The 288,358-nt window shown below is 39.8% G+C and overlaps 1 protein-coding gene across 6 annotated transcripts; it reads right to left on the bottom strand.

Moving 5' to 3' along the window:
• Positions 1-20,245: 20,245 nt before the first annotated feature.
• On the bottom strand, positions 20,246-207,606 carry LCLAT1 (lysocardiolipin acyltransferase 1). Of its 6 annotated transcripts, XM_058551511.1 has the most exons (7): positions 207,489-207,606; positions 206,963-207,307; positions 140,176-140,344; positions 129,459-129,657; positions 99,023-99,169; positions 93,360-93,476; positions 20,246-24,500 (listed from the first exon to the last, which is right to left on the bottom strand). In XM_058551511.1, exons 3-7 carry the CDS (start codon positions 140,338-140,340, stop codon positions 23,998-24,000), a joined length of 1,131 nt encoding a protein of 376 aa, XP_058407494.1. In that variant the 5' UTR covers positions 140,341-140,344; positions 206,963-207,307; positions 207,489-207,606; the 3' UTR covers positions 20,246-23,997. The 6 variants fall into 6 exon arrangements, with proteins under 6 accessions (XP_058407494.1, XP_058407495.1, XP_058407493.1 ...); XM_058551512.1 differs by lacking the exon at positions 206,963-207,307 and having other exon boundaries at positions 207,468-207,606; XM_058551510.1 differs by lacking the exon at positions 206,963-207,307 and having other exon boundaries at positions 207,489-207,605.
• Between the last annotated feature and the right edge of the window lie 80,752 nt (positions 207,607-288,358).

Raw genomic sequence — 288,358 nt, forward strand, 5'->3', positions numbered from 1 at the left:
GCTTGCCAGGGAACAGTGAGGAATCGAGGCTCAATCCCACCTCCTGCCTCTGCAGGGCCCTCCCTGTCCACAGCTTTCTGCAGACAGTCTCAAGTCTGGGTCTCCAGTTCTCTGCATGCCAAGGCCCAGGCAGGCGTATCCATGTGTTTGCACAGGGCTGCCTGCCCCAGCACCTTGGTCTCCAAACACCGGAGCAGAGATCTCCATACCCTGCCGGAGCCCGACTCCCTCCTGCCTCTGCCTCCCTGAATTACTCCACCTTCCGTCCTGAATTCTGGTCTGGAAATCCTGGAATTCACTTCAGTTCCTCCCTTTCCTTCACTCCCATCGCCTTATCCATGCCAGTCTGCCCCTTCCTTCCATTCTCCGGCTTCTGCCTTCTTCCATGCCCTTTCCTCCACAAGGATTCTTTCAGGAACTCCCTCACCGTCCTCACTGACTCTGGGCTGCAGACTTCTCCTCACTGCCCTCCATGTATTCTCCTAAACGTGTCTTGGTGGCAATTCCCCACGCTCCACTGGTATCTCCTTGTGGTCTACAACAAAGACCACAAACTCATAGGCCCATGGAGGGCAGGCAGGTGACAGAAAGGAGGAAAACAGGCTGAGGGTGAATTGATAAAGGGCCACAATAGGAAGTAGTGAGGACTGGGGCAGATTGGAGAATGCTTGTCCTGTTCAGGGGTGGCCATCACCCAGCCATGGCTAAGTATAACCACAAGGGAACCAAGGCCTCAGATTGCCAGACCTTCCAGACTTTCACAAGAACCCAGCTTTGTTTATGAAATCTCTTAGTTTATAAAAGTTGGTAACTAATTCACATTTGAAACACTCTGAATAATTTCCTTATTTCTGCATTTCAGACTTTCCTTGGTCTGGATCCCACCTACACTTCCAGCACCACCCCCCAAGGCAGCCATCCTCCCTGCTTATAGCCAAAACCATACCATGCTCTAGGACACTGGGCTATTTGCCATTCCCAGGACACGTCTTGCCTGTCACACTGACACTGTTCCCTGCACTGCCCTGTACTTTCCCTTCGACGTCTATCCAAATCCTACCCACCGATGAAGGGTCACCTCACTGCCCTCCCTTAACCCTAGGACTGATGACTCTGTCCCTCTCCACCTTTGTGCTTTCCTGGCACATTGTTCCTCTGTCCTATGCCCATTGTCCCCGCATGATTGGAGACTCTTAGATTCAGACACTGTGTCTTATTCGCAGAACCAGCACATGGTAGGCACCCCAGAGATGTGTCAAGAATTGTGCCAATTAGAATTGCATAAATTGGGTTTGGGAATCTGGGGATTCTGTGTCGTAAACCCACTGCACACTCAAGGTCTGCCGCCTTGGCATAGCTTCCAGGGCTGCACCTCCAGCTTCCTGGGGCCTCCGGCCCTTAGCCCCAACCCAACTTGTCGTGCATGTGTGGGGATCAGCACCTGAGGAAGTTCTGAGTCACCATCTGAGCTTCAGCCTAAAGCGCTTCTTAGGCCTTGGCGTTCCTGACCTGGCCCACTTCCTGCCTCGCAGTTCCTCCCAATTCGTAGCTAAAAACATCTGTATGAAAAGGGGCCTTGCCAAAGTGTTTGCAGCTACTCCCCAGCCCTCCTCCTGCACCTGAAGTCCCCATTCCCTTCTTGCTGTTTATGACTGTTTGCTGTGGAAACGCTGGCTTGGTGGCCAAGGAGGGAGCAGGTGCAGGGGAACCGGGAGAGCGAATGAGTTCATGCGAGTCAACGAGCCTGCTTCTCATTCTGACCCCGAGGAGCAAGGAGCGGGGAATGTGGACCAGAGCAGCCAAGGGAGGACGTGGAACACAATAAAATGCGGCTGGTTTTGGGGGAGGTGTGAGCTGGATGTGAAATGTCCTCCAGATGTGGGTCTGAGAGGCCCCCTACAGTCTGAAGCTGAGCTTATAGCAGGATCCTTGTGGGGAACCAGACAAACCCTCAGGAAGAGGCAGCTTTGCTGGTTTCTTTGCACAGGCCTGGTCTCGTGGTCTCTGCCACAGTGGGCAGCTCCTGGGCCTGGGCCCTGCACATTCATATGGGGGGCCTTGGCCCTTTAGACATGAGCATCTAGAAGGACACAGAGCTGCCCCACTTGGTCAACTCCCCTGCAGGGGCCCCTTTCACCTGTGTATTTGGTTGACATTTAGATGAGAAGGATTGTTGTGAAAACCACGTGAAAGCCTTGATAGGCACTGGGGGTTCCGTTGATGATTGGTGGTCATATTCACAGGCCAACGAGTTACCGAGGAGGGAAAGACACAACCTGCTAAGGGACCAGGACCCACTAGCAAATGCTTTTATTCCAAGTCTGTGTTCAGATCTTTCATTCAACAAGCTGTTAAGTTCCTCCTGTGTGCAGAGCATAGATCTAAGCTCTGCAAGAGACAAATGTAGGAGCCAGGAGTCCCAGTCATAGGTGCTGACAATCCATCAGGGGAGTTAAAGCATCCTAATCTCTTCAAGTGCTACAGGCCCTAAGAAAGGAGCTCAGGAAGGAGGGAGAGCACCTACCAGGACAGCAGACGAGGAGTTTGAGCCTCGTGTATGGATACCGGGGAGGGGTGTCAGAGGTGGAGTGCAGAATGGCAGGGGGTGGAGATGAAGGAAAGCTGGGGGCGGAATTTGAGTGCATGAGAAAGACCCAAGAAGGCCGCCTCTTCCAGCACGCCTGGCCAATGGCTTTGTGTTTTGGGGAGTTGGTGGGTGTCTTGCTTTGTGGGATTCCCTGAATAGTCACAGGCAAGAGCTGGCAGTCCATAAAGGAGTTGGCGGATGAAATGGGGGTCTCTTCCTTTTGGGCCAGGAGGCTGTTTTACTGCTGACATGGAATCACAACCTGATCCTGGGACTCCAACGTTGCCAGTCGCTTGGGACCAGTGTGCTGACCCTAGGGCCAAGGCAAGGCCCTGCAGCTTCCTGCTTCAGGAGATGGTCAGTTGCCAAGCTCCTGTCCATGACTCTGGCCTTGACATTGCCAGTTCTTGCTGCTCTAATAACAGGGAAGTATTCTCTCCAAGCAAAATAATCAAGTCATCTCCATAAATAGACCTACGACCTCACAAAAGGTCATGCTCTTTCTACGTAGGAGGCAGGAATCTGCCATGGATTGCTTCAATACTTTTCTATTCAAGGTCAAAGCTATCACTATACAACAAGACCTTACTCAACTTCTCCTTGACAATTAGGAAACATTATCTTGAATAAAGTGAGGTATAAATTTTCAGCTATCCGCCCTGCCCACTTCCTACTCCTCCACCCCTGACATCCTCACGGTGAGTTCCTCGTCGTCTCTGCAACGCTGCTTCTTTGGAAGTTGAAGGGCTGACTTTTGTTGGAGGTCAAAGGGGATTCTTAATCCTGGTATTAGAGGGTTTAATTGTTGCTTCAAAGACTCCTTAACCAAGAGTTCCCATAAGGCCTAGGAGGTTTATGTAAATTAAGCTCTCCCTCCAATTCCCTGCCCCTCAGGCATGCCAGAGTTTTTGAGCAGGTTGGCAGATCAGGTGCGACTTTGACCCAAGGCCACACATCTGATGAGGAACAGCTTCATGATTCAAACCGCATCTATGTTCTTTTAATTAATAACCCTCCCAGCTCTGCTAATAACATCTCTACCCAAAGAGAAGCCTCATGTGTTCTGAGCTAACTCACCCAGCACAACAGCTGTTGGGTCAGATGAGGCCTGTATTCAATTCAGATTTCTTGTTTCAAGCTAAGAATGTTCTAGATCTTGATTAGCTGCTTTTGTGATCAACTGCATACTTTTGCACCACCCCTCAGTTGTAATGATTAACCCTATGCAACATTCACATCTGAGGGAGACCAAGTGATTTTCAGTATCACCCCGCATACTCTCAGAGAAGCGAGTGACACTGGGGTCTGTTCCCCATGGAGAGCTGTATATGACCGAGATTCTAGGAGGGTCAGCACACTGCCCATGATCATTGCATGAGCCAAAGGAGTCATGGACATCATCAGCCACCCCTCCCCACCTTCCTGCCATTTACGTATTCTTTGCCAGGTGCCCATTTTCAGGTCTGGTGCTGCACTACGATTCTTCTGAACCAGGACCATAAGTTAAAAGAACTGCAAGCCTGGGCTGGACCTTTCTCTGGAATGATACCAAGGGATAATTGTCAAACAACTTTGAGGTCTCAAATAAGAAGAGCCATTCCTCACTTCTTTTCACAGAGAGCCAACATTCACTTTCTGGGAGCACTCGGAGTTTGAGCCTGGTTTACTACATGGCGTAATGGGCTTGGTAATCTTATGCTCCATCATGGAAAGGAGTCATTTATTTTCTCTCTCTTTCCTTTTCAGGCTATACTGGTGAGCAAGTTCATGCCCATCCTATCCAACCATGCCTTCCATGATTTTTTTTTCACTTCAACCATCTTTCCTCTTGTCCTTCATCTTCTCATCACTAAGGCCCTGACTTCTCCAGTTTAGAAGGTACCAATTGGAAATCCTCTATGAGTATATGCTCTCAGCATCCCTAGTGGCCTTTGGAAGTCCCCTTACATCCTGCCTCCACAGTTCTGTCTGCAGGATGTTTGTGAACAGGCAACGTCCCAGCAAGAGGTGGTGTGACATTTCCAAGGGGCAGGGTGCCTGGCACACAGTAGGAGCTCAATCAAAGTTGCTGCTGTGTGCCCTTGGACAGGCCACCTGCCCTCTCTGGGTGCCAGTATCATCAGCTCTGGCTTTTGCTAATAAAGAATACAAAGAGGAGGATGAAGAGAACATGAAAAGGTGCATAAGAAAGAAGAGATGGTGCCAGAAGGCTGGGGGAAAAGACCATTGCATGTGCGCTATTCAGACTAACCCATACAACGCATCCATTCCAAATTTTAACTGTAGGAATAAATCTGAAATGCAAGATGGTAAATCCAGAGCCCATGTTAGCTACCAAAATGTAGGAGCAGGAAGTGATATTCCTTCATCACCTACCACGTATCATGTGCTTCACATCCATCATTTTATCATCCTTATGATGGCCCTGAGCTGGGTATTATCATCCCTATTTTACAGCTGGGGAAACTGAGGCTCAGGAAGTTTAGGCAGCCTTGAGCTCTGTCCAAGCTCAAGCAGTGGGTGATGGTGATGTGGGGGTTAAACCCAGATTGGCCTGCGCCCAAAGCCTGTGCACTGTCCGCAGCACCAGGCTGCCCTCGGAAAAGGTCCAAGTTCCACCCACGGACCGGAATGTCCTTGAGTCTCTGCTGAAGACGCTGACTCAAGCTTGAGCTTGACTGAGCAGGCAGGACAGAAAGCTGCTGGTCACCAGAGGCCGAGGTGTGGTGGGTGGTCAAGGGTGCAAGCGAGGGTGGAGAAGCAGAGCCGGGATTAGCTCTCCACGTGGTGCTAGCTAATTAATGAGCATCAGGGCTCCAGGGAAGCAGAGGGCTCTGCTCCTTCTATCTTGAGTGGCTCCAGGAAGGAGAGGCAGAGAGAAGCCAGCCCTGAAGCCAGCTCTGCAGTACCCCACGGCCTCCTGTGGGCTTTGCTCTATGACGGGGACTTTTGTGAATGTGGGACACTTCCTCCCCTTTAATTCTCCAAGGCTGCCCAGAACTTCACAGTTACTAGCCACAGTGTGCTGTCCCCAGGATGTCCACCAACAGTGGGAGGAGTGGACCAGCTGTGGGTGCGAGGGCAGGGTCTGGGGCCTGAGAACACACACCTTTGCCTGGGTCTGCAAGCTAGATGACGCACATCAGAGAGTTGGTTGTATGGCTGGGACGATGGGGGATGGGTGAAGTCACCAGGCCACAGAACAGTTGAAGGGAGAGATTCCAGAGCAGGTTTGGCACAGGATAGGGGAATGTGAGATGCTGGTGCTCCCTTTCCTATGGTAAATAGATGCCTTAGCCCAGTGGCTGCCCCTTAATTGATAGGCTGATCTCCCCAGTTCCACTCTTTACCCCGACAGCCCATCCTTCATGCAGCACTGGTGTGATCTCTTTATTTAAAACATAAACACCGCTTTATTTAAAACCGGCCTGGTGGCACAGTGAGCAAGTTCACATGCTCTGCTTTGGTGGCCCGGGGTTTACAGGTTCATACCCTGGGCACGGACTTATGCACCGCTTATCAAGCTATGCTGTGGTGGAGTCCCACATTTAAAGTAGAGGAAGATGGGCACGGATGTTAGCCCAGGGCCAATCTTCCTCAGCAAAAAGAGGAAGATTGGCAATAGATGTTAGCTCAGGACTAATCTTCCTTACCAAAAAAAAAAAAAAGAAACAAAATATAAACCAGATCATGTTACTCCCCGTGACAACTCACCAGTATACAGACAGTATGCAATGTACACTTTATGCTGTAGCCAGCAAGGACCTGTATGCACTGGCCCTGCCTCCCATCCCCTTGTAGCCCTTGGCACCTCAGTTGCTTTGCTGCAGAGCCACTGCCCCCTCACCACCCCCATCCACACCCGGCCCAGAGTCAACTCTCCATAAATGCAGGTTGACTGAATGAGTGAGCAAGCAGACCTGAGCTGCTGATTGGATCGAGTCTGCCCTCTCAATCTTTTCTTTTTTTTTCCCCAGCTTTAGTGAGAAATTATTGACAAATAACATATGTAAGTTAAAGTTGTACCACAGGATGCTTAGAGACATGTATATATTACAAAATGATTACCACAATAAGGTTAGTTAACACCTCCATCCCTTCACATAATTATGATTTTGTGTGCGTGTGGTGATAACATTTAAAATCTACTCTCAACAACTTTCAAGTATATATAATATAGTATTGTTAATTGTAGTCACCATGCTGTGCATTAGACTCCCAGATCTTATTTATCTTACAGCTAGGAGTTTGTACCCTATTTCTCCCACCCCCAGCCCTGGTAACCACCATTCTAGTCTCTATTTCTGTGGGTTCAGCTTTTTTAGATTCCACATATAAATGAAATCATACAGTATTTGTCTTTCCCTGTCTGATTTATTTCACTTAGCATAACGCCCTTAAGGTCCATCCATGTTATCACAAATGGCAGGATTTCCTTCTTCCTCATGGCTGAATAATATTCCATCATGTGTGTATACCACATCTTCTTTATCCCTTCATCCATCAATGGACAGTTAGGTTGTTTCTATATCTTCACTATTGTGAATAATGGTGCAATGAACATGGGAGTGCATATATCTCTTCAAGATAGTGCTTTCTTTTCCTTCAGATATATACCCAGAAGTGGGATTGCTGAGTTATATGGTAGCTCTATTTTTAATTTTTTGAGGAACCTCTATACTGTTTTCCGTAGAGACTGCACTAATTTACAGTCCCATCAACAGTGCACAAGGGTTTCCTTTTCTCCACATCCTTGCCAACACTTGTTATCCCTTGTCTTCTTGGGAATAGCCATGCTAACAGGTGTGAGGTGATATCTCATTGTGGTTTTGATTTGCATTTCCCTGATGATTGGTGATGTCGAGCATCTTTTCATGTACCTGTTGGCCATTTGTATATCTTCTTTAAAAAAAAGTCTATTCAAGTCCTTTGCCCATTTTTCAATCAGATTGTTTATTTGTTACTATTGAGTTGTATGAGTTTCTTGTATATTTTGGATGTTAAGCCCTGATCAGATAGATAGTTTACAACTATTTTCTCCCATTCAGTAGTTTGCCTTTTTATTTTGCTGATTGTTTATTTTGCTGTGCAGGAGTCCCTCAATCTTTGCCAATCCCCTCCGTCTGAGCAAAGGGACCTCACTTTGGAGACGCCCAATTCTCCACTATTCTCTGACTAGCTTTGACCAAACTCCCACTCATTGCTCCCAGCATTAAGAAGTTCTCAAAGGGACTTATCCAGCCCAGCCTCTGTCATGACTAGGTGAGCATTTGAGCCCCAGAGAGGGAAAGTGACAGCCAAGGTTAGAGAGAGGCAACGCTGAGACTAACACTGGCTGCTGCCTCAAGGGCAGTGCCCCTTGCTGCCCTCTGGGCTTCGGGACCTGAGCTGCAAAATCAGGGAGAGTCCAGGACTCACAGCAACCAGAGGGCTCCTGGACAGGACCAGTGACCCTCTCATTCCTTTGGGCCCCTGACAGGCTGTGACCCCACATGGGTACAGTCCAGCTTCTGCTTGTCCTGGTTGCTCCACGGCTGCCTCTTGGCTGAACCTGAACCCCTGCTGCCCCCAGGGGCCTCTGAGAACATCTTGAATCAGCCCCAAGGAGGATTGTCTTACTGTTCTATGAGCCAGAGGGAAGCAGGGAGGAACTAGGGGAGGATAGAGAGGGGAAGGCGTCTAAGCTCACTGTCAGGTGGGAGAGAAAGATGGTTCCAGAGGGAGCATTTCAAAGTCCGTGGAAGAGAGGTGCTGGGGTGGATGGGTGAGGAAAGGAGGTACAATAACATCATGGAAGCTTTCAGGTAGCATTACCCCTTATGGCCAACTAGTCCATACAGGAGGGGGTGAAAGCAGGGGTCCTGGAGACAAACCTACCAAGTCTTCTTATCTCAGCTCTGACTCTGCCAACTAGCAACTCTGGGACCTTGGCCAAGTCACTTAAGCCCTCAAAACTTCAGTTTGCCCGCCTGTAAAGTGGGGATAGAAATAGTACCTATCCACAGCAGACCGGTGGCCCCCGTGAACCATGTTACTCCCCGGTCAAGTCCCTTCCACACTGACTCTGGGGGTGTTCTGTGACGAGCTTCGGCCAAACGGGAAGTTAGCAAGGGTGATGCAAGTGGAGGTTTGTGAGCACTTGCACACTGGGCCTTGTCCTCTTGGAACATTTCTTCTTAGAGCCCAACCACCACACTGCGAGAAAGCCAGGCAGGCAGTGGAGGGGCCCACATGGAGGAGAATCAAGGCCTGGCCAAGAGCCCCACTGAGCTCCCAGCCAGGAGCCAGTGCCACCTGCCACCCATGTGCCTGAGGCCATTGTAGACCTTCCAGCCGTTCCAGAGCCCCAGTCAACACCACGTGAAGCAGGTGTTGGACCCACAGGGCAAGCGAGTGCACACTTCATCCAGCTCCCCCAAATCTCACCATCTTACATAACCAGAGTACACTTATCAAACCGAAGAAATGAACATTGATACAATAATGTTAACTAATTTAAAGAGCATATTCAAATTTTGCCGAGATCCCACTATGCATTCTTCTGCTAGCAACCCACAGAATCATGGGAGATAATACACAATTATTATAGTAAGTCATCTGGCTTGGGAGGTTTGTTACACAGCAACGGAAAACCCAAACACTATCTTAAGGAGTCAGAGTGAGAATTCAAAAAGGTCATTCACAAAAGATGCACAGCACAGTGCCTGGTGGCAAGTGAGCACTCCAGAAATGTCACTATTATTTGCACCGTGGCCATTTGATCATCATGACAAGTCAGGGAATATTAGCCCTTATTGCTGGCCCCACACAGGTACCAATAAGTAACAGGCATAAGAGTTTGCAGTTGGCAAAGCACTTTCTCAGACTTTATCCATATTGTGACAACATGAACCCCAAAAGGGGTAAGAGCCATGCCCAAGATGACTGCTCCTAAGTGGCTGAGCCAGGACTCAAACTCACATCTTCCCATTCCAAGTGCAGTGCCAGTGAAATCCACACACTTCCCCCGTGCAGCTAGGACTGGTCTTGGGAAGAAATGCAACAGTGCAGAGACTTAGCAGTTCCCTAGAAAAAGCTGACTTGGGGTGGCTTCCTAACTATGTGATCTGAAGCACAATACTTAAAGCAAGTCTTAGTTCCACATCTGAGATGGAGGGAATGCCCATGGCCTGGCTTGGATTCAGATCAAAGAATGGGTGAAAAAGGGTAATGGGTTTTCAGCAGTTTTCTGTAAAATTCTTTGACAGGGTCTGGCCTCTTCCCATCCCCACAGTGGGCATGCATCCCAGGACAGGGAAAGCAGCGGGCCTGTGTGCCCTGCCCTCTGCTCACATGGTGTCTGGGAACAGCTGATGACTGGGCAAGGGGTGCCATTGGCCCCAGTCACTGACCAGCCCTGATTCTGGCCCTGGGCTCTGTACGGAAGGAATAGGGGCAGAAGCTGCCCTTTGCTCTGCCTAACAACACCCCCGTTTGGACATTTGCAGGCCCCACTCACGGCTCACATCCCTTGACCTTCTTTTCATCCAGCCAACAAAGATGACGCACTGGCCAAACCTCCCCAACCCTTGATGTTTTCCTTCCCTGTCTCAATAGGATGTGGGGATGTTTCCTGAAACGTGAATGGGGAGCACATGGCTTGGTTGAATGTCATTCTCCTACAGTGGAAAAGCTGATGACATCTCAGGCCTCAGCATGTCTGAGTCAAGACAGGAAGGGGATGAATGAACAAACTCTGTGGCTTCCTGGGGAAAGAGCGATCTCACAGAAGGACCCGCAGGGCAAGGAGTGAACACTTCATCCAGCTCCCCCAAATCTCACCGTCTTACGTAACTAGAGTACAGTCATCAAACCCAAGGAATGGACATGGATACAAGAAGAGTAACTAATTTAAAAAGCATGTTCAAATTTTGCTGAGATCCCACTTTGCGTTTAGTTGTCATGTCTCCTTAGACGTGCCGCTTCCCTGATCTGAAACAGTTCCTCAGTCTTTTTGTCTTTCATGACCTTGACACTTTTAAAGAGTACTGGCCAGTTAATTTGTAAAACGTCTCTCAAGTTGGGGTTGTTTTAATGATTAGATGAAGGTCATGCATTTTGCCAAAGTGATGTCGTGCCCTTCTCAGGGGGTGCAGGGTGTCACTGTCTCAGGCCTGGGGATGGTAACCTAGGTCATTTGGTTAAGGTGGGTTTGCCAGTCTTCTCCACTCTAAAGCGACCATTTTTCCTTTTGTATTTAATCACTGTGGAGATAATCACTGGGAAGACACCACGAGGCTCTGTCGATATCCTGTTTCTCATCACATACTTTCACTCACTAAATTTCGTATCCATCAGTGACCCTTGCCAGCCACAACTATTACTGTGGTGTTTGCCAAATGGTGGTGGTGATTGCTATTTCCATCATTTCTTCTACATTTATTAATTGGAATGCTACTGTAAGGAGGAGTGATCCCTTCTCTCCTATTTATTTATGTGCCTCAATTATTTATATCAGTATGAACTCATGGAATTTGTTTTATTCTGTGTGTTATAATCCATTTCTATCAGTTTATTTATTTTGTTGCTTGGGTTTTTCCAGCTTTAACATATGGGCGCTCCATTAGGTTAGCTCTGTGTCCTTTCACCTGCCAGACAGGGGCTTCTTTCAGACACTGACAGCAGGGCTCCACAGGCAGATATCTTGGTGTTCTGGGGTGGGGCCTGGCTTTTGGACATTCGTGCAGCTCTCTAGGTGGTTCTGTTGTGTAGCCTGGGTTGAGATCCATCAATGCAGCTCAGTGTCATCAATTAAAGGATGAGGAAACTAAGGCTCAGAGAGGGGAGGGACTGGTTCAGAGTTACAGTTGTTGAGTGGGGGGCTGGGACTGTAGCCCTATCTCCTGATTTCCAGGCCTGGGTCTCCTCACTCCTCCCTCTCTTTCATTGTCCTGGCTGCCAAATCACTTGCCAGAGAAAGCAGACGTTCTGGATGTGCTTCCTATCTCTGGGGACCTCGTCAGTCCTTTTAGAGGGCCTGTCAGGTCAAAACTGTAGCATTCCCTGTATGTCCTGCCCTCTGACTGGTGGTATCTGGGAACAAGACTAAGATGCTATTCACCTTTTGCACTCTCGTTCTCTCCAATTGTACAGTGGAATTTTCCAGAGGCTACATGATATGTGATATTCAATAGACTGACCATAGACGCAGATATGGGAATTCAGCTGTCTTCTATGAAGCCAGATATTAAAGAGATTGGCAAAATAAAACAATGCCACACTTCTCATTAAATTTTTTCTTGGAAAATACAGTTATTTGTCATAAGAAATGCATTATATAATTTAACATGTAATAGGCTTATTATTTTAATGAATTAATAAATGAACATTTTAAGTATTTCTCACACTAAATATTGACAGATAGAACAAAATACTTTGGGCTTCTCAATAATTTTTAAGAGTGTGAAGAGGTCTCAGGACCAAAATGTTTTTCTAGAATATTCTAGAAATAGTTTTCTGGTTTTCTAGAATATTCTGACCAAATAGGATATAACAACAACAACAAAAAAGATGTACCTTCTACCACTTTCAAATCCTCTGAGCACTGCTGGAGTGTTGGAAAGGTGCCATCAGCCCCAGCCTCTCCACAGTGCCAGGGAAGCAGGCTCTTAATCTCCAACTTCCACAAAAATAAACATAGAAGAACAAAGAGGCAAAAAGCAGTGTGCCTCACACATTGTGAAAATAATGGAGATTTCAAAAATGAACTTGACTATTTCATAAGTTTATGAAAAATATTAGGATAATTAAAATATCTGATAAAGAAATTGGTCTTGGAAGGAGCTGTGATACAAAGGTAATCCTCAAATTGTAGCTGGATCTTGGAGAGACCAGAATCAATTCTACCAAGGAAACCGAGTCCTTCTTTAGCACCCAGTACTCGTCTGGCAGGTAGGAGCAGTTTGCGCTGGTGAATCAGGAGGTGTTTTAGCCCAAGGTTTAAAGAGGCAGTGATAAAAACGTAGATGGCATATCGGTTTTTAGTACAAATGAGTTAGTTAGGGGAAAAAAGTTTCTTAAGCACCAGCTGGCGTCGGGTGCAAAGATGGATAAGGTATGATCCAGTCCCTGCCTTCGGGTACCCGTGGTCTCCCGGGAGACAGAAGGAGGGAGGTTTTCAGGACAGCGTGGTGAGGGCCAGGATGCAGGGCTGCAAAGTGAGGGCCTCCCTCCAGAAGAGGTACCCACGTCTCAGCCAGGACGTCTTGCAGGCCAGAGCCTGGGAGAACCATGCCTCCCAATTAGCCTTCTCCAGCCTGAGAATCACCTGGGGAGGGTTAACCCAACACCGATGCCTGTGCCATCTCCGTTTGAGGAGTGGGGTGGGCGGGGGAGGGCTGGCTGCTGGTGGTTTTAAAAAGCATCCAGGTGATTTCCTTGTGCAGCCAGGACTGAGGACCATGACTTTAAAGCAGACTTTCCCGGGTCTGCTATGGCCTCCAGCAAGGACCAGCAACATAATACATGGGGTCCAATGCCAAGGGAAAATGTGATGCCCTTTGTTCAGAAAACTGTTAAAGGCTTCAAGACAGCCACAGCAAAGCACTGAACCAACTGTGGGACCCTTCTGAGCCCTGGGTGCACGCCCACAAAGCAAGCCCTCTCCCAGCTTATCGTTTCCCCAGCAATCGCCTTAGAAGGACCCACAACCAACTTCTCATCCTTGGTGACTCTCTTGAGTAGAATCATGGGCTGGCTCCTCAGGACAGCTGGCCCTCCACTCCTCAGAACGAATGATGTCCTCTCCAAAGCAGGAGGCAGCAGGGAAAGAGCTGGGCTCTTTGCACACCTGCTCTCCTTCTCGGAATGACCTCATGCTTCCTCAGAGTGCCATGTGTGCTGGCATCTGGCTGCCAGCCCAACCTCGCATCTGTCACTGCACCATCAGTCCCCTTCTTTAGCCCACCCCTACTCCACAGGGGCCAACCAGGGGAACCCAGTCTGCTGCTTGATTCCCTGGCAAGTGTTGGTCACTAATGGCTATTTCCCAGTTGGAGTTGAAATCTTACAGAATGAAGAGGTGAAGAGAAGTTGGATCCTTTCTCCAGCCAGCCCACAGGATGGAAAATTCCCATTGTGGGCTGTGGTCAATTGTCATTTTACAAGGTTTCTGGAAACTGCACTACCAGCTACTGTCCATGACACCTACGTAGCCCTGTGCAGTGGACAAAGTGGCCACAGGGCTGGTGCCCTCTGCTTGTCAGCTGTGTTTGGGGAGCCTCTGGCTCTGCCTGCACCAAAAATTTGCCACCAGATACAGGCTGTGCCTTGGACAGGACGTCCTCTCTTATTTACACTCTTCATTTCTGTCCGGTTGACTTCACGCCTGGAAGGCGGGGCTTCGTAAAGAGTGGGTTTTTGGAAAGAAGCAAAGCATTTATGTAGGCAGGAAGGACAAAAAAGCTTATTTATCTTTGCTCCCTCCCCAGTCTTGAGCCAGGCCCCCACAGGCAATAAGTAGTTAATAAATATTTACTGAATCAAATCACCTCATAAATTATCCCAGACTTCCAGAACACTTAAGACCAAACGCTCATTTTATGGATGAGGGCACAGGGCCCTAGAGAGTGGATGCCCTCAGTCTGAGCTCTAAGAAGGGTGGACGCACTGGCTGCACATTAGAATCCCCTGGGGAGCTTTGACAGTTAATGGTCAGCCTGCACACATGGTCAATGAAATCAGAATCTTGGTGGGTGGAGCCCGGGCGCAGTTATTAAAGCTCTGCAGGTGAACCCAGGTGACCTGGTTGCAGAGCCCTGCCCTCAGAGGGAGGGAGAGGCAGAGCGTACACCTGGGGACCAGGCCAGAGAGCACTATCCGTGCCCCTGCTCGCTACCCACAAACAGGGGTGTCTGTGAGGTCGCAGCAAGGGGGCTTTGAGGGAGAGTTTGCGGGTGGACATCTTTGCGGACATGCATTGGTGAGAGAGGCGCCTGGTGTATTAATGCGCGTTCATGTCGTGTCTACCTGGCCCTGCTGAGGAACTGGCACTTCGGCTGGAAGGCGCGGACAGGCTGAGCGGCAGGGACTCTCCCTGAGACGGCCCTGAGCCATGACCCCGAGAAAGAGAGGGATTTGCTCAGAGTCCCACCGCTCCGGGGGAGCTGGGACTAGACCGGACCCCTGAGCTCCACACTCAGTTTTCTTCAGACTCCTGCTGCCTTCTTGTAATCAGCAAGGGTGCTGAAACATGTGTGGATCTTAAAATCTCTTGAGGTCGATTACCTGGCAGCAATTTCTTTTAACGTAATAATTCAGAGTACATAAATTAGAAAGCCTAGAATGATTCTTGCTCCCGTACCCATCATGAGATACCCGGCCATCCGCTCAGGGCTCTGCTTATCCGTTCTCCACCCACTCCCCAATCCCAGACATCATACTGCTTCATCCGATTCTCTAAAGGATTTAAAGGACTCTTTAAAATCATAGTCGCAATACCATTTTCACACCTAAAAAATAATTCCTTCATATCATTAAATATCCAGTCAGTGTAACTGTCTCGTTATTTATTTTTACAGTTTATTTACTCAAATAAGGACCCAAACAAGGTTTATACATTGCATTTGATTAACATGACTCTGAAGTCATTTTTAGTCTAGAGTTTCATCATTTATGAGCTACAATACTTCAATAGAGAGAAACTTTCCCTCGTCAACTGTTTAGCCTGGGATACAGTTCATACAGGAAAGGAAAGTTAAACGCTAAGTTCTTTTCCTTTAGATATCAGATTTCGGAATAAAGACTTGGTTACCTAGCATCCTCCAAATGTATCAACGTGTTATTTATTTATTTATTTCGAGTATCATTAACTCTTGGCTTTTACCGTATTTGACATATTTCCATCTGTTTGTTATCATTCTTACTAATGCTCAAATTGTCCGTCTTTGGCCAGTGGGAACTTCCTTAAGCCGGCTCCTTTTGACCTGAACTTGATGGTCTGAAAGCCTCCTCGCTTCCTGGTATCTCAAGATGTCCAGGCTCACGATCTACCGGTGCTGCCCCAGACCTGGAATCAGCCATTTGTCCAAGAACCTCTGGTTCCTTTTAATGGTAAATGGTTTTCCATTATCTGGGCATGAGGGTGCTCATTGCTGCTGGTTGGCCATTATTTCTAGCATTTTCAATGGATAGAACTAGCAAATAGCTCTCTTCTTTGTTTTTTGTTTTTTTTTTTTAAGACCAAATACATCATGAATTCATACTGATTATTTTTAGTTCAAATTTAGGATTATGAGGATTTTAGTTAACTTTTAAAATTTTATATTTACGTATCTTTTCTTTTACAATGAAAATCTTGGTTCCTAGCAACATTATCATAATTATTTACATGCTTTATCTTACAATAAATGCAATAATTTCAGAAAATAAACTGATATTATTACTAATAATATGGCAAAAACAATTTAAGATTTTTTGTTGTTCCTTTTGTCTTTAGAATGTATACTGTTAAGAATATACATTATAATTACCTGAAATAATTTCTCTCTGCATAAACTTGATATGTTAGGTTCATTTACTTCATTTTCCCTTTGATTTTTAGAAATTGCTTTATTTTTAATTTTTATAATTATGTAAAACATTAACTTGGTTCCAAAGTCAAGCATATAGCATAAAATAAGGTATATTTAAAGTGGTCCAGTTTCCATCCAAGTCCCATCCATCATGTACCCTCTCTCCCCCTGTATGTTGCCATTTTACTTTTAGAATTTGTATTTTTAAATTACTTTTAATGAATTAGTTTTTAAGATAAGAATGTGTGTGTATCTGTATGGTTTCACCTTCTTTGATAAAAGGTAGCAAAACTATACAGGTTGTTCTCCACCTTTCTTTTCTCACCTAATGTAGTATTCTGGAGAAAAGTCCCATAGCAGTGCATGTAGATGTTCATCATGCCTCTGTGCAACTGCACAGAACTCAATCATATAATCACATGGAATATTCAGTTATCCCCACCATGGACATTTAGGTTGCTTCCAGTATTTTGTTCCTACAAATAGAGCAACAATGAAGAGTTTTGTGCATGCATCTTAAAATTTATTCTGGCCAGTGTGTTTTTGGGTAGATTTCGAGAAGTGGGATTGTGGGTGAAGGGTAACTTCATAACAATTACGTTGGATATTGGCAAATTCTCCTCCACAGGTGTAGCTGGAGGAAGTGAGGTTAGTTGGACAAGGCTTCTTAAGGATGCACATTTTGAGCCAAGTTTCTACTTTTAAGATTTCAGAAGCTATATATTTTGGTAAATCATATATCATCAATCAAAAATGATTTAATTCTTGTCCAAAACAGTCTAATTATTTCCCACAGGTGAATGGGTAGGCATCTCAAATGTTTTTTGTTGTTCTTTTAAATTTGTAAATTTCTGCACTCAGGTTTAGTTTAGAACAAGATCCTTTCTGAATGACTTCCAAGGAATCACCATTAAGAATTTATTGTGCAAAAAGAATGGATAAAATGCTGGACTAAACACTGTCTGGGATAAGAGAAATATGAGACATCCTTATCTTGGCTTTCCAGAAGCTTATAATCCCGCTGAGGTGATACGACTGAAAAACAACTATAACGTAAGATAGTACGTAATACAGTCAAGCGAGAGCTGCAGAGAAATCTCACCATGACAGGAGGACATTTCAAGCTAGATTGATCAAGAAAAGCTTCAAGGAAAAAGTGCGACTTGACTAAACTTGGGCTGGTGAAGGAAGTGTGTCTCACCTGGGAGGGATATAAGCAAAGGTGGGGAAGGGCAAGGGGGCACATGAGGTTTGGGGAATCAATGGGGTTTGGGCCACCAGTTACGTTGATGTGAAAAGGTTCACACTTGGAGACAATCCTGGGAACGAGGGTAGGCTGGGTTGGAAGGACTGGGATAGGTAGAGTCTGGACTGCCCGACAGTCAGCAGGAAGCCACTGAGGGTGGTGAGAAGGGGGTTTCCATGATTAAACTGGGGTCTTGGTGAGATCACCTGGGTCCAGTGTACTGAGATTGGCATGCGGAGGACTTGGAGCAGGGAGAGCTGATAGGAGGGTCCCAGACTTGCCAGATTTAAGGCACTAGGAAGGAAGAGCTGCCTCTGAAGAGGAGGGCACAGGTGGGGGTAACAACCTGACTGTCAAGGCAGGCGAAGGAGAGAGGGTGAGACTGCGAGATTCTGCACCTGCAGTGCTGGGAGGATGGGAACTGCATCAGCCAACAGGAGAGACATCGGAGCTGCAGTATTTATACTTCAACAGATTTCCCATGGAAAGAAAAACACTGTCAATACTGTCTTGCTTAATTAAGTCTGGGTGATCTGGGTGGAGGCAATGACTGAAGAAATCAGATGGACCGTTGATGAGATTGTCCAGGCACAACTATGGAGAAGCCCTGGGTTCCCAAGTATCCCCTGCAGTTGGTGGAGAAGGCTGCCGAGGCTCTTTGTGTCTCTCATTGTGCAGGGGTCAGGGACCCTCCCTGGAAATCATGCTGATTTACTCCCAACCCCACTGGGAGGTTTGGGAAATTTCATAGTTGAGGTGGGCATCTGGCCATCCGGCATCATTTCATGCTATTCTTAATAACAGTCCTCATTATTAATGACTCACGTTAATGACCACGTTCAGACCCTGTGTTCCAGGAGAACAAACTCCACCCCTGGCTCCAGGGGGTGGCGAGTAACCGAGGGACATAACCCACATCGTATTTCTGGGCAGGTAAGTGGTTCAGGAATGAGCGCTGAAGCCCAATGTAGGACTTTTGTTGAGCCACTGGGGAAGCAGTCTCTCTGGCTCCTTCCCAGTAGACTTGAACCTGAGAGGATGTAGGGCTGAAGTGACTGCAGGCATCAAGTCACCACATGGATCCTGTGAATCAAGTCAGCATGGTCAGGAGAGCACAAGTTGTCTCTCAGTAATTTACTTTAAAAATGTTTTGGCATGAAGAGTGTATTGTGTGTATAGATAGCTTGTGTTCATCCTAGGGCTTACTAGCTGGCATTTGAAGTACTCTCATCAGAAATCCAGCCTCCACAGGAAGTTGCTTAAGCCCTTTATATAATTTTTCAGTGAAATGAGTAATGTGGAAGACAAGTAGGTGGCTAGAAAGACTATGCTCTCCTCTCTTTCCTTTGCATAAAGAGAACATAGAAATCCTGCCAGCCTGATGGACCAGTCCTTGAAGACAGCTCTCGGAGTCTGCACTTCTCTGGTCCTGCACTTCTCTGGTCCCTTTCCCAGAGAATGACATTGTGGGCTCCCCTCAGAGTGCATCTTTCAAAGTGCTCGTTGGAGAACCTCAGACAGAGTGGAGCATTACAAAGCTTACAAGAAGAGGTTCTAGAGGAGAGGAAAAATAATTTTCCTTCTACCCTTCTGAGTTCTTGGCTGAGACCTCTGTAATAAATGACATATTAACAAGAGAAAAACAAACAGAAATTTATTAACATGTATCCCTCATGTGCACACGGGAGATACCCAGGAAAAACTGAGTAGCTTCCCAAGGTGGTTTAGAATTCAGGCTTAAATACCATCTTAATAGAGAAAGAAGAGGGGGGATTTACTTTTGGGGGAGAGTAAATGATTTTTAGGCAAGATGAATGGGCACTTAGAATAGATGGGAGGTATGACATTTTGTGACAAAGTTTGTCTGAGTGTGGTGTTGATGTCTAGTCTCCTGTGACAGAGTCAATCTCCCTTGGTGGATGAAACATTGGGGAGGGGGTTTATGACAACTGAGCTCCTTTTGGAGGATCTGTCTTTAGGCAGATAAGGGGCGTTCAGAGAAAGCCTCTCCCTGCATTTGCTGTTTTCAAGTGCCTACAGCTCAAAATAAATAGACCAAAGTGGCATATTTTGGGGGCATGTCCTGAACTCCTGCAACCTTATTTTGGGGTGGCATATTCTGCTACACTTCAGTCCCATGAGCTTTGTGTGTGTGTCTGTTTGCTAAGTATGTTTTTATACATTCGTCAGGTTTGGGTCCAAGATTTGCTTTCATCATTATACACTCCCTGACAGCAAGGGGGTGGTGCAGAGTCCCATTTATCTCTTAAAGCTGGTGGAGCTGATATTCACCATAAGAACCCACACTGTGGCATGACCAAATTGCCCACAGGGCTGAACTGAGAGAGGGAGGAAAATAACACTGACGACATTCATCAAGCCCTGAATTCAACTGCGGCCCATGGACTTTTTCAATTACTGGAGGCAGTACTTTCCCTTTGGCTTAGGCCTTTTTTTTTTTTTTCGGTGAGGAAGATTGGCTCTGAGCTAAGATCTGTTGCCAATCTTCCTTTTTTTGCTTGAGGAAGATGGTCCCTGAGATAACACCTGTGCCAATCTTCTTCCGCTTTGTATATGGGATGCCACCACAGCATGGCTTGATGAGCAGTGTGCAGGTCTGCGCCCGGGATCCGAACCTGTGAACCCTGGGTCGATGAAGTGGAGCGGGCGAACTTAACCACTATGCCACCTGGCTGGCCCCGGGCCTTTTTTTCTTAACAGCTGTGAAAGAGAGTCATAACTGATCAGCTCTTCCTAATACTACATATAAGGCTATAACAATGTGGAAAAACAAAGTAACACCCATAACCTCTGGTTTTTGTCATTCCTGCAAAAACAGAAACGTAACAGACGTGCAAACTCTGTTTAATTCACTCCACTTTATTTGGGGATCTATATTACAGAAAACACAACTCACAAACATACCAGTGGACACTGAAAACTAAGGCCATTCTGTGAGTTATTTTTAAAACTTGGTGTTTCGTATATAATGATCTTTTAAAAAATAAATTACCAAAACCAAGATTCTCTTCTGAATTTAAGGTAGGTACAAGACAACGTTAGAGCCATATCTAATCTGAAGCTCGTCATGTGACAAGACCATTTTCGTTTCCACAGCGTAAGTTACAGCTCTAAGGCAACCGCCCTCAGCATCAAGCTCTCTTCTCCAGGTGCCATCATAAAGCAGTGTTCACCACAGCGACCAGTGTTTATAAACCACTTTCCTCCCAATGAGTAGCAAAAAAGAGAATTTTACCTAAGAAACACATTGCAGAATTCTTGGAATAAGAAAAAGAAAGGGAACCATAACTAAGGCACTGAAAGCACATTATTTATATAAAGAAATGTAAACAATTTAATACCACAGGCTCCCTCCAGTAGAGTCTCTATTATAAAAGTGCACAAGGGCATCGTGGTTGGGCCAGAGCTTGAGTCCAGATGAAACGGGCATGTCTTCCTTTCTGCAGAATTCAGCCTTGGCTACCAGGCACGATTTCTGACGTGGGACTGCGGAAGTAACTAACTTCAAAGTGACTCAAGAGCAAGCTGTTATTTCCCCCCAATCTGTGTTTTAATATAAGAAACAAGCAAGGATTTTATGCGGAGTTGTAAATTACGGGCTCTAACATTTATTTTTCTTTTAGTCTTTCACCACTTTCTTCTACGGAATTGCACAATTATGTGGCTTGTTCATCAAGGATGCCTGGGGAAGAACTTGTGGCACAGTCAGTGCTTTTCCTGGGAGGTGCATATGTTAGTATAATGGTTCACGTCCCATATAAACCACGTGTGCTTTACTTACATTTCCCAATGGTAAGGATTTAACAATTGGAGATACAGCACTGTAAACATCTCAAAGCCCATTGAGTTTACCTTCAAAGGACGGCGAGGGTGTCGAGTAAGAGGGTGTCTAGATGCAGCGAGACAAGCAGCTGCTCTGAGCCCAGAGGGATGAAGCTGGAAGGTGTGGAGGGGATCACTCCTGACGCCAGCACAATACTGAAGCTAAATGAATTTCTACTTGACATTTTGTTATCAATCTTAGACAGCTCTAAGTTCCAAATCATGTATATTTCTTTAAAAGTTTTTGAATACGAAAAAGATAAATGTGTAGCAAAACACAATTATAATTTTAAAGAAGTCCTATTGCAATAAAACCAAAAAACTTTTTTGAAGTCATCATTTCTTATTCTTAAGGCAAGTACAATGTCTATATTCCTCAGTTTTAGTGCTTATGAAATTTGGGAAGGTAAAAAAAGTTTGCATTTTATCTTAAACATGTGTTTTATGATCAAAAGAAAACATTTTTTAAAAAAGAAAAAAGGTTTCCCCTCTTCCCGGTTTCAGCGAGTTAAACAGGACATCCCATTAAATGGAAGTTAGACCTGGAACAAAGAGCCGGGAGAAGCTGGAGGAAGGGCAGAGGGGCTACCTTAGAAACACCTGTGGGGCAGAAAACACAGCTTTTCTTTTACCCAGGACAAATGCAATCCTGATTGTTAAACTATTTCTGTGTTTCCAAATACAACCAAAGGAAGTCTGAGAGAAACCTAAATTAGAAACCTCTTTTATTAAGGAAAAAAAAAAGTAAAAAAAAAAAAAAAAACCTTAAAAATCAGTTAGCTGGGTTTGGAGCAGATGTGCATAATAACTAATTAGTAGCTCCTGGCACGATTAAAACCAGCCTTGAGGGAGCAGTTAAATATCGGTTGGTGCATTTCAATAGAGGCACTAGTTAGTACTCTTCCAATAAAAATGATGTGTCAACAGTGTTCTGCCACAACCAGTACTTTCTGAAAGAATCTGCTCGGTGAGTTCAGTTCACGATGTGCTTACCTTTCATGGCAATGCACGTTTCAATTATTGGCTAAAAGTCACTGTCGAGCAAAACTGAGATGTAATTAAGGAGAAGGCATTCATGCCAAACGAGTCCATAAAGCAATAAACAGCTTTTGAGGCTGGTTCAAGGCAAGAGAAAAGCTGACAGGTTTGCTCAAGACTTTTAACTGCCTCATATTTTCTGCTGCTCTGACCAGCATCCCCATCACATGACAAAAACAGTAGTGCACAGCCCCAGTAGAGAGGAAACAAGGACCACACAGTCCTTTTGCCTCAGACGGTGATGGGTGCTGTTGGTTTCCTAGATTTTCCATTGAATCCAAATGATAGGAATATTTAGGCCAACAATTGGTCAAAAGTGGGTTTAAATTTCACTACTGAAAGAGGAAGACTGGGACTACACGAGAGAGAGATCCCTTGCTATCATTAAAAAAGATTCATTTTTGTGTTTTCATTTTGGTTTTAAGAGTAAAATCTGTCAAGGTTACAAAGGTTGACTAATTTAGGATAAACCATTACTACCCTGTCTGCAAACGGTGTTGCTGTTGTTTTAATGGCAGAAGTTAGATTCCCATACACATGTAGAAAATATAATAACCTTCCTTTTTGGGGCAGGTTTTAAAGAAATATTTCAAAAGACACAACTTCAAAAGAGAGTTTCTGACTGCAATAACAGAACATTCATCTACGCTTTCCTTTAAGTGACTTGATGTATATCATTTTTAACACAAATAAGCTACACCTGCCAACAAGCTGTAACGAAACCAACGCTAAGCATGCAAGATTAAGTAGAAGCGAGGAACTAAACCGTACTAATTCCTATCTTTAAAAATTCAAATTAGGGGCCTGCCAGGTGGCTTAGCGGTTTGTGCGCTAGGCTTCAGCAGCCCAGGTTTCGCAGGTTTGGATGCCGGGCGAGGACCTATGCACTGCTTGTCAAGCCATGCTGTGGTGGCGTCCCATATAAAGTAGAGGAAGATGGGCACGGATGTTAGCCCAGGGCCAATCTTCCTTAGCAAAAAGAGGAGGACTGGCATTGGGTGTTAGCTCAGGGCTAATCTTCCTCATCAAGAAAAAAAAAAAATTCAAATTAAAGTTTCTAAGTGGAGAGCCTGTGGTTGCTCCCTGAGACATGTTCAGGTCTTATTTTCCACATGAAAAAAGGGCACAGGTGGTCTTCGGACGTCTAGGTCAGCAAGAGGCTAAATGCCAAGATTTTATGAATAATGAAGGGCTTCTCATCAAAATGTGTGGTCAGTTTAAGGACAAGGGATGTCTGCTTTCTGGTCTCAAGGAAGGATTCGATGGTTTGATTGGCACAGAAAGGAGTGTGGGGACAGTGCCGAGGGACGGAGCCAGAAGGAAGGGCCCTCACCTCAGACTCAAGTGCCAGCACTTGATCTGGGCCAGCGCTCATGAGCCCCACGTCTGTCTCCTGCCCGGGGAGTCTGTTAGGAAACAGAATTGGGCCTTTAAGAAAATCTTGTGTGTACCTCGTCTGTGAACAGCCTGATGATTGTGTAGTAATCTTCTGGCCTGAGTTATTTCATAGCAATCATTCCCTGCTATGTGTATTGAAATTACATTCAGAGATTTAAAAAAAAAAACTGTGTGTAGCAATATCTTTCCACAAAACTAAGTGCAAAATATCCTTAACAAGTAATGATGGTAGTAAGAAATATTTGACAGTCATGCAAAAAACGCATCTCAGTTTACAAAGGCTTAGAACACTTCCAAAATATCCCCTAGGTTTTTATACCACGAAACTTATAACCTTACTCATTTTTCTTTGCATTTAAATGTGGCTGTTTGTGTAAAAAACGGTAACATGCAAGTTCGATGATCTCCAGTCCACCAAATATTCTCTCTTGCAGCACGAAGATGACAATGGTGATTATAAAATACCACCGAACAAGACTGTACAAATATATGAGTAGGCACATTGCAGGGCTGAACAGGGTCCAATAGAGTATCGAGAGCAACTTGACCACAAGGACCCTGAGCTCAGACTTGCAAGGTGGAATTACAGTCTGTCCAGTAAAGTAAAAATTCTTCTCCCCTTGGTAGAAAGAGCGCAGCCTCTCTTCTTTTTCCTCCCACCGCTTGTGGCACCAGAGCTGGAGGTCCTCCTTGGACGTGGGGAGGGTGTCTATGGGGTATCGGTGGACGTGGAAGTGGATCTCCTTGGGAAAGTCCCCATAGACGAGGTGCCTCTCTGTCTGAGGAATGTTGTGAGGGTATGCCACTGTGATGTCATGGACAGCATCAAGGTTCTTACCTAGGTTTTGGAAAAGATAAAAATACAGATTGAGTAAGGATCAATTTGGGCAGCAATGCTGATTCACACTGCAAGGCAGAACCAAAAACAGGAAGAAATCAGGACAGAGTGAACCCTGGGGGACAAACAGGGCTATAAATACTGGTGTTCCTGGGCACTTGGGTCAATATTTACCAGTCATTTTTAGTTTTTTATCTGCTTGCTAATTACCTTCAAGACCTCTAGAAAGAAATTATCTTCATTCGTAGAAACAGTAATCTGCCATTCTAGAACTAAGTGGACAGGCACATTAAGTTGGATTTGAGACAAGAATAAAAGAGCAGAAGATTAGCCCTTCTACACCAACGGGATTTGCTGCTTTGATACCTCCTTTTAATACACCCTTTTCTCCAAAGAAAAACACAAACTTTCTCACCTTTAACCCAATATTACCACGACAGCTACTGAAAAGAAAAACTCAGAATCAGATTTCATCAAGTGGTCAGAAACACACAACTTCCACATGAGTTTTTATTTTTAAAAACAAGTCAACTTCAAGTCCGAGTAAGATCCTGACCAGACAGTATACCATCACCCTTAGCAATCTCATGATTAACTACTTTGGGGTTAAGTGTTTTCAGCGAAGTCATTTGCCAGATGCTGGAGAGAGAGATGCATAAAACATGGTCCCTAACCTCACTGAAGAGTTCACAACAGACTCAGGGAGACAGGCATGCGTGGTGCCCTAAATAAACTAGACAGGCTTATGGAAGAGGGTAGGTGAGGGGTGAGGGGGCTGGCTTGGCAGGTGGAGTGGTGGCAGAGAACGTCCGGCAGGGAGCACAATGGGGCTGAGAACACTAAAAGTAGGCTGAGGCATACGGGATAGGCCCTCATTGTCAAACTTTAGAGTCTGAACTCAGTTCTGCAGGTGGTAGAGAAACACCTTAAATGGTGGAGAACACTTAAGGGTTCTTAAACAGAGGAGGGACCAGAATATGTTACATTTTAGTGAGGATTACCTTGGAGGCAGTGACAAGAATGGTTTGGAGAGGACCAGGGCAAGAGAGGTAGAAAGAGTAATTTGATGGTCATTACAAGGAAGGAAAGGCAAGAAATGAAGAGGAGGTAGGAGCCAAAGGAAGTGACATGTTCAAAATTTTACAAGGAAGAAGTGATGTGACACAGCAGTCAACAGATGTAGGAGGACAGGGTGGAATGAGCCCAGGTTTGTTTCTGGCTCAGGGTACTTGAATAGATGGTGGGACCTCTGAGATTAGAAATGTAAATGGAGTGTTAGATCTTCAAGGAATCAAAAGAATCACCTAATCGAACCCTGTATACAAGGCCCAGAGAGGTTAAATTTTTTGCCCAAAGGCGCACAGCATGTTGGTGCATACTCGCTGAACGCTGCTTTCTTCCATACCATGCTACTCGTACCTTCAGTTAAGAGACTTTTGATGTGGACTTTGATGTGTTACAGACCTACATGATGCAGGCAGAATTAATCTGTGGTGACAGAAATCAGAAGCGGTGGCCTATGCGGGTGGAACTGATTGGGAGGGAGCATGAGGAAATTTTCTGGGTGGCAGGAAACATTCTATGTCTTCATTAGGGCGTGGATTACATCAAATTGTACACTTAAGACCTGTGCATTTCATTCTATTTAAATTTTACTTCAATATTAACTTCCCCACCTTATCTCACCAGGTTTACCCTTTCTACTGAACCTGTTAGGTTGTATGTTTTTATTTTTTTCGTGAGGAACATTAGCCCTGAGCTAACATCTGTTGCCAATCCTCCTCTTTTTGCTGAGGAAGATTGGCCCTGGGCTAACATCCGTGCCCATCTTCCTCCACTTTACATGTGGGATGCCACCACAGTGTGGCTTGACAAGCAGTTCGCTGGTCCGTGCCCAGGATCCGAACCTGCACAACCCAGGCTGCTGAGGCAGAGCGTGCGAACTTAACCACTACGCCATTGGGCCGGCCCCTACTTATTTTTTTTTTAATGATTCTTTCAGTCTTCTGTAAATGTTTACCGTCAGTCTCCTTTACTCTGTGATATACTTCAGAGTAAGGATCAGGTTTCAATTTGGTTTCATAACTGTCTTATAATTAGCCCTTAATAAGAGCTATGTTACAAAAAATGAAAATACCTACATCGAGACTTAGATTCAAAATTGGAGGGACAGTCTTTTAGGGATGCTGTACACTGTTTACATGAGAGTAGAGTAGGTGCAAGGAAAGGCTCGTGGAAGAAGGCTCCAGTGGAGCTGGATCTGAAAGCCTAGAAGAAAGACTAGGCCAGACCTGTTTGGCTCCAGAGGAAAGAAGTGGGTCCAGTGGTTAGAAGCCACAGGGAAAAGCTTTCTAATAGAGCTGTCAAGAGGGCACGTATTCACCATTTGAGAAAAGGCTGGCTGGCCACCTGCCTGGTATGTTATAGCAGGAATTCACACACCGGAGACTGGGCCTCTGATCAAGCATCAAACAGAGACCTGCTCTTTCACTGGCACCCTGAGCATGACACATCAACTACGACGGGGATATAAGGTCTTTCCGTTAACTTGCCCACATTAAAAATCAAGCAACTTTGGGGCCGGCCCCGTGGCTTAGAGGTTAAGTGCTCAAGCTCCGCTGCTGGCAGCCCGGGTTCAGATCCCGGGCGCGCACCGACGCTCCGCTTCTCCGGCCATGCTGAGGCCGCATCGCACATACAGCAACTAGAAGGATGTGCAACTATGACATACAACTATCTACTGGGGCTTTGGGGAGAAAAAGGGAGAAAAAAACGAGGATTGGCAATAGATGTTAGCTCAGGGCCGGTCTTCCTCAGCAAAAAGAGGAGGATTGGCATGGATGTTAGCTCAGGGCTGATCTTCCTCACAAAAAAAAAAAAAAAAATCAAGCAACCTTTTGTCTATTAGCATTAATGACGACTATCCTGTTCCAGGACAGCGAACTTTCCCTTGACTCTACATGCTAGTTCAGTACTTCAGTGCATCTTCTACTCGCAGACCTCAGAGCCCATTCAGTTATGCCCAGCCAGCACAACCACAATCCTCGTTCTAGTTGCCTTACCTCAACTCCATCTACCCTCTTCCCACTTTCTCTCACAACGGAGGAAACGAGCTGTCTTCACCTTTTGTCACTTGTCATGCCACTTAGCTTCTGATTCAGAACAGACTCCACATTTCATTTACTTTCAAAACTCCTCTGCAAACAACATTTCTGCTTCTACCTTCTGCCCAGACCCTTCTCCTTCGTCAAGGTTACTGGTCTCATCAGCCTCTCTTGTTCACAGCCCTGGACAGTCTCCTTCCCCAGGCAGCTCCCACCATCTCCCTACTCAGTCATTCGCCACCACTTCTCACAGCTCATCTTCAAGAGCTGCTCATATGGCCCAGCCTTTCTTCTACAGGTGGTTCTCAATGCTGACTGAGCAAATACAGTCATGTATTATTACAAATTGGTATCAAAATGGTATACTAGTAAGTTACTTACTATACTAATAAGAAACTAAACTGCCCCTTGCTTTCTGTTTTCTTCTTGACAACCTGTAGGGTAAGGGGTGTGTGTCTGTCTGTGTGTGTGTCTGTTCAGTATATAAATAGCAAAGTTTGAGACAGTGATGGTATCACTTACAGAAATGTTCCTAAGTGAAAAAGTCTAGATTCATTGCAGTGCAGAGCATGGAGGGCTGTGGAAGCAGATTGCCTGGGTTCAAATCCTAGCTTTGCCTCTTATTAACTGAGTAAATTACTTAATCTCTCTGTGACTGACTTAGTTCCTGTATCTACAAACTACCTCACAGGGTTGTTGTGAGGATTAAATGGGATAATAGATGTAAAAACACATAAAACAGGATCTAATACTTAGTAAGTGCTCAATAAATGCTAGCTGCTGTTATTATTATTGAATCATAATGTTGTCATGTTGGGCTCTAACCTGTCTCTCTAACTTGAGCTTCTATTATCAGTCCACTCATGCCAGCATGGTATTTGTGGGGAAAATACCGCATTCAACACTGGCCAGGGCACTATTTGCCTGGGCCCCAAAGACACCAATTATGGGCTTTGTGTCTTCTACTCAAGACAAATGTTCAAACTATCGTTTCACAAAACTGCCAAGACATTCCTTCTGCCTCAAATACACAGCTTCTTTCCCTGAAATATTTTATCTCAACTCTCTTCAAAGTCCAGCTCAAATCCTAACGGTTCTGAGAAGAGCTTTCTTCATGTGTCTGGGCCCAGAGTGGTTTTGCCCTCTCTGAATGCTTCCGGCACAGGCACTGATGTGCTCATTTGGGCACTCACCTGCCATCCTGTACCAAATTACCAGACGCTCACCGAAACCCACAGTCTCCAAGGGAACCACAAGTACCTTAAGGGCGGGACCATGCCTTTGCCTCTTTAGAACCTTAGTACCTACCATAATGTCCTGCACTTAAAGAGGTTCCAGAAATGCTTATTTGACCAATATTTTTATGGTCTACTATCTTCTCATCTAAAAATGCAGCAGGGAATTATAATGTCTTCTACATGAGGTTGTTATAACAATTTAGTGAACTAATGCACATAAAGCTCTTTGCATAGTGCTGGACACATAGCAAGTTCCTAAATGTTAGCATCTACTACAACTTCTATATTCAGTTAATGAGACTGACTTGCTCCACTGGAACTTTTTCAACGTGGGTTCTATGAACTCTTGGTCTCAAATGAATTACAACAGTCTTGGGTGGGGTGGTGGGGTGTCACCTTACCAAAAGGCAATATTCCAAAAGTTTCTAATAAATTGCTTGTTTGGAATTTTGAACTTTGGAATGGTATAACTCAACATAATTAAAATACTATCTATTTACATTATAAACAAGAGCAACATTGTAATGTTAGGAACTATGAAAGACAATAAAGTGGACAAGGGAGAAGACAGCTCATACCTTGTCATCATTTCCCTGAGTGGCGCTGGATCCTTAAGCATCACAGAGACCCAGAAATGTATTAATGCCAGAGTGAGAGAGGAGGAAATGGAGAAAGCCTTTTATACCTGGAAATGTCTTGATAATTTTTAAACTATATATTAAGTAAAACGTCTCCAGACAACACCAAGCCACATGTAACTCTTTACTGCTAATAGAACAACTTAGTTCTCACATCATCCTATCAAGACCTCCTGGCCCCATGGCCTCTCGCCCAGGGGAGCCATTACTACCAGACAAGTTAGCTTCTTCCTGGAAGGTAACAGGTAAGGGGTGAGCATGGCTTGCAGGGCTTGGTTCATACATAAGTGACAATAATGAAATCGATATTCAAAAGTTGAGAAGTGTTTTTATTTCATTTACCAATTTATAATAAGGCTAAAATAATGCAATAATAGATTAAGAAAAGAGAAGTTTCTGCAACTACAAAGGATTTATACTGCTTTAAATCTTTTGGTATGAAAACAATATATTTTTAAATATGCAAATTAAGATGGCTGCCATCAGTAAAAGCCATTTTTAAAAGATCTCATTGCTTTTTAGATAGCATCTAAATTTGTAATTTAAACTATCAAGCCACTTGTCATCTGCCTATAAGGGGCTTAGAAACTGAATCTGTTCTGTTACCGATACTGTCTCCTGGCAAGTTTCATAGTTTACTGTTATTTTGTCAAGTCACTATTCTGTTAGAACACCCATGCTCACTTGGGCCCGTAGATCTTTCTTTTTCTCTGGAAGAATAGAAAAGCACTTAATATTTCAAATCTTAATTTTTAGTCTCAGACTGAGACTGAGGGAATTTTTAATACTTTAGTCACGTTTAAGTGACCAACAGAATTTTACAAGGTAGACTGGAATTTACAAATGTAATACGCAGTAGGGAGCATCTCCAAGCATATCGCGTTGAGCCCATGATTATGAGAAGAGTCCTACTTGATATGAAAAGCTCCCTGGGAATGGGAGGCAGCCAAATCTTTACACATTTGTATGTCTAAAATGAAAGAACTGAGAGAAGAAATCCTGGTTTGTCCATGGTTGCGAAAGATCAGATCCAATTATATAGTTCAGTGGCAGAATAACAGAAATATAAGCTTTTTTGTTTCTTTTTAACCCAAAGTGATCTTTAATAGAGTTGATAACTGAATTTCTTCTTTTCTTTCCCCATTCCACAGTCAAATGTATGCAGAATATAAAAGATATAATTTATTTTGGATTTCATTGTAATACCTGCTTTAAAAAAATTAAAAATATACAAAAGTCTATTTCTATTAGCCAGATCTAAATCCATAAATCTACATACATATATTAGAGAGTTTTAGATAATGTAGCTTGTCATCTAAGATGCATTTGTGTTACAGGAAAATGCTGAGGCCGCTGGTTTTGTGCACTATTTTTCAGATTAAAAAAAAAATTATGCCAAGAGCATAAAAGTTGGATTTAGTAACTAGGGAATCATTCACTGTGCCATTTTAACACTGACACATACAAGTACATGGCTAATAAGCATGACAAACTGGCATTAGTCAGTACTTGAAAAACAGTTTTGAATGGACAGATTTGGATATATTTAGACTAAAAATAGCTAAAAATAAGACACCTTTCTGCTTCAAAATAAAAGGGCACGCACGAACCACTTAAAATCAACCGGTATTAAGGCTCAAACAGTACCATTTTCTTTGTTAGAGAAAATACTACTGTTACCTACTAGGAACGTTATTCATTTTTCCTTCTGTATAAGTTGGATACTTATGGAACAAAAGGTAGAGGCAGACCGCTCTGGGTCCTGCCTCTGTCAGCTCTATGACCTTGGCATATTCACTATAAGCCTCATCTGAAAGTGCAGATGCTAACAGCACCTACCTCAGAGGGCTCTGGAAAGACTCACTGGGATAAGGCCTGTAAAATGCTCAGAGAAGTGCCTGGCATGAAGTATGTGCTCAGATTCTTGTTGTTATTACTCCTCTAGGTGGGATGATCACCTACAGCACTTGAAGTGAGTTTAGGTTTAGGCTGCTACCCTTTACCCTCCTTCTTTCTCTAGACGTCCTCTTCCTTTGGGAGAAATACCAAGTCTGTTGCAGCGCACACTGTGATTTATTCTCTAATACGCCGTCCACTCCTCCCCCATAGTGTAGAAGCAAAGCTGTTTAGGGGATTGATCTTGGCTGTAGGAGTAGGCCCTAACTTATCTCCTAATATATATTCCTCTCTATCCCTACTAACTCATTCCTTAAACATTTTAAGCTAAGCATAGATATTAAATCCACTGATGGCATTCTGAATTAGAAGCTGATGATCTGTGCTCTAGGATCATTGGCCTTCTGTCCCATCTTGTTTTCTTTTTAATAAGTCCAAGTTAGTACCTACTCTTTTTCTAAGAAACAACCATCCTGGGCTTAAAAATCAACCTCCAGCTGGAAAGGTGAAACTAAAAATGGTATCCTTGTGAACAATCTTGCTTATTCAACCTGAATTTGGTTCTTATAGATAATTTCCAGCACATATATTTTCATGTTCCTATCCTAAATCTGTTGAACTTTTTGTGTTTTGTATAAATGCGTGAATCTTTTCAGTTCTGAATATTTCCTCTGATGGGCCTTAGTTCTCTGGATCTTCAAAACGAGTTCATTTTCTAGATTAGAATGAAAACATGTTGACATTTTCCAAAATTTGACAATATTGGTGCATTAATACATTATCAAATGTGAGATCTGAATAATAGTACGCACTTGCTGAGGCCAGATACATATATATATATATATATATATACACACACACATACACACACACATAAATGCATGTAAAATATATGCCTTGAAAAAAAATCTATAAACTTTTAAAAAATGGGACCATACTGTGCATACTGTTTTCTAACTTGTTTTTTCATGCATCTTTCCATCCATGCCATTAAAGATTTTCTGAAATATCATTTTATGAATGCATATTTGATTACATATATATATAAATTTAAAAAACAGATTTTTGTGTTTTCAGATATTTAAGTTGTTTCCACACAAATAACATTTAAATTGATATCTTTGTAACTAATGATAATGATTTTCTAGGATAAATTCCAGTAAGTCGAATTACTGGATCAAAGAATATGAGCACCATCACAATAACCAAAAAAAAATACCATTATCTGAAATAAAGGCAGACCTAAAGTACCCCTTTAAAAAAAAAAAAGAATATGAGCACCTTAAAAGGCTTTTGCTACATACAGGAAACTGACCCCTGGAAAGGTCAATTTAAACAAACAGAAGAAATCTACGATGGTGCTTTCTTTTTCACACTTTTACCAATGCTTGGTATTGTAACTTTTAGAAAGTTACCAAAGTGTGTCATTTTTGTTTTAATTTGTATGTCTTTGATCAGATAAAACAAGTTCATTGGCTATATACACTATATATAGCAATATCCTTGCCTGTTTTGCAAATTCAGCTATTTGTCATCTTATGGATTTGTAAGAGCTCTTAACATGGTAAAGATATTTACCCTCCATCTATCAGCTGTGTTGTAATCTTTCCTACTCATTTGGTCATCTGGCCACTACTGTTCCCCTGGCCACTAATGAGTTTATTTTGTGGGGGTTGCTGCTCTGTGTATGCAGCTTCATTTCCTTTATCCAGTTCCTATAGGCTGTTTGTCTCTTTCTAGTCAATTTAAAGCTCCTTCTTTACCAGGGATTATTAACCCTCTGGCTGTATTCTTTGTTGCAAATATTTTTACAAATACATTATCTATCGCCTTTGTTTATGGAATCTTTTCTAATACATGTGTGCATGTCTATGTGTCTATACAAGTTCATTTCTTTTTCTGTTATAGCTTTTGGATTCTTATTTTTGTCTCCTCTGCCCCTAGATTGTATGTACATGTTACATTTTTCTGTAACAAGAAAAACATTTTTTCTATTTAATTTTATAATCTAGCTTTACTTTCTTTCAATAGACATCAGTTTGTCTAGCATCCTTTATTAAATAACTCCTCTTTTCTCCACTGTTTTGAACTGCCAATGTGGTCATATATTAAGTTCTCAAATATATAGATGTCTAGTCCCCTTTCTCTCTTCTGCTCCACTGATCCGTGTTTATTCCTGCTCTAAGACCTCACTGATTTCCTTAATGACTTAATATCTGGTAAAGCAAGCCTGCCTCTGTTTTCTTTTTCATACTATACTTGGCTCCTGCTGCCAACTATTTTGCAATATAAACTTAACAGCATCTAATTCAATTCTAAAACAACCCCCCCCCACTTATCGTGAAATTGTATTTGCATTATATGTACATTATAATTTTGAAAGAATTGATGCTTTTATATTGTCATGTTTTCGTCCAAGAGGAAAGTATGCTTTTCCATTTGCTCAAATCTTATTTTATGTCTTCCAGTATGATTTGTTTTCTTCACATAGCTTCTTTGGCTCTCTTTTAAAATTTATTCCTAAATAATTTCATAATTTTTGTCATTATTGTAACAGAATATGTGTTCCTACTTGTGCTTTTAGGCAATCACTACTAGAATAAGAGAAAATCTATTGTTTGTTGTATATTTATCTTATATGTAGCCACTTTAATAAATTTTCTTATTAAATCTAGTTGAGTTTTTACCAGTCTCTTTTTGACTTTCTAGATTTTCTATCAGCAAAAACACAGTTTTATGTTCAATTTTCTCATCTTTATGGTAGTTTTTCTTAGTGCTTTCATTAGACTACCATAAAGAAAATTTATTAAATTTATTAATTAAATAAAATTTATTAATAATAAAAAGAATAGTTCTGACTTTAAGCAAAATGTAGATTTTAGTGCTTTAGCATATGAGATATTTACTGTTGAGTTTTGATAAAATACTATTATTTTAAGTAGTTCTATTTTGTTTCAGTTTGTATTAGGAATGGCTTAAGTTTTTCAAACATCTTTTCAGTATCTATGGATAGTATCAAACAGTTCTTTTTTTTTTTTAAAGAAAATATTAGTCAAACACCTGTATAAACCAAAGTATTACCTAAATATTAAAATGAAAAATATTAGAGATGCAAAGAGAAATTGAAAAATAATAAAATTATAGTGTAGGCTTCAGTATCTTTCATAATACAACTCCAGCAGATAAAAATTAAAGAAATTGAATAACTATTGATAAATCTGATTTAATAGATTTATATAGACCCATATGCCCCTCAAAAATATTTTAGAGGGCTAGTATCTATGGATCACTTATAAATATTTGATTATTTACTTGGTGAAGAAGATTTAAACACATATTGTAAAAACTGAGATTTTATAAGCCACATTCTCAAATTAAAATTCCATAAAAATAGAAATAATAAAATCCCCCTTTAAAAGAATACTTTTAGATAACCCTTGGACGAAAAATGAAATCAAAAGGAAAATTATAGGCTACCTAAAAAGGAATGAAAAAGAGAATCACTGGGATATATTGAAGGCTGTATTTGATAATAAATGCTTCATTATTAAAGAGGAAAAATGAAAAAGAGAAATTACTCATCTTGGAAATTAGGAAAAAAATCCAAGGGGAAATAGAAAGAGGAAATTACTAAAGATATAAAGCAATAATTAATGAAACAAAACTATGAAATAGTGCAAGAATAAATACAGTCATGGGCTGCATAATGACATTCCGGTCAACGATGGACCAAATATATGACAGTGGTCCCATAAGATTAGTACCATACAGCCTAGGTGTGTAGTAGGCTATACCATCTACGTTTGTGTAAGTTCACTCTATGATGTTCGCACAATGATGAAACCGCCTAGTGATGCGTTTCTCAGAACGTAGTCCGGTAATTAAGAGACATATGATTGTAAATGCAAAAGGTAGTTATTTGACAAGATGAATAAAATACTAAACTCTGTATGTGATTAAGGGAAAAAAGAGAGCATACATATTTAATATTACAGATAGCAAAGGAAACAAAATCATAAACACAGAAGAGATGAAAAGAATTATGAGAACGTGAATCTACACGAGATAAAATTGCATAGATCTGCATACTATACATACACAAACTATAGCAGAGTATGCATATACATACATACTATATATAATACTACGGATCTGCTTGACAAAAAAATTTATGTTCAATTAAAAAACCATCAAATATCATTATTCAGACTATTTTCACTAGAAAAGCAAACTGCTATGTTATTGCTGTGTAATAGGGACAAAGGACATAGGTGCTAATTTTACAGGCAGGCCAACCTAGCAGCTGTACTCACATGCCATGTCTCCTCTACTCCAGGGATTTCAGCGTATAAATTACAAAGCAAAAATAGGCAGCAATGAATAAAACAACATAATGTGCTATGAAGGGAAAGGGACAAGAGTCCTAGATCCAAATTGTTTTCATTCCCAGGACCTATTAAGCATAACTGCCAATTACACTTGTGCATCTGCAGATTGTGTTTCTGATGACATAGATTTATTTTGCCTGCTCGTTCAAAAATTCATACTCTTTGTTTTCATTATTCTTTAAAAGAAAAACATGTGCTAAAATGATGTTGAGAGAAGACATTCAAAATTAAATGTGAAAAACAAGAGCAATAACAAAATATAATTTATGTTACTGTTGGACTCAATAAATTTGTTTAGATGCTCCAAAACCCCCGGACATGGATCAATAATGGATTAAAAGATTAGAAGTGCCGGTACATGCACACTTTACTAATTTGCTGCTCTTTGAATTAAATGAGATCAGAGACAGCACATTATTGTAGTCTCTATGCTCTGACATTAGGATTGAAGACGACTAATGATGCACTTGGACGTTACTATTTATTGAGTGCCTACTAAGTACCAGGCATTATTAATTCAACAAGTTCATCTTTTAAGCACATCATGGACATGCTCTGATAAAGAGAGTTTTGCTATAGTTTTATACAAAGTATAAATGATTGGATCTTATGTAAATTTCTGCTATCTACTCCTGGTATAAGCTTAATTGACTGGTCCACCAAATCACAAGCTAGGCTCTACCATCCACTTTGTGGCAGCTATCTAAACTACAATGGAGTGTCTAAATTACAATCTTGTACACCTAAAAGAAATATGGTAATAACAATACAGCTTAAATTTGTAAAAAAAAAAAATGCCCCTAAAGCAAAGTCTAATGTTACTACTCTTCCTATATCTTTATTGTGTATGGGATTTTGCATATAACAGAGAGAGTTCTCTGCAATTTCATCTCCTTTGAGAGGAAAAATAAGTCTGGCTGATGATGAGGTATTATTAATGGGGTAGACAGCAAGTTGTTGTCTTCAAGAGTAAGTAGAAGACAATAGAGTAGAAGGTGAAGGTCCCTGGTTGCAGATGACAGTCTCTCCTTTCCTTGGCCCCGGGCTCTGCACTGGGAGCCACACTGGTCTCAAGGTGGCTGTCAAACGGCCTTAGCCTTGTGCCACACCTCCTGGCTAGTATTCTCCTTAGATGACCCAAGAATTAAATCACCTTGTTTTCAATCACTCAAAAATCAGAATTCTCATTCAGTAAGTTTGACCTCAGCCTGACTGAGGATTGATGATTTTACTAAAACAAGATTTTCTTAATCAACCAGAACTGATCCAACCATGGCTGTATACATTCTACACTAGGGCCTTATTCATCCAAAAGACCCTCTGGTTGATGGAAGGCATGTGGGGAGATACTTCTGAGCAGAGCTGTGCCTATTCTGAAGGTTATGTTTCCCACTTCTTCCCTCTACCACCACCTGCTCATACTCTGTTCCCCCAAATGACCAAATTAAATATTCCACCAGGGAAAACATTTTATAGCCTTTGTACTCTTTAGCAGAAATAGTCATACTTTGGGGGCTGGCCCTGCGGCTTAGCGGTTAAGTGTGCGAGCTCGGCTACTGGCGGCCCGGGTTCGGATCCCGGGCATGCACCCACGCACCGCTTGTCCGGCCATGCTGAGGCGGCATCCCACATGCAGCAACTAGCAGGATGTGCAACTATGACATACAACTGTCTACTGGGGCTTTGGGGGAAAAAGAGAAAAAAAGGAGGAGGATTGGCAATGGATGTTAGCTCAGGGCTGGTCTTCCTCAGCAAAAAGAGGAAGATTGGCATGGATGTTAGCTCAGGGTTGATCTTCCTCACAAAAAACATAAAATAGAAATAGTCATAATTCATTCTTCCTTATCTTTGTACTTTGTTTTGATGAGTCCTATAAGGTAAAGTACAAAGTGAGTGGTGGTAGTGGTGGTGGTGGTAAAGAAAATGGATCAATACAGGCAATATTCAAAACTTCAAACAATGAATTCTCAAATGCAGGTCTTTTGCATGTCCAGTTCTTCACTTGTGCAAACGGTGCCACTACTGGGATGAAGGGATAATTTGATGGGACTGGAACTTCTTTTCTATTGAGAAGATAAAGAATCAGGCTTGTGTAGCTCAACTGACACAAGTCTTAAGTTCTTCCAAGATAGCAAAGGAACTCTATTCTTAGAGTATATGGAGTATCTTTTGATGTTTAAAAAAAAAACAAAGAGAAAATGGACTTTATATAGTTCAGAAAGATATGTTTCAAAGAACAGAGTAGTAATACTGATAACATCATATACCATTCTGATACTTCTAGCCAAAAGAGGTTACATTATCCTGCTTTTTCTTTTTGTACTTTCTTTTCCTTTTTGTACTTTCTTTTCTTTATTTTTTTTTTTAACTCTATGTGGATAAAGCTCCAAGACAGATACTAACATTACACCAAATTGGAAACTAACCTAAGTACTTTAAGCCTTTTTAAATGATCAGAATACCATACAGGTGGCAGTCTATTTGTAGATTTACAATTCCTGGTTTTGAATACCTACGGCCTGCTGTATGCTTTTCCACACAGAAAATTCATTTTCTTGCATCCCATGGAGTCTAGAATCAATTGCTTATACAAGAGAGGGAACATTCTTCATAACAACGTTTTTTTCTATGTATTTTATTCCTTAGATTAGATGGGATCCAAGACTCTTTTAAATATTTCCCAAACCTCAACCAGAAATTTCTCAGTGTTGACAAACTTCTCAAAGCAATACTCCCCAAAACATCAATGGAGCCTAGGGGTGGTAGGGTTGGGGGGAGATATTAATGATAAAATTTATTTTCTAGTAAACTTTGTCAAGTTTCATCAGAAAGCAGAAGTCAGGGCTGATAATCCAGCACGACTGTTTAGTAAATAACTCGCTACATTTGAGCAGCAGACGGGTAGAGTCAGGATTAGTGGACCACCAAGGTAAACGGAGTAGTAGGGAGCAGATGCTTCCTTTGGAAATATTCATTAGGAGACAGGGAGTAGAAGGAGAAAAGTGTTTCCATCTACGAATCAATTCCTATGAATCAGCATAAAAACAGTCATTGGAGTAATAATTGGACTTTCTGTTTAAATTCAGTTAGAAAAATGGAGAGTCAACATCTGGATGAATAGCTAGTGATCCTGAAATTTAAGCTGGGAGAACAACAATACACTAGGGAAGTAAATAAGTATATGTAGTGGGTTGAATAGTGTCTCCCCCCAAACACACGTCCACTGGAACTTCAGAATATGACCTTAATTGGAAACAGGGTCTTTGCAAACATAATTAAGGTAAGAATTGAGATGAGATCATCCTAGATTAAGGCGGGCCTTAATCCAATGGGAATGTCCTTATAGGAGACAGAAAAGGACACACAGAGATAGAAGACGGTCATGTAAGGATGGGGTCAAAGACTGGAGTTATGCAACCACAAGCTAAGGAGTGCCAGGAGCTAACAAGCTAACAAGCAAGGGAGAACTCTTACTTAGAGCTTTGGGAGAGCGTCTGGCCCTGGCCAGCACCTTGATTTCAGACGTCTGGCCTCCCAAACTGTACGACAATAGATCTTCTGGTTTTTTAAGCCACAGAGTTTGTGGCGATTTTTTATGGCAGTCTAGGAAACTCATACAGTATACATTAAGAAATATCAAATGTCAAAAATTGCTTTTATTTTTTTCTAAGTCTTCATTTTGGGGAAGAAAATTTCTAAAGTTTTATTGTAGTTTTGAGTTATGAAGCGGCATTTTGAGAATAAAGAGCAAGGTCGTTCAACTGTTAGAGACAGCTCTATGGAAAACGAAGACTTTATTTTGTAAATTTATCTGAATAGGTTGACTGCAGATTCCCATGGAGAATGCAGAGCTACCATTTTATGGCAGTGCCTACAAACTGCACAGACCTGTTCTTTAGTTGAGGAAGAGAGGTGATAGCAGTGGTTCTCAATCTTCAGTGGCCTAAGAATCACCTGGGGAACTAGCTGAAAATGAAGAGCCCTGGGCTTCATTCCCAGAGATTCTCATTTAGCACATATGGCCGAGATCAAGGAATCCAACATTTTAAAAGGCACTCCAGGAGATTCTGTCCTGATGCAGAGGGTTGGAGGGCCACACCTTGGGAAACACTGGGTTAAGGGATGGTTCTAAGCAGAGGAGGCCATGGGGAGTTGTGTTTAAGCGCTGGGTTCTGGAATTAGATAAGACTGTGGGTTCTTTGTCTAATTTCACTCCTTGCTAATGTGTGGCCTTGGGAAACATACACAACCTCTGGGAGGATTACTTGAGATCATCCTTAGTAAGTGATCAATGAATGTTGCTATTAAAATTATTTTAAAATTTATTTAAAGTGAAAACAATTCGTTCTAATTCACACTGTATAGTGACTTAATTATAACAGTAACTGCCATAAGTTGTGCTCATGTAGAGGGAGATTTGATTAGGGTATTGAAAAGACTTTATTCCTCCTTTGGGGTACTGGAGAGAGACCTTGCTGGATATGATTTCAGATAACTGTTGGAGAGCAAGAGTGCACCAAATGACTAGGATTGGGGAGAAAAAACTTAAAAGCAAAGAAGGGAAAGACCAGCTCTGCCAACACTGCAATTTTGCCTGAAAACCCTGGTGGCTTCTAAATTTACCACTGAAAATCATTTCTTGCTGCATTTGGCATGCCCAGTGTTACAGTTATGTACCCAGGCTGGAATGGAAAGAATGGCCTCCTTGACCTCTAATTCAGCCTAGTATCTCAGTCAATCTCAATCTTTTATACACTAGGAAAAGAACAGAAAATAAAAAAGAAAAATAGGTGCATGAGTAAAGTCCCCTTTTTGTTAGTACTAGAATACTTAGTAAAGTTTCATACTTGTAGCAACCTTCATCAGCAGGATAATGGCAGCAGGGGGTGGGGGCTGAAACTGAGAAAGACTGCAGACATCTAATAAAGGTTTACCGATTTACTGACCAGTGCTGGGGGAGGAGCCGACGGTCTGGTGGTCTGCAGCCTGAAGGCTAAAGACAAAGCTATGGCCTGAGTCTCAGAGCCATGTGGGGTGCTAAGTTCCATATTACCACTCTTCAATACCAGTATTCACTCAGGTACGGCTATACTTAATAGCGGGTTTTCTGTTTTTTCTTTTTATGTTCCAATGTTTACAAGTAGTATGTAAAGACACAAGGTTAATGTATGATCAAAACCAGCAGTTCTCACCTTTTTTCCTACTCCTAGCAGCTCACTAGAGCAGAGATGCTCAAAAAGGGGTTAGGTAGGAAGATGTGCTTGAAAAATTAACCCAAGTTATTAGGTGGCATATTCCTGGTCTCTCAATTCCATGTATCTAAGGTAACACTAAGTAGCCATACAGCTGTACTACATTAATATGATAGCACTTATTACCAGAGACATAGTATTAGAGGTCCTAATCATTGCAATAGGCAGAAAAAGAAATAAAAGGCATACAGATTAAAAAAATAAGTAAAACTATTCACAGACAATATGACAGACTGTAGAAAATCTTTAGGAATCTACAAAAACACTACTAAGATAATTAAGTGGATTTAGCACGGTTGCAAGGATACAAGTTTAATACAAAAATTATTTCTATACAACAGCAATGAACAACTAGAAATTTAAATTTTAAAGAATACCATTTATAATATCATCAAAAATATAAAACACTTGGGGATAAATTTAAGAAAATATGTGCAAGACTGCAAAGTACAAAACACTGCTGAGAGAAATTAAAGACCTAAATAAATGGAGAGAGGGCCGGCCCCGTGGCTTAACGGTTAAGTGAGTGCGCTCGGCTGCCGGCGGCCCGGGTTCGGATCCCGGGTGTGAACCGACGCACCGCTCCTCCGGCCATGCTGAGGCCGCGTCCCACATACAGCAACTAGAAGGATGTGCAGCTATGACAGACAACTATCTACTGGGGCTTTGGGGGAAAAATAAATAAATAAAATCTTTAAATAAATGGAGAGAGATACTATGTTCATACATTGAAAGACTCAGCGGGCGGCGGCCCCATGGCTTAGCGGTTAAGTGTGCGTGCTCCGCTACTGGCGGCCCGGGTTCGGATCCTGGGCGCACACCGACGCACCGCTTGTCCGGCCATGCTGAGGCCGCGTCCCACATACAGCAACTAGAAGGATATGCAACTATGACATACAACTATCTACTGGGGTTTTGGGGAGAAAAAGGGAAAAAAAAAAAACAAAAAAGGAGGAGGATTGGCAATAGATGTTAGCTCAGGGCCGGTCTTCCTCAGCAAAAAAATATAAAAAAAAAGAGGAATGGCATGGATGTTAGCTCAGGGCCGATCTTCCTCACAAAAAAAAAACAAAAAAAAGACTAAGTATTGTTAAGATGACATTCCTCCCCCAAAGATCTATGGATTCAAAGCAATCTTAATCAAAACTCCTGGTATGCTTTGTATAAATTAACAAACCGATTCTTAATTTTATATAGATATGCAAAGGGAAATAGGAGAACAAAATAATTTTGCAAAAGGAGAATAAAGTTGGAGGCCTCACAGTAGCTGATTTCAGGACTCACTATAAAGGTTCAGTAATCAAAACAGTGTGGTACTAGAGGAAGGCTAGACATATAGACCAATGGAACAGAACCGAGTCCAGGAAGAGATTCACTTATATTGTCAATTCACTGTCAACAAAGATGCCCAGGTGATTCAATGGAGAAAAGATGGTCTTTTCAACAAATGGTGCTGGGATAATTGGATATCTACGTGCAAAGGCAAACAAACAAATTTGATGCTTACCTCACACTATATACAAAAATTAACTTGAAATGAATCACAAGCTTACATGTAAAAGCTAAAACTATAAAATTTCTATAAGAAAACAAGAGGAAATCTTTGTGACGTGGGCTGGGCAACAATTTCTTAGATAGGACACAGAGAACAAAAACAATAAAGAAAGAAATGGAGACATTGTACTTCATCAAAATTAAACACTTTGACTCTTCATAAGACAATATTAAGGAAATGAAAAGGCAAGTCACAGACTGGCAGAAAATATCTGCAAACCATATATACGATAAAGGACTTGTATCCAAAAAATATAAGGAAAACTTACAACTCAATAATAACACAATCGAATTTTGAAGAATGGGTAAAAGATTGGAATTGACACATCAACAAAGAAGGTATACAAAAGGCAAATAAGCCCAGGAAAAATATGCTTAACATCTTCAGTTATTAGGGAAATATAAACTAAACCACAATAAGATACCATTACACATTTAATAGAATGGCTAGAATTAAAAAGGCTGCCAATACCAGGTTTTGGTGAGGATGCTGAACAACTAGAATCTCCAGCACTGCTGATGGGAATGTAAGATAGTATTGCCACTTTTGAAAAGACTTTGGCAGTGGCCCAGCAATCACACTCTTAGGTATTTACCCAAGAAAACATAAGGCTACACAAATTCTTGTAGGCAAATGTATGTAGCAATTTTATACATAATATTCTAAAACTGGAAGTAACCCAAATGTCTATCCATGAATGGGTAAACAAGTTGTGGTATATTCCATACAATGGTATACCACTCAGACATAAAAAGGAATAAACTGAGACATGCAACAATACAGACAAAACTTAACAGTATTATGCTAAGTGAAAGAAGCCAGATACAGTAGACTACCCACTAATTTAATTCCATCTATATAAAAATCTAGAAAAGGCAAAACTATAGTGACAGCAAGCAGATCAGCAGTTTCCAAGGACCGAGGTTCAATGGAGAGGTTTGATTGGAAAGGGGCATATGAAAGAACATCTGGGGGTGATGGAATGATCTATAGTTTGACTATGGTAGTAGTTATGTGACTATATGCATTTATTAAAACACATCTAATTGTATACTTAAAACATACAGTTTACTTGCTGTAAAATGCAAGTATCTCTAAAAGATGTTATTTTTTAAAGCTTCTCAAATATGTGCCCTAAAAAATATTTAAAGTGATAAAATATCACCAATTTGTGATACTTGCTACAGTCTAAATAGAGCTTTATGAAAGGCTGGTTGGAGTCTCATCAAACCAAAATGTTAGCAACCAAAGATTTAAAGTTCAAAACAAAACCAAAATTTATTCACATGCACTAATTTTTAATGATTTTTTGGTATTAGCATTTTATTGGAAACAGAACATTTTCCTATTCATTCAAATAAACATTAACATATCCAAAAGCTTTGCATTATTGTTTTGTATCATTTTTTCCTTTCCTGGCTAATAATTCTAAGTGCAATGTGGCATTTTAAAATTTCTACCACCCTAATTTCTCTGAGCGTTACACATAATATCTAATGTTTTCTTGCTAGTATCTAAGAAGGAAAACAGTTGGATTAACATACTCCTGAAGCAGTTACAGATAATTCAATTAGGATTGACAAAGAAAATAAAGATAAGACAAGTGGGAGACAATGTGTCTTGTGATCAATATTTTAGAAGCAGATATCTCTAATTTATTAGATTACCACAATGGTAGCAAGCCTTCAGGTTTATCAAAGAAAGCACAAACACATATATTCACCTTTGTGTTCTTCAACATCACAATAGTATCTGTTTAACAGTTCAGATTTTGGAGGATATATTTCTGCTTTTAATCAACACTGTGACACAGAAACTCACATGGGTTTAACATACCCATTGTAACTTTTCCCCTCTGACAAACACTCCTTCCATCACCACCCAAACAAAACACAACAACCCATACACATACCACAGCAACTCAACGGCAACATTCTCTTTCAGCCATGTACATGGTGTGACACTTTTGTCAAAAATACCTTGCATAGCTTCACATCACTCACACATAGCGGCTGTAGAGGAGGCCAGGCCTATGCAGAACTGTGAAGAAGGCTGACTGGGAGGTGATCACTCTTCTTCCTCTGGGTGCCCAGAAGGGTCCTGCTCTGTAGGCTACTGCCCTCTCCCCGTTTACAAAACAGAGAAGGGTCTCATTTCAGTCCTTTACACAAGCTCATCAGTTGACTGATTATACTTTGATGCGAATAGGTTTCAAGAAGTCTTAACCACTCAAGCAGTGTTAAGACATAATCAGAAAGTAATCTGATTTAGTCCTCCTGACATATTTTTTCCATCGTATATTTTACCTTTCTCTGGTAAAAACTCTCCACCATAGATCCATAAAGGAAACAAATGAAACTGAATTTGAATGCCCAGTTCCTAAGGTTTTTTGCCCATGAAAAGGGAATGCCCAGTCCCTTTCACTTCTCCCATTACTTAACCTCTCTGGCTGCTGAAGGTTTTTCAGTTTGCTGCCTTCCCCCTTGCCCAGAAACTCATTTGAGTCTATTGGACAGGTACACGTTTTGGTGGGAGTACTAAATGGAAAATTCTAGAAATAAACAAATCATAAGTTTTAAATCACACAGTTCTGAGTAGTGTGATGAAATCTTGTGTCTGGGTCGTGAATCATTATCCTTTTGTTGAATCCCCAACCACTGATGTTGTCTACTTCTGACATCCAACCATTGACATTATCACGGCTCCATGATGCTCCTTCTGACTTGGCATCAGAAGGTCAACAGTAGCCTAATACCTATGTCATTCACCTCACTTCATCTCATCATGTAGGCACTGTTACCATCTCACATCATCACAAGAAGAAGGGTGAGCACAGTACAATAAGATATTTTGAGAGAGAGAGAGAGAGAGACCACATTCACATAATTTTTATTACAGTATATTGTTACAATTGTTCTATTTTATTATTCATTATTGTTGTTAATATCTTATTGTGTCTAATCTATAAATTAAACTTTATCACAGATATATAGATATAGGAAAAAACATAATATATATAGGGTTCAGTCCTATCCATGGTTTCAGGCATCCACAGGGAATCCTGGAACATTTCCCTGGCAGATAAAGGGGGACTACTGTATTTGATTTTTTGGCTGGAAATGGAGGCTAGTGGGAATCCTTGGTAAATTCCTGATTATTAGCCAAAAGTGGGCCCTTAGTACTGCTTGGCAATCATACATATTTCTTTAGTTCATTCTGTGACCCATCAGCCCAGATTCGAATATTTCATGCCTTTGTTTTTTCCTCAAATTTTCAATATTTCCTTACCATCCCTCATTCTCATTCTATTTCTCTGAAAAAAATAAATCATAAGAAACTTCCACAAGCTCTTACCACCCCATCTACCTACCTACTTGCATGTCAGTCCATATACTTTGCCTTCTCTTCTTTATATAGGTGATATGTCCATATTCATATTTAGGGCCAATTCTCCACCTATGTGCTCTATCTTATTCCCTCTTGTCTACTCAATATTGCTCCAGCAATTTCCCCTCTCTCCTGCATCATCAGTTTCCCCTTTCATCAATCACTCCTGTCTTGCCTATCAATATGCTTGTAATTTCTCCTGTCATCCCCTCCTGACCCACATGTCCTTCCAGCCACCACTCATTTCTCTGCTTAGCTATACAGCTAAACTTCTTAAGTTGTCTACACTCACTCTCTTTAATCCTCTTCTCCCATTTCTCTCTTGAACCCATGCCAATTAGCTTTTGCCCTCTCTCCACCAAAACTGTTCTCATCAAGGTCATCAGTGACCTTCATATAACCAAACCCAATGACTCCCTCCTTGAAAAAGTGTTTTGCCTGGCTTCCTGGTCATATTACTCACTTGGCTTTTTTCCAGCCTCACTGGCCACTCTCAAGTCTCCTTTGCAGGCTGATGGGTTCCCTGATCTCTAAATGTTGGAGTGCCCCAGGGCTTGGATTTAACTCTTCTTTATCTACACTCATTCCCTGGGTGACTTCTTTGGTTTTACAGCTTTAAATATCAAATATGTGCTGATGCCTCCAAGATCTGTATCTCAGCCCCTCTCTCTCCCTTCCAGACTCATATCTGACTACTAACTTCACATCTCCTCTTGGATGTATAATTAGTGTACCAAACTTAACCGAGCCTGCACTGAACTTCTTCCAGGTCTTTCCCTGCAAACCTGTGCTTCCCACAGCTTTTGTCTCAATTAAAGGCAAAATGGTCCTTTCTCCAGTTCAGGCCAACAACCTTGCAGTCATCCTTGTTTCCTCTCTTTCTCTCATACTTCACAACCAACCCATCAGAAAGTCCTATTGGTTCTACCAGCCATTTCTTACCACCTCACCAATTTTACCACAAGTCACCACTTCTCTCACTTGGATTATTGCAAATAGCTTTCTGACTGGTTCCCCTATTTGCCCACCTGCCCTGCTACAGATATTTTTCAAGTTAACAGTCATAGTAATGCTTTCATAATGTAAGTCACTACATTATAACTCCCCTTCATTCTCTCGCCCCAATGGCTGCCCATCTCACTCAGAGACAATGCCAAAATCCTTATGATCTATAAAGCCCTACACTACCTGGCAACCTGTTACCTTTCTGCCCTCATCTTCTACTACTATTCACCTGGCTCACTCAGCTCCAGCCGCACTGAGTTTTGTGTTGTTCTTTGAACACACCAGGCACACTCCCATCTCAGGACCTGCACTATTCCTCAACCTAAGATGTTCTTCCCCCAAATTCACCTTTCCAGGGAGGCCCCAGTACCCTATTTAAAATGGCAGGCTTCCCTGTTCTCTGATTTATTTTTCTCCATAGGCCTTATCATTGTCAGACATACCATATATTTTACTTATTTGTTTATCATCTGTTTTCCTCCTGCTAAAATGAAGCACCACAAGGTAGTAATTTTTGTCTGTTTTATTCACTGGCATACCCCCAGTGCTTCTTCAATGTGTGCAGTAAATACCTGCTTACTGAAAAAATTGAATAAGCAGAAAAAGGGAAACTGAGCGGAGCTTCCCTCTCTGATATATTTCTACTTGGAAGAGAGCCTGAGAACAGTGCCTTTGCTAATCGCCCGCAGCAGAAAGGTGCACTGCGAGACTATAGCTGGAGAGCAATTGTGATTAATGATCCTCCAGACCACAGGAGAGAAGGCAGACAGGAATTTATGCTTCTGTTCTTCTGTGAGCATCAGACATTCTTTGTTAGGCCTCAGACACTCTGCAGTTCTGCCATTCTCTACCTCTATTTGTGCAATCACTACTGTATTACTATTAAAGCACTGGTATTCTTCATGAGTTAATAACCTGAGATAATAAAAGGTTTCAGGTGATACACTGGGAAATCAAGGTACATGGGTATGGTGGTAACAGCAGGTGAAGGGAGCTAACTGACCAACATCGGGATATCTACAGGATGCCACAAGGACAGGAAGGTAGGGATCTATTCAATGTGGATAGATGCCTATTGTAGGTTTAAAGAGCTGAGTTTTAATTCCCCTCTCCCACTACCTTCAAATCCCCAGATGAATATTTTCTAGTTTACGGCATATTTGACAATAGTGAGTATATAATGCTATTTTTAAACTGAAATTCTGGAATGCAATACCAAATGCTTTCTGTATCATTTCTCTCTGGTAACAAAAGATACTTCATTAAGCATGCTGGAATGCAGCCTCTTCATTCACTGAGGTATTACTGTAGGAGCACTTGTTTCCCAGTCAATTCTCAAAAATACATCCTTAAATAGAGCTACCAACCTCCTCAAAGAAAGCCTTGTAATTCTCTCCTATGCTATTTTTTCTTTCTGTCCATGATACACACGGGTTCTCATTAGCTTGAAGAAATCTTGCAGAGCTGGCATTTCCATCAGTGCAGACATTACTCTGAAACCAGTAATTGCTGCCCTACTTACACGATGCTCCCATGTCCCCTCTGACTTCTTTCCAGGGGGGTCTCTTCAGTTATAAATTATCTCTATCTTCACTATAGACAGTCTCTTCAGTTATAGATTATCCTACAGCTCATGGGGCTGGCTAACCAGTGCATCAACCACCTCCCTCTGCTGACCCAGACAAGCCGACCCCTTCACTGCTGCTGAGCTGCTTAGACGCCCTAAAACCATGCCCAGACCTATTAAGATTCTTAGCCTGAATTGATCCGAGATCCTGCAGCTTCCAGTCCTGACTCCAAAGTACCTTCTACCAGCCTTTGCCCTACTGACTCAGGTTCCTACCATACCACTGTTTTCAAACTGAGAACAGTTCACATGGGGCAGAAGAGTGTGAGGGGAGAGAAAGGGAAGACTTGGCAACTCTCAGGAATCTGATAACTAAAGGGATAAGGCTGGAAATGGGACCTCAGAAAGTTCAGGATGCTGGAATGCCTTTCTTCCCCATCTCATGGCATGTCCTCTCACCCTCACCTGAGAATGTGCGTACACACAAACACACACACACCCTCACCCCTCCCTGGGATTCCCAAAAACTAGAGCTAAATTATAATCGTAACAAACCTTTTAGTTTGATTCACAATGGGCTTTCTTGATATCACAAAAAAGGGCACTATTTTCAGGATTTTTTTGCTGCAGCAAATGAGAATATATACTTTGGCTTCATATGATTAATACATGTAGTTTTAGTCATACTCCCATGGGGATAGCAGTGCAAACTTTGTCATGCACACATGATGATAAAGGAGGAAGGACTAAAAGGACAAAAATAAAAGGAAAAAGGTCAGAAGAAAAAGGCTAAAAGTATAAGAGCAAGTGATGAGGCCAGACTTTATTAGTATGGGGGAATATTGGGGGAAAATGATTAAGAAAGAAGTAAAAAGACCCCAAACAAAATTAAATTCGATATTTAATATCTATTAAATGTCCATCATTGAAAAACAGAGGAAAAGCAGAAGGAAGGTAAAGCGTGAGGAAGCAATAATGGTCAAGTCCAGGGAGTTTATAAAAGAACAAGACAAGTTTCATGCATGTCCACGGAGGCCCTTAATTCAGAATATTTATCTACGATCTGCTTGTTTCTAATAACACTGAACTTCTGGTGAAACAGAAAAGGCACATTTAATATGCTGAACCAACTAGCTGAAATGAAAATTGATTCCCAAACCGAAGGAACACAAGAATGTACTAACTCTAGGCTCAATATCTTAACAGGAAACAGAGTCAGTGTATGGTTTTCAAGGAGGGCCTGTCACAGCACTTGTGATACTCTTGAATTTAGCAGAGGGACATCAGACCTGGGCTTACAGAACTATTCAAACAGCAAGGTCTTCAATACCTGACTGATCTGTGAATACAGGGATGATCTTAATATTCCTAATCCTCTGGTGTTAAAAACAATTTCCACCAGATCTTGATACACAAGTGGATAAATCATATTAAATTAAATCAGTCTGTACTTGGGGAGCTATCTTAATAAGAAAGAGATTTAATGAAAAGCCTTAGCTTAGATGAATACTCTAATTATTACAGGCTAATATTTGTCCACAAAGAAGAATTTGTTTCAGGATTAGTCAGAGACCAGGAGAAGCCAGAGACACCAATTCAATAATGGAATGCCTAATTAAATGACAATGGAATCCTAATTATAATGTATTGCTTTCCCTGGCACATGATTTATTTACTGCAACTGCTTTTCACTTGGATCATTAAGGAAAATTAAATAAAATACAATTTCTAAAAATAAAGAGGGAAAGAAAAAAGAATTGGTAAATTAAAACTTTTTTTAAAATGAGAAATTCAAATGTAACAGAAAGTCTAATGGTTAAAGAAAAGTCTTGCTGCAGAAGATACAGCTAGGTTCAGTCAGTGCACAGATACTGTATATTTGTCCTACATCTTTCATAAGTCATCATTGCCCTTACATGTTTACAATTCTGTTAAGAAGATATGCATCCGTCAAATCAAAAGTACTGATGAAAAGTCTACTAAATCTTGGTTATGATGATTACAGATCTCGTCCGAGCTACAGCTACTATGGGACATTCAAAGACGTGGACGCAATCCCTGCCTTTTGGAAGTTTATAATCTAGTTGAAATATAAGATATAAACATGGGAAAAGTTAAGTAATGACACAGGAAATGAATAAAAGTTAATACCAATTTTAAAACATGTGAAGTGAGTGTAACAGGAAATGAGTACAATGAGTGAGTTGAGAGAAGGACAAGATCACTGTGGACTGAAATGCCTCAGCAGTTCTGACAGCAAGAAGGCCGCTGTGGTTTAACACATTGTGTGAACCAGTTCCCTGAGATTTAGAAGAAACAAGGTCTTCAATATGGAAAACACATTCTAAAAGAATCAAGTAGTTATGGCAAAACAAACCAGATATCTTTTAAAAAAGACAGACTAATGCAAGAGAATAGAGTTCAAAGCCTTTCTGATGGATACATGAGAACTTAATCGGGAGTGAAAGATTGCTTAATACATGGTGTTGGAGAAAAATAAAACTGGGTCTTCACCAGCAACAACACAGTCAAAGGAGGATTTCAGATAGAAACCTAAATGTAAAAGGTAGTTATATAATTAATAGAAGAAAATGAAGACTATTTTTCTGATCGAGTAACAAGGAAGGTATTCTTTTTTTTTTTTTGCTGAGAAAGATTCACCCTGAGCTAACATCCATTGCCCATCTTCCTGTTTTTTTGCTTGAGGAAGACTAGGCCTGAGCTAACATCTGTGCCAATCTTCCTCTATTTTGTATGTGGGTCACCACCAAAGCATGGCTGATGAGCAGTGTACGTCAGCACCTGGGATCCGAACCTGTGAACCTGGGCCGCTAACACGGAGGGCACTGAACTCAACCACTATGCCACAGGGCCAGCCCCGGAAGTTATTCTTAAAAAACAAAAAACTTCAAGAGCATAAATCATAAGGCAAAAAAAATTATGATTTTGATTACATTAAGAATTTCTGTTCAGTGAATATGTAATAGGAAAACATATTTGCAGTGTCTAAAACTGAAGAAGGGATTAATATCTAGAACACAAAAAGAACTAGTACAAATCAATAAGTCACTATAGTAATCTCAATAGAAAAAAAGAATATATAAACATATTAGAGGAAACCCAGAAACCTAACAGGCATATGAACATCAGACAAAAGCAAATTAAAACAAGGTACCACTTTATACATATTAGAGTGGCAAAAAGAAGAAAGCTGGATAATACCAAATGTTAGTGGGAGTGAGAAAATATAGGCACCCTCATGGATTGCCGGTGGGAGTTTAGAGGGGAGTAGTAACCATTCTGGAGAGCAACTTGGAGCTGGTCAAATTAAGGTTATCCAATCCTACAACTCAACAATTCTACTCTTGGGCATGTATCCTAAAGAAATTCTCACATGGGTACATAAGACAGCATCTATAAGACATGTATTGCAGTGCTTTAGTGATGGTGAGAGCTGGATGCTACCTGGATGTCTGTCTTTGGGAGTCTCAGTAACTGAGGTGTGGAAGGGACACACCATGGAGAAAGCAGTAGTCAGAAGCCAAGGATTAGATAGATGCATAACAACATGAATGTATTTTGAAAGAAAAATGCTAAGTGAAAAAGCAAAGTGAAAAAAGTCCTATTTGTGTAAACTTAAAAATATAGGAATATAAAACAAAACAAAAATTTTATAGGAATACACAGAAGCAAAAAGATACACATTAAATATATCACAATGACTGCCTATGGAAGGAGGAAGAAATGGGAGTAGGGTACAGGGATAAAGTGGAATAAATAAAAAACAATAAAACAGAAGAGAAGCTTTGCTCAAGACCATTGGTAATGTCCTGTAAACTGAGGTGTATGATTAACTCAATCCTCTGAACCTGAGGTCTTCATTAAGTAATAAAAGTATTCTTAAATAATTAATGGACTCTAGAAAACAGAAATCAGGCCTTTTAAAATACCCCCCCCCAATCTTTAATCTAAATTAGCTGCCCTATCCACTCAAATAATAGCATATTTAGAAAGGAAGGGCTAACAAAAAATTTTCAAAGCAGGACTTAAGGGTCAATCCCCACTGCTATGGAACGCTATAATTTTAATACACATCATAGGACCGGGGAGGAGGAGAGAATGGTTTGTCTTGGCCAGTAAAACCTATTCTAAACTGGAATACTATAAATTTTGAGGACAAGATTATTTAGATCTCTTTGGTTTTTATGTGCATCGTTTTGTGTTGTGGGTCAACTGAAACCTGTCAAAATATTTTTAAATTTAGGAACAGCTTTGCTGTGACCAATCAGCTTCCCTTAATTCTCACATATAAACCTAAAACAGATCTTTACCTAAGCTATCTTAATCTGCAAAGGATTTATACTATATGAGGATCCATTATCTTTCTTAACTTACTTTGAAACAATTTCAGGTTGATAAAAAATACTAAAAAAGACTTTCAGTAAACTTCACCTACCTTCCTTGAACGTTAACATTTTATACAACATGGTACAATTAAGCAAAACCAGGAGATTAACATTGATACTTTACTGTTAGCTAATCTACAGACCAAATTTTACTCAAATTTTGCCACTTGTTTCCCTGTTGTCCTTTTTCTCATTCAGGATCCAATCCAGGAACCTATGTTGATAGTTATGTTGTGGAATCTCTCTCAGTTTGGTTTGTCTGATGATTCCTCATGATTAAATCCAACTTATGCATTTTGGGATGAATACTTCAGAAGTGATGAATGTGCCCTTCCCAGTGAATCATCTCTTCAATACCAATTGATGCAACTTGGGATGGGCAACATTCATTTCTTACATACACATCACCATGGTTTGTGTTAATAACTATAACATCTCATAACATTCAAAGGTTATGTTTTATTTTCTCCCAGTCACCTGGACTCGGGGATTTGTTGATAATATATACATTGTCTTCCTTCTCTAAATCCCACAGCTCTTTATGTGGACTTCTTTTACAGCACTTGCCATTTTTCTTGTTTATACTGTTTACATCAAAATCAATTTCTTGGATTAGATTATATACTCCTCAAGGGTTGGCTGCATATCTTTTTCATCTTTGTATTCTCCACATTGCTTTGAACATACTATTCTACAAATACCTCTTAGACAAATGATTCCTCTGTATTATGAAGACTAAGAAGAAAGAAACACACTGAATGCCAAGCAGTATGCTAGATACTTTCTCCTATTATTTTATTCAATACTCACAACCCCATGAGGTGGATCTTGAGACTCAGGTTGAGTAATGTGTCCAAGGTTACAAAGCCAGTAAGGGACAAGTGATGGTTCTAACCTAAGTCAATCTGATTCTAAAGCCCTGGGGTTAGGGTCAAGAATTTAATATTGAGAGACAGTTCAGAATTTCTCATCTTCAGTCTGGTAAACTGAAGATCAGCGAGATTAAGTAATTCTTCAAAGAGGCTTAGAGTTGGCTGAATAAAAGGACTAAATTTAGAAGCCAGGATTCCTGCTTCCCAGCGTTAGTTAGCTCTTTCCATTGCATAAGAGGACTAGGGCAAAGGCCCCGAAATTGTACTCTGGTATTCTCAATAAGCACAATTTTTAAAAGTTAAAATCTGGAGAATACAATTGGTCTTTACAGTATCTTTTTAAAAGTCTCTCAAAATGTTAAGTTTGGCAGCAAAAGCCTTTTAGACAAACTTAAATATCTTAATTTTATTACACTGCAAATATAACTGAAATTCTTTCCATTTCTGAAACATATATTACAAATAAAACACCAATTAATCAGCATTTACCCACAGCAGAAGAAACACACTGTTCTCATTGAGAATACGTCCAATGGAAAAGGACTAGGCTATGGTATGTTTTCTTGCATGTGATTCTAAAATGGAAAAGTTTCCTGTTACTCTTCTAGGTATGATTATGAATATCTAATTCTATTTGAAAGAATTATGGCCTCACATGAATTTTTAAATGATTCCTTCACTGACCTGTAATAAAGTGCAAAATGGTACGGTCTATCACATTCCTAGGGTGAACTAGGTTATCTTTTATTCCAGTGAATTTACATTACTTGGAGTAAATTTGCTACTTAATAAGAACAAACCTCCTCTTAGTAAAGTATCTTTTATATTCAGCCTGACAGAGAAAACTAAAGGTTTGTAGGTGAGGAGGATGACCATATAAATGAATATTCTCTTGTGGTTCATTTATCTCTGCCTATAGTTTTATCTTTATGGTGCTGCTTCTATCTGTCATTCTCATGAAAATCCATCAGTGACTCTCGGGGCCACATTTCCTATTCTCTCCATAGAAATAGAAATACTCTGTTATAGTTCTTTCTGTAGCTGGCTCAGCTAGAGTCACAGCATGACTTCAAGTCTCTCTCGAGATGTAGCCTCCACCTTTCCTAACCATAGGTACGTATACAAAAATATTGCCCACACCTAGAAAGTTAGGAAAGGCAACTTGATAGCAAAAGTACATTCAATAAGACTCACTCATCAACAGTAGCTTGTATATTTAAAATGAAGGCTTAACTTACGTCCTGGTTATCTTTCAGTCTAGAAAAACAGCTCAGACATTCTAAGGCTATTTGTCTCATACACTGCTGCAGATACAGCTTATTACAGGCTCACTTAACTCATGTGTATGTGTATGTGTGTGTGTGTGTGTGTATCCCGCCCTAAGTTCTAAGGTCAAAGTCAGTTTCAAAGTCAAACTAAGCTGTCCTTGCTCTGTGGGGGGCCCTGAGAAGACTTCATCCTTGATCCTATTAGTGTTTAGAATGACTTAAAAGTAGTCAAAGAAATAGCTCTAGACTCCTATGAATATACACAAATGAGGATTAACACTTGGGACTTCCAAAAATTGTCACAGACCTTGGGAATTCATCATTGAATCATATTGAAGCAGGAAGCTTTTAATCTCATAGTTTTCTTATTGTGTTTTTTAAACTCACCAACTCAGTCAGGTATTTTACTAGACTGTATAGGTTCCTCAAGAGTAATGTCTGAGTATTATAACGCCTTTGTATGTCACGTAGCACTTAGTTCAATGCTGTCTCATTACAGACATTCTATAAATATCTGCTCAATGAGTGGATGTCATAACTGGTTTAATAAAAATGTCCCAGCCTTGTTAGCAATCATTTTCATTGAAGTATCAATAAGAGATATTAAATTACATTTCAAAATAGTGACTTGAAACTTATGTGCCTTTAAACTCATGATTTATATGTCCCAGTCACCTGGGACAATTAGTGATAATGGTATCAGATTGGCCAGAAAATTGGGTGCTCACTTTTCTTACTGCATCTTCATTATAAGCCTAGTTGTATCTGACCCTCAGTCATATACCCAAGAAAAGAGCTGCATGAACCATTCCTCCAAGAAACATAAAGTAGAATGCCACTTGCTAACTTCCTATTTTAAAAAAGTAACCAGGGCAGGTCTATTATAGCCAATAAGCAGCCAACAGCCCTGGGGTGATGACTTGGGCCACCCTTCATCTTATGAAGTTTGAGAACAGAGTAATTTCAGGATCCTCTGGGAATTGTGTTCATTTTAATAAAAACTTTAAATGATTTGGAAATTCTTTTTTTTTTTTTTTTGGTGAGGCGATCAGCCCTGTGCTAACATCTGCCAATCCTCCTCTCTTTTTTGCTGAGGAAGACTGGCCCTGGGCTTACATCTGTGCCCATCTTCCTCCTCTTTATATGGGATGCCGCCACAGTATGGCTTGCCAAGCAGTGCGTCGGTGCACGCCCGGGATCCGAACCGGCGAACCCTAGGCCGCGGCAGCGGAGTGCGCGAACCTAACCGCTTGCGCCACGGGGCCGGCCCCATGATTTGGAAATTCTTGATCAAATTAGCCTCCCATCCTCCATGCCTAATGATGAACAACATAAATCTCTGCATGGTGGCCGTGGTGGAAGTTGAGGGTACGTGACTGAGGGCTAACTATAATTTCACTAAGTCATTATTAATGGGAATAGACTCGTATGGGTATGCTTGGGCCTAGAAGAACTTAACTCTATTCAACTGGCCTAGAACAAAAGAAATTTTTGGCATTCATCAAAAGGAAAAGATGAACTGTTCTTTGATTTTCTACATTAAATCTTTGTGAGCTACCTCCCAGAACATTTCTAGCTTGAGAGGATGTAAGAATGGTGGCACTGCTGAGTAGAAATGGATAAGGTGGGAAGAAAGTAAGGAGTTTGGTATTAGACATATATCTGAGGTGGTAGAGACAAATCTAAATAAAATTATCCAATCCACCTATTGGAGACACAGGTAGGTCAGACCTCAGGAGATAGGTTAGTCAGAAGCATAAATTTGGGAGTCATTAGCAAACAGATGACAGTGGTAGTCACAAGCATGAAGGTATATTCTAAGGGAGAGACTATAATGAGAGAAGAGCCAAAAGCAGAGGGCAGAACTTTGGGGAATGGTGTTTCCATTGGAGACCAGAAAAGGAAAGGAAGACAGCAAAGGAGACATAAAAGGAGAAAATAGTTATGAGGAAAATCAGCAAGATGTAAAGGTACTGGTAAATATGTGAAAGGGAAAGTCCAAGATACCCACAAGGGTCTAGGCACACTAAAACATGCTTATCTGAATTTTCTGTAGTGCAATCATTCTGATTACTGGTTTCAGGGCACTGATTGGGAGATCCATAGCTTCTGGCAGGGCAGCAGCAGCCTCTTGGTTATCTCTTCTGATTAACCTTCCCTTGTGGGAAATCAGTCAGAATTCTCGATTTTGGGGAGTAAAAATGTGAACTTGGCATTTAAATTGGCACTTTCAAAACATAAAAGATAATTTAGAGGAGCTCATATGGCATAAAAGATTTTGCTCATCCAATATCTAGATTCATTCTGATCATTCACTAAAACTATCATTGAACCTTTCTCTCTTTAAAGGTGGAGTTACAGAGCTATAGGGGGAAAACGGATGTATATTTCACTCTTAGATGTAGGAATTATGTCATGGATGATGAAAACAGCTTTCAGAATTATTTTAAAATTAATTTTGCTAGGCTGAAATTGCCTTAATTATCTATTTTAGATATTTGAACACTTTTTAAACACAAAAGCAATTCTTAAGAATAGCAATACACAGAGAAATCTGGAGAAATAAATATACTAAAATTCGACATGCAAATTGGTCTGCTTTAGAATAAATCTGCATATAGTGTCCTGCAGTGGTACATTTTACAAAGGGAATTAAAGCCATGAAATTAACATTTTAATGAAGCAGACAGACTATTGACGTCAAGACTACTCACTGATTGCAGCTTCCAGGTGGCCTAATGAGATGAAAATGAAGTTTATACCTTCAGCTAGTCTAGGCTAGGGCTGTTTGGAGATTATGATTGAATTTAAATTAGAAAATACTGCTGTGTGCAAACATGTTTAAGCTAGCAAGTAGTCTTTGCAAACCTTAGCACCATAAATGCTTAATTTAAAATACTTAATGCAACACACACACACACACACAAACACAGGTCTAACTTTTTCTAAGCACTGTTCTAAAACCCATGGGAAGTGACTGTACTTTGGGAAAACGTTAAAACAGCATTATCAGAATGATTCATCTTAATTATGTTATAGGGTCATGAAATGTAAGATTTAAAAGGGAGCTGAGAAGCTGAGAAGTCATCTAGTGCAACCTCCCACCTCTGTGTGAACATTTCAAGCACAGGGACACCTTGAGGCAGACTTTTTCATTGCAGGCAGCTCTAATTTGTAGAAATGCTCTCATTATCTAAGGAAATTTGAGGCTGTAAATGATCCCCTTGGGACTCTCACTCTTTAGTTTTAGTTTTGTCCTCTAAAAACAAACAGTATGATACTATTAGCTTTTGTGTGTAACAATCCTTCAAATATTTAAAGCAGGGGTCAGCAAACTACAGCCCACAGGCCAATTCCACCTGTGTTTATGCAACCTGTGAGCTAAGAATGGTTTTTTCCATTTTTAAATGATTGAAAAAAAATCAAAAGAATATATTTTATGACACATGAAAGTTATATGAAATTCAAATTTCTGTGTCCATAAATGAAGTTTTATTGGAACACAGACCCACTCACTCATTTGCACTACAACAGCAAAGTAGCTGTGAAAGTAACCATACGGCCTGCACAGCCTAGAATACTTATTATCTGGCCCTCTACAGAAAAGCTTGCCAAATCTTCTCTTCTCTAAGCTAAGAAATCACAGCTCTAAAGAACACAGGGAAGACTTCCAGACTACTGGATGCATTCTGGTTTGTCCTTGTCCCTTCCAGGCTTCTGAGGCATGGGAAGAAGGAGCTGAAGGGTTACACTGTTGTAGCCCAGAAATGACACACATCACTTCTGCTCTGCCCAGGCCAGAGCTAGTCATACGGCCCTGACTAGCTGGAAGGGTGTTTGGACACTTATGCCTCCGTTTGCCCAGGACTGAGAGAAGAACCATACGATGAGCATTAGTAACGTCCACCATGGCTTATAACCAATATGAGAAGCAATCATCTGCCCAATTCCTCCCAAACCTGTAATGACACTACCCCAAAATAACCATTTCCAACATTTTAAGCTGTTTATTCCCCTATTTATCTCCATATAGCTAAATAAAATACCTGCACTGACATTTCTTAATTTTTTTTCACGTTTCCTGTTGTCTATCAACTTCCTACTATGAAAAATGAGGATTTTGCTCTTACAGTATTTCTCCCCATACCTTCCATCCTCCATGATCCCAACATAGTTATATTATAATTCTTGGTAAGGTTAATACTTAGTGTTTACATTATATAACAAGGCAGATATTCACAGTATAATTGTATGGTAACTACTACATTTCTTTCTGGTGCGACGAATCATTTTCCCTGGAATTAATAATGACCTCATTTTTCTCTTTGCTTAATTTTCTAGAGACCTGCCACTAGTTCATCCCCAAACTCAGCTAGAAGTGCAAATCTCCTTCCAGTACATTCATACACATCAGACAATCCATCAGTTTCATCATCTTGGGGATGTTCTTCCTGGAACCCTCCATGCTCCTGCTCTGATCAGGACTATAGTCTTCAAGGCCTGTTGCCCAGCTATTATCCTGGATCTTCCTTCATCATCATCCTGGAGATTCTCTTCCTGTGTTGTTTTCCTTGTATCCTGAATTCTCTACCTTCATCCCTTTTAGTTTACTTCTTTATTTTGTTAGAACACATCCTCCAGTAGCTCCCTAAGAAAGGTGCATGAGACGTAAATTTTGAGACCTTGAATGTTTGAAAATGCCTATTTTGTCCTCACATTTGATTGAGAATTTGGGTATATTCAGAATTCTTAGTTGGAAACCATTTTCCTTCAAAAAATTGAAGGACTTCAAGACTTTTCCTACCAGTGTTGCTTTGGACAATGTGATGTCATTCTAATTTTTGATCTTTTGAATGTTATTTCTCCTCTTTGGAAGCTTTTAGGATCTTTGTTTTGTTGCTGGTGTTCCGAAATTTAACAATTACTTTGATTTGTGGTAGGTCTTTTCTTTCATTGTATTGTGTACTCATTGGGCTTTATTCATCTAGAATTCATGTTTCTTAATAAAATTCTGGGATCACTTCTTGAATAATTTCTTTGATAATTTATTCCCTGTGGCAAAGATTGCAACTTTCAGGAAATAATTTTTTGAGTGTTTACTCTGTGCCAGGTACTGTTTCTTACATATATTGTTTCTTATATAGTTTGCATTATATTTTATTGCTAAGCTTCTTATACGTATTTATTTCACTGAAGCAGCATAATAAGTGTTAGATAAAGCTCTATTATCCTCATTCATGAATGAAATGCTTAAATAAATCACCAAGGTCACACAGGTAGGAAGATGTGGAATTATGATTCTAGCTCAATTTCTTCCTAATTGAAATGCTCTAAATTACTATGTCTTACTGACGCTGAAAGAAAGCTGTATGGTCTCCATTTCTAGAGATCTCAGCTTTCTCTAAATTTATACATAATCAATCTAAAGACAAGGGAGGGGAAACCAGTGCTGACCTTCTACTGAGCTAGTCTGATTGGAAAAGAGCACCACTAAAGGATCAACGTGCTGTCAAAGCCTCCTGAGTAGATGGCCATGATACTTAAGCTTTCCACCATTAGAATCACTCCTTTATTTCAGAGCATTAAAATAAAAGCTCTTTGTTATTTAATGCGCATAATACATAGAAAGGAAGCAAAATAAAGGCATTCGGGAGAAACAATTGATTAGATTAATTGCTTTATGAAAAACTCTTAAAGAAATGAGACAGCACTGAACATTTTGGATTAGTCCAGAGGACAAAACAGTCCCCAATGCATGTGTGTCCAGGTAGAAACCTGAGATGGCCAAAGAACAGCAGGATCTCAGTCAAGGAGGCGGAGTACAGAAAGGGTAGGCGGTGACCTCTGAAACAAATCTCATCTCTTTAACCATTTTACCAAAGGCTGGCTTCAAGAAAGAACTTCTCAAGGCTCTCTTTTAACTCTTGGAGTTAAAATACTTTGGACCTGGTTGTCTGGTGCAGAAAGAATGAACTATACACTCTTCTGAGGGGCATTTTCCAAGGTGCCGGTAAGATCCAAGAAGATCCACAGTAGCAGAAAGTGTTGGTGGTTTTAAAAGTTCAGCAATCTACTCTGCTGTACCGTTAACACAGCTGCAAGGATAAGCTCTCTCAAACACAATTATCAGCCCATTATTTCCCAGTGAAAACCCGACAGGTCTTCCATTTGTCTATTTGATTGAATCTAACTACTGTAGCCTAGCATTGGAAATCCTTTGGAGAAAGAAGCTGGGTGGATAACACCCAACAAGTCTTCTCAACCTAAGAAGAGAGGTTTGCAGCTCTCCCTTCTCCTCATCACTTATATTCCCCCTAGAGCCCACTGTTGGAGTTGGCCCCAAATCTTATTCTCAACTTTATGCTATTCCTTTTATCTGCATTTTTGAAATTAATAGAATTTAACAATCATTTTATATTTATATGATATACCAATTAAACTACTAGACTATTTTCAAAGAACTTAAACACAACATTTGTATCACTTTGTTGGTATGTCTCTGGCACTGCATTAAACTAACAGAAACCTTGCCAAATAACTTAAATGCTTTCATTAAAATGTATTATTTTCTGCATCTGCTAACCTTGGGATATGAAGCTTGCCCCACTGACCATGATAAATAGGTCTGATAAATTATTCATATTCATGTGAATACTGAAAAGTATTTGTTGCTGGGAAATTAACTGGCCTACATGGGATTAAACCCACAACCTTGGTCTTATTGGTCTTTAACCAAAAGAAATAATATACTGAAGTAAGGTTAGTGTTCTGCTTTGGTTGTTTTACCATTTCAATAATTATCTTCACTCACAGAGCAACTTAGTGTTAAAAAAACGCCCAGAAATATTATAAAAGTTCTTGGCATGTTGTAAAAATATTTGAAAAGTGATAGCATACCATATTTCAAACTCAGTGTCCCAAAATTCAAACTCTCTTTTGGAAAATTATGCAGACCTATTATTTGAAATTCTTGGTATAAATATCACCTTGATATAAATAAATAAACCTTTCTTTTTTTTTTTTTTGTGAGGAAGATCGGCCCTGAGCGAACATCTGCCAATCCTCCTCTTTTTGCTGAGGAAGACTGGCCCTGGGCTAACATCCGTGCCCATCTTCCTCTACTTTATATGGGACGCCGCCACAGCATGGCTTGACAAGCAGTGTGTCAGTGCACGCCTAGGATCCGAACCGGCGAACCCCGGGCCACTGCAGCGGAGCACGCACACTTAACCACTTGCGCCACCGGGCAGGCCCCAAATAAATAAACCTTTCTAACATATTTTTTAATGTACTTATTAAGGTCAGCAAAAGGTCAAAGTGGCTGGGTCCTGATGGATGCTGGTTAAGAACGAAACAGGGAAGATGGGTGAGAATGGCGTTGCAAACAAGGGCAAATATTCTGGTTGAGAATGGGCACAACGTGTTGAGTTCAGGAGGCACTGAGAATCCAAGTTTAGCAGAATGGAGATAAGGTGGAGGCATCTTTGTAGCTCCAGCTGGTGCTGGCACATAACTGCACTCAATACGTTAATGATTTGAATGAATGACTAAAGCTTAAGGGAAGAAAACTTCTGGGTCTACTATAAAAATCAGGAAGAGGGTGGGCCTAAGAGAAAGACAAGGCATAGGAAACCAGACAAGAAGGAAAAAGGTCAGAGGGCTGCTGTACACCAGTAGTAATGTATTACAGAGCAGTATCTAGAAAGAAAATAGATAAAAGATGGGAGAAATTCAGTGATAGGAAATGGTGTATACCAGACAACACAATGAAAACTGATTTTCTTTAAGTTTCAGGGAATAAAAGATACATAATAAACCTCTTATTCACAAAAAGCCTAGGATTAAAATTGATCTTTAAAGAACATAAAAGAGAAGCAAGAAAGGTCAAAGACAAACCAATAAAATCTATATGCAATCATTTCTGAAAACGAGCATAATCAAGGTTCTACCCTTTAGGTTCATGATCTATGGGGGAAATATATATGCACATAATGCCTATTTATGCTTGACTAAAATATTTGAGGACTATATAACAAGATTTCAATATGGCATAAACTTTGTAGATACCTTTAAAAATATCCAATAAAATTTGCTTCATTGTTTTTTCCTAGAGAAGTATTAATTATGTACTGTTTCATTTCAATTAAAATGGAATTCCTGAGACAAGAGTAGAAAGAAAGGAGATCACAATTTTATACATTGTGCTGAAAAATAAGAGACCTTCCACATGATGGTAATCCAGCAGACATAACTGGCTTCTTTGGTGTAAATGCTTGGGAACTCTGGTTTTGAAAACGTGTGTATACACCCACACGCTCTCGCACACACGAATGATTAAAGGAGTCTTAGTAAATGAAACAGTAATACAGCTTGATGCAAATTAAGAAAACAAATAAGGCAAAAAAAGGAATTCATAAAAGGGCTCTAATCCGGGATTACGCTCAACTAATCAATTATCTAACAGATTATCTAACAGATATGTGATCACATCGAGTAAAATGTTTAGGGTAGACTCTAGATGGTGGGTGTATGGGTGTTCACTGTAAACTTCTTTGAACTTTGCTATATGTTTGAAATTTTTCATAGTAAAATGTTAGATAAAAACCAACTAGGTGAATCTTGCAGGACTATTTGAATACAGAGAAACTTTCATGAACAAATTTATGAAACTTTTGATTATTTTTCCTTAATTTAATTTTTATTAAAATAACATATACATATAGATTAAAAAGCCAAATAACACAATAAGGCTTATAATGAAAAATACCTGGCCTCTACCATACACCCAAGTTTCCAGGTCCTAAAATCACAAGTATGAAACTATAAAAACTTTATTAAAATATAAAACCTATATTACATTTCTTGTGTAAATTATTTTTGAAAATGAGTGTGTGGGGGGAATAAAATAAACTGGAGAATCATGGAATGACACAATTTTAGAATTATAATTTTACATGTTCTGTTGAAACTCACAGAAAGTTGTCTTCTAAAATGATGTTACAGAAATGTCTTCTGCATATATAACTGGAGGGGGAGTGAAGAAACCACAATGAAACACAGGGAACCTAGTATGGCAGGGGGTTCTTAGTGGTGCTGTTTATACCTCAGGCAAGAGAAAGAGGAAAAAGCTCATCTGATTAAGAAGCCAAAACAATTTAATTATTGAGACCTAAAAATTTACATCATTGTCCAACCCACTGATTAAAAGCCCAACCTGAGCGAAATACTACATGAGAAGACTGGACTATATTTCCTTGAAATTTGTTTCAGGCAAAATTTTCTCTTCTCCAACTAGATAGTTGCTAGGAGCAATCCAGGTAAAATATAAGGATGATATACCATTTTGCCAGATTTCTTAAAATTTTCATATGGAGTTTGCAGACATACTAAGATTTAACTAGTATGTTCAAATTCTTGATTAGCTAGCCAGGGACACTCTTTTTAAAAAGTGATGTTAAATTCTAATTAATTCATTCTGCCAGTAATTAAAATGAACAACTTATCAAGCACAGGAAAAGCATTTTCTTGAATGTGACTTTCTTTGAAAAGACAAAATACAATCTGATATTTTACTGAAGTTTCAGTATAATATTCTTTTAAAAGTGTTGGTATCCTCTTAATAGTTTTTATGTTTAATATTTACTCATTTCATTTTGCCTTAAGTAATTTAGACAACTGAAAATAGCATCAGATTTCTTGGCTATTAACTTATATGAACTGAAAGAGTTACAGAAGATAGAAAGATGGATGAAGAGATGATGGGCAGACAGGTAGACTGCTATGTAGTTAAATAACACTAAGGAAAGTCCATGAGACACAAAATAGATTCCAGTTCTATTAATTTTTTATCCAGTCCAACTCTGTCATACAAAACAAACCTTATTTTAGTATAAATGTAAAAAACACCTTAGTTTTCAAATAACAAACATGGTTGACCAGGAAAAACTTCTTAGAGACTTGGAACATTACCCTAAAATATTTAATTTTGTTACACAGAATCATAGGAAGGGGAACATTAAAATAAAAATCAGCTAAGTAGTAAATGGAATTCTTTTTCCTAAAGGAGTCTTAGACCTAGGTCATTATTTAGTTTCATCTCACAAAAAAGTCTATTTTCAAGTGTTGAGAATGATTTTTGAATAATAAGTTTTATGAGACACATCTATTAAAATCCTTATAGGTAAAATTAACCAGCAGTGAATGCTTTATCACAAATATTGAATATTGGTTTCTAAGGGATATATGGAATCTATGATCCATATGCCAGAATATCCTGATATATTGGATTTGATTTTAAATTATGAAAGTCCTTCAATTAATAAGCCTTTCTTCTATAGCCATTCAACACTGAGGGTAGGGAGTTCAAGAGCTCTTTAATTTGGAATAACTGGGAAAAAGAGGAACTATTTTCCAGTCAGACTTCTTCAAGAACGGCATTTTTGTTGCTTCAAGTATATTTTGTCAAAGGGAAATGCTAGTAGCAGGTTGGCAAATAATAGTTCCTATTGGACGTACTTTAATAAATAGATAACTCTTTTATTACCACTTGTAATCAATGCAGTAGCTGAATATATTTAAATGGATGCTATTAAAATATGTACGAAATGGATTAAACAATCCTCCACCAGTCTTATTCACACTGTTCTCTGCTTGGTAACCCCTTTCTTCATACATGAAATAATGATATATTTCAGTCCTATTCTATAAACAATATAATTCATTCTGAATTGAGAAAGTCACATAAATAGGGCTTTACTATATATTAATATAACTATTAAGCTAGGAAAGAAAAATAATGTTTTCTTATGAATCAAACTGATTATTTAATATTCCTTTCTACTAATGAGTTTTGGTTCATTTCTTTGATGTTCCATCACTTCTTTTCGAGGTGCATGTTGGAATATGGGAAAGGGACTGGAGAGGGAAGAAGAATAGAGTGTCCATTCATCCACATTTATGGAGTGCTTGGTAGGTGCTAAGCCCTGTGCTAGGAGCCGAGGTCACAAAGATGAACAATAACTCTCACGACATTAACAGTCTGGTAGGAGAGGCACGTAAATAAACAAACTACTATCAGTGTAAGAACGTACAAGATACAGAGACATTCAAAGGAAAGAATGAATAACTATGATGGAGGGGGTGCGACAGGGAAATTTCTCAGAAGAGCAACAGCCAAGCCCAGTTTTCAAGGTGTACAGGTATTCACCTCTAGACTAGATGGAGTATTTAAGGCAAAGAGAAAGACAAAGAAAGATGAAATGGCATAGCGTGTTATTAATTGTTCACATGTTTGTCTCCCTTAATAGCCTGTAGGCTTTAGGTTACTAGCGAAGACAGGTCTATGTTTTATTAACTATTATAATGTCAAGGCCTGATTATAGCAGGTGCTCAATGAAACTTTTGTAGGATTATTTCCTATCAGTTACCATAGCACTCCAAATATAACACATGAATTTAGAACATATTTTTTTAACATCTGTAGATAATGATAACCTAAACTTAAAAATTAAAGAAATATATTACTTTACTTAATGCAATAAAAATAGTTCCAAAAGGACTTTCATTTGTTGACCTTAAAACGATGCAACATAAATATTCTACTTCTTAAGTTCAATGCTAAACTCAAAGCTCAGCAGCTGAAATCTGTACTTGAACAGCTAACTAGCAAGAATCACGATGATGTATTTATGGAACGCTAAGTGTTGTCCAGGTGCTGAGCTCAGCTCTTACCCATATTACGTCATTTGTTCCTGACAGTAATCCTACGAGGCAGGTATCCTCATTTTACAGATGTGACAGGGACAGTTTAGCAAGTTAATCATCAAATTCTAATTTAGAAAGTACATTTTTTCTTCTATAGTTGTAATATATACATGTCAGCTATACAAAACATTTTTACAATGCCCTGAACTGTGAAAGTAGCACTCATTCATCTGCTGATTGACAAATGCACGGCAGACTGCATGTCAGCTATCCAATTTTACCTCTAAGTTGAAGGACTGAAAAGAAGGGAAATTTTTAGAACATTAAACTTGTATAACATCACAGCATGCTTTGATGTTACAAATCATACAATGTATTCCATTAGTGATATCTAGACAAGCAATGGATGGCATGTTAATTACCCTTGGCTAGGCATACCCTTGCTGGTTTATTAGCACTTACTATTTTTTCTTGTTTTAATATGATATTTGGCCTTGAACCTTGTTTTATTTGTATAAAAATAAACTGACCTGGCCCTTTTGCATGCTCAAGTATCTGAGTTTTCTATGTATATTTAATACATTTCCACATCACTACCTGCTGCTAGATAATTAGTTCCTGAAACTCTTACTGAGTTTCAAACAGTGAAACCTAAGACGATCTGTTTTAATGTCAAGTTTCCATTCCAAAATAAATTTGTAATTTGCTTATTAATTTCCCTCCTCTGTGTAGGGGCCACGCCTCATGACTCCCAGAATATATGTTAGGACCACCTTCACACAAGAGTGGGTAATAAATAGCTTTACTGCTTCTTGGTAGGGCAAATCAAATCTCTTATTCTTTCTAATGCGTTCTTCACTGCCTTGTAGAAATCAAGTGATTTCCTTGCCACCTATAAAATTGCTTCAGCTAAAGAATAACTAAGCAACTGTCTGTTTTCCCATCTAAAAAGTAATCTCTCAAAAGCCCTATCTGGAGTATTATAAGGTCAATGAAGGAAGTTTAAAGTAATTGGCTGGCAACAACTATTTTTAAGTGATGTTTTTAAGCCACATCTTCTTCAGCCCCAAATGTTCTAGAATCACTAGGAGTTTGTTTGGATGAAGGCCCTTCCTATGCAGAAGGATTCAGCATTCTTATAGACACAGCAGGTTCCCAAAATCTTTTCTAGATAAAGTCTAAGAGTAGAACGATTATGTAAGTGGAATCAAGGGCCGCACTGAAGACAGACGTCCTGGAACTCTCGTTCCTGGAAACTTAATTATCACCTCTAAACAAACAATTCAATAAAATAAATTTGAAAATGCTGTACAGAAGGCAGAAAACTTAGTTTGAATCACCTCTTGGATGCTGGATTCTTTTACATGGGACCTTTTCAAACGCTGAGTGAACAACAAGAAAGAATCCTTTTACTAAATATTTGTCAAAGACAACAAAAGGGACACCAAGGCTTGTAAGAGCAGCGACCAACCCAAAGGGAACTACAAAACTCCTGAGGAAAGGCTCATCCCTCATAGTCAGATACCTTAATATGCTTTGAATAACGAAGATAAAATAGCTTTTATTTATAGTTGTATCTATGTGTATACACATTTTTGTTTTGTTGCTTTGTTTTTTGCAGTGTAATACATAAAATCGATTCACTCTAATAATACTAGTGCTTAAAGAGCAGACATCCCATATCATTAGTTCGTAGTTTAGGAATTAGGTGAACAGGAGAAAAACATTCTTATTCAGTTGTATGTCTAATTTAAATCTTTAGTAGAAGGTAATACACTGTCCCCTTTTCCTTACTCTTTTCTCCTCAACATGGCACCCCTCAGTTATTCTCCAGGCTTAGGATAAACACATATTCCAGTTATCACCATTTCCTCAATTCATCCAATTAAAAATAAATAAAAACAAGGTCAGCACCCAGCTACGCTGCAGAATACTCTAACACTCTATCCCAGGAGAACTATCGTAATTGTGTTGCATACACTGATTATAAACCCCTGAGAGATGACATTTTGTTCTCCATAAAATTAAACATGGAACAAAATTTCATTTGGAAGACATCATATAATATTTAAAAAGTGTTCTGAAGCTCACTGTCATGAAAGAGCTATGGCAGCAGGAAGTCGCAAGTGAACCTAAGATTTAGTATCTGATGAACTGGAAAGCAGACCAATTTGCTAAAGGATCAATTTGCCAAATAACCAATTTGCAGAATTTACAAAATGTACTGTTTACCAAAATTTTGTTTAACTACCAACTTTGTAGCAATTCATATTGGAAAGGAAAGATTTTTTTTAACAACTTTTGAAGACTTCTGCAGTTTTATTTGACTGGCTATTTCATTAACTTGCTACAGCTAGACAAAACTGAGGTAGCGAGAGAGGCGGGGAGACTAACGGGAGAGTCTGCAGCCTCAGAATCCTGGAGCTCTGGCTCTCGACAGCTGTAATGGTATCTCTGATGTGACTTTTCATCCACCCACCTGCCCCCCACACACACACACTTATGTGCATGAACAGTAGTGCAATGAGGCCTTTGGAAAGTATGTCTGAGGCCCAGACGTGGGAGAAACTGGTAAAAAAAAAAAAAAAAAAAAGGCAGAAGATGAGGGCAAGGTGCTTTTTCTAAGGATTAGGTCTGAGTCCCAGGGAGAGAGAAGATTCTAACTAAAGGAACTCTTTCCAGGAGGGACTTCATCAGGACAGAGGGAGTGAGGAGGCTGGTAGCTTGGGCAGCACAGGGAACATCAGGACAGAGGGAGTCAGGAGGCTGGTAGCTTGGGCAGCTGGTAGCTTGGGCAGCACAGGGCAGCACAGGGAACATAGGCAGCAAAGCAATGTCTCATGGCCGTGCCAGCCGTGAGATGATCTGGTCAAAGTGGCTTCCCTGCGTGGACTGCAGAGCAGACTTATATTAGAAGGCCAGAGCCCATGAGACAGAAATACTTGGAAATTATTGGTGGACACTTGGAGAGAGATGCTGAGGTTCCACAGCCAGGCTGGAGGGGGCTCCAAGACAGGACTTCTTGTTATTAATAATGACTCATCTGCATCTTTAGGGTAGGAAGACTCACGGACATTTAGAATGACTACAACTTAAAGACTGGCCAATTATCTTTTAAACATTGTTCCTGGATAAAAATCAAATTGTTCCACTTCTAATACAGCCAAACTATTTGTCTAAAGGGAGAGCTATTTTTTGTTAAAAAAAAAAAAAAAGTTTACCATAAACAACTGAGTTCTTCATACTATAGATATTGTTAGAAAATGGAGGAAATTGTAAACTATTCAAGTTTTGCTTAACTCTTTTACACCATTTAGTTTCCATTTTCTCTTATTATTACTTTGTCATCCTACGCTTCAAAAAATTAAATTAGATAATAAGCCTATTTTTATAGATATAAAAACCTTACATTACAAAAGGACTTTTCAGACATAAGAACTTCAAAAGATAATACATCAAAGTCTCTATCTTCAGATCTTAGAATTTTAAATTCAGTACAGCTTTCTATTTAAAGTTTCCCTAGTGTGTTTTCTATTTCTGAGAAATTTTATAATAACAAATACAGTTACTAAAAATAATCTCTTTGAAATTACAGTAACCGCATGAGAAAGATGTTGCATTCTGTAGTCTCAACATTATTTTTTTTTTTAAGAAAAACACCACCATGTTTAAATAACCACAAATTGCTTAGAAGTTTTATAAACAAAGAGAACTAAAGATTCCTCAAATCTCAGAAAATCATATCTTAGAATTGGAAGAGATCTCAGAAGTCTTCTAGTTCTAGCTGGTTTATCCTCTGCTCCAATTCTCCCTAAACTACCCTCAAGGCAGGGGATGTTTCTAGAGGAAGAGAATGTCCATCAGGATAGGTGTCAGTGAGGGTACAAGAAGGGACAAGACGTAGGTTTTACGACCCTTGAGAGACTGTTCACGTTTAATGGGATAAAGGGGGAGAAGGCTGACTACAGAGGGTGGTGAAGTTATCAGGGGATAAGGATTTGGCGAAAGACTGGACAGCTCTTCCAAGAAGCTTGAGTCTGCAGGCAAGAAAGAGGGAGAGTGAAAGCTGGAGTAGGGGTGGGGCTAAAAAAGTGTCGGTGCAGTTGTATAGCTTTTTTCTTTGTCTTCTCTTTTTAAAGATTAATGACATTAAATGCTGAAGACCAGGAACCATTAGTAAGTTAGAGCTTAAAGATATGGTAAAGAAAGGGTACAAAGTTTAGAGTGAGGTTTCCTGAGGGGTAGGAGGGTATCAGAACCAGTGTGGATGTGGGAAAAAAAATGAAGTTTTAGACAGGAGGACAATCTCTTTCATTGTAATAGGAAGAAATAATTAATGCAGACTCAGGTAATCTGCAGGTCTGAAGAACGAAAGACAAGGGGGTTCTAGTTTGGTGTCTGATTTCTTTGTAAAAGAAACCAAGGAGGAGGGGCTAGAGTGTGGAGGATGAGCAGAGGAGGCTTGAAATTGCTACCATAGAGAATAGAAAAACTGAGTAGGGAAATACAGAAAAACAGCCAGCATTGAGGGTCCTTTGAGACCAGCAACTGTACTGGGTTGAACAGTGTCCCTCAAAATTCATGTCCACTAGAACCTCGGAATATGATCTTATTTGGAAACAGGGTCTTTGCAGATGCATTAGTTAAATCATGATGAAGTTAGACTGGATTAGGGTGGGTGCTAATTCCAATATGAGTGGTATCCTTATAAGAAGAGAAGAGACACAGGGAACCGAAGGCCATGTGAAGACGGAGGCAGAGACTGGAGTTATGTTACCACAAGCCAAGGGATGCCAAGAATTGTTAGCAACCACTAGAAGCATCAAAGAGGGATTCTTCCCTAGAGAGTTCAGAGGGGGTGTGGCCCTGCTGACACTTTGAGTTTAGCCTTCTAGCTTACAGACTGGGAGAGAATAAATTTCTATTGTTTTAAGCCACCCTAGTTTGTGGTAATTTGTTACAGCAGCCCTAGGAAACTAACACAGCAACCAATTAATTTTGGCAGTAATCTGTATGGTTTGGGGGATTTTCTCCAGCAGAGCTCAAAGCCAGTGCAGGTATAGAGAAAGCAGGCAGCTAGAAAGACCCAGGATTGCACCTTTACCAGGTGTGTGCCACCCAAGGGCAATAGGGCTAAGGTGTTGAGGATAGGGGCAAGAGTAAGATTGAAAGAATGAGCCACAAAGTATAACTGGGATGAGAGAATAGAGTGAAGAAAGGGTGATGATTATAAATGGAGAAAAAGAATAAAGGCATTAAGAGAAGAGAGATCTTAATGAGAGTCAAGACCAGCTATATGGGAGGAATAACTTACTGATAAATGTAACGTTGAACAGGTAAAGCAGTTCCAGATGACAAAATGCAAAGTATGGAGTAGCATGGATAATGGGGAGATCAAGAAACTGGGCTAAATGTGTCATCATATAGACAGTGAAGTTACCTAAGAGGATGGCTAGACCAGGAATAGAATGGAAGGCTGAGCCAGGTGCTAAGTCTCCTCTCTCCAGCAAAATGAGGGCAGAGGCAGAGAATATAGAGAGCTGTTGATTGATATCTGAGAGGAGTCAAGGTTGCTGCATTTAGATGCAAAAGGCTCAAAGAAATTAGGATTATTTTTTTAACTCCAGGATGCATGAGTCAGAGGTGAATTAAGAACATGATAAAGTTGTGAGATGTGACAATGAACAGCTTTCACCTAAGGGGGCAACAGGGAAGAAGCATGAGATCAAGAGATGAAGGCAGGGCCGGCCCCGTGGCTTAGCGGTTAAGTGCGTGCGCTCCGCTATTGGCGGCCTGGGTTCGGATCCTGGGCGCGCACCGACACACCACTTGTCCAGCCATGCTGAGGCCGCGTCCCACATACAGCAACTAGAAGGATGTGCAACTATGACATACAACTATCTACTGGGGCTTTGGGGAGAAAAAGGAGGAGGACTGGCAATAGATGTTATAGCTCAGAGCTGGTCTTCCTCAGCAAAAAGAGGAGGATTGGCATGGATGTTAGCTCAGGGCTGATCTTCCTCACCAAAAAAAAAAAAGAAACATGCTTTAAAAAAAAAAAAGATGAAGGCAATAAGGCAGATAAGATGGTCAACACAGAGGCGGTTGTTTGAAAAATGAGCCCATCATCCTGATGATCAAGATTACTTTTTATTTACCCTATATTTCTCTTATAAAGATTGTAACTTGGCTATTATATAGTCACTCTGATATCTAAAACTTTACCTTTATTCATGTCCTTTAAAGAAGACTAGAGTTTTTGAAATACAGCGATGTTGGTCCCTTATCAGGACAGCCATTGGTTCCTCCTTTCCCAATCCCCCAGTTTACAGGCACAAAATAACATTGTTGGAAAGATCACTGATGCTTCATGATGTGCTTAAGAAGCAAAGGACATCACTGAAGACACAAGACCTCTATATTAGAGTTTAGAATATAACCAGTTCTGATGGATTCTAATCATTACAGAGGTCTGATGACCCTAAAGTAGGGAAAAAGTCAGACTAATTGTTATCATGGAAAGGTTTTTTTCCCCTAAGCTGCATCAGCAACTATGATCAAATTCTGCTACTTGGAAAGACAGTATCCAATTATACAGACAATGAACTAGAAAATTATTTTTTTATTTTTATTATTATTTTTTCTTTTGGTGAGGAAGATCAGCCCTGAGCTAATATCCATGCCAATCCTCCTCTTTTTGCTGAGTAAGACCAGCCCTGAGCTGACACCTATTGCCAATCCTCCTCCTTTTTTCCCCCAAAGCCCCAGTAGATAGCTGTATGTTATAGCTGCACCTTCTAGCTGCTGTATGTGGGACGCGGCCTCAGCATGGCCAGAGAAGTGGTGCGTCAGCGCACACCCGGGATCCGAACCCGGGCCGCCAGTAGCAGAGCTTGTGCACTTAACCGCCAAGCCACAGGGCCGGCCCTGAACTAGAAAATTAGAGCAATTAATCAAGAGAACCTTCCAGAATACTATCAGAGTATGGCCATGTGCCATCAATCTCTTTACTATACAAAGCAGTGATCTTCTTTAACCTTCTTTAAGACTGTGGCATGTGTGTCTACAAAACATTATATCTTGAATAGATTCATTAACGTCAATAAGAAGCCCTCTTTAATATTAAAGCCATTCTAGATATGAATCCGCTGCCAGAATAACTAACAGCAAGAACAACAACTGCAACCACAAAGCTGTTGTAGGCTGAGTACTGAAGGGCTGGAAAAAAAGGAAGCAAGAGCAGGGAAGCCAACAGAAAATAGTGTAGAAAAGTGAGGTTCATGTACGCAACTACAGCACAAATTGAGGTGTCCTAATAGAAGTACAGTTAAACTGCTCCAGGAATTTAGGGAAGAGAGAGACTATTTCTAGCTGAGCGGATCAGGGAAAGCTTCACGGAAGGGATGGCCACCACTAGTAATGATTCTTGTTCTCTCACCTTCTTGCCCACTTCAAATATTCCTATGAAATAATTTCAGTAGGAAAAAAACAAATCAAAACAAAGCTAAATCCTGAGTGATTATCTAAACAAAACACCATATATGATATACATACCAATACAAAAATCCAATGAGTGGAAGTTTAATAGCATAGGCAAAAACCATCACAAAAATGGCAGTTTGCTTGGCAAGATTTCTTTTCTTCTTCTCTCTGCATTTTATTCACTTCACTCAATAATACATTGGCCTACTTTGCACAATGTCAGCAGACAGACCTAAAATTTAAGCATTTTATCTGTTCTGACCACCCTTCCCCAAGGTGAGAGTTTAATGTTTTAGCAATACCTTGCCAGAGGTTGCACTGAGGGTTGAGGTGGGAAAACCTGGATATAAGTGGATGAACCAGTATCACTGAAACAAGAAAAAAATTCAAGTATGTGCTCTCTAGGCCTTGGGTAGGGGCAATGGCAGTCCGAGGAAAACGCTGCTATTGTCGTGGTGAAGTAGAAGACTACTTTTATTCTTTTTATTATTCTTTTTTTGTGTGTGTGTGTGAGGAAGATCAGCCCTGAGCTAACATCCATGCCAATCCTCCTCTTTTTGCTGAGGAAGACTGGCCCTGAGCTAACATCTATTGCCAATCCTCCTCCTTTTTTTCCCTTTTTCTCTCCAAAGCCCCAGTAGATAGTTGTATGTCATAGTTGCACATCCTTCTAGTTGCTGTATGTGGGACGCCACCTCAGCATGGCTGGACAAGCGGTGCATCCGTGCACGCCTGGGATCCGAACCTGGGCCGCCAGTAGCAGAGCGCGTGCACTTAACCGCTAAGCCACGGGGCTGGCCCCAAAGACTACTTCTTCTTTTTTTTTTTTTTTTTAATTTTATTAATTTATTTTTTTCCCCCAAAGCCCCAGTAGATAGTTGTATGTCATAGTTGCACAGCCCTCTAGTTGCTGTATGTGGGACGCGGCCTCAGCATGGCCAGAGAAGCAGTGTGTCGGTGCGCGCCCGGGATCCGAACCCGGGCCGCCAGCAACGGAGCGCGCGCACTTAACTGCCAAGCCACGGGGCCGGCCCCGAAGACTACTTCTTATTGCACTTCAATTAAACAATAAAGCCTATGATCTTGGAGTTTGCAGAAATGGAATTTGAGTTATGATTGCTATCTGCAACACTATATCAAAAATAGCAAAAGAGGCATTAGAAGCATCTGAGAAATGTCTAGTTTAGCTCCTCAAATGAATAATGCCAAATAAAGTTCTGTAATGCAAATTAAGATCTAAATACTGAGTTTTATTTTAATAATAAGCCACAATAATTAATATCCAATAAATAGCTAGTTATATCTGTTGGCTAACTTAGCTATATCTTAAACTTGTGTGGGCTAACACTTTAGATAAAAACACCAAGAGCTAATAAGAGTATAAAACAAAATGAACTGGTTCATAGGGCAGAAAAATGGTCAGCAGAATATAAAGATTTGAATTATTAAAAATCCTGAAGTGATATAAAAGAGGCTGACCTTTAAAAATGAATAGCAATCTGCTTCAATTTATGGAAATGTTATAAGGTCCCAGCCAACGGGAATCAAGGCTTTATAAAGCTAAGGATTCTCAGGCATGCTCCATCACACTTTGCTAAGTCTAACATTGCCATTTTTCGTAATTGCTGCCTCTTTGTTGTTTTCGTTGTGAGTTTTCCTCGCCTAGCCGAACCATAAGATGCTCAAGTTGGTACACAAAGTTCCTTTAACATAGCACAGTGAGTCACTGAGTCAGAAACTAAAAAGGAATTTAAAACGAAGCCTAATCTTTGAGTGTATGGTACCTTATGACATTAGCATCCTTACCACTGAAAAAGCCAAGAGAAAGTTGCATAATAAAAAAAGTTGGACACAATAGAGATTGGGCTCAGTGTGAGCTCCTAATGGCCAGGAGAATACAAATAAGCCAAATACTAAATAACTTGAGCCACCAAGTTGCAATAATCACCTACAAATACAATATATTTCACTGCTGTTGTGAAAGGGAAGTTAAATATATACATAAAATATTCTCCAAGTTGTTGCCTGTGGGTTATTAGCATGGTAAAGAATTCTGACAAACTTTACCTTCCTATAGAGGTCCACCACTCTCATTCAATTTGGTTGTAGTGGATTTGCTTCATTCATTAATTTATTCCTTCAATATTTATTGAACAATATAACAGCACTGCCCTGGGCAGAGAGAGAGAGAGAGAAACAGAGACACTGAAAACCCATGATTCTTACCACAAAGGAACTTACAATTTAGGAAAGAAGATAAAATATATTTGCAAATTATATTCTTAAGAGTGGTTCAACATGTTGTAGAAGACTGGAGGGGGTGTTGATCACTTTCAGCTGGAGGGATCAAGAAATGACCTATCTGAGCTGGGCATAAAAGAACAGGTAGATGTGATCAAAGGCAGAAGAGACGAAGGTGTTGCAGGTGGTGGGAAGGAGTGAGGACCAGTGCAGGCAAGGTGAGTCACCACTTTGGATGGAGCTTAAAGTTGCAGTGGAAAGTCAGACTGGGCCTGTAGCCTGAGGTCAGAGAGCTCGGCAATGCTTTTACTTGCTTTTATCAGCTTGCTTTTCTCATTTTCCACAGCAACTATTCCAAACTCTCATGAATCAGCTCTGTCCCCCACCCACCTCACCATCGTCATCTTCTTACCTAACCTCTGATCTGACAGAGAGAACAGTCTTCCATCAAAGCATCTCTCACTTTCTCACCACCTATTTCTCAAACCAAAATATATATTCAAGCTCAACCTTGCCTCCTGCCTTAGAAAAGGAGAAACTTTTTAACTTTTTCTGTTCCTATCCCTTCCTGATTTTTCAGAAAATTTGCTCCATCATTAATTCATTTCCCTTTCAGCTTTTCCTCTATTGAATTTTCTCAGCCTTTCAAAATACTCAACTCCTCTGGTCATCCTTGATGTGGCTTCCCCTTCTATTGAACTACTCCAGCGCTCTCCTCTTCTTTACCAGCAAACTCCCTGTAGGAATCATCTAAACTTGCTATCTCCACTCGCATCAATCTTCATTCATTCCACTCAAATCTGGCTTCTGGCACTCTCATTCCTGTGAAACCATTCTCTGAAAGGTCAACAAATACATCCTATTTGCTGCACCCAAAGAACTCTTCTCAGACTTTATGTCCAAAGACTCTGTTGGCACCTAGAATTTCAGATAAGTTGCTATGTTTTAGAGAACGAATCCATTAAAGTCCATAAGTACCCAACCTTGCAAATAGGCCAACTACTACTGAAAAAAAATTAATTTAGATGAAATCAATATTTGCAAATATAATATTGTGGCCATTTACAGCCATATACAGAAAATATAAGGTTTTTTTTTTAAAGTCTCAAAACCATTTGTAAAAAGACAAATAAGACATTTCTCCAATGATTCTTTCTTAGGAAACAGCTTTATAATTAGGATGAATCATACTTTTTTCCTAGTATATGTCATCATACAGTCTGCAAATACCTCACTTGTGGATCAAAAGAGATGTAAAAAAACAAGAGATGCAATTACTTTTACTGAGTCTTCCTTTAAACTGAACATAATGCAGAAATCTCAAAATAAGACTGTTTTGGGATGCCTATGATGACGATAAAGCCAATAGATCTTTATCTGAGAATAAGTAGTAAACTGCTTAGGAAGATAATCAACTCTCTTAGAATACTAAGAAGGGAACAGTCCCATAGTATTTATAAAGTCATAAATACTATCTTCACAACTCCCACTATTTTTGATTCCTTTTATTTTCTACTTTGTTAAAGGGAGACTTCATGACAACTAAGACTACCTCTCTAACTTTTGCTCTCCCCACTTAAAAAGATGAACTTTGGGCTCCAATCAGGGCAGTCTCCACTGTTGAAGCAACAACCCAGTCTGCTGTACCTCCCCAATTTCTTTACCAAATCAAAACCTACTGCTCCTCAAGATCTAATTCAAGGTCCAGTTCCCTAAACTCTCCCCCTTACAATATAAGCACTCATATATTGTTTCTGTGATACTTGATAATACACTAACTTTCCAAACGTGGGCACAGGGATATGTTCATCGTGAATTTTTATTCTGATGCTGTCACCAGCATGCCTTGATCACAGAGTATTAACTATAAAACACAGGCCTTACCCAAGATTCAGGTTCTATGCATTTATAAAAATGCATAGAGTATTTCTTTAGAGTATTTAAATACAAACACCTTTAACAAGCACAATTTTAATAATAATATATACAGGACAAACGTTTTATAACATGTTTCCCTTTGCCTAACCTCTGTTAATCTGTTAAGTCTAAACAAAAGTCCGTGTTTCCTATCAAGTCTTTCCTAATTTCAGTCCTTACCAACGTCCATCCCTAAAGTATCAAAATATAAGCCTTCATTATGACAATTTAATAACACAAGAGATGGCTACAGTCTACTTGAATTACTAAGGGAACTAACATTGGAACCAACATATTAATGATGTTTTTATTGGTCAGAAAGGTTACTAATAATTTCTTTAATGAAAATTAATTAGTAAACTATTTGGAAACTTTGTTTGGATTTACCATTGTAAACCTATCATGGTCGTTAAAATTCTGTTCTGGATGAAAGCAAGTAAGTCTTGTAATTTCCATGTACTCACACCAATAGTGTGGAGTGCCTCTCCTGAGTGGAAGCATATCTGGCCAAGTGGTAGATCTTTTATAATAATGATGTCTAAGAGCAGTCTGCAAAACTAGGAAGAGTTTGCTGTTCAGCTTTGAGGAATGCTGGTTAACTAAAGTCAGTCAGATGTGCTACCCAAGAGCAGTGATAACTGTGCCTAGAAAAGGCGTTGACTAACACTTCCTCTTCTGCCGCAAATTAGCTCATTACCATTGTAAATCACCAATGCAGGAAGAACCCTTATGCATTGACTTCTAAGAAGGTCACTGCTAAGGATCATGTTTGACTAGAGCAGTTTTTCTCAGTATGGATAATAATATGCCTTCCCCTCAAGCCCTATGCACACACACGCTTTAATACCTGACTTTGGCACTGTGAGCCAGGTTTATTTATTTTATCTTCTGCTAAAGGCCATTTCAAATCTGTGAGGAAATGGGGAAGATGTAAATCATAAATAAACTATGAATACAGGCTTTTTAAACTTTTGTATAACAGTCTCAAAAGTTTCCACAGGGTACCCCAAGCTACTTTCAGACTACATTTATACAATGCAAAATTAATCCAAAGAATGGAGACAAAATCTATCACTTCAAAGAAAGCAGCTATTAACCTACAGATAAGACAAACAACTCTCATCACAAATTTCTCACATTTAACATTTAAGAAATTGTGTAGCACCCTCACAGTATCAAAGTCTAGTTGTTTAAGAGTCTACAAATACCCATGTTATGTAGATTCTTTCAAAATGTGTTATGTACAATAAATAATTAGGAATCACAGATAGATGTTTACTTAACAGTACTCAAGTATTTGTTAGAGAAATATTTTAGTCACCACAAATAGGCATGTAGCACGAACAATAGAGAACAACAAAGACAAAGAAGAGCACAAACATGATGCCTGCCACCAAAAGATTTGAGATAGCAATTTTTTTAACATAAAATATTAGAATGAAAAGAATCCAACACATTGCAGATTCCTGTTAGTTTTCTATATTCAAATGAGACTATAACTAGAAAAGGTACTTTATAAAATAAAAATTGAGAAATAAATGTAAATTAGTGGTTATATTATTTTAATTTTTCTTTCAATTATCAATCCCTATGAAAAAGACGACTAAACTACAATGAAAAGTGTTTGCATTAAGTTACTAATTATCACAAAATAAACACACTAAAATAGGCATGTTGTGTGTATATGCGTGCTCTGACAGATTCTCCAAGTCAATAATCTTACCAAGTAGGAGATTACTTGGAATTTGTTCCATGTGGTCAAATGCAATACTCTTGCGCAAAGTGTACTGGGGACACGTACACTTTCCTCTCCTATATAACTTTGTTAGGAGGAAGCAGGTGAATTAGAAAGTTGCTAACACACTTTCAACATCTTACACTTCAAGGAGGACAGAGAAGCTGGCTTATGATAACTGCACCAGGACTTGTTTTGCTCTGTCCAGATTCTATGACAAAGTGAGTTTGGGTGCTTTTAGCAATCTGATGAGAAGTATAGGGTACCTATGTTATAAAATATTCATAATAATATAGGCTATAATAATATATATAAATAATTTTATATATAAAATAAAATTATGTGGAATAAAATGGAGAAAACAACTCATTTAAAAAGCTGCTTAGACAATTTTCAACATTAATAAGTACACAATTTCTGTATTTAGTTTCATATTCTTGTGGACTGCTTTCTGATCAGAATCCATTTGTAAAAAGTGAAGGCACATGACGGTTTGCATGTGCACAAGCACAGGCACACACACACACACATCAGCAAGGTCAGTATTGTTTTACTAATACCTTTGCAATACTCAAAACAAACCAACTTACTTAAAAACAAAACAACAAAATAAAAAAGATCCTAGCAACTGGGAAAAAATACAGAAAAAATATTCTGAATAAGGAAGAAAATTCTATAAAGCTAAAAGAGAAAGGGTACAACCTTTATAAATAATGAAATGGACACATGCCCAGAATAAAGGAGAAACAAGGTAAAGCTTTTTTGGACAAACCCAAAAAAGAAATACAATCCACAATGAAATTATATATACTATATAAAATCAAAAGGCAGGCATAAGTTCCTGTTAAGATGAATTTCTGGATTGAAGGATACACAGGGTTTAGATTAAGGCCAATATCTCAACTTCAGTGAGAATAAATTTTGATTTTCAAATCAACAGGAAGCTAAAGTATATTGTTACATACGTTTTACATTTGCATTGAAACTCTCATATTTTGCTTCAAAACAACATTACAAGGCCATAAAGATTTAGTGTGTAGCAGCCACACAGTGAGGTGACCCTGTGAGGGAACAGCTGCTGGCATCCTCTGCTGTTGTTTCATCTCTCTCACTTTCGCCTTTGGAGGGAAAACTGACAGCATTTTAATGTGTGTAACAATATTCTTTACAGTCAGTGTACAGTCTACAGAAAGTTATCACTCAAAGGCAATTTCACAAATTTTACTCACAAACCTTCTTCCACAACTCTGAACTTTAAAATGAACCTATTTTGTAAGTTTCACTGTTATCAGCATTTTTCAGCATGTTACTCTTAAGAAAATAATATAAACAGTTAGAGCATCAACATTTAGGCAAAGACAAGCCTTTTGAATGAGTAAAATATAACACGTATATAATTTTCACTCATCTATGAAAACGATAATCTTCTAACCAACATCTGAATATATGCTTAAGAATTTTTTATTAATGGTGCCATAAGACATGCACTCATTATCTCCTAGACCTACCTTCCACACTTTAGGCATTTATTATAGCTGGCTGATCTTAGAGAAACAGCAGATAGCCCCAGGGCAAGATTTTTCTCCTACTGACGTCAAGCGTACAGAGAGAGACAAGGCAGCAATGACTGTCTCTTTTAGCACTATCTCAGACTCTGAAACTCACTGAGTAGAAATATTAATAAACCAGGGAGACATTTAAGAACCACAATTCCACACTGATTTTTACATGATCAAATGCCAAGACCTTGTTCATTTAAGTTACAAATAACATGCTTCTGTATGTCCCTTCTAACAGTACAGATAATCTAAAAATATACACATATCAGTCTTACTTCTATCCTTCAGCAGTTAAAAAAAGAGGAGACTGTTTTAAGATAGCATTTATTATCAACTGTACACCTGTCTTATGTGGTTCTCTAGCACTGCCGTAAATCTCGCTTCTGCGGCAATGAAGAGGTCCGCTGGTAAAGCACTAACAACTGCTGAGTATCTGACCTCCAGACTGAAGGTGGTAGGGGATATCACCAATCAGATGTGTGTAAAAAAGCATGTGAGGGGCATATACGTGTGTGAGATGCTGAAAATAGATCATCTACAAAAACTTGTACAAACCATAAATTGACTGAGTACCTACAATATTCATGACACTGTACTAGGGCCTCAGATATAAAAATGAACAAGACACAGTATCTACCCTAAAAGAGCTCAGAGTCCAAGGGACAGAGAGACAAAAAAAAAAATCACTGATTATGAAAGAATAAGAAAGAAGTGATTACGACAAATGGATAGAGTATGATGAGAGTAAGGAGAGGGAACTCCAATAACCTGGAGAAGTCAGGAGATTATTTAAAGTGGAAAGGCATTTGAACTGTCTTGAAGGACCAACAGGAGCTACCCAGATGACTGGGAGAAATTTAGGAAAAATAATAGCATGAGAAAAGTATATTCCTTGTGGCTAGAATGAAGAGAAGGTGTGGTATCACAGCAAGAAAGACCAGAAAGGCCACACAGACAGGGACTGAGCAATGAACCACTGACTATGCACAAGGCACCATTTTGTTAAGCATCACAGAGGATACAAAAACACATAAATCCCAATTGTTTCTGAGGAACACAATGGCCAACCTCAGTTCAGAGGTATGGTGGCCTTTAATTCATGCATGAAATCTCAACTTCCTTAAGAGAATCCTACTCCCAGCTCCACCTACTAGTCGAGCCCTCAGCCCAGCCCTTAACTTGTGATACAAAGTATCTGTAGAACAGATGCTTTAGGAAGAGTAACCCAACTCAAGGCCAACCAATTCTCATCCACATCTCAGTGAGTGAAATACCACTTGCAGAGAATGCTGTTAAGGGCATGCAGTCTCTCCATACCCTTAGAGTTGAGACACTCTAAACCATATGTAGCCCAATGTTTTGACCTCTTATGAGACTGTTTTTACTGTCCTGCTCTTTCTCATTCTGCCATTAGCCAATGTGGATGAGCACTCTGAGACTATGTGGAACATTTAACATAAAGATGCAGTGAGGACGCTGGTCACAACAATGCACAATGTCCTCTGTGAGGAACCATGAGAGATCTTTCTCTCAAGTCCTTCAGAAATGGTCATGCTTTTTCTGAGCCTGTTGTTTACTTTAATACTATGGACATTGTCAATGATCCCATTCAGTTTCCCTCTACAGCAGGTGCCAGAAAGCTCAGGGCCAATTTATAGACCCATATTTTATAGGAATATAGAACCTTATAACATATATTCTGTGTATTAACCTTATAACGTATATATTAACTTCATAACATATTTTGCAAAGTAAACTCACACCCTTATTTTCCCTTTACCTTCATTTCTTCTCTCCTGTTGTGGTGCTGCTATTATTGTAGCATACATATTTATGTTTGCCACTTTAAATCTTTATGGAAACATAGGGTATAAAATCAACCAGTTAGCTGATTGGCTCAAAAAATTTAACAAGTATCTCTTATATGCCAGGCCTGTGCTGAAAGCTAGAGATAAAAGCTGTCAATGGGACAGATTGATTCTTACGGTCAGGAAACTGAGAGTTAATGAATGAAATAAATAAACAAGTGATAATACAGTAGGCAAAACATTTATATAGGGCAAGTATAGTGGGAAAAGCATTCATAGAGGGAACACAGAAGTCTAAGATAGTTGGGAAGGTTTCCTGAATGAACGTCATCAAGCTGAGACCCACAGGCTACTAGGAGGAGCTATCCATAGTGAAGGCTCAGAGTACTGTGCACTCTGGAAAGGAAAGCCGTTCAGCAAGGCTGGGACAAATGGTACAACTAAGGAGATGGGAGATAGGCCAGAGAGGTGAGCAAGGAGCAGGTCGTAGAGGGCCCAGTAAATCATGTTAAAGTAGATTTAACCTTGGAGCACTGTGAAATCTAGGAGGAGTTTCAGGTGGGAACTGACACAATCAGATTTGCAGTGTAACATTTATTGAGTGCTTGCTATTTCCCAGACACTGTGCTAAAGTGCTTTAAGTACATGACTGCACTGAATCCTCACAAGAGTCCTATAAAGTCATAGAAAGTAAGCACTATTATTATTTTATTTTACAGATGATGAAACTGAGGCTTACTGAGAGAAAGTCGTCTGACCAGTCACATTGCTAATTCTGGTGAAGGCAGGATTCTAATCCAGGTCTTTTGACTCCAGAGCTTGAGTACCTAACTTAGCATGCTTCCACCCTCATCTAGAAAAATGCCTGACATTCCACTACAATGTGGAAAAAGGACTGGTTAAGGCAAGACCAGAACCAGGAAGACCAGCTGAGCAGCAGTATGATAAAAGAAAAGGATTAATTTGAGAGATATTGAAGAGACAGAAATCAAAGGACCTTGGTTGGGATTTCACTGTACATGAGAAGAGCAGAGAGGAGGTGAGCCGAGAATGACTTCCAGCTTTGTCGCTTGTGCAACAGAGTCAACGATACACAGCGGTTAAGACAAAGGCTCCTTAGCCAGATTCCTAGCTCTGCCATTTAAAAGCTGGGTAATCTTGGACTATATTTAACTTCTCTGTACCTCAGTTTCCTCATGCATAAAATGGAGATGATAAGATCTTCTCCAAGAATTAAGTGAACTAATTGATGTAAGACTCTTAGAATAGTCTTGGCACATAAGCAGTCAACTAATCTTAGCCATTGTTATCATTATCATCATTACCACCACCACCATTCCGTGGGGTGAGGAATATAGGAGGCAAAGCAGCTTAGGGGGAAATGACAAGCTCAGTTTTGAAAATATTGAGGCTGAAGTGCCTGCAGAACCTGCAAATGGTCGCAGAACCAACAGTCACATATATGGCTCTGAACTAAGGGCTTTTGGACTAAGGATTTAGACTTAAGAGTCATGAGCATATGGATGATCATTTAAGCCACCAACCTGAGTGACATGGCCCAGGGAGAATGTGTGGAGTGAAAGGTCAAAGGAACCTAGGAGAGCTTTACGAGGAACACAGACAATCAAGGGACAGACAGGTATGAAGAACTTGCAAAAGAGTCTTGAGAAGCCAGAGAAGTAGGAGAAAAAATGAGCACCCAAGGGGAGAGTGTATTTCAAGAAGAATCAACAGCGCCAAATGTTGCTAAGAGCGGAAATAAGATATGGATGGAAAGGTATTCATTGGATTTAGAAATAAAATCTTTGCCCTTAATGATCTAGGTGACATGGCCGTTGCTGTCCTTTTAGGAAGGTAACAGGTAAAATGTATTAAAGCGGCTATTACTATAAGGTCTACTGTGCTAAGTCCTATTAAGGAGGAGAAAGATATTCAGTCCAGACGACTGCCAGCCAGGGGAAATGGGAATGGACTCTTAGAAGAAGATCATTAAAGGAAGAATAGTATTTGGAGGTTAAATAAAGAGCAAAGCATTGCCAGTTTTAGCCTGGACAGACATAATTAGAGGCAAAATTCAGAAAGCATAAGGCACAGTCAGGAATAGTCAATTAATTCAAATAGGTTGGTTCACGTTGCATGAAGGGGGGTTCTCAGTGGGTAAAACTTAAAAAGTGGATTGGAACCATATTATAGAAAGTCTTGATCAAGAAATGCAAATATTAAAACACCCTTCCTCCCTGGAAAATGCCTAAGTATTCTTTAATTTTAAGCTCATAAGCCACCTCTTCAATGTCACTTTAGGTAAAGACAGGCTAACCTTTTTTATGTCCTAAACATACTTTCTATTCATATCTCTAATGACACTGCATTATAATTATGTTTCTTAAACCTTACAATACTCAAGGGAATGGGCTGTGTCTTGGTATCTCAGCAAACCAAACAACATATGTGCCCAAGAAAGATGTTCTGAACAAATAAACATATACACAATTACATTAGAGTGCTACTTTATCAAGACCGTTAGCTGTGTGCAATATGAACTAGCAAAGGAGAAACCAGAGGCAGACAAGTTAGAAAGCCAGGGAAGAGTGAAAAGGAGAAGTAATGGGATCCCAAACAACAGGGCCACTATGGAAATGTAGGAAGGTGGGATGTCTCTAAGAGATGCTTCCAAAGCAATATCAATGGAATTTGGTGGCCAAATGAAATGGGGCAGAGCATAAAAATAAGATTTGTTAAACATCTTTAAAAAATATATACCCTTTGACTCAGTAATTAGATTTGGAAATGTATCTTAAGGAAATAATTACAGAGATTTATGCATACTTTGGTATTACTTATAAGGGTAGAAAATTGGAAACAATTTTAATTTTGAACAATAGAGGACTGGTTAAATAAATAGTGGTCCCTCTAGCTAATAGAATACCATGCATACATTAACATATCATAAAAAATTATGTCAGGATAGTGAGAAAACATGCACATTATAGTAAGTTAAAAAAAAAAACAAAAAACAATAACGCCTTGGGGCCGGCCCGGTGGTGTAGCGGTTAAGTGCCCATGCTCCGCTTCAGCAGCCCGGGGTTTGCAGGTTCGGATCCTGGGCACAGACTTATGCACCACCTGTCAGGCCATGCTGAGGTGGCATCCCACATAGAGCAACTAGACGGATGTACAAGTATGACATACAACTATCTACTGGGGCTCTGGGGAGAAAAAAGGAAAAAAGGAGGAAGATTGGCAACAGATGTTAGCTCAGGGCCAAAGTTCCTCAAAAAAAACTTTTATCTAATATTTAAAAAAAAACCTTTACAGAACAAAACATATGATTTGACCCTAATTTTGTTTGATATATATGAGTACACGTGGAAAAAACAGAGGAAGACTATATACATATATCAAAAGGTAGGCACCAGATATTTCTGAGAAGCGATTGACAAGACTATAGGTGCCTTTTTCCTCTTTATAATTAATTTTCTAATTTTTTTTTACAATAAGTATGTTCTGTTTTTATAATTTAAAAAAATCCCCTCTTTATAGGAAGTGAGCTAGTATTGAGGAAATCAAGTCATCAGGCTATTTTTTTGAGACTCGGTGGCAAAAAGAAAGAAAAAGATGGAACCACAATTTGAAAGGAGAGATAGTTTGAGCGTCATGTTTCTTTGTTTAGCTTTGTTTTAAGGATTAGAAAAACGGAGAAGGAGCTGATAAACATAGAAACCAGAAAAATAAGAGGTGCTTACAAAAAAGGAAATCCTTGATATATTTTTCCTTTTAAACAAAACGCACAGTACAGCCAAATACCAGGGAGAAATCTTGCAAAGTGAGAAAAAAAAAACCCTACAAAGATTACATTTTTATAGTACTCGGAATAGAAAAACTGTTAACGTACTACAGAGTGGGCAGAACATGGGCTTTGGCATCAAACAGACTTGAGTTTAAATCCTGGTACCTCCACTCAGCAGCCATGTGACCCTGGGCAAATTATGACAATAAGTCAGTCTCCTCTGGTGTAGCATGGGGCAAACCACCGCCTAGTGCAATTATAGAAATGAAGTGATCTGTAGGAAAGCAGGCCAGTGGGGTCGCTATGTGCCCAGGACCCCACAACCAGACTTGGGAGTCAGCAGGTCTGAACCTGCACCTGAGTTATCGGCGTTTTAAAAAGCTCCCTGGGCGGTTCTACTGCATGGGCAGAGTAAACATGTGAACAACTCAGTGCCTGGCACATGGTAGGTACCTGATAAATGTTAAATAGTTGTTTTTATGTACAGAATACAGGACTTCTATCACTTTGCATTAAGGTTGTCATGACTTTTTTTTCATTAAAGACAATGACAAGATCTATCCTAAATGAGCAGCTCAGATTTTTTGCTATGAGAGAGAGAGAAAGAACTAAAATGAACAAAAAAAATACAAACTCCATTTTTGGTGTAAAGCAGTCCCATAGCATTCAAAGATTCAAAATGAGAGACTCCAAAGGTCTCTGACATGTGGTCATGTGTAATTTTGCTGAGGCAAATTGAATCCTATCTGCTTCATGATGTGTAGGACGAAGTCACTTAGTTGATCCATGTGCTTTCCTCCTGACCAAAATCCAAATTTCATTTAGGTTTTGTTGTATTCTATTCATGGCCATAAACAGATAAAAGCTTTGTTCTTTGTAAGATGGCCTCAAAAGAGACTCAACTGCTACAAAGATATTTGCAAATTTGGGGAAACAGAAAAGGTCTCAGAAAATATTCTAGCAAATGTCAAAGATCTACTGTACAATTACATTTTTTTAACTTAAGGGAAAGGTCTTATCCTATTTCATAGTTTCCAGCAATAAAAAGTCACATGAAAAGGTCAGAGTGCACGGCATTTAATGCACACAATATTTCAATAGTTTATCTGTCTGCCTTTCTTCCTGGCCTCCTACAACATGCTGGCTGTTAGGAAGGGTCATCGAAATGCACTCCTGGGGGAGGCTCACCAACTAAGATAAACGGAGTGTGAGCCAGACAGTGGTTGCTCCTGCTGGCCATCTTTAGTCCCCCACTATATACAGCCACGAATAGGCAAGAAACAGAGTGGATTATCAGTAGTTAGTCACGCACTAAGCAACAAGTCCAAGAAATTAAAACGACCTAACGACGCTGTTGAAGACTGAGCTGTCTATGATTGGTATACTGCTTTTACTTCCTAGGTAACCGCCAGCTTTCTCAGAGCAAATGAGAACTACTGTAGAGCAAAACGACGGAGCCAAACACAGGACTATCAGATACTATATATCTAATCTGGGTGTTAAGTCAGCAATTCTCTCTCCCTGAATAGACACTGAAAAGTTTTGATCAGGTGTGCTGATCCAAATTACGTAGTGGGAACTTATTTTTTCTCTAGTGGTTAACCCTGTATCCCCTAGATGAGTAGAAAGACAGCATCTTTCATTCCTTCATATTTAGAATTTAGGCATATGAGCTAAATATGGATTGAAATATGGATTATTGTACTTTGAATTAAAAAACATTTTATTTCAAATCCGAAACTTAAATATATCTATATGATGTTTTAGAGTCTTAACACAAGTGTTGAGTGACTCGCTCGAGCGGCTTGATCTAGAAATGAACAAACTAAAAACATGACTATTTGCAGGCAGGAATTTCAATAATAATGACTCTGGACAACCTTCTTAAATATTGTTGGTTACTCTACAACACAAGTCTTCAGCTCAATCAGATTGGTTCTGCCTAGTTTACTGCTGAGCTCTACACTGACCCAAACCCTGTACCCTTCTTGTATTCTTCCTTTCCTGCCCTCAGCTACCCTTATTTTTTCTGCCTATCCAAATCACATACGGTTTTGAAGGTCCAAGGGAAACGTAGCTTCTTAAAGAAGCCTTACCTGAGTATTTCAAGGCTACATGATCTACCTTTACTGAACACTCCTGTAATTATTTAGCATAATATTTATACATTATATACCATAAAACTTAGCATGTAATTCTATTGTCATATTATTTTTAGATTTTTCCATGTGTATTATTCTTATCTATCCACAAAGACTGTAAACTTCTTGAAGGCAAGGTCATATCTTTAACGAGACATACCCTCAAACAAATATGAAGTGTTTTCTTTCTCACTTCCAACTACTACTTTAGTCTACTTTCAAGTTGTTTCAAATATGCACACTTGTGCCGTCTAATGGTGAAAGTAATTGTTACATGGTTACAACTCAGTAATCGGCTTACAAAGCATTTAACAAAATCAGATAATTAACCAAATCATTATTTGTTTGAAATCAAAGAAGAATAAGCTATTATTGTTAAAAGTGATTAAGTACCAGAGATGATGATGAGTATAACTAATTTTGGTGCAATGAGTTAAAATTTTAAAATTGTGATAAATTTACTATAGTTGTATAATTAAAAACAACAAACTTGCTCATATAAAAGCCTCTTTTCTCTAAGTTAGTGACTTCCTTTAGGGTTTGGGTTAATCTAGTACTGAAAAAACTTATATAATCACATATTGAAAGGTTCTGTGGTAAGAAGTATATGAAATAAATCATCCATGACAGGTATCTATCAGTGTAATATGTAATGCACTGAGAAGAACATGCTAGGATACTATGCTTGTCTTACTTTTCAGAAAAAAGAAAAAATATTTAACTCAGCCAATACTGATTGAGTCTCTATGTGCAGAACATTCCATATCCTCAAGAAGTAAGAGTATAAAGCAAGCACACAAACGGTGGAAATCAAGGTACTCAGGATAAACTTTTTGTAATTACTATTACAGGAACAACACATCTGCATAACGTTATATAATGGGTGTTATATTTCAGGATAAGTGTGTGTTTTCTAAATGTTCTTAATCCAAACAGACGCACAGACACTACTTTCCTCGTTTTACATTTTCACTTATTCAGTGCTTCCTGGTAAGACTTTATCCTTAACTTCTTGAGTCCTAAACTTCTCATCTGCCCATTTGTGGTGACTGCCTAATGGACGTCAGCAACACTGAATTCAGTTACAACCGTGAGCAGTAAAGAGTTACTTCATGGTAATTTGTTTTAATATGTGGTCTCCAGGATTCCATTGGAGTAATTTATTTATAATGGTCATTTGTTTTAACAGCAAACTTGTTTTTCACATAACCCATTATCAAAAGCAGATCTCAGGGTCCTAAAGATCAAAAAGTTGTGCTAGGCCCTTTCTGAGTCTTAGATTCCTTTTCTAAAAGGGTACTCTTGACGAGATGATTTCTAAGCCCCTTTTCACCTCTGATCCTTGACGAAAATTTTTCTGTTCACTTGACACCTCCACCCCCTACCCCCGAAAGCAGAGCTGCCCTCGACTCTCCACCTGATGCCTCCTTAGGGTGTGCCTGCCTCCCCTATTATCTCAAGCAGCAGCATAACCACCTCCCTTGTGACTACCATCCTTCTGTGATCCGGCCATTTAGCTCTTTTTTTTTCTTTTTAAAAATCTTTTTTGAAGAAAACCATCCAGCTCACTATTATTATAAAAGTGCTTTATGATTTGGAGACTTTGTTAACTAAAATCAAACTATAAATACAAGAGGCACCAAGTTATAAAAGAAAGAACACAGGATATTCAGTCAGATCAACCATATTCCAATAACTTTGACAAGCTTCTTCACCTCAATTGCTGCTTCAGTTTTGCCCCACAAGTTAAATATTAATAATGACAACTACCGAGTAGGGTTGTTGTGAGGACTGATTGAACTTCTGCATATAAAACACTTAGCATAATAGCTGGTACTTAGTAAATGCTCAGTAAATGTTAGCTGCTGTTACTATTATAATCATAATCATATTTCTTATTTTTATTATTATTATAGTGTACAGGTCCCATTCTACTTTTCTAACTGAAATAAATGGAATCATCTAACTGTATTTTTCTAACTTAAGCAAATGCAATCATCTAACTATGTTTCTCTTTCTTACCGATAGAGACAGGAGGGAAATCAGTTGCCAGTTCTAGCAGGAAAAATGACAGACTGGGGTTGTTGACTAGTACCTTGAGTGATGACTAAGTAATACACATTCCCCAAAGTTATAAATCACTTTGCTACTAAAATATTTTCTAGACTTCAAAACAGAGAACTGTATAGATACATCCTTATCCACTATAAAATAATCTCTCCATTATCCTGCCTACATTTAGGAAGATCTTTATTAGCAAAAGAGGTGTTCCAACAGCATACTGTGTTAACAGAGAAATCCAGTAGATGAATGTGTTTCATGATGGTAGAAATACCTTTAAAGAAATCATTAAATACTATAAACTATCAGATTATGTGAGGAAATAAAAAACATATTGTTGAATGAGAAGGGTGAGTCTAAGTTGGATGCCACAGTAAGTGGAATCATGTTTAAAAACAAAAAAGCATCGCTGCTGTAACGTCTTGGTGCCTCCCCGTCCCATTCCATAGGCATGAAGAATCGCATCTCTATGAGCTTCTTCAGGTAGATGGATACTCACTATTCATACACAATACAACCATCATGCCCACAAGTCTATTTCATATTATGGTTATAACCACAGAATTTCAAAAGCAAGCGAAACTAACAGGGACAACATTTTCGGTTTACTATACCAATGTGATTTTGAACTGACTACACATTTCTTTAAAATCAAGGGTACTCTTGTAAAGATGCTTCCTCTTGGCAGAGTTCATTAACTGAGGTTATACTTTGTATCTTAAAGCACATTAAACTCTGAAGGAACAACAGTGATGCCGTTTAGGGAAAGAAGTAAGAACTTTACACCTTTTCTTATAAAATGGTTCAAGACCTTTCATGTTAGGCACAAGCAGTTTTACGACAATGTAGCAATTACCAGATAATTTGTCACAGATGTCACCATTATACAATACGGTTTGGTAGAAATCAAAGTGGAATGCAGAAACATGCAAACAAGATTTTTCTTCTGGTAGGCGACTCTGAGCTTTGAACTGTTCTAAACGGGTGTGATATTGTCAACGGAATCACCGTGTCCCCCATGCCCTTCAATAGACATACTCTAGAGGAAGTGTGAGATAACAGTATGAGCCACCAACCGGCAATCAGAAGAATGAGGTTCTACCCTCAACCTACAGAAATTTACTACCCACCCTGGATGCTAGGTCTATTTAACTATAAAGTGGAGGTAGAGTACTTGCCTTCCTACCACCAGAATCTTTTGTTGGAGTGAGTGGAATAATGAAGGTAAAAATACTGTTTAAGCTATAAAGAACTATAGTTTAAGTGATTAGATACTTTCAAGATAATTTTTCTGCTTTGAGAAACATTTAAAAATGGTATGATAGTCTAATTGTATGTATCATTTTCTGTCTATTCCAAAAGAGGGGAAAAAATGTTTGGGTTTTCGCAAACATATCTTTTATATTTCTAAATACATAATAAAACATTTTAGTGCATGGCGTCAACTAAGTATAAAAATAGAGTATCTCATTTCTTGAGATAAAATATGAAAAGGTGCTTTGTAAACTCTAAAGAGCTATATATAAAGTTCAGCAAATTTTATTTTTTATTTTTTTGGTGAGGAAGATTAGCCCTGAGCTAACATTCGTTGCCAATCCTCCTCTTTTTGCTGAGGAAGATTGGGCTAACATCCGTGCCCATCTTCCTCTATTTTACTTGTGGGACGCCAGCCCTACCATGGCTTGATAAGCAGTGCATAGATCCACACCCGGGATCTGGGCCTGCAAACCCTGGGCTGCCAGAGCAGAGTGCACAAACTTAACCACTATGCCACCAGGCTGGCTGGCCCCTAAAGTTTAGCAATTTTTGCAACTTATATAAAAAAGTACACTTTGAGATGGGCGCTTACCTTCTCTTAGACGGTCCACTAGAAAAGTAAAGCCTGTAGTTCTTGGATGTAAGACATATTCATATTTCTTAAGTCCATTCTTTTCAGCAAAATCATTACTTCGAGCCTTGCTGTTTTCTAAACAAAACAATAGACCATTAGAGGCCATAAAATAAAGGAAGATAAGTGAGGTAAGGAAATAGTGCAGCATTTCTTTGATAAAAATGGCACTTTATTTTCCTGTAATTACTGAATATAGCATACTGAGTCAAATGACAAGATATAAACACTGTAGTTAGTCTCTAACAAAGATCCCAGAGTTGCCTACTTATTAGAATTTTGAAAATTTTCTAAGATATTAATAGATTTTTTATAACAGTTTCCTGAAATTCATATTCAAATCCTTAAAATTCTTTAAGAGATTTCATAAAATTTTCAATGTACAATAAAAACTGAAATACGAATAAAATACTAATAAACTAAAATTTTCATAAAATAGTCCTTACATATAAAAACTTAAATACTAAAATATGAGGCTAAAAAAATAAAATTAAAATACTACTAAAACATAAGGATCTACATATCCAAAAGAAATAACTAGCAATTTGCCAAATAAATCAGATCAACATTTTTTTAACCCAATAATTTAGGGCTTCAGTGCAAAGTGAAATATCTGCCCTGCTCAGGCACAGAGCATGCTAACGTTACTAACCAGAACCATTCCACAACAGACAGGCACATGATTAGCACATCATGTACAAACATCTGAACATGGTTTGGCTGAATATAGTTACAGAGTCAAGTATATGTTCCAATTGTTGGCAATAACTTCTTTTTCCATTCCATGAGCTAACTTTATAAGTTCCAAGAAGAACCAAACCCATTATTCAGCAAATATATTTGGAAAAAGTAAAGTATTCAGAAATTTGGCCTCAACTGCTGGGGGAGATCATGAAAAATACCTTCTGATGACAGCAGATGTTAGAACCTGCAATCTTCAGCTGCATCCTGAAATTTACAGACTATTCCAAGTCACCAAAAAAAAAAAAAAAACAAAAAAAAACTATATATATAAACCCAACTTTCCTCGGAATAAATTTAAGATCACGGGGTCCTCAAAACCTCAAAAAACCACAGATGGATTCCACAACACTAAAATATTCAAAGAACACTCCTATAAAAGGTGTTACATTATTTTATAATTGAGGAATTGGGTCAAAGAACTCAATACCTACAGGTGCCCAGCAAGTCAAAAGTGAAGGCTCTAAACAGGAACAGTAATGAGCTCCTCTCGCAGTCATCTGAGGAGAATACCCTGGGCATGGGACTACAGAACAATATGTATGGACAGCTGGCAGGCCCTTACATGGAATGAGGACTCCCAGGGACACTACAAAGACGGGCGGTTAACTCCTCTTCAGTTTGCCACAGACTTTGAGGATCTGAAGACAAAACTGAACTCTGCTGTTGTAGAATGTGAACACAAGTATAAGTAGTTCTAAATGTACAGTCACAATGTGGGAAGGTGAAATAACCAGAGACACAAAGAGATGAGAGATGTAGATTTTTCCCTCCATCCTACTTCCTCTATCCACCCCAGGCTCTGGGATCATTAGTAATGGCACTAGCCTCTCCCTTTCTGGCCACAGCCTCCTGTCTGTCAGCTCCCTCCCTGGAGCCCTCCACCACCAGCACTCCTTCCACTGCAGTGAGACTCCCGGCCTCGCTGCTGTTCTCAGACCAGCGAGGCATGTTCTCACCTCAGGCTCTGTGCAGCTGTTCTTCCCTCGCCCCAGAATGCCTTTTACTCCGGTATCTGCACGCTTCTCTGCTTTGTTCATTTAGTCTCCACTTAAACAGGAACTCACAGGGCTTTCTCTAACCACCTTCCACAAAATGGCATCCTATGCCCCCATCTTCTGTTACTCACTCTCTCTCCTTATCTGCCTTTATTTTTCTGCACAGTGTTTATGACTACTTGACATTTTAATTAACTTATTAGTATTATCTGTTTTTCCTCATAGAAAGAAAGCTTCATGAAAGTAGGGACTTTGTTGTGTATATAAAGCTCCAGGTATTCATATATTTATTAAATGTATATTATTTAATTGCACAGAATATTATAATTGTTAAAACCTAGAAAAGCTTTCCTTACCAAATCACGGAAACAGAACTCAAAATTATAGTACAGTCATGTGTTGCTTAATGACGGGGATATGTTCTAAGAAATGCATCATTAGGCAATTTCATCATTGTGCGAACATCACAGAGTATACTTATGCCAACCTAGATGGTACAGCCTACTACACACCTAGACTATATGATACTAATCTTATGGGACCACTGTTGTATATGTGGCCCATTGTTGACCAAAACATCATTATGTGGTGCATGATTGTATACCAATTGTGATCATTAATTTTAAGTTTCAAATTGGTTAGGCCATGGTACCCAGATATTTGGTCAAACATTATCCTCCATAATGTTGGTGGGCCTTACTCAATCAGTTGAAGGTCTTAAAGAAAAAGACTAACCTCCTCAAGCAAGAAAGAATTTTGCCAGCAGTCTGCCTTTGGACTTAAATGCCAACTCTTCCCTGGGTCTCCAGCCTGCTGACTTACTCTGCAGATTTTTGACTTGCCAAGCCTCCACAATCATATGAGCCAATTCCTTAAAATAAATCTCTCTTTCCCTCTCTCTCTCTCTCTCTCTCTATATATATATACGCACACAGATATACATACATCTGTTGGCTCTGTTTTTCTCGACAAACTCCGACTAATAGGAAAATATAATATAAAACTACCCAACCTTTAAAACACGTTTTCAAAGAATAAACAACGTGAGAGATTACAATATAACATTAAGTACAAACAAAAGTGTAATTCCAATTTTCCAATTTTGTTTAAAATTATACTTATGTGTATATATGCATACATATATGCCTACGTGTGTGTACATATATTTATGTATGTGTGTGTGACCAAATGACTCAAAAGCAATGGACAAAAATTAGAATGGTGTTTATTTATGGGCAGTGGGATTACAGTAATTTTTGTGCTCTCTCTGTTTCTACATTTCCCCAAATTAACACATATTACTTCCATAAGCAAGAGAAAAGTTATAACCAACAGTAATACATGAAGATAGAATATATGTAAAGTTACATTTTAAATGCATTAATTTGAAAATGTGCAAGCAAGCTGGATTCAGAACTTAAAGAGGATTGTGAAACATTCTCTTTGGGCTTAAAAACCCAACTTGAAAGTTAACTATGGTAACTAAAAACATCTTTGAATTAACAGATACTTTTTCAAAATTGAAGGTATTTTGCTGGCCTACTTTAAAAAGAAATCATTTATCCCAACTCAAAACTATCTGTATACTGGCCCTGTAAAGCGCAGTGGCCCGCTCCACTTTGGTGGCCCAGGGTTTGCAGGTTCCGATCCTGGGTGCAGACCGATGCACCGCTTGTCAAACCATGCTGTGGCAGCGTCCCATATAAAGTAGAGGAAGATGGGTACAGATGTTAGCCCAGGGCCAATCTTCCTCCGCAAAAAAGAGGAGGATTGGCAACGGATGTTAGCTCAGGGCTAATCCTCCTCACACACACAAAAAAACTATCTGTATAATACTGTTTAAAAAAAAAAAACTTTTTAAAGCTTCAGGATCAGTCTGTTTTCTCTATTTTGCAAATAGTCTGGCTTTTGCAAGTCGGCCTTAAAATGTAAATACCATTTTAATTTAAAAAATACGCAACTACATCGTAATATGAGTACTCTGGACCCTGAAAATATACAACTAGATGTTAAGTTCATCACCTAAAAAAGACACTTGAGAAAAAACATAGACCAAAAAAAGTTTTAAATATGTACTTTATAGGCTCTGAAGGTCTAATGTATGAACATTTTAACACTGATGTACCAAAGTAGCACCAACCCATGAGTTTTCTTCCATTAGCTTTTAATTACTAAATAACTTCCAATGCTGCCTTTCTTTAGTGTACATTTTAGCATTCACAAATATAAATCTACCATTTCAGTAAATGACTTTCTCTACTTTAATACAGCTGATATTTCAATACCCAAATTTAGGTATCACACATTCTAAGTATTATAAAGTTTAAATATGGTGGTCTGTCCATCCATTATAATTTCCTAATGATAGTTTAGCTCTGGGAATCAATCAACTTATAACTTACAATGATATGTTTTCAAGCTTAAACAATATGCAGGCAATATTATCCTCAGTAGTACCCTCTTCGATCCAACTACTTTTACAATTTTAACTATAAAAATCAAATGTATACAGTAAGCAAATATTTTATATATAATACTAGTATATAGAAATTGCCACGGTTCATTTAGCTCAGTTTCATCTGCAATAGATAAGTCAAAGATCTCTTCCTTAGTATCAATGGTTCATGTTTCCCCAAATACCTTAATTTCCCTTATTAATATATGGCTTAGTTACGCATTCACTTACTTAAATACTTGAGTAATTTGTATGTTTCATCCTGAACTCTCTTTCTGGGTACTGGGTACCATAAATCACTATATCCACAGAGTGAACTAGTATGTTCATTTTACGTGGTCTCCTCTCTTAAGCTCAAGGGTTGCCCTTCTCAGTAGTAGTTCTTAGTTCTCTTGATCTAGTGCTGAGGATTTGGGGGGATCTGGAGGACAAGTTCATGTTTCACCTCTCCATACTACTTGTGATTTTTAGATTTCAGTTCTATTCTGCTTCAGTCTGTCTTCTCTCGTACAGCAGACCTTCATCCACTGGATCCTTCTCAAATTCTGCTGCACGTTCTTGAAGTTACCAGGGTATTACAAGTTTTTAAATTTTGCTCTTTTGAGTCGAAGGAATCTATAGAACTGCTTTCTGTCCAAGTCTTCGCCGCCCCACCCCTGCCAATATTCAACCAGAGCAGTTCTTCTATCTGTCTTAAATCCTAGGCTGTAATAGAAGACTTTAATCTGCAAAAATGACCTGTGGTTTAAAAAAACGTGAAAACCACTGATTTAGCAAGGATGAAAGACTGCATTTTGTTTTTAATCTTTCAAAGAATTCCTTGAAATCCATCAGCATTCTTGGCCTATGTAGTTTGATATCTGGGAAGGCAGAAAATATGTCCTCCTGTGTCCCCTCCACAACTCAATGATGGCTGAATTTTCTTAGGGAAAAGACAAAGCCTTTCCTGCTTATATGAGAGATAAGGCTTTAAAATACCAAGAGAAAGGTAAAATACTAACTTAAATCAACAATAAATGAAATTGGTTACTATCGGATCTTTTTCTTTATAAGAAAGAAGTTGAGAAAAAAGGGTCTAATGGATAAATATGTATCTTGGAAGAGGAAAGAGAATATATAGAACAGGAAGGGGATTTTACAACTAGGCTTATATAAAAGTAAAAGGCTGATATTTAAAATATATACTAAGACAAAATATAAAGCTACAGGATAGCAAATATGAATAAGAATGACCTCCTGGGGTTACCCATCATAATTCTATGGGCTGAAAACCAGGAGTTCTGGGTTCTGATGTGCTGTTGATTAACTGAGTGGGGCCATTAATCTTGTTGGTGTTCAGTGACTTCATCTGAGGAATAAGAAGTTTAGACTAGATGATTTCTAAGTTCCCTCATGTTTTAAAATTGTGATCCAAACCCAGGCTACCTTACCTGTGAGATCAGTCCCTTCCGGGAATATGAGGAGTTGAAGTGGTTCGTGGATATCACAAAAATAATCAATCATGTCTTCAAAATGGCTCTTGTCATCCTTCCATTTCCTATGAATGAAGATATAGGCAGCAGCCTGCATAGCCCAACCTAAAATCAATTTAACAAGTATTTATATATAATTTTATTGCCAATATCCACATATTATTGAGTATAATATTTCAGGTTTTGGGTTTACTACAAATTATTTACTTTCATAATAAGTATCTCATCATATACCTTAAATTCAGCACTGATCTTGGGTTAAATAATACATACACCGGAGAATATTCTTAAAAGACTTTGCTAAATTCTGAGGTTTGCAAAATTCTCAAAAACCTCTTTTCAAGCCAAACCTAAATACCAAGGGAAAAAAAATGCCCTAATATTTATCAGTAACTCATGCAAGATTTTAACAATCTTAACTAACTAGATATTTTAGCCAAGCTACTGACAAGAGAGATAAAACTATATGTTGGCTGTCAGGCTTACAAAGCAGTGAGCAAAGGACTGTTCTCAAGTCATGTATGCCAGCGTTCTCTTTAATATTCCCCTTTCTGTACTACTCAATCTCTAAATTCAACGGCTATTTTCAATGCTAGCCAGTTCTTTAGATTTTATTTAAAAGGAAAAAGGGGCACTGGCTATAAACACATTGATCAGAGTATACACTGATCACATGCCCTTTCTCTAGGACAAATCAACCTTGCTGCTGAAGAGGGAGCCCTAGACGAGCCATATTTTACACAACCAGCCATCTTTCCCTGGCCAGAAATGACCAGAACTACTGTGGCAGATACTGACTTAAGGCAGCCAATCCACAGTCTGTTCAACAGTTATGAAGCATGAAAAGCTTGGCCCAAACAGAGTAACTATCTTGGCCAGCCAAATGTTCTCTCTCAGAAATTTTACGTGGGACCATGGAGAAAACAAATCGGCAGCATAAAAGCAAATGGATGGGGGGGCCGGCCCGGTGGCGCAAGTGGTTAGGTGCGCGCGCTCTGCTGTGGCGGCCCGGGGTTCGCTGGTTCGGATCCCGGGCGCGCACCGCGCCCCGACGCACTGCTTGGTAAGCCATGCTGTGGCGGCGTCCCATATAAAGTGGAGGAAGATGGGCACCGATGTTAGCCCAGGGCCGTCTTCCTCAGCAAAAAAGGAGGAGGATTGGCGGATGTTAGCTCAGGGCTGATCTCCTCACAAAAAAAAAAAAAAAAAAAGCAAATGGATGGACAAAAAAGCAAATAATAGAGACAATGGCAGCTGAGGCAAGATAAAGATAGCATACTGTAGTGAAGATCTAAAAACTCTTGCTGCTGAGGTGCCTAAAACTGATTCGATCCAGAACAAAAGTCAGCTTTAGTGTCCACAAGTGCCCACCAGTCTACGGATCCAACTCTTGGACATCCATGCGAGTCCACCTCCCTTACCGCCACGTGCATCTTCACAACACACTTTACTGTTTCAGCTACAGGGGATGTGAGTGGTAGTTCCTTGCAAACAAAGAATACAACTAAAACAATAGCTATTCTCATTTGGTAAATAAAGTAGCACCCTGAGAATATATAAAATTATCATTGAATCATTTGTTAATGATTAAAAAAACTGTAGGACTTTATTTGGTTTGAATAAGTCCAAACTAAAATACTGTATTCTACAAATATAAACAAACATATTCCAAAAATTCCACTTTAGTATGGGTCTTGCTTATTTGCATCTGATTACTACTCACTCACTGTATTGTTAGTCATATCCATCAATACTAGACTTGATCCCATACTTGCCCCCTTTCACACATCTCTATTCCTTCACCCAAGGATACCTAGGCCCACCATGCAGTATTTGTAGGCAGTGTAGCTCTGGAGTGAGATTGTCTGGGTTAGAATCATAGCTCCACTACAAACCAGCTGTTCAACCTTAAGCCTTTGTCCCTCATTGACCCCAAATGTAAAAATGAGCATAATGTTGTAATAGTATTTACCTGATAGGGGTTATTGAAAGAAGTAAATAAGATTATTTAGCATAGAATGTTCAATAAATAATAGCTATTATCATTATTCTGATTAACAAGTTACAATAATATCAAGGAACATAAAAATATAAGAAAAAAAGTACCTGTTCAGGATAGCAAAACAATAATGTGCAAAAATAAAAATAAACAACCTGCAGGAGCCACATGAAGACAAATACACAACTGAGAGGAAGTGGTGAGACACACACTGCTTCTGAACTCAACCCAGATGCCAATGACCTCCTAATTTATAATTTATCAGTTTCATGTACTTACAATCAAAATTCCAATAGCATGAAGGTATGTGAGAATTTGGCTATTTGATTCTAAAGATTATCTGTAATAATAAAGAGGTGAGAATATCCAAGATAGTTTTGGAATAGAAGACATAAGTAGAAAAGACTCACGTGATTAAACACTAAATGTATTATGAAGCAACAATGATTAAATCAGAACAGTACATGTACAAAATTAGACAAATGAAAAAGAATGCAAGACCTACAAAAAGGCCCTTTAATATGTTAAGAATTTGGTATATGACAATGACAGAATTTCAAATCAGAGGTAAAGAATGAGTTCGGTTTTTTGTTAACATTTTTATTGAGGTATAACTTAGAGTAAAGTATGCAGATATTAAGTGTGTAGGTGTAGACCTTAATGAATTGTTACATATATCTGTATGGCCACCATCCAGATTAAGGTATTGAACCTTCCCAGCATCCCAGAATGCTCCCATATGTCCTCCTCCCAGTCAATATCCCCCAAAGAAACCATTAATCTGACTTCTGTCACCATAAATCAAATGGATGAAATTCCACACTAGGTATTCGTTTGCCTCTGGCTCCTCTTGCTCAATAACGTACCAATGAGATTCATCCATGTTGCTGAATGTAGCAATATTTCCTTCTTTGCACGCTGTGTAGTAGTAAATTATATGAATATACCACAACTTATTTATACTCCTGATGGAGAGATTTCTTGGCTATTAGGAATAAAGTTCAATCAGATATTCTTGTACCTGTCTTTTGTTGAACATAAGTAGTCAATTCTGTTGAGTTAATACTCAGGAGTGGAGCTACTGCATCATAGAATTTATATATGTCCAGCGTCAGTAGACAGCACATTTTTCAAAGTGATTGTACCAATTGACACTCCCATCAGCTATGTATGCGAGTTCTAATTGCTCTATCTGCAGCCATTCTGATCCAGGTACAGTAGTTTTAATCTGCATTTTCCTTGTAACTAATGATGTTGAGAACTTTTTCGTATACCAAGTTGGCCATCTGGCTATCTTCTTTGTGAAGTCCCTCTTCAAACTTTTTTTTTGCCTGTTTTTTTAATTGCATTGTCTTTTTTTATTAAGTTGTAAGATACCAAGTCCATCAGATAAACACACACAGAAAATATAAATAATTCTAGGTTTCACATATATACCAAATATCTTCTCTCAATCCGTAGCTTGCATTTTCTCTCCTTGAATGGTTTCTTGTTATGAAACTAACATCTAATATTAATGAAGCCCAATTTATAAATCTTTTCCATTGTTTTTGGTGCTTTCTGTGTCCTGTTGAAGAAATCTTTGCCTACTCCAAAGTCATGAAGATATTATTCCATGTATTCTTCTAGAAGCTTTATTGTTTTAACTTTCATATTTTGGTTTATGATCTCAAATCAATTTTTGTATATTGTGTGAGGTAGAGGTTAAAGGTCCTTGTTTTCCATATGGATATTAAATTGACAAGTACCAGCTACTGAATTACTGACAACTACTGAAAAGACCAAGAGATCATTAATTTAAATAATAAAATACTTAAAAAGCATTACACTGGGGCCAGCCCGGTGGCTTAGAGGTTAAGTGCGCGCACTGCGCTACTGGCGGCCCGGGTTCGGATCCCGGGTGTGCACCAATGCACCGCTTGTCCGGCCATGCTGAAGCAGCGTCCCACATACAGCAACTAGAAGGATGTGCAACTATGACATATAACTATCTACTGGGGCTTTAGGGAGAAAAAGGAGGAGGATTGGCAATGGATGTTAGCTTAGGCCTGGTCTTCCTCAGCAAAAAGAGGTGGATTGGCATGGATGTTAGCTCAGGGCTGATCTTCCTCACAAAAAAAAAAAAAAAATTGTTTAAAAAAAATAAAATAAAAAGCATTACACAATAAATGAAAACACATTGCTGTAAAAAAATGTCAAACAATAAGAATATAGACTAAAACATGAAATAATCCTTTATTATGACATCCTTCAGACTTATCCCACCAATCACAATCTCTTTTTTGTAATCACGGATAACAATTTGATGTGAATTGTTCCACATTTAAAAAATTCATTACATATTTTGTTTTTAAAAAACACATTGAATCATACCTTTTATACTGCTCTGTGATTTGCTTTTTTCATTTAACATATCTATACATTTGGATCTAATTCAATATTTTAATACCTGCACCGTTATTTTCTAATACTGCTTCTCAAACCAGTTTTGTTTTTAATTTCCATACCATTACTGACTGATAGTTTTGTAAAATACAATAAAATGAATTACCAGAAAAATGATCACACATTTGGAAGTTATGACAATGTCACAATACTATAAAAGTTTCCAACTACTCTACTTCTGTACTTATCTCATGGTGGACCAGTAACAGTTTGCTGACTTTAAGAAGCACTGTTCTATAACATAGATATACCATGATTTAGTACCCTAGTATCACTTAAGATATACCCAACCTGAGAATCAATCTTTACTAGAAAAGTTACTCCATTCACATTTATTAGGGGAACTGTTTCTTCTTTTACTGACACCTTCATGTTTCCTATTTGTTATACTTCTTTATGATTTCTTGCCCACCTTTCTCCACTTCTCTCCCTTCTCTTTCTGTCTTTAGTTGAAATTAAGTTTTCTTTGCCCCCTTCCTTTGTTCTCTAATGCAGAGGTCAGCAAACGATCGACCAAATCCAGCCCACTGTCTGTCTGTGTATGGCCCACAAATTAAGAATATTTTGTGATACTTAAAAATTATATGAAATTCAAATTTCAGTGTTTATAAACAGAGTTTGACTGGAACTCAGTCGTACCCATTTGTTTTGTCTATTGTCTATGGCTGCTTCTGTGCGGCAGTGACAGAGTGGAATGGATGCAAAAGAGACAGCATTGCCCGTAATATCAAATATTTACTATCCAGCCCTTTACAGAAACAGTTTGCCAACCCCTAGTAGTTTGGAAATTGTATACCCTATTTCATTCTATTAACGGTCATCCTTAAAATTTTTTCACCTTTCCATTTTTGACAAACATTTAAACTTATATAATTCTATCAACACTGAGTTAAATAATAATCTTTCCAAACAAAAAAGTATGCTTTCCTCCTGTCCCTCTTCTCAGATTTGTAGAAATCATCCAATAGTTCCCCAAAATTGCTATTATTACTAACACATTCCTTATGTTTCACAGGACCATTTTTAATTATTTAGACGACTCTAAGTTTCTGGCTTCTTTGCTTATCGCTGTTTCTTGTATCCTATGTCATTCTGTTAGTCCTACTGAAGGGATTTCTTTCAAAAAATGTTGGCGTCTTTGCATTCTTGAAATGTATTTGTTCTCAATTTTGCAGGGTAGTTTGGCTAAAAACAGAACTTGAGATTCCAAATTATTTTCCCCTCAGAATTTCAAAGCTATTTTTCCACAGTCTTCTATCATCTAATATGGCTAATAAGAAGTCTGATATCAATCTAATTTGTATAGATAACCTAATTTTTTCCTCTGGAAACTTTAATGATTTTCTTCATCCTTGATTTTATGGAATTTCACCAGTATGAGCACAGGTATGGAACTTTTCATTAATTCCGCTCAGCAGTTGGTACACTCTTCCAATATGAGTCTTTCTTTAACATTGGGAATATTCCTTCCATTATTTAAGTAAATATATTTTTTCTCCTTTTCATTCTCTCAAACTTTCTGCCTAGAACTTCTATTGGATGTTAAAACTTCTGGATCTGGCCTCTCACCCTTTTCATTTCCTTTCACTGGACACTGTGTTCAAGGAAAATCCCTTGGTTTGATTACCCAACTCACTATTTTGATCTTCACCTGTGTTTGGCCTACTAATTGAGTTTATTTCAGCAATCATCTCCTTAATTTTCAAGATTTACAATTGGTTCTTTTTCACAGCAGCCAATTTGTATGGACAGAGCAAAAAATACAGTAAGTTATGACAAACATAAAGAATAACAATTTTAATAAAAATGTTTATTAAATGGTTACTATGTACCTGGTGCTGCTCTAAGTATTTTTCAATAATTCAATTAATTCTCAAGACAACCTTACAAATTAGGTAAAATTATTATCCCTACTTTATGGATAAGGAAACTGAGGCATATTGAGACTCAAAGAACTAGCAAGTGGTAAAACCAGGTTTCAAATGCAGGCAGCCTAGTTATACAGCTGGTGTTTTTAACCAGTGTACTAAACAGCCTGTTTGCAATATATACTTGAATCTCTCTAAGGATATCAGTCAAACATAACAACGTATTAGTTAAACATAAATTCTCCTCAGAGAATTATCTATCCTCAGAGGTTAGACTTACCATTTCTTAGTATAGACTCTCTTTAAAGCTGTGCATTTTCCTCAACTGTTAATTCTGCATTGTCTTCATATTTTTAAAGGACTTCCTAGACTGAACAATACTGACAGGTAGAATGTACTTCTCCATTCCAAGTGAGAATGTCTGTCGCTCCCTTGGGAGAAGGAAGCAGTATCAAGATGGGGCTGTGCCATACAACTTTTCTAATATTCTGTGTATGTTTCAGAAAGCCCAGAAAGGAAAGTATCGAATCAGTCAGCCTCTTGGATCTCTCCTCTGAAGATATGATTATTCTTCCCCTTTGTGCCTTTGCTTTCTCATGTTCCATTTATACATCACTAATGCTTTTGAATATTTTTTTACTGCCTTTAGCTTAAATGTTTTTCTCCCTTTCATAAAAATCACAGGAATACCTTGTGAGTTTTTTTCCCGTTTCATTGCCATCAATGCATATTTTATTAGTGTTTAAAACAATACTCAGATTTTTCTTAACATTCTTGAGATCCTTAAGCACACATTTTTATGACATTTATTTTATACATCTATGAGTTGATACATAACAGTGCAACTGATCATATCATTTGAAATTAGTCTATATAACTTGTCTTTTTCAGACTTTTCCACTGGAGGACATTCCATCTATCACCTGGATTTCTAGACAGGGGCCGGGAGTCTGGCAGGTTTATAAATATAGAATCTGTGGATGTTGGCACAGCTCTGCTACCACTATCTTCTTTCTAAAACCACATTTATGTTATCAGCATTGTTTTCTCAAGGCTGACAGGAGTAATTCCTAATCAAACTTTATGGTCCAAAGCTATTTCATAATTTTAGTACCCAGTTTTCCTTGACTTACATTCTCTTTTATCAAGTTTTAGAGTTGGCTAGAAAAAAGAAACTATTTACTTGAGAGTATTTTTAACATTATGCATTCTTTCTCAATAAGAAGTAAACCTTTTTCACCAATTTTTTCCTTTTTTCATTTTAGGGTAGATGGATATAGTTAAGGGAATCATAAAAATATCTGTACTACTCACCTAGTGCTCTAAAAACTGAACTTCAAAGATAGATTAATATGATTTATCATTGTTGCCCACATATTCATTAATTCATTACGGTATCTGCCGTGGCACTACGAATGCTACACCAGAAACAAAAAGCAATGTGGAAGAGAGAGACAAATTGTTCAACACGTTTTCAATCCTGAATAGAAGGTGTGGATACAACCAAGGAAATGCTACCCATAGGCCTCTATTAAATGGGAATGACCGATAATATGAACACATGCAATTTTTGTATAAACTCATATCACAAAGACCATGAGCAAATACTGTATTTACTGAGTGTATAGTGGTACATAACAACAGTTATACAAATACACAAATTAATTATAAGTAGTTATATTTCTCAGAATTCCAATCTCTGTCCAATCTTTGTGTAGCTTAATGCTACACAAATTAGGGGAGCTCCAGCTTCTCTGAATTCACTTTTTAAATTAGGTAATGCTCTCTCCATCCCTCTTCTAAGATGACTAGCTTTCATGAAGGCTCTGGCTTCTAAAAACATTGAGTGGAGGCAGACAATTAATTTTATGACTTTTTTCTGCAATAATCCTGTTGTAGTAGCCTGTGTCATTAGGTTTCAAATATGCCTGTGCTGAAAATACAAGATAGAAATCAAAGTATAAAATATGAGCAGGCAATTAAATAAAATTCTAAAGCAAGCTTAATTCTAATTTCAAACTTGAAAAACCACAAAATGGAGAAAATGGATAAAACCACCCTTACTGCAAATTTCACTAGACTCCACAAAGAGATGATTCTATCCACCTGCAGTCAGTAGAAATTCTTCTTGACATTGAAGAAATACCTATTTATTGATTGCTTTTCTTTGGTAAGATGAGGCTTCTTGGTTATGATTACAATTTTGGGGTTTACACTATTGTAGGGCCAAAACCTATCTTTCATATTGTGTGAGATTTGTCATTTAATCAATTTTCTACATGAACTGCCATGTGAGATATCTATTCCTGTTGCAAAACTAATTCCTAAGCTAAGTACATGACTAGCTCTGTACACTGAGAGGGCTGATAGCAACTAATGCCCCCCACAAAAGATGTTCACCTCCTAATTCCCAGAACTGTGAACATGTTACAAAGCAAAGAAGAATTAAGGTTGCTAATCAGCTGAATTTAGTATAGGGAGATTATCCTGGACCAGCCTGGTGGGCCCAACGTAATCACAAGGGTCCTTTAAAGTAGAAGAGGGAGGCAGGAAAAAACTCAGTGACTGAGTGAGAAGGACTCAATAATAATGACATATATAATAAATACAATAGTTAATTCATTTTTCCCCTAGTGTTGCAATGTTGCCTTTCTCTTTAAAAACACCATTACAATTTAGAGGTACCTGATTTAGCCACAAGTGAAAGAACAACTGAAGGCACTGGAGTCAAATTATCTATTGAAATTAAGGTTAAAAAACAAACTAAGGTACATCAAGTCCATCTCTCCTATCTTTTTACTATTATTGTAAAGTATCCTTTCCAAAGTTGGCTCAAACTGATCATTGTAAGATTTATTTTATTTGTGCTTCTCTACTAAATGCAAAGCAGACACAAAACCCTAAGGCTCCCCTCAAATTCTTTTATTGCTTTCTCCTAAAATCACTCTGTTATAAAAGCATTCTTTTTAGATAATTTTTAGAATCTATTTAATTTAGGCAAAGGAATTCCTTAATTTTCAGTAGCCCTGAGGGTACTGTAAGAGTCAAAATATACCTCATAGCTCATATGTGGGATGCCTACCAGCCTGAAGCAATGCAAATCTGACTGAGGTATTAGAGATGGTACACATCAATGGGCTAATCCAATTTAGGCAACCAACTGTATTAACTTCAGTAAGCTATTGACTGGATAACCTTAAAGCCCAGAGCCAATTCTCCCCGCCAAACAAACTGTCAACTTCCACACAGCTCAGGTCTTGAGCTCTGTTAAGAAGTCAGCTAACACATTCAAAACAAAAGTTCATTTAAGTTACTTAGATCTCAATGCAATCCTAAAAAATTACTCAGTTCTCCAAGTAATCCTAGAAAGAAGTATAATCCTGGTATACTGCCTGGCATATGATTTAACTCAACTGAACCTTTGTTCCCAATGTATTTCTCTCCCTCTTCCGCAAAAAAAAAAAGCATCAAAATTCATCTCAGCCAAGCAGTTCTAGCAACCGAAACTACAAAATCAAGAATTATAACAACTTATTTTTCAACTAGCAGAATTGCTAAGATGAAACTGATCTATGTACTATATCTGAAATACAGAAATGTGTATGTGTCTTCTACCAATAGAACTAAAATAGTTTAATATTCTCTGTCTACTATATTTCATTTGATGGTTTTCATAAAAATCTTGATTCATGATAAGCATTTAATAAACCTTACTGAATGAGTAAATCATTGGATACTTTTCTTTATAGCTTGGTGAAATGGGGGAAAGCAAGTTATATCAAGATGGTTTTGGCTACAAACAACAGAACACCAATCTGAAAGTCATATAAACAATCTGGGTTTATGTTTCTCACATAAAATGAAGTCTGGCCCCAAGGCAGATTCAGAAGCCACGCAAGATGGTTGCAGCAGCTCTAAGCATGACATACTCTCAAAATAATGTCCCAAAGTCGGAAAGGACATCACCCCTTCATCAACCTCTTTCCTTTTATTAAGGGGGCAACCTTTCCCAGAGCCTCCTGACAGACTCTCTCCTTATGTCCCTTTGTGAGACTGGCTTTATAGGAAGCTGAGAAAGCCAATATCAGGTATTTTAATCCTCTGTCAAGAGATCTGTGTAGCACAGAGGGTTCATTGTTGAAATTAGTAAAACATCATCTCTGGCCTTTAAGTGTTTAGTAATAAAAGCAACAACACAGGGAAGAAGGCTACTGTGAAACTTCCACGATTTGGATACAATAGGAAGCCATAAACGAGTCAATTTCTCGGGGCTAGGAATCCTTGACTAGAAGCTCCCTTTGAGGAAAGGGTCCCAGAGGGAGCTTCGAATAGGCTTGCTGTAGAGATTCCTCCCAGGAAGCCCCAAGCAGTAGCTACTCTGGGGGATGAGGCCTGCTTACCTAATGTAGGTAACAAAACCGGCGCCTTGGTTGCACCAAAGAAACTGGCAGGAGTGGAATGTTATGATACCAAGTCTTATGGAGAGTCTTCTCCAATTTAGAAATGTATTCATCTTATTCTTCTGAGTTGTGAAGCAGGGTCCACCAAATTGTATGGAGTCAAAGACATCTGTGGCTTAAAGACCATTCTAGTTTCAGTAAATGTCTATTTTAAGTAGGAGGAAGCTGGGTAGGAGAGGAAGAGTTTTCCTTCTCACAGGAGATAAAATTTGGTGTTATAAACTGTAAATATCTCAAAGACAAAAATTCTAATTCTTTGTGCTTAATATATAATAGCTAATAAAATTAAGGTGGCTTCAGTAAGTTTAGTAATTCTTAAAACTAGGTAAGCGATGACATCTTTAAATAATTTTATACTTTACTAACACTTATAAATACATTTAGGAAATACAGCTAAACTTGAAAATTTAACCACATATAATACATTATCTTTGCAATCAACATATGATTCCTGTTGCAGCACTGTTGTGTTTAATAGCAGCACATGCTGTAATCACTGTTTCTCCAGTGTGCTAGCAAGGTGAACAAGAGACTTTGAGTGGTTTTTATTCATGACCTTTAAAGGAGAAATGCTTATAAAACACCAAAGGCATTTAAAATAAAATTCTAGTTATTTCTGTAAATCAAATTTGATAAAAAATTTAATATTTTAGCAGACAGGTTATAATCTGGGAGGCTGAATTTACACAGAAGCCTCCTACCAGTTTCACTGCTGCTAAAACAGACCGCCACAGGAGCTTCTGAACACACACTCCCCGTCTCTGCATGCCTTTAACAAACTGAGAATGGATAAAAGCATTCATCAGAGGCCAAGCTGGTACTTCTGACTCCTCCCTGATCTCATTCTGAACAATCTAGATATATTTCACAATCTGTAATTTTCCCAGTTTTCACTATTACGTTATGCTGCAGTTTTAGAACTCCAGAATTATATAACAATTTACTTTGAAATCATGAGGTCATGTCAGGGAGATTTTTAGTTAATATATAAAGTGCCCACTTTTAAAATTACTACCTCTTTAATATTTACTTCTCTTTTTATGCTTTCTAAAAGCCTCTCAAACTCTTCTGCCACTCAAGTGTGATTAACCAATGATCCAGAAAAACCAAGAAGCCATGAGCTGAGTGGTCACATATGGCACAGGAATTTCCTGGTACAAAATTACCAGGTAAATGAACTTCTTATGATACCTTTGGGTTTATTATTTCATTTCATTAGTTGTTACTAAGTGGTTACAAAGTTGACTAAAAATAAAAATCTAATGGTGGTATCACCATTAGAAACAGCTGAAATTTAACTAAGACATTTTTTCTTAAAATCTATTTCATGTATCTTAGCAAACTCTACAGTTTAGTTAACTTACTAAAATTCTCTATAACTTGACCTGGAGTCTAAACACTTTTAATGATTTCTTTCCTTGTCTGTTACATAAGTCTGTTACTTTATACGTTAAGAAAAGAACTTCTGAATTCTAAACTCTCCTCCATTCTCCAATGTGGCACTACAGATATAAAATATTATTTTCTTTTAGTCATCTGTAAACAAACTAAATAGACCAGATAATTATATTCCAAACATCTGGTAAGCAAACATTTATTTGGAAATAATTATAAATAGCAATATTAAATACTCCCTAAAGTTGTGCCAAATTGTCAACAAGCTAAATCTAGCATAATCTGAAGCAGGATACAGCTAACCACTAAGATGTATCCATTCTTTTCTCTTTCTTTCATTTCCTCTTGCAGACTCTAACTTCAACACACTCATTTGCACACGTGCTGTTTGGTTTTTTGTTTTGTTTTGTTTCAGGTGTACAACAAAATGATTCCATATACATATATATTGTGAAACGATAACCATAATATGTCTAGTTAACATTAATCACTACATATAGTTACAATTTTTTTTCTTATGAGAACTTTTAAGATCTACTCTCTCAGCATCTTTCAAATATACATTACAGTATTATTAACTATAGTCACCATGCTCTACATCACATACCCATGACTTATTTATGACTGGAAGTTTATGCCTTTTGACAACCTTCACATATTTTGTACACTCCCCTAGCCCCTAGTCTCTGGCAACCACCACCTGTTCTCCGCATGTATGAGTTTGGTTTTTTGGGGGTTATTTTTCTCTTTTTTTGTGGATTCCACAAATAAGTGAGATCACATGGTATTTGTCTTTCTATATGTGACTTATATCACTCAGCACATTGCCCTCAAGGTCTATCCATGTTGTCACATATGGCAGCATTTCCTTCTTTTTTATGGCTGAATAACATTCCACTGTATAAATTTACCACATTTTCTTTATCCATTCATCCACTGATGGACACGTAGGTTGTTTCCACGTCTTGGTTATTGTAAACAACGCTCCAATGAACATGAGGGTGCAGATATCTTTTCAAGTTAGTGTTTTCTTTTCCTTTGGATAAATACCCAGAAGTGCAATTGCTGGATCATATGGCAGTTCTATTTTTAATTTTTTGAGGAACTTCCATGTTGTTTTCCATAGTGGCTGCACCAATTTACATTCCCACTACCAGTACCCAAGGATTCCCTTTGCTGCACATCCTCACCAACACTTATTTCTTGTCTTTTTTGACAGTAGCATTCTAACAAGTGTGATGTGAAATCTCACTGTGGTTTTGATTTGCATTTCCCTAATGATTAGTGACGTTGAGCACCTTTTCATGTACCTGTTGGCCATTTGTATACCTTCTTTAGAAAAATGTCTATTCATATCCTCTGTCCATTTTTAATTGGGTTGTTTGGTTTTTTGCTATTAAATTATATGAGTTCTTCATATATTTTGGATATTAACCCCTTGTCACATATGACTTGCAAATATTTTCTCCCATTCCATAGGCTGCCTTTTTGTTTTGTTGATGGTTTCCTTTGCTGTGGAAAAGGTTTTTAGTTTGATGCAGTCCCACTTGCTTATTTTTGCTTTTGTTTCTTTCGGTGTCAAATCCAAAACATCACCTCCAAAACTTATGTCAAGGAGCTTACAGCCTATGTTTTCTTCTAAGAGTTTTATAGTTTCAGATCTTAAGTTCAAGTCTTTAATCCATTTTGAGTTAATTTTTGTGTATGGTGTAATGTAATGGCCCAGTTTTCTCAACACTATTTGTTGAAGAGACTGTCCTTTCACTATTATATATTCTTGGCTCCTTGGTCATAAATTAAGTGACCATATATCCGTGAGTTTATTTCTGGGCTGTCTATCCTGTTCCATTGATCTATGTGTCTGTTTTTAATGCCAATACCATACTGTTTTGATTACTATAGTTTTGTAATATAGTTTGCCATCAGGAAGCTTCACACCTCCAGCTTTGTTCTTCTTTCTCAAGATTGGTTTGGCTATTTGAGGTCTTTATGGTTCCACACAAATTTTAGGATTGTTTGTTCTATTTCTGTGAAAAAATGCCATTGGAATTTTGATAGGGATTGTGCTTAATCTGTAGATTGCTTTGGGTAGTATGGACATTTGAACAATATTAATTCTTCCAATCCACGAGCACGGAATAGCTTCCCATTTATTTGTATCTTCTTCAATTTCTTTCACCAATATCTTATAGTTTTCAGTGTAAAGGTATTTCACCTCCTTGGTTAAATTTATTCCTATTTTATTCCCTTTGATGCAATTGTAAATGAGACTGTTTCCTTAATTTCTCTTTCTGACAGTTCGTTGTTAGTGTATAGAAATGCAATATATTTTTGTATATTGATTTTGTATCCTACAACTTTACCAAATTCATTTATTAGTTCTAACAGTTTTTTGGTGGAGTCTTTAGGGTTTTCTACATATAATATCAAGTCATCTGCAAATAGTGACAGTTTTACTTTTTCTTTTCCAATCTAGATGCTGTTCGTCTATGTATCTATCTATCTATTATCTATCTATCTATGTATTTATCATCTATCTATTTTTATTTTTGCCTAATGTCTCTGGCTAGGACTTCCAATACTATCCTGAATAAGAGTGGCAAGAGTGGGCATCCTTGTCTTGTTCCTGATCTTAGAAGATTTCAGATTTTCACCATTCAGTATGATGTTAGCTGTGGACTTATCATATATGGCATTTATTACGTTTAGGTACATTCCCTCTATACCCACTTTGTTGAGATTTTTTATCAAAAATGGATGTTGAATTTTGTCAAATGCTTTTTTTTGCATCTACTGAGATGATCATATATTTATCTTTCATTTTGTGAATGTGGTATACCACATCGATTGATTTGCAGATATTGAACCATCCTTGCATCCATAGAATAAAGCCCATTGGATCATGTTGTATGATCCTTTTAATGTATTCTTGAATTTGGTTTGCTAATATTTTGTTGAGGACTTTTACATCTATTTTCATCAGTGATATTGGCCTGCAATTTTCTTGTGGCATCCTTGTTGGTTTTGGTATCAGGGTAATAATGCTAGCCTCATAAAATAGCTTTAGGAGTATTCCCTCCACTTCTATTTTTTGGAAGAGATTGAGACAGATTAGTATTACTTCTTCTTTAGATGTTGGGTAGAATTTACCAGCGAAGTCTTATGGTCCTGGACTTTTGTTTGTTGGGAAATTTATGATTACTGATGCAATTTCCTTACTAGTAATCAATCTGTTCAGATTTTCTATTTCTTCACGATTCAGTCTTAGTAGGTTTATGTATCTAGGAATTTATCCATTTCTTATAGGTTGTCCAATTTGTTGGCATATAACTGCTCATAGTAGTCTCTTGAGATCCTCTGTATTTCTGTGGTATCAGTTGTAACATCTCCTCTTTGTTTTCTGATTTATTTGAGTCCTCTCTTTTTCTTGGTGAGTCTAGCTAAAGGTCAATTTTGTTTATCTTTTAAAAAAAAAACAGCTTAGTTTCACCGATCTTTTCTATTGTCTTTTTAGTCTCTATTTCATTTATTTCTGCCTGATCTTTGTTAATTCCTTCCTTCTACTAACTTTGGGCTTCATTTGTGCTTCTTTTTCTAGTTCCCTGAGGTTGTAAAGATAGGTTGTTTGAGATCTTTCTTGTTTCTTGAGATAGGCATTTACTGCTATGAACCCCCCTCTTAGAATTGCTTTTCCTGTATCCCATAAGCTTTGCTATGTTCTATTTCCCATTTTCATTTGTTTCAAGGTATTTGTGTGTGTGTGTGAGGAAGATTAGCCCTGAGCTAACATCCATTGCCAATCCTCCTCTTTTTGCTGAGGAAGATTGGTCCCGAGCTAACATCTGTGCCCATCTTTCTCTATTTTATATGTGGGACACCTGCCACAGCATGGCTTGATAAGCAGTGGATAGGTCTGCACGCAGGATCCAAACCTGTGAACCCCAGGCCACCGAAGTGGAGCACACGAACTTAACCACTACACCACTGAGCCGGCCCCTGTTTCAAGGTATTTTTTAATTTCTCTTTTGATTTCTTCTTTCACTCATTGGTTGTTCAGTAATATGTTGTCTAATCTCGACATATTTGTAAATTTTCCAGTTTTATTCTTGTAATTGACTTCTAGTTTCATACCATAGTGATCAAAAGAGATTCCTTGATATGATTTCAATCTGATTAAATTTATTAATACTTGTTTTGTGGCCTAACATATGACCTATCCTGAAGAATGTTCCATGTGTGCCTGAGAAAAATGTGTATTTTGTTGCTTTTGGATGGAATGTTCTGTATATGTCTGTTAAGCCCATCTGGTCTAATATGTAGTTTAAGGCCAATGTTTCCTTACGGATTTTCTGTCTGGATGATCTATCCACTGCTTAAAGTGGGGTATTCAAGTCCCCCACTATTACTGTAGTGCTGTCTATTTCTCCCTTTAGGTCTGTTAATATTTGCTCTATATAATTAAGTGCTCCTATATTGGGTGCATAAATATCTAATACTGGATTAACACTTTTATCACTATATAATGACCTTCTTTGTCTATTATTACAGTCTTTGTCTTAAAGTCTATTTTGTCTGATATAAGTATAGCTACCCCAGCTTTCTTTTGGTTTCCATTTGCATGGAATATCTTTTTCCATCCCTTCATTTTCAGTCTGTGTGTGTGCCCTTACATCTCAGGTAGGTCTCTTGTAGGCAGCATATAGATGGGTCTTGTTTGTTTTTTATCCTTTCAGTCACTCTATGTCATTTGATTGGAGAATTTAATACATTTACATTTAAAATAATTATTGATAAGTATGTACTTATTGCTATTTTGTTAACTGTGTTGCGGCTGTTGTGTGATTCCTTTGTTCCTTTCTTCTTCTCTTGCTCTCCTTCTTTGTGATTTGATGATTTTCTGTAGCAGCATACTTAGATTCCTTTTTCTCCATCTTTTATGCATCTACTACAGGTTTTTGCTTTGTGGTTACCATGAGGCTTACATAAAACAACTTATAATGGTCTATTTTAAGTTGATAATTTAAGTTGGAATACATTCTCAAGTTCTACATTTTTACTCCTCCCCCCCAGCCATGTTTCATGTTTTTGAGGTTACAATTTACATCTTTTTATCTTGTGTATCTCTTAATAAATTATTGTAGTTATGGTTATTTTTACTACTTTTATCTTTTAATCTTCCTTCTAGAGTTAGAAGTGATTAACACACCATATTTACATTATTAGATTATTCTGAATTTTACTATATATTTACCTTTACTAATGAGATTTATACTTTCATATGTTTTCCTGTTACTAATTAGCGTCCTCTCTTTTCAGCTTAAAGAAATCTCTTTAGGGGCCGGCCCTGTGGCTTAGCGGTTAAGTGTGCACGCTCTGCTACTGGCAGCCCAGGTTCGGATCCCAGGCATGTGCCGACGCACCGCTTGTCTGGCCATGCTGAGGCGGCGTCCCACATACCGCAACTAGCAGGACGTGCAACTATGACATACAACTATCTACTGGGGCTTTGGGGAGAAAAAGGGAAGAAAAAAGGAGGAGGATTGGCAATAGATGTTAGCTCAGGGCCAGTCTTCCTCAGCAAAAAAGAGGAGGATTGGCATGGTTGTTAGCTCAGGGCTGATCTTCCTCACACACACACAAAAAAAGAAATCCCATTAACGTTTCTTACATGGCCAGTCCAGTGGTGATGAACTCCTTTAGCTTTTGCTTGTCTGGAAAACTCCTTTATCTCTCCTTCAATTCTGAAGGACAATTTGTCAGGTGAAGTATGCTTAGTTGGCAGTATTCCATCTTTCAGCACTTTGAAGATATCGTGCCACTCCCTCCTGCTGTGCAGTTTCTGCTGAAAAATCTGCTGATAGTCTTATGGGGGTTCTCTTGTACATAACAAGTTGTTTTTCTCTTGCTACTTGTAAGATTCTCTCCACATCTTTAAATTTTGACACTTTAATTATAATGTGTCTTGGTATGGATCTCTTTAGGTTCACTTATTTGGAACTTTCTGGGCTTCCTGAATCTAGATATGTTTCCTTCCCCATGTTGGGGAAGTTTTCAGCCATTATTTCTTCAAATAAGTTTCCTGCCCCTTTCTCTCTCTCTTCTCCTTCTGGGATGCCTATAATGCAAATGTTGAACCTCCTGATGTTGTTCCATAAGTCCCTTATCTTTTACTCTTTTTCATTTTTTCTTTTTGCTGTTTTGATTATATAAGTTCCAGTGCCCTGTCTGCAAGTTCACTGATCTTTTCTTCTACTTTATCTAATCTGCTTTTAATCCCCTCTATTGTATTTTTTTTTCACTTATTGTATTCTTCAGCTCTGTGACTTCTATTTGGTACTTTATTATATTTTCTATCTCTGTTGAACTTCTCACTTTGCTCATGCAGTGTTCTCTTGAGTTCAGTAAGCATCTTGAGGACCATTATTTTAAACTCCTTATCATGTAATCACTTATCTCTGTTTCATTAAGGTCTTTTTCTAAAGTTTTATCTTGTTCTTTCATTTGGAATATATTCATTTTTTTCATTTTCCTTGACTCTCTATGTTGGTTTCTAGGCATTAGATAAAACAGCCACCTCTCCCAGTCTTGAAGGAGTGGCCTCATGTAGGAGATAAACCTCATCATTCAACCCTGCCCTAGCCCTTGGTTGTCTCTCAAACCTTTGTGATTGTCGAAGCAGCCTACTGCATTCTTCGTGGCTCCCAGTAGTTGAAGTTGTGCCAAGACCTGTCAGTGTCCCAAAGGGGAGGATCTCAGTCAGCACCTAGATTCAGGCTGACTGGAAGTCGGACCCTCAGGCAGCAGCTTTTAAAGTATGAAAATATACCTCTTTCAGGAGAACACTGGGAAATGGGCATTTCTGTCTGCTCCCTATGCACTGAGCCCTGGGGTGACAGCCAGTTAAGAATTGTTTTTTTGTTTGCTGTCCTCCCATTGAACACATGAACACACACCCTGCTGGCCACCAGAGCCAGACCATCAAGGGACGTGTCCTCTGCATGGCAGCCACAAAAGCCAGATTGCCAGACAGGTATACAAGCTCCTTTCTTAGAGACCCCGGTGACCAGGGGTGGGACAGACGGAGAGCATGAAGATGGCACCCTCTGGCCTCCCTGGTCTCTGGAGAGGATTGTAATCAACCCCTAGATGTGTGTTTCAATAAAAGCCTGCCCATCAGGCCACAGATATGAAGATAAGCTTACAGATCTCTTACACAGACAGACTGGGTACTTTTCAGTCAGCTGCCTCTGTGCTGGGCCATGGGGTATAGTCAGGTGAGTTCGCAGGAGCTCTCTAAGAACTGTTTCTCAGTTCACTATAGCCTATGCATCTCATGGATGCAAGCCCCATTGACTTTCAAAGCTAGATGTTTTGGGGGCTAGTCTCTCAAGTGCAGGTGCTAAAAGTTGGGGTGCTAGATGTGGGGTTCAAACCCTTCACTCCCCAGAGAGAAGCCTGGAGTTGTCAGAGCCTTTCTGATTGTGAGTCACCATGGCAGGGGTGGAGTTTATGGCAAGATTGTGTCTCAGCCTCTCCTACCCATTTCAATTTGGGGTTTTGTCTCATTCACTCAATGTGTTGGAGTTGCTCAATTAGTTTTTGGGTTTCTTTCAGAGGAAAGTGTTCTGTATGTAGCTGTAAATTTCGTGTGTCCATAGGAGGAGGTGAGTCCAGGATCATCCTATGTCACTATCTTGAACCAGAACTCAAGCAGTACTACTTTTTTTTTTTTTTTTTGCAAGGAAGATTAGCCCTGACCTAACACCTGTTGCCAATCCTCCTCCTTTTTGCTGAGTAAGATTGGCCCTGGACTAACATCCATGCCCTCTTCCTCTACTTTATGTGGGACGCTGCCACAGCCTGGCTTGATGAGTGGTGTGTAGGTCCATGCCTGGGATCCAAACCTGCGAACCCTGTGTCGCCAGAAGCAGAGCACGTGAACTTAACCACTACACCACCAGGCTGGCCCCGAGCAGCACTACTTTCATTACCATTTTACAGTTGAAGAAACTGAGGGCTGAATCTAGTGATGCAATCCAACAATGCTGGAGTTAGCTAATGAGGCCAATCAGGGCTGAGAGCAGATGCCAAGGGCCTAGGGGGCTTTAGAGTAAACGATACATTAAAGTGTATCTACCTGTCACAATCCACTATCCAAATGGGCCTCAGTATAGACAAAAATGATCCTTTATGCAAAGGGCACATATCAGGTGCTCAAAGTTTATACAAATAATACAAAGAGGGGAAGGGAAGGGCTGGAGCCCAATTAGGTATTTAAGGGTGTGACTAAAGAAAGAGAATGCTGGATGAATCAAAGGACCACGAGATCAGAGGCTCAGCTGCAAAGTGGAAGCCACAAAGAGCATAATAGGAAATATGACATTTTTATATTTTGAGAAAAACTACTAGGATTTGATAACTAATTGAAAAAGAAAGAAAAGAGTCAAAGAGATTATTCATGTACTACATTGAGAGGAAGTAAATAACCTCTAAATTCTGTGCCAATTCGAAAATCCTATGATTCAGGAAATCATTTTCTTTTTTTTTGTTGTTGTTTTCTGAGGAAGATTTGCCCTGAGCTAACATCTGTCACCAATCCTCCTCTTTTTACATTTTGCTTGAAGATTAGCCCTGAGGTAACATCTGTCACAAATCTTCCTCCACTTTGTATGTGGGTCACTGCCACGGCATGGCTGATGAGTGGTGTAGGTCTGCACCTGGGATCCAAACTCACAAACCTGGGCCGCCGCAGTGGAATGTGCCGATCCCAACCACTACACCATGGGGCCGACCCCAGGAAATCATTTCTTAGTAGCTAAAAGTGAATCCTGGGGCTGGCCCCATGGCATAGTGGTTAAGTCCAGCGGGAACCAAGCATCGGCGGCCTGGGTTCGTGAGTTCGGATCCCAGGTGCAGACCTACACCACTCGTCAGCCATGCTGTGATGGTGACCTACATACAAAGTGGAGGAAGACTGGCATAGATGTTAGCTCAGGGCTAATATTCCTCAAGCAAAAAAAAAAAAGAGGAAGACTGGCGACAGATGTTAGCTCAGGGCAAATCTTCCTCAGAAAAAAAGAAAAAAAAAATGAATCCTAAAACAAAAAAATTACAAAAGAAAAATCTTTAGGTAGTTTCCACTCTCTATTATAATGGAGTAAGACCATACTGGAAAAATCTCTGCAGAAAAAAAAAAAAAAAAAAATATATATATATATATATATAATCTGGGCATAAGAAAAAAGGCAATAACCAGAAAATATTGGAGAGCGAGCAAAAGCAGCATACTCTGGTGGGGAGCTCATGCTCACTCACACAAAGGGAGTATGTTCTCCTCTCCAAGGCTTTTTAGCCTTGGGCTAAATGTAATCCACTGCAAAATATGTAGAACACAACTGAAGCAGTACTGAAAGGGAAATGTAAAGGCCTAAATGTCTGTGTTAGAAAAGAAGAAATATCTGAGATCAATGATTTAAGCTTCTACTTAAGAAACTAAAAATACAGCAAATTAAACCCAAAGGACACAGAAGTAAGGAAATAATAAAGAGAAGAACAGAAATCAATGAAAATGAAAGCAGACTAACAATGGATGAAAAAAAGAATGAAATCAAAATGTAATTCTTTGGGAAGAGGGCAAAAAAAATTAATGAAACCAAAAGCTGATCCTTTCAGGGAGAGAGCGAGGAATTAATAAAACTAACAAAATTCCAGCCAGATTGATCAAGAAAGAAAAGTGATAAATGAAAGAGGGGACATCACTACAGATTCTCTGACATTTTAGTTTGACAACTTAGATGAGACAATTTCTTATAAAACAAAGTGCAAACAAGAAATAGAAGAATGAAAGAGCTCTATATCAATTAAACAAAATAAGTTAGTAAGGCATACCTTGTTTTACTACACTTCTCTTGATTGCGCTTTGCAGACATTACGTTTTTTACAAGAGCCTCCATCAGCAAAAAGATTACAACTGGCTGAAGGCTCAGATGATGGTTAGCATTTTTAGTGATAAAGTATTTTTAAATTAAGGTATACACATTGTTTTTTTTAGACACAATGCTATTGCACACTTAACAGACTACAGTATGGTGTAAACTTAACTTTTATATGCATGGGGAAACCAAAAAGTTCATGTGACTCTCTTTATTGCAATATTCACTTTATTGCAAGATTCACTTTATTGTGATGGTCTGGAACCAAATCAGGAATATCACTGAGGTATGCCTGTAATTCAAAATATGCCCACTAAGAAAACTGCAGGCTCAGATGGCTTCACTGCTGAATTCCTTCATCATCTAACGAAGAAATAACATCAGTCCTACACAAACTCTTTCAGAAAACATATAAAGAAGGAATACTGACCATCTCATTTTATGAGGCCAAAATCAGACAAATATCTCACAAGAAAAGAGAAGTGAAAAACAAAATCCCACGTGAACACAGACACAAAAATCCTTTATAACTATTAGCAAATTGAATCCAACAATACTTTATTATAAAAAAGTTAACAAGGGGCCGGCCTGGTGGCGGAAGTGGTTAAGTGCACGCACTCCACTGCGGCGGCCAAGGGTTCACTGGTTCAGATCCTGGGCGCACACCGACACACTGCTTGGCAAGCCATGCTGTGGCAGCGTCCCATATAAAGTAGAGGAAGATGAGCATGGATGCTAGCCCAGGGCCAGTCTTCCTCAGCAAAAAAAAAAAAAAAAAAAGAGGAGGATTGGCAGATGTTAGCTCAGGGCCAATCTTTCTCACACACACAAAAAAATAACAAATAATTATCAAATGGAGATAATCCTGAAAATGCAAGGTTAATTTAACATCACAGATCAATCACTGCAATTTAGCATGTTAATAGAATCAAAGAAAAAATTCATATTATCATTTCAATAGACAGAGAAAAAGCATTTAACAAAAGTCAACATCATTTCACAATAAAAAATCATAGCAAGTCAGAAACAGAAGAGAACCCTCTCAAGCTGATTAAGAGCATCTACGAAAAACAGACAGTTAACATCACACTGATCAGTTAAAGGCTTAATGCTTTCTACCTAAGATCAGGGACATGGCAAGGATGTCTGCTCTCAATACTTCTATTTGACATTATACTGGAGGAACTAGCCAGTGTAATAAAGCCAGAAAAACAAATAAAAGGCACACAGGTTGGAAAGAAAGAAGTAAAACTATATTTATTTATAGGCAATATGATTGTATATGTAGGAAAACCTAAGGAACCTCAATAGCTAGTAGAAGAAATGATTGAATTTAGCAAGATTACAAGATACAAAAATCAATTGTATTTCTATATATTAGCAACAAACAATTAGAAAATTAATTTTTAGGGCCGGCCCAGTGGCGTAGTGGTTAAGTTCGCACACTCCACTTCAGTGGCCTAGGGTTCACCAGTTCAGATCCTGGGCGTGGACCTATGCACCACTCATCAAGCCATGCTGAGGCAGTGTCCCACATAGAGAAACTAGAAGGATGTACAACTATGACATGCTACTATCTACTGGGGCTTTGGGTAGAAAAAAGGAGGAAGATTGGCAACAGATGTTAGCTCAGGGCCAATCTTCCTCAAAAAAATAAAGAAAGAAAGAACCAAGTCAAAGAATGAAAATGAATTTTTAAAAGACAACTCCAAACTAGCATTTAAAAAATACTTAAGAACACATTTAATGCAAGATGTAAAAGACACTTATGTGGAAAACTACAAAGTATTGCAAAGGGAAATTTAAAAACAAATAAATGAATGGAGAGACATATTATGTTCATGGATTTGAAGACTCAATAGTGTTGAGATGGCAAATTGATCTATAGATTCAATGCAATCACAATAAAAACCTAACAGGTTTTTTTGAAGAAATTAACAGGCCCATTGAAAAATTTAAATAGAGAGGAAAAGGACTTTAAATAGTTAAAAGCAACTTCAAAAAGAACAAGTTTTCAAGAACTGTCTAATTTCAAGACTTGCTATAAAACTACGATGATCATGACAGTATGATATTGGATAAGGATAGACATACAAAACAATGAAGTGACACTTATATGGAATGCTAGTTTTCAACAAAGGTGTTAAAATAATTCAATGGGTAATGGATAGACTTTCCAATAAATACTGCTGGAAAACTGGATATCTGTATAGGAAAAAAAATAAACCTTGACCCTTGCCTCACAATAAAAATTAAATCAAAATGGATCATAGACACAAAGTAAGAACTAAAACTATTAAACATTTGGAAGAAGGAGAAAAATATATGTGATATTGGGTTAGACACAGATTTATTAAACAGAAGACTAAAAGCCCAAACAAGAAAAGAAAAATTGATGAAATGGACTTCATGAAGATAAAAAATTGTGCTCCTGAACGATAGGTACAAAAGTAAAAAGGCAAGTCACAGACTGGGAGAAATTGCAAAATACATACTGGACAAGATCTGTGTTCAGAACATGTAAGAAACTCTTACAACTCATAATTAAAAGAAAAATAACCCGTAAGAAATGGAGAAAAGATATTAAGAGACATTTCACAAAACAAGATATATGAATGGACAATAAGCACATGAAAAGATAATCAAAATCACTAGTCTTCAGAGAAATGATAATTGAATCACAGTAAGTTACAACTACATACCAAGAAAATGGCTCAAGTCAGAAAGACTGATAATGCCAAGTGTTAACAAAGATACAGAACACTTTTTAGAACTCTCTCATACATTGTTGGTAAAAATGTAAAAGGAAGAAAATTATAGCAGTAAGTTATAAATCTAAACATACACTTCAACTGTAAACTCCATATGATCCAGGGGTTTGAGTGCAAGGGGCACAAGGACACACTTGAGGGTGAGAGAAATCTACAACTAACTTCACTGTGGTGAGTTACACAATTGAATACAACTTAAAAGAGGTGAATTTTTTAATTTTCTGTAAATAAAAATGAAGTAAAATAATACATTAAAATGCTGTAGTAACTAAAACAGCATGGTGCTTGTGCATGATTAGACTGATCAATGAAAGAAAACAGAAAGCCCAGAAATAGGTCCCAAAGCAAATGGGAATTTAGAATACAATCAAACATGATAAAATGTGATGTTTCAAACTAGTCAGGAAAAGACTGATTCTTCAGTAAAGAGTATGGGACTGAGCAGCTATTTGGGGGTTAAACAAGAAGTCTCTTTCTCCCAGCTGATACCAGAATAAAGATGGCAAATGAAACCACAAGAGCGCTAGTTGAAAACACTCATGATGGAAAGGCTTTCTAAGTTTGTGATAAAATCCAAATGGCATAAAAAATTGATCAATAAAAATGTAATTTCCACATAGGAAAAAATATCCTAAACAAACAAAAAAAAAGATGAGGCAAAACAAAAAATATTTGAAACTCACCACAGACAAAATGGTAATATATTTCCTAAGAACTTATACAAATCAACAGGATAAACAGTCCAATAGAAAAATGTCCAACACTGCTTATAATATAAATGCAATATAAAACTACATTAAAATATATTATTTTCATCCAACTATAAGTTTGACAAAGACCCAAATATTTCCTAGCACTATGTTGTTGATAAGCGTAATGAAACAGTCTTAAATACTGCTGTTTGAAGTATAAATTGCTTCAATCCTTATAGATAGAATTTGGACAATATCTCTCATATACTCTCTGATCTAGTTTCTAATTCTTACTGATAAATGCACTCATGTGTGAAATACTACACAGACAAAGATCATCATTGCAACATTATTAGTAATTGCTGAAAGTGGAATCAAATATCTATTGATAGAAGACTGGTTAAAAATATCATATATCCCTGCAAAGGAATACTATGCAGCCATTTAAAAAATGAGGCAGCTACAGATATACTTACGTGAAATAATATTAAAAAAAATAATAGAAGGTAAAGAATTGTGTGCATATTTTGTTACACCCATTTCTGTAAAAAAATAAAGAAGGATTGGATGTAGCAAATCTGTTTATATATGCATGGACTATTTCTGGAAGAAACTGGTAACAATTGCTCTGAGAAGGGAAACTGAGCAACTACAGGACAGGAATGTGACAGAAATTTACTTTCCACATATATAACTCTTTGTCGCATATAACTCTGTCGCTTTTGATTTTGTACAATGTATCTGCTGTATGTAATATATATAAATTAAGTAATTAAACATCTTATTTAAAATTAAGTCTTTAGGGCCGGCCCCATGGCTTAGCGGTTAAGTGCGTGTGCTCCGCTACTGGCGGCCCGAGTTCGGATCCCGGGCGCGCACCGACGCACCGCTTCTCCGGCCTCATGGCTGCGTCCCACATACAGCAACTAGAAGGCTGTGCAACTATGACATACAACTATCTACTGGGGCTTTGGGGGAAAAAATAAATTAACTAATTAATTAATTAAAAAAAAAAAATTAAGTCTTTCTTGTGTCTTGACTCTGGAGCCAGACAGACCTGGTTTCAAAATCCTTTTCCACCTCAGAGTATCTATGTACAAGGCAATTACTTAATATACTTGAACTCCATTTTCTTTAACAATGGGATTATGTTATGACATGCAGTTGTGTTGTCTAAACGAGACAATGTATATAAAATCCCTTGTACGGTATTTGGCACATAGTGGCATGTAACAAATATTAGAGACCCCTTGACCTTTTCCTTCCCCTCAACTTACACTCAAATTGAACGACTCACATTTTTTTGAAGTTTGATCTAAAATGGATCAAGATATAGGGGTACAAACCATTAATCTGAGAGAAAATCTTTAGTTTTTAGGGGATAGTTTGCTTTATCAAGACCCACACATGGCCATCTATAGGTTTCTCTTTATAAAGTATTATAATATAAGCTCCTAAATAATTAAATGTGGACCAGCCAAGCCTGTTAAAACAGTATAGATGACATTACAAGAGAACATTTAATGCTTCCTAGATCCTGCCTAAACATGCTTGGTTCTCAAGTTAATTTTAGAATAAGAGATAAATTTATCTCCTATTTTAGATATATTTAGATTTGAGTCAAACTGATGTGTATCTGGAGAATGCAGGCTTTAAATATACTGCTATATTAAATGTGGGTAGAACTTTCGAAATTTGGCATTATGTGGTACTGAGAGCATTTTTCTTGCATTCAAAATTCATTGATCCTTCATATGCAGATTTAAAACTATTTTACCTGATGACTTCTAGTCTAATTTGCTTTCCTGGGAACCACACAGCCCAGTCATTGCATAATCAATATGAAGTTATTCAAGTGAAGGTAGCAAGGATTTGTGGAAGACAGACATCTGAGTGGGAGTTAGAGGGAAGGGAAGCCCTGTGTTCTCAGCTGCACCAGTCTGGAGTGGAGTTTCTGTCTGGCTGAACTGGAAGGTGGGAGGAAAGGAGTGTGTCTTGTTTCAAATACCACAGATTCCAGTTGTTCTCAACAAATCTTGGTAAGTTTTCTTGAATAAATTTTTCTTCATTTGCTCTATGTCCTAGCGACCATTTCCAGAGACTTTAAATGACTGTTATTTTTGAATTTTCACCAGTTTCACTGGGGAGTGGGTCTACGGAGATCCTCATGCTGTCATGCTGTTAAGTGCCAGTGAGGTCATCTTTTATGCCCAAAATGTTTTCTTGGGTAATACTTTAAAATATTAAAAAAATATTTAAGTTATATTGTTTTGTTACTGTCTTCCTTAGTGGCTCCAATTATATATATATGTTAGAACTCCTTTGACTATCTTCCATTTCAACTACTTTCACTGACAAGTTTTTCTTCTTCTTTTTTCTCATTTTCATTTCTTTGTTTTCCTGTAATGCTCTTTATTAAATTTTTATTTTATTCTACTTCCTCTTGGGCATCTCATAATTTAGTCTCCGTTTCTGATTATGATTTTGCCTTTTTGTTCTATTTTTTTCTTGAATTCAACCAATTACCATTACATTTCTTCTTGTTTTCTTGTCCATTACTGTTCTTTGTATTTCTCATTCAAAAGTGGTTGTTTTTTTTCATATCCCCAAACGCTTATGTGATGATATTTCATTCAGTTTGGAGTGTTATATTACACTGTAAGTTTTTGTTTTTTTCAGTTCTGCCCTCTATTTAAGAGGTTTCTTTTATGGATATAAAATTCTTTTACGGTTATTGGGGGTTTTTTTGTGGGTTTACTGGGGGGGGGGCACAGTATGCAAAGGTTATTTCTTGCTTCTCTTTTTATTCCTGCAGGATCTTTTAATTTAATTTCCTTGTTTTGCTTCACTGCCACACTCCTAAGGGGAGCTACCCCTTCTCCATATATATGATTCTCCCTCAGAAGCAATGCTTCTCTGAGGCTACCACTTCGGGTCCCACTGTCTTTCTAATCGCGTCCCTGTATCTTGTGCTGTGAACTACTATGTCCTGACCTGTGTTCAGTTTTTTGGCATTTAGTATTAGACTTTCTCTTTCTGGGCATGCTTTTCTTTGTGCTGCTTCTAACTTGTCCACACCCCTCTACTCTTAAGCCTTCTCTCCCAAGTCTGAGCACTGACAGGTTTGCAATGGTAGGAGGGTAGAAGGAACTCTTTTGGAATTTATTTCTCTACTTAAGACAATTAGAAAGTTATGGTATTCTTTGTCTTCTAGTCATACTGAAGTGATGCATGATATATGATTTTACTCCCTCTCCTCGTTGATCTGATGATTTTTTTTTTAGGGTGATGAAAATCAGGCAGCTGCCACTGTCCTCCAAAAACCTTTGTAAGAAGGCTTTTAGTTATGGATTCAATCTCTTTATTAGACACAGGACTAATGTTTTAGTTTTTCATGTTTCTCATCCTTGTCAGATTTTGTCAGTTGTATATTTCTGTATGTAATTTGTTGATTTCATACACATTTTCAAACTCATTCATATAATATTGTTCTCCATATTCTGTTACCATAGTTTATGTAGAATCAGGAATGATAAACACAATATTATCATTTTCGCTACTAGTAATATGTGCCTTCTCTTTTTCTGCTTGATCAGTCTTTTTGGGGATATGGCAGTTTTTAAAAGGCTAATAAGATCTTTGACATTTCTCCCATCAAGAGATGAGGTCTAAGCTCCCTCCGTCCCCTAGAATCTCTGAGGAAGTGACTGCTTCCACCAATAATGTACTGTGGATGTGACATTACATGAATTACGAGGCTAAGTCATAAAATGCCTTGCAACTTCGTGCTGGTTCTGTGGGTATGTTTGCTCTAGGGGAAGTCAGCTGCCATGTAAGAAATCTGACTATCCTAAGACCATAATACTGGAAAAGCAGCAAAGATAAAGACAAAACTATAAACACGAAGGCAACTAAAACACAAACACACTCAGTAACCCCACCACAAACCTCCTTACTAGTCTATCCTGAGCACACTGTCTGCCCTCTGCCCTCACAAATCCTGAACGTTTCAGTACACGGATAGGGGCATGGTTTAGAAGGCAAAGAATTCAAATAAGAAATGTTATATAGGAAACCACAGACGTATAGGTAATGGATGAGGCTGTCAGGGAGTACAGTAGTGCTTCATATACCCATATGTGAATAACTAATTTGAATATATTTTTTGTCTGTTCTCCACCCCTAGTTCACATTAAGGGGTGGGGGACAATTAAGTTTTTAACATGCAATGCTGAAATATCCCTACTTCTCCACCACACAGTGAATGTGTTGCATTCCTAACCTAGGAATGTAAGCATTTCTAGGAATGTTAATATTATAGTATACAACAAGCACAGTGAAAAGACTTTAAAAAAAAAAAAACAGTAGAGATTAGGAAAGTTCAGAAAATACCAGCGCTTGGTGTAATGCTTGGACCAATAGGTATTCAATTAATATTTTTTAGATGAATACAAATAAATCAGTTCAGCTCAAGTACCTCATCAGCACAGACCAGATTCTGGTCTAAATTACCACAAGCATCACATGCAATAAAAAGTTACTAAACTATTAATTCATGTCCTTCAAAGTGTTTGTCCTTCTGGAACCATATCTACTTTCTTGAGAATAGTTTATTCTCTCTTTCCATGTAAGATGTTTCAAAAAAAAAAGATTAAAATAATCTGTTATGATCCACTAAGAAAAAAACCTGGTGATTGTTTTTATGCTAGTGAGGAAAAATGAGAATGTTTTTCTACTGAAGTGGAGTTTTAGTAAATTATTCTGTAGTTTTATGCTGGGTACATCACATATAAAATGAACGAACAACTTAAAATAATTTGTGAATAACCTACCAAATCCAGGAACACTTTTGAGACTGGCTTTGAGGCAAATTTTCTCCAATCTGAGGTAGCTATATCTCATCAGACAATTCCACAGGAACATCCAGTCCATTCTTGTCCGATGATTCATGATAATGACACTTCTTTCTCCAGGAACAAATGCATCACCTGTTATAATCACTTTCACACCAAACATGGTCTCCAGCAATGCCTAAGGAAAAAACAATATAGATATATAACAATTTAAAGCTATGATTTCCCTTAGGTAAATTTTATCATGTCCTAAAAATAAATCTGATTTTTAATAAATCAAAAGCATAGTGTTTCCCATGATCTTGCTTCTATAATAAATCAAGAAAAATAAGTTAATCTGGAAGACTGAGAATACGAAGGCACTGTTTCTATTTTTAGTTTCACTAATTTAAGTTTCTGGCAGTGTCCTAATTTAAAAATGCTAACTTTCATTGAAATTTTCAAGATAGATTATTAAGATAAAAAGAGAAAAGTGTAAAAGGCTTACAAAATTCCACTGTGTAATTTTTTAAGGCTATAGATATATAAGATTATTACATTTTTTTATAGAAGGATAGTCAAGAAATTTAACACTGAGTATAGGGCTGAGGGAACAGAAAGTCAAACTTTTCATTTTATACCTTTCTGTAGTATGATCTTTTTTTAATCAAATACACATATCTGTGTATTTTAACAATACATAAAGAATAAAATAACTATATGTTTACTAAAGTGCTGCAGCCCTAGCACCTACAACAAAGTCTAGCTTATAGAAGATGCTCAAACACTTGCTGAAGTTGTTTAATTAACTTTTCTAATGGCCAGTCATATAATATTTATGAAATATCTAGAGGAAAAGTATATTACAGACTACAGTTCTTGAAAAAACAATAACAGATAATGAGAAAACTTGATTACTTATTTCAATCCCTATTTAAATTTTCAAATAATTTACATGTAACAAATTTACTAGTTAATACTTGACTTCACTATTAAGAGAAAACTGGTCCAAGGCAGATAAAAGATAAGAAAATCAAAAGTTCCTTTGGCAATATCACAAAACCTTGATCAAAGTATATCAAATAAACAAACTGTGGTACAGTCATACAATGGACTATAATACAACAACGAAAATAAATGAACTGCAGGTATCTACAGCAACATGGATAACACACAAGCATAATGCTGATAGAAGCAAAACAAATAAAAAAGAATAGACACAATAAGTATCCATATATAAAACTTTCTAAAACAAACAGTAAGATATTTTAGGGGTAAATATATAGGTAGTAAAATTATAAAGAACAGCAAGGAAATAACTATCTTACAAGTCAAGTTAGCAGCTACTTCTACCAAACAGAAGGGTGTTGTGACTGGGAAGCTGGGTAGCTTGCTGGAGCGCTGGCAATGTTCTATTTCTTGATATGGTTGATAGTTACACTTTAAAATTATTCATTAAAGTGTGCATTTAGGTTTTATTTTCAGTATGCTTGTTATATTTCACACAAAAAGCTTTTTTTTTTAAAGAATATGATAAAAAAGAACAACAGGACTTCAAAAACATAAGAATAAATAGGAGTTAAAAAGAATATTAGCTAAAGAAAAAAGAAGTTAGAAATCTTATACATCCAAAGTCTTACAGAGTCAGAGTGTTAACCATCTTAACAAAGTAAAACAAGATCCTTTGGGCTAACGTAGCTACAGATAGCCCTCAGGTCCTCATTGAGTTGCTTTCCCAGGGCTGAGATTCACTTTAGGGAATGGGTATGTAACCTGGCGTCTATCAAGCCCTAGAAAAGAAAGCCTTCAAGAGGACCCATAAACATGAACCTCCCTTGAAATTGTGTACAAAGATATGTGAATACGTACAGAGGTACTTTGTTAGGCAGAATGCCAGCAGTTTTCATCAGATTTTCATAAGGGTCCATAACCACTCAATTATAACCTCCCACTCCAAAATCTCCGGGTAGTTAAGTCCCTATGTGGAAGATTTCATGAAGGAGAGGATCACGGCAGAGTTCTTTAGGCTTGGACCCACTGCTACCTGTAAGCATAAAGGGCCGTCAACCATGAAAATGAATCACCGAACCATAAGTCTTGGCCCAGAGGCTGTGTGTGAATTTGCCATCCAAGGTTAATTTGGATTAGCTCCACTCTGCTTTCCAAACATGATATATTTTTCAGTATTTCCAAAAAACTGAAATGCAGGATGCCCTTCCCTTAACTGGTAGAAAGAGGAAGTTGATTGTTAATTGTATGTTGTATTATAGAAAAGAGTTAAAAATCTTAAACTTATAACCTGAAACCGCAACTCTAACATTTTATGTGCAATTTCTAATACATGTTTCCTATGGATTCCAAAACAAGCTTTTGCTTTTCATCATGGAAAATGTCAAAACAAAAAATCCCAGCCTGTTTGTCCAGGAGCATATCATACGGCATTCTCTCCCTTGCCATCCAGCACTCTATCAGAATGTGCCTGAAAGTTATAGACAACCTTTTGGGCAGCCTAGATCGCAAGCTCACGTTAATCATTTTTAACGCGAGACAAGACATATCTAGTCAATGTTATTTACAGCTCCCACAAAGGCATAATAACAAAACGCTACACAGAGATAGAGTTGTAATGCCTATAAAGAACTCCAGAACTCAAATAATCTAGATTAACAACTGTAAAAAAATATTTCTCATATTTGTTCTATTTCTAGTATAGAAGGAAACCATTTCAGTAGTAAGAAACTAATCTTATAAAATTTTATAATGCTTTATTTGTTATATTGAACTAAGAGCCACAATTCTCATGACTTTACCTAATTGGACAAAAATTTCTCCCAGAATTAGAAATATGGAGGCAATTTCTGAGGATCTTTTATTTACCACTATTTACTACCTCCAAGCGTTCCACAGTATATGAAAACACAAAGATGAGAGGTTCCCCTCATGATCAGAGAGAATCAGTTTTGCCATCATGCCCCAAGCTCTCATTTACAATTTCAATGGATCTTTATTCAGTCAAGGGTAAGAACAACTCTATGACATTCCTCATCTCCAAGTCTGCTTTAGCTTTTCAGACTCAGCTTAGGCCTGGCTCCTCAAATCCTTAGCTATTTAAGGCCTTGCAATCCCCAGTCATTCATCAAACAATGAGCACCCCCTTTCTTAAGAGCAGCAGTCTAGACAGGAATTATTAATCTGTGTTCATTGAACACCTGCTTTGTTCTAGGACTAGAATGGAATCAGCAGGCTGTGGAATAAACTTACCTCCTAGGTGGGGAGTTAGAAAAGGACCTCTAAATTCCTAAGTCTTCATTTATGGTGAAAGGAGAAAACTCCAAGTAATTTTCATAATCCCAGGTAATTAGCTAACAACTGGACTGTTAGAAAGACTCAGAATTTTGAGAAGCAAAAACAGCTCTGGTCACATGCCAAGTTTGACCCTGACAGTATTATACTAAACAGAACCATTCAAAAATGAAATGAACAAAGAAATGCACTCCCCATTATAGAAACGCAAGAGAGACTGAATGGTCACTCCATGGACTGTGCTAGAAGGGATTCTTACACACTCAGGTAGGTTAAACTAGATCACCTCTAAGTCTCATCTAACTCTAAGATTCTAAAAGATTTTACTGGAGTACTTCATTTAGCACAGAAAATGTGCTCCTTAAATATAGTAAGACAAGGGGCCAGGCCAGTGATTAAGTTTGCCCACTCTGCTTCAGCGGCCCAGGGTTCGCAGGTTCGGATCCTGGGCGTGGATCTATGCACCACTCATCAAGCCATGCTGTGGCAGTGTCCCATACACAAAATAGAGGAGGATGAGCACGGATGTTAGCTCTGGGCCAATCTTCCTCAGCAAAACGAGGATGATTAGCAACAGATGTTAGCTCAGGGCCAATCTTCCTCACCAAAAACAAAACAAAGCAAAACAAAAAAAATAGTAAGACAAGAAAAATCTTGCCAATGAAATCATTTTAATGCACAGGAGAAGCTTACAAAAGAGAAGATCATTTTGTGATTGTTTCTCTGAACAATAATTAGTCTAAGTGCATTTACCCTAATTTATTTTTACTTAAAAATGATGTTTAACTGTTTGAGATTGCTTAAAATAAAGTATACCTATAGGAGGGAAAAGACCAAATTCTCTCTGAATAAAAAATGACCTATTCTAATATTTGCTTCAAAATAAAAACTCCTTTAACACCTTGTAAAAGTTTGAAATAAGGTCATAAAAGACACCATGACAATGTTTCTTCATTTCTTTAAACAGAGATGCTCACTATCTCAAAATCAGAACATCAGTTTTCTGTAACCTTGCTTTAAGGGATTTGACGTCAATCAATCTCTTAACTGAAAGACTCTCTGCCTGATATGCTGTTACTAGTGAGCACAGCAGTGAGTTAAACAGCTGGGGAATATGAAGTTTTCTCAAATATATACCAATTTAAAACTATAGTGGTCACTGAATCTCGCCTATGTGTTAAGTGTTCAAGTCAGGAAGAGCTGAAGTTACCTTGAAAATCTCAGAGGAAGGTGTCTCACAAGAGACCAGCACACTATCTATCAGTAAGTCCTGCTCAGCCAGTTTTATCTGAATGTTAAACCAGATTTCTCCAGCTGACCATCAGATGAACTGATTGGTTTGTGTGTTGTTTTAGACACAAGAATCTTACTCAGCATAGGACCACTTACATTTCCTATTGCATCTCACATGAAGTGGGGGGGTAGAGGGGAACCCTACATTTAAAAAATTCATCTCTCTCTACTCTTCCCTCTCCCATCCTAGTGCATGCAGTTGAAGATGTATAAGGTTAACAGATACATGATGTAATTCTGCTGTAACAGTAATGGTACTAGTAGTAGCAGCAGTAGAAGCAGCTATGGCAGAATTTGTCCAGTAATGTGTCCAGTAAAATCCAGCATTTCTTCCAGAGGAATACATTTTAATCGTGTACAGGGCTGCCCAGAAAAGAAAGACTACATTTCCCAGATCCCATTACAGCTTTTAGCTGTTTTCACCAATGGGATGAGCAAAAGCCATTATGTGCATCTTGTAATTCACTGGTCTAAAAAATGCTTGCTCTGGACTTCCTCCCCTCCCCGCTTCCTGTATAGTGGGACAAAGAAGTGGTAGTGATCAGTCTTGACCATACAGAAGAGGATATTATGCCAGGTTGAATGCAAGGAATCTGAGTCCTTGAATGATACCAGGGAGCATAGCTACCCTGCCAACCTGGACCTGAGGTCTACCTTATTCAAGCCACTATATTTTGAATTTTCTTTGATAAGTGCACTTTAGCCTGCCCCCTAAAACTAATACAGTGGCAAACATTTACTCCATACTTTACAAAGGCTATATTCATGATCTCATTTAGTCATCATAATAACTCCGGGGTAGGTAGGCAGTATTAGAATCCCCTTTTTTACAGATGAGGAAAGAGAAAGTTAGAGAGGCTAAGTAGCTTAGCCAAGTTCAAACAACTAGAAAGTGGTAAGGCCAATCGTGAAACCAAATGTCTGTCTCCAATGCCTGTAATGCACTCTGCTTACATTGTCTCTCCAAAAAAATTTGATTGATTGGACACTGGAAAGCATTACAATTACAATGATTTCTACCAAGGTAGTAACTACAAGAAAATTCTCAAAACTCTTAAGGTTTTGGTAGAGAGGTTCAGCCAAAAACATATGATTCAAAATCAAAAGATTACGTACTATGGAAAATTGACGACACTAAAGAAAATGAAGTATAGTAGCAATAGATGACTATTACCAAAAAATCATTTACCTCTAAATGTTTGCTTTAGAATCAGATATAAAATGCTTAATCTGGAATGAATCTCAAAAGATCGTCTACTTCAATTTCCTTACTTTACAGATGACGAATAAAAACTCAAAAAGAGTCATGTAAATGACTTGAAAAAAGTTGAAACTTTTTAAAATGAAATGTCTCTGGTTTTAAAATGACTATAAATGGAATTATTTAACATTTAGACAGTTTCTGGATGACTTTTCAGAAATATCTACTTGAGATGGTTAATGTTATGTGAACTGAACAATATGTTTTTTTAATTTAATATAAATATGATATTTTATGAAGAAATACTCATTTTGTAAATAAGCAAGTGATAGCAGTTAAGCAACACCACAAAATGATTATTTTATATTAAATGGTATGTTTGAGGGCTGCAATGAAACAGTGGACTTCACAACTTTAAAGCTAATTTAAAAATCTAACTCTAGGGGGACCGGCCCAGTGGCACAGTGGTTAAGTGCACACGTTCCGCTTCAGCAGCCCGGGGTTCGCAAGTTGGATCCCGGGCACGCACCGACGCAGTGCTTGTCAAGCCATGCTGTGGCGGCGTCCCATATAAAGTGGAGGAAGATGGGCACAGATGTTAGCCCAGGGCCAATCTTCCTCAGCAAAAAGAGGAGGATTGGCATCAGATGTTAGCTCAGGGCTGATCTTCCTCACCAAAAACAACAAAAATCTAACTCTAAAAAGTCACAGCCTGAGAAGTCAAGTTTTGTCATCTAACAAAAGGAAGTAGTCTTTGAGTTAAATGAAAGAAAGAAAAAAATCAGTCAAGCTGTGTAAATCTAAAACTAGGGAAGATAGTGTAGGTAGAAGACTATTATCTCCACAAAGATAGAGGTCATATGGGTCCTGTTCATCATTACATCCTAGCAAAACGCTTGGCACATGGTGGACACTCAATAAATACAGTTGCTCGATGAATGTTCAGGGATCCTGCTGACTACTTTTGCAATGAACACAAGTTACAAAACAAAACATCCTTCCATTAAGAAAGGAAAAAGAAATTTTGCCTAAAAGAATAAGGAGGATCCATACCAATAAGGTAGGAATTGTACAAATATTCAATGCAAAGTACATCCTACAGGGGAAAAAAAAAGGATAAGGAGGGTAACTGCTGCTTCCATCCCTGACAGAGTAAATAGTACTAGACTTACCACCCAGCTGACTTAAAGGAAAATACTGTCATAATAATAAATAGATGAGGAATCTCAAGAAAGAAATGAAACCAATAAAAGAACCCAATATAAATTCTAGAACTTAAAAGTGCAATATTTTAAATAGAAATCCACTGTATAAACAAAACAGCAGATTAGAGACGGCAAGAAAAAGGGTCAGTGAACTTGGTGACCTATCTAACAATATAAGCAATCTGACATACATATAATTGTAGTCCCAAGAGGCAAGAAGAGACCAAATGTGGCAGAAAAAAATATATGAAGAAATAATGGCCCAGAATTTCCTAATTTGGAAAAAACAAAGCTATAGATCTAAGAAGCCCAATGCAAGACAGCAAAATAAATATAAAGAAAACTAAACCCAGGCATATCATAACCAAACTGCTAAGAAACAAAGATAAAGAGAAATCTTGAAAGCAGCCATAGAAAAATGACACGTTGCATGATGAGAAGCAACAATATGTATGATGGCTTTTCATCAAAAACAATAGAGACCATAAGACAGTAGAACTTTAAAGTATAGAAAGAAAAAAAAAATGTCATTCCAGAAATTTTATAGTCAGCAACACTACCCTTCAAAAATGAAGGTAAAAAAAGAAATCTTCAATTAAACGTGATAAATAAATGAAAAGCAATAGGATATACTGGAGTATGTGAGGAAGACATTTGATGTAAAACTAATTCGGCCTGACTTTGTTTTTCTAAAAGGGCCTGATGTGGCCTGTTGAGCATGCATTGTACATCTGCCTTCAACATTTACTATGTCCCAAAGACAAGAATGATGCCCTTAAAGAAAGGGATGTAGCTTCCCCCCATATTGGCATTTCTTTAAGGAGAAGCACCTCTTCCCAGGAACTAAGGATTAATTATCAACCCACTGTGCTCATCTTGTGCCCAGTGACCTGTTGACCGCTGACCTGCTGTGCCAGCTAAGCATCTTATGATAGTAGTGAAAGAGATATTCCTGTCCTGTGTGATGTATGCTCTTTGTTACAAGACAGTATATAACCACTCTGTACACCCCACTTCTTTGGTGCCCTTCCTTCCTTGGAGAAGGAAGCCCAGATGCTATAGTCCTCAGACCTGGCTCATAATAAACTCACCCCAATTTTGATTTATAGATTGATTATGGATTATTTGTGTCAACAAATGAAAACAGAATTTATCTACAGGAGACCTCCCTACAAGAAGAGCTTAAGTAATTTCTTCAGGCTGAAGGAAAATGACATTAGATGGAAACTCTAATACAGAGCAAGAATAAAGAGCACTATAAATGGAAAATATTTAGATAAATCTAAGACTATATTTTTCTTCTTCTCATTTCTTTAAAAGACATATGACCATTCAAAGCAAAAAATCATAACACTGTATTATGAAGTTTATTACCTAAGTAGATGTAATATGACAACAACAGAACAAAGGATGTGAGACTAAACACACCACACTGTTACAAGGGTCTTACATTTTATATGAGGTAGTAAATATTAACTCTAAGTGGACTGTGATACACTAAGGATATATTATATAAGCCCTAAGCTGTGACTAAAAATATATATATATTTATATATTTTTTATTTTTTATTTACATATATATAAAATTTTCTTTCAAAAAACAGGAGAGGGGGGAACACTGCACAACTAATTTTACGAAGCCAGCATAACTCTGATACCAAAGTTAGGACCATTTTACCTTGAAACTTCTTTATGTTTGTCCACTCATCCAACAAATATTTAATATGTACCTTGTTCCAGGTATCGAAGCAACCTATGTCTTTGACTTTTCGAGCAAAAGAGAAGGCTTTCTATGACTGTTTCTTGCCAACTTTCATCTTCCACTGTGAGGGAATCAGTACACTACTGAGACTGATTTTATTACTAGCTACCAGTTTCTCAGATATGTTTTTTCTCCTGTCAGGCATTCCTTGGCTTGAAACAACTCCAAATCTTCTTTGGAACCAATCATGAGTGAACTTCTTACCACTGGGGACCAATCCTTGAAGGTTTTCCTATCACCTAAGGCTCTAAGAGCAACAGACAATCTGGGTTTCATCTCAGCTGTGCTTAAATAATTTGCTTATGCACATGATCTTGAGCAAATTAATTTCTCAAAGTTTCTATTTCCTCTTCTGTAAAATGGGGATAATAGTAGCACCTGAAATGAAGCCATCCTCCTAAATCACTTAGCACAATAGCTGCCACTTAAGTGCTTAACTGCTATGATCATCATTACCCTTGGGATTTTACTTTGATTCTTCAATGAAACCTTCATGTTCTTCTCCTTATATCTGAATTAAATATGCAACCATATCACAGTTATTTATTATCTATTAGTATGCTACAATCACTTTCTTTGTGCCTGTAGTCCAGACAGCTTTAAGTGCAAACAGAGAAAAGAAAAAGGGAAGGGAAGAGGGTGGAGGGACAGAGAGAAGTAGGGACTACTTTTAGTCTAATAGGATCATGTTTCATAAAACAGACATCTGAATAAAAATTTCAAAACAAATTAACCTTGTAAACAAGATGAACGCAATTTGTAAAATTATTCATCACAGGATTCCTTTTTAAAATATGAAAAAAAGGGTGCACTATAAATGATTTATTAACATCCAATTTACAGAAGGTTTAAGAAACATCTACTCCATCAAGATAGGTACACTCACCACTGTTTCTGGAAATATTTCCCAATCAACCTCCACCTGAAGGTGTTATAGCATTAGCAGGATACTTTCCTCTCTACAAATAACAATGGCAATCCACCTGAGGGGAAATAGACAACTCAATTCAAAAGAAAGAGGTGAAGAAATCCTTCAGCAACTGAAGGAAGAGGATTCCCTTCTCAGTTTCCTTTTCAGGTATTATACTCATCACCTCCACCATAACAGGTCAATAAACCCAGTAACATTAAGTTCTGGGTGTTGCTCAGAAAAAAGAAGGAACAGAACACTCTCGGGAAATACAGCCTATTCAAGGTAAAGGCAGCTGCACGCACATCACTCCATTTTTTTGAGAAGGCACTGCTGATTAGCAGCAACAGTGAAGGACTGAAGCCCCTTCAGTCCTAGACAAGGGAGGAGTCTGGACTGGAATCCTACAGGAATTTGTCAGCTCAGGATCAGAGAGATGTGCTCAGAGCAATATGCACTGACCTTACAGAGAATACCTGGCTCTTCCAAGAATCTCCTACTCATTTTGTATGCACATCTAACTTACAAATGTTGTTAACCTAGCCCACAGATAGGAAATTACTTTATTCCTAAATTCTATGGTTATGGGGAAGAATTAAATCAATCACATCATTGTCACAAGTTTAAGAGAAGTTTCTCATCTGAATCTTATTTTTTGTCATTGTTTTGTAAAATAAATGAAAATACAAAATAAAATCAATGATGTAAAAATTCTTCTATCTGTCTAAGATTTGTGCATTTTACTATATGCATATCATACCTCACTGAAAGAAAATGAAAAAGAAAATTTATGAAGAATATGGAAGAAACCCAACTTTGGAATATGGCTGGCTCTTAATTAGATATTTTACTTCAAGGACATGAATTATTTTTATTTCTCTCTAGTTTCTATATTTCCCTCTTTAAATTCTAATGTGCTGCTTACATAACAGGAAGGACTTAAATGTTCTCCTAACATTTGACTAAATCTGCCTAACAAAACAAAAATCCATAGGTTGGGCTACTTTGGTACAGACAGTCTCCTTCTCTGGTGTGTAACTTACCACAGGAAGTGTGAGCCAGGTTGCCACAAGGCGGTTGTTGATCCAGCGATACCAAGATGGGTTTATAAACATCAAAGGTAAAAAGGGACCCAGCATGAAAATGCTTCCAAAAAAGCTTCCCCAAAACAGTGTGAGTATAAAGTAAATCCCTTTCCATGACACCATGATTCTGAAAGATATAAAAAAATGGACATATTTTGTTACTATACATTTAACTGCCCTGCCCAAATACAATTTCAAAATGATGCATAAAATATTCTTTAATTATAGGGCCACAGAAAAGGCTCTGACAAAGGATATAAGAGCTTGAATACCATAAAGGTGACTCTCTTACATGTCCTTCAGATCTAACAAGTTGTCAGTACATTAGAAATTGATACTCTCGGGCCGGCCCCGTGGCTTAGTGGTTTAGTGCGCGCGCTCTGCTGCTGGCGGCCCGGGTTCGGATCCCGGACGCGCACCGACGCAATGCTTCTCCGGCCATGCTGAGGCCGCGTCCCACATACAGCAACTAGAAGGATGTGCAGCTATGATGTACAATTATCTACTGGGGCTTTGGGGGGAAAAAATAAATAAATAGAAATTGATACTCTCAACAGAGTAATTGTCTGATCCCCTAACAAAAAGCTCTCTAGGATAAGAAGTCTTTGTTTTTTATCCAGTTATTAGTATTAACATAAAACTGTACATTTTCTTTTCCAGGATGTTATCCAACACAAAATCTTAAAATATTCCAGAATTTTTTTTAGACTTAACGGACTAACAGCTTCCTCAGGGTAACTATGCTTAAAAGTGATGGTAATTTTACAGAGTGCACTAAAATTTTTTTTAAAAATCTAGAAATGTTAATTTTTTACATTGGAATCTGAAAGTAATATCTTTGGTCAATTGGTCTTAAACTGGCTCTTTATGAGCTGAAAGGTTAATTAGAAGTCAGACTCCTCACTCACTTTCCTAAACTATTTGCCAAAGGATTACTTTGGGGGTCCTCATAACCAGAAGAACATAAATAGTGTTTTAAAATAAACTGTTGGAGGGGCCGGTCCAGTGGCGTAGTAGTTGAGTTTGCACACTCCACTTTGGCGGCCTGGGGTTTGTGGGTTCGGATCCCGGGTGCGTACCTACACACCGCTCATCGAGCCATGCTGTGGCAGGGTCCCACATACAAAATAGAGAAAGATGGGCATGGATGTTAGCTCAGAACCAATCTTCCTCAGCAAAAAGAGGAAGATTGGCAAAAGAGGTGAGCTCAGGGAAAACGCAAAATGGTGTGGCCACTCTGGAAAACGGTTTGGCAGTTTCTTAAAATGTTAAATGTACACTTACCCTATAACCCAGCAATCCCACTACTGAATATCCAGGACAAATGAAAACTTATGTTGACACAAAAACCTGTACACAATTGTTTATAACAGCATTATCTGTAATTGCCAAAAACTGGAAACAACACAAATGTCAGTCAGGAGGTGAATGGATAAACAAACTGTACTGTATCCACAGAACAGAACAGTACTCAGCAATTAAGACAAACTACTGATACATGCAATGTCTTGAGTTAATCTCAAGTGCATTACGCTGAGTAAAGGAAGCCAGACTCAAAAGGTATGATTTCTTTTTCACTGTATGGTTTTATTCATACGACATTCTAGAAAAGGCAAAACAATAGGAGGAGGAAACAGATCAGTGGTTGCCAAAGTTTAGGGGTGGAAGAGGGTTAACTACAAAAGGGCAGCACCGGGGAATTTTTAGGGACTGAGGAAATTGTTCTGTTTCCTGATTGCAGTGATGGTTACAAGATCATGCATTTGTTGAAACTCACACAGTGTACATAAAAAAGTGATTTTTACTGTATGTAGGTTAAAAAATAAATTTAAAAGATTATGCTATGTGAGATAAAATCTGACAGAATATTCACTATGCTCTTATGATTTTGGGGAATTCTACATTTCTGGATTATTTCAACTGTAATAATATCTAAAATATATCAAGCTTTTAGAATATGCCAGGCATTGTTTTATATATTTCACATGTGTGAACTTGTTTAACACTCCCAATACTCCCATGATGTAGGTATTTTCATTACCTCACATTTTATATATAAGGATATTGAGGCACAAAGTGGTTAAATAACACACTCAAGATTAAACAGCTAGTAAATGGCAGAGCTGGGATTTGAATTCAGGTAATTTGGTGTCAGGGTCCACACTCAGCCTAAAATGCTACACTATGCTTCTTTTTTAAAAATGTATTACTTTTGTAATTAAACACACATACACACTTTAAAAGAATTGGTCTATGAAATAAAGATGTCACAATTCTAAACTAAATTTTTAATACCTCATGCAAAACTTATTCCAAATTTCAGAAGTTCACAGGAACTAAGTGAAGAAACCTAATGTCTTTCTTACCATAATACTCCCTAGTACCTAACATATGGTATAGCACATAAAAACTTGGGAAGGGCCGAAGACAGGGGTTGCTAGCTTCTGCTGAAGGAAAGTCTGGTTAAATACAGTAAATTAAACATCTAATCTTTTAATATCCTTTAAAATAAAAAACAAAGGCCACATCACTGAAAAGTAATCACAAACACTGCAATTTAGTATTTTTGTATATTCTTTTATAATACTGATAGCATTCTCAAAAAACCCACTTAGAAACGAAATAATCACAGTTTAAAAATGGCATACCCATTTTTAATGGATACAGAGATAATGAACTAAACTGGAAAAGCTATGGCTACTTCAGCATAACTCAAGAATTTTTTCCCATAATACCACTTTCCCTTCAATGAGTTAATAAGATCTCTTACCCCACTAACTTCCTAGCTCATAATGTGATTCTGATTCTGATGCTTGCCCAGGCTGTCTAACCATGTGTGATTCAAATGACTGCAATACCAAACAAAGGCAAAAGAGAATACAGGAACCAAAACACAGCCCGCCTTGGACTTCTTACTCAGTTGCATATATTATTCCTAGAGTATGACAACGTGAGCAGAAATTCCCCGACAAGGATTAATGGAATCCATTAAGGATACCTATAGTTCCTTGTTCAGGAAGGAAAGATACTGTACTTCATAAAATCTCCTTATTTTGCTCATCTAACAATTCAAATGTTAACTAGCGTTGCTCTCGTAGTCTAATAGGGAAGCTAAGTGTGCTGAGAAATGATTGCAGTTCAGTGTGATAAATGCTATAACGGAAGTATGCAACAAATGGTATGGGTAGATCAAAGTAAGGCAAGATGAACTCTGCTCAAGATTAAAGAAGGCTTTAGACTCTTAGACTATGAGAGACTGGGGGAGGGGACAGTTTTTTCCAGGCAGTAAAACAAAACATGCAGAGTCACAGAAATCTTGAAATAGCATGGCTTAAGCAGGGAACTACAACTCATTAGGCATTATTGGGGAGCTGCAAGAAGTCACAAGGGCACAGGTCCTAGGGACAAAGTACACACACCCAGGCCAGTATAGCCAAGAATACCACCTTTAGCATGTCACACCAGGTAGGAAAAAACCTAAGGCAAATGACATGTTTTAGGATAAAAAGTGATACGGTGTATATAAGCATGGACTCAATTAGTACACCAATTGGTTTTATTAAAAGCCTTAACAGGAAAGAGCTCTTCCCTTTAAAACAGACAGTGCATGGGAGTTGTTGGCAAAAATCCCAGCCAGCGCTGATAGATGCTAGTATCAGAGAAGTCTATGAGCCAGGAGCATCTGATCCAGCTCCACCCCTCAACAGCCTCAGGATCATGACCACATCACTTAACCTGGATGCTTAAAGGTGAGGAAGTTGAGAAAAATTCTCTCAAAGGCCTACCTTTTGAGCCCCTGATATTTGCCAGGCACTTTACAGAAGGCCCTTGGTATTTACACATTTAACACCTACAGATGCAACTATTCATGAACAAACCCAAGATCCATGACATGTAAGTAATCTCTAATTTTGCTGAAACTCAAAGTTGAAATTGGAATATTGAAAGGCTGGTGTTAAAAAAACAAATCAGTTAGGGGCCGGCCCGGTGGCATAAGCGGTTAAGTGTGCGCACTCTGCTGCGGCAGCCCGGGGTTCGCTGGCTCGGATCCCAGGCGCGCACTGACGCACCGCTTAGCAAGCCATGCTGTGGCAGCGTCCCCTATAAAAAGTAGAGGCAGATGGGCACGGATGTTAGCCCAGGGCCAGTCTTCCTCAGCAAAAAAGAGGAGGATTGGCGTTGGATTGTAGCTCAGGGCTGGTCTTCCTCACACACAAAAAAAAAAATCATTTAGATAGTAATAATCTGGCCAACTGTCCAGTATCCTAATCTCAATGGGCCTTTATCCTGTTCCACTTACCTCATATGCACTTAGTCAGGGAAGTGATATGCCATAGTGGATTTGTAAATTTGTGGTTTTAAAAGGACTTTGCTATATACCTTGATAATGTCAAGTGTGTCCTAAAACAGGCACTTTACAAACATTCTCATCCAATCCAAACAAAAGCCTCAAAAGTAAGGTATTAATTATATCAGTGGTATTTACAGGGGAAGAAATGAGGGACTTGGTTTCTTAATGACAAGTCCCTAACATTGTTTATACTGAGATGAGATAAAGAACCTATAACCAGGGGCATTTCCAGAAAATGCAGTGGAAAGTTCAGAACTGGGACCAGTAAAAGATTTAAAGGCAAAAAGTAAATAATGAGTAATAAAAGTAACATAAAGAGTTAAGCATATTGTTTAAGCCATTGTCTTCTCTAGAAAGGTTAAACAAGGTTTCTAGACTAGCGGATATACAGATGAGGGCACAGCTTTTACTCTAAGAACAGTGGGATTAAGTGACCATACACATACTGAATCCTGAATGCTGAGACTCCAGACAGTCTTTCTTCAGTGGGCTCTCAGGTGGCTGGAAACAAGATTTTAGTCCTAGTCCAGTGCTCTCCAACAAAACTTTCTGCAATGATGGAAATGTTCAATAGCTGTGCTGTCCAATATGGTAGCAAACAGCTACATGTGGCTTTTGAGCACTTGAAAAGTGGCTAGTTCAACTGAAGAACCGAATTATTAATTTAATTGTATTTAAATTTAAATAGCCACATGTGGCTAGTGGCTACTGTATTTGAATAGCACAACTCTAGGCAGACTACTAGAGCACACTTCTCTGGGGAACTGACCAGACGATGAGGAAAGATGAAAATATAGAAACACTGGGGGTTCTCTAATAAACAGTCCACCTAAATCACCCTACAGTGAAGCCCAAAGTTCATATAAGCCTCACCGACATGCAAGCTTCTAATTAGCTCTTTAAGTCCCCTATTTTTTATTGTGAAAAGATAATGAGATATCTCAGCAAAGACTTTAACATGACATTAGAGACTGAAACAGAGAGAAGTATACTTGAAGGAAACAAACTATTTAGGGAGAAGAAAACTATCTTTAACATTTTCAGAAACACAAGAAATACTACATCCAGTAAACAAGAAGAACATGTTCTCTTGGGAAAAAATTTAAATAAAACAAAGAAGGGAAACATTCAGAGAATAAAAGAGCAATTGAAGTTTAAAACATAGCAAATGTTTAGCAAAAATTAAAAACTCAACAGAAGAGTTAGAAAATAAAGCTGAGGAAATCCCGTAAAAAGTCAAGCAGAAGATAAAGAGATGAAAGTAGAAAGAATATTAGAGGATCAAGACAGGACGTCTCACACGAAAATCATTGGAGGGGAGGAAATCAGCAACAAAACAATTCAAGAAAATTTCCCAGAACTGAAGAACATGACACTCCACATTAACAGAGCCTACCGAAAGATGGGATAATGAAAACACATGTTCACCATGGCATATCACTGTAACTTTCAGAACAAAGGAGACAAGGGGCATTCTACAAAACTTCTAGAGGATAAAAACAGGTCACATAAAGGATCAAAAATTAGATGGGCTTTGGACTTCTCAGCAGCAATACCAAAAGCAAGATGAAAACAGAACACCCACACAATTCTCAAGAAAATTATTCCATCCAGGCGCTCTATCAATCAAGCATAACGATAGTAGAATAACACTATTATACCTACGAGGTCTCAAAGTTACCTCCCATACAATCTTTTAACAAGAAGCTATTGGAAAATGGCTCTGCCAAAACAAAGGAGTAAACAAAGACTGAGGGAGCCCTGAAATATATAGGAAACAAGAGATCCAACTTATGTGAGAGGTCAAAGGAATCTCCAAGATGATCATTAAGGGAGATCCCAGGATGACAGTCATGGACAAGACAGAGAAGGCATCCAGTCCAAATTGGGATAGGGTGACTCAAGAGAAACTCTTTGAAAGCTGCATCACCAAAATCCTTGCTGCCAAACAAACCACCTTTTTGAGCCGAGAACAGAACGCCCAGGAGAACCTGCCACAGATTCTAATCTGTACTTGGCTTCTTGAATATGTGCTGATAAAATTCCTGCTCTCCCTTCCATACCTGGCTGCCAGATCAGCTGATGACACTCAGTTTACGTATCACAAATACTCTTCTTTGACCTACTCCTGAGAGATGGTGGAAGGGCATGGTGAATTTAGGAGAAAATACATTCCTACTAGACAACCAACACCTACAGAGTGCTGCCAGATGCCCTGACTGTGGTGAGCCCTGAATTGTAGTTTTTCAAGACTCATTTATGCATGAATTTGCCTGCTACCTTCCCCAAAAAAGGATCTGGTCAACTCTCTGGGGAGATGAGGTCGGTCTGTCACACAGAGACTCTGTACCTCCAGGAGCCTTCATCTAATGGTGGTAGCGTTAGATTATGTTTACTTGTCAAGTTTTCAAAAAAAAAAAGTATAAATATATTGTTTAGGGATACATACATAGGTAAAATTCTAAAGTAAAATAATGACTAACATAAAATGATAATAGTTGGCATGGTGGGGAGACATAGGAGGCTTCTCAGGTACTGGCAATATTCTACTTCCTAAAGATTGTGGCTGCTTATATGTTCACCAACAATACTTTTAGAATATTCTATCAACAGCTATTTTTGCCAGTCTGCACAGACACTGTATACTATACACTCTTCTAATTATACAGTACATTAGCAACAACAACAAAAATGTTTTTATAGATTATCATCCTTGGTGGAAACAGGGAGGGAACAGAGCTTTCACTTTTAAATTCATGTACTTTTATATCATTCTAATTTTATAAACAATAAACATGCACTACTTTACAAGTAGAAATATTTTAATTAGGGGCCACCCCATGGCCTAGTGGTTAAGTTCGGCATGCTCCGCTTCAGCGGCCCGGCTTCTGTTCCGGGGCACGGACCTACACCACTCAGCAGTGGCCATACCATGGCAGCTACCCATAAGCAAAGTGGAGGAAGACTGGCATGGATGTTAGCTGAAGGCAAATCTTACTCAAGCAAAAAGAGGAAGATTGGCAACAGATGTCAGCTCAGAGTGAATCTTCCTCAGCAAAAGAAAAAAAAATTTAATTATAAAATTTTAAGAACACATTAATTAATCCAGGTTTGGATTATCTCTCTTTGTTACAATCCCTAATCAAATACTTTGCCAGAAAAAGCAATCCCAGGGAATCAGTAGACACAAATACATGTGACAGTTCATAATTTTTCCAAGATTACTCCAAAATAAATAAGCAACATGTTGATTTTGATTCAAATGACAAAATCAAATATATAAAATGAATGCATGAACACTAATGTCAATTATTGCACATACATGATATATAAGAACAGTCATTATTGCAAAATGATCACTTAGCGATGAAAATAAAAATGTTTTAAGAGATAGCTAAAACAATCATAGCCTGATTATTGAAATTATTCTACAGTCTAAAAGAATTTAACTGTGTTTATTATTTAATTAATTTAAGGCAAATGTTCTTTATGTACTACTCTTATAAGCTAGATGAATATTTCACACCCAGACACAATCATACTGATTTAGTTTTTTCACAAACATAAGTGAAATATTTATGAGCTGATTAATTTCTTTTAAATCCACGAATACATTTTAAAATCCCTGGATGCATGTTAATTTGCATGACGATTCTGATAAACATTTCCGCATTTTTCAGCATTTAGTTCACATAAACACATCTGTCTCACCTGCTGAAATGATACACTTTTTTATTCCCCAATGAGAACCTTATTTGTTTTCCTTTCGAGTCTTGAGAGACAGGGGCTCATGGCTAAATTTAACATTCAATTCTAGAAGCAAAGATTACGGTTATTATTATCTCTTTCTCCTCTTACAATCTTCTATTTTTATTCTTACTGGCATTATCACATATGTCTTTTATTATAAATCATTTTAAATTCTTTTAGAAAGCAAACTAGTAATTAAAAATAAATTTAAAAGAATGTCACTTGTAGTATCTTCATCTTTACTTATTTTACTAATTAATTGAAAAAAAAAAAAAACCCAAGTCTCTACTAAAGCATAGTGTCAGGAAATCACAAGAAATTTTAATTTAAGAATTTGTGTTCAAGATATTCTGAAGACAAAAACATGTACTCCTTTAATAAGCAAATCACCAAAAGAAACAACAAAAATAAGCCAAAAAAGACAGAATTTAAAACACATTTCCGTATCAATTAAGCATTCGTAGGCAGGCAGGGGAAGCTGAAAGAATAATGTATAAAGTTTGCTCTGGCACCTTTACCTGTTTGGGAAAATGACACGGACAATAACAGAAAAGGGACAAACTACATGGTTTCATTCTTCGTGAAGCAGCACAAGAGAATACTTTCCCAGATACAAAAAGAAGGTACAAGGTAAACAGGCATTCTAGTTAGAGAGCACTTAGCAAAATAAAACCACTGTTTACCAATTCTAATAAAACACCACAGGACACTTAAAAAGCAGAATAGGGTCAAACCTCAGATCTACCCAAAATGAAGCAAGAACTTCCAACAATCAACTGGATTTCAGTAAACAAGTCCATTAACTCTCTGGGGGAGGAGTCCATTCTCAGAGCTCTTAGAACTATATAAGGACATCTAGGGTTACATAAAATGACACAACTTATCTCCTATTAGTTATCTCTTGAAGTTTAGCCAAAGATTATCTGTATAAATAGTCATAGTTCTCTAAACCCTGATGCAATTCTTTTACTTAAAATGTATTCAAAAGTTAATACCTAGAAAGCAGCGGAAAGTATGATTCTATTTACCTTAAGTTGAAAAACAGAGAAACTAACATATAATGTTAGAAATAAAGACAATAGGGGCCGGCCCTGTGGCTTAGCAGTTAGGTGCGTGTGCTCCGCTGCTGGCGGCCCGGGGTTCGGATCCCGGGCGTGCACCGACGCACCGCTTCTACGGCCATGCTCAGGCCGCGTCCCACATACAGCGACTAGAAGGATCTGCAGCTATGACATACAACTATCTACTGGGGCTTTGGGGGGAAAAAAATAAATAAATAAAATTATAAAAAAATAAATAAATAAAATAAACATTCATTAAAAAAAAAAAAACGGACAATGGTTATCCTGGGAGGTGTGGAGCAGGGGTAGTGACTGGAAGGGGTACTGGGGGGCTTCAAGGGTTTTGGTAATGCTCTGTTTCTTGATTTGGGTGCTGGTTACACACGGTATATTCACTTTACGAAAATTCATTGAGCTGCATATCTGTGATTTATGCACTTTTCTATTTGTGTATTTCAAGAATATTTACAAAAAAGTCATATACATAATTAATTTAAATTAGATACTTTATAAGTAATCCAATTTGATATATGCAGTTTACAGGAAGAAAATACAAATGATCAATAAACATAAAGAAATGTTCAACCTCACAATTTTCAGGAAAATTCAAGTTAAAACAAAACACCATTTTTTTCTCACAGATGGGCAAAAATGTCTAAGTTTTGCCTTTGATATTCTAAAAATCATTTGTTAGTGTCCCTGCGTTCACAGCTGAAGGGAATATAAACTTCAGAGGGCAAACTGATAAGTAGCTATTTTAATTTTGATTACGCCCACCATCATGAATTCCTTCTCAGTATCTACCCTAGAGAATTCTCAACTGCAAGTACAAAGACATTTCACTGCAGCATTGTCTCAAACAAAAAAACAATCAGAAACACAATGTCCATCAATGGCGGAAGAGCTAACCTGTGGTACATCCAACATTATGAAACACTACGCAGCAGCTGGAAAGAATGAGGTCAAGCTATATTTTCTAAAATGTCCGTCATCTGATAAATGGATAAACAAAAGTAGTATAGTCATCAGTGGATATCATTCAACACAAAAAGAAATGAAGTACTTGAAGTACTTGACGCATGCTACAACATAGATGAACTACGTCTAGAGATAGAATTAAGACCACTAAGCTTTAAACATCTTTTGGATTCACAGATGATTCTCTCATTACACTAATGAAGGAAATGGGGAGCAGAAAAGTTGAGGGACCTGACTTGTGCTCTAAGTGGCACAGCCAGTGGTGACAGAGCTAGGCTAAGACCCCCCACCTCCAGTTACCAGCTCAGCCTTCTTTCCATTCAAAAGGGATCATAGATGGCTAAAGCAATCAACTACAACATTCAGAAGGAATTAGGATGCATACAAGGCCTGGGCCTGGGGGAAGGATAGTACTCAGTCAAGCTAGGGTGAAATGGAAAGACAAACAGGCCGACCTCTTGGCATTATTATGGTGCACACTGTACACTGATTGGTTAGTCATGAGAAAGTTTTTCCAAAGTCTCAGGATTTCTACTGGGTTTTGTTTCTTCCAAATTGCTTCAAACAATATGAATTATTAACATTTTTTTAAATGAAAATGTCACCAATTTTTTCCCACATAAATGGCAAGCACACTCACTATATTTCAACAATTTCCTGTTATTACACAAGGTTTCCTTTAAAATGTAAAAGTTAAAACCACATACACCCACACTAAGTGAAACATTACTATATAAAACCATTTCAGAAAAACTGGTTAGTACAACCCTATTATATCTCTTACTGGTTATTCCAGAGCCTACCTTCCTTGTTCAAATTACTTATTATAGTCCTCAAAATGTTAAATATAAAGTACCATATAACCCAGCAATTCCACTCCTAGATACAGATTCTTAAGTGAAATGAAAAAATATATATCCACATAAAAACATATACATGAATGTTCATAGCAGCACAATGCATAATAGTCAAAAAGTGGAAACAACCCAAATGTCCATCATTTGATAAATGGATAAACAAAAGTAGTATAGTCATCAATGGATATCATTCCACAAAAAAAGAAATGAAGTACTTGACGCATGCTACAACATAGATGAACTTCAAGAACTTCAAACACATTACATTAAGTCAAAGACGCCAGTCACAAAAATCCACACATTTCATGATTTCATTATATGAAATGTCCAGAATAGGCAAAGCTATTGAGACAGAAAGTAGATTAGTAGTTCCCTAGGACTGGAAGCAGGTAGAATGGGGGGTGACTGTTAATGAGTATGAAGTTTGTTTTGAGAGTAAAAAAAATGTTCTAAAATTAGACAGTGGTGATGGCTGCACAACTCTGTGAACAGTCTAAAAACCACTGCCTTGTACACTTTAAATGGGTGACTTGTATAGTATGGGAATTATATCTCAAAACAAAGTTAATTAGCTGGGAGAGTACCAAGACATGAATAATTCTAACCAACTCTATCTGGACGTCATGAACGCTAAAGGAAAAGAAAAATTATAAGGATAACCACCACCTCAGAAATTAGAAACGAGCATACGCAGGTAAAGCCAGAGTACAAAAGGGGACCAAAAACTAGACAGAGTGAAATTATTGAATGGAAAAAAGATGAGACAGAAACACATCAAAATGTTACCAGCAGCTGTCCTCACGCAGTAAGACTATGGCTGATCTTCTTCCACATTGAATACTTATCATACAATTTTTACATTAAAAAAAAATCCCAAGAACATTTATTTCATGGGTAAAAATCAGGAACCAAGATTTCTTATATTAAGGGACTGGATAAGGCCCATCCTAATATATCATTGAAGCTAGAGTTAACCACTAATGAGAAGTACAAAATGTAAACCATACGATATTAAAACACTGGTACAATTGTTTTCATATCAAAAGAATTGATATTCTGGGCCGGCCCCGTGGCTTAGTGGTTGAGTGCGTGCGCTCCGCTGCTTGCGGCCCAGGTTCATATCCCGGGCGTGCACCGACACACCGCTTCTCCAGCCATGCTGAGGCCGCGTCCCACATACAGCAACTAGAAGGATGTGCAGCTATGACATACAACTATCTACTGGGGCTTTGGGGAAAAAATAAATAAAAAAGAATTGATATTCTGACATCAATAATTTTTTCTAATATTAATTACTGGTATTGACTAAAAGGCATAAAATACCACTGTTTCAGGGGGGCACCTAACAAGTGATTTGACTGGACAAGGAACAAAATGTTTTTCTTTCTGTTTCATACGACAATTCTTAAAACAACACAAACTGATCACATTATTTCTAAAATCTATAGCTATGTCATTATCTTTAATAAAAGACTTTTTAAAAGTTACAGGTTAATATAAACTGAATGAAAATGCCACCATTTTGTCAAATAAAATAGTCAATTATCATTCATGGTATTTTTTCTTTTAATAGATAGAAGCAAAATGAAGAAAATATTTAAATGTTTCTTTTCTACAATTTATTCCTCAAGCAACAAAGGGTAGTCTACCCATAGATGATTCATGAAATGTATTCAAGGGTTCATAAACCCCCTAAAATTGTATGCTAAGTTATATGTATGTATTTTTCTGCAGAGAGAATCCCTAGCTTTTATTAGAGGGGTTTGTAACTCAAAGAAAGTTAAAAAAGTTAAAACACTACTGCTTTAGAGAAACAATTGAACAGCAGCCTAAAACGCACTTCTGTTGTAAAGGAATTCTGGAGATGTTCTTAACTCTCAAGAAACTAAGCTGTGTGATTTTCATCCACGAAACACATTTATCCAGTATCTGGGCAATGAGGTAGAACCAAGGATAAATCATATATAGTCACTATTCTAGAAAAAACTTTAAGTTGGGAAGTCAAAAAACCCAAAAGTATCATAAACAAAGGTAGAAATAATATAGATCATAATATTATTTTATTTGTATTTATTTATACTAGGCTTTGTTTTTAAAATATTTGAGATGTCTTTATTATTTAATACCTCATAATATGAACAGAATCAAACAACTTTTGATTCAAAGTATTTCAGATTGAATTTCATTAACACTGCTGTTATTCATACATCATGGAATTCTGGGTGAATGCTCAAATGTACAAAACATTTTTTTCTGAATTATTCTGAAAGACAGTGACTGGGTTTTGGTTCATGTGTAAAAGTATATCTTGTACAAATAATAACAGGGTTAATATCTAGAACATCTGCTTTACTACTAAAACATTACTTCTGTGACCATTTTTTTCCCTAGATTTGCAAAACTCAAAATAAACAACAGATGGAGAATGACCCTGGAACTCTCTCCATGTATTTTAAAGTGTTTCATGTAGCATGTTCTTACCATTAATAAATAGAAACATAGGTGGAGAAACTAATATGAATGCCAATAAAAAGATTTCATTTGGTAACAAAAGCTCATGAAGACTTTAGAATCATAATTGATATTTATAGGATTTTTAAAAATTATTTATATAACTTACCAATGTAACTACTCTATTTGATGGACAAAATTAGGTAGTTTTCAGAACAGTAGAAGACAAAACATTATGAAAGATATCTCTGAAAACTCGATTTAAAAACCACACTCCTATAAAATCACCTATCATGGCAAGTCAGAGTTGAAAGGGGCTTTAGACATAAATTTAGTCCACTGGTTTGCAAACCTTTTTGGCCACAGAACCCTTCACTCAGAAATCTCACCGAGAAGTCTCATATGTAAACAAAAGCAGAGCAGCTCTGATTCAGAGCCGTCTCCACTCCCAGACCCGACCTCTCATCTGCACCAGGACCTCTCCTCACTATGGGCTGTGGAAGAACATCATCTGGAACCAGTGGTCCAGGCAAACCCTTCAGATCCCAGAGGAGGCAATAAAGATCCAGTTCACTTTTCCTTTCTGCTAAGAGAATTCCGTATCTAGACTGCCTGGTAGTTTGTTAACTCTTCAGATGATCTTGACATAAAGTCAGTCACAAACTCACAAAATTTTTGAGATAAAAGGGGCCTTAGGGAAGGCCAGGACTTCTCACTCTCAGTCTGATCTCTCTCTATTCCATCCACTCTGCTGCTTTTTTCAGATATTGTTAAGAGACATGGAAGAGAGAGAAATACTGTACAAAGAGAGTACTTTACATACAACATTCCTAATCTCACAACTCTGAAAAGTACCAATTTTACAGTTGAAGAAAGTGAGCTCAGAAACACTCAACGTGCCCAGACTATAAAACTGACGGGTAGCAGAGCTAGGATTTAAACTGCATCCATTTGACTCCAAAGCTTGTGCCCTTTCCAATAAACTACTATACATTTGTGTAGCACAAATGCCTGACTATAAAAGAGAGAGGGAATCTATGGCCCAGGCAGACAAAAACACATATATTCTCCAAAATAGTGTCAAGATGATATGTATCTACTAACATGAGCACCCTAAGTTAGCAGCACTGAAATGGGGTTGTGAAGAGTATGGTTGACCACCCATTAAGAAAAAGAAGAAACAAAGTAACCATCAGACCAACAAAGCAAAGCCAGGTTTAAATTAATGAGGCATAGCTGACCAATGTAAAGAAAGTTTCATAAACACATATTCAGGAAATCAACAATGAGAAATGGAAGGGCTGCACTTCAGCAAAAGCATTAAGTCAGAAAATAGGAGAGAAAAAAATTACATAGTCAGGAGGCTGCCACAAAAGAGTAAATTACACTTCACTTAAAAATATTTAAAAGAGTAAAATGTCTTTCAGATGTTTAACAAAACACCACAAAAGTATTAGTTCTTAATGCAAAATCTACCATTTAAATAAACAAAATCTCAGTTTTTCTCTAAAAGATAATTACCCGTGATTATCTGGAATCTTGATGAAAAAAGAATTCAATGTATAGGCTAAAACCAAAAGTATCAAAGCTAACATTACTACAGAATTCTACATAACTGATAAACGTTAGAAGCAATACTCTGGAAGCTATAGGGGACAACACTCCTCCAAGAATTTAAATGATGAAAGTAAAAAGGAACTTGACCTGCTGTGGGGTTGCTTCATACCGTGTTCTACTCCAGGCAACTCTGGAAACTCCAGAATATCAGAGGCTTGGAGGATAAACAGAGCACATCTTTCCCGAGTGTCAATTTCACTCTATTTTCAAAATAATACTTCTACCTTCAACACACGTACATACGGTAGATTACAAAATTCTCATAGAACCTACAATCTAGCAGGGGAATCAAATACTCAAGTGAACAGTGATATTGTAATGAAGGCTATGGAAGCATACAACAAGGGATGTATGCTCTTCTAGGAAGGCCAGACAAGGCTTCCTTGACTAAGGAATAGCAGTGGAGCTAAAACAGAAACATTTGTTTTGGTTTTGGCTTTTTGTTTTTGTTTTTGTGTTTAGTGGCAGATGGAGCAGGTGGAGATGGGTGGCTGAGCAAGGAGAAATAGGAGCTAGGGAGAGGACAATACGTGTGACAGCCCGGGTCTCCGAGGCAGGTTGGTATTTGTTGGGTTCAAGGAACTGAAATAAGATTTAGATTCGAGTTTTTATTACAATAATGTAACAACTGCAGAGTATTAAAATAGGACCATATTCTATCTTGGAAAGGGAGGCTTTTAGTTGACATGAATCCACTGCATTTGCATATCACACAGTACAGTATACCACTTTCTTTAGACTCTCTCATTTGACCCTTGTGGCAACCTGTGAGAAAGAGAAGGTAGGAATTTTACAGATGAAGAAATGGCTTTGTGCCCAAGGTCATAAAGCCAGAAAAATGGGAGCTCTGGTGGTACCTCTGAACCTATGGGATGTCCTCCAGAGTTATTACACATGCGCCCACACGTCTACCACCTACATGCTATCCAGAATAAAGACCCCAAGAAACTCCATTAACTGGGAGGCTGCTCCGTGCCTCCTTTAACCTTTAACCAGAGGTTAAAGGTACAGTGTGCTGTCACTCCACCACAGAGCTTCCTTAGCCAACAGATGAATTCAGAAAGTGTAACCCCAACATTATCTATATCTCCAAAGCAAGCAACTTATCAATAATAATAATACGCAGTTAACTACCTCATTTAAAAATGAAAAATGAAGCCAGCCCTGATGGCCTAGTGGTTCAAGTTCAGCACGCTCTACTTTGGCAGCCCAGGTTCGGTTCCCAGGCGCAGAACTACACCACTCGTCTGTCAGTAGCCATGCTGTGGCAGGGGCTCTCACAGAAGAACTAGAAGGACTTACAACTAGAAAATGCAACTATGTACCGGGGCTTTGGGGAGGGAAAAAAAAAGAGAGAGAGAGAGGAAGACTGGCAACAGATGTTAGCTCAGGGTGAATCTTTCCCAGCAAAAAAAAAGGGAAAAGAAAAATGTTTTCATACTAATTTCTAGAAAAACCATGAAGCAAAGAAGTTTTGTACCTACTGACTGTTTATAGTAACACTCCTGGATTCATCGCCCACTGGACTCATTCTCCTCTTCTAAAGAGTAGCTTCAGAAGCTCTAAATAAGAACAGCCAAGTGGATCACAAAACCTGGGATTCCTGTTCTAGCTCTACTATAACCACACTGTGTAATTCTGAGAGAGTAATGCCAAGCCCCATCCAACACCTCCTCCTCTGCTCTTTCACCCCAACCCCTGGCTTTCTTTACCTATGAAATGAGAAAACGGAGTCTAGATCATGGTCCTCCATGGGGCAGTATACCCTCTAGGAGCATTGTAGAAATCTGTTGGGGCTTCTTTGTTTTTTTGTTTTGTGAGGAAGATCAGCCCTGAGCTAACACCCAATGCCAATCCTCCTCTTTTTTGCTGAGGAAGATTGGCCCTGAGCTAACATCCGTGCCCATCTTCCTCTACTTTATATGGGACGCCACCACAGCATGGCTTGACAAGCGGTGCGTCGGTGCGCACCCAGGGTTGCAAACCCGTGAACCCCAGGATGCCGAAGCAGCATGAGCACACTTAACAGCTACGCCACCGGGCCAGCCCCCGGCTTGGTTTTTGTCTTCTAGCATAATCATACCTCATGTTGTACTTTAAATTATTTCCCTTTTATTTTTCCTTTATATTACAGTTAGGGAATTATATTGATTTATTTTAATTATGTGGGTAAAAAAATTTCATTAAATGTGATTTTCATTTCAGGACACTAAATATTACAAAATATTTATTATAAAAAGGGGTCTCTGGGTTAGATAGAATTAACAATTAACTGACTGGAAGATCTCAAAGGTTTTTCCAGTCCTATAATTTACTGATTCTATTAATATTTTGAACGCTAATAAGAAGACAAAGAACACTGATAAAGACAGTGAACATGATGATTTGTGGGCAAGAATAAAAAATTCTCAATCTGCTTCTGCACTTGATTAAATAATTAAATTTGTAAGAAAGCAATTACATCCCACTGCCTAGGATGTTATATATCACAATACTGTGTACTTTACTTTTAAGAAAAGGATAAAAATGTCAAAACAATCACTATTACAGTAGGAGATTAGTAATACAAGCTCAAAAGGAAGCCCTGGGGTTGGCAAAGAACCAGACCAAATGTCCCAATCACCAATTTCAAAAATCACATTTTATGAAATGGGCATAAGGTGAAGTGAACCCTGAAACATTAAGGTAAAGTTAAATAGATTTGGTATGCTCCCCTCCAACCCAAAACATAGAAATTGGTGATACATTTCCAAAAACACTTATCAAAAATTATTAAAATAGAAAGGTGATGCTTTGAAGATCAACTTTCTTATTTCAGGAGATTTTGGGGAGAGGGGAGACTCAGATATCAAGAGGACATGATATTCCTTTATCAAGCTGAAAAGTTACTGTAAACTACATTATTTAAAAAATGTATTTTTAAAAAATGATAGAATGCCTACTTTGGACCAGGCCACATATACATACACATACACACACACGTGTGTGTGTGTGTGCATGTGTGTTTATATTTATAGATTTATATTTATATATATCATCACATTTGATTATTGTACAACCCTTCAAAGTAGATATTACTGTCCACTTTTTCTTATGAGGAACATGAGGTTAAAAGACATTAAACAAGACAAGATTTCCAGCAATCAGGACCATATGGAACAAGGCCTTTCAAAAATATGCCTAAAAGCCTCTGAGTAAGGAGAAAAAAAGTTGTCAAAGATTACACAAAGTTGACTCTATAGAAGGGTCCAGGTAAGCTTCGCCTATTGACCTAATACTACGTATGAAACTATTTCTTATTAAGTACCTGGTGCCTCTATATGTCAAGCACTTTCACATACATTATCTTACTTGATATTTCTCATATTTTATCTTAGTTGATATCATATTTGACAAGATATTTATCATTTGATAGTCTCCACTAATCCATCCATAGAAGAAGTGGAAAAGAGGTCAGTGGCTGCAAGGGGTTAGGGAAGAGGGTGCAACTATAAAAGGACAGCACAAGGGAGTTTTCAGAGCGATGGAACTATTCTGTTTCCTGATTGTGTTGGGGGTTAAACAAATCTATACATACACTAACACTCAGAGATGTACACCAAAAGAAAAAAAAGTCAATTAAAAAAATGTTGAGGGGCTGGCCAGGTGGCACGGTGGGTAAGCCACATCCTCCACTTCGGCAGGCCAAGGTTCGCCGGTACGGATCCCAGGTGTGGACCTACACCACTCATCAGGCCATGCTGTGGCGGCATCCCACATACAAAAAAACAGAGGAAGACTGGCAAAGATGTTAGCTCAGGGACAATCCTCCTCACCAAAAAAAAAAAAAAAAAAAAAAAAAAAGTTTAACTGCATTTCCTTAACAGCATGATGTACAAAATGGTTGATACAGAATATTTCTCCTGGACTTCCATTTTCTTTCAATTCCACAGTCAGAATATGCTTTTAGCTCAAGAAATAAAATAACTTTGTAGAAACACTTTAATCTTTTGATAGTTCATGTTTTTTATGGAGATTCTAACTAAACAACTGCATATTTATTTTTTTTTAAATATCAATAAGTTCTCTTGGTATATCAACATTAAAAAATTCAAGTTCTTATAACACAGTCAGACTTTACAAAAGTAACTGCCTTCCAAATTTCTTTATGAATTCAGCTACATGAAAGTCTGTATTTAAACTAAGTTGAAGTCTTGACTCACAACCATTTCAAAATCAGGAACAAGGGAGAGAAAATTTACTGAGTATCTACCTCCATAACGTGCCAAACATTACTGTATTCTCTTTAAACTGTCTTATCTCACTGGTCAATCTCCCCACTCCTGGAAGAGAGATATCTTTCCAATTTTACAAAGAAAGAACATGGGGTTCAGCAGGTTCAACAATGTAGCCCACAGTTGCTGGGCTAATGAGACAGTGGAGCCAAGGTAAGCCAGAGCTTTAAAAGAAGAGTAAGTTTTAGCGTGCCTGTAAATAAGGGTATAAATTCACAGTATGTGGAAATTTATAAATGAAATTGATAGTGCAAAATACTGATTTGTCATCTCTAAAAATAGACAACTGTCAAGTATTTGCTATGTGATGTGAAATTCTTCCAACCAGGAAATCTGAGATGATGCTAACAGGCCAATTTCATGCACTGCATTTAACTAGTAACCAAGAAAGCAAGCTCCTCAGTATTTCCTGTTACCAACAACTAAAAATATCTAGCATTTTAAGTCAAGAACATAACTATTAGTGATGCCCATCACATAAGCAGTACTCAGGGATAAAGTATCATATACTCAAAGCTTTTTTTTCCCTTTAACTCTAAACTTAAGGAACTCAAATTCCTATGCCTGGAATTCAAGGTCTTCGACAATCTGGTCCAAGTTAATTTTTGAAAATTTCCCTAACGATTCAGCTTCCTAACCCTCCACTCTAGCCACGGCAGAATTCCTCCGGTTCCCAAGCTCAACGTGTACCTCCTCATGTCTAAGCTTTTGCTCATATACCCTCTTCACTTAAGGACATTCAACCCATCCTACAAGACCAGCTCAATTCTCTCTCTTCCAGTAACCCTTCCCAAACTACCAGTTCAAAACAATTTCCTCCTTTCCTCAAAACTCCTATTAGACTTATTTGTCCATTCATGATGTACATAGTGTTATTGTAATAAACTGGTATTTATTTCATTTTTTCAATGTGTCTTATTTCTACAAGCCAAAGACCTGTGACATCTATTCTTGTTATCATCCACAGCATATTTACAGATACACTTAGGTTTACCAGATATGCACTATTTTTTCTGTCTACTTCACTAAATTACTTTTCTATCCATAGGAACCACACCTTCTTTCTCTCATTTAGGACTCTCTACAACAGTACTGCCCAATAGAAATATAATGTGAGCCATGCATGTAATTTGAAATCTTCTAGTAGCCACATTAAAAAAGTAAAGAAAAACTGATAAAATTAGTTTTAATATATTTAACCCAATATATCCAAAATATTATCATTTCGATATATAATCAATCTAAAATAAATTAAGATACTTTACATTCACTTTTTCATACTAAGCTTGTGAAACTGCTGTGTATTTTAATCCTACAGCATATCTCAATTTGCACCAACAACACACTGCAAGTGCTCAATACCATGTGCGTTTACTGGATACCATCTTGGACAATGTAGCTTAATACACTTCTGCACACAGGAGCATATACTGCATACCAATCACTACAAAGTAAGACTAAAATCTATAATAAAATTTTCATGCTGCATTAAATTTCCTGAAAAGAAATATTTAGGCATTATAATTTATGAGTTCCATATCTTAAGATTTCTCCAACAGGAAGCACCTACTTTCTTGAGCGCTTTATTTCACAGATGAAAAAGCCCAGAGAAGTAAAGTAACTTGACGTTGTCAGTAGGGGCTCCCAGGAAAATCTCCTTTTTGAGTCCTAAGCCCCCCTATACTGAAACTTAACTCCTGTTCAACATCAGGCTCACCCTAAATTAGCCGAAGCCTGTGGTAAGACAGGCTGTGGGGTCTGAATCCCAGGTCTGACACTTAATAACTGTGAAACTTCCTACCTGTTACTTCCTCAATTATAAAAATATGGGTAAAAGCAGTACCTACAGGTCAAGATGTGAAAATCAGATGAGTTAATACATGTAAAGGGAGGAGCAACTGGTACATTGTACATACTTAGTAAATACTGGTTGCTATTGCTGTTGTTAAAAGAAGACTGATATAGCTAGATTAAGATGCATCTGTTTGAATTTAGATACAAATGCTTCATCTGAAAGGTAAGAGTGGACCAGCTTTTTGCAATGTTTTAAGAGTAAGGGTGAGTTTTGTGAACACAAGCAGCCAGAGCCCTGACTGGCTCTCTACAGGCACTCCCCAACTCCTGTCTTACAAACCCTGGCGGCGGAATTACCTTTCTTTCTTGACTTTCTTTCTTCCCCACTGCATCTTGCCTGTGTGCTAAGAAGCTGTGAAGCTCCACTTCTTCTTGGAGCGGAAATCCCTCAGTTTCCTCCCCCACTGAGTCTGGGGAGGTAAAAAAGGTAAAGGTAACACTGTATTTGCTTTTGTTTTACTCACAAGTTGTGAGTTGTATTCTCTGCATAAAATCCATTCATTTGAAGGGGAAAAAATCCTGCTTATCAAATCCACCTCTGAAATACAAAATTTGTCTTTAATCAGATTAAGCTACTTGCCAAGGTCACAGAGTGACTTAGTGGCAGAGCGAGGCCTAGAACTACAGTGGAAGTCAACTATTCTCAACTACAAACTACAACGAAATAATTTGATAACTTACCACTACAAAGGAAAACTGGTCCTGTGGCAAAGAACAATTACAGATTGAGACAAAATGATTTGACAGTTTTTTTAATAAAATACAAATTGAGAGTCAATAATTTTAAACATTGTAATAGAGTCTAAACAATCTCCTCAGGGTCAATGAGAAGCTGCCGTTATGAGCATTATTTGTTAATTCCTTATGGAAATACAGTAACAGTATTGGAAAAAGACATGGAGGACGGAATTCAGGATGGTCGAGAGTTTAATACAAGCTTTGCACTGGCTACTCTTATACACTAAACTCTAAGACCTTTTCTAGCTCTCAAATTTTAAGTATCCATGTAGAGGGATCTAAACCCACGCTGCCTAGGAGGCTGGGATCTAGGTGGACTTGCGGTACAAAGGAAACACACTGAGTGCTCAAGACTATTTCCAGAGAAAAAATGAAAGTATCTAAGAGGCAGAATCTGAAAAAGCAAGATCCAGGGAAACAGCCTAAGACAGCCAAGCTGTTTTGACTATAAACCATTAAAAGGAACCAGGAAGCAAGCATGATTCTAACGGAAATGCTCTTAGACAACTGCCATATTGGTGAGGGATGTGACTGCCAAGTTAGCAGTCTCAATCACAAATCAGTCATTACTAAGCATGAAGCCAACACTACCTTTTCTCCCCAAGTTATAAATGGACAATAATCTACTGTTATTTCAGCAGGAAGTTAAGTAGACTGCATATACACGACCAGATTTTAGTGTTGGAATTTTTAAAAACTCACAGCCAAAGTAATCTGATACAAATTTACTAATATTCATAATGATTATTGTGCTGCACAGTATCTGGCTCTAACTGAAACATGATTCAGGTGATTTCCTGTAATAACTACTACTATGCAACTCAACACTTCTAAAGAGAACAGTAAGAACAAGAAGGGTTTTCCCTGAGTTGATGCCTGAAGACCTCTAAAGTTTTGATGGTTTTCTTTTCAACAGCTTTATTGAGATATAATTCACATACCGTAAAATTAACACATTTAAAGTGTACACTTTAGTGGTTTTTAGCATATTCACTGACTAGTGCAACAATCACCACAATCAATTTTTGAACATTTTCATCACTCACCTCAGGCTGAAGAGCACTTGTGGTCTCCTCTATTTAGTAGCTCTTTTTCCAGTTAGCCACATAGTTTCCATTTATCTGGTTCAAGTCTTAGCCCAAAGGTCACTTTCTCAAAGAGGACTTCCCTGACCACCAATTTAAAACTGTCACGCCAACCCCAAGGAGCAAACAGGCATCATATCACCTGCCACCCCCAGCCTCAACCCCCCACTTTATTTTCTTTTCAGACATTGATCACATTTAGCATTCTAAATGTTTTATTTGTTTATTGTCTGTAAACTCCGAGAGGGCAATGATTTTGTCTATTTTATTTACCGCTCTATCCCCAGGGCCTAGAACATGACACTGTTGTAAAAGTTTAATGTTTGTAAAACGAGAAAAAGAACAGAGAAGAGAGAAATGAAAGTGGCTTCACTACTACAAATTTTACTAGCTTGTAAGATCTTTGTTCTAATTTATTAAATTATGGGTTTTCTATAACATTTTTCTCCTTTAGAATGAAAGTCTAACCAGAGAAAACTAAAATAAATGAAGTTAACTAAATTTAACACCATTGCAGACGCCAGTATCTATGCCTTATTTTAAAGATTTGTTCCCAACTTTTCATTCCTGCAGGTCTTGACTGAGTGCCTAAACTGTGTACCAGGAAGAATACAAAAGAAACGGAAGACAAAGTCCCTTTCTTCCAAAGGCATACAGTTTATGTGAGCAAGACACACACAAATTAAATGCATGCTGCCTTTTTTTTTCTGCTTTTGTTTTTGATTTTTTAAAAAGTATGTGATTAGCAAATACCTAATAAGTACCATAGAATTTTGAGAGAAAAATGATAATCTAAATGAACTGTCAGAAACTGCCTCCTAGAGGAAGTAGTGTTATTATTGTAGGTGAAACTGAGGTAACAAACAGAACCAAACATGCAATGGCTTAACACAATAGCTAATTTCTTGTATATGTAATAGCAGCAGGGTAGGAAGGAAGGTTCAGGCTGGTGGACAACTCCGAGCTTCCACACAGTCATTCGGGGATCCAAGCTGTTTCCACTGTGGCTCTGCATTCTCCTACTTCCACATTATGGTACGCATCCAGCCAGCAGAAGAGAAAACACAGATGACCACAACACATCATTTCTACGCACATTCCTCTGGCTAGAACTCAGTCACGTGGGAAACAAGAGCTAGCCCCAGGCTCAGGAAGAAAAGAACGAATTTTGGTGGACAGCTAGCTGGAGACAGCTAGTAGTCTCTGCCACAAGAAGGATTTGAAATGAACCATGAAGGATGAGTGGAATGTAACTGGGAACGAAGGAACCACATGAACAAAAACAAGCAAGTCAATACTAAGCAATACAGTCATGAGTCGCTTAACGATGGAGACATGGTCTGAGAAATACATTGTTTGGCAATTTCGTCACTGTGCGAACATCATAGCATGTAACTTATACAAACCTAGATGGTATAGCCTACTACACACCTAGGCTATATAGTATAGCCTATTGCTCCTAGGCTACAAACCTGTACAGCATGTTACTGTACTCAATACGGCAGGCAAATTGTAACACAATGGTAAGTATTTGTGTACCTAATCATATCTAAACACAGAAAAGGTACAGTAAAAACACAGTATGAAAGATTTAAAAAATGGTACACCAGTATAGGGAACTTACCATGAATGGAGCTTGCAGGACAGGATGTTGCTCTGGGTGAGTCTGTGAGTGAGTGGTGAGTGAATGTGAAGGCCTAGGACATTACTGTACAGTGCTGTAGACTTCATAAACACCATACACCTAGGCTACACTAAACTTTATAAAAAAATATTTTTCTTCATCAATAACAAATTAACCTTAGCTACCATAACTTTCTGAGTTTATAAACTTTTAAATTTTTTTAACATTTTGACTCTTTTGTAATAACAATTAGCTTAAAACATGAACACATTGTACAGTTGTACAAAAATATTTTCTTTATATCCTTATTCTATAAGATTTTTCTATTTTTAAAATTTTTTATTTTTTTACTTTTTAAACTTTTTTGTGAAAAACTAAGACACAAACACACACATTAGCCTAGGCCTACACAGGGTCAGGATCATCAATATCACTGTCTTCCACCTGCACGTTTTGTCTCACTGGAAGGTCTTCAGGGGCAATAACACGCATGGAGCTGTCATCTCCCATGATAACAATGCCTTATCCTGGAATACCTCCTGAAGGACCTGCCTGAGTCACTTCTTGAGGAGGTGTCACTCTTTTCAGAAATATTCTGTGGTGGTTTCCTTGGTTTGTTTCCTTTTTTCATCATAGATTTGCTTGTAAGCAGATAATGCACCATGAACATTCCTCTCCACCAACGAAAATCTTTCGGTGTTGGGGTCCAAGTTTTTAAACTTCTTAAGGAGCTTGCTGAAGTGTACAAAGCTTCTGCTAAACCTTTCACTGTGAATTTTCTTGGGGTTTCTTCTTTTTCTTCTTCTGCAGTTTCCTTTTCTTTTGCCTCTTCTTCAGTTACGTGTTGCTGTTCCAACAACTCCTCATTAGTCAATTCCTCAGGAACCACCTTTAGGAGCTCCTCAATGCCATCTCCATCCACACCCAGGTTAAAGTTGTTTGCCATCTCAACCACAGCCTTGTGGATTTTTGCAACCTCCTTACCTTTGGCAAATCCTTTGAAGTCATGGACAAATCTCTCGAGTATCTTCTTCCAGATGCCACTCATACACTTTTTGGTAACATTACCCCAAGCCCAAGCAAGATTCTCGATGTAGTCACAGATATTGTAATCCTTCCAGAATTGCATCAGTGTCTTCCTCAGTTGCAGCAATAACCTGGGCAAAGGTCTTCCTCAGGTAGTAGGCCTTAAAAGCCGCTATAACTCCTTGATCCATTGGTTGGATCAAAGAAGTGGTGTTTGGAGAGAGAAACACCACTTTGATACTGGGATAAAGATCACCAATAAAAGAAGGATGTCTGGGGGCTGGCCCTGTGGCATAGTGGTTAAGTTCAGCACACTCTGCTTTGGCGGCCAGGGTTCACAGGTTCAGATCCTGGGCACGGACCTACACCACTCATCAGCCATGCTGTGGCAGCGACCCACATAAAAAATAGAGGAAGACTGGCACAGATGTTAGCTCAGGGCTAATCTTCCTCAAGCTAAAAAAAAAAAAGAGGAAGATTGGCAACAGATGTTAGCTTAGGGCAAATCTTCCTCAGTATTAAAAGAAAGAAAAAAAAAAGAGGATGTCTGTGAGCATTATTAACAATAAGCAAAACCTTGAAAAGTATGTTATTCTCCAAACAGTATTTCTCCATTTCACTGGCATAGCAATTCAGGAGGGCATACTGGAAGAGGAGCTGGGTCATCCATGACTTCGTATTGTTCCTGAAGTACACCAGCAGCATGTGCTCACTGATATGCTTGAAAGTCCTGGGGTTCTCAGGGTGCCAGATCACAATTTGTAGCCTGCAACACTGCGCCCACGCAAGACTATTACTTTGTCCTTAAAAGCCTTGGCATTGACTTGGCCTCCTTGGACAAAAGTCCTTTCAGGCATCCGTTTCCAGAACAGGAATTTCATCCGTATAGAATATTTGCTCTGACAAGTAATTTTCCTCCACAATTAGTTTATCTAGAGATTCCAAAGATTCTTCAGCTGCCTTCACTTCAGCACTTACAGACTCACCACTCACTTTCACATTATGTAATAAATAATGATTCTTGAATCATTTAAACCACCCAGAGCTAGCAGTAAATTCAACAACATAGACAGGCCTAGACCGGTCCAGTCTTTCCTTTCATCATCGCAAAAAACTTTTTTGCTTTGGCTGTGATCATCATAGTGCTGAGAGGGATACAATTCTGTGTGTGGTCTTCAGTTCAGGTCATTAGAAGTTTCTCCATGTCTGATATAGGCCCTTCTCAAATTTTTGTTAGTCTCATTGCCTTCAATAAAGCAGATCCTTTAATACCTTCCATCGCTTTGTTCTTGTTCTTCAAGATTGTAGCTATGGTGGAATGGGACATGCCTGACTGGTGAGCAGTAACCATCACTGATTCTCTACCTTCAAAGTCCTTAATCACTTGTAATTTCGTTTCCAGGTCAATTACTCAACGTGGCCTCTTACTGGCAACATTAGCAGTGGTCATGATGAACAAAACAACACAAGAATAAATCAAACACAAGAGAAAATGACGCAATCAAGATGTGGTGAACACGAGATGTATGAGCCTGCTCCCAACGTAACACAGCATACTGTTTTACAGTAAACTTTTTTTTTTTTTTGGTGAGAAAGATTAGCCCTGAGATAACTTGTTGCCAATCCCCCCTTTTTGCTGAGGAAGATTGGCCTGGGGCTAACATCCGTGCCCATCTTCCTCTACTTTATACGTGGGACGCCTGCCACAGCATGGTTTATAAGTGGTGTGTAGATCCGCGCCTGGTATCCAAACCTACGAACCCCGGAGTGCGCGAACTTAACCACTACGCCACCGGGCCGGCCCCTAAACTTTTTTTAAGTAGAAAGAGTACACTCTAAAATAATGATAAAATGTATAGTACAGTAAATGTGTAAACTGGGGACACAGTTGTTAGTTACCATTATCAAGTATTATGTACTGTACATAATTGGATGTGCTATACTTTTATACCACTGGCAGTGCAATAGGTTTGTTTGTACCAGCGTCACCACAAACACTAGTAATGCATTGCACTATGACATTATGATGGCTATGACATCACTAGGCAATAGGAATTTTTCAGCTCCATTATAATTTTATGGGACCACCATCATATATATACACAGTAAGCACATCGTTGACCAAGACATTGTTATGCAGCGCACACTGTAGTATGCCAGAAGAGTGAGAAGGCAAATTTGGCTATACTCTGAAGAGCAGTGAGAGAAAATGAGGTTGGTTAAGCCAATGTTCCCAAATGCAAACTACAGACCAATCCCAATATATATCCAAGTTTCTACCAGTTTACAGTAAAGTGAGAAAAATAAGTATAACTTGATAACTTGTTAACATGCTAAATTAATTTTATTATTATATACTTATAATTCAACTTTCTATGACTTACATACAATATATCATAAAATTAAAATCTCATGATTTCATTTTTACATTAAAAAATGTTTTTAAACATGGCAGTTAAACCTATCAACAGTTCTTTCTAAGAGAATGCCCTTTCCTGACTACAACAAATTCAGTTTTCGTCCTATAGGCAATGGGGATTTATTCTAGTTTATTAGATAACTTTAATATTTTCTAACAAACCTGTATTGCTTTGGAAATTAGAAAAGACTTATTAGTCCTAACTAGTCATACTGGTTTAAATATAAAAAAACAAGAATTACCTGAGAGTGGACAGAAAGTCTTACATATACAAACTATACTCAAAATACATGCCCCAAAGACTGAAAAAAATAGATGACTCTTCTGGACCCCATTTCAAACTCTTACATAAACACATAACATATATGACAAATATTAAACTAAAAACAAGAGTTTAAGAAAGCAGTAAATTAGCAAACTAAAAAACAATCTGCCATAGCATTAACCTCAAATTTCCTTTTCAAAAATAACTACTTTTAATCTAAAAATGGCATGATATACTATTCTTCCAATTATTTACTATAGGTTAGAGGGGGAAACGTTAGTTACCATTAAACAGAGCAATAAAGAAAGTAAAATTCTCACTTTGCTAGAGAAATTCAAAACATCATCATGATGCCAGCCCTGATATCAGTTCCCCTACATTAAACCCAGCATATATGGGGTTAAAACCAAAAGCACTCATCCCCTTTCCCTGCTTCTCTAAGCTACATTCATATGTAAATATCAGTTTTTTAAACTTTGTATCCCTGAACTTCACAAGGCAAACAGAAGTTACAAATTGTTAAAAGCCCAGATGGCCTCACACTGGGCTAACACTGAAGTGTTGGCTAGTTATGCGTTTTTTAAAGGTTTATTACAGGGAAACTGAGATCTAGAGAATATCAAGAAGCTGAAGCTTCCCAGACCCCAACTCTTTGGCTTCCTGGCACCACAATTCACCATCCACCACGGAGGCAGACAACCAAGGACTGATTCCCTTATCGCACCATCCCTCTACCTGCAAGCAGCCTCACAGGGCCAAACGCAGGCAGGCAGGAAAGCGCCAACCAGCAAGGCCAGAGGCTCCCCCTCCCTACAAGAAGCCTCATTCTTCACAACCTTTAAAACTCCTAGCTTCCCATCTTTCAGGGAGACGAGACAAATCTGAGGGCTCACTCTTGTCTTCTAGCTGACGTCGCCGGAAATAAAAACCCTTCCCTTGCCATAAGCCTGGCCTTCCAGGTTTTATTTGGCCACTCGTGTGTGGCGGGTAAAGAACCTGTGTTTGTATCCAGTAACAATCATTCAACTATGAGATAAAAATAAGAATTTTATTTGGAATAAAGGAGAATTAAATTTAAAAACTAAAGAACACGAACACTTAGGAACTATTTATGGCCAATGGAAATATGTGCTTATTAAAGACAGAAAGCTAATTCCTAGCCTCTTATAAAACCAAAGCTCTATAAGAACCACTTTTTCTACCTTTTCCACTACACCACTAACAGCAAGGGTTGAAAAAGACGACACTGCACAGCATGCCTCCTTGAAAATGGAAACAAAAAAAAGGTGTCAGAGAAATAAAAACAGTGCAAATTCCATTCATTGGAAACGTGCTGTATGCTTCAATAAGTTCCAAACACTCATGTAAATGTTACTCTTGCATCTTTCCAATCAGTTTAGAATTATTCAGCTAAGGGGTGACCAAACCAAAAGAAATCAACCATGCAAGGAAAACATCTGCTGATAATTTCTAAAGTTAACGGTTTCCAACAGTAGTATACATCTCCTATTAAAATGCTTTCATGGAAAATATTCAAGTATTCATTAGTGAAAGATCAGCCTAAGTTAAGTGGAATTACTACCAAAAACTACTTCTACCACATAGCAGTCTGTTAATGTTTGGATAATGTAATTAGTCAGGTTCTAAAGAACTTTCTACTTAACTGAGAGTTACTGCGTTTTAAAAATGTAATATACACATACCATTACCATGGTAAAAAATCTGAAAAGTTATTTCTACAAAAAGAAAGAATTTCAGATCACTGAAATTCAATTTACCACATATGGGGAAAAATGAAATAGTATTTTATAAATAGTTCGATTTAATTATTTAAAAATGAAATCACTTTTCAAAAAATGTCTGGCAAACATGTTACTAAATGTTACCCACTTAGACAAACATGCACATACTATACACACTGTCATACCAGTCTTAGTCATATTAAAATCTGATGGCTGAGATTTATTAAATGTATGGATAAGCTTTAGGTTTCCCCTAAGCTCTGGACAAGAAACAGAGACTAGATTTGTATTAGGGATTTCATTCTGTACAATATAGCTCCTGCCCATAATACTCTTCTAATACTACTACCTTAAAATTACAATAAAATAATATTGGTTAACGGCAAAGTTAAGAGTTATATGACATTGAGAAAACACTAAAAATTTAAAATAAGAGTCTCAAGTCTGTGGTCACAAGTTCAATGGGAAGTCACATAAAGTAAATCAACTTAAAAAGAAATACCAGAAGTCATTATTCCCAAATGAGACCTGTACACCTCAAAAAGATTGACTTGGGAGGCTACAACAGTTACCTCAACAATGCTGTCAGTGCTTATAATATTTTTAGAATTCCTCTTGGGGAAATCCCTAAAGAACCTTTAGCACATTCCATTGATTATCCTCAATGAATGGTAACAAATCTTCCAACGTTGAAAGCAGATTTGAGTTTCTGAAGCAATAAAGGAGTCACGTGGGCCTGCTGCAGAGAATACGATGGATCATCAAGCACAGTAATATCTATTTGTCAAAAACGAGATGCAAACAAAGGCAATTTCTTGTGAGGCAGCCCCAGACAGGTAAAACCTCCCAGACCGACTGTTCTGAGCACATTTCTCATTTGGATGTCAATGTAAATCAACTTTATAACTAAATACCTTTCAGTCCAACTCTCTCATTTTACAAACGAGAAAACTAAGTTTCAGAGAGGTGAAAGAAATTACCTCAAACCTAATTATTTAGAGCTAAACTAAGGACTAAAAGTCAGGTCTCTTAATTCCTAGATCAATATTCTTTCCCATACACTACACTGCCTATGGTCTTTGAGGCTTGAGAAGAGAAAAGTAGAATTGCCTTTAAAATCCATTAAGGGTTTTAGTTTTAAATTCAAGTTAAGGCAAGTGGGAATCTCCAAAATTCTGTAAGAATATGCAATTTGATTTTAAAACACACATACATAACTTTAGTGATGCCAATTCCAAGTGCTATACAGAGGAGGCAGGGACAAACCGCAGAAAAATCAACTCAAGATGGATGATACAGTAGTTCAGGTTCAATGTGATTATGCCCTAAACTAGGGCTAGTCTGGCAAAGCCAAACTTCTTACAACTCAATCAAAATGTATGGATATGCGTTTTTTCTTATGGAGGCATTTAAAAATTTTAAGTAAGTTGTCATCACTACTGTTACACAGCATTTATTGAGCATTTACAATGCCAGACAGCATGCTAGGCACTTGCATTACCTCATTAATCCTCATAACAACCTTACGGATGTAGGCACTATAATATCCCCATTTTAAAGATTAGGAAACTGAGAGCCACAAAGGTTAAATAACTTAATCAGAGTCACAAAGTGTGACAGATTGTATTTTCCAACAATAGCTACAAAAGTATCTCCTATCCCACATGTTCTTTTTTTTGTCTTAATAAACTTTTTGTTATAGAACAGCTTTAACTTTACAGAAAAATTCTGTTGACAGTATACAATTCCCCCACCTCACACTAAGTTTCCCCTACAATTAACACCTTACATTAATATGGTACATTTGTCACAATTAATAAACCAATATTAATACTTTTTTTAAACTAAAGTTTATACTTTATTTAAATTTCCTTAGTATTTATCTAATGTTCTTCTGTGCCGGCATCCCATCGGGATACCATATTACATTTAGTAATCCTCTTGGCTATTAACAGTTTTTCAGACTTTCCTTGTTTTTGATAACCTAGAAAATTAAAAAACTGAGACTCCAGATGTGTCTTACTCCAGAGAAGGTGATTCTTAACAACTCTCCTAAACAATTTCCCATAATTCAAACTGATTGTCCTTAAAATTTTAAAAAGGTCTATGTGTTGGTCAGTGCAGTGGGCTTGAACCGGCAGACTAATCACATTTGGAAAGTAGACCCTAGAATAATACTTGTTTTCCCAGTAACCGCATTAATACATAGTATACTCAAAAGAATATCTGAATGAGCTGTCATGGTATAAGACCATGTGACTCCAAAATATAAGTAACATTTCTAGCGACAGACCAAGCAGGCAACATATTAACTTCTTTTTTTTTTTTCTCTGTGAGGAAGATTGGTCCCGAGCTAACATCTGTGCCAATCTTCCTCTAGTTTGTATGTGGGTCATGACCACAGCATGGCTTGATGAGTGGTGTACTTCCACACCCAGGATTTGAACCTGCAAACCCAGGCTGCTAAAGTGGAGTGTGCCAAACCTAACCACAAGGCCACGGGGCTGGCCCATAACTTCTTTTTAAGTAGCTATACTTGCTTTCCACACTGTTATGAAAAAATATAAACTAGAGAATTTTTTTTTTTAGAGAATTTTTTAAGTATTCAAGTAATTCCTACTTGCTTTCATCTAATGGCAGGAGTACCTATAAAATATCATTAAATTTATTATACATATTTTAGGATTAAGATGTAGCCAGTGCTAATTACAACATGCCTGAAAAAAAATTTAACCTACACTGATTAAAATTCTATTTATAAAGGAAAAATCTAAACCACAGGAACAGTGCTTAGTTTAGAACAAGAACATGTACATAACCACCAAATGCAATCCCTGTTTAGACATCTCTCTTACTGAAACACTGTAATTACAAAAAGCCAAAATGAATTTCTAAGTGTTTCAAGATGAAATAGTCCCTGCATAACTTTCAAGGCTTATAATTACTTTCCTGAAAAGGTAAATATTCCAAGTTTTAATTTAATATAATATTAACTCTAGAAGTTACCAGATTGAACATTCGATTTTACTCTAAAATGGAAGCCACCTATGAAATCAGAACCTTTTAGATTGACAATCAAATGCTAACCAAAGAAAAATGATGGGGAGGCAAAGGCCAATGCTAACTTCCTACAGCCATTTATGGTTAGTGCAAACCCCAAAGCTTATGGAATGGGTTTCTAAGACAACTCATATACATTAAGTGACTGTCTGCTCAACAGAGAAATGCATCATATTGACACACACAGTCTCTCACTTTCCACTCCCTATTCAATCAACTAGGGTTTGGCTTTGTACCTCTATCATTCCACTGAACCCACTTCAGCAAAAAAGTCCACTTTCACACTGCAAAATCCAATGGCCACTTCTCAGTCTTCATTTTACTCCACCTCGTGGCAGCATTCCACATGAATGGCCAATTCCTCCTTGAAATGCTGGCCTCTCTTGGATTTTGGCACACCACGTTCCAAGTCTTCTGACCTCACTGATCCCTCTCTCATGGTCTGCTTGGTTGGCTCCTCCTCCTCTACTGGACCTCTAAATGCTGAGGCTTCCTACCACTCAGATATCGGATGTCTTCTCTCTGTCCTTTTCCTCCTCCCTCCTGCCTCTATGTTATCCTCATGCTGACCTTTCCAAAATATATCTCCAACACGATCCTCTCCTCTGAGTTCCAGACTCACAGATTCAGCTGATTACCTGACATTTAGATGTCGAATAGTTCTATCAAACCGAACACATCCAGAATAAATGTCATGATTATTCCTCTTCCTTCGTCTACCTTCATCTACTTCATCTACTCAGCTCTCACCTTAATCCAAGCCATCATCATCATTTGCTTGGACTATTACTGACCTCCTCTCTTTCACTCTTGGCCAAACCAGACCCCCACTCACCCACCCACTGCCAGTCCTTTCTCCTACTGTGGCAAAAAAAAATTAAAATGTGTATCTGATTATGTCATTTCCCTGTTTAAGATCCTTTAATGGCTTTCCATCGGGTCTACAGTAAAAATCAAATTCCCACCAAAATCTACAAGTCTGAGGGGCCAGTCCGGTGGCATAGTGGTTAAATTCGTGTGCTCTGCTTCAGCGGCTTGGGTTTGTGGGTTCAGATCCCAGGCACGGACCTACACCACTCACCAGCCATGCTGTGGCTGCAACCATACATAAAACAGAGGAAGACTGGCCACAGATGTTAGCTCAGGGTGAATCTTCCTCAAGCAAAAAGAGGAAGATTGGTGACAGATGGATGTTAGTTCAGGGCAAGTCTTTCTCAGCAAAAAAAAAAAAAACCCTACAAGTCTGATATGAGTTGCCTCCCACCTATCCTTCCAAGTGCATCATTTTCCACACCCCTTCACCTACATTCCAACCATTCTCCTCTGTCTGGTCAACAACAGGCCACTTCCTGCCTCGGGGCTTTGTGCAAATTTTCCAAGCTGCCTAGAATGGTCTTCTCAGACTTTTGGCTTCACTACCTTCCTTTCTCCCTTTTAGGTGTCATCTCCTTTGAGAAGCTTTCACTGACCACTACTAAGGCTAACCACTACGTAAAACAAGTTCCCCTTAGTAGCTATTCTCTGCCTCAATCCTGATTGCTTCCTTTATGGCTCTCATCACAACTTGCAGTTACTTTATTCATTTGTCTGTTTTCTTGTTTTCGGCCAGCCACTCCCTCTAGAATTTTATTAGTTCTATAGTTCTATGGTTCTGAGGACCATGTTGATATTGCTCACTATCATAGCCTCAGCATAAGATCCAGCACAGTTAGAAAGAGGTCAATTACTACTTGTTGAATGGCTTAGTATAAAAATGGAGGAAAATCAGATCATTAGCTACTACCATTTTACATTTTTTCAGGAATTCAAAAGCAGATATAAATAAATCAATGATCAATCAAAATGCTGATTGAATGCCTTTCAATTACTGGTCCTTTTACTATTTTTGAATTTATATGGGGTCCTTTCTAAAAGAGTAACAATACAACAAATATAAAAGTATCACAGAAAATTAATGTCACCTTACATTCAGAGAGCATTTTCTAGTCTCAAATGTGTTTCCAAATATTTACCTCAACTGAAATAGGGCACGTATTATTTCCATTTTACAGATACAACCATTAAGGCTCAGAGGTGAATGAAATCGCCTAAACTAACAGTTTTTTAGTGGTATAATTGAGGTTTGAACCCAGTTCTCCTGGCTCCCAATCCAGTCAGTCCTTGTTTCCTTTACTTTTATCTTTTTTGTGTTTTGTTTTGGCGCACACTTTCAGCCTTTTTTAAACTGAAGCATACAGTAAAGTGTACAAATCCTGAGTGTACAGCTTGACAAATTTTTACAAAGTGAGTACACCCAGATCAAGACAAAACATTAACTTCCAGCCCAGAAGCCTCCTTCATGCATGCTCCCTCCCAATCATTAACTACCTCCAAAGGTAATCACTAATCTGACTTCTAGGACCATAGTTAGTCTTACCTGTTTTTTAACTTTATCTAAATGGAATCAATAAGTATATACTCTTCTGTATCCAGTTTCTTTAATTCAAAACTATGTTTCTGAGATTCTTCCATATTAATAAGTATGACAATGATCCATTATTTTTCATTGCTGTATCGTATTTCATTGTATAAATATATCAAAATTTATCTATTCTACTGTTAGACATTTGAATATTTTCCAGTTTTAGCTATTATGAATAATGCTGTTATGAACATTCTTATTTTGTAGATGAAGGAGCTAAGGCCCAGAAGGGAAAAACGCCTTAGTCAAAGAAACACAGCAATTGTGCAACCCAACTAAATCCCAGAAGGCTTGATTTCCACTTTACTAAGTGACACAGTCAGCAGTCAAAAGTCTATCTGAATCTTAAAAATTTGTTAATGTTTGCATAATACAAAACCAAGTCTGAAATTAAAAATACTATGCCAAATATTATTGCAGCTTCTGGCTACCAAAGTTACTTCATTAAAAACTTTTAAAATAAACATAATCTTCCCTAACTTATAGCATTCAATGAGATTATAATATTTGGGGTAGAAGTAATTTGCTTTCATACATTTCCTTATTCCACAGAGGTTTATCTAATTTACAGTCCAATAAAATTTTGGTTCCCAGATTAGAAATGTCCCAAATTGAGAATTCTACCAAAATCTGGACAGAGACAACAGTCCTAAATTACGAGCAGGTAGCATTCCAAAACTTTGCATTTTAGTCAGCTGTCTGGACTTTAGAATGCATTTTCTCATAGAAATTATACAATACACAGTGATCAAGTTTTCAGATCACCCTATAAAAGCCGACTTCACTCAAACATACCTGAAACTAACACTGATAACAACATAGTCTTTAACCACTACAAATAAATACCTAACATGGAATAACTGGTTTATAAAACTATATCTTAACACCTCAATCTCTTGTATTAACTCTCATAAACTATGGGAGACCCACTCCTCTCTCCCTGTCTTTTCTTCCAAATGGCTCTGTGACCAGCTTATGCCTGTTTTTTTTAATCCCTCACCAACACTCTTCACTTTATGTTCCCAGAAGCTGGGGCACAGAATTCAGACCACAACTGATCCCATAATTTCTATCCCTTAAATAACCCTTTGAGATTTTCTCTGCTAGAAAAACCTTTGGGAGGAGAAAGACAAAGAGAAATAGGAAAAACAAATAGGGGGAAAAAAATCACAAAAATCTCAAGAAATCCTATAAAGTAGTTACTCTGTTTTCACCAAGAGTCACATGGGATTTTTCCAAGCTCCTACTTTCATTGAAATATTCTTCTCTAGAGCCCCACTCAATCCTTCTAGACTTCTTAAAATCCTAGGCTGGGCACTTCTGAGTATTTCCCCTTCCATTAGGAAAGCTTCCTATTTTGTTCCTTCTCACATTCTCTCATTTCTCACTCAGACCCTAAAGGGAAAGATAAAGAAAGTGGAATGTTGGTAACATCAAGTCTTTAGATGAACAGAGAACTGAAATAAGGGAGAGCTGGAGCCTAAGGAGTAGTCAGGCCATTAAGGTCATCATTAATCTGTAACTTATTATATACAAGTTAGGAACTATATACAAATACTTTGGAGCAAAGAAATAGTTTCATAAATGGACACCAGACAAGCTTCCAGAAATGAGAAAAATCTATCTTATATATCACAATATAACCTTCCTTTGTTCTTAGGGCTCACGTTATCTTTCCAATAATTAGACGGAAGATATATCCTACATTGTCTCTTTACAACTAACACTGACCTGAGTACACCACAAATAGGTAGAATCCAGGGTATCAAAAAGCCAGCTCCAGATCTGATGAAATTCATTTACCAACAAATGGAGAAATTAATTTTTAATTAGTCTAGGTGATTAAAACCAAAAAGACAAGAGCTATATTAGCCTTAAAATCCAATGAAGAAGATGCAAAATGACTCCGAAAGCCAAAAGAAACCTAAAAATCATAAACACCTTCAAAGAGTTCTTTTTTTGTGTGTGTGAGGAAGATCAGCCCTGAGCTAACATCCATGCCAATCCTCCTCTTTTTTGCTGAGGAAGACTGGCCCTGGGCTAACATCTGTGCCCATCTTCCCCCACTTTACATGGGACACTGCCACAGCATGGCCTGACAAGCAGTGCATCGTACACGCCTGGCATCCGAACCTGGGCCGCCAGCAATGGATCGCGCACACTTAACCACTGCCCCATGGGCCCCCAAAGAATTCTTAAGCACAGAAGTGAGCAGTGGATTATCTAAACTTCAAAGAATGGACATTTTACGGAAAGTAAAGTAGGAAAGAAAAACTATCATTCTGTCTGTCAAATAAGTCTTTAAAATAAGTACCTTATGGGCCAAAAATTTTTAACGGACTAAAAATATTAGGTACAAATTATTAAACTACCACTTCTGCAGTTGTAGCTAACAAGAAACCATACACTTAAGTGAAGCAATGTAAAGATAGTGTATCCAAAAGTAACCTGAGCTAGCTTGATCCCAACAACTAAATACTCCATCAGAGAGCTGCCAACCTGTAAACAAGTAAAAATTACCTTAACCTACCCACTATTATTTGATATAAACTGGTCCTGGTTCTACCACATACTATATAACTTTGGGCAAATTATTTAACTCTCTGGGTCTCAATTTCTGCACTAGTAAAACAGAACTAAAGATAGTACCTACCTCATGATTATTGTGAGGATTAAATGATCTGAGGTAAACTGTTTTGAGCAGCGCCGGGAACACAGTAAATGTTCAATGAAGGTTAGCTACTGTTGTTTTCTCAAAACTGATACATACAAAAGTTACTCGAAGTCCCATCCATGACTTCACACTACCTTTGAAACCTTCACAACCCTCAGCACAGTGCTAATCACACTGCAGATGTTCAGTATTTACTGACTGAAGACTAATGGCTCATATGAAACCTAGAACCTTAAAGCTGAAAGAGATTTTTTAGAAGTCATCTGGAACAATTTCACTTAATTCAACAATAAGACTTATGGGAGATTATCAAATCTTTGCTTAAACACTTCCAGGAACAGAAACTTGCCATCTCAACAAGGCATATAGGAACAGTTAAAATTACTAGAATGTTCCTTTTGAAGATTTCACTGTACTGATTACTGCCTCTCATAAACTTATCTGAAAGGCTGAATTCACTAGAGGGCATCACAATATTAGGAGAAATCATCTATCAGAAAGAATCACGAAAAGGAAAGAATCATTCAACATTTATTCTGGCTAACGGAGAAATACTGCACCCAGTTGTATAAAACATGTACGTTAATTTAAAAATTATTCTGTTTAAACATACATTAAAATATTCATAAGAAATTAAAAGGAATTTAAGATAAAATCATAATACTTACATGTCCTTGTGTATGAGGTAAGTAATTCAGATTATCATAAAGCGTGGGCTCTTTCCAACCTCCAATAAGGCCTCCCAATAATTTTATGCAATTTTAATAATTATATGTTTATAAAAGAAAAGCATACAGAACCAGGTTGCATTTATTATTGCTCCTTTCAGCCAAACTCCAAGTCACCACCAGCTTTCCATAAAAACACCCGTGCCAAAGAGAAAATTATCAACTTCCATAAGAAAATCCAAACCTGGATCTGTGTATATAACCAATTATATAAATGATCTAAAACCAAATTATTTTAAAATGTCCACATTCATTAACAAAGTAACGGTTCATCAGGCTCCAAGAGGGTCCAGAGGAGCTGTCCTCAAATATCCTCTAACTCCCACTCCTTATAATTCATAATAACGTGTAAAGAAAAAAAACACAGAAAACTAGGCACTGTTTATAGCAAACCCTTCTCCCTTATCACATTCTGATTCTATGTGAAAGTCTACAGCGCTATAAGTCATAGGCAGTAACTGAGAGACACGCAGATTCTATCCTGTCAGAGAGAGTTCAACTGACTTCCTCACCACTCTCTGCCTCCCTCTCTCCCACAAACCACTTCTGTTTCCATTTGCAATCCAATTCAACACTCCTTTACTCCATATAAATTTGTGGGTTTTTTACTTTTCCTTTGAACCAGTTATACTATTTGCCTGATTCCCTCATTGATTATGAATTACATAAAATCCTTAATGCATGTTTATTTTTATATCTGTATGTCATTCTAATATCATTTAACACACTCGTCAACTTTCTTACTATTAGTAAGACATTGTTCAGTACTTAGATGTTGTTCAGTCCTTAGATTATCAACACAGAAAGATACTCCAAACACTGAATATGATCATAATGGAAAGGTCTATCTTCCCGTGTAAATTAATAAACAGATCTTTGGCTTTTGAAAAATCAATTCCTTGTGAATTTTGTTGGCACAAATGAAGTAATGAGTACTGGATGAAGCAACGGAGTCAGGTTTCAGAACCTGCAAAGACCATATTCAGACTGTGGATAATGGTGAAGCCAACGAACAGCAACCACAGCAAGCTGCTGCCCACTCACCTCCACTATCCGCTTAATGATCCCCTTTAAAGGTTAAAACGACTGAGGACGATGGTCAATCCAACAGCAGAATTCACATCAGAAGACAAAAAAATGTTTGGTGGTCTCTGCTCTATAAAAGGTTCTCAATACTGCTATCCCTTTGCATATGTCAGTGTTCACCCACCCATCCATAAAAGTAGGTAAATTTTTACGTCACTTGAGAAGAAACCATCACAAAAGTCTTTGTTTAGTTTCATAAATTATCAAGAGTGTAATTATGGAGAATTATAAAGGGAAGTAAAGGGATGAGAAACATATTGATAACAGAGTCAAAGAAGATGTTCCAGATGCAAGTGACTCAGGAGAACTGGGGGGCTTCTAAGCCCACCAGGTTCTTCTCCATCTACCTGCTGTTTATCCCAAAGACACTACTAAAACAAGAAGGATCTTAAGAGATTTTAATTCCTTTTACTAATAAGAGGTACACTATAATGACTAATTTTATGTGCCAACTTGACTGGCCAGGGAGTACTCTGATTAAACATTATTTCTGGGTGCGTCCGTGAGGTTGTTTCTGGACGAGATTAGCATTTGAAGAGGTGCCCTCAGTAAAACAGACTGCCCTCTCCAATGTGGGTGGGCATTATCCCATCTGATGAGGGCTGGACTAGAACAAAAGGCAAAGGAAAGAAAATTAACCCCTTTTTTCCTACCTCACTGAGCTGGATAGGACATCTCATCTTCTCTGGCCTTCGGACTGGAATTTACACCATCAGCTCCCCTGGTTCTCAGGCCTTCGGACTCAAACTGAATTACACCACTGGCTTTCCTAAGTGCCAATCTTGAAAACAGCAGATCATTGGACTTCTCAAACTCCATAATCACATGAGCCAATTTCTCATAATAAATCTCTCTCTCTCCATCTATATACATAAATATATATATATACACACCATATATCTGTATATATCAAATATAGATACACATATACACATATATACATATATGTATATACGTTAAAAATAGATATATAAATACATTTTTTAAATAGAGGTATATATAAATATCTCTATCTCCTACTGCTTCTGTTTCTCTGGAGAACCCTGACTAATGGACACACACACATCCTGTCCTTGTTCAGAACTGTCTCATTTAAATATATATAAAATGAATTAACAATCAGAAATATCCAGTCCAGGCAAACTATTTTCCAAGAGGAAATACCTGCTGTCCATTGACTGGTGAGGCCATGAATACACTGTACACAAATATCAACTATATTCAGAGACAACAATCATTTCACTGTTTTTTAAACTCCAAAGAGGATGGAGAGAAAGGTATAATTATGATTTGACTAATGCAAAAATAGTTTTAGGCAACACACTGATCCACAGCTAATCTCTTCTCTTCCTCACGTCTGTGACTTAAAAATCTCATTTAGGGGCCAGTCCAGTGTCATAATGGTTAAGTTCGTACGCTCTCGCTTTGGCGGCCTGGGGTTCGCAGTTTCGGATCCCGGTGTGGACCTACGCACCGCTCATCAAGCCATGCTGTGATGGCATCCCACATACAAAACAGAGGAAGATGGGCACAGATGTTAGCTCAGGGCTATTCTTCTTCAGCAAAAAGAGGAAGATTGGCAACAGATGTTAGCTCAGGGCCAATCTTCCTCACCAAAAAAAAAAAAAATCTCATTTTATGCATTAGCTAAACAGGGCACCAAAGATTCCATTACAAGATGGGGGTGGGGGTGAGGGGTGCTGGCAAGATTAGAGAAGCAAAATTATTCTAATAGGGCTCTTGGGTTTCTTCCCAAAAATACTTAGAAAAACTGAAAATATCTGAAATGAGTATGAAAGGTAAATCACCTGCCTCTCTCCAAAAAATATTTTTAAGACCTGTTTTATCAAAAATGTTTTGCGAAAAACCTATCTGAATGCCATTAAAATACCTACAAAGAAGACAAGTAATAAGTTTACTAAATGCAAGAACAATGTGCATTCTGACTCTAGGGCCACTTCCATTTTGATAAGAAAAGAAAACAGGTTTCCATTTTTCTGAGTAACTTCTGATGCAGCCATTGGTCCATGGTCCTTTCCTCCTATGTAGGCCTCAGAAAAAGAAACTGACTGACAATTTATAAACATTTTATTCAAATTAAGAAAGAAATTAACACATGAAAAAATTTTTAAATTTTAAAAGGCTCAATCTGGACAAACTTTGTTTTTTCACAAACCAATAAGAAAAAGTGAAGCCTTAGAAGCAGATGTAACTGTCAAATGCAACAGTTCGGAGAGTAAAACCCTGTATTCAGTGAGGTCTGAAGGTCCTGTCTCCTTTCTTCCCCTTTTCCATAATATTTTCTGTATACTCTTGACCATGAGAGCACAAAGCACAAAAATTATCACCATGTAAAAATTTCCTCTGTTCTCAATTTTGAGACTATGTCCCATAAACTGGAAAAAATTCTAAATTAGCTTATTTAAAGTTTCCCAATTAACTCCATTTAGAAAAATTTTAAAGATTTAAATGAAAAATAAGGGCATTTACGAAAACCCCACAGTTAACATCATACTGAAGAGTGAAAGACTAAAAGCTTTCCCCCTAAGATAAATCTACAGATTTAATGCAATCTCTATCGAAAATCCAACAGCCTTTTTTGCAAAAATGGAAAAGCTAATCCTCAAATTCATAAGGAATTGCAAGGGGTCCCAAGTAGCCAAACAGTATTGAAAAAGAACAAAATTGGAGGACTCACACTTCCCAACTTTAAAACTTACTACAAAACTTACAATAATCAAAACAGTGTGGTACCAGCATAGAGACATATAGACCAATGGAACAGAATTGAGAGTCCAGAAATATATCCGTATATCTACAGCCAATTGATTTTTGACAAGATGCCAAGACCATTCTATGGGGAAAGAACAGTCTGCAACAAATGGTACTAAGACAAGTGGATATCCACATGCAAAAGAATGAAGTTGACTTTTATATCATACCATACACAAAAATTAACTCAAAATGGATCAACAACCTAAACGTAAGAGCTAAAACTATAAAACTCTTAGAAGGAAACATATGGATAAATCATCACAACCTCGGGTTTGGCAATGGATTCTTAAATACAACACCAAAAGCAAGAGCAACAAAAGAAAAAATAAATAAATTGGGCTTGATCAAAATTTAAAACTTTTGTACATCAAAAGACACTAAGAAGAAAGGGAAAAGACAACCCACAGAATGAGAGAAAATTTTTGTAAATCAAGGGTCTAGTATCCAGAATATTAAGGAACTCTTACAACTCCACAACAAAAAGATAAACAACTTTTAAAATGAGCCAAGGACTTGAATAGACATTTCTCCAAAGAAGATGTGACATACAAATGGTCAATAAGCATATGAAAAGATGCTCAGTGTCATTTTCATTAAGGAAATGCAAATCAGAAGCACAATGAGACACCACTACACACTCAACAAGGATGGCCATACTTTAAAAATAGAAAATAACAAGTATTGGTGAAGATGGAGAAAATTTGGAACCTCCATTCATTGCCAGTAAGAATGTAAAATGGTGCAGCTACTATAGAAAACAGGTTGGCAGTTCCTCAAAAAGTTAAACACAGAATTACTATGTCAACCCAGCAATTCCACTCCTATGTATATACCCAGAAGAACTGGAAACAGTTACTCAAACAAATACCTTTTCACAAATGTTTATAGCAGCACTATTCCCCGTAGCTAAAAGGTAGAAACAACCCAAATGTCCATTAATGGATGAATGGCTAAACAACTGTGGTATATACATACAATGGAATATTATTCAGCCTTAAAAAGGAATGAAGTACTAATATACGCTACAACACAGATGAACCTCAAAAACATTATGCTAAGTAAAAGAAGCAAGACACAAAAGGTCACACATCATATGATTCTATTTATATGAAATATCCAGAATAGGTAAATCCACAGAAACAGAAAGCAGACTGGTGGTTGCCGGGGGCTGGAGAAAAAAGGGGATTAACTGCTTAAAGGTACAGAGTGGTTTCCTTTTGCACTGATGAAGTGTTTTAGAGCTAGAGCTGACAGTGGCACAACATTGTGAATGTACTAAATGCCACTGATTTGTTCACTTTAAAATAGTTAATTTTACGGTATATGAATTTCACCTCAATAAAAAAAAAAATCAACAGACAGATACCAAATGTATAGCCTATCTTTTTTTCAAGTGTCCGCAGTGGAGGTCATTTACAAAACTGATTGTCTGTTAAGCCATAATGGAAATCTCAATTAATTTTACAGGGTACATTTTCTGATTACAACACAATAAAACTAAGAATTACTAAGAAATTCAAAACAAAGAACCCTAATGATTTGGAATTTTTAAACTCTCCTAAATAACTGCTGAATTTAATGAAAAAAAAAATTCAGGATAAACCAGACTTGTAGTTCTCAAACTTTGGTGTGCATCCAGATTACCTGGGGAGCTTGTTCAAAGCACCAAAGCTTAGGCCCTATACCCAGAGAATCTCATTTAACAGGTCTAGAGTGGAGCTAGAACATCTATATTTTTAATAAGCCCTCCAACTGAATTTTAATAAGCTCTCCATCAAAGTTTAGAAACAAGGTAACAGAATATTTAGAAAAACATCTAAAGACATCACTTATCAAAAGTAATGGGATTCATAAAAAGCTGTACTCACGTACATTACCTAAAATAATAATATTTAAATAAAGAGAACATGAACTAAGCAGTCAAATTAAGATTTTAAAATAAAGGTATTGTTAAAGAAAACAGGAAAACAGACAAATGAATGAAAGTAAAAATACCTGATTAGGAAACACACACAAAAAGCAGAACTTTAGAATGAGTTTGGTTAGAGTCCTGAAAATTTAACAAAATAAAAAATTCTCAAATACATAAAAGCACAACTGGGAAAAGAAATCATATTATTAAAAAAAAGAATAAGGCAAGGAAAATTCATTTTTTGGCAAACTCTGGAAAACCAGAATTTTTCTAATAACTCTAACTCTATGCATGGTTAGATCAACAAAAATATAAGAAATTACTTGTCAATGAAAAAAGTCAGAAAAAGTTCAATTATGGCATCAGTTATAATCTACTATTTGGTTGAAAAAAATTAGACCTTGTAAGGTAGGGGGAAGTTTTGACCAAATGCTATGAATGTGAAACTCTTCCTGTTGCAGAAGATTTTTTTTTATCCCACATTCAAACTGGTTAACAAGCACACAGTGACTACCATACAGCTTCATTAATAAGAGAAAGAGATTGCATTCTCCTCAATTCAAAAGCAAATCTCAAAAGAACCTCATGATATAGATGATTCTAAATTATGCACTTTCAGGTTTCAAAAAAATAGTCAAAATATGTCACCATCAACTTTACAAATAATATTGAGGTTAACTTTTCATTTTTATTTTAAAGTCACTTGTGGGAGCCTATTTAACTTGAACCTGTGTTATTCAACAATAACAGTTATTAGCAAAGAGAAGCCAAATACCAAGTGTTATTACCAATAGCTATTAAAAAGGTAAATAAAATAAACTTTTCTTAGTTTAATAAAGGGGAGAGAGCTAACCCTCTCCTCTCCTTAGGATGGGTGGGTGTGTGTGGCTGTGTGTGTGTGTGTGGCTGTGTGTGTGTGTGGCTGTGTGTGTGTGGCTGTGTGTGTGTGTGTGTGTGTGCGCGCACGCTGTAACAAATCACTTGGTGGCTTAAAACACCAGAAATGTATTCTTGCACGGTTCTAGAGGCTAGAAGTCTGAAATCAGTATTAGTAGGCTGAAATAAAGGTGTCAATGAGGCCACACTCCCTCCAGAAGCTCTAGGGTAGAATCCACTCCTTGCCTCCGCCAGCTTCTGGTGGCTGCCAGAATTTCCTGACTTGTGACTACATCACTCCAATCTCTGCCTCCATGGCTGGTCACATTGCCTCCTCTTCTTCCTTGTGTATGTGTGTGTGTGTGTATAATCTCCTTGCACCTCCTTCTTATAAGGAGATGTGTGATGGCATTTAGGAGCCACCCAGATAATCCAGGATAACTGCCCCACAAGATCCTCAACTTAATCACATCTGCAAAGACTGGTTTTGGCCACATAAGGTAACATTCACAGGTTCCAGGGATCAGGGCTGGGATCTCTTTTGGAAAGCCATTTTTAGCCTACCACAGTGAGTCTCCTTAAAAACATATGTCAAACCTTTTGGTTGGGAATTAGATAATCTTAGTCTCCAGATTTTACAATGCAACATTAGAGGCCTCTGACCTTCCAAACTATAAACACATACCTCTGAAATTAACTCAGGAATCTCTCACAGGTGTGTAGGAGACTATCACAGGGGGCATCCATTTGTCTCTCAAGAATATAAAAGAACTGTTAAACGTCTGTTTGCTGTAAAATGAATGAAATTGTACTCCAATTTTGTAGTCTCTCCTAAACTATCTATAAGCATGTATCTGACAAGCATACTCGATAATAAACTGAGTTTTCTCTCACTTCTACATTGGTAAGGACAGGTCTTTTTGTTGGAAGGATTTTCTTATTACCCAACAAACTTTACAGAGTTGGGAAATAATAAACTAAGTTTTAAATGAACTTGAACTACTTTCCAAAAGCAGCAAAATTTATTTTTATCTTCTAAATTTTTCCTGACACCCAATTTCAAGGCCCACTAGACCTTGAATCTTCTCCAGAATTAAGCAGTTTTCATTCCATAAAATCAAAATAAATTCCAGATGAATTAAAGATTTATATGTAAAATATGAAAGCATTAAGAAGTAGAATAAAATTTAACAATAGGAAAAACAAGCATAGAGTCTAAACAGTCACATATAAAAAAAAAAACAAAAAACAAAAATAAAGCAATGTAATGCCATGTTTCCAACTACTACCTTTTCATATTTGACAATGATAAACATATAGCAAAAGTGAGGGTATGGGGAAACAGGGACTCTTGAACATATTATTACCAAGAGTATAAACTGACAGAGCCCTCTTAAAAGGCAATTCAGAATAGCTGGCAAGATTTAAAAGGCAAATACATTTTTACCCAATAATTCCACTTCTAATCTTTTATCCTACAAAAGTACACCTAAAAGTGAGAAAAAAATACATGTATAAAAATGTTCACTGAAGCACTATTCGTATGTGAAAATTAGAAATAGTATAAATGTCCATCAAGAGAGAAATGGTTAAATGATGACATATGCCTATAAAGGAATACTATGCAGCCAGTAAAAAGAAAAGAGTACACAATAATAAGCTGTCATTTAGAAACATAGCCATGATACAGTAAGTGAAAAAAGTACTTCAAAAATAGTAAGTAAATTATTGCTTTTACTTAAAAGAAAAAACAAAAATACCAGCAAACTTATATGTATTATAATGTTTGCTTATTAATAGAAGCTATATTTCCAAAAACTTATGACCCGGGAAAATCTTCATAACATTAAGTGAACAGTAAACCACAAAATTGTATAAGCAACTACACAAACAAGTGGTGCATATTAATAAACAAAGTTTACTAAAATCTCTGAGTAATGTGATTTTGATCTGTTCTTTATACATTTCTTATTTTCCAAAATGCATAAAAATTATTCATATAATCAAAACAAAAATCAATTAAAGTTTTTTTTTTAAATGGGGGCCGAGATGACCACACATAATAAATTGTTATGCTTTAGGGATTCAGGAAGGATTCAAACTATACAGAATACAGGAGATCAAGTGTAAATAATGTAGTGTGTTCACGTACAAAGAAAACTCTTAAAAATATGTATTTACCAAAACTTACCCAATATAAAGAATGCTATCTCCTTCAGACTAGTTACTTTGAATATGTTTATTCTGATGTTTACACTACTAAAAATATTTTTGAACTTTTATAGTTTGAAATATCCTTCGGTCAGCTCAGGTGACACATGAAGATAATCCTCAATTGTATTTATAGTTTATTTTTAAGTAAAATTGGTATTAACCAACATGATAACCCAACCATATCACCTAGGTTGACCCTCAAGTAGCTTTTGGCTCATTTCAAACAACTCTAGCTTCAAAGAACAAAGATTTAGCACAAGTTCCATTTGTTAAAACAACAGGCTATAGCTTTTGAAGACATGTTTTGAGACAGGGAGCAGATCATGGCTTCAGAAAAGATTCCCTCCAGATAAACTGAAGCATTCATTTCCATCAACACCAGCTTTCAATACATGCCCAACAACCCCCTCTATTCCTTTTTACTCATGGGCTTCTTGCCTAAAAGGGTCCTCTCCGAAACTATGACAACTACCGAAATCTTACCATCTCTTCAAGACCTAGCTCAAAATACACCTGTTCCATGAAGTTGTTCTTCTTTTGAACCCCAGAAGCATTCCAATATCTATCTGTACTGCTCACTTGGTCAGCATGTGCTTTTTTTTTTTTTTTTTTTTGTGAGGAGGACTAGCCCTGAGCTAACATCTGGTGCCAATCTTCCCCTTTTTTCTTGAGGAAGAGTGGTCCTGAGCTAACATCCGTGTCCATCTTCCTCTACTTTATATGGGACGCCGCCACAGCATGGCTTACCAAGCGGTGCATCAGTGTGCGCCCGGGATCTGAACCTGCGAACACCAGGCCACCGAAGCGGAGAGTGCACATTTAACTGCTTGCGCCACGGGCGGCCCCAACATGTGCTATTTTTATACTGACATTCTTTTAATATATTCTGACTTTCCAATTATAGTTTAAAAGGAACTGGAAGATATATCTTCCATCTCCAATGCAATTCACTGGAGATACACATTGAGTGGCCCATCCAAGAAACACAATAGGTGTTTGTTTTCTTTTCTTCTATATAAAGATTGGGATAGTATTATTAGTTTGGGCCTGATGGACTGTGGTGAGTGTTGAATAGCTGCCAAAGAGTGTGGGTTTTATCCTGCAGTAATGGAGAACTGAAAGTTCTTAAACTCAAAAACGATGTGATAAAAGCATATTTTAGAAAAAGCAGTCCTTAGTCTGTAACCATGACCCTCTAGGACCAGTTCAACTGACCCCATCTTATCAACAGAGTAATTAAGAGTGGTTTTTCAGGAACTGAGAAACAATCCCCTGTCCAGCTCAGGCCAGTTGAGACCACCAACCCATCAACTGGGCCCGCGCAAATGCCTGATAAGTGACCCTTCTGACATCAAGGGAATGAAAACTCCACCCTCAGATCATACTAATACCAGCATTTTGTGAACATGTGTCCTATGAACAGCCATGAAGCTTGACTATGCTTGCACAGATCATCAATTACCTCACTTCTCCTTACCTCCAATTATCTGTCTCCATACTTCAGACCACCCTGCTCTTCATCTCATAAACTTTGTCCCAAGCCCTGGATTGGGGAGACAGATTTGAGAGTGTTGCCTCCTGTCTCCTTGCAGGTCAACCTCGCAATAAAGCTTTTTTCTTTTCTCAAAAGCTGATACCTTAAAAATTGGCTCTTTATGTGTGTCAGGCAAGAGAATCCCAGTTTTGTGCAGTAACAAGTCCACAGCTGCCAGACTGGGGAGGGAAGGGTAGAGTAACATCTAGAGCAAGGCAGTCAGCCCAGCATAAAGTGTTACGTAAGGGCTTTCAAGTCAGAAAGCACTGGGTTCTCCAATGCTTCCAGCTCTGCGACTCTAGGCAAGTTTTATGACTTCTTAAAAGTTTCGTTTTCTTTATCTATAAAACAAGGTTGATAAAACCAGAACCCACCTAGCTGTAGTGAGTACATAACACATACCACAATGCCTGACAAAGGATAAGGACACTGCATTCTGACACCAATTCTCTGACACCAACTAGGTGTCCTACAATTCAATTCAATTCTGACACTCACTACCTGGAGTTAGCATCAGATCCCACAAGTTAACAGGAAAGACGCCCAACAAGACTTCCCCTGCTTCAGATGTTCCCAAGCTAGCAGAACTTCTGTCCAACTTGGCTACAAATTCAGGGGTTCCCACGACCCTCCTTCAAGTGCAATAATTTCCTAGAATGACTCACAGAACTCACTGAAAACACTATACTTAAATAATTACAGTTTTATTATAAAGGATACAACTCAGAAACAGCCAAGTGGAAGACATGTGTAGGGCAAGGTCTGGGGGAGAGGATGCGGGGATTCAGAGCTTCCATGCCCTCTCTTCGAGAAACTCAGGTGTCACCCTCCCAGCACATTGACGCATTCACCAACCCAGAAACTCCAGTGTCCCAGTTTATATACAGGGTCTCGTTACACAGGCATGATTGATTAAATCATCGGCCAAGTGATTGAACTCAATCTCCAGTCCCTCTTTCCACCCCAGAGATCAGGGGACGGTCAAGTTCCAACTCTCTAATCAAGAGCTAAGTCTTTCCAGTGGAGCCAGCCCCTCTCTCAAACCTATCTAAGGGCCCATCCTGAATCACTTCATTAGCATAAACTCAGATATGGTTAAAAGGGGCTCGTTATGAATAAAAAAAGATACTCTTACCACTCAGGAAATTCCAAGGGTTTTTGAAGCGCTGTGTCTAGAACCAGGGACAATGACCAGATATATATATATATATTTTTGTGTGTGTGTGAGTGAGGGAGATCAGCCCAGAGCTAACATCCATGCCAATCCTCCTCTTTTTGCTGAGGAATACTGGCCCTGAGCTAACATCCGTGCCCATCTTCCTCCACTTTATGTGGGACACCACCACAGCATGGCCTGACAAGCAGTGCGTTGGTGCATGCCCAGGATCTGACCCCAGGCCACCAGCAGCAGAGCACGGGCACTTAACCGCTACGCCATGGGGCCAGCCCCAGATATATTCTTTATTATATCATAGACACAATAAATGAAAGCTATTATTTTAGAAACTAAGTAGTAGGCTATTAAAATAATACAAACATAAAAATAAAGAGGAAAACAAACATCAAAAGCATTACAAAAGAAGCAGCAATAGAAAAAAATGCGGTGGGGAGGTGGCAAATTGACTACGAAGGTTCAAGCCCAGACAACTAAATAGACAGAAACAGACATATCCACGCAGGGAACTGAAGATGGGGTTGAGAATGAATTTAGTGTTAGCCAAGTTGAGATTGAAGGCAACGACCAGGGATTTCAAATGGACACTGGACAGATATGGAGAACATGAGCCTAGAAATGGGAGAGGACTTGGCCAGAATCAGTTGTCAGAGTTATCCACATAGATAATATTTCCCCATTCTCCAGCCCCACCCCCAAAAAAGCCCTGACTACTCAAAGAGGATACCAGCTAATGCTGTCACATAAGCATCTACCTGAGTCAAATAAAAACAAGTTACTGCACATAGCAGAAAATGTAAAGGCTGAACTCTAGAACATATGCCATCTAATATTTTGGATGCTCAACAAAATAGTACCTCATTTTTAACATAAAGATTCAAAAAAGAATCACATGACCAAATGCCAAACAGAAATGCTAGCTTTTATTGACAGAAACGTACCATTTTCTATCAACAGGAAACTTAAAATACATCTACTAGAAATGTTTAGTTTTCAAAGAAAAGTTTATGGAACAACCATAGAACATTTCAACAACACAACAACATAAACAGAACAACTATGATCAATTCAGAAAAGCTTCTTGTTCAGATACATGAAGCAAGATAAACACTTCAAGCACAGAAACCATTACACAGACTTACTCAAAGCTACTGAATGTACATTCAATAACTAGAAACTGCCTTATTAACTGCCCGTGGTTCAGAAGCATCACAATTTATTTTTCCCCACAATGTACACATCATCTCATCCTTTTGTTGATAGCTTCCCAACAGAGAGTCCCAACTCTGTCTTTCAGCCAGTGAAAGTGGCAAATGGGAGAAGAAAAGAGGAAGCAGAGTTTAGGGACAGCGAATGAGGCTAGTCAGATGGTTCATGGTATAAAAGGCTACAATGGGTCCATGGAACTGAGACATTCAAGTACTGACTGGATTAATGAACAGGCTTATTAACTCAGGAAGGGAGGACTGTGCTGGTCATAGTGCTTACAATGGGAATATGCTGGAAGAACACAGTAAGAGCCCAGTACGTGTCCCATCCAACCATCCACCATCTTGCAGCCCACCCCAGGGCCCCCCCACGCTCCAGCAGGAAGAGAGGGAGGCAGGAATGTTAAAACTGGCCGGGTCCTTGGAGCTCCGGCTTTTCCCTGATACCAACACCCCTAACCAGAATACGGATAGCAAAGGCAAAATCTGAGCCTAGATCCCAACCTCCAGAAGGGATGGGGTAAGGGGTAGCTCCCCTTCCCACACTCCATAACACTTGGGGTAGTCAACTTCCAAAGATGGCTACAGCAAGCCAAAGACCTTCCTAAAGAAAGGAAGCAGGGATGACATATTCTCCCCACTTCCTGGACCCTGATTCTAAAGCCAAATTACAAGGACCATTTTATTTTGCATAAAACTTTAAAATACGTTTGTATTAGGCAGACTGTTGCTTTTGTTTATAGCGGTACTTAATTTTGTTATATCAAAAGGAACGTATAAACCAGTTGTAACTGTAGTTATCCATGTATAAACTCCTTGTTGTTCACACGGTAGGCATTTTGCATCGAGGCTTATTTTCATTATCTTAAGCTAACAGTAGCTAAGCACGCCCTTGGCTTGAACCATCCCCCAACTTGTTCCAATAACATAATCCACAAAAGGTCAAGGTCTTCCCCAGACATAAGGAAGCTTAAATTCCTAGGGGCTTAAATTCTCTCAGCCTCTGAGGATCCCCTCTTTTAACTCAACCAGTTCACCAATTCTACCCTGCTTCCACCCAACTCTCACCCCCAACCTCCCAAAAAACCCTTAAGTAAAACATCTGTATATACATGAGAGGGGATGCTCAATTTTTAAATAACGGATATCCTTGAGTCGTCTTTCTAGCTCCTCCCTCTTCTTCAATCACCCCACCTCCCTACTCACCCAAAAACTGGCCTTGAAACTCCAAATGGTTATTCCCAGGTCAAGCAAAATGCAGCCTTTTCCAGTTCCTACTCCCTGGTGAGCATGCCCACATCTATGAAAGTGCTGAGCTCTAAAGCCTTCCTTCTATCAGGATCCACCCTCCAAATTTTTTTAAGGCAAAAAGTTGATAATTCTGTTACCCTGGTAAGCCACGCTTCCAGCCCTAATGCTTCTTCCTAGTACAAAGGAGGGCAGAGCAGGGTCTCCTCAATCAATGTTTACTGAATTGAATCACTAAGCTGCTGTTTTAACTAACTGCTCACCAGATCAAACTCTACATTTCCCTTTCCCAGAGCAGGAAGGTCACTTGCACCTTAAAAATGTCCTCCCATCCAAAAGCAACTATTATCAGTTACCTCTTCCATTCTTTCCAATGCCTAGTGAAACTTACAACATAACAACCAAGTAAAAAGCACCCTCATTTTTTTTCATAGATTAAGAAATTAAGTTTTAGGAAGGTAAAATTAATTGCCCACAGCCTTCTAATAATAAAAGACTGAGTTCTACAATGTAGGAGGTACTGTGAGAAATTAGTGTATTACTTGCAAAATCTCTTTTAATTCTTACAACAATCATAGCAGAAAAACTGTACTGTGACCCCTTTTTACAGTGGGTAAACAGACTTAGGTTAAAAAAAAAAAATTCCCTGCTCCAAATCACAAGGAAGTGCTACCGTGAGATTCACGACCAGTCAGGCGAAATTCAGAGTTCAAGTTGTTCAAGGAAAATTTAAACAAACAAAGATAATACTGTGTCTCCCACACAAAATAAAATGAACGCCTGTCTATGATTTTACTTAACGCATTAATTTATTGCAGAACAAATAAGATGTTCCCTCTGGTTGAAAAGCGAGTCCCCAGACACAAACACCCAGGCAATAGGGAATGGTGCAATGAATTTGCCTAATAAATCCAAACTGGCTTCTTCCACAAAAGAGAAGAAATCAATTGTACCACCAACCAACAAAATTCATTTGCACGTCTAAGGACAAGAATAATTTCCATTGCTGTCTGTTATTCACAACTTTCAAAGTTGTAAAATAGATCAAAAAACAATAAAAGCTACAGACCCCATACCTTAAGACCCCCAGGAAAAGTGCTCTAGACATCACCTAGTTTCCACTGAAGACACCCAGTAATCCTTTTGGTAGATTTCAAAGTCTTTCACAAATTTTCCTTACATAGCTCTTAACCACCATGCACGATGCCTTTTTCGTCTTTTAGAAAAGAATCCACACCTTCAAGATCTGTGACAACATCTAGAAAAACTGAGTTAGTCCCTTCCATAAAACTAATCTTTCACTAAGATAAATTTTTCTCTATCACATTCTAAGCCAGAAATTTAGACTTACTATGAATTTATATATAAATGCAGAAAAAAATTAATTCATTGGATTGTCAAGCTTCTTAAGAGATCTAAAACTAATGAGAGTTTGGTTTTACTGAACAATGACCCACAGAACTACTCTCTGGAGAAATAAAGACATAGTTAAACTGTCACTTTCAAGTAACTGACCCAGAATTAACTTCATAAGTGTCTTACTGGCCAATTTATGCATTTTAATTTCCACCCTATGTTTTCTTCCATACTTCATAAAAAGTAATCCCAGTCCAATTTCCGCCTCCAGTAAAATCAAGTAGATGTACTTTTCCCCATTGCTCCAGCTAAGTGCAACTAATAACCCTGGACATTATATATAAAACAAACTAAAGAAGACTCTGGAGGTGGAGAGATGAAGGCATACCAGCTAGGGACCTTGGAACCCATGGAAAGACACAGTGTGAGTTCCCTGAGTTTTCCTTTTGCCTCATACACCACCTAGACATGAGTTGAAGAAGCCAGTAATCCAGAAATGCCAACGGAGGCAGACAAAAAAGTCCCCACTCTATCAGAGGACCAAGAAAAGAGCAGCATAGCAAAACAGAAAACTATTACACAATAACCACTGTGCTCCAGCCAAAAATCATAGGAAAAAACTATGGCCCCTCCCCACCCACAACAGCAAAGGCAGGGAGCCTAAACTTTCACTCTCTCCAGGATGTGATGCTGTGCCTCAACATGACCGCCCCCTTACCCCTCCCCCCCTGCAGGGGCGATATCTAAGACCAGCCTTTCTTCCCTGCCAGGCGGTTCTAAGAGCCTCTTCCCCTGCCACACGTTGTCTATGGAGACCACCTGGAGAACGTAATGAGGCACAACAGTAATGAGGCACTCGTTCACATCCCCACAGGGCAGGTATGAGACAAGCCTACTAAAAAGTCAGGACTTCCACCACCCTCCCAGTGGTGTCAGCAGAGGCCACGTGGGAAACAGGAGTAGGCAGGGTTGTATCAGTGGAGGCCTTGAGAGGAGCTGTTTGAAACCCCTCTGCCCAGCAGCAATGAGGAGTCCCACTTTGTGACAATGGACCAATTCCTCGTAAGCACACAACTCACCCAAAATGAGATAATTTGAATAGCCCTGTAACTATTAAGGAAATTAAACTCGTAATTAAAAACCTCCCAATAAGAAATCTCCTGGCCCACACTGTTTCATTAGGGAATTGTACCAAATGTTTTAAGAAGAATTAACACAATCTCTTCCAGAAAAGAGAAAAGTAGGGAGTACTTCCCAATTCACTTTATGAAGCTAGTATTACCCAGTAAAAGACAGTACAAAAAAAAAAGGAAAACTACAGACCAATATATAAATATAGACACAAAACTCCTTAACAGAGAATTAAGGAGTTCACAGAGAGAATTCAGCAATATACAAAAAGTTGAATTTAATCCAGGGATACAAGGTTAGTTCAATATTCAAGAATTAATCAATGTAATCCACAATATTAACAAACTAAAAATACACATAAATTGACATGATCATACCAATCTATACAAAAAAAATCTAATAAAATTCAATACCTGTTCATGAGAAAAATTCTCAGAAAAAAGTAGGAATAAAGGGAAACTTCTTCAGTTAGATAATGCGCATCTACAAAAAACCTATAGCAAATACTATCACACTTAATAATAAAAGACAGAATGCACATTGTATTACCCCTATTATCAGGAAGAAGGCAAGGATGTCCACTCTCACTACTCTTACTCGACATAGTAATAGAAGTCTACATGATGCAAGAAGGAAAGAAAATGAAATGAAAACCACAGAAAAGAAATAAAACTGTCCCTATTTGCAGATGGCATGATGGTTTACATAGAAAACCCCAAGAAATGTACCCAAAAAACCTCCCAGAACTAACTGAGTTCAGCAAGGTTGCAGATACAAGATAAACATTAAAAAAAAAAAAAAAAAAAGCAATTGCGTTTCAAGTGAAAAGACAACCTACAGAATAGGAGAAAATTTCTGCAAATCATATATATGACAAGGAGCTTGTATCTAGAATATATAAGAACGTCTACAACTCAATAATAAAAAGGCAAATAACCCAATTAAAAAATGCACAAGGGATCTGAATAGATATTTTTTCAAAGAAAATATACAAATACCCAATAAGCACATGAAAAGATGCTTGACATCATCTGCTATCAGGGAAATGCAAATCAAAACCACAATGAGATATCACCTCACACCCACAAGGATGTTATAACTTCTCTAGGGTGGCCATAATCAAAAAGATAGATATTAACAAGCGCTGATGAGGATGTAGAGAAATGAGAACCTTCATACATTGCCAATGGTATTGTACAACCTGGAAAACAGTCTGGTAGTTCCTCAAAAGGTTAAACATATAGTTACCATGTGACCCAGAAATTCAACTCCTAGGTATATACCAAAGAAAACATATGTCTACACAAGAACTTGTACATTGTTCATAGCAGCACTATTCATAGTAGCCAAGGAGTGGAAACAACCAAATGCCCATCAGCTGATGAACAGATAAATAAAATGTGGCATATCCATACAATGAAATATTATTCAGCCATAAAAAGGAATTAACTACTATTACATGCTATGACACAGATGAACCTTGAAAACATTATGTCAAGTGAAAGAAGCCAGTCACAATAGACCACATATTGGATAATTCCATTTATATGAAATGTCCAGAATAGGCAAATCTATAGAAACATAAAGTAGAATTACTAGTTGCCTTACTAGGAAGGGAGGTGGGGGGAGAAAAGAATGAAGTGTCACTGCTAAGGAATACAGGGTTTCTTTTTACCTGATGAAAATGTTCTAAAATTAATTGGGGTGATGACTGGACAACTCAATGAATATATTAAAAATCACTATCAGATGCACAACTTACTTCTTTGTAGAAACTGACAAGCTGATTCTAAAATTCACATGGACTTGGAAGGGACCCAGAACAGACAACACAATCTTGAAAAAGAAGAACAAAGTAGGAGAACTCATAACTCCCGTTTTCAAAACTTACCACAAAGCAACGGTAATTAAGACAGTGTGGAACTAGCACAAGAATAGACCTATAGCTCAATAGAACAGAATTGAGAGTTTAGAAATAAACCCATGTGTCTATACAACTACCATATGACCCAGAAATTGCACTCGTGGGAATGAAAACTTATGTTCACACCAAAACCTGTACATGAATGTTCATAGCAGCTTTATTCATAAAAGCCAAAAACTAGAAATAACTCAAGATGTCCTCCAATGGGTACATTCATACCAAAGAATACTAAGGACAGTAAGGAATACTAAGTAAGAAAAAAGAACAAACTATTGATACATGCAACAACTTGGATAAATCTCCAGGGAATTATGCTAAGTAAAAAAAGACAATCCCCAAAGGTTACACACTCTATAATTCCATTTATGTAACATTCTCGCAGTGACAGAATTATAGAAATGGAGAACATATTAGTGGTTGTCAGAGGTCAGGGAAGGGGGGTGTGGCTATCAATAGACCACATAAGGAATCCTTATGGTGAAATTGTTCTGTGTCTTGGTTGTATCAATGTCAATATTCTGGTTGTAACATTATACTATAGTTTTGCAAGATGTGACCATTGGAGGTACATGGGATCTCTTTGTATTATTTCTTACAACTGCATGTGACTACACCTATCTCAAAATAAAAAGTCTAACTTTGAAAAAAAAAGGAATCCCTAAACACTATTGTATAACAAATCCACATAAACACAGAATATTACTTTTTTCCAAAAGTAGATAGGTAGGTGGGAAACACATATCAAGCAAGAAAGAAAGAGAAAGAGATTGACTATAACTTTGCGACTTTAAATAATTAAATTACCTGCAAAACATAGATTAACAAATACCATGGCTGAATAATGACCCTCTCAAAAGATACCCATGTCCTAATTCCTGGAACCTGTAAGTATTACCTTACATGGCAAAAAAAAAAAAGGACTTTGTAGATATGATCAAATTAAGTACTTTGAGATGAGGGTGGTTATCCTGGAGTATCAGGGTGGGCCCTAAATATAATCGCTTATATTCTTTTTTATGTGTGTGTCTGTGTGTGTGAGGAAGATCAGCCCTGAGCTAACATCCGTGCTAATCCTCATCTTTTTGCTGAGGAAGACCGGCTCTGAGCTAACATCTATTGCCAATCCTCCTCCTTTTTTTCCCCCAAAGTCCCAGTAGATAGTTGTATGTCATAGTTGCACATCCTTCTAGTTGCTGTATGTGGGACACAGCCTCAGCATGGCCGGACAAGCGGTGCGTCAGTGCGCGCCTGGGATACGAACCCGGGCCGCCAGTAGTGGAGCGCATGCACTTAAACACTAAGCCACGGGCCGGTCCCTAATCACATATATTCTTTTAAGAGGGAGATAGAGGGAGACATGACCACAGACAGAAAGAAAAGGAGAAGGCAATGTGACCACAGAGGCAGGGACTGGAGTGCTGTGGCCACAAACCAAGTGAATGTAAGCAATTACCAGGAGCTAGAAGAGCCAAGGAGTAGATTCTCCCCTATAGCCTCTGGAGGTGGCATGGCCCACTGACACTTTGATCTCAGCCCAGTGATTCTGATTTCAGAATCCTGGCCTCTAGAACTGTGAAAAAATAAATTTCTATTGTATTAAGCCACCAAGTTGGTGGTAATTTGTTACAGCAGCCACAAGAAACTAATACAAATACATACCCATCTCCTAGAAATGTTGCAAAGAGCTAACCAATATGTATGGAAAAGGTCCTTGAGAAGTCTGAAGTACAATTGCAAAAGAGAAAACCAAATATAACTTTAAAATTCTTAATCCAAAATAAGAATATAACATCCCTAATTTTTGAGAAATTTTTAAAGAAATCTAGATAACAAGAGAAATAAATATAGCTTTGGGAACAATTATGTCCAATGCAGACTCAGTTCACTGAAGATTAGCCCACTCAGTAGACAAGAATTGTTTATAACAGTAGCTCCAGCAAAGATTCAATCTTAATTAACTCAAACTTCTAGTGTATTTCTCCTCTGAAGGAAAGAAAAGCTAAATTGTGCTGGTTTCATTACTATCATAAATAAACTCAGCAAAATAAGGTAACTCTAGCACTCCCTGGACTACTCTAGACTATTTCAATCCTGCTTCTACACTTCTCTCCCATTCTTACAGAAAACAAAGCAAACAAAATTCTTCCTTTAATTTAATCGACTGGCCCTAATGAACAGCTGTGCTAAAAATACAACTGAAATTTAAAACTGTAGTTATTCACATTAACAAGTATGTTATTCCAGTAATTCACACACTCTCCAGTTTGAATACTACATCATAAAATATCATTATGTATATGTTTATAACACAAACAACAAAAACCCACAATATATTTTTACTGAATTTGAGAATGATATAATGGGTCATGCAAGAGTATTAAATGAGTGCCAAAACAATCATGGTAACACATGAAAGGGGAAAAGGGCAAAAAGTCTCTCTCATTTAAAACTCCTACCTTACAGAGAGAATCACCCTGAGCAGCTACAGTAAATTACGTTGAGCATGGATATTCAGAAACTTTGGAAATAACTTGTAATACAAGGCATACTCATTCAAATAATCAATCTCTTATACTTAAACCCACATAAGTACAGTATATCTTAACTTTAAACTGGACTGAAACAGGCATTACAGCACAGACTCTGGAACTAGATTGCCTAAATTCAAATCCATGTTACTTAATCCTTATCGGTTTCAGTTTCCTCACGGGTAAAATGAAGATTAATAGTATCTACCTCACAGGGGAAATTGTGAGGATTAAAGGATTCAAAAACTTGAAGCACTCAGAACTGAACCCGGTATGTAGTAAGCACTCAATAAATGTTAGCTGCTATTATTATTATTAGCTATTTTTTTATATTTTTTATTTTTTTTATTTTTCCCCCAAAGCCCCAGTAGATGGTTGTATGTCATAGTTGCACATCCTTCTAGTTGCTGTGTGTGGGACGCGGCCTCAGCATGGCCAGGGAAGCGGTGCGTTGGTGCGCGCCCGGGGTCCGAACCCGGGCCACCAGCAGCGGAGTGCGTGCACTTAACCGCTAAGCCACGGGGCCGGCCCCATATTATTAGCTATTTAAATAGAGGGTCATCATTACTACCTATGGACCTCACAGTACTTTCACAGTTGTCATGCTTACCTTTCATCACAGAAAACCTGGAGGTGACAAGAAGTGACAAAATCTGAATGATCTCTCAGGGCATTGATTTGTTTATCTCCCCCTTTAGACAGGAAGCTCAAGGACAGGAACCATGTCTTACTCAACTCTGTCCCCATCACCAAGTTCATGATAAGGATCTCAAAATGTTCAAGTTAAGTAAACAAACATTTTGGTGTTCAAGCCACTCCTAGTTACCATAAGTTTCCTCCCCAACCCCACACAGGCAAATTTTTATTAAATCTACACAATATAAAGAAACAATAATTCTAAGAAAGTACTTGTATTACAACAACAGGAGAGCAGAAATAATAAGAGCCACAGACAAAGCTGCCTTCCCCCACGATACCTAAACATTCCTGTGGGGAAGAATCGCTGTCAGGTTTAAAAACAATCCTTCCACTCCACACTCCCAGGCACACAGAGCCATAAGAATGGCTGCCACGACTCATTTCTCTTTCCTCATCATGCTCTTGTTCCTATCTTTTATCCATCATTTGCTTTGTGACACTACTAGATACCAGCTCACCAACACGCTATCTCCCTGCTCCCCAAGTTCTCCCAAGGGGATTAAGCATACACTTACAAACATAAAATGGAGGTGATCTCTTCTTATTTGAGATGGAAAACTAAGGGTAGCATAAATCTTCCCTTTATCGTCCCTACAACAGTAATCTACCTCCTGTGAAGAAGTGAACAGTTTAAGTTTCCAGAAACTTCAATTGTGAAAGACTGCTGATAAAGAGGTTAACCGCCTCCAGTCAGCTTTCACTGATGGCTGCCCCTCAGATGGCCCTTCCACCTGCCTCCTAGGGTATCACAGAAGGATCTCCACAGCCCTACTGCCAGACGGAGAGGACCAGGCAGACGTATGATGAAGACTTTCTGTCAAATCAAACTGAAGCTCACAGAGGCCTTTCTTCAGCTCTACCCACAGCTATGGAAACTCACCAAAGCCTCTTAGCTCCAGTATTACACTCAAAACCTGGCAGCCAAAGAAATCACAGCTATCCTCATTATCCAAGAGCAATCAGCATAGTAGGAAAAAAGGCCACACACTGACTTCTTTTAAACAGGGGCCATATTTCATAAATGGTGAAAAAGAGATTTGATTAGAATTTTCCCAAAAAATGAAACAAAATATAAATCAATTTATTTTCATAAAGTATCCTATATTTACCAAAATTTAGGTTACACTGCAACTATGCACTAATTCTTAGGACAAGGAATTAAGCAATAGGTAGAGGGTTTGGGACATAATTTTGCGACCAAACCATAAAACAGCATTTGACAGGCTTGATTTCACGTTTGCCTTTTACAAGACAAACGTGAAATCAAGGCAAATTTTTTATACATAAAAGTCATTTTTGCAACAACAACAATAAAAATTCTAGATTTCATCATTTTTCCCCCTGGAGCCTCTTACACTGCTTTTACATTCTTGTAAAGCACCTCTCTCATCATCACCCCTGCTGGTTTTCCTTATCAAAAGTTAACTGGTCTAATATCGCCAAATTTTTTAAATTAAAGTATAATAGTAAAATGCACAAATCTTAGACGTGCAACTTGAATTCTTACATATACATACACCCATGTAACCACCACTCATCGCAAGATATAGAACATTTCCAACATCCCAGAAGGTTCCCTCATGCCCCTTGCACTCATTACCACCACCCAGGAACCGCCATTCTGACTGCTATAACCAGGAAATCACTGTACCTATTTTTGAACTTCATTTAAATGGAATCATATAGTATGCAACCCTTTGTCTGGCTCATTATGAGATCCATCCAAGTTGATGAGCGTATCAATAGTTCACTCTTTTATTGCTTTTGCAATGTTTCATTTTTAAAATATACCACAATTTATTCATCCATTCTACTGCTGATGTACATTTGGGTTTTATTTAATTTTTGGTTATTATGAATAAAGGTACTATGAACATTCTTTCATATATATATTTTTTTTTTTTTTTTGGTAGACATATACATTCATTTCTCTTGGGTATGTACCTAGGAATGGAATTGTAGGACCATGGGTAGGATTAGACCCACCCATGCCACAGCTTTCCAAAATGACTGTACCATTTTATATTCCCAACAACAACATACAAGAGACCCAGTTGCTCTACATCCTTGCCAATACTGGCACTGACAATCTTTTTAATTTTAGCCATTCTGGAAAGTGTGTAGTATCTCATTATTGTTTTAATTTGCATTTCCCCATTGACTACTAATATTGAGCACCTTTTGATATGCATACTGACTATTCGGAGATCCTCTACTAAAAAGTACCTGTTCAAGACTTCTGTACCTTTTTTAATTAACCTGTCTTTTCCTTATTAATTTTATACACACACATATTCTGGTTATGAGTCCTTGGTCAGATATATGAATTGCAAATTTCTTCTTCCAGTCTGTATTGTGCCCTTCATTCTCTTAATGTTATCTTTAGACGAAGAGAAGTTCTCAATATTCATGAAGTCTGAAGTGAAATTTATCAATCATTTTTACAGTCATTACTTTCAGAGTCCTTTTTAAGAAATCTCTGCCTACTCTACTCACTAGTTCTTTGATTTGTGCTTATGGTTTAAGCAGTTCTCAACTCTTGGCTCTGAACTCATGAAATCCTGCATCTTTGAAAGATTTTTTACAGTCGATTTGGAACACATTCATGTTATGTTCCTGGGTGCTAGAATGTTTGAGGGGAGATCAGTTTTACAACTAGAGAATTCATTTGTGATTACTTCCATCTTATAATGACTTCTGTACAAATATATTAAAAACTTAATGTTAAAAAAAAAAGAAAGGGCCGGCCATTCCGTGGCGTAGCGGGTAAGTTCGCACACTATGCTTTGGCGGCCCAGGGTTCATGGGTTCAGATCCCAGGCTTGGACCAACACATTGCTTATCAAGCCATGCTGTGGCAACATCCCATATAACATAGAGGAAAATGAGCACGGATGTTAGCCCAGGGCGAATCTCCCTCAGCAAAAAGAGGAGGATTAGCAACAGATGTTAGCTCAGGGCTAAACTGCCTCAAAAAAAAAAAAAAAGAAAAGAAAAAACCCTAATACCCATTATTCTAGCATTTTGCCCCAAACATACCTTAGATGATTCTTCCCACTCCCTTCATGTGGCTTTCCTCCAATGGAGCCCCCTTTACACTAGACCCTCTAGACTTTTGATGATATAATTAAGTTTTCTGTAGTCTCAGAAATCAGAGGCCTAGAGGAAGTTATAAGCCTGGTTTTGTTACGTCTTATTTGACCCAACAAACTCAGAGGGTTTACAATTCTCCCAAAACCAAGTAACAAAGAATTCCCTGCTCTATTCTTTTTCCTAAATTAGTTAACAATATCTCCAATCTCCAACCATATTGTTACCAAAAAACCAAAACAAAACAAAAAAAAACACCTTACTCTACTAGTTCAGCAGGTGTTCCCCACCTCCATCCCATTATTCTTCACACCCAGTCTACCCTCCATTCTGCCTTCAAAATGTATGTGGTGAACTCTGAACTCTGCTCTCCCACAGCCAATGCTCTGGTTCACTCCCTCAGCATCTCTCATCTCGAGTACAACAACCGTCCTTAACTGGTCTCCTCCTTACATTCTGTCTTTCACCTTGTCACCAAAGTCACCTCTCCAGAACATAAAGTTAATCATGTTACTCATCTGATTAAGATCCTTCCATAGGTCCCACAGGATAAAGTCACTCACTTAGCTGAGAATTCACAGTCGGGCACCAAGCTCTCCAGGCTTCTCTCTCAGCAACTCCTGCAATCCTCTGCTCTGACCCCTGGACACCCACACACTCTCACTTGGTCCTGACTTTGCACTGCTTCCTCCTTCAGCTAGCGGTCCTTTCCTCCCTAATCCTGCAGTCAGCTCCCTTCCTATCTGGGCCAGGGCCACCCCAGCAGGAGTAACTGTTCCCTTGCACGTGTTCCCACAGCTATCTGTACCCACCACAACTATATTTGAGTCCTTATCACACTGCATTAATTAACCATTTATTTGTTTGTCTCGTTCACTAGTCTACAAACTTCTGGACCTGGAGCTTCTCCCTGGACCCCTCAAGAATAAACTCAGGAATTAATCTTTACAACCCAAGGACTTTGCATGGCAATTCCATAAAGGCTCAAGAAAAGAATGAGGGTCTCAGCCACTTTTATTCATATCATTTTTCTCTATAAATAGAGACTAGAAAAATTAGTACAAATATGTCAAAGCAATGAACCTCACACAAGTTTTCTTTTAAACGTCACCCAACAAATTTAAAGATTTTTTTTTTTTTTTGTGAGGAAGATCAGCCCTGAGCTAACATCCGTGCCAATCCTCATCTTTTTGCTGAGGAAGACCAGCTCTGAGCTAACATCTATTGCCAATCCTCATCCTTTTTTTTTTCTCCCAAAGCCCCCGTAGATAGTTGTATGTCATAGTTGCACATCCTGCTAGTTGCTGTATGTGGGACGCGGCCTCAGCATGGCCAGAGAAGCGGTGCGTCAGTGCACGCCCGGGATCCGAACCCGGGCTGCCAGTAGCAGAGCACTGGAACTTAACCGCTAAGGCACAGGGTCGGCCCAAATTTAAAGACTTTAATAAAAACTAAAATCTTCCTTAATCCTTGATTTGCGCTTCCTGTTAGAAATTCATCACAACTCTGTTTTAAAATACTTTTTTAAATAATGGGCAGCAAAGGTAGGATAAATATACCACCTAACGAAAGTAACTATAGTCATCACCATATAAATCACTATCGGATGCCAATACAATGAATTACGGTTATTATTTATACAATACAACTAAAATCCACAAACAAAATTACTTTGTTGAAAAACCTGTTCACATATATCCCCTTAACACATAACACATCAGTATGATACAGGACGATGGTATGCACGGTGGTTAAGAACGTAGCTGGAATCACAATGCTAGTTGTGTGATTTGGGGCAAATAACTTAAACTGCAATGTGCCTCAGTTTCCTCATCTGTAAAGCAAAGATGATAAAGTACTCACTTCACAATGATGCTGCGTGACTGAGTTAGCACATACAAGGAAGGCCCTTGGAACAGTGCCTGGTAGTGTAAATGCACAGTAATAAATGTCAACTGTTATCACTGTGTTTTTAACTTTTTTAAGCCCTTTTACATATATTGTTGTTTTTTTTTCTCACAACAGTACAATGAGATTGTTTGGATAGGAAATGCTATGCACATTTCAGAGATAAGGTACTGGCAGAGAGGTTATATGATTTCCCTATGATATTTTAAGTGGCAGAGCAGGAACTAGAAACCACACCTAACCCCTGCCCCAGGCCAAACTGACCAGACCTCCAGGGATGAGGTTTGAAAGAAAGATTCTTTGGGGTTTTCCCCATTGTTTCCTCTTGGTTGTCAGCAACAGCCAGCCTAAACACTGGGTGGGAACAGATGAACTACCCCATTTGCTCAAATTAAAAGGTAGGTGAAGCCCTACTTTCGTAGTGCCTGACACAGCAGGCACTCCAAAGACAACAGCGACTGACCACCGAAACACAAGTGTTACGGTGCTTTCTCAATAACACAACGAGGCACTCCACAAAACCAAACCTGCCACCAAAAATAAAAGCTACCTAATATTGCACTTATCTGTCACATCAAGGTACGTGGCAAAAGAAACATTAAAAAAAAGGAAAATTTTTCCAAAAACGAATAATTTTTTTACTCTCAAAAATATAATAGTTTTGCAAAAAGGACTTTCATTAAGACAGGTTTTTGAAACCTAACCCAACTGGTTATATTTCATGACATCAGTCTTTGCCCAAATAAGTGACTCACATGAAGAGACAATATTTCATCTCTGTAAGACTTTCACCAGTACTAATCTTCATTACCTTCTTGTGCTTAAACTGAACCCCAATCTCAGTTTTATCTACAGCCACGTGCATATGGAATACAGTGAAGGAACTTCGAAAGCAGATGCAATGGTCCCAGGGAACCCACCTGAACCAGGAAGTACAAGGAAGCAAAACGCCTCCACAACAACAACTAAGTGCCCTGTCTTTTTATTTCTTCTCTTCAAATGGGCAAGCAAAAGCTAAGGCACACTTTAATGATCAAACTTGACACCAGCCCCTGGCTAGGGCCTACCTTTCCTTTCGTGGCACTGCCACTCTGGCGCCTACAAGCAGGCGTCTGATGCCTGGAAGATGCACAGAAAAGGCAGCTCCAGCCCCGCAGTGGACAGCTTACGGCTAAGCCTCGCACTTGGGACGCTTTGCACATCGGACTGAACAGCGGCAGAGCTCACACTGTGTCGAGGCGGTGCAGCTCCCAGACCCGCCCAGGTCCGGAGCGGGAAGGTCTTGATGCTCATCTGCAAACACCGACGGGACACCTCGCCCTCGCCCGGCCCGCGCGGCCCCGACGCCTCCGCCAGCCTCCAGGATTCGCTTCCCCGGGTCCTCCTCTCACCTGAGCCGGCGACGCTGCCACCTGCGTCGGGACCCCAATTCCCGGTCAAGTGACCGTTACCCGGGCCGCAGCCTGGGAAGGCCCGCGGCTCAGGTGGAAGAGCCCGTGCGGCCGCTCCCCCTCCGCCAACTCGGGGATACCCCCGCCGCCGCCGCCATTTTCCCCGCGCCGTAACCCCCACCTGACAGTTCCAGCCTCCCACCTGTGACCAGCAGGGGACCACACGCGACGCCGTGGGGGGCGCGTGGGCGAGCTGGAGAATCCGTGGGGGTCACAACCTCCGGGCAGAACCCGCCCCTAATTCATCCCGAAGCGGGGAGGCGTCCGGCCCGTCGCCCTAGTAATGCGTCCCGGCAGGCTCCATCCTGATTGGCTGCGAGCGTCGTGACGCGGCGGCGTCCCCGGCTGCGTGGGAAGCCCGGGTCCCCGGCGCCCCGCCCTGCTCCTCTGCTGGGGGGGCGCCCGGGGCGCGCGTCGTCCAGGGCTCTGTTAAAGGGGCGGCGCTCATCTCCTCGTCTGGTCTCTGTCAGAGGAGGCACCGAGAGATCGAGAGGGTGTAGAGGCGAGAAGCAATATAACTAGGGGATCACGCAGGCATTGTCCCAGGGAGCCTAATAGTCCGTCCAACCCCGAGAATTTCAGAGTGGAAAACAAATCTGGGGAGTTTAATTTACAAGCCTAAATTACTAGCCCGAAGTCACGGGGCAAATCAGTAGTAGAACCAGTTCCAGAACTCAGGTTCCTAATGCGCAGCGCCAAGCTCTCCCTGGCAGGCGCAGTATTTCCCCAGTCCTCAGGAAACTTTCCCTGTCTGAGCAGCCACAGCACTTTCATCATACCCCTCTTAGAAGGTATTCATCGCTTTCTACGTGGTGTGTCTGTCCTCTAACCTACTAGACTCTAAGCTCCGTAATGGTGGGTTCAGCATCTTTTCGTTTCCTACACTATGCATTCCTCCTGCTGGCCTTCAACAAAGGTTCACCGAATAAAAATCTAAAAAATAATAAACAGTGCGATGAAATTGTATATCACACACACAGCCACTCATGGGTCATTAACGTATGTTTGTGTATTTTATTCGTTGCATGGTGCGGGGGGGAGGGGAGGTGGTGAATTTTTTTTTTTAAGTACAAGTTTCCTGTCCTCACAAAATTTATAGCGTAATAATAATGAACATCTATGGCTACATAGCTTTAATATAGCTAAATTATACCCCAAATTCTCTGAATCAAAAGTTCCTGTGCTCCTCTCCTAAATAGTTTCATACCCTCTCCGATTCTGTTCAGAAATATTGAAATATTGATGTGCTAAAATTGTATTCAAAAATGAAGATAAACAGCAGAGGGAAACAGCAACACAAAATCGAAGTCTGCCAATTATCTCTGTGATCTTCGCCTTCATTTTTATCTTTAAAATAAGATTGCTAGAATAAAGATCTCTAAATTCTTTTTTTCCCCCCACTCCTACAAGTTTTTGAGTTTCTTGATGTCAAAGACCAGGGGGAAACTTGAAGCCACTGGAGATAAGTTTTGACAGCCGGGATTACGTAATAGTTTATCTTTGCATCTCTGTAACTCCTAGAACAGACCACACCAAGGGAGGAAGAGAATCTACAGTTTTGAATACAGCAGATGTTGAATAAAAGTTAGCTGACTTGAATGAATCATCCTGGTTTCTTCTCTATTTCACCTTCTAGCCTTGGGCCTTTCTTGGGGGTGGAGTGGTGGGACCTGAAGGAAGGATCAAAACTGTGGAGTCCTGAGGCTATTAGCTCTTTTTTACCCCAAATACTTCCAACACCCATATGAGTGAGTTTTCCACACCAAGCAGTTCTCCAATTCTCCGTGAACACCAACTGGGTGTCCTACAATGTAATTCAGTTCTGACACTAACTACTTGGAGTTAATGCAGACCCCACAGGTGAAGGGCTCAGTCCCACGAGACTCCCCTCAATTCAGCTCCAATCGCAAGTTGGAGCCTCCGGTACTTCTGACCAGCCAGCTATAAATTGGAGGTTCCCACAACCACCTGCTTGGGTTTTAATTTGCTAGATAGCTCAGAACGCAGGAAAACTTACGTTTACTGGTGTGTTATAAAGGATACAACTCTGGAGCATCCAAGTGGAAGAGATGCACAGGGCAAGGTATGGGGGAGGGGGAACCATAGAGCTTCCATGCCCCCTCCAAGCATGCTACCCTCCCAAGCACCTCGGTGTATTCACCAACCCAGAAGGCCTCAGAACCCCGTTGTTTAAGGATTTTTTATGGAGATTTCATTATGCTGTTGTGGACATGATTGATTAACTCATTGGCCATTGGTGATTAGCTCAACCTCCAGCCTTTGTCCCTTTCCTGGAGGTCAGAGACTGGAGTTGAAAGTTCCAACCCTCTAATCACATGGTTGCTTCCTCTGACAACCAGCCCACATCTTCCAAAATTCAACTCATTAGCATAAACTCAGGTTTTAGGGGCTTGTTACGAATAAGAAAAGACCCTCCTATTCCCCTATCACACAACAAAATACAGGGATTTTAGAAGCTCTGTGCTAGGTACAGGGATAAAGACTAAATATGTATTTCTTATTATATCACAATATCACAGAGTGCAAAGGAAAAAGACTGCAAGACGAACCCAAGGAGTATGTTAAAACACCCTGGCGGGTCCCACTGAGGGTATGACAAAATGTGGGCCCAGACCATCTTGATGCGATTTAGATAAATTTATGCTAAGGTCATCCAGGATATTGGGGGTTGCCCTCTAAAAAGTAGACTCCCACAGTGCACAACATTCTGAACATTTCCTGTAGTGTTTATCTGCCGGAAATTCCCACACTGACCACTCTTGTACTGTGTGCTCAACCTGCTGTTTAAAATACATGAATTTAGGGCCGGCCCCGTGGCTTAGCGGTTAAGTGTGTGCGCTCTGCTACTGGCAGCCCGGGTTCGCATCCCGGGCGCGCACCGACGCACCGCTTCTCTGGCCATGCTGAAGCCACATCCCACATACAGCAACTAGAAGGATGTGCAACTATGACATGCAACTATCTACTGGGGCCTTGAGGAAAAAAAGGAGGAGGATTAGCTCAAGGCCGGTCTTCCTCAGCAAAAAGAGGAGGATTAGTATGGACGTTAGCTCAGGGCTGATCTTCCTCACAAAAAAAATAAGTAAAATAAAACACATGAATTTATAATATAGTTGGATCATAGGCGACTCTGATCATAAACTTTACAAGTTAAGTAAATACCAAGGAAGCGGAGTTCAAATTGTATAGAAGGTGCCTTTGTCCTACTTCAGGCAATAACCCTGTTAATAACTTACTGGCTCTTGGTTAAGAAGGTCCTTTGCGCTAGGAATAAGGTCGACTAGGCTAAAACTGTTCTTGAACCCCAAGCCCTGATGGAATAATAACTTTCTTAGATTCTCCCCATAGAATTTCCCTAAAATGAATCCCATCACCAATCCTGCCCCTAGTAAAAGAACATTTAAGCAGTACAGAGAAAGTAGCTCAAATCCCAGATTCTTCCATTTACTAGTTATGTGGCCTTAGGTCATCTAATCTCTCTGATCCTCAAGTTCCTTCATCTGTAAAGTGAGGATAATAATCTTTCCCTTCAGAATTGTTGTAAAGGAAAGAGAGAATTTACCCTGTAGCAAGCCCTTGTCTTGCATCCCACTTCTAGGGCAGTTCCTCTGAGGCAGAGTATTAAAGCCACACATGGGTGTGGAAGCCAAACAAATCTTAATTTGAATCCCATTTCTGATACTTGACAAACTGAAAATTTGGTTAAGTCACTTAATTTCCCTGGGCCTCAGTTTCTTATCTGATAAATGTGGCTATTAGTGCTTATCTCTTAGGACTGTTGGGCATTTTAAACAAAATAACAATAACAACTACCTGCCATTTATTGAGCACTCACAGCGTGCCAGTTACCATGTAAGCCCCTCATGCACATCATTTAATTTTCAAAACATCCTTTTGATGGGTGAGGATGTTGAGACTTAGAAAGGTTAAGCAACTTGCCCACAATCTCACAGCCAGTGGACGGCAGAGTTGGAGATTTGAATACAGGTCTCTCTGACACTGATGCCCTTATTCCTAACTCTTCTGCCCAGCTGTATCGAGTGCTTTTTGAGGATTATTAGCATATGATACAAAGATCCTCACAACTTGTGCTCACTCCCTTAGGTCCCTACCCCAGATCTTTTTGTCTTCAATCTTCCAAACTTGCCCCTTCCAGGCCTCTGACTAGCCAGCTGAGCCATTTGCCACTGCCAGTGTCCATGTATATCCTTCCCTTGAGCCAATTTTCTCCCACACAAAATGGATGATGAGGAGCACCGGCCTAAACTCTGCCCGTTGGGAAGATTGCTCTCACCCTGAGTAGGTCTACAGTGAAGTAGCAGTCCATTTTCCTCTTGCATCCACAGACCAAGCCTATCAATCTTTAACCAAGCTGAGGCTTTTCCTCCTCTATCATCTGATCAAGGAAACTCTCCATGGGTTAAGGAAGAGGTGTTTGTGCAACATTGGTAGGAGAAATGGGGATCTGGGCCATCTGTTCATTCAGCTTATGTGTGTTCTCTGGGCCTGCTCAAACTCAATCTCAATGTATCACTTCCCTTTGAAAAGATTGCTGCTAGGCCTACCCACACTTATGAGCTGGTAGGTCTGATATTATCCAATTCATCATGCACAGTTTGGGTTGAATGGTCTCTTGATGCCCCATGGTCAGAGGCTCAGGCTCTATCAGTGCTCAGTAGCATGCCAGGAGACGCTTTTCAAATGTGTATGGTTCTCTCCCACAGTTGGCATGGCCATGCTCCAGAATCCTAGAGGGCTGCACTGTGACTCTACTTTTGGGACTTGCCAGGGGCTCCACATGGCCTTTCCTCCACCACAGTTTCATGAGATATGCCAGGTGGTACAGCCAAAGTGGCAGGGCTGTTTGTACTGCGGGCTGGACGTGCGGCTGAGTCCTTTCTTGACCTGAGCCTATTACCAAGCAACGGGCTTGCTCCGCTTGCGGCTCTCTGAGCCAATTAATCACAATGAGTTAGGGATTGAGAAAGGAAGCTTTTATTCGATTAGCCAGCAGATTGGGAGATGGTAGACTAATGTCTCAAAAAAACCATCTTAGAGAGAATTACAGAATCTTGAGGCAGTTATATAGGGAAAATGGGAGGTGAGGAAGGGGTTTAGAAATGTCAGCCTTCAGGCATGACGGACTCCAGGGCCCCTCATTGTTCTTTTCTTCTATCAGTGATGATGGATATCTTACAGGTGTTCCTTCTTCCTGGCGGCCTTCTTGTTCCTTAGGAAAATTGTTAAGATTGTTGAGAACAAAACTATCAGAGTACCTCAGCAGGGGTATGTGCACAGGGTCAGAGCTATAAAATCGTGAAAGCATGTAGTAATTTATAATGATTACGTGCTGGAAAGGTTTTAACTAGGAAAGTGTCATTTGGCGTGACAAGATGGCCTCACTTATGTTCACTTACAAGCCCTACTTGAAATTAGCCACTTCTACATCAACCTGAAGAGATCTACCAAGTGTTACGCTTCTTGCTTAGTGGTAGGAGATACAAGGTGCGGTAAATTGTCCTCTATTTTGGAGGAAATGTCCCGACATGCGCTAGACCATTGGACCACTTCACCATCCACATAAGGTCTGTACTTTAGATGATAGTAAGGTTATTTTGTTTGTTTTGATATATGTTCTGTGTTTATATAAGATGTTAACATAAGGGCAAGCTGAGTAAAGAGTATACAGAAAATCTCATGGTTTTTTTTTTTTTTTGCATCTCTCCTATAAGTTTAAAATTATGTCAAAACTTTAAAAATAACAATTGTTATTTAAAATTTTCATCAATGTAGCAAGCTTTTGAATTTCTGTGAGGTTTATCCACCCTCTGGAATGTATGTGTCTCATCAAGGCATCCAGATTACTTGCATTTCTTGCTCATCAGGTCCAACTAACATGATATTTCAATATTGTAAACCAATGTGATGTTCTGTTAAATGGCCAGACGGTATGGGTCCCTTTGGAATATATTATGACAGAAAACAGGAAAATGAACATAGCCCAGGAACAAGACTGTAAAAGTATAATGTTGTCTATCCCATGTGAATATTATTTTCCCCTTGTCGTGATATTGTTTTTATTTACTATCTTGGTTGGTTGGGGCGTAGCAGGTTTCAAGGGCTTCCACTTGGCTTTTCCTACTGTAATAGCTCTTACTCTATGGATTAAGGACCACTGCGAGAGTTCTATCAATGACTAAGTACGTCTATTCCAATTATACACCCAGGACTCAGGGAAATGACCACCAGGTTGGTAAGAGGACCCAGTGAGTCCAGTGTGAGACAGACCTGGCTGAAGACTCCATTTATTATCTGACTCCCATATTCCTCTGTTCTAACAGGGGGGCTGTGATGTTGCTTTGGACCCCTGGGTATCCCCATCATCTCAGATCCTGTATCCAACATCCCTCAAAAGATCAGGGTATTCCTCTTTCCCAGTCTATGATTATCCAAGGAAATAACCATAAGTCACTTTGGAGAAGGACTAAAGAAATTTGTATGTACTTGCCATGGTATTCCAGGTCCTTCCTCATGGATACTCAGTCTCTCCTTCTAGTCCATGTGTTCTAAGTCTGAGAACAGGCTCAGGTCTTGAAATCAGGCAAGAGATTATGACTTGCCTTTGGAGTGATGTTGACCCCAACCTTCTACTCATCCTTTCTTAATCTCTTCTGATTATATATTGAGCAGTACCCTTTATGTCTGTCCATCTATCTTGTGCCTAGAAATACTGCATTCTATTAGCCCCCTCCACAGGTTGGGTCAGTACCCCTGGCTGCCACTTCAACCTGACTATTCATTGTGGTAATTGGGTCACCATTGCTTCTCACAGTTGTCTCTGCTATTCTAGGATCCTGTCATCTCCATGCTACTGGGGATCCTATTCTATAACAGCATCTTCTCCCATCAGCCCTAGTCTACAGAGGACAAACACCACTGAGCTTCTCGATACTAGTGCCCCTTCCAGAGCATTTGCTATCACCTTAATAGTCATACAGGCCCTCCAGAAGAACATGGACAGCTGAAAGCTTTTCTGGTCTTATTTGGTCAATACATGTTAGCGCGCTTACTCCTCAGACCTTTTTGATTCCTATATCCACACTCTGCCGTGACGGTTCTGGCACCTCTACTTTATTTAATGTGGTCATTGCTTTTCTCAGCTTCCAAGAACCATCCCAGCAGTATATTAGAACTGGCTCCCAGGGCCGGCCCCATGGCTTAGCAGTTAAGTGCACGCGCTCCGCTACTGGCGGCCCGGGTTCGGATCCCGGCTGCGCACCGACGCACTGCTTCTCTGGCCATGCTGAGGCCGCGTCCCACATACAGCAACTAGAAGGATGTGCAGCTATGACATACAACTATCTACTGGGGCTTTGGGGAAAAAAAAAAAAGGAAGGAGGATTGGCAATAGATGTTACCTCAGGGCCAGTCTTCCTCAGCAAAAAGAGGAGGATTAGCATGGATGTTAGCTCAGGGCTGATCTTCTTCACAAAAAAATAAATAAATAAATTAATTAATTAATTAAAAAAACAAAAACAAAAACAAGAAAGAACTGGCTCCCAGAGCTCTTGCCGTGGTATTAAATATTATGTCATGGGAATGTGCCTCTTATTAGCAAATTCCCCTAAACCAGCTTTATATTCTGCCCTCTTAATCCAATACACTCATGATCCACACTTAAGCATAATCCCTCTGCTTTGAGCCAGCTCCTGCAGACCCTGTGCCGTATAATCCTTTCTCTCCTGTATAGCCCCAGAACTTCCCTGGTCAGGTCAAGGTGAGATTTGACCTATTTTAAGTAAGAGCGGCCTCTATCTTCCAAGTCAGAGAGGCCCAATTCTGCAGGCCCAGATGGTACAAGGAATCTGAGGATTCAAGATTCTCAAGTGCATCTACTCAGATATCCCAACCTCAAGTCTCAAGGTTCTTTTTTTTTTTCCCAGCTTTATTGAGATATAATTGCCATAAAACATTGTGTAAGTTTAAGGTGTACCACGTGATGATTTGATATGCGTATATACTGTGAAATGATGATCACAATAAGGTTAATTGACACATCTAGTCGCTCACATAGTTCCCTTTTTTTGTGTGTGGTAAGAACTTTTTTTTTTTGTGAGGAAGATCAGCCCTGAGCTAACATCCGTGCTAATCTTCCTTTTTTGTTGAGGAAGACCGGCTCTGAGTTAACATCTATTGCCAATCCTCCTCCTTTTTTTTTTTTTTCCCCAAAGCCCCAGTAGATAGTTGTATGTCATAGTTGCACATCCTTCTAGTTGCTGTATGTGGGATGCGGCCTCAGCATGGCTGGAGAAGCGGTGCGTTGGTGCACGCCGGGATCTGAACCCAGGCCACCAGTGGCGGAGTGCGCGCACTTAACCGCTAAGCCATGGGGCGGCCCTGGTAAGAACTTTTAAAATCTACTCTCTTAGCAACTTTCAAGTATACAATACAGTATTGTTAACTAAAGTCACCATGCTGTACATTAGATCCCTAGAACTTATTCATCTTATAACTGGAAGTTTGCACCCTTTGACCACCTTCACCCATATTCCCCACCCCCGTCCCCTGCCTCTGGCAACCATCAATTTACTCTCTGTTTCTATGAGTTCAGTTTTTTTAGATTCCACATATAAGTGAGATCATACATCATTTGTCTTTCTCTGTCTGACATTTCGCTTAGTGTAATGCCTTCATGGTCCATCCATGTTGTCTCAAATGACAGAATTTTCTTCCTTTTTATGTCTAAATAATATTCTATTGTGTATATATAAACTACATTTTCTTTATGCATTCATCCATCGATGGACACTTAGGTTGTTTCCATGTCTTGACTATTATAAATCATGCTGCAATAAACACGGGAGCACAGATCTCTCTTTGAGATAATGATTTCATTTCCTTTGCATATACACCCAGAAGTGGGACTGCTAGTAGTTCTATTTTTAATTTTTTGAGGAACCTCCATACTGTCTTCCAGAGTGGCTGTACCAGTTTACATTCCCACCAGCAGTGCCCAAGGGGTCACTTTCCTCCACAACCTTGCCTGCATTTGTTATTTCTTGTCTTTCAGGGTTCTACTTCTTCCTTATCAAGGCCCTGACTTTGGCATTGGAGATTTGCCTAGGCTGAGAATTCAGCCTTCTCTGAAGTTCTGCCATTCTCACAGCTAAGCCCTATGTCTGGTTTTCAGCTCTCGTTGCCCTCTTATTGCAGACGATGAGAATCTCTTCAAATGCTGCTAAAGAAGTCTCTGACACTTACACAGTGCTTGCTTAGCAATAGTCACCCAATTCCACAATTCTTATAAATACAAATTTCCCCCCTACCTCTCAAACACCAGAGACTTGGCATCAACTACTGCATCCTCTTTCTCTGCATCCTTTCCCGGTTCACCAGGAGCAATCTGCCACAGCATATCAGGAACAATCAATATTCCACTTATAACTGGCAATGGGATGGATCCTCATTGCCATCCTGACATCGAATGAAGTAAATGTTAGCTTTTTGAAAGAATACGTGTATGATCATACATGCCTAGAATATCTGGGAAGGCTATACAAGAAACCACTGCAGTAGTTGCCTCTGGGAAGAGAAGCTGGATACCAGTAAACTGCCAAGTCAATGTATTTCTTTTTGAACTGTCTAATTTAGCTAGATGTATGTATTACCATTTTAATTTGGGGGAGGAAAAAATTAAAAGCCCCTTTGATGTGCCTATGAGCTTAAGAGATGATGTTAACCCCCTCCGTGGCCCAGAAGGGTAATTTTCCCACGAGTTTCTGAATCCTTCTCGACTCCTACGACAGAATATCACGGCTAATGAATTGAGCAACCTCATGAGCCATTGATTTAATAGTCACATTTAATAGGGCACTCTCTGCAACGCTCAGGGAGACACTCTGACAAGCAGGAAATCCCAAGTCCTCGTTTTTATTGGACTTTTATTACTATTGGGGTACTCTCTATGCCCATGTAATTGCTTCCTCTTCAAAACGTGATAGAAATAAGGTGAAATATGTACTCAGTAACAGACCTCAGAAAAGAGCCAAGGAAGCCACTGCCAGTAAAGTTGGAACAACTCTCTTCGGTGGTCGTGAGTGAGAGGAACATGCAGTCCACTGCTGGCAGAGGCCACAGATACGTAACGGGAGGCCCAGAGCTACCCATTTCTTATAGTCCACAGTTTCCCTCTTTGCAAAAATCCCTGTGACTGAGACTTAGCATACGCTTAGTTACCCAGTGATGTTATGGAATTCTAAAGGTATTTAAAATCAAAGGCTTTGATTTCCTGAGAAGGCAACTGTGTCTTCGACAGTTCAGGAGTCTCGGTGCTGGAATGAGTGGCTTAGAAGACGTGACAAATTTGTGTTGACACAAACCAGTGGTGGAATCTAATTCTGATTATTTCTTTTTGTCCCTCTCCCCACCCCCCGAACACACACACTTTATGCTGACTTATGCAGCTTGCATCTCCCTGCTCCCTGGCCCTTTGTCTCTGGCAGAGCTCAGCCTGCCGGGGGCACTGGCAGGAGTCTGCCGGGTGGGCTGAGAAAGAGATCAAGGCGTTTGTTTCCCCGGCTCCCTCCCTGTGGGGCTGCTGGGTGGCAGTGGCTTTCTACTCCACCTAAGGCCACAGCTCCTCTCCTACAGCTCAGCTCTCTCTAAGTTCTGGGACCCACACTCTCCTCTGTCCCTTCAGGCAGGGCCCACTACGTGGCAGCCTAACTTGTTAGATCTAGCCCCAGGGTGCTTCATCATCCTCTGTTAATCCTTCCTTAATCCTGATTCCACCTTTGTCATAATTTCCTTAACTCTCTTCAGTCATCCTTTCTGAATTTCTACTTGTTTCTTGCCAAAACCCTGACTGATACACTGATGGACCAAAATTTCACTTAGGCTAAAAAGATAAAAATGCCAGAAAGTAAATTTAGACCTCTGGTAATGAGCCACTCATCCAACATAGACATCAACATTTCTGCCACTACTATAACACAAACCTTCTGTGTCAGTAAAGAATGCTTTCAGCTATAAGTAACAGCAAACTCAACTTACAATGGCTTAAACCATAAAAATATTTATTATTACTTAACTCAAAGAGTATAGAGGTTGGCAGTCTCAGAATTGGTTCTATAACTCAAGGATGACAGCAAGGACCCAGGTTCTTTCTATCCTTCTGCTCTGACTTCCTCTGCATGTTGGTTTTAAATTTTCATGCTTGTCGCCTCATAGCTCAAGATGCTTGCCACAACTCCAGGCATCACAATCATATCTAAAGGCAGGAAACAGTAAACAGAGGAAAAGGTGTTCTCCTTGTGAGGCTTAATCTTTTTATCCAGGAAGAAAAATCCTTCCCAGAAACTTCCCCAACAGGTGTCCTCTGTTGTCCCATTGGCCAGAACTTTGTCACATAGCTACTTCTATCTGTAAGGAGTATGGGAAAGCAAGCATCTGACTTTTTAGACTCTGTAGGGGGAAATGGCAAAAGAAAAGAAGGTTGGGAATAGAAATTGAGTAACCAACCAACAGTGTCTGTCACATCCTATGCTGCAGGTAAACCTTCAGCCAGGCTGTCCCCCTCTGAGAAGTTATTTACGCTGTCTTCCAATGAGAAATGTCTCTAACTTCTTCTCTATTGTTTCTCTAAACAGTAATGAACTTTAAGGCCCAATTCCAATTCCTTCAACATCTATTTACGACTCCCACTGAATCACCCCTGATGTGCCCCATAATCTATCTGAGATGGCCATCCAGAAAACTGTATTAACTATATTTTCTGTATTTCTGATGCTCTGGCATCTAGGGCCTCATTCCTAAAGATAGTAAATAACTTGCTTGGAAGTATGCCTTCATATGCAAACCAACCAATCCAGAGGTCACCCCCCCACACACACACACAGACACGCCTCCTTTATCTGGCTCTTATACTCCAGGCTAGTATTCTCTGACCTAATCACCCCGAGGCCAAGTACCAGCAATGTGGGCCAGTCTCTATACCCCAGAACCTGCTGAAATTATTCAAACTAACCAATCCTAAACCTGCTCATTCTGCCTCTCCTATTCCTTCCCATGGAAACCACAGTAAAGGCTCTTGCCCTTGTTTTCTTTCCACTACTTCTGCCTCCTGACTGGACCTGCTGCTTCCCCACATGGCCCCCCATGGTGTGCAGTGCCCCCTCCTCTTGGGAACTGTGAGTAACAAAGTAACTCTCCGATGACAGTCTTCTGATCTGTTGGCCTCACCTTACCCGAATAATAATAAAACCTACATTTTAAAACAAAACCCTTCTCCATAATCTGTCTCCATTGGTGGTTCTACCTATTTGCCCTCTCTACTCAGGGACAAGCTCTGTGGGGTCATAGGTCTTGGACTACAATTGGTCAGGTCTTACTGCCCTTCCCTACAAGAGGCTCATCACTCTTCCCACCAGAGCTCCTACAAGACAAACAAATCTTTCCCTATTAATATTGGCCACTTCTAGAAGTATAACTTATGTCAAGGACCACATGCTTTCAGGGTTGAGGAGAAAGGAATAGTGGCATTATGGGAAAGAGCTCCATCTGCTACAAACTAAATTATTTAATTTTACTATAACTCCAGAAATGTTATATTATTCTCATTTTATAGATGTAAAACTGAGGCTCAGTGTATTAGTTTCCTACTGCTGCTGTAACAAATTATCACAAACTTAGTGGATTAAAACAACACAGGTTCATTCTCTTACAGGTTTACAGGTCAGAAGTCCAAAATCAGTTTCACCGGGCTAAAGTCAAGGTGTTGGCAGTGCTGCTCCCTACTGGAGGCTGAGGGGAGAATCCATTCCTTTGCCTTTCTCAGTCTCTAGTGGCTGACTGTATTACTTGGTGTGTGGCCTCTTCCTCTATCTTCAAAAACATCACTCTGATCTCTGCTTCTAGCATCTCATCACCTTCTCCCCCTTTTTTTTTTTTTGGTGGGGAAGATTAGCCCTGAGCTAACATCCATTGCCAATCCTCCTCTCTTTTTGCTGAGGAAGATTGGCCCTGACCTAACAACTGTGCCTATCTTCCTCTATGTTATATGTGGGACACCTGCCACAGCATGGCTTGATAAGGGGTGTGTAGGTCTGCACCCAGGATCCGAACCTGCAAACCCCTGGCCACCGAAGCGGAGCGTGCAAACTTACCCACTACACCACCGGACTGGCTCCTACCTTCTCCTTTTATGGTACTATCTCCCTCTGCCTCCCTCTTATAAGGACACTTGTGATTACATTTAAGGCCTACCCAAATAATCCAGGATAATCTTCCCGTCTCAAAATTCTTAATTTAATTATATTCACAAAGTCCCTTTTACCATATAAGTTAACATTCATAGGTTACAGGAATTAGGACTGGGTATTTTTGAGGGCCGTTATTCAGCCTACACCCTGGATTTCACTATGCTACGGCGTTCCTGCAGGCTACAAGGGCTGCATTCTTCTGGAAGTTCTAGGAGAGAACTCATTTCCTTGCCTCTTCCAGTTCCTAAAGACCTCTTGAATTCTTTGGCTTGTGGCTCCTTCCTCCATCTTCAAAGCCAGCAGCGTGTCATCGTCAAATCCCTCGCCGAATCTGACCCTGCTTCCAACATCACATCTCCTTCCTTGACTCTAACTCTCCTGCTCCCTCCCTCTTTCCCTTATAGGGAGACTCATGATTACACTGGGCCCAGGAAAATCTCATCTGCAAAGTCTCTTTGCCATATAAGGTAACATATTCACAGGTTCAGGGGATTAGGCCATGAACATCTTTGGTGGAGTCATTATTTCTGTCTACCACACTCAGGCAGAAAGCAGCTCACTGGTTTCTGGGGACGGGGTAAAGAGGAGCAGAAGGGAGGGCCTACAACGGAGGAGGAGAAAACTTTTGGGCGTGATGGATGTGATGATCTTGATTGGGTGATGGTTTAATAGGTATACACATATATCAAAACTTGTTAGATTGCACACTTTAAATAAACATGTGCAGTGTGCTGTATGTCAATTACACCCCAATAAAACTGTTAAAGGGGCCGGCATGGTGTAGTGGTTAAGTGCGCGCGCTCTGCTGCTGGCGGCCTGGCTTCGGATCCCGGGTGCGCACCAATGCACCGCTTGTCAGGCCATGCTGTGGCGGCATCCCACATAAAGTGGAGGAAGATGGGTATGGATGTTAGCTCAGGGCCAGTCTTCCTCAGCAAAAAGAGGAGGATTGGCATGGATGTTAGCTCAGGGCTGATCTTCCTCACACACACAAAAAAAGTTGTTAAAAAATTAAATGAGAGAAAAACTGTGAGACTCAGAGACTTCTGCCAAGTTTATAGAACTAAGCAGTGGTGTAGCCAAGATGCACACCTAGGTCAGTTCATCTGATGCCAAAACCCGTGCCCATGATAGAGTGTCATTTCCTTTATCCTGTCTTCTGTATATTTGGGATGAGAATACTTGCCGCTTAGGGATGTGAGTACATAGCTAGATGCTCAATAAATGGTCATTTCCTTCCCTTTCTCCTTTTAGGCTTACTGACTAGCCAGAGTTTCTGAGTATCCTGGAGCATATTCTGTTTCACAGAACCTGAAAATCACCATTTTCTTCATGAGTGAGAGAGAAAGGTAAAGAGGCCTCATCTTCAGGGATTCTCAGCCATAAATATCTCAGACTCCAAAATGCAAACCAACACAGAGGGTCAGACATAAGTGTGTTATTCAAGTCTCTCATAAATCTAGGCTGGTTCGTTGTGTTGCCTGGTCATGAGAGACAATTCCCATGAACAAATAAGAGGCAAGCCTGTGGAAGCTGCCCCATCATTACAAACAATGATATGAATAATGATTGTTGTACCCGAAGTCACAGAGCCCTTTGACTCAAGAACCATGCTTCATAGTGGTGAAATAAAACAGAATCATACTCCCAGCTGGCCAAAACACCCAAATCTATTTCCAGAGTTTCCTCAAAAGAAAATGTACCCATGTTTCCATCATTTATGTGTTCATGTGTTTAGAAGACATTATCTTCTATTCCTAGATAAGTTGAAAATGTCTTGAAAAAAGGGTCCACATATCTATTTTCCTCCAGAATTGTTCACAGGATACTGTTTACCATGGCTGTTCCATCCTTGATGGGGCTGTCTCAGGCTTCTGATTCAGGTTGTAGAGTTCTCTTTGGATTCATTTCCTATTTCTTGATCTCTATCCACCTCTCCCACCCAAGGCCAGGCATGTTAGATGACCACATTCAGCTTATGTTGCTCACATCAATCAACTCAGGGAAATAGGAATAAATAAATCAAAAGTATGATGAGAAAGAAAAGAAGGGAGAGAATAGCAGAAGCCACAATCCTCAATTTGTGGATAGAGCACTGTCCAGTTCATAGACCTGCAGGCAAGCTACCAATACGATGTGAATTTAAGATTACAGTCATGGTTTCAAAAATGGTAAATATGGTAGAGAGAGCCAGACACAATCGAGTTCCACTGCCACTTATCAACTCCATGATTTGAGGCAAATTAGTTTAACTTCTCTGAGCCTCAAGTTTCCCTGTCTGTAAAATGAGAGTAATAAATAGTGTCTGCTTTGTGAAGCTGCTGTGGGGTGCCAGCACATGCTATGGATGCTTAGCAGATGGAGGGTGCTTTCTCTTCCCTTCTTCCTCTTCTGTCTGCCTTTATCTAATTTGGCTTATGAATTTGCTCCAGCTAAATGCCTCTGGGAGATGAAAATGTGAATGTCAATCAACCCAGAAAGAGAGTGGTAGTACACTACGACTCATGGTGAACAATCAGTCCTCAAAAGCACTAAGAGTAGGCAGTTTTGGCCTATAGCCATGTTTTGGCACTGAATCATGCCCTGTTTTGAATTGTTCTCTAATTGTTTCAAGTCATTTCCCCTCTCTGGGATTCAGTTTCCTAGCTAGGTAAAGCATGAGCTTGGATAAGATCCTCTTTAAGCCCATCTAGTTCTTCTCAGTTCCCTCTTCTACCCTTACACCTGTACTTGCATAGTAAAAACTCAGAAAAGCATAATGGTGATGGACAGTCAAGCAAAGTCCTTAAACTTAGAGCAAATTCTCTTCAGCGTGAGGTCGAGAAGTGGATCAGGGCCTCCGGCTGCTGCCCAGAACACTCACTGTGCTGGACCATCCTATTACAAAATCATCACCCACCACACTCCACTCAATTTCCACCCCTCAGAGAGCATATGATGACACAAGAGGAACTTCTGAGCTCAGGCGATTCAAGACCAGTGTTCAGAACCGTCCTGTTAGAGTCAGTCAGTTGATGGATATTTGCAGCTCCTGTTGGTTCCTTCCTTGAAACGGTCATGCTTTGTGCTTACTCTCAAGAACCGAGGTTCTAAACTTTGGCTACACATTAGAATCACCTGGGGAGCTCTTAAAACAGCAGAGATCATAATTGTATTGGTTTGGATGGGGCCTGGGCACTGATATTTTTTAAAAGCTCCCCAGGCAATTCTAAGTGCATTCGAAACTGAGAATCATTGATCTAGGTCAGAGACTGGAGTGTAATTACTGGGTCCTGTACCTGATTTTCCAAACACATCTGCAATAACATAATGATAGACCTGAAGTAGGACAGTTGAGTGAATGACTTTGTACCTGAACCCCCAGTACTTAGCATGGTGTCTCCCACACAGTTGGTACTCAATAAATGTTTGTTGGACAAATAAATGGATGAATGAACAAGTAAGTATGAGATAGTATAGAGTAAAGGCCATGTTCTCAGCTGTGATATTGTTATTTATAATACAAAATATGTATTTGGTCTTAATCCTTGTTCTTGGGACAAAGCTCCTAATACCCTTGGAATTTCCTAAGTAGTGAGAGCTATAAAGGTTTATTTTCTTATGTTAATGAGAGGATTTTTGGAAAGCCCCTTGGTCACCTGGTTGCCAGGGGAACCAACCCTGTGATGAGAGGTTGGGACCATCTGAGGAGGGGCGAGGGGCTAGAGATTGAGCTCAATCACCAATGGTCATTGATTTAATCAATCATGCCTATGTAGTGAAGCCTCCATAGAAACCCAAAAGGATGGGGGTTTGGAGAGCTTCCAGAGTTGTAAACAGGGAGTGGAGATGTGGGGAGAGTGGCACACCCAGAGGGCATGGAAACTCCTCACCCCTTCCCACATACCTTGCCTTATGCATGTCTTCATCTGTTGTTCCTGAGTTATAGCCTTTTATAATACACCTGTAATCTAGTAAGTAAAATGTTTCTCTGAGTTCTGTGAACTCACTCCAGCAAATTAATCAAACCCAGAGAGGCAGTGGTGGGAACCTCTGATTTGTAGTCAGCTGGTCAGAAGCACAGGTAACAACCTGGACTTGTGATTGGCATCTGAAATGGGGGCAGGCTTGTGAGACAAGCCTTTCACCTGTGGGATCCGATGCTATCTCCAGGTAAATAGTGCTAGAATTGAGTTAATTTCGTGGTGCTGTTAAAACACATGGGACTAGCCCTGACCTAACCACTATGTAAATATGGGCAATTATTTTCTCTGAGCCTCAATTTATTCTTTTGTGATAACAGTATGTGCTTCTTCCCACTCACAACATTATTATGAAGAGAATATATGTAAAAGTGCTTTGCTTATTTGTACATTATATAATTTTAAGAAATTTTTAGAAATAAATCAGTCATCCCAGCTAAATGGTTCTTCTATCAACTCTGGAAACGTGGATTAATGTAGAAACTGCTGCATGGAGGCTGGAGGGCCCTGGGTGGGGGGAAGCAGATCCCCCACTGCAGCAGCAGATCCCTCACTGCAGCAGCAGATCCCCCACTGCAGCAGCAGATCCCTCACTGAAGCAGCAGATCCCCCACTGCAGCAGCAGATCCCCCACTACAGCAACAGATCTCTCACTGCAGCAACAGATCCCCCACTGCGGCAACAGATCCCTCACTGTGGCAACAGGCCCCCCACTGCGGCAGTAGATCCGCCACTGTGGCAGTGCTATTCCTCTTCCCTCCAGCTTGAGCCCAGCATGACTACTCTTCTCTGGGATGTTGAAGCCGTGCTGGCTGACCACCCAGCCTTGCCAGCAAGCCTAGAACAGTAGGTCTTGCCTGGTCCTTCCCTGGTTGCCCTTGCTGCCATCTCCCTGGTTCTCAGCACAGTGCTGGCCCAAAGTGGGCGCTCAATGGATGAATGAATGAATGTGCCTGGATTTCTGGCTCTGAGTGCAGCTTTAATATATGCCTCTGCCTCTTTCATTTTGTCAGCTCTCTGGACCACCCATCTGATGTCTTTCGACTTGGTTTCTTGAAAGGGGTGTGAATCTGCTGGCTCCTCAGCTTGGATGTCCCCTGCTGCCATCTGGGAGAAGCTTCTGCTCCACCACCCACAGCAATTCAGGCCCCCCACCAGCCAGGCCAGGCCTTGGCCCTTCATGTAGGGGTATTTAGAATTCAGACAAAAACACATGGTGTTTGCCCAGGATCTTGCTGTTTTTATTTACACTTTTAAATAACTTGTTTTTCTTATTATTACAAAATAACACATGTTCATTTGAAAAAATTTGGAAAAACCAGGCAAGCAAAAATTAAGAAACTACAAATCTTTCATAAATCCCTCAGTCTTAGAGAATCACTGTTTAATGTTCCTAGTTTTGTGTATGCATGTACACACATGTGCTCCCAAACACATATGCATATTTAGAAAAATGGGGTCATCCTGTACTTATTGATTTGTAACCTGCTTTGTTCACTTAACAATGTCTCGCTGCCTTAAATGGTCATCTTGCAGTATTATTTATCCCTACCCCTAAGTGTCCACTTCTGTTCTCATTAGTTGCTTACAGTTATTTATAAAATGAGCAACATTAAGTCAGAATAACCTGAATCCATCGACAATGAGGAGGGCTATTCTAGCTAACTGATACAGTGGTAATTTGTGCTTCGACCAGTGGTGTCTGCTCACAGAGAAACCTTACATTCTATAAAATATTTGTTTCATCAAGAGCTCCAGGGCTCAGGCTATAATAGAAACAAAGAGTTTACTGAGCAGTCATAACCTTAAAACTGCTACAGTTTCTATGAAACTGGAAAATTCCATCACCACAGCCAATGTCAACAGCACAGCCAAGAAAGGAATGTAGGAATTCAAAGGAAGGGAAGAATTTGATTAACAGAGACTATGGGTAACTGGCAAAAACTCTATGAAAATGACCAGAAGGCGCCTGCTTCCAGCATTGGCGTCCAGAAATTAGATTACAGGCATTGGCCCTCCCTGAAGAGGGTAAGGTATCAGGCATGTAACACATGTTTGTGTAATGAATGAACCAGGCTAGGTTTCAGGTTCTGGCAGCGATGCAACTAGCCAACTGTATCCCAGGAAGCCCCTGCCTGCTGCCCTGGGGCCTGGTCCCCTGATCTTACAATGCGCCTCTGGCAAGTGCCCACGTGTGCACACCTCAGGTCACCTCGCGATTCCTACAGCTGTCCCTCAGAATGGGGAGGGTGATGGCAACAGAGGGGAGGGCCTGGGGGCATGCAGGGAGAGTGATAGGATTCAGAGTGGGAGAGAAATGGGGAGGTATCACTCGCATCACACATCAAACAAGAAGAGGTTCAATTCAGATACCTTCTAGGTTCATCCTTCTTACCAAGATTATTGCAGAAGCCGCCAAACTGTGCTCCTGTTTCCTGATGCCCTTCTGCATGATCCATTCACCAAAATGCCTCCCAGAGTCATTTTCATAATCTAACTATACACTTTCTTGTGTAAAATGTTCTCTTCTAATATTTATGAAAAGTAGGTAATACCTGCACATTGTTTAAATAGTTCCCTTCCAGCCCTGCCCTCGTTCTGGCTACCAGAGGCAGCTACTCCCAACTTTTTTTTTTTTGGCAGTTCTCCTGGCAAATAGCTCCGTTCTTCTAAATTTTATGCTTATATTGTTATTTCCTGACCCCTCAATTTTAAACTTTATAACTGGCTCCCTTTTATGTAGATGAGGATTTTTAAAAAATTTGTCAACAGTTTTATTGAGGTGAAATGGACATACAACAAATTGCATGTATTCAAAGTGTACAATTGGATAAATTTTGACATAAGTCCACCCATGAAACCAACACCACAATCAAAATCACGAACATATCCATTACCTGTAAAATCTCCTCACACCCCTTCGTCATGCCTCCCTCCCACTTCTCCCCACCACCCCAACTCCCACATCCAGCCCGAACATCCCCAGGCAAACACAGACCTACTCTTTGTCACTGTTGATTAGTTTGCATTTTCTAGAGTTTTATAAAACAAAATCACATGGTATATACTCTTTTTTGCCTGGCTTCTTTCATTCAACATAGTGATTTTGAGATTCATCTGCGTGGTTGCGTATATCAATAGTTCATTCTTTTTTTTGTTGAGTAGTATCCCACTGTGTGGATATACCGCAGTTTGTTTATCCATTCACCTGTTAACGGACATTTGGGTTGTTTCCAGTTTTGGGCTATTAGAAATAAAGCTGCTGTGACCATTCCTGTACAAGTCTTTGCATGGACATCTGCTTTCATTTCTAGTGAGTAAGTATCTAGGAGTGGAATAGCTGAATTATGTGGTAGGGGCATATTCAGTTTTTCAAGAAACTGGAAAACTGTTTTCCAAAGTGGTCCTACCATTTTGTATTCCCACCAGCAGTGTGAGAGTTCTAGTTCCTCCTCATCTTTGCCAACATTTGGTACAGTCAGTCTTTCTAATTTTAGCCATTCTAATGTAGTAGTACCTCACTGTGGTTTTAATTTGCCTTTCTCGAGTGGTAAATGATATTGGATATCGTTTCATGTGCTCTTTTGCCACTTTTATATCTTCTTTGGTGAAGTACCTATTCAAATATTTTGCCCATTTTAAAAATCAGGTTTTTAGGGCCGGCCCCGTGGCTTAGCGGTTAAGTGCGTGTGCTCTGCTACTGGTGGCCTGGGTCCGGATCCCGGGCATGCACTGACACACCGCTTGTCCGGCCATGCTGAGGTGGTGTCCCACATACAGCAACTAGAAGGATGTGCAACTATGACATACAACTATCTACGGAGGCCTTCCGGAGAAAAAGGGAAAAGAAGGAGGAGGATTGGCAATAGATGTTAGCTCAGGGCCTGTCTTCCTCAGCAAAAAGAGGAGGATTGGCATGGATGTTAGCTCAGGGCTGATAGTCCTCACACAAAAAAAAAAAAAAAAAAAGGAAGAAAAATAAATAAATAAAAATCAGTTTTTTTCCCCTTACTATTGAGTTTTCAGAGTTCTTCATATATTCTAGGTACAAGCCCTTTATCAGATATATGGTTTGCAAAGATTTTCATGTGGCTTGTCTTTTCATTTTCTTAAGTGTTTTTAGAAAGCAGAAGTTTTAAAGGTTGATGAAGTTCAATTTATCAATTTGTGCTTTTAGTGATGTATCTAAGAAATATTTGCCTAATGTAAATCCACAGAGTTTTTCTCCTATGTTTTCTACTATAAGTTTCATAGTTTTAGCTTTTACATTTAGATCTGTGATTCATTTTGATTTAATATTTGCATTGGTGTGAGGTATGAATCAAAGTTATTTTTTTGCATATGGATATCCAGCTGTTCCAGCCCTATTTGTCGAACAGACTATCCTTTCTACACTGAATTGTTTTGGCACCTTTGTTGAAATTCTGTTGTTCCTACATGTGTGGATCTATTTCTGGACTCTGTGTTCTGTTCCATTGATCTATTCATCCATCTTCAGTGACCAATTGATTTGATGACTGTAGCTTTATAATAAGTCCTAAAATCAGGTAATATTAATCCTCTAACTCTGTCCTTCTTTTTTTCAAAGTTGTTTTGGCTCTTCCAAGACCTTTGCATTTCCATTAAAATCAGCTTGTCAATTTCTATGGAAAATGCTGCTGAGATTTTGATTGGAATTACACTGATTCTCTACATCAATTTGGGAAGAGTGACATCTTAAAAATATTAAGTCTTCTGACCTTTGAGGATTTTACATTTTTACCTCCCTACTCCCTTTTTCCAAACCTCTCATCTCTATTTTTAGTAATATCAATGATCAATCAGTATTGACATAATTACAGAGAACCAAGTAACATTTTCATTTTTGAACAGCTCTATGGTTTTCCTCGAGTTTAGCCTTATTTTTCAGTTCTATAATTTTCCATAAACAAATCTCTAATTCTCTTTTTATGTTCCATCACATTATCTAACTTATTAGCCACTCTGGCAGGTCTACTTTTGTTTTGACAATCTCCTCTGAGAGTCCTCCATTTCCCTGGCTTTCAGAGTAGACCTATCACATAGCCCTTTTCCTGCATTTTCTCTTGGCTGCTCTTCTGAGATGGATCCACTGTTTCCTGGATCTTGTGTTTCACTTTTCTTGGTGTACTCTTGAATTTGGGTGGAGCACATCTTTTAGCAACTTCCTAACAAAGGATATATGGGAGGTAAGCTTTCTGAACTTTTGCATTTCTGAATATATCTTTATTCTGCCCTCACGCTTGATTAATAGATTGCCTAGTTATAGAATTCTAGGATGAAAATAATTTTCTCACCAAATTTTGTAAATTTTAACAATTATATTCTAGTTTCCCCAGTTGCTATTGAAAAATCCAATGCCATTCTGTGGGTCTTTTAAAATTCATTTTTCTTCAAACACGATGAGACTTTTTAAATTGGGTATTTATGTTATTCAGTTCTGAGAAATTTTATTGAATTATTTGGTTAATAATTTCCTTCCTTTTAATTTATTTGCTCTCTCTTTACCAGTAGGGTTGCCTTTATAGAATGTCCAGTTAAATTTGAATTTCGGATAATCAACAACTAATTTTTTAGTATAACTATGTTCTGTGTAATATTTTTTAGTGTAAATATGTTCCGTGTAATATTTGGGACATATTTACCCTAAATAATTACTCATTGCTTATCTGAAAATCGGAAATTCAAAATTAACTAGGCATCCTGTATATATTTTATTGTTTTTTTTTTTTTTTGCTTGAGGAATATTAGCCCTGAGCTAACATCTGTGCCCATCTTCCTCCACTTTGTATGCGGGTCTCCACCGCAGCATGGCTGATAAGTGGCGTAGGTCTGCGCCTGGGATCTGAACCTGTGAACCTGGGCCACTGAAACAGAGCATGCTGAACTTAACCATTATGCTACGGGGCCGGCCCCAAGGCATCCTATATTTTTATTTGCTAAATTTGGTGAATTTATTTACTGAAATTCTTATTATCAGATGTTAATACCAGAATCTTATCAGATTCTTATTTTCAGACCTTCTGGGCTGAATCTCAATTTTTTTCCCTCACATTTCATTGTCTTCTCAACTATTTGTTCAACTTTCTGGAAGATTTCATTAACTTTATTTTCCAATTTCTATTAATTTTTTTTATGCCTTTTCTGAATTTCAAGAACTGTTTCTTGTTCTGTGATCTCATTTGACTGCATCTTGTTCTTGTTTTAGAGAAAAAATATCTTTTCATATATCCTTTTAGAGTTTTTCCCCCATTCCACGAATTATCTCTTTTTCTTCTGTTTCTTTTTTTCTATATGTTTATTTGGTCTTTTCTACATTGGAGTTTTCCTCGAATGTCAAGTTGTTCTTGGTTGTCTGTACACATTTAAGAGTAAGGCAGTAAAAAGCTATTGGAAACTCTGAGAGATGGTAGGGGTTAGTGAGTGGAGGGATTGCCTTTTATTGATGGGGCAAGGAACCAGCCATTTTACCAGTGTGGCGGGATCCCAATGATCAATTTGTGGAGGTTTCTGGGGCTGTTTTTTTGTGTCTGAAGAAGGATTCTCTGAGCTACAGCCTGGAGGATAGACATCTGGTAGCTGATAGATGTCTCATCTCTCGTCATTACCAGATGTTTTATATTCTAGTCATACCAATGAACTCTTCTCCACACATCATCCACTTCCAGCTTTTTATTTCTGGAATGCCTGCCTTCCATATTCTTCACTGTACAAAATCCCACTCATTCTCCAAGACCCAGACATGTAACACTCTCGTATCTCCCTCTTATGTAAGCTTAAGTACTTTCCACCTATCCCATCCCAAACTATGTTTATTAAGGAGTTTATGCTTTATGTTCCCATTACCTCTTGTTTATATCACCACCAAAGCATGGTCACAGTCTGTCTGGCTGTTATGGCTGTCAACTGTGTCTTTGCTACTCCTCCCCCCGTGCCCCAGGACCAAATGATCCTCCCAAGCAGGGAACTATTTCATTTCATGATCTCTGTATCCCTCCATGCCCAGTTACCTCCTTGAACAGAGTTTTGTGTCTATAAGAAGTCAGAATACATTAGTTGAATGAACTGAATTGGCTGCTCACCTGTCCAGGTGATCTCCTGCCAAGTCCATATTTTATGGGGCCTGGCCAACTATGAGGAGGGGATGATGGAGAAACAGTAACAGAAATCAGGGTTGGAGAAAGCAATGTGGACTGCAGGGCCAGAGGATGGAATGGAGTGACGGGCAGTGAAAAAATGGTCAGAAGATGGCAAGGAGGGGATTAAGATGCCAAGAGATGAAGAGTAAGAAGTCAGAAGTGTCGTTCCTCCAGGAAGCTTGCCTCATTCTCCCCACTCTGAGCTAGCAGAGCCTCTACCTGCGCTCACAGCCTCTTGTGGGCATCTCTGGTAGAGTGCCAAGCCTCCTGTTATTTCATCTTTTGTTTTCTTGTCAAGGAGACTGTGTACTCCCTGAGGGCAGGGCTGGAGTCTCTAGTTTTTTAATGCTTAGAACCTAACACAGTGCCTACTCTATAAATGTTAGAGTGGATAGACAAAGGGGGAAGGTCAGGGCTTCTCTTCTGGGAGGAGATGGAGCTGAGCTGCAGAGCTGCCCAGGCTGCTGTCACCCACCTCCCAGCTGTGGGGTCTGACAGGTGCCCTCGCCTCCTGGCTGATGGGGTTTTCTCCTGCCTGATGGGGAAGCATTGTTAGGTTAAAATGGTTTGTGTTTAGTCAGTTTGTGTCCTACAATCCAACCATATGTTATGAAGTCTATGTAGCAACATGAAAAATTTGTCTCATACAATGTTAAGTGGAACAGTGTAGGTACCAAATTGTGTGATATAATTATGTAAAAAAGTGATGAGTTTAGGAAAGATGCATAGCAGGAAAGAATGCAAAACAGTGACTAATTGCTGTATTCTGTTAGAATTGTTTTTCTTTATTTTCTAATACTTTTGTAATATAGTTATATCAATAGATAGCATTTTCTAAGAACTTACCATATGCCAACTGTGGATTATTTAATTTAAATCTTATAAAACTTTAGCAGATTGGTACTATTATTATTCTCATTGCACAGATGAGGAAAATGAGAGTCAGAGAGGTTAAGTGACTTGCTCCAAATCACACAGCTAATAAATGGTGGACCTAGACTCACTTTATATCACTTCTATAATTTTAAGACCAGACTCTATGTGTATTACCCCTATCTAATCACTCAAGGTTAAGCTTTATTAGGACAGAATCTCACCAAATATACTCCAGGTACCTCCAGCTTTCCTTTGATGCGATAACCAGTGGAAGAGAAATTCAAGGAGTTGAGGAAAAAAACACTTTCCAAAGATCCTGTAAATCTGCCTAGGCCTGCATTGTTTGCAAAGGGGACCCCTTTGCCTTGGGGCCTGCCAATGTGGGAAGGTGATTTCTTTTCTTATGTTTTTTTTTTGCCATTTTTAGATTTTCTTTCTTTCTTTTTTTTTTTGTCTTTTTTTTCTTTTCTTTTCTTTCTTTCTTTCCTTTTTTTTTTTTTTTTTTGATGCTTTGGAGACATCAGAATTAATAACACTATTTTTTGATTTGGGGGAAGAAAAAGAGAACCCGTAGAGCAAACATTTTTCCCTGCTAATGAAGTCTATGTGGAACTTTGGAGGTTGCCACTATCCTTGAGGTTTTCAAAACACTTAACCCTGGAGATCACCTCCTGATTTCCTTTTAACCCCATGAATCACCTCCTGCACTCCTGGGTCACTCCTCCAAACAAGACAAGAAAACTGAAAATGGGAGTAATGACCTCCAGGGAGTCCTGGAAACAGAAACTTTTCATATTGAGAACAAGTTTTCTACGGAGTAGAGCATGTGAGCACAATATTGCTCTTCAAAGCTGCTGATACATAGGAAGTGCACCACACACCCAGCACACAAATATTCAGGAAGGAGTGGGCTTATTTGGGGGCTGCCAAAATTTACATTACCTCAGTTTGACTTAGAGAAGTGGAAAGTTTCAATCTGTGCCAGAACGCCTTCATGGGGATGGTAAGATAGAATCAGAGTTTCGAGTTCTGACGTGATACAATTACTTCGCAGACACTGTCTGGTGCTTAGCTCTCAAGACTCAAGAGATGGCTTCAGATTGAAAGGAGTACACAGAAAAACTCCTGCAGGTTTCCGGTGTAAAAAACAAAAGCATCAAGCACTGCTTCTGAAAATCAAATTGGAGAGGAGGGTGAGAGAAAGCAAGTGATGGAATTTCTCCATCATTTCTCGTCATCTCCACTGATAAGGAAATACCAAACTGTTCTTCAAAAAATCCTATCAGAGAGCATCTGAACATGAGACAGGGCACAGAATATAAAGAAAAGCAATTCCACAAGTGATGGAAAGATGGAGGACTGAGATAGCATGCACAGGGGTGCTCACTTCATAAGATAGACAGCTCTGAAGACAGAGTAGTTATTGCCTGGGCCCGGTCATCGAGATAAAGGCTGGTGGGGACACAGGGAAATTGCAAGCAAAATATTGCAGCTCATTGAAGGTCTGTGCCGGAAAGCAGACAGGAGCTCAGTAAAGCAATAACCTTGTGACTCACATATCAGGGCCTGAGGTGACAATAGCCTCTAAGGTTGGGTGTGAAGGACAAGAGAAAAACTGGCACCAGCAGAACATGGATGGGCCTAAGGGCAGGAAACTAAGGGGAACAATAAAACCAAACATTTCAAGGTAGGAAGAGATTGTTGGTGATGAACTGCCAGAAAGAGATTTGGGAGAGGAACATTTTATTACCTTTGGATGCTGACAGCTAGTGTATCATATCCAAGTTTCCTGATTGTAGAGGAACAACAAAGGCAAAGCAATAATACAGGACAAAGCAATCAAATAGAAAAAGATTTATTTTATTTAGTTGCGAGAGTTGGCAATGGCAGGTGTGGTACAATGCAAATAAATGGTGGAGATCAATGTGACTGGCGTGAAGGGAAAGTGTGTGAAACAAATTGGAAATCCAGTTACACAAGGCAGAATGGAGAAAGACAGGGGTTGGAATGGGTAGTTTGGGTAAGGAACAAGAAAATTTTGTGAGACATTGGAAAATTGGAAGCATCCAGGGGTCTTGGTCCTTTTCCAGAAAAGAACCCTAATGTCCTTTATTACTATGTCTGTGAACACACGTGGAGGCCCCAAAAGCCAGGGATGACCCAGAAGACCCAACGAGAGCCCTGCCAAATGCTACAGACGACCTCAGCTTCTGAGATCCCAAAGCTTTGCAGTTCCCGTTTGAGGACACCGAGGAATTGCTTGATTGACCTCAGCAGTGTGGGATTAAAAAGTTAGCCTTTTTAATCACTGGAAGTTGAACATGTGAGATTTTGCATAGACTTGAACTCTGTATACACCTGACTTAGTGTTTTCTAGATTCTGACCTTCACCTCCTCTTCATCTATGTCTTGCTGGCCCCTTGGCTAGATGAGGAACAGGGCTTTCCTACACAGGCCCTGGACCCCATGCTTCTTTTTCATGTGTGTGTGTGAGGAAGATCAGCCCTGAGCTAACATCCATGCCAATCCTCCTCTTTTTGCTGAGGAAGACTGGCCCTAAGCTAATATCTATTGCCAGTCCTCCTCCTTTTTTCCCCTTTTTCTCCCCAAAGCCCCAGTAGATAGTAATATGTTGTAGTTGCACATCCTTCTAGTTGCTGTATGTGGGACGCCGCCTCAGCATGGCCGGAGAAGCAGTGTGTCAGTGCGCGCCCGGGACCCCAACCTGGGCCGCCAGTAGCGGAGCGCGCGCACTTAACCACTAAGCCATGGGGCCAGCCCCTGGACCCCATGCTTGTAATCCTGCCTTCCAGATTCTGCTCTCAGCTGACCTTTTGGTGTCCCATCCCAGGATCATCAATTCAGCATCTCCAACACCAGTGAATATATACTGAGTGGCCTTAAGGTACAAGACTTTCCTGTTTACACTCTGAGGAGAAAAATGACTGAAGTTATGAAAAGGATATATTGGCAAACAGATACTTCTCCCATGTTCCACAAAAAATCAAGGACCTCCTCTTTTTCTCATCATCATCATCTAAACACGTATCAAGCGCTTGTGGCTCAGCTGGGCTAAGAGCTCTAAATTTAATACATTATGTAATCCTTGTCTCAATACTATAAAGAAAACACTATTATCATTCCCATTGTTCGGAGGAGGAAACTGAGGTTTAGTTTGCCCAGGCCATCCAGGGAGTGCAGATCTGGCAATCATATCCAGAGACTGAACCTTATCCATTAGGCTACACTCCTGCTCATAATCTTCTACTTCTCCTTATCATCTTATTTTTTCTAGCTAAAAAATATTATGAATTCCTCTACAGATTTGGGCTAGGTGTACAGAAGATGCTCAATAAATGTTTGCTCAATTTAATGAAACAAGTGACCCTGAGCTCACTGGTGCTCACAGTTGCATTATAAATCCACTGGCCCCACAAAGCCTGCTTTTCAGGGTTTTATCTTGGTCGCTTCTTCCATCAGCTCATGTTCTTTAATCAGCCAGCCAACCTTGTGATGCATGATATCACACTATTCAAGCCTCAAGCCCTGGCCCAGTAGGGGAGGAGCACAGGGTAAATTCTCATCACTGGCGGTTCAGTATTTTACCCAAAGTGGGAGGGGGAATGCTAAGGCTCAGGTTCAAGGAGGCTGCCAGCTGGACTCGATGTCTTGGCACCCTTAGTGCTTGTCGTGGAAAAGCTGAATCCAGAGTGAACATCTGCCCAGGCTAGTCAGAAAGGAAACAGCTTTTGGTTAGCTAATTAATAGCTTTTTCATCTGTATCAGATGAATCCATTTTAGCACAGTGGCTTGAACACAAGGGCCTGGGAGACTGGAGTCACTATTCGCATATTTCCCACGTAGTGTTAACAGGTCATTGTACCTCCCAGCCCAGGTGCCATCCTGTCTGGCTGAGGCCTTTAGAAGAAGAAGACTTCGCATCTATCTGGGCTGATGCAAGGGCTGACTTATTCTTCCCTAAAGGAGTGAGCATCAGACCTGGAGACCTTTCTAGCCTACGATTTGTGGGAGTGAGGCCCACCTGTGTCTCTCATGGTAGCTCAGATGATTTCCCGCGTGATGTACCAAGTGCACATCGCATGATATACAGATATAATACAGATGCTCGCTGCTCTTTAGGAGCCTACAACCTAGTTTGGGGGGGCTGTGTTTGTTGGTTGGGTATGGGGAGATAGTGGATAGATTCATAAACATGAAGCAATGATGGAACAATTTGAAATAATGTTTGATCAAGGGCTAAATTGCTCTACAGTCGTTCAGAAATAGGAGAGTTCAGTTTGGACTGAAAAGTCCTTGAAGGATGAAAGAAATATAGAGAAGTCAAGAGGAGCCTCCTGGAGGGACAACATGTACAAAGGGATGGAGACGCAGTGAGACGCATGAGCGTGAGGAAGGCTAAACCTCTTACGGTATAGTCTGGGCAATAAGAAGACCAGCTGCAACGGAACCCAGTGGATTCCAGTGTTACTTCCTCCCACAATCTTTCCACAGCCCTTGGGGTATCCCTGAGTGGCACTGCCGATGTACCCTGCACATAGTTCTCTCAAACTACTGCTGACACTCTTTTATCCCTTCATACCTGTGTTCCCCGTTTCTAAATCCTAATTTCCTTAAAGCTGAGAACTATGGCTTGTCTGTCTTTGCCCGGGACATAAAACATGCTGAATAAATGTATATGAATAAATGAATGAATGAGGACATCATTGGAGGTGAGGTTGAATAAGTAGGCTGGTTCTAGATTGACGCATGCTGTAGGTGCCAGGCATTTTAACTATTCTGCCTTCAGATGACTAGGTGTGGCCTCTTGGACTTCATCAATTTATTCACTCATTTATTTATTCAACAAATATTTATTGAAATCCTACCATGTTCCAGGGACTGTATGGGAGCTCAGGATACAACAGTGATTAAAACAGACAAAATGATGCCCAGGTAGAGTCTACCTTCTAGTCGAGGAGACTGACAATCAGATCTGGCTACACAATTTGTGGGGCCCAGTGCAACATGGAAATGTGGGGCCTCTCATTCAAACAGTAGAAAAAAGTGCCATTAAAATTTCCAAAAGGAAGTTTTTTCTTCTTTTCTGCAGTCTTCCTCTTGACTTGTCGTGGCATTCTTTATTTACTATTTAATGTCGTTTTAAGAGAAATTATCATTTAAAAATTATCAGCACAAATTCTATCACTCATCTTTATATTGTGCAATGCCAGCTTTAAATGCAAGAGCATTTAACTCATATGTGTGATCATGAAATTGCATAATGTGTATTTCATAGCTCATACTTGCTTATCTAGTTTTTCCAGAACAACGGAAATGCTGCATAAAACTAATTCAATTGTTTTTATTTCATTTCTTAATACATAACATTTTACCAGCACTCTCTATCTTCAGCTTACTGATGAGTAAGGAAGGACTAAAAGGAAAAGAAACTATGGGTCACCCTGTCGGTCCCTTTCCTTCTATGTCATTATTTTCAACACGTGTGTGTGAGAGGAGGGTGGGGCGCTGACCTTCCCCAGAGGCTGCACCAGAACTTACTTTGAATGAAGAAATAAAGCAATGGTGTTCTAAGAAACACAAATGACTAAGGAACCCTATCATATCCTTTCCTACTCATGTTACTCCCCTGCACTATATTAGGACTGGGTTGGAATGTGCCTTTGTAGCAGTGTTGTATATTTAAAAAGAACCACGAAACCTTTGACCCTTTTTCCACTTTCTTTTCCATTATGCTTCCTCATAAAAGAGAGCTCTGTAAGACTTGCAGATGTTCATCAGAAAAACTTAGAGCCAGATTATATGCTTGCTCCTGTGCCCCAGTGGTATAGGAATTAGAGAATTCTTGATTAAAAATAACCTGTTTGCCTTTGCGGTGACATTGTTGGGTGATGCTGAACGATATATGCTGATGTGTTTGGGTGGCGAGTGTGTGCTGTTTCTGGGTGAGATTTAGATGGGGTGGGCAATATGTGTTCGTGTGTGTGCGCGTGGTATTTGTGGCACAGGTTTTGTGTGTCTGCGCAATTTGTATGTAGGGTTCATGGCATGTTTGTATATGTGTGCTATGTGAAATGAATATTAGTTTAAGTCTTCTTAGCAAACTTTTCCTCTGGGCTATAGAGCACATATCTTTTGCTTTCCCCTGAAACACCAGTCTATTCTCATATTCTGCTAAGTAAAGTAGCATGCAGCTTTTTGACATTCACAAACAAAACCCCGTGGTTTTCATCTGAGTCAAGTGCTCCCTGGAGCTTTGTTTTTTTTCCTCCTCCTTCCTGTAAATCCATTTTATGCGTTGGAGTTAGAAGATGACATCTTGTTACATCATGTTAGACAGCACCATGATTTTTTCCAGCGAACCGTTTCCAATCTGGCGAAGCAGACAGAACTGAACAAAGACAGACAGCCCAGCATAAATAAAGGATCAGCTCAGGGCCCTGTGGGATGGACCCAGAGGAACCTTGTCCCCAAATCCCAGGCCGACTTGCTGTTTTAAGTTTTAACTCCTTAGACTGGAATGGAGGAATCTACTCAGGCTCACAGCTCTCCCAGCGATGTTGTGCAGTCTCTCTGGTGGAGATGAGGGTGCTTGTTGGGCCAGGGGTGCTCTATGCAAGGGGAGGGAATGAGCGAGACTGCTGCTCTGCCTGAGGTCCTTTCTATACTATGCACGGGTCAGGCCTGTCTTTTGCTTTCCAGCTGCAGTTGCTATTTATAATCCTGTCTCTGTTTGCCATTCTGCCTGTGACCCCTGTGGTCAGCTCAGGGCCTGTGTTTAAAAAGAGCTGTGTTATGCTCAATTTCAAGCCCACCACTGGGGCTTTCCTTTAGCAGTCTGCTTTCTGAAATTCAGTGATGAGAGCTCCGGGGGGGGGGGGGGCCTCCTCACCCCTGGTATGCCATGTATCAGCTCGGGTGTCTGGGTTCCCTCAGCCCTGCCCTGTATCTATACTGGCAGCCTGTGCTGTGGTCAGACTTAGTTCTGGGTGGGGAGTTGTGCTGTGTTTTTCAGATCTTATTGTGGGTGATCTGCCAGAATGCTCTTTCTAGTTATCTCATCATGTTAGCCTCTGGCCTGAAAATATTCACTGGCTCTCAAGCTGTACGGCCTAGATAACTAAAGCAGAAAACTTGAGGATCTATAAAATCAGGAGCGTGTAGAACCAGATACTGGACTTAGAACCAGATGATCTAGGTTTGAGCCATAGTTCCAAGCTGTGTGACCCTGGGCAAGGGGGTGAAACTCTCTGAGCTTCCCTTTCCTCCATGCAAAGAGAATACCTGTGTCATGGGGAGGCTGTGAGGACTAACATGATGAGATCATGCATGTAAGAAAGTAATCTGGAAACTTCCTTTCTCTCATATTCTATTATTTCAACTTCCCACACTTCTCAAAAGAATGTGGCAAGAAATGAAGGTGGGAAGGAATTGAGATGCTCTGGAGACAACATAGAAAAAGACTCCTGGCTGTGACTCAGTCAGCCAGCAAAGAGAGGAAAAAATGGATTTTTTTAATGAAAAAAAAACCTCTTGATTGAAACTTAGGTGTATTAGCATACTGTACTGTAAATTTAATACAAGTCAATAAAGATTAATTGAACACATATTACATGCCAGTCAATACAGTTGACACCAGAGATACTGAGAAAAACAAACAAATAATTAAAACAGGGTGATTTTTACAATAAAATAGGGAAAATCCGTCAATATAGCAGAAAGGAGAATCCAGAACTCAATCTTGCTATATAGATTTAATATGTGATAAATAAGAGAGTAAGAAAAGATTTATTTAATAACTACTATGGGTATCACTAGTCATAAATTTAGAAAATGATTTATTTAGATCAATACATTAGATCATATCATAAAGGAAACGCCAATTGGGCTAAGAATTACATATAAGTAGACAAATTATAGGGCAAAACGACAAAAAAATTGGCGTAGAGACTTTGCCAGATCAATGGAGTAATAGCTTTCTCAATTTTGAAGCAATAAAGTAAATCATCAAGGCACAAATAAATATTTTAAGAGCTTTAAAATAATGAAAAATGATAACTCTAATATAAAATGCCAAGAGAAGGCTGGAGAAATATTTTTATCAAGCATGGCAGAGAGTATATACTGATATTTTATAAGTTTCTCGGTAAAAATATAAAGGCAAACATTGTGATCTCAATAGGTGAATGAGAAAACATGGTGAATAACTAATATACAAACGATAGGTTACCTATAAACTGAATGAAAAAGTTTATCTTCATAATGAAATAAGTGTAGATTAAAGCAACATTGAAGCATCAATTTCCATTGTTAAATCAGGAGAAGTTAAAATACAACGGGTCGAGGGCCAGCCCCGTGGCTTAGCGGTTAATTGCCTGCGCTCCGCTCCTGGCGGCCCGGGGTTCGGATCCCGGGCGCGCACCTACGCACGGCTTCTCTGGCCATGCTGAGGCAGCGTCCCACATACAGCAACTAGAAGGATGTGCAACTATGATGTTCAACTATCTACTGGGGGGCTTTGGGGGAAAAAAAGGAGGAGGATTAGGCAATGGATGTTAGCTCAGAGCCGGTCTTCCTCAGCAAAAAAAGGAGGATTAGCATGGATGTTAGCTCAGGGCTGATCTTCCTCACACACACACAAAAAATACAATGGGACGTACAATGCTGGTCAGATTGTGGGTGACACTGGAGAAGCTACTTGTGGCGATCTGAATTTTTATAACCCATTTGGAAAGTAATATGACAATGCATATCATAAATCATAAAAATATTCACATCCTTTGAGCCAGATATTGCTCTCCTAGCAGTTTATTCTAAAGAAAGAAATCAACAACAACAAAGCTATACGATTGATGTTGTTTCAGATTTGTATAATAATCAAAACTGATAATAAATTAAATGCTTAACAAAAAGGGCACAGCGCAGAAAAATATGATGATCGTGAAACCCTAAGAATACTGTACAGGTATTAAAATAATGACACTGAGAGATTGATGTATAGAAAGTGTTCATGATAAAATGACAAAAATGAGAATATAAAATTCCATATTGTAGCAATATAATAATTATAGTGATGTAGAATTTGTTAAACTCTTTAATAAAACAAGAAGAAAGTATGCAAAAGTATGAAAATATTTGTATTAGGGTATTAAGATTGTGACTTTTTTTAATAAAAAAAGGTTTCTTAATTTTGCTATACAGTATTGATTTTTGATTTGGAAAAAGGTATTAAAAAGAAGGAAAAAAATCTTCCCATGTTGATTTGAACTTAGATTCTGGGTACATTCCTACTCTTCCTCCTTCTATTCTGACCTGCTGCTTGTGACCAGATCCCCCCCCACCCGCCCCCGACTCTGCTACAGGCAGACTCCTAATACCTGGCTGCCTCATGATTTTCTCTTGTAGCTTTTGTGTCGCCATTACCCTGGCAGAAAACAAGGAAGGAAATGTTTTCTTCCAATCACAATGGCTCCAAGGTTCCCAGGTTCCCCTTTCTATTCTAGAGCAGCATCCCTCTAGGCCCCACAGTGCCCACTGAGAACAGCACACGCATCCATGCCTTGTAACGCGCTCAGCTGTTTCGCTATAGTGAGAGGAAAGCTCAGAATAGTTGATTACAAGTACACAGTCTCAATTAGCTTGGAACAGGTTGAAAGAGAATACCAGAGGGAATTAAGTGTGTTCCTTCAGTCCTCTCCCTTTCTATTTTCTAACTCTCTTCTTAGGGCCGTACTCTGTGTGATGGTTCTTTTCTGTAGGTTGACCCTACTTTCACCTGCCATTCAGTTCAGCAGTCTTTTAGTGCCATATACGGTTCCAAGCCCGTGGCTTACAAAGATGAGTAAGACATGGCCCTGGTCTCAATGGGGGAAGACAGACAGTAAACCAGAAACTCTCCCTATATGAATGTGCTAAGTCCCAAGTCTGACATCCGGCTGCACATTCTGGGAATAAAAAGAGGGTGCTGGTCCAATCTGAAAGTTCAGAGATGGCACGAGTGGGGGTGAGCTAGACAAAGAAGGGTGAGGTGGGCTCAGGTAGGGTGGGCTGAGATGAAGCTTGAGACAGAGAGAACAGCATTAGTCAAGAGCAGCCTGAAAGACAGCAAGCACACCGGGCTTAAGGAGAACTCCTTTCTGCTCCCCGGTGCTTTAAAAAAGCAAGTTATTTTAGTGTCCGGGATTGACTCCTTTTAACCATCCAGTTATGCCAGAGAAGCCCCTCTCTCAAACATCACACCTGGGGGTCCCAGTTCTTGGCCCACTTCTTCACTCCTGTTCTCCTCCTTAGTACTTCCGTCATTGCTCTTTACTTCTCTGCTGTCCCTAAGAGTGCTCGTCTTTGCTGCATCTTCATCTCTAACTCCACATTCATGTTTCCCGCAGCTAACCCACCAGTCTTCAGCCCCTTGTGTATCCCTGGCTTGAGGCAGGGGTAGGGAGGGGAAAGAACTCTCTACGAAGCGGCTCCCATTGTCAGTGCTGAGCAGCCACTCACACGCAAGGAATGACTCTCATTTTAGCTTAACTTATGACAGATTCTACCAAGATGTCCCCGTTTATGGAGGGCTCTAATAAATGATCCATCTGAGTTCTCTTTCTCCTGTCTGTCTATGTGCTCTGCTTATCAAAAAACAATCCATGAGATTTGCCTTCTAACTATCTGTAGTTTATACTATCAGTTTAAAAGTCTAAGTGATTTCTACTTGTGAAAATGTGCAACCTTGTTTGTTGGTAACTTTTCATGGAATGGATTCTGAGGTGTGTAAGGGAAAGTCAGGTGGATGCAATTGCTATATTTAAAAGAAAATCTTGGCATTATCAAGTTTTTCATATTCCAGGAATGAGCCAATGACCTTATTTCAAGTGATGAATTCAAGAAAGTAACAGTGTAAAATATGAATGAGGAGTTGATTTCCAACAAAGGTGTGAAGACCATTCAATGGAGAAAGAATAGTCTATTCAACAAATGGTGCTGGAACAGCTAGATATCCACAAGTAACAAAATGAATTTGGACCCCTACCTCATACCATACACAAAAATGAACTCAGAATAAATCAAAGACCTAAATATAAGAGCTAAAACTATAAAACTCTTAGAAGGAAGCATAGGTATAAATGTTCAGGACCTTGGATTAGACAATGGCTTTTTAGATATGACATCAACAGCACAAAAGAAGAAGAAAAAATAGATAAATTGGACTTCATAAAAATTAAAACCTTTTGTGCATCAAAGGCCACTTCTAAGAAAGTGAAAAGACAACTCATAAAATGGGAGAAAATAAGAGTTTAGTATTCAGAATACACAAAGAACTCTTACAACTTATAACAAAAAGACAACCCAATTTAAAAATGGATAAAGGACTTAATAGATACTTTGTTAAAGAAGATATACAAATAGCCAGCAAGCACATGAAAAGATGCTCAAACTCATTAGTCATGAGAGAAAAACATTCAAAACCACAATGAGATACCATTTCACACCCATTAGGATGGCCATAACGAAAAACAAAAACAAAACAAAATAAAACAACAACGAAGACACCAAAATAACAAGTATTGGCAAGGATGTGAAGAAATTGGAGCTTTCATATATTGCTTGTGGGAATGCAAAATTGCTTTGGAAAAGTTTGGCAGTTCCTGAAAATGTTAAATTTAGAGTTACCATATGATCCACCAATTCTACTTCTAGCTGTATATATACCCAAGAGAATTGAAAACATATGACCACACAAAAACATGTAAACGAATATGCATGGCAGCATTTTTCATAACAGCCAAAAAGTGGAAAGAACCCAAATGTCCAGCAACTGATGAATGGGTAAACAAAATGTGGTATATCCACACAATGAAATAGTACTGCTACATGCTACAACATGGATGAACCTTGAAAACATGATTTTATGAAAGAAGCCAGATCAAAAGGCCACATGTTGTATGATTCCATTTATATGAAAAGTCCAGAATAGGCAAATCCATAGAGACAGAAAGCAGATTAGTGGTTCCCTAGGGGTGGGGGAGGAGACAATGGGGAGTGACTATATAATGGGTCCAGGATCTCTTTTTGGGGTAATAAAATGTATAGAATTATTGGTAATAGTGGCCCAGCATTGTGAATATACTAAAAACCAGACATTTCAAGTTTCACTGGGACTGTACACTTTAAAATGATTAAAATGGTGAATTTTATATATGAATTTTATTTCCAAAAAAATGAACAAAAAGAATGAAGAGGGACCCTTACACATCACTGTAGTAGATTTAAGCTAGTATTTGGGACTCCACCGTGATCATAAGTGATACAATTGTATTTGACAAGCACTTTTATTATTTTATTTTATTTTATTTTTTGGTGAGCAAGATTGGCCTTAAGCTAACATCTATTGCCAATCTTCCTCTTTTTTCTTGAGGAAGATTGTCCCTGAGCTAACATCTGCACCAATCTTCCTCTATTTTGTGTATGGGGCACTGCCATAGCATGGCTTGATGAGCGGTATGTAGGTCTGCACCTGGGATCCAAACCTGCAAACGCTGGGCCGCCAAAGTGGAGCACATGAACACAAGCACTATGTCACCAGGCTGGCCTCGACAAGCACTTTTTATGCTAGATTCTGGGATTGGGTGGGAACAAAATACGAGGCAACCACAGGCTCTGTCCTCAAGGTGCTCACACTCTGTTGGAGGACACAGATACATAGTTCACTGACTAGAACACAACCAGAAGATAACAAGCATCGCAGCAGAGAGAGAGGAGTCTGCTGAAGTACAACAGAAGGAGTGGTTTGTTCTGACTGAAGAAATATTCGAAAGCCTTACAAAAGAGGAAACATTTGAACAGGGTTTTTAAGGATGAGTAGGAGTTTGACAAGTGGTTCCAGGCAGAGGGAGAAGATTGAGCAAAGGTTTGGAGTTGTATAAAGCATTCAGAGTTATACCAGACGGTATGATTTGAGCTATGGTTTGTCCCTCTTTCTAGTATTCTGCCACTGCATTTTATTAAATATCACAACCATTCCTTTTGATCCTTGGTTCTTGCCTCACAGAATACAAACCTTCTATTTAAAAGTAGAGAAACAGAAACATGGATTTTGAGTCTTGGTGGGGCTTAGCAGGGTCCCCTAAGTTCCCTTACTCTGTCCACATCCTCCCTGTGGTTGTCGGAGCACCTGGAATGTATTTGGCATGTGGCTCTGCTCTCTTTCTCCAAGCTAGGAACCTCTCTTTGCTGCTACGACAGGCTCCATCCATCTGCCAGATGGTTGGGCCCTGGTTCCCTCTTTAAAAGTCTCTTGCTTGATGGTGCCTTCTTCACTCCAGCCCTGCCCTCCCTCTGGTGCATCCAGAGGAGGAAGCCAGGGAGGAAGAAATGAGGGGCCCATCCCATTCCCTCAGGAAGAGTCATCCCTGGCTGGCTCCTTCAGCGGCTGGCTTTGTTTGGCTTCTATTCGGATGGTGAACTCATTGCCTCGACTGCAGGTAGGAAAACAAGCCCTCAAAACAAGTGCTCCTGGAGGAGAAGTTTGCTGCTTCATGAATTATTCAGTGAGGAGTGCTAAGCACAAAGCGTTCTGGAAGGAAAGAAATTTTCAATATGGAGCCCTGAGACCCCCCCATTCCTCCCAGATATAAAACTAACAGAGTGGTCCTCCCAAGTAGTGTGACTGATATTTGCTCCCTGATGCACTAAGCATAAGCCTGGCTTATTGTGTTTACAATTTCATATCTTCAGAGCATAACTGATTCATTGCAAGCATGAGAGCACTGGACAGTGGTGTTGTCTCTGAACAGGCTTTTCCCTAAAGCCAGGAATAATCCCCTGCATCAGAGATTCAGTTTGATGAACTAGGCAGTGTTCCCAAACCTCATCTGCCTGGGGGAGGTCAGGACAGGGAGACATCTGGTCTCAGGCCTCTGCTCGGGATAGAATATGGTCCTCCCCAGGGTGGATCTTGTTAACAAATGAGGCCTATGTGACTGCCTGAGACTGGGCCTCCTGCCCTGTGACCCCTGGTAGGGACTCGAGGACCAGGCAGCATTGTAAATATGCTCCCTCAAAATCCAGATAAAAGAAACATGGATTTAACACTGACTTCTCCTTGAACCAGTTGATAATGTTTTTATCAACTTCTATTCCATTGTTTCCAGTTCTCTGAGGCACGAACACTCTGACAGTGCAGACAAGGACCAGATGTGCCGTGGAAGGGTCAGTCTGTACTGGTAGGGGTGAGGAGAGAGAAGGGGAAGCAGAATGTCATTACTTGGAGAGGTCAGCGGGGTCAGTGACAGTGGCAAGGAACAGATTTTTCCAGCCGCTTTCAGGCTGAGATTTGCACTGCATAATCTGAATGCTTTTATCTGTTTCTGAAAATAGACAGGAATTTTTTCCACAGGCTGCTCCAATCTGGCTGTGGAGACGTGAGGGAGGATTGCCGGGAGACAGTTGTATGTGGTCCAGTAAGGATGTTTTGTGACCCACCCCCCAACTAGCCCTTCTCCATATTGGCTCTGCGGAGCCACATGATCTTACAGCCCCTTGAACTAGGGAGTCGAAATCCTTTCCATTCTGAATTTTGTATAGCTTTTGCTATGTTGGGCTATCATTTCTTACTTTTACTTAAATATGCAAGCTAAAAGGCCTTTGTGAGGTCAGAAATACCTGTCCAGAGAGAGTGGTTCCTTAAGTCTGTACAGAATGACCTACATGAGAAATGTAAATGAGACAGAAAGAAGAAAATGGTTTGATCAGAAATTATAGCTTATGGTTGTTACCAATTCCACACATCATATTCTCCACCTTTGTCCTGGATTTAGACTACAAAGAAGCATCACAAATTATCTACAAAGATCCCCTGGAAGGTTAACTCTGGATTCGGTCAGACTCCATCTCGCAACAGCTGGTCCCTCTCATCTCAGATCAAAAGGATCTTGAACCTCCTAAGTGAACTGCTGTCAAGCAAACAGCAGGGGAATCTCTAATATTATTTACATAGCATTTTCTTTTTTCCAACTATGTATTGGTTTCTTCTTGTTACAAGCCTATCTTATAAATCTGGAACCCAAAACACAGAAAAAGAAAACACCGTTTAGGGTCACTTATAGAGTCAGAGGTGGAACTGGGAATAAGACGAGAGCCTTTTAACCCACAGGTCAATGTATCTAGATATTGCCCCTACTTATTTCCACAATCCTTTGTAATTGCCGTTCGTCTACCTACTGAGAACAAGAAGTTATTTGGGTTGAGCATGTAGTAAAGCATGGTAATTTCACTGGTTTTTCAACCTCAAGAGTTTCTTGGGCCCAGAGGAAACTGGTACCAGTCTTTGAGGCTGGAGCTTATTTGCAGGTTTCCTCTAAAGTAAGCCTCGTTGTGAATGGAAGCAAGAGAAGAGCAGCAGATTATTTTGGAATGCTGCCAATGTCCTGTGTCTCTGGGACTCCTCTGTGGTCCCTATGACCAAAGAACTCCATGGATAACTCAGGTATGAGTGAGGAGGAAAGATAAAGAGCAGAAATGTGAATTCCCACAGTCATCCACTGCAGGCTGAGGTCTCTTCTCAGAGACCTCTTCTGTTGAAGGCTGTGCCTAGGAACTGTGATTTGTGAGTCAATTTCTTTCTTTCTTTCTTTTTTTTTTTTTAATGAACAACAGAAATTTATTGCTCACAGTTCTGGAGGCTGCAAGTCCGGGATCAGGTGCCAGCATGGTTGGCGGAGGGCCTTCTTCTGGGTCATAGCCTTCTCTTTGTATCCTATGAGTCAATTTCTTAATGAAGCAGTTCTTCCAGCTCCGGACCATGCTGAGCATCAAGTGGAATGTCTCCTTTGTCAGCTCTCCAGGGACCCCACATCCGGTACTTCAGTACCGCGAAGATCGCTGCAATCTGTGGGAAGGTGATTTCAACCTGCTGTGTGTATAATGCTGTGTGTCTCTCCAGTTGTTGTTAGCCACCCGATCATCAAGAAGAAAGAATAGCACAGCGATCAGAGGGAGAAGGACAAAGAGTTACAAAGGAGAGTGACTGGAAACAAGAAAAGGAGAAACTGAGACGAATATAACAGCGAGGCAGGTAATGTGTTTTGAAAGTAACAGGGCAAGCCAAAGAGAAAAGATTTAACAGAGAGAATGAATTATAAGCTGGCATCAATGCCTACCCCACCACAAAGCTTGTGATGGACCTGGAAAAACAGCTTAACCCTCCCAGGGATGTTTAAGCACCACCAAACGTAGGGTTTCAAAGGAAAGAAAAGCAGGAAGTTGGTTGGTTTCAGGTCCTTGGAAAAGAAGTGGGCTGGCATCTGACTCATCCTACTCCACTCCAAGCACCCAGCACACACAGAAGCTTTCAGACAAGGTCATCTGACCATCACTTCTAAAAGACTCTGATTTGGTGGCATACGGAGCCAAGCGCTTTATCAACATCATTCCTTTCTTGTTCCAGCACAGCTCGAGATGGGCAGAATTGCAGTTCTTTTATAATAAAAAATAATTTTATGGACAGGAAAAATGAAGTACAGAGAAGGGACAGACTTTAAAAAAGATCTTCAATGTAAGAAAAACAAACCAACGAACTGGCATTGTTCTCCTTGATCCATTGAGAAGCATATGGTGTGACAGAAAGCTCATGGGCTTTAGCATCACAAAGATGTCCTGCCTTTGCCACTTTGTGACCTTGGGCAATTGGTTTGTAAAACCTGTGATCCTCAGTTTTTTCTTTCTTTTTTTTTATTTATTTATTTTTTTATTGGTTTATAACATTGTAAAAATTTCAGGTGCACATCATTGTACTTCTATTTCTGCATAGATTACATCATGTTCACCACCAAAATACTAATTACAACCCATCACCACACACATGTACCGAATTATCCCTTTCACCCTCCTCCCTCCCCCCTTCCCCTCTGGTAACCACCAATCCAATCTCTGTCCCTATGTGTTTGTTTATTGTTGCATCTATACAATGGAAAAATAATACCTACCATGCAGAGTTCTTATAAGGGTTGGCAGTGAGATGTGTACAGTGCCTGGCCTTTGGTAGGAGATCAATAACTATTAGCCATTATTATTCTACTGGCTGTTAGCTTCCACCAGCAGCATGAGGACTAACTTCTCCAGGGAGCATTTTTTCTAGAAGCCCCACCTCCCTAGTTATATGGTGCATTGGAAAGGAACCAAGATCATTTGGTTGGGGTTATTCCTTTTTTGGTCCAGAGAGGTGAATGGTTGATTCAAGGTCACAATGGATGTAAACTGGTGGCAGAGCTGGGATTGGGGGACCTGGCTTCCCAGGCAGTACTGCCTCCTCCTCACCTGGCTGCCTATTTGTATAGGTGATCCTGATAGTCCTTGAATGTAGTCAAGTGCATTTTTCCTGCCAAATTGCTAGCTGGACAGCACTTCTTTGTGATAACTCTTCAGAAGAAAAGATACAGATAAAATAAATGGACTGGAGGTCTCCTGCTTTGTTCCTCCCCTATGCCCTTACCACCCCAGGTCATGGTGCAAAGTGGATAAACCCTCCACCTCTGGGGTGCTAACAGGGGGCAGCAGAGAGACTCCTGCTACAACGTGCTACTGGCTCCCTCAAGCCTTCTCATGAGCTTTTCCTGCTTTCTTGGGAGGAGGCAGCAGCAGGACTTGCCATGGTGTGTGGGATGCTTCATCCAGTAGCCTTGGCTTGTGGCAAGCCATCCAATGGCTGCACAGCAAGTCATCTCAACCCTCTCTGCCAGTAAGAAGGTCCAAAACTGGCCAGAATCTCAGGGACAGCTGAGCTATTAATGGAAAATGAATCAACTCTGAGGCCCTGAAAGACCTACATAGTATAAACTACATTTCCATAGACCTTGAAGCGCATCTAGAAAGCCTTGTAGAAAGAAGGAAGAGAGAGGTAGCCTCATCCTACGCTGTTTCCGCTAGTTGGGATAAGGATGGGTAGTTTACACATCTGTTGCTGGGCTGAGAGATCTGCAGAGGTAGAAGTCAGGAGGGCAGGGTATAGAAGATGAAAGGAGAGAAGAATCAGACAGGGAAGAAAGATGCCTGGGGCCACACTCTGAGTCCAATCTTGGCAGACGTCTGAGTTCAATGCTGGCCTCTCTTTCTCTTCAGTGAGTAGAGAGAGAGCCAGAAATGGGTGAAAATGAGGGAAATCTCTTCTCTGTCCCTTGCAAAAAGGAGGTCTCTTTCCATGCCCAGGGAAGACTTTGCCTTTTAGAGTAATGGGTGCTTAGGTGCTGATGGGGGCAGACTCCATTTGCCAGATGCTGGCACAGAGGCCCTGTCCACACGCCCTGTCCTTCTTCACCATTGGCACCTGGGCCTGGAGAACTTCATGTTGGCCAGATGTTGTCAATGCTGTCATACCAAAGCCAAGGCACCTGCAGTCAGCCAACATCCCGCAGAGTCTGGGACAGAGGCTCCTTTGCCCTCAACCGGGGAGGAGTTCCTGTGTACATCTGAAATGGCGGGTCAGACCACCGTGGGGATGGGAGGGGTGCTTTCTGAACCAGGCCCCACTTGAGTTCCAGGCCCTTTCTTCTTCCCTGCCGATTCCCCCATGATTACCTCCACGCTCAGTTTCCCTCTTCAGCCTCGTAAGGGGTCAGGCTCAGAGTCTGCTGTTTGACTGCACTTTGGAAAGAAGGCTTACAGCCTACTCCTCCTCTTTTTCCTACACACACACACACATACACACACACACACACACACGTGCACGTGCCTACAAGATCTCCACTCTTGACCCACTCTATCAGCCCAGCCCAGCCTCACTTCCTTCCACGGCAGGGCCCTCGGAGCCCAGCGCTGAGCTGGTGTGTGCTCTAAAAATAACTGTGTCCGATGTGATGAATGGGCAGGCAGGCATTTGCTCTCCTTTTCCTGCCTCAGCGTCAGGGCCTGAATCATGTTGGGAAATGACACTCTGTTAACACAAGCACTTTGGTTTCCTCCCTGGCTCTCTCACCATCCGGTGGCGGCCCTGGTCAGGACTGGCTCTCAATTTTTAAAGCCTCCCTGGGGGTCCATTCAACTCCCCCATCCACTGACTTGAAGGAAAGCTGTAGACAGAAATGGAGAGAAGCATTGTGTGCCTCCCCAGGGGATGCTAAGGACGGCTGAGGCACAGACATGGCCCTACCCTGACCCCACCAAGAGAGGCCTAGAGCACCAGAGCACCAGACACCCGGCCAGCAGTGCCCCTCAGGTCAGGAACCAGCCTCAGCTCAGCACTTGGCTCAGGTAGCCACTCAGTGAGTGACTGTAAAAAGGAAAGGGAAAGGGATCCAGACAGATGACTTCATAGCTCCCTGCTTCCATCAGAGAGGGCTCTGGTACCACTTGCAATCAGAACATTGGGGAGCAGACTTCTCAGCAATGCAGGGGAAGCATTTGGGGAAACATATTTTAAAACTTCCCAAATTAAAGGCAGTTCAACTTCTCTAAACCTTGTTCTGAAGTACTATGAGGCCAAGGATCCTGCTCAGCTTATCTTTGCATCCCCATAAACCGCAACCACGGTGCCTGGCTCAGAACAGGTGTTTGCTAAGTTCTTTAGGGTTTGAAAGAAATAAATAGCACCTAGAGGGTTCTCAGTGGGAGAACTAGAGTCATTTACCTCTGAAAGGACAAACGGTGGGGACTCTGGTATCTAGGGATTCTGGTAAAGCCCAGACGCTAGGCCTTGAGAAAAATAATTTCCTAGACTATCCTCCAGCCTCAATTCTATCTCAGCTGAAGGCCACTTGGGAGCTCATCATTCTCCGGAGCAAAGGCCTTGACAGCTCATCCCCCTCAGACAGAAACCAGCTCCTCCTGTGAAGCCTCTTTGCTCGTCCCTAAGTCTCATTTCTATTTTTCTGCTTGGATTTGTATGGGGTCTTTGTTTAATGGAACCTGTTTTAAACGACCTTTTTCACTCCCCATTGAACAGATCGTCTTAACCTTTAACCTGTTCTCAAAATGACAGAAGCTTTGAGCTTAAGCAGTAAACTCATAATCAGAAACCTAGGAAATTCACATTTCTCAGTTTTGAGAGAGTTTCATTGTTCACCATTGGACTAGGGCAGAATGTAACCAGCACCGAGAAGGGGAACATGTGTTCCCCTTAGACCCATATGTGATCATCTCTCCCGTCTGTGTGTCTGGAAATGTGCAGGGATGTTGGGGACAGGTCTTAGTGGCTGTCTGCATGTTCCCTTGCTCCCTGCATGTCTACACATGGCCCCCTCCCCCTGGAATCACACATGTACCTGCCCTAAAAGGAGATGGGGTACATGTGGGCCTGAGACCGAAAGCATACACCCCAATGGGGGCCAGGAGAGTCTCCTGAGCTGGCAGTGAAAGACAGCAGCAGATAAGCCCACAACAGGCAGCAGAGGCTGGCGCAGCCCAGCAGACACTGATATGCTACATACAGCAGGAGAAGACACAGGGTCACGTAAGCAAGAGGCTGAGACGGGAGGATCTCTAGGGCAGAGAGATAGGCAGACACCACAGGAGACTCTCAGATTCCAAAAATGGGGGCATAGAGACCAACATCTTCTGGGTGCCAGAGATTGAAGGAGTTGTGGAGGGAATTTGGGCTTGAGAAGGAGGAGATCTTGGCTCCAGTTGGGGCTCTGCCACTAGTTCTCGGGGTGACTTTTGATATCTTCATTGTTCAAATGAGGAGGCAGGATTGATCTCTACTTCTGTGAGGCTGACACACTTTTGTATTCAAAGGTGTGGAAGGAATCAGTCAATAGAAGGAACAGAAAAGCCTCTGTGCTCATCAGGTTGGTGGTGGAATGGCCCAGTGGTTCCTAAATAGAAGGCTTCCCTCTCTCCTTTCAATTTCTTTTTTTTTAGTTCAACAGAAGCAATTGAATCATTTTGTATATCACTGTATGTATCTGCAAGTGTTTTCACAAGCATTATCTCACTTAATCCTCAAAAAGTTTTGGCAAGTTCTGAGGACCTAGACTATTTTTCCCATTTAATAATGGAGAATCAGACCCTGAGAGTTGAGGAAAATGCCCAGGGTCACAGAAGCAGGACAAAATACAAATTCTCACAATTCGAGGGTCCTTCCACTCCAGACTTTTCTATTGATGCCATATTTCTTATATCGAATAACATGTAAGGATTATGATAAACACCTTTCAATTTCTTGACTCTTTCTCCATAACCCTTTATAATGGGTCAAAAGTGCTCTTTCTCTGCAGGCCTGGACTCCATCTTGGTGCTTAGAGCTCCCTTGAATTTCACCCAATACCAGCTTATCAAGCCTCCCTTCCTCCCTCTCCCGCTCTCCCAGCTGTCCTTACACTGGCTTCTTCCCTCTGATTTCTCTGGCTGCTGAGGGAGTGGGGAGCTTCTCTCTGCTTCTCTGGGCCTTCAATAGATGTTGGGTTGGACCTGACTTCAGAAGGTCCTCACGCTACCTGAGCAGTGTTCTTCACTGATCCCCCACTCACAGGCATTTCTTCAGAGGTGTGTTCCTAGTTTTGGGCATCCCTTCCCCAAATGAGCTTCTCTGAGGGTCTCTGTGCTCTTGCTTGCTCTCCAAACTTCTTTTGTGGCCACTCCCTGAAGGCCTTTCCTGAAACAGTTCATTCTCAATACTTCTTGTTTTGACACATGACTCTTTGTATCTCTGCCTTCTTGGTCTTACCCGTTCTCCAAGACTTTCATTTTCTATTTTTACTCTAGCTTTTATACTGATCACTAGAGAAAATATACAAAGTTGTTACCAAGGGGAAAGAGGTCATGTAGACCTGCACCCCTTCCCAACACAGTTTTCTCTATTGAGAAAGGGTTACCACTCAATCTCCAAGAGTCTGGGCAATCTTATCTCCTGCAGGTTAAGATGGCTGATAGATCCCAGCAATGTTTCCAGAATGAAGCCAAAGCTCATTTTCAGGATACTTACAGAGGTGACCAGAAATCTCCAGCACTGACCAATACAACGCACTTGCATGCAGTGCTGTCCTGCTTTTGCTAAATTGTCTCTATTTGAAGGAGTCACTCCCTTGCTGAGGGTTAACTGCTCCAGAGTCTTTTGATCTGCATGTAAAAAAACAACCAAAGTGGATCCAGCAGGCGGCTGAGTCTGCTAGCTCTCTCCTGTTCTTCTGTTTCCAGATGACATCCAAATAGCCCTGTTTTGATGGGTGCCAGAGAGTAACTATTCTAAAATTAAAGGGCAAGGAAGTCTTTTCAAAAATTTTTTTTGAACTTGGGCCCTGTAACTGAACCTTTCCCTCAGTGATATAGGCTTCTAGGAGAGCTGGTTTTACTGCTGTAAAGACAAATGAAAGGCCAAGTGGGTATGAGAGCACCTCCTGGGGCGACGGCTGATGACTTGAGAAGACATTTATTCCAGGGCACAGCCTGGCTTCTTGCCAGGCCCTCCAGTGTAAGCCTGGCCAAGGAGAAACCCAAGTGGGGTGGATAACCCCCAACATGGTTCCTCTGCTTCCCAGCTAGAGCATTCCAGCATCTGGTGGATATGCACAATTAGTAATGCTTTTGAGGATAATGATTTGGTCTCATGGAAAAAGGAGAATTGATCCAAGATAATGTCTGGTAAACTTTGACATTCCACCCTGAAGTGATCTTACACTCATGTAGAATCACTAAACAGCTGCACGATCATATTACAGAATCTTCCTCAAGAGCCAACTTGTCATTGAATACATCCTCCAATTCCAGATTTTCTCAAACAAAAGGACCCCTGATGTGGAATGAGCTGCAATCAGCCAGATGGAAGAGAGGTGTAGATTGCCAAGATTGGAAGCACTCTTTGAGATATTTTGGCCTATCCCCCTCATTTTGTACATGAAAAAACTGAGATCCAAAGAAGAGAATAGAATTTCCTAAGGTCACCCAGTGGAAGAACTGGGACAAGAGAATGGGACTCTTGAACCACGGAACCCCCAGGCCAAGGCAGCCACCCACTTCTTAGAGTTGCACAGCCCTTCTTGACCCCATTGCTTAAAGAACTCTGAGAATGAGATTCTAGGCCAGAGGGGTAGTGATGGAATCTCTTAAGTGAAAAGAAATGAAGTCGTATTGATAGTGTCTGCCAAGAGGAGAAATCTTGCTGTTTTAGGGGGGAGAGGAGGAGGTGGTAGCAAAGGCCAGCTTTTACTGAGCTATAAATTCAAAATTAAACAAGATGAAGTGAGTTGTCTAGGTCTGTGATCCCACTAAGAACCTGTATCACTGAGGTCTTTTCAGAGAGTCAAACAGAAAAGAGCAAGTAATGTTAGTCACTCAATAGCAAGTCTTAAGCATCTACTGGGTATAGGATATAGTCCTAGGTGCTACAAGGGATAAAGAGGGTAAAGTGTGGCAGAGAGTAGCAATTCCAAGAGCCAGTCTGGCGGCTGTCAATGACAATGTTTTTTACAGCATACATAACGCACACATTTACACACACACACACACACACACGTGCATAGTAAGGAATGGAGTATTTCACAATACTCAATTTATTCTCTTTATTCTGCGATCATGTCCTGTCTTTTTTTGGGGCTGTTGTTAATATAACTGTCTCAATTTTTAACAATCTCCTCTCAATAAAATGTTGGCAACCCAATCAGGGTTCTTTTGAGTGTTTTTGAAACTGTATTGGTTGATGAAATCCAAAAGTCTGGCAACCATAGAAGTGGTTGAAAGGACATGGGCTCTAGAGACAGACAGACATGGTTCAAATCAGGGTTCAGCTATTTATTAACTATGTGTCCTTGGGAAAGCTTTTAGCACTCAGAGTTCACCCGCCTCTTAGTGAACTTTGAAAAAAAAAGTCCCCAGAACAGTGGGGACTTCCTGTGAAAGTACACACCTGTGGAAGTACTCACAAATGTCATTGCCCACCTCAGAGATATTTCGTGTGTGTTTGTAGATGCGCAAGTGTGCACCTCCACCCTCTGGGGTGCTGTGTGGGAAACAGGAGACCTTTAATAACCTTTGCTCTCAAGGAGTTAAAAGTGTTGCTGGTAAGCCAGTCTACCTCACCAGAAATCATGGAAGAGACGTAAAGTCTAGCACATCTTTCTGCTTCCCCTGAACAGTTCCTTTGGTTTGGTAACAGTGAGAGAATTTTCAGATATTGCTTTCCACAGTTCACATTATATTGTTTTTCCATGGCTGGTTTCAGTTTATACTAAGGTTCCCTCAAAACTCATAAATTTCTCTTTAAAACCTCATAAAATTTCACCTGTGGAGGTTTATTGCCCACAGGATGTGAGCTATGTCCATTTGGTTTTGATAGATTTACCATTATTAAACTTGGGCCCCCGTTTCCCACCAGTCTTAGGAAGATGGCTGCCTCCAGATTCAGCACAGGGGGTTCTCCCCTTTGTCCTCCAGTGAGGAAGTATTTCAGCTCCCTGGAATTGAGCTTGGCTCGTAGGTAATGATTGCTACTCCCAGGCTGTTGAGGTCCAGGAGTTTGCTCTAGTTCAGGGCCATGGATGTTCTCCATGAAGGTCACCTCAAGCTCACTCCAGCCTCTGCAGGCTCCTCCCAGATGCCAATCTCAGGAATCCATCCACGAGCGTTTGCTGACCTGCACAGGGATTGGCTTTTGAGATATGGTAAGGATGTTAAAGATGTTCCTGCTGAAGTCAAGTGCGATTGTCAAGCGCATAAAAACAATTCAAAGTAATTCCTTCTATTGACCCCAGATTCACCTCCCTGGGACATTCACCCATTGGCTCTAGTCTTATATGACAGTCCTATAAATATTTGAGGAAAGACATCATGTCTCTCTTTTAATCTTCTCTTTTTCATACCAAATGCCACCACTTCATTGCATCTGATTTTAAGGACCTGGTTTCCAAATTCCTTGCCATCCTGGTCGGTCTCCTTTGGGGTTCCCATTTGGGTGTGTGTCTGAATCACACCAGAGTCAAGAAGCATCTTTAGGGGTAGATCTGAGTCTTTGTGACTCAAGACCCTTCTTCCCAGGATGAAGAATGGACCCGGCTGTAGGGAGGTACTTCAGCGTTAGCCAGAGAGTGCTCAAAGTTCACAGTAAGTTCAGGCCCTGGCCAGGTAAAGGCCAACTCTGGTAAGTCCAAACAGGCAGACAGAGCCTCAGACCAGAAAATCCATAGCAATTAGGGGTCTAGGCCTTAGAGTCAGAATCAAGAAAAAGTACAGAGATACTGACTAGGATAATGTGGAAAGAAGAAGGGGTCACCTGCAACTGGAGGGCACTGAACTTCCTAAGCCTCATGCCTAGGGGATATTGGATCCTGGATATGATTGACATGTGGGAGGCTCAGGGAAGAGGCTGCAGGAACAGTCTAAATCAAGAGTTGTTATTTAATTCTAAACTTCAACAGAACGTAGGGCCAAAGCTGTTGACCTGTCTCTTGCCTGTATTATCAGGATTCCTTTGCTTGGAAGGGCAGACACCCAACTCATCCTGTCTTAAGCACAAAGGAAACTTATTGGTTTGTATAACTCCAAGGTACTGGTCCTGAGGGTAGCTCCTGCTTCAGAAACTGTTGCACCTAGGTACTCTATCTCTCAGCCCTAAGTTGATGTTCCTCTCAGGCAAATATTTCCAAGTGGTACTTCCAGCAGCTTTCATTCATTTCCTCTCAGTTTCAAATTCAGCTGAGAAGGAACCTATGTTTCTTAAGAATTTTAATAAAAAGTCCCAGAACTGGATCATGTGCACATTTCTGGAGCTCAGAGGTAGACATTTAACCATGTAAGGCAGAGAATGATGGAGGGGTGGTTTCCCTAAAAGAAATGAGGGCAGATCCGAGAAAGCACAGATGGTAGATGTCCACCACTCTGCCTCATTCCAGATTAGCTCTGGATCTGGGGACACCAGGCCTGAGTGGGGCAATGGGAAGAGTTAGCAGTGGCAATGAATTGAGGGTGTCTGCCAGCTAGAAGACTTCCTCTTTGTCGAAACTCAGCCCAGTACTTCAGACATGGTCCAACCAGTGAGGGGCACAAAGGCGCCATCTCCAAAGACAGTCCAGGCCCTGTCTTTAATGAAAGCCCAGGCCTGACTGCATGTGCCCTTCTGAAGCTTCAACACTTCTCTTGGACACTCAGGTAATGCCCCTGGATCATCTGCACATGAATTGTCATTAAGGCACGCCATCCCCATCCTTTCTCAGCTGTGGTCTTGTATATTCAGGATTTTGCTTTTAGCTCTGTCCCTTTCCAACATCAGGAGATATTTTCCAAGGTGAAGAAAGAAGATTTTAAGCAATCTTGCCTCTCTTCTTCTTTATCTTCTTCTGGAAATAATCACAACAAAGCTTACCATAATTTTAAAATTCAAGGCTTGGCTGGGTTTGGTAAGCCAGGGTCTGACTTGGACGTCAATGCCAACATCAAACTCAGTTTAGCCTGGATCCCTGCTGAGTTGTTTATCTTCCCTGATCTTAATCTCAGCACTCTCTTGTGTGGGCTTTTGTGAGAGGGGCACTCCTCAGAGCAGGGGCTTCTTGGAGAGGCAGAGTGACTTCATCCCCACCCCCTCTCATCTTGCTTTCCTCTTTTTGGACAACAAGAATCTTGTTCTTCCCTGCCCTCCCTTTCAACTCTTCCACTCTTTGAACTGGAAACATTCCTGACAAAGTACAGTCAGAGGTGACAAATCATATATGGGTCACATTCTCGTGTCTCCTCCTCCTCTTGGCTACCGCTGGGCTGGAGAATCTGGAAAACGTCAAATGATTCAGAAAGTGAGCTGAATGGGTTCTTCATGCTTCACATTTGGTGCCAGGGAGCAGAGCAGTGGCTGATGCAAGAATTGGACAAAGTAGGAGTTGAGCTTAAAAAAAATAGTTAAAAAGAACTCAACCATAGCTAAAGTGTCCCACACAAAGTACTTAGGAAAAGCACTCAATGGTGGACCAAGCATGGTTGTGGATTTTTAGTTGCTGTTGGAAGGTAGGCAGGGCAGGGATTTGCCTGCAGGATGTGCTCAGTCAATGCTTACAGGATCCTCTCTCTGTGCCTGGGGCCATTGAAAAGGGAATGACGACATCAAGCAATTGGGGCAGTTGGGATGGGGCTCAACAAAATCATGAGGTATGGACAAATGTCACTTATCACATCCACAAGTGACAAGCAGGCAGCTATGGAGAAAAGGCCCTCATGGGACAGCGTCTTGTCCCCATACTGTTCTTCAGTACATTCGACAGGCTGTGCACACCCCGGTGGTGATGGTGGCCTACAGGCGTGGTCTTCAGGAGCACACAACCCCCTGTCAATGGAGAAGATGCACCGGGTTACTACTGACTCCACTTTCCTCCATGAATCCCCAAACAACTGCCTCTCCATCCCCTACTCTCCATCACACCACCCCAGTCCGCTGGTTTCCAGGATCCTGCTCCATCCCGCTCTCACCTAGCTCCCAACCCAGGGTACCTTCTCCAGTTTCCCTGGGGGCGGGGGCTGAAGTGGAGTGGTCTGGTCTTCCCCCTTGCTTTTCTCAGTCAAGGTCAAGCATAATAACCTCTGTCTTGTTTCCTTCAGGGCTGCCTCCCTTGATATCGTGAGACTTTTCTTCTTTCAACAAAACCCTCCTTGTATAACTAAAACTTTTGGCTTTCAAAATTTTTAAATTTGGAAGTAAAAAACAATAAACATTGGCTCTTTCCCTTTACATTCCTGTTTAACAATCCTAATTATCCCCAAAATGACATAGATGTCTTGAGGAAAATTAAGACTGAGAAAGTGTAGAAAGAAAAGCACAAAGATGATATTTCAATACATAATTATATTTCATTCTCCTTGGTTTTTTGCAGCCAAACAATTTGGTAGCAGAAAACTGACCTCCACAAATAATTTCTTTTTTTAATAACAATTTATGTTTTTCATATACTGTACAATTCACTCATTTAAAGTGTACAATTCAATGGTTATGATATTCACTGTGTTGTCACAAATCATCTTTCAATATAAGCAGTGCTTGGGGATAGTATACACTGGGGCAATGATGTTTTTTTAAAAAAATTCTTTTTTAAAAGAAGTCCAATTCACACATACTAAACTGCCCCATGTAGAATTCGTCCTGGTGTGTTTGTGGCACCAGCGCCACATCTGATCCCCTCTGGATTAGGGGAAAAGGGAATTCACGTTTGTTAATAACCCCAGCCCTTAACATAGATTTTATTATATATCTTCACAAGAAGATTCTCCCTCTAGGGGAGAATATTATCCCCATTTTTCAGATGAGGTAACTGAGTTCAAAGTCACCCAGCCAGGAAGTGGCAGAGCTGGAGATTTTACTGCAAGTCCATATGAATTCAAAGCCATTCTGTCCACAGCTCCTTTTCCTGGCTTAGAGTGCCTCTGAGGGCAAAAGATCTCAGAGAGCAGTTCTAGAAAAGTTTCTAAACTTAAATTCTGAACTTCTCTACCATTTGAGGAACCCCTCAGAGGAAAGCTATGCCATAGGCTGGTGTTCTCAAAATGTGGTTTTGAAATCACTGGTCCGTCAGCTATGGCCCAAGGTTGAAACTCCAGAGGTTTGGGGAAGATTTTTGCCATGGGCCTCCCTCGAAAGGAACAAGTGACATGGCCTAGTGCCATGGGCTCAGGTCATGAGACCCTGGGCAATGAATGATTCCAGAATTATCCCAGTACTGCTCTTAGTCCCAGGGACCCAATAGCCAGGGCAGAGGGGCAGACTCCTGGGGTTTGACCCTGGAGTGTCCTCATCCTGCAGGGACCAGAGCAGAGTAGGGACAGGTCTGCCTGCACACAGGACAGTTAATCCTCCTCCTCCTTCTTTGGACTTCTTGAACCCTTTGATGTATTTTCTCATGCCTCCCTGCCTCTCTCTTTGGACTTGTTCTTGTTCCTTTCTGTTCCAATAAAGCCCTCATGGAAAAGATTTAAAAGATAGTACCCAGTGTTGGTGAGTAGATGGGAAAACAGTCATTTGCCATTGGTGGGAATTTAAAGTGGTACACCCCATTTGGAGGGCAATTAGCAATGTCTGTGAAAAACTTAAATAGGCAAATCCACAGTCTCAACAGTTTTGGTTCATGAAATTAACACTATGGAAATACTTGCATAATAGTGCAAAGATGACGTGCAAGGTTGTTTGTCAGAGCTTTGTTTGTAGTTGTGCATACTTAGAAATAATCCAAACATCCATCAGTAAGGAACCGGTTATGTAAACTGGCGTAGCCATATCAAAATACTATGTAGCCATGAGAAAGATAGCACTCTATGTATATTCATAGAGATATTCAAGCTGATTTATATATAAGTGGTTGAGAGTAATATGCATATTATAATGGTTAACAGTTATTAGCAACTTTCTATGTGTCAGACACTTGTGCTCTCGTTTGTTGTCCTGTTTAATTCTCAAAATGACCATGTGAATATTATTATTGTTCCTATTTTCAGATAAAGCTTTACGAAAAATTTACAAATCTTGCCTCAGTGCCATACAGCTAATAAGTACCAAACCAAGATAGAAAGCCAGATCTCTCTCACTCCTAAGCTTCCCAGTATAATCACATTTTTGTAGAAAAAGGAAGAAAGTATATGTATGCGTTGTTGTTAGCACAAGTGTTGAGTAAATGATGGTTTGCTTGCTGAACTTTATCTTTCTAGACTCCCGGGTGTTTTCCTTCTCTCCTTTCCTCCAGAGTTAATCACTCCTTCCCAGTGCATCCAGAGCCGTTTGCGCTTACCCCAAATACCCCTGACCAGCCTCCATCTTAGACATTAGTTTCTAGTTTGCGTTACTCTTACTCTGCTAGTCCTCTGGGGCTGAGTCTGGCTCGTTTGCTTTTATACCCTAATTCCTGGCATAGAGTAGATAGGCGCTCTCAAATTGTCTGTTTGAACATTTGTTGAAACCCTACGGGGCTTTCATACACACTGAACCAAGGGTCAAGGGGTCAGGTTCAGGGTCAAGGCGTCAAGATAGATTCTACTCTGGGGAAAGGGCCTGCTGGGTGGACCAGAGAGCTACATCTCATTTCCACCTAGGGTTGCCTGAGCAGAGTTCCGAGCCCCAGAAAGAGCCTTCCACAGGCCCGGAACAGATTTGCTGGGAAGCTAAACCTCAAGCTGTGGGACCCCTCAAAGTCCTGTACCTAATTTTGCATTTGTAATTTTGTAAGCTTTACCATAGACAGGGCCTCCCAAATGGCATAAGCTTCAAAGTCCACCAGACCTGGATCTGCCCTGTCCAGAACTTCTCCTTCCTTTTCTCTCACATGCATGGCTTCTCCCTTCCCTTTTCCTGAGGCGGTCCATTCTTTCCTACATGCTCATTTAAATGCCAGGTTTCTTGGTTCTGAGTGTCCCCCTCATCAGTCACCTTCATGGTCATCTTCTGCACCTCAAAGCAATGTTCCCCAGGAGGGTAGGTTAGGTGTCTTGGCGTCTCCAAGGGTGTTCAAATGTTTCGGGAAGCCCAGGAGAAGAAGCACATTTATCTGTCATCAGACCTCAAAGGTCAACTGAAATGTCACCTGGTGTTGCACTGGGCTGCAATTGTACCTGCTCGTGTGGGGACATTGAGTGCCTCGTGCTCATCAGAAGCCTGACTGCCACACGCATTCATCTATGATTAATTAGGACACGGAGAAACAAAGTCATCTTAACGGGTCATTAACAAAAAGTCATTTAATTGCTCGAGACCAAATCTTTCAAAAGCAAATGTTTAGGGAGGGGTGCTTGGAAGCAAAAATATTAGGAATCACTCCTTTAAATGTTCAGTCTCCAGAATGATCAGCCTTTTCAAGAGCAGAGCAGATCCCAGAGCCAGGAGGGAGCGGCTTGTACACACTAGGTTAGATTGAGCAGAAAACACGTTCACTGCTGTAGGTCTGTCACTCCCAGCGTGGGGCTTCAGGAAGGCTCTCTTGGAGGGAGATGATGGTTTTTATTTTAAGAAAGTGATCACTGAATGACTCCTGCAAAAATCCCTTCTGCAACCTGGACTCTGATCACACAGCCTGCCCCTTAGGGCAGTAGGAGAAGCTGTCTTTGTGTGGCATCTGGTTTACCAGTAGTTCATCTTTGAAAAATCTCCCATCTTAGCCCATCTCTCAGCCCCACGTAACTAACTCTTCGAAAATGTTAATTGGCCAGAAGAAAAGAGCAAGAGAAGAAAAAGAGAGGAGCAGAGTAAGAAAGAGTGATAATGGAAAGCAAAGAAGAAAAGTGAAGGGAGGGATGTAAAAGACAGAAGAAGAGTTAGTTAGATGAGAAACAGGAAAAGAGACAGCATGACCAGTGACACCTGAGAAGCAAGGTCTGTGAGAGAGAGGGCCACAAAGCAAAGGCTGTCTTAGAAACGCTCAGGGAAGGAAGCGAGTGCCTTTCCTACAAATGCAAGATTCCTCCTCTGCCACAGGTATCCTCTACCCCTCCCCTTCATCCCCAGAACCCACTCCTCCAAGATGTGGTGGTAGTTTCTTCCACCCAGTTTAGAGAGTCCTAGGAGATAACTTTGGTCTTTCAGGACTGTGATGGGATTTTGCAAACCCCAAACAACACATAGCAGAGCAATTGCTCAACTGATTCCTCAAATACCATCACCTGGGGTCGACGTGGGCCAGCTGTTGAACAGCTGTACGCCATCAGGAGCCAGCGCCAGGGGTGGAGCAGAGCTGTAATTCAACAAGATAAAGAGGAGCCTTCCAGCAAGACATGCACAAGGAGAGTGGCCGCAGAGCCCAGCGGAGCATCAGTTCAGGCCCTGGGCCTGGCTGTTCTTGTCTTTCCAGTTTTATTATAAATACACTCATATAAAAATAAGTACCACTCCACTTTTGTATAACACTTTATAATTTAAGCATTTCCCATGCATTACCTCATTGGATCCCTTAGCATTTGAAATTTTTAAAAAGTTAGCTAAATGTTAAATGTATTTACAATTTTCCCCACACAACCCACGTATTTTCTACAACATTGTCTATCACTTTCTAATAAATGCAGTGCGTGCACACATACACACACACACACACACAAATTCCCTTTCACCTTTTTCTCTGTCTTGTCTTTTCTAAAGCAGCCTCTTGCTTTTCCTCCTCTGGCCAGTTCTCTTGACACTGTAATTACAGGTTTTTGCAATTTTGCTTTTCTGTCTCCATCTCCAAGATCATAATCCTTTGTTCCCTTTTCCACCTACCTTCAGAAAAAAGGTTTGTTTTTTGTACCTGTGACTTGCCCCTTTACCTCCTCGTACATTAGCTTAGCCAACTGTCTTCAAATTCTTCCATGACAGAGGACAATTAGTGGCACGGAGACAGGTGCTGTCGAATCACCTCCTCCCTATATCCTCTCCCTGGGCTGCCTTCTGCTCTGAATATTGTCTTGAATCCAGCTCCTCCATTACTAGGTGGGCGACCTTGAGGAGGCTATTTAACCTCTCAGAGCTTCAGACCCTCAACTGTAAAACCAGGATACTAGTAGAACCAACCTCAATGGCTTACAGTTAAGACTTAAAGAGATATGATGCCCAGGTGCTGCAGAGCCTAGCGCTGGGCATGGCGTGGGTGTGTGTAGATTTCAGTTCCTATGCTCTCCATTGCACCTTCACCTCTTTCCTCACCAACTCGGAGTGCAGTGTCGTGAGACTTGCCTATGAAGTCACAAGATTCCTGCTCTGGCCTCCTTGGACAGACATTCATTCTAGTGTCATTTTGTGCATGCATAAAACGGGGATAATAAAAATCTTCTGTTCCCATCAATCAACATGGTTGTAAGGATCAAATGGAAGGTGTGTAAAAGTGCCTTCTAAACTAAAAGGTGATATACCAACACAATTATTAATGATAAGACATTCTCAAGATAGTACTGTTTTGTTCTACTTTTTAAAATTTCCTGTAGCTTCCTAAGGAGATTAAAAAAAAAAAACAGTAAAATACAAATACAAAATTTACCACTTAACCGTTTTTAAGCATATACTTCGGTAGTGTTAAATATATTCACACCGTTGTACAACCAAGCTCCAGAATTTTTTCATCTTAAAAAACTGAATTAGGGGGACCAACCCCATGGCATGGTAGTTGAGTTTGGCGCATTCTGTTTTGGAGGCCCATGTTCATGAGTTCAGATCCTGGGTGCGGACCTACATCACTTGTCAGCCGTGCCGTGTCGGTGACCCACATACAAAATAGAGGAACATCAGCACGGATATTAGCTTAGAGCTAATCTTCCTAAAGCAAAAAAAAAAAGAGGAAGATTGGTAACAGATGTTAGCTCAGGGCGAATCTTCCTCAGCAAAAAAAACACAAAAAACAAAAAACAAAACGCACACACTGAATTAGGGAGATTTTTAAATGTCCTCATACCTAAAACACCAGCATCTACAGTGTAAGGGTCTATTTTGCTTTGGAGAATTCCTTCTTAAGCCCTCAAGGCTAAGGTGGGTCATTGAGCCTCTGAGGATGTTTTAAAGTCAAGAACTGTCTTATCTGGAGATAGGCACATGGTGATGTCATTTTCATGGGATCCCCTGAACCATTTGGAGGCTGTTTTCTCCTTAGTGAAACTCTTCCTTCTTGACACCTTTGCAACAACGGAATTTGAATTTGGCTTCCAGTCTTACTTATTTTGCTTCCTCCATATAAAAACAAGTCATTAAAACCCTGGGATGGCTTAAATGGCTCCTGGTTGGCCCAAGCCCTGGGCCTGTCCCTTCTTTGGTCCAGGAGCTAGTGCATCCCCGGCTAACAGCTTCTCTTTCATGTCAGACTTTCCTCCTCCTGAGGTTGTTGCTCCATCAGGAGGACCCGGACAATCTCTCGTAAGAGGAAGCCTCATCAGAAAAATGTTGGTTCAGACGCCATATTTTCTAAGATCAATTCTAGATGATCCTTTTTTAGATTTCCGTTACTTTTATTTTATTTATTTTTTGTTTTTCTTTTTTGTGAGGAAGATCAGCCCTGAGCTAACATCTGCCAACCCTCCTCTTTTTGCTGAGGAAGATTGGCCCTGGGCTAACATCTGTGCCCATCTTCCTCCACTTTATATGGGACACTGCCACAGCATGGCCTGACAAGCGCATCAGTGCGCTCCCGGGATCCGAACCCGGGCCGCCAGCAGCAGAGCGTGTGCTCTTAACCGCTACGCCACAGGGCCAGCCCCTAGATTTCCATTGTTTTTAGTTTTTGACTTCTCTTTGCCTCTTCTTCAAAGTGAGCTTCAAGAACTCTCCCTGGGCCCTAGAGTAGAACTTCTAATTTATAAGAGAAATTTTGATGGTAAAGAGCAGAAACTCTACAATCTACGGTCTGAGTTTGGATCTTGGCTCTGTATGACGTGGTCAAAGTTACTTTCTGTTCCTTAATTTTCTTATCTTTACAATTGGTATAATAATGTCAATAGTCTTTACCACAGAGAGTTTTTATGAGGATACAGCAACTGAGAATAATGGACAAGGAATTTCCTCTCAGAAAGCAGATCCAGGGCCTGCCAGATTGGTAGACTAGGAATTTTACTTTACCTATAGGGCAGGAAGTTCTCCTTATTTTTGTTGCTAGCAGGATTTGATATATTCTGTGGTTCAATGTGCATTTCCTACTTTTCCTTTCTTTGGGTTGTGTTGGAGTTTTTATTGCAGTTATCCGGTTTCTTCCTTACCTTTGTATACAAGGTATATTGGGGCAGATAAGCTGTCTTTGCAACTCACAGATTGTGGTCATAAGAAGCACATACAGACCTCATAGGGAGCCCTGTGCAGTAACCAGACGTCCTGGACTTTGAACTGGACGAGACTTTGGGTTTTCTTCCTAGGTGATGCAGGAGCGAGAATATGTAGAGGAAGAGGAGTGTCCATGGGTGCCAAGACCCAAAGGAGTAATTGTGGCAGATATCATTCAATAGCTTGTCAGTATTTATTCTAAATTACCTTCTCTTCTGCCGTTCCCAGTGTAGAGGGGAAAATACAGTTTTCAATTTCCCAGCTTTCTTGCTAGTAGGTGTGACCATGTAACGGAGTCTTGTCAATGAAGTGTAGGTGAATGTCCACTGGGGAAGTCTTGGCTTCCAGACTAAAAACATAAAGCCTTGTAAGGAGACAGCCTTTCACCGTTTCCCCTTCTTCCTTCTTTGAATGTGGATGCAGGCTATGAGTAGAGTAGCCATCTTGCAACCATGAGGCAACAAACAAGAAGAGGAAAGCCAGGAGGCCAAAGATGGAAGGAAAGAAAGCAGGTGCCTGAGTCCCCAGTGGAATGACTGAGCAACTGCTCTCCCCACTACCTACATCTCCATTGCTTGAAATGTGAATCTATTTGTTAAAGCCATAGTTGAGTTTTCTTCTATTTTGCAGTTGATAGCAATCCTAGCTTATGCAAGAGTAGAGATATTAAAATTTTAAAAATTTAGTAACTATCCCCTGAGAATGGGGTCCCTAGAAGCACTTGGGGATGTGCCAGGAGTTGGTTATTTGAGTAGTGAAGAACTCGGGTGATTCTGGAACTGAGAGAGAGAACATTCTGTTTAACCGGGTGCTGTGAGCTTTAGAAGAGGGTGAGAAGTTTGTCTCTCATGCAACAGTTAATTCGAGGAGAAGATGCTCCTTGGAAGATGGCCAGTGTGATCCTTTGTGAGACTAGACCCAAGACACAAGTGTAGGACAGCAGATCCAGCAATGCAACACTGACCAACTCCTGCATGTACTACAGGACAATTTGGCAGGATGGAGTGGAGCTGTAGATAACACTAGGATATTCATGCTCATTCAGCTGTGACAGCAACACCAATCTAAGCTCTTTTTAAATCTATCTTGATAATTACTGCATTTTGAGTATTTGGGGAACAGGGATTGGGTTCATTTTTTCCAAATATTCTTGGTCTTATTTATAGGTTCCATTTGAAAAGTGTCAATTGTTTCTCCCTGTGCAAATAGAAAAATCCATGCTCTGAAGATAGGCATGGTGCTGCTCCTGGTCCTCCCAGGTAAGAAGTAGGGAGAAGCCAGCAGAGCGGGAGCGGAGGAGTGGAAACTTAAAGGATAGGAAGGTTGCAGAGATGCTGCGTCCACCTCGAGCTTTCACAAGCTCCCCCTCTTTGGATCATTGATTTCCTTCCCAACAGCCCTACACTGTTTTCAATTAACACCACTTTGCTGCACCATTGGTCATTTTACTGTTTTTCCATACTTTGCTACATTTGTAGGAAATCATGTGGTCTTCAGCAGTGAGGTCATGGGACTTAGGAGCAAGTCCCCTCTCAGCAGCCTGATGGTTGCTGCTTTCTTGAGCCATGATGTCTGTTGGGATCATTTGCAAGGTTGTCCATAGAAAGGCTCTCAGGAGGCAGCCTACATTCTGGACCTCTCCCTCCTATGTGCCACATTCCATCTTTCTCTTTGTCCTCTAAGGTATCTTTAGGTATTGTCTTTTTTCTTGATTAACTTTCTCTATCTTCACTCATCTCCTTGACCTTGTTTATGGAGACTTTCCTCATTTGTTCTTTGATTTTTGCTATTTCTGCTCCACTTTCTTCACCTTTATAGGAGAAAAAATGCTCTACATTGATCGCTCCTAAGCAAGGGGAGAACTATTCTGTTATTTAAAGTCTTTGGCTTGGTGCCTCCCTTTGAGCATTTCTAAATGTATTTTTAACATGTCCTACTTCTTCAAGGCATCTTGAAAAGGGAGTAAGTTTCCTCTCCCCTTAATGATCCCTTTTATAGTTCTAATTTCTTTCTGTTCCTGGAACTTGCATATTCTCTATCAGATCTTGCCAAGCTTCCAAAATTTTGAGAATTCCATTTTGATCAGGAGAGAGAATCTTGGTCATTACCCCACTTCTATGAGCCATGTGGCTTTGGGTCAATCACTTAGCTCGGTGAACCTCTTTTTCCATTTACACGCAAGGGTAAACGTATTTTACCAAAAGGCAAAGTGATGGATGAGACAGTTTCTCAAGCATCTTTACTGCCTGAACACCTGGACTTCCGTGATAAGAAAAGAGATGGCTTTTGTTTTGTAACAATCTTTATTTCATACATATCCTGTCCCTTCTACTAGCCTATTTCTCTCTCACTTTTCTTTTAGTAAGTTTACGTCACATTATTGGGGTAATAAAAGAAGTTCGAGTAGCACTTCACAGTTTTCAAATACTTCTATATGCATTATCTAGCTTTGTTCTATTGGGCCTTGAATTCTGTATTTTTAAAAATTACCACATAAAGTATAATCATGCTATGTTTCCTCTCTCTCACTCCGCTTTTCTCCATAACATTATATTAGGAACTCATTCAAAGTTAACATATGTAGCTTTACTTTATTCTTCTTAATGGCTGCATGATATTCAACTGTATGGATGTACCATAATATATCTAAACATTCTCCTATCAATGAGATATTCAGGTTTTTGTTTTTTTGGTTTTTTTTGCTATCAGAAATAATGCTGCAATGAATGTGTTTGTACATATATATTCATGCAGTTATTTCTGTAGGATTTTTTTTAGAGATGGGATTATTGATTCTAGGATATTGCTATTACTTTAATAGCAATGAGTCCTAAGTCTTTGCATCCATATATTACTTTTTATTTGGCTGGCTCTGTCCTTATTCCTCATGACAACTGAATTCTTCTCTCTACATTTAAACTATGGCATTGTTCTAAAATATATATGTCCTTCCTTTGATGTAAAAATTCTAATTCTGGAAATTTATCTTATAGAAATAATTCAGGATGAGTACAGAGATTAGCTATAAGGATTTTTAAAATTATTCTCATTATTACTAAGTACCTATTATGTGCTAGGCATTGCATAAAGTGTTTTAAACATATTATTTCACTTAATTCTAACAATAGGTTTTGGTGTTGAGACTATTGTTAAACCCATTCCATAGATGAAAAAACTGAGACTTAAAGAGATTGAGTCACTTTCCCATTGATATACAGTCAATAGGCAGGGAATCTGGGAGCTGAACCTAGATAGGTTGTCACCAGATCCCATAGGTTTAACCACTACATGAACTCCCTATAGCACAGTAGGCAATAAAGAAAAGTCAGAAATAGCCCAACTATCCAACAATGAAGGAACGGTTAAATAATTATGATATATTTATCCAATAAATATTATCTGTAACCATTAAAATTGTGTTGTCCAAATTTATTTATTGTTACCTATACGACAAGATATTCCTGATATGCTGGTTATTTGAAAAGACATATTGCCAAACAGTGTGATGATGACCCCATATTTGTTTAAAAAAAAAAAGTGAGTGAATCCAGTTCCTTCTGTATGCATAGAAAAGGTAGAGGAGTGTTTGGGAGATTGTCTTCAGGTTCACAGGATTGAGAGTACTTTTCAATATTATCTTTTTGGCTTGTTTATTCTGATTTTTTTCTATAATGATCATATGTTATTTTTGTAATAACTTTTAAATTAAGGCTTTTAAAAATAAAAAGGAGATCCAGTTTTGCCAAAGAGGTTTTTTGCTTGTTTGTTTTTATTTTTCTTACATATTACAGAAAGAGGTTTGATATTATTGAAATGGGTTTGAATTTTCAAGAAATTTATTTCACCCATTTGGTATGTTAGCTTGTTTCAGACATTATCCATAAATTTACATGAAATAATCAACTTTCTCCTTTTGCTCTTTCTTGGGAAAATCATGAATATCTGCAAGCTTGTTCTTTTACTTTCCCTTTTCCTTTCTCATTCACATTTGTCCATCTTTCCAACTGGCTCCCATAGCTTTTGAAAACCCACATTCCTCTCATGGCCTTTCTTCTACTTTTGGAGATACTGGGCTCTGACACACCTTTGACTCATCACCCCTGTCTCCTGACCCTGCAGAGTTTCTATGGAACCCTTTCATTCATTTTGCAGGAAGCTAGTTTAAACACTGCATATATTTAAGTAGGGTTTTACGGTCTAAAAGAGCTTTCGTGTGCATAATAGTATTTGATTTTCCTAGTAGGTCTTTATAGGAAGTAGGGAAAACCTTATGAACCCATTTTACAGAAGAGAAAACCAATTTTCACCAAGTTTGACTTCACTAAAGCCACACATCTAGCAAGTGGCAATGCTAGGAGCAAAACCTAGGTCTCCTGCTGCCAAGCCCAGTGCTCTTTCTTTCTACCATTCCATACCACCTCTGAATAGAGTTGTCAAAGGCTGTCAGATAGGTAACAACTATTCTGCAGATCTAAAGGCTTATACCTTAATTGGGTGAGCAGATCCTTTCAACATCCAAAATTGGACTCAGGCGGTGAGGACAATCAAGGTAGCACTGGGTTAAAGGCTAGCCTTGTCCCGGAGAGAGCGGGCAGAGCTATCCATGGTCCTGAGATCACCTGCCCAAGCTGACCCCTAGGGCTCTCGCCCATCTGACTTGTTCATTATTGTGCCACTTATTCTTTCGAATCTCGTTGACTATTCTGTCTCATGCTACCTCTATTTCTTGGTTATCATTTCAGCAGGCCTCAGGGTCACTAGTGTCTACTGGTTTAGAATTCCACATATGCTCTATAAAAACTTTTCCCTGTATGATTTCCATCCTTAAATCCAGGAGTAAACCCAGCTCCTTGGTATATAATGAATTTCTCTATTCATCTTTAGCTTTGAAAAATAAAAATCAAGCTGAATCCAGTTTTTCTCTTTAGCCTTCCTCATGTTTATGCCGTTTGTTCCATGTGTATCTGCTTTCAGTCTTGCTTTACCAGTACTTGTGTTAACATCTTTTCTCCTTCAAGCCATTTTTTTTCCTCTCTCAAATTTGTCTTATTTGTCTCTTCCTTGCTTCTCAGGCTTTATGCAATGCTTTACTTCTATTGCCACTTCCTACTTCTGGGTTTTTGGTTCCAGCAATAGTTAACCAATATGCTTCTTAGTTTTAATTTGTCTTATCTTGCTCAGTGTTTCTCAAAGAATGGCCCAGAGTCTATCTGAATCAATATCCTCTGTGGCTGTCACTAACATTTAGATTTCTAGGCTCCATCTCTGATTGATTCTTCTGCTTTGGTCTGGGGCCCTTCTCCTTCCGGTTTCCCTTCTTATGAACTGGGAAACCCCTGCCTCCAGCAAAGCCCTGGCCAGCACATGAGAAAGTGGATCTGTGCTCTGCCTTTCCGAGACCCCATGCTGTCATTCTTATCAGTGGCTATTTCTACTCTGCTGCCCTCTCCCCTTGACTGCACTGTGTATGATTTGTGACCACACTATGCTCACATATCTATCCCCTCCTGCTCCTCCTTCCTTCTCATCTTCCTTTTTGTCCTCCATCTTAATCCCACTTTTCTTTATTCCTCTTCTTGGATAGCCTGCTTGAATTGCTGTGGCATTTCCTATAGCTCTAGTATGCAGTTTTAATAGTTCTAATACTCCTATAATATTTCCTCACTTTTCTCCTTTTTATCATTTCTGGGGACATGTGTTTTCATCTCAGAAGGTGTCATTTATAAGGCAAAGTTTGGTTCTAATGATAAAGTTGTGAGAGAAGTGAAATATGTATTATCATTCCTTTTTTACAGATAGGGAAACTGAAATCTGGAAAACTTTATGTTCAAGGTCAATGACAAAGGTTATCCTAGAGACATGGTCTGAAGACTTGTATAGAGCAATTCAGTTCCACAAATACACCCTGAACCTCTACTATGGGCAAGGAACTAGAGATAAAAGCATCAGAAAAACTGCCCTCTCTGGTTTCATGAAGCTTCCAGTGGTCATGAGGAAGTTAAGAAATGCCCAAGTAACAGCACCAGGCACCGTATGCAGTGCTTCAAGCTCTAATACAGTTATTCATGAAATATAAGGACCTAGGGGAAGGAGGGAATACTTCAATGCTTTTAACTAGGAGGTAAAGAGAGGCAGAACAGGGAGGAACTCTTGGGAATGCGGAGTTTGATATGGGCATTGAAAACCATGTAGAATTACTAGTGGGAGTATACTGCATATTTGGAGAAAGCCCTGGGGATTTCAGTCTTGGGGGTTGAGAGATTCGAGAAGTTTATAGGGAAATAACTTGAGGCCACATCATGTAAGGACTTCAATATCAAACTAACTTGGAGACGAGGCAAGTCTAAAACTCTTATCATTAGACCACGCTGCCTTCACACACGCATGGGATAAACCCAGAATCCTAAGTATCATTTTACAAATAATAGCACAAATTCAGGTGCATGAAATGGAGAACTTGCCAAAAATGGAGAGTGAGACAAACACAAGAGCCCCTGGGCAAGGTGGTGGTAGCAGTTCTGAGTATCAAGTGGGGAATCAAGCCTCAGAGTTGCCCTGGAGAGGCAGCCCTCCATCTCAAAGACAATCCTGACCCATGCTGTCCACGGCTTGTGTTGTCTTCCCAATGAGCGTCTGAGTCTGAAATATAGCTTTTATAGCCTGAATCTTGGGGTCTCTGTTGTCTTTCACACTGTAGTAATGATAAACAAAAATTCCTATAAATGCCTCAAGCCGCTAGGGCAGTGAAATGGGGGAGTGTGAAGAAAGGTGATGTTTAAGTCCAAGGCAAAGAACCGACCTTTCTAAAGAATGTATTAGCAGCCTGTGGCTAAAAATAGCCTGCTCCAGGTCGAATTCCAAATTGGAAGAGCTCTTCACATACCAGATTCAAAAAGCATCTGTCACCCGGTAGCCATGGCAACAGGCATCCCTGAATAAATGCAGAGAGATGTTTTTGGAATGGACTGAAAAAGGAAGTGGACATGACAGCCTCTGGACAAGAGGTGAGCATTTCTGTTCCTCAACTGAGTTGAAGCCTCATCTTTCGTTCCTACTTCCCAGTCCTTCTAATTTTGCACAGTCATTGGTTCTTGTTGTCTCTGAAGAAATAGCTTCTAGAGTTAGTTAGTGCCTTTCCAATGGGCTGGACAGGAAGAGGAGATGGGGAATAGGGTAGGACATCCCACTGGTATGAAGAGAGGGGATGGGAGGCCCAGCTGCTTGGGTGAGCCTGGGGACCTTCTGGAGAAGGGAGTGGCTCAGAATCTAATGTGTGCTATATTATTTTACCATTCACATATTTCCTTTGTCAATGATCCTCTTGAAATGTATTTGTTACTTCATGTTGACAATATTAAATGCTGTGAATCTTTTTGTTTCTATTGTTTTTTATTCTTTGTGAACTCCTTGAGGGCAGGAGTCCCCTTTCTAGTTTCCCTTATGGCACTAGAATACTCTTCCAGTCTGTCAATGCTTCTTGTATGAGACAGCAGCATGAAATGCTCTTAAGGCTCAGAATGCCCACCCCAAAGTTATATTTAGCTTTCTACCTGTCAACTCCTAGAATCCCCAATTCTGACAAATGGTTGAAATGTGTTAAGCAGGACTCTATTGTACAGGTCCTCCTTGAAGATGGTTGTAAACTGTGAACTAGACCACTCCAAATCATTGTGCACAATAAACACTCTTAAGTGTATGAATAAATGTAAATGACTAAAGATGCTTGAGATGACTTTGGTGATGATGGCAGAAATGTAAAGATGAAAAAAAGCCAGAATCTCTTCAGTATGTTCTCCAGGTAACTGACAGCCTGAATAAGGCAGATATTTGGCCCGTGGAGAAAGAGTATTAAAATCAGATCAGATGAGTGGTCAGCATATATTTTCTGAAGATAAAGTCAGGAGGCCTTGTGGAGTTTATGAGATCTTCACTAGAAAAAATTTGCACACTGTGTAGGTTCCTCTAGGAAGAGTTCTTCGCAAGCATATAGTTCTAGATCTTGGCTCTTAAGGTTTCTGAGAGTCTCTGTTCCCTGGTATTCTCCTCATTGCCCTCTTGCTTACCTAATGAAGAAAATAATATACTTATTGAGCACCTACATCTTTGTGTCCTTCACAATGCTTGAAGCTCTAGGCTCAGCAGGATGGGATCATTCAAACATTCACTCATTCAACAAATCCTTCCTGAGTGCTACTGTGTGCTAATGGTCCTTGTCCTCGTGGACCTTACATGTGGACAAGAATGGGACATTGTTGTTATTCTTATGTTGGTTCCTGATGATGGTGATAATCACTCCAGCTATGGCAAGAGCACTGCACAAGGCAGCCCAGTTTAGTGTACAAGCGTATTGACTATATTTTCTCATTTTCTGTATTCTTGATGCTCTGGCATGAGAGGCCTTGCTTATCTTAGAGAGACTAGCCTTCCAGGGCTAGCTATCCTAGAGACAGCAAATGATTCTGCTGTGAGTGTCTTTCATATGCAAACCAACTAGTCCAGAGCCCATACCAGCCAACTACCTCCTTTATTAAGCTCTTGCAGGCTGTCCCACTATCTCTCTGCCATAATCACCCCAGGGCCAGGTAACAGGCAACTAGGGACAGTCCCTACACCCTAGGAGCCCACTGCAATTATTCAAACTAGCCAATCCTAAACCTGCAGAACCTGCTTACCCTGCCTTGACCATTCTTTCCCTTGCAAACCACAATAAAGGCTTTGCCCATGCTTTTCTCGTACTCCTTCTGCCTCCTGACCCAACCATGGAGCTTCCCTGCATGGCCCTGCATGGTGTGCAGAGCCCTCTCCACTTGGGAACTGAACAAACTGTCTTTTCAATGGCAATTGTCTCCTGATCTGTTGGCCTCCTCATACCCGAATAATAATAAAACCTACATTTTAAAACAATAAGAGCTCAAGCCTGGGGTCAGATATCCTGGGTTCAAACTCATCTCCACCATTTACTGGCTCTGGGACGTAGCCTGAATTTTTCATCTCTACAACAGAAACAATAATATCCAACTTATTGGGCTGTTTGGAGAATTAAATGAGAGAATCCAAATAAAGCACTTAACCTACAGCAACTGCCATATATGAATGCTAAATAAGCATGAGATCTAGATATATATTTGGGAGGAAAAAGAATGCAGGGACCATACCTTTTTGAAGTCTATAGTCAAATGGAACTTTCTAGAATTTCCAAAGAGTCTTCATATTCATTATCTCATTTGGTCCTTACAGCTCTGTGAAGGTGGATGGGTTGGTGAGTCACCCATGTTTCACAGACAAGGAAATTAAGACTAAAAGAGTGCTAGCTAGTCAATGGAAAAGGTTGAACTAGGATCCAGCTCTCCTGACAACTAGTTCTTTCTCCCAGGCCTTCCTACTGAGAGGCCAGACGTGGTGTGAATGAGGACTTGGCAGTCAGACAGACCAGGCTTAAAAGCCAGCTCCACCACTTCTTAACTTGCACACACTGAGGAAGGCTGGAAGTCTCTGAGCTTCCATTTTATCAACTGTTGACAACGGGAAAATAATCTTTTCACTTATGACTAATTTGAGACTTTTAAAATGGAATTTAGTTATAAAAGCTAGTTGCTCATCACAATATGATCTAAATACAATTTGGAAGCAAATGACATATTCAATAACAGCGAAATAAATAAATTGTAGTATATCCACATGATGGGATAATTTACAGCATTAAAAATGATGTTTACAAAGTTTATAACAAAAACTGTGTTTCCTGTTAGATCAATAAATTGTGCCTCGTCTCCCTCGTTGAGGCTGTTGATTCATTTTCATCAAAGTTACACAAAGATTGTAGAGGCAAATAGCTCAACAAGACTTGGTAGGAAAAACAACAGTTCTCCCATCCATTCCCATTTTCCCTTCTCCAGAGGCAACTGCATCCAACTCTTTTAGCTGATTATTTGGTACTTTCTCCTCTATATCTAAATAATAAGATTTTATTGTTACTTCTTGATTTTTTAAATTCAGAAAAAGAGACCAGAAAGAGACTTGGTCCCTCTCTGCCTCTTTGCTCGGTTTCACCTATCAGCAGTACTAGAAGAGTTCCTCTCCAGGTCACCTGTCCCTCAGGAACGGAGTGGATGTCCTTTCCCCACCATATAAAATGGACAAGCAAGAGACAAGTAATTCTGTCTTAATATTTGCAAAGCATGAAGTACCATGGGAGAAATGTTTCTATTTTAATATTGAGTGAAAAAGGAAGCCAGTGTGATTTCAGTTAGATACACATGGATAAGGGGCCAGGAGGAAAACAACCACTATATCGAAAGTAATTTCTGGATGGTGGAATTATGGGTGATGTTTTTCTTTCTTTTGTCATATTTTCTGAGATTTCTATAATGATCATTCCTTTCATTTATTGTGGATAAAATCTTTAGTTCTAAAAAGCTAATGAAAATCCTATTTACTTCCTACAATTGTTGTAAGGCCATACCTGTACGGAGCCTGGTAAATATTAATCGGGAACCCCAGAAAGGGCAGTTTCCTCTCCTCTGTTGGCCTTGACCATCCCTGTGGCCTCCACTCCTTGTAGATGGATGATGAGACGGACACTGGCAGTCGGATCCAGGAGTGGATCATCTGGGTGCTATTGAACCGCTATTGGAATTTGACACAGCAGCGTCTGATTAGAGACCCCACAAAGACATTAGGGTCTGGGGTGAGGGTATGACCAACAGGTCCACACCAACCTACTGGTGACTCAGTCCTGCACTGACTCAGCCAGGGAAGAAGGAAGGGTCCTGGCCAGGAGAACTGTGTAGGCAGGTAAAGGGCTAAGGTTTGTGGGGACAGGGCTGGCTGAGAGTGAGGTACATGGAAAGGGGTGCAAAGGTAGTTAATACTAATAAGGCTCCCTAGGCCCTAGGGAGGAAAAAGGTAGGGTAGTATCTCAGTTTGGGTTCCCCCAGAAGCAAACCTTGAGGCAAAGATTCAAGGGCGAGTAGTTTACTTGGCAAGAGCAGGAAACACTGAGAGGGGAATGAGGAAGTGGGACAGGGCAGGGGGCAGCCAGTAAAGGATGTGATATGAAGCAGCCCTACTGTGGGCGATTGGAGCATAATCTTACCAAATATTTCTGGGAAATGGTGTAGGGCGCATGCCTCGGCTCTCTCCCGTCCTAGGCCGAGGATACTGGGCTATTATACACAGTCCCCGTCTGTCACTGGTTGGGGGCTGCTCCTGGGAGATGTTGATTCTCTGGCATTACTGGCCTGGTGTGCATTTGGCCAGAGCAGCTCTCTATGCCTTCCAAAAAACTCCTCAAAAAACTCCACAGACAGCTACTGGCAGGTGGCAATCTGCAGGAGCTCACTGACATGGTAAGGCCTAAAGGGCTGGACCTGCTACCCCCTGGTTGAGGGTGTCATTTCCCAGCCAGTGGGCCAATAAAAGTTAATTTTGTCCTCCCTATGGGGCAGCCATATCATTTATTATCCAAACTACAACATTTTCAATGTGAAATGGGGCACTGTTAAAACTGATGCTGGGATAACAGGTATAAACTGACAGTCTGAGTGCACCGGGCGTATAGTCATGGCTCCTCTCTGGATATCCTTCTGAACTGGGCCTGTAAACTTTCTCCCTTTTGCTTTTATGTTAAGAAGTTCTACAGTGATTAAAACAACTGAAGAAAAGGGTAGCCAAAGTGCTAACTAACATGATTGGATATATAACAAAGACTATGGAAGATGTAAGAGATTCATTCATTCATTCATTCATTCATTCATTAAATACTAAGTATCTACTCTGTCTCAGGCACCACTCTAGACTTGGGGGCCACAGAGATGTTTAGGACAGCATTCCTGCCCCCATGAGACTTATAGTCTAGCAGAGGAGGCAGATATATAATCAAATAAATTACAATATAGTGCATAGATGCAATTAAAGCCTTTTCCTAAAGCATATATAGATCACAATTATAGCACCAGGAAGAGAGTGATTAACTGTGTGTGAGTGTGGGGGGTGTGTGGTGGGGGTTGTTAGGAAAGCCTTCCTGGTGAAGGTGAAATGTGTGCTTAGGATAAAAACAGATTCTCCAAGAACAAGGAGCAGGGTTTCTAGGCGGGGGGAATGGCATAAATAGAGGCAAGGATGCACAAAACAAGTAACTAGTTGAGCACTCACTATGCACCAGCATTGTTCCAGACCATGGGGAATCATTGAAGACAAGATTCCTATTTTCATTTGCACATCAATGATTATAGCAGCATTATTCACAACAGCCAAAAGGTGGAAACAATCCAAGTGTTCTTCAACTGATGAATGGATAAACAAAATGTGGTATATATTTACAATGGAATATTATTCAGCCATAAAAAAGAATGAAGTTCTGGTACATGCTACCACATGGATGAACCTTGAAAATATATGCTAAGTGAGATAAACCAGACACAAAAGGACAAATACTGTACGATTCCCCTTATATAAGGTACCTAGAGCACTCAAATTCATAGAGACAGAAAGTAGAATAGGGGTTACCAGGGGCTGGGGGATGTGATAATGGGGAGTTATTATTTAATTGATACAGAGTTTCTGTTTGGGATGATGAAAAATTTCTGGAAATGTATAGTGGTGATGGTTGCATAAAAATGTGAATGCACTTAATGCCACTGAATTGTACATTTAAAAATGGTAAATTTTGTTGGGTATATTTTACACAATTAAAAAAAAGATTCCTGTTTTCATAGATCTTTCATTTCAATAGATGAAACAGACAATAAACAAATGAACAGATAATAGACCCGATTGTTATAGATTATGATAAGTATAACGAAGAAAAAAACCCAGAGAGCTAAGACAGAGTGACTAGGGAAGTTTATTTTAGTGTTGGGGGACCAATTTGTTTCCCCTAGGGAATCAAGATTAAGAGAAGAATGGTGGGAAATGGGGCTAGAAAAGTAGGTGGGGGCCAGGGTCTACATTATGGAGAACCTTGAATGTCATATCCAGATGTTTTAGCTTTATCCTGAGAGCCAATGAAAGCTTTTAAGAAAGGCAGTTGTGTGGTTAGCCTTGGCCCAGTGTGCAGGAAGCACTAGTGGGTGAAGCCAGATGCAGAAACACCACCGTAGGAGGCTATTTCCTCTATTCTGGTCAGAGATGAGGAAGGCCTCAACTTGGGTGGTGGCAGAGAACGAGAGGAATGGAGAAGTATTCCAGAGGTAGAATCAGCAAGCCCCGGGAACTGGTCAGAGGTGAAAAGCGAAGGACAGAAAGGAATGCAGGTTTCTGGCTCGGGAGATGGTGGATGGTGGTACACCAGCTAAGCAAGGGATCAGGTCTGGAGGAACAGATGATGAGTTTAAAATTGAACATGCGGTGTCTGAAGGGCCTGGGGAAGCCATTGATAGCCATTGGCTCTGGGATGTGGCAGTGATTTGAATCAGAAACATAGATCATGGAGTCACAAGCCTTGAGGTAGGGTAAAAATCATGGCAATAGCTGAAAATTCCCTAGGAGTGAGTGTATAGTGAGAAGAGGAGAGGCCCAGAATCAGGATCCTGGGGAATGCCTGATATGAAAAAACCTGAGAGATGAAGGGGAAACAGAAAAATGACGACCAGAGAGATAGGTAATCAGGGGAGAGAAACAGTCACTGAGCTGTGCTCGCTCTATCGAGCAGTCCAGAGTCCTTGGAGGTCTTTGTCAATGCAGGTTCCATGGGAGACTGGGGTGGAGGCCAACTGTACAGAGAAGAGCAGTGAATGGGAAAAAAGTAGATACAATGTATGTGGACTAGTCTTGTGAGAAACTTGGTGGGGAAGGGAAGGAAAGAGGCAGAGGAATAGGTAGAGATGGGAGGTAAAGGGAGATTTTTGTTTTTTAAAGAATGGGAGAGTACTTTTTTAAAAAAAAGTACATTGAAATAATTTTAGATTTACAAAAAAAGTTGCGAAAATTGTAGATTTCCTTTATGCCCTCCACCCAGCTTCCCCTAATCGTACGTAACAATTTCCTAATGGTATCTAACCATTGTACTATTATCAAGACCAGAAAATTGACACTGATACAATACTAATTACTAATCTCCACGCCTTGTTCAGATTTCACCAATTGCCCCATCAATATCCTTTTCCGAATCCGGGATCCAATTCAGGATCTCACGTTGCACTCAAAACTATGACAGTTGCCTCAGTCTTCCATGGCCTTAACGCTTTCAAAGAGTGCTGGCCAGTTAATCTGTAGAATGTCTCTCAGTTGGGTTTGTCTCATGTTTTCTCACGATTGAAATGAGAGTAAGCGTTTTCGGCAGTAACGCCACAGAAGTGATGTTGAGCCCCTCTCAGTGACTCACATCAGAGGTGCGTGATGTCGCTGTCACGTTAGTTGTGATATAAACTTTGCTCGCTTGGCTAAAGGAGTATCTGCCATGATTCTCCACTGTAAAGTTGCTATTTTTTCCCCTTGTAATTAATAAATATCTTGTGAGGAGACTATGCAAATGTTGTTTCTCATTATAGTATGTCCACTAATTTTAGGATCCATCGATGGTCCCTGCCTGCAACAGTTATTACTGTGGTATTTCCCTAAAGATGATTTTCTATTTCCATCATACCTTCTATATTTATTCATTGGAATTCTACCGGGTGGAAGAGTGGTCCCTCTTCTGGATATTTATACAGATTATTTTGTTGCCCAGATTTGGCTGTTGGGAGCTCCTTCAGGGTAAAGAAGACTGAGTCAGGTGTCAGGTGGTGGTGTTGTGGTCTCTTATTCCTCTCTCCACAGTCCTCTAAGCCCCAAGGATGAGTCAAGTCAATTTGCAGCTGAGGGTGAAGCTCCCCGACACTCATCGATAGAGATAAGACTTGAATTCAGCAGTTCTCAGCCTCAGCTTTGGGGGCTCTTAGTCCTGGTGTCATTCTGACCTGAACCCACCACCTGTCGGATCCAGGCTGACTCCAGCCCTCTCTGGGCATGGACTTGGGATCCTAGGCGCAATTACAGGAAGGGCAAATGGCAGTGGTGACTGCAACAATTCTAGTGTGTTGATGTCCTGGTCTCAGACCTGCTTTCTGGACTCATCTCCACTTGCTGGCCACCATCTGGATCTGCTTGCACTCCTGGATGCAAGTCTTCCTGCTCTGGCCTATTTTTGTATCACCTGAGTGCTGAATGGGGACTTCCTGAGGCCAGCAAGAGTGTCATAAAGTGAAAAGCTTTAGAAAAAAATGGATCTAGAAGGTAGACTATGAGCCCATAGATTGGCCCCTGCTCCCCAGGTCTTCAGAGAGCACCATGATGAGACCTTGGGAAGGTTACTATTGATGCCCTGTTTTCCTCACATGGGGCCATTTATCCCTCCCTTTCTGATCATCTCTGGATGGATTTGTATCCTAGTGCTTCAAAGTCAGGAGGTGACACTTCCCGCACCTGCTTTACGTGATGTCCAAACCTGCTTTCCTCCACGCCTCTGAGTTCGCCCTGCCTGGATCTGAGCTTTCCCTCACGTGGGTCAGCTTAAACATTCCTTGCTCTGGGACACATTTCTTGACCTGTAGCAGAATTAGTTGCACCTACTGTGTGCTTCCACGTCGGTGGAACTTCTCCGTCTTTACGCTCGTCAATCTCCACTATGATCACTGGGCAAATATCCTTCTTCCCCACAGGGCTGAAAGCTCCTCCAGGGGAGGGCCCGGGTTGTCTTTCTCACTATCATTTCTCCCGCGCTCCACATGCAGAGGTTTCATACACTTTCGTAGATGAATAAATGAATGATGTGTGTATGTATGTATATATGCATGCATGTGTGTGTTTGTGCGAAAGGAGGATTTAGGGTCTGAGTTTCTGGAATTCTGAGGAACAGGAAGTAGATCTCTGCCAGCTGACAGTGCCCCTCATCCCTGCTTTTACTGGGAAATGGCACAGCCAGCAGTACCCCCCAGGACACGAGCATTAACCGTGTGTCACCCTGTGGTAGCACAGGCAGCCTTGTGAAGGACAGAAGGTTGCTGCTCGCCTGTTCTCTCTTCCTGGCCCAGCAGAAGTTCCAGGACAGCCCTCCAGGGGCTGGTGCTGTGCAGCCAGTAACTGACTACTGAGCTGAAAGAGGCTCTGAAGGGGAGTTCGGAGGGGCGTGATCTCTCTACGAGACCTGAGCGGGGCCTCTGCTCTCCTTTGGCACTATTTGTGTATCTTCCTGCTTCCTCCCAAACAGCTCATCCCAGCTGGATCATAAATAAGAGAACAATATAGCCACATATTTATAGTCTCTGTGAATCACTGGTGACTAATTTTTCCCATTCTGTAACCCCAAATAGTTTTCTCTTTAGGCTCCCCATGAGGGCACAAACCAGTCAATCATTTAGATGACAGTGCACATTTTTATTAAAAATAAAAAGTCCCTTTCTTAATATAAGACAGAAGCTTGGCAAATACAAACATTTAACCAAACAATTACCAGTTTTCTTTCTTTAAACTGACATTTTTATCAGCACCCAGCTCAGGAGCGTCAAAGAACTTTTCCCACTGAATCTTTCGACTAGTAGGACTTTCCAAGGCTCTATGGCCTGTCCTCTAACACCCAGGGAAGATTTAAAAATAAAAAAACTCCCAGAGTGAATGGTATCCCTCCCATTTTTCCACTGTGTTTGTTGGCTGGGTCTCCTTAGCAAAGAAATGGTCTTCCAGTATTTTGGTTACATATCATTATGTTCCATTTAGTAAACCCAACTTACAAAAGGAGGCAGAGGTGGCCAATTTCCAATGCCCCAGTGCCTCTGACATGTTCTTATTTAATACTAATTGCTCTTTGTAAAATTTGGCCTCTTGATTTTTTTTTTCCAAGATCAGCATTCTTCAACATCTCCTACCAAAAGGCTCCATCACTCATGCATATCTCAGGTAATTTATTGTACTGCCTCTGAGGAATTTATTTGTATAGTGTGTTTCTAGAAAACTCATCCAACTCCTAAATCAAACAATGCAGGGATGGAGGCCTGGGAGTAGGGTCTGGAGAGGAGATCTAAGGTGAGAAGAGATAATATCTGAGGATGTTGTTTAACCAGAAAACAGGATTTTCCACATTTGGCATTTCTCAATTGCTGAGAAATCAATTGACACAGGTGTTTGGTACAGGAGCGAGTGTTTGGCTTGGAGATGACCCCTGTGGTATAGAGGTGACAGCAAATGTCTATTGAGAAGTCATGGCCAACTAAGTGGTGGGGCCCAGGCTGAAGAGGGTGGCTGGAAGGAGGAAGAGCTGGGAGGTACATGGGCTTCTGAAGGACAGACAGGATGGGTTCTAGGAAGCCTTGGTCTCCTCCCACCTGGCTGAGGCCCAATCACAGTACAAGGCTGGTGTCCTCCACCTTTCCCCTAATGACTGCCCCTAGGACTGGCTCCTCTTCTGATTCCCATCGCAATGAATGCATTTGTGAAAGAACTGAAGCTGCTGTCTGTAACAATCTGAGGCATGCAATGTCATTTTGCCCTAGAGATCTGAAACCTGTTACTTTGGTTTTGAGTCAGTTTCTCGCTCCCAGAAGCAAATAACTTTTCACCTCTGGATCTCTACCCAAGGCCTGTTTTGACCATGGACCCAGGCAGGCTTCATGGAGCCAGGTTTTCTTGCCTGCCAATTGAGATTTGCCAGTGCTGATTTTACACATTCCTATTAGTTTTTAACGAGTATTTTGTTTTAGTTATAAAATCGCAACTGCAGGGCCATAAACTTACAGATCACATGGTTGGAAGCGCATACTTTAATTTGCTAAGGGTCTCTACGTAGAACTGAGTTCCTAACCTTTCATTTACCCCTATCCTCAGTCAACTATGCCACAAGTATTCACCCAGCACTTACTGTATGCAAAGGCCCAGTCTAAATACTATAGAAGGCATGGGAAAGGTCAGAGCCTCCTCTCAGGGTTTGAGACTGGGGGGAGTGATGAAATGAGTACTAAGTGCTCACATCCACCAGACCAGGTGTGCTCACCTACCTATTGCTGGTGCCTTCTTACGTCTCAAGCCTCATCTTCCTCTACCCCATTGCCCTCTATGCACCAACCATCAACTTCTCTCAGTTCCCAGCAAATGATGTCCTCTCTCTGGTCACTGGTCATTCATACCTGCTGTTTCCTTGGCTTAAAACACCAGTCTCCCCTTAACTGTCACCTTTCCCAGGAAGCCTTCCTTGACTAACCTTAACTCTAAGTGGCCTCTCCCGCACCAAGTGTTCCTAGACGCCCATATGCTTTCTAGGTGACGATATCCATCATACTCCATTGTTGTTCTTTGTTTCATTGTCTGTAACACTTGCAAGCTCTGTGAGGGCAGGGTCTTTGTCTGCTCATTCATCTCTGTACATCCAGTGTCCATCACAGTGCCTGGCTCTCATAGAAGGGACCCAATAAAGATGTGTGGAAGGAGGGAAGAAACACCTTCATCCCAAGGTAGATGGAGAGAGGCTCTGTAGCAGCTCTCTGCATGACCTGTCCTACCTTGGAGGAACCCTCATTTTTTTTTTTTTTGGTGAGGAAGACCGGCCCTGAGCTAACATCTGCCAATCCTCCTCTTTTTGCTGAGGAAGACTGGCCCTGGGCTCACATCCATGCCCCTCTTCCTCCACTTTATATGGGACGCTGCCACAGCATGGCTTGCCAAGCAGTGTGTCGGTGCGCGCCTGGGATCCGAACCGGCGAACCCCGGGCCACCGCAGCGGAGCGCGCATGCTTAACCGCTTGCGCCACCGGGCCTGCCCCGGAACCCTCCATTTTTGTCTTACCAACTTTAAACTCAGGATGATGACAACACACTTCTCCTTTCATGGCCCATGGCTGCAGGAGTCTCAGACAGGTCTTCCCCAAGCCTGGACGGGTCAAGGCTGTGTGAATCTCACACCCCAGCCATTGGCTCAAACACCTAGTGACCAACCTTCTACGAGAGTTTTCACAGTTAACCGTGGATCTTTAGATCTGTGGGCTGGTCAAGGCCTGATGAGTACGGGGACTTGCCTGGCCTCTGTCTTCCCAAAATACAGGCCAGCCCCTCACCCTTGTTGCTAGTATCTCATTTTAGGCCTGTTAGGGCCAGGTATACATCTTTTGTCTTCTTTTCTCCCAGCAAGTAGGCAATCACCATTTGGCTGGCAAGAAATGACAACTATAACTGAGGTGATGTTGGCTCTGTTTGTTTCTCATTTCTCTGCTGTAGTTACTCGGGGAAATTGCAGCCATTTCGGAATTTATATTCACACACACATGTGCTTATGAATGTTCATTGTGGTATTGGTTATAAAGGCCAGGACAATAGGGCCATGTGATATGGCCCAGGGCATGGATTGGGGCCGTTGGGGTCAAGGCCAGGAGTAGGGACAGCTAGGATCCAGGCCCAGGCCCAGGGCATGGATTGGGGCCGTTGGGGTCAAGGCCAGGAGTAGGGACAGCTAGGATCCAAAGGTTTGAGCCCAGCTGGAGAGCAGAGGTAGGGCTGAGGTCAGAATCACAGATCCAAGGGTCAGGTGGAAATGGAATCAGGGCAAAAGCAGGTTGGGAGGGAGTGGCCCTGGGCAGCTGCCTGGAACATTGAATAGTGGTTGGTGAGCCAGCGGGGTGTGGTCCATGGGTGGATCAGGCTGGTTTCAATGGCTATGGGCAAGGTGTACGTTAACAGGACGAAGTTTATTCCCTCAATAAGGTTAAAACCTCATAGGTGGAAGAGGAGTAGTGGGCATAAGTAGTTATCATATGAAAAGGGCCAGGGGAACACCATCCTCTTCAGAGGGGTATTCCTGGAGGTGGCAGCATGTTAGACGAACCTGAGTGATAAAGGCTGGATCAAGTTTATCTGGGTGAGGATGGAGGGGCACGCATTTCAGTAGAGCTAAGCCATGAATTCAAGGCTGTGTTCCAGTTGGCTGGAGATTGAGTTAGGAGGGAACTAAGGCCTGTTAACCGTGCTGTATGCCAGATCCTGTGCTAGAATTTACTTCTAGCTAAGTTTGTATTAAAACTGATTTGCTTATAGTATTCTTAGAATTCTCACCATAACGCAGTGAGAAATGAATGATTAACCCTATTTTGGAGGTGAAGAATTTGAGGCTCAGAGAGATGAAGGAAATTTGTCCAAAGGCCTTTGAAGTTACAATTAGGAGAGTAATGGGGAGGAGAAGGTTGGGTGGGCCACAGGAGGAAGACTTGAAAGTCCTGGTCACAGGTTGGTACTTTGTACTTACTTTAGTGGCTTTTGATTATTTGATATATTTTTTTAGGACAGCAGCAATTCCATATGGCTGTCAAAGGCATCTCAGGGCCTAGGACCAGCGCTGACTCTTTGCCCAGCCTTTTCCAGGGCTTTGATATGTGAAGCCTTAATGCCGTGTGACTCTTTCCTGCCCAGGCAGTGAAAGGGCGGTGGTCTCAAAGGAACTAGAGAGCAAAGACATCAAGTGCTTGGCTTTTGAGGCCCAAATCTCAATCCAGGTGTGAGACAGGAAGGATGAAAAGAAGATATAAGATGTGTAAAATCTTTTTTTTTTTTTTTTAACACTCCTCCCTATACCTACACTCCATCCTCAGATCCATACTCCCCACACTGGAGAAGAGGAAGAGAGTGTGGAGATTGAGATGCAGCTCCAGGGCTTTATGAAGCCCCGGCCTGGTCCCTTCCAGGGTGCTGGAGTGGGGGGATAATAGACCACTCCCATAAGGATGGGCGTGGTGAGCCCTTGTGCCTCACTTCTCTGGGAAGCACAGAGAGATGGTGATCCCTGGGGAGTTCTCTCAGCCACCATGGTGTGCTACAGAGCTACAGACTAGAAGTGGCAGTGTGGCATGTCAAGGCAGGGACTAGCCCTGCCTGCACCCCATCCCTCCCCCCACTCCCCACCCCCACACACAGGTCTCCCATGGCTCTTCCAGGGGAAGTGGAAATAAGCTTAGAGAGAGCGACAACGTGGAAGCTGCAGGCGTGGAAAGGGGCTTTCAACAGCAATGAGGGCATGGTGCAAAAAGGATGTGGCAGCAGGGAGCATCTGGCCACGGGCAGGACGAGGCATGTATACTAGCTTGGTGGGGGGCACGTTTGAGGACCAGACAAGGACACATTCCCTCTCA

The sequence above is a fragment of the Diceros bicornis genome, chromosome 12 (genome assembly GCF_020826845.1).
Source record: "Diceros bicornis minor isolate mBicDic1 chromosome 12, mDicBic1.mat.cur, whole genome shotgun sequence".
Lineage (NCBI taxonomy): Eukaryota > Metazoa > Chordata > Mammalia > Perissodactyla > Rhinocerotidae > Diceros > Diceros bicornis.

Excerpts from the sequence above, each read along its gene's own strand:
- LCLAT1 (XM_058551509.1), bottom strand. The coding sequence starts at position 161,742 with ATGCAGTGGGGAAGAAAGAAAGTCAAGAAAGAAAG. Across the intron at positions 129,658-140,175 it reads CCTGGCTCACACTTCCTGTG|GCATTGCTGGAGACCATGTT; the intron begins GTAAGTTACACA and ends TTTTTTCCTTAG. Across the intron at positions 99,170-129,458 it reads CAAAAGTGTTCCTGGATTTG|GTTGGGCTATGCAGGCTGCT; the intron begins GTAGGTTATTCA and ends AATTGATTTTAG.